Genomic DNA, 288,358 nt, shown 5'->3' on the forward strand with positions numbered 1-288,358 from the left:
TTATATTTATTTTTGATATTTTCAAGTTTGTTAGAAAATTTTTAAAGAGTTGTATAATGTTTGTGGATGATTGTTGTTTTTCATAGTTTTACATAATTTTTTTCTCTTATTCCATTATTCTTACTGTGCTAAATCCATAATTTGTTGGAGTAATAATTTGGACCGTGGTCAAACTAGCAACTACTACTATAACAACAAGAGTATATCCAACAACCAATAAACTAGATATACCAAGAATTTGTCCGACAGGCATGAGCAAGTCTCCCAACAGTCCTCAACAACAGAATTCAGTTGATAACAATGGAAATCATGAGAATCAGACAGATGTCATGGGTACATCAAGACAAATGTCAAATGGAGATGAAAAGGGTATTAGACAATGCTTAGCCTAACCAATTTAAAAAAGGGACACCTTTGGTGTAATTAAGGTTTTTCATATACAATGGATTAAATTAGGGAGGGGAGATTATGGTATTGAACCAATTATTTTTAATTAAAATTTATAAGTCATGTAAATAGAAGTAAATTATCTAAAATAATTAGTGGTAATTTATGTCCATGGGGCATATAATAAATGATGACAGGGTGTATTGTTAAGGAATTTTGTGGTGTTAAGGTCGGCGATTTGAAACTCCGTAGGTAAAAATATGGTCATGTTAATGGCAGGCGTGGACCAGGCTAGGTGATCATGTCGTGTTACAAAAGGAGGTGTTGGCCCACTCCCATTTTTGATAATTTGTTAACCTTTGAATTTAATTCCTTGAGAATGTGATAAAATGATATAATCCTAAAGATTCTAATAAGCTCCATAATTCCAATTATCCTCTGATCCAATAAAGAAGTGTATAACGAAGTATAGCCTTTAATCCACTCTATAAAAGCCTTTGAATCCCCTATCACTTGTAAGTTTAGATTGTTGAAGTGACACAATTAAAATGACTAACATAAATGACTAATTCATATTATTGTAGTTCTTGTTAGGCAGTGATATTTTTGTTCCTAGATTAAATTATTCATTCATGTTAGTCATTTTCAGTAGTATTACTTATTAGCTAGTCATATATTTTGAGTCGGGACTAAATTAGTCATTTATGTTAGTCATTTTTAGTTGGGTCTCCTAATATTTCTAATTTTTGGTAGTATTTCACTTGAAAAAATTGTGGTGACTCACTTTTTTAGTCACTTAGTCACTAATTTCACTATTTTTTACTAGTGTAAGGACTATGAGGGTAGCACTGATGAAGAGAATGATGAAGAATATCCTCCAAGTTAGTATTTCAAAAGCACAGATGATCATAGTGAGGATAACATTCCTCATAATGATGATGAAAATTCTTATACAAATGATGATCCAATAATGGAGATGTTTCCAGGAAATATTGTATCGAGGAGTAGGAGCAGACCTTTTCGTATCAATCCAAGATGTTCTAGTTATACAAGGGGTAGAGTAGAATATCCGACGAGAAGAAGTTCTATCAGTGCTCTCATTTCAAGTGAATGTTGTCAAAAATATTGCTTGAAACATATGGATTTCAAGTTTGCATTAGAGAAAAGGAAGAGATATTTGTCAATGAATAAAAGCATGCAAAATTCATATTTAGTGGGGTGCATGCAATCTACATTGTCAGGTTATAATTATCATATTGGGTCTTTATTTATCTGTAGAAAGGCTTTTAAAATGTTTCATTCAATGGGTAATTTTAATCTGTTAAGAATCCAAGAAAATTTGGAAAAGGATCCCACATTTTATTTAGAAGTACGTCATAAATGACAGTTTGGGCAATTATCAAATACTACAATGTCATGGATGAAAGGTTTCTTTTCAAATCATGGAGAGTGTATGCCAAATAGAGAGACAATACATATTCCAGATAATTTCTCAAGACGAGAAAGCTACAACTTATACAAATAATATGCAGAAGGTGCTGAAGGACATGGTCGATTTATTACATATCAATATTTTGTGAAGATGTGGAAGAAAGAATTCAACAATGTTTATATTCCTAAGAAGACAAGGATGGGGATTTGCAGTACATGTGCTTCTTTTAAATAAAAAAGGGATAAATGTGAAGGGTCAGAAAGAGGTAATCATTCATAACTTTAACTTTTAAAATTGCATAGTCATCAACTATGAAAACATATTTCTTAATGACTTTCTTTTATGTTGCGTAGATTCCATTGTCAAAGAACTTCAAGAGCATCGCAAACAACAAACAAGTGAAAGGAAAAATTTGTACAAGCATTGAAAGAAGTGTTATGATAATCCAAATAAATATTTGAGTTTGATAATTTATGGTATGGACCAGAGGAAAACACTTCTACCACATTTTATTCACACACCCAAAAATTTAAAGGAGGAAAATTTTATTCAGTATCACTTGGTCGGTTGTATGGTCTTCAATGGGAAAATGTTGCCAAGGGTATACTTCACATCTCCAAATATTCATAATGATGCAATCTAACAATAACCATAATGCATGATGTGCTTTCTCATTGGTCTGGTAACCTTCCTGAAGTTTTGCATCTACAATTGGACAACACTTGTCGTGAAAACAAAAATCAGATTGTTTTTGGATATCTAAACATGCTTGTTGAATTGATAATTTTTCAAAAGGTAAAGGTTGGTTTCCTTCTTGTTGGGCACACTCATGACCATATTGATCAATTGTTCAATCATTTTTTAGTCACATTGAGGAGGAAGGAAGTTGGGAGCTTGCCATCATTAATTGAATATATCAAGAAATCATATATGCTAGAGCCTATTTTTGATGTGTTGGAAGAAACTATTGACATGCGAAGTTTTATTCTAGGATCGCATGGCGAGGAGAAATGCATTGAACAACTTAATGACATTAGCTTCCAACATCAATTTTGTATCAAAAAAATTGATGGGAAAACACTAATATGGGGCAAGAAGTATTCAACTACTGCAGAATGGGCGTCATCATCAGGTTTGGCATTTTTGAAGTTCATTCAAGATCATCCAATATTTGCGTCAAATATATTATTATTACAATCAGTTGTTGAAGTTCATAATTCACACAGGTAGAGTAGAGATATAATTATTCTGATTGCCTAGAAGAAATTAAAAAATGTATTAGATATACATATGAGTACTTTGATATTGCTGATTCAGTTTGGTGGGAGTCTTTTTTCAATAATCAAAGTGATATCATTTCAAGAACAACAAATGAAGATATACCTTTGAAAAATCCATTTATTTGGCCACAAAATGTGTCAAATGAACATGAGGAAAGAAACATTTTTAAACAACAACAATCTCAAGGTATTATTAATTCTTCACAGGTAGAGGAAAGAGAAATGTATATTGGTTCTAGAAGATCTCATGCACAACGTGAAGCCATGGAAGACCTTTACAGGGGTTCAATATAGGATATTAAGGAGGGTTGCATGATCGCAGTGCTAGCATATGGATATCCCAATGGCTATCCATTCTGGGTTGCTAAGGTTATAAAGGTAATTACAGAAAATTAAGATGTTGCAGGTGTTGAAGTACATTGGTATGCCACAAATACACACCCATTCGATGATGTGTATAAGCCAGATATGATAGTTGATAAAAAAAATTGGTGGAAAGAGAAAAGGAAAGGGTACAAATATAAATCATCGCTACACAGACCTCTTAAAATTGGAGGATGTGGACATACTTGTTTATGACTTCAATTTAACAAAGAGAGGAACTCTTCACTTCAAGACAATAGAGATTCTGAAGAGGTTGTTACCAGAAGGAACAATTTTGACATGGGAGTTTGTTGAAACTAGTTGTAGATCCAGAAGAATTTTGAAACCTAAAATGGTGGGCATGCATGTGGACTCAGATGGGGCACTAGTTGATGAAAGAGAAGAATATGGAACATCTTCATCTACATCTAGTGATTCATCTGAAGCTATGAATTCAGATGGATATCCCAATGGCTATCTTTAATGTTATGGTTGAAAACAATTAGAATTTTAGCGATCTTTAGTGTCATGTTATTATATGTTTAACAACATGGATGAAAACTGATAGAATTTTAATTTGTTTCAGATCCCATTATTTATCTTTATCGTCATTACTAAAAAATGTTGAAATTATACTTAGGAAAGAAAAATGTTATTCTACCAAAAACATTAGTGTGTTTTTTTCCTCAAAAACAATTATTTTTTGCACAAAAAGAATCGGTTTTACTGCCATTTTTTAAATATGTTGAAAATTAACCCTAAATTAACCCTAAAAAAAAAAACATCGTTCCATTATACACACTTTTTTTTAGCACTGTTTTTCATGTTTTTTTGGGGTTTTTTGGCTAGAGTTCCCGTTTTTGAGTTTATAGTTCCCGTTTCAAAGTATACATTGTTGATAATTGTCTGACAAATATTGCACATTACTTTCGAGAATTGACTACTTATGATTTGGTTAATTCATGGTGTAGTATCTATCATATGTATGAACTAAATTATTTTATCAGTGGCTGACAAGTTCATTTACTCTGGACAAATCCATTGCCTTTATCAATGTGTGCATAAAACATTGAAAAAAAAATAAACAAATGATTTTTTTTAGTTTAGGTTCGACCTCTAAAAATTTTATACTTCCTGAAAGATACTAAAAGAATGGTAGCCTATTGTATTCAATTTATTGATATGTTTAAATTCTTTATGATTATAACATACATATTATTTGGATTTGTTTATGTTTTGAATTACATTACTCACTAGATTGAATGCAACCCCTGCAGTTCATCAGGAGTCAGCTTGCTCTCTTCAAACCAACTCTGCACAAAATGAACAAATGCGTAATATAATGTTATGTTAATGACAAAACAATTACCAAAATATTTTCAAGTTCATGCATGGGAATGCACAATAAATTACGAAGTACAATGCATCATTATGAAAGTATAATTCACCAGTTTCTTAATATTAGTAGATGATAAATCACCATACCATTGTTGGACTCCTCTAGTAGGATTTACAAATATAATGCCAAGTTCGTCAAAATTACCAGTTTCATTGTTAATGTTAGATTCATAAATATAGATTATCTAGTCTAATGCCGGGATCATGGTGGATATCTTACCAAGTGCCTAATTCAAAAACACGACATTCAATTTAATGATACAACATTGCAATAATTACCCCATCTTGTGCAAAATCTTATGCAAGAAGAAGCATGTTGATACTCATGCAGTGGAGATGTAGATCCTCACATTGCATATTCACACTAGATACAAATCTTGTTGACTTAAATCTCATAACCACCCGACCTAAATCGAAACCCATAAGTAGATGCATAGGAGGAAAACCACCCATAGAATAAGCACCCAGGGTTGGTTGTTCAAGGACGTGTAGATTTACCTTAAACTTTTCTTAACAGTGAGGGAAGTGGGTTGCATGCAATAGGGATTCCTAACAGGTAGGCAAGTGTATTGCATGCAATAGGTTCCTTAGCATCTAAAGGGTGGGATTCTCCATTATAGAGACAATGGGGGCCCACTGTAAAATAAATCCCCTCAATTTAGGGGCTCTCCATCTCAATTTTCCATAGATGAAACCAATTCCATTGCAGGTTCAATCACAGGAAATTTAAGAGGTTATTTTTCAAATTAAAAATGGCAGCTTCGAGGTGGTGCATTAGGCGAGTTTTGAGGTCTAAAACGGGCCTCTTAAGAAAAATGTACAACCAAAATAAATTTTATAAGAACCAGTAGGATTCAAGATGATGATGTCAACCACGAGGGATGATTCACCATTTTTGGAGTAAAAAAGTAAAAATATTAAAAAATAATAATATAATAAAACTACATTTTCAACTTATCTCCCTAAGGTTTTACTCAGATTTCGAGTTGGAGTACTCGTTGGATGCAAAATTTAATTCCTCATCTAAGGAATACCCATGTTGCATACTTTTGATGGACCCTGCTACATGAAAAATGAGAAATACATGAAAAAACGTGATTGCAATCACGTTTTTCATGTATTTCTCATTTTTCATGTAGTAGGGTCCATCGAAAGTATGAAACATGGGTACTCCTTGGATGAGGAATCAAAATTTTCATCCAAAGAGTGTTTCCGCTCGAAATTTGAGTAAACCCATATATATATATATATATATATATATATATATATATATATATATATATATATATATATATATATATATATATATATATATATATATATATATATATATATATATATATATATATATATATATATATATATATATATATATCTATTTTCCCTCTAAAATTTGATGATGTAATCTAATCTTATTTTATTATTTCCACTATTCTTTTGTAATTTCCTTAGGAGGCCCATTTTAGACCTCAAAATTCCCCTAATGAAATATCCAATTCTTCACTTTCTCTTGCCTTGGTCTCATGTATCTCATCTAGGTTTCTATCATGGTAGGATCAAAGTCACCAATTTCCTCGGATACGAGGGGGGGTTTATGATCTCCATTTCGTTATGTTTCAATTTCATCATGGGATTATCAATCAATAGGCTTTGTTAACACTATCATTCAACAAGATTTATCAACGGGTTCAAGGTAAAAAAACTCCTCCATCATTGGTGGCGAATGTTAAGTAGGGTTAGCGACAGGAGAAACCTAAACTTCTACTCGGTCGATGGTGTTATTTCCTCCGCCTCCACAAGCCACGAACTCTTCGTAGTAGCGCAGGATTCCACTTCTTATTAAGGCCACTTAGGGCTCACTCAACTTGGTCTGCACACATCTAATGGACGTATAAGCCAAGTGACCTATCGTAGTTAGCATATTGGTTACCCTTACTCGCTAAGGTTCGACATATAACCTCATAATACTACTCGGGGCTGAAGATCTATATCATATGTTAGTATATCAATGGGAATCATAGGTAATATAAAGGTAATGTAATTAAAGTTGGAAACCTCATGGTATCGGGGGTTTATACAATATTCTTGTTGATGGAAGAATGAAAATCGTTCGCTCAAATAGAGGAAGGTATAACGTCAATAATACATAGATGTTTCAACTTATAATGATTTCATTACTGTTCTAACAGCCCTGAGATAGTAGATATGATTTATCATTAATTACACACTTCCAACTTTAGAAGCACCGGATTGTACATTAGCCAAGGACTTCCCGGAGCTTGCTCCCCAAATTTTGGATTGAGTAGCAAGGAAGCAAAAGAAGATTTGGCGGGGCACCCATCCTTTATTTTATTAGGGATTTATTGCTCGATATTTCTATCTTAATATAAGATAAAGACACAACAAAAATAACTAAAGACTATGCATATAATCTCCAAATACGTTGTCTTTTTGTACATACTAAACGAAAACCTGTGTACATACTAAACAACAACCCTGCATAGAGATATCAACTAAAACTAAATATCAAAATATCTCATCTTGAAATAGATATAAGACACAATTTTGCTATACATATGAAATATTCTTCAAATTAAGAAAGGAGTTCATAAAATTGCATATTTTACTTCAGCATTGCATTATTTTGCTTAGATTTAGCATTCTATTTTTTTACACCATTTCCTTTCTAATATATCATATCACACCAAGTTTTAGACAACATTAATCAATTTTCATTCAGATTAATATAACTTTCATGCACCGAGACTACATGACCGGTTGTATAAATGATGCTACTTGAAAGAAACAAACAAACATTATGGCAAGAACTACCAGCTACATGCAACACTTGTTAAAAATGTCATCATAAACATTACTAAAATTTATATTTTTATTAAAATTTAGTATAATTTTAAAGTCATTCTTTTCATTAAAAAAAGACAACACAAAGGAACAATACAAGACAAGTTTAAAAAATGTCATTACAAATATTTATGGATGTATAAAAGACACTTGAGATAATTGGAAAAATTGAAATATGATAATAGATAAAGACATTACCCTATCCACTTATAAGAAAAAAAATTTACATAATTATATTTACTTCATGTATCAATATGCATTTACAACTTTTTTACATTATCATTATTATAAAATAATCTAGAGATAAATAGTAAAATAAGATTAAAAATTAAAAAAAAAAAAAAAAAAAAAAAAAAAAAAATATTATTACAAATTTAATTTTGATAATAATAAATTTATATAGGAAAGGAAAACATTAATTATATACTTATATATAAAATTGATAGTTAAAACTTCTCATTCATATATAAATAATTTAATGGAACATATTAACCATATATCTTCTATAAAACTATAATTAAGATTATTAGTTATATATAATTTATTATTAAAGTATTTATAAAACTAATAAAAAAATATTAAATCTTTTTAAATCAAAGGAAAGAATATTTAAATTTACTTTCCTTTAAAAGGAATGTTCACACAACTATTGATCTATAATAAAAGGGTAGAATTTAAATATTTTAATTTTTTCATACATTATTTATTCAAATAAAATTATTTAAATTAAAAAAAAAAGAGTAATAATTGAATTTAATTTCATTAATATAAAAAATATATATAAATATAAAATGTTATTCTCAATAATAAAGATCGATTAAAAATAAAGATGGAAAAATCATTACATTAAAATATAAAATAAGTTTAACAATTAACTGGCTAATAAAAATGATTAAAAATATAAACAAATTTTTCTTAACCTTAATATTTAGAGATAGAGATAAAAAGAAAAATGAAAAAAATTATATATTTAAAAAATTCTATATTTTATAAAAAACATAAAATAAAGTAATTAAGATACAACAAAATCTTTTTAATACTTAGATTTACTTAAAAAAATATTATACGTTTTTTTATTTAAAGTTTTATATGGGTGGTAGCATGGAGTTGGTTACATTTTTTTGGTGAAGTGACTCGTGAGGGTATATTTTGGTGAAAAAGGCATTCAATCGAACGAGTTGTTGAGACACTTAAAAATAGCTTGTTCGAGCATTTAAACAAATCCTCGATCGGGCTGTTTTCTACCCTGAGTTAAAGGCTCGATCGAGCTATATTTTTCAATGAAGTGCTTAAATTCAAAATTCAAATTGCTCAATCAAACCTCTGATTAACCACATATACAATTCAATGCGAGAATTTCTTTAACGCTCGATCAAACAATTTGAATTTTTAATTTAAGCGCTCAATCAAACTCCTGTGTCCTAAAAATCACAGTTTCAACACGCCTTCTGTTGATTTTTCTGCAGCCCCATTTTGTACCATAATGGAAATATTGTATTGCGTCCGACACGGAGCGTAAGAAATTGGCGTATTGCGTCCGACGCGGAGGGTAAGAAAGTCACGGTATTGCAGAGACGCGAAAGAAAGAATCGTCAGGCGATTAGAAAGAAAAGACAGAAAGGGCGAAAGCGAAATCCCCGTATTGCGTCCGACACGGAGCGTAAGAAAGTCACCCTATTGCGAAGACACGAAAGATGCCAAGATTGGCGTAAGAAAGAATCGTCAGGCGATTAGAAAGAAAAGACAGAAAGGGCGAAAGCGAAATCGCCGTATTCCGTCCGACACGGAGCGTAAGAAAGTCACCCTATTGCGAAGACACAAAAGATGCCAAGATTGGCTAAGAAAAAGCAACACTTGACCATATTGAGAAAGGGGCACAAGCTTACAACTTACACCGACTTCAATAATTTTATGTGGTTGTTATATATCAAATTAGTTGTACAATTTGAATTTTATAATTCTTAATTTATATAAAAGAAAATAATAACAATTATTTTTATCTAAAAAACCAAAAACATGATTATAACTCACACTTACAACAATAATTTATGTGTTGTTCCATATCAAATTAATTTTACAATTAAAATCTTATAATTCATTATTTATAGAAATTAAAATAGCAACAATTATTTTTATATAAAAAACAAAATATCAGAATCTTAAAATCTTATAATTCGTGAATTCATTATTTATAGAAATTAAAATAGTAACAATTTTTTATATATAAAAAACAAAATATCAAATGTTTATTTTGAACTTGAAGAAAGAAGACAAATCACTTATTTTTTACCAACTACAAAATAAAAACAAAATATCAAATTTTTACTTTGAATTTAAAGAAAGAAGACAAATCACTCATTTCTTACCAACTACAAAATAAAAACAAAATACCAAATTTTTACTTTGAATTTGAAGAAAGAAGACAAATCACTCATTTCCTACCAACTACAAAATAAAAACAAAATACCAAATTTTTACTTTGAATTTAAAGGAAGAAGACAAATCACTCATTTCCTACCAACTACAAAATATTGCATTTGGGATTTTTTAGAATGTTATAAAAAGTAAATTTTATGATTAAAATGTGACATATACAAAACAACAAAATTCAAAAAAAGAAAATGAAATCATTCACTTAGTAAGGGGAAGAGAGATGGTTGCATGTGGATTTCACGGTTCGGGTTATATTGGTGAAAGGCTTGCAACAAGGTATAGACCTTTGTATCACTCTCTCTCTCTCGACACTCTAGTTAAAACCATGTACGTCGATCAACGAGATTACTTTGACAACCCACTTGAAGGCGTTTCCATTTGGGTTTGTCGTAGTCTAACTAGACTGTTTTTTTGCCCTGAAAATCATGGAAATTCAAGCAAGATTTTGATAAAATCCGACAGGGATTTTGGTAAATCCAAGTTACAATTGTCAAACTTCAAGGTTTTGGGTGCCCCATAGGTTTTTGATGGTACTAAATCTATTTCCACCATCAAAAACATGATTCAAACACTATTGGTGCAATATTTTTTCAAATCCTTTTGCCCGGATTCCGACCACTTTTGGTCATCCGGGAAATTCCTCTGTCCCAGTAGACACTTCCTTTGGCCTTTATGCCAAGGACCTTGTTCAAGTGTATCTCATTCTCCCATCATCACAGGCTCCCCCTGTGTCATCAAAAATAAAAGGTAAAACTTGGTCAACCACAAAATCAAAAGTAATCATGGTGTAGCAAGTCTTGAGTGGAGGTCCATTACTAGTCATGATGGTTGGTGATTTTCCTGATGTTTCCTCTTCAATGTCTTCATCTGTAGCACCTGCCCAATCATCCTATCCATTTTCTGTTCCTCTAAGTGCAACTCCATCACCACGTTACCTGCTAGACTTTCCAAATTTGGGATCCTTGTTTATGCATTTTGGGTTTCCTTCGTTGGACATAATTGCTAGTCGTTTTCCTTTCCAACTACTTACTAGTTTCTTAGACATCCTTCTAACAATGGAAATGTTTAGTGGAGGTGGTTTTCAACCTGGGCCTCCTAAAAAACGAATCCCTCCAGTCGGCCCCTAATAAACAAAGAAAAAATGTGTTAAATGAAAGGTAGAGTAACTTGAACTGGGTCTTGAGAAGGGAATTCAACTAAATGATATCTACATGCTGGAAAAATCAACAATGGTGGGATGTTTTTGTAGCAAACCCATGTTTATGGGAATTATGAGGAAATGGATAGAATATAACATTTTCCAGTTGTTGCATTATGCCCCAAAATGCAAGGTCTTAGCTAAGGGTTGGATTGGCTAGATCATGAATTCTAAGGAAGATGTTCCGAAAAATTTATCCAGTTGATAGTTTTGGGGCACTCAAGAATTATTCACAAACAATGGTCGATTAAATTTAATGCACAATTTGAAAAAATCGACATTATTCCAATTTTAGTTTGACTTCCTAGACTACTCATTTTTTGGTTGAAAGATGTTTTAAAGGAGGTATGCAACACACTTGGGTTTTTTTTATGAATATGATCTCTCTTTCTACCATAATGGATACATGGGGTTAGCTCACATTCTAGGTGGCTTAAATATCAAGGTCAGACTCCCAGACTCCATACCATTAGTATAGGGAACAACATACACCATCAGAGCCTCAATTATGAAGGAATCCCCTTCAAATGTGTGCATTGTCAAATGTGTGGTCATCTCAGCAAGGGTTTCCCTTTTGGTAAATCCTCCAAAACCTAGGTTTGGAACGATTCACTCTTCTTTTTGTATCTACCACAACCTCTTACATGTCATGCCATAGTGGAAAACCCTAGGGAAAATTGAGCTCTTATAGTGGACACTACTTCGCCATTGGATACTCTTCTTTCTATTCAACTTAAGGTGTCATCGATCTAGGACAAGGAGCTCGACCATATTGTTCTGCAATATTCTACAAGGGTCTCACACTAGCTCATTAGTGTGTCTACTTCTTTAGTTCCTTGTTTGGAGGGCTAATCATCCTAACATATGCCAGGAGTCCCCTCCTTACATCTATCTACTATTTTTTATAGTTCTATTATGGATAGCACTTTAGTTTATGCATTTCTTCCTCCTCTTATTTCTAAGCTGATAAAACCTATTTTTGGTTTCACTTCACCATGTCTGGATCCCTTGTTCTTCATTCTCCCTTATTCTCCTTCACCTTCTTCTTTTGATTACCTAGCCAACTGCTCACTCCTCTCCCTTGCCTCTACTCCTCCTCCTCCTTAGGTTACCTCCCCTTCCCTGCTTATAATCGTCATTCCTCGAATCATCTTTCCTCTCCTAAATATTTTGACTCCTTTGATGTCCTACCCTTAGACCAAGTAGGAGGTTTTGGGGTTTTTCCTAGTTCTTATTGATCGAAATCCATAATGGATAGGAAATTGTTCTTGCTAAAAGCTCAAACATAGGCATTGGATGAAATTTAGTCCAAGAAAGAAATTACTATCTTAAGCGTTCTTAGAGCATTAGGCCTTGCTTCTAGTTTAAATGAAGGTACTCTCTATAAATTATAGGGATCTTGCCAACCCCTCAAAAAACAGGCTATCAAAAGACTCATTGAGTCTCTCCCCCCTTAGGTTCCTTTCCTCCAAGAGACTATGTTGAATGGAGACAAAGCTACACATTTGTTAAAATTAGTCCTACTTGAGTGGGAATTCATAGCGTTGGATGCCATTGGCATGTCTAGGGATCTTTTTCAAGTTTACTAGCTCAATATATATGTTTTTCCACATCCTAGTTAGTTCATTTGGGACTACTTCTATTCTTCTTTTCGATGGATCTTAGTAAATATTTCATTGGTGTAAATATATATGGACCGTATGTTGAGAGAACAAACTTCTAGAAATATTTTTCTTCCCTTCCACTTTTTTATAAGGGCCGTGTGTTTATAGGTGCAAATTTAAGTCTCACCTTGGGAAACTCTGAAATTTGGGGGCCTAGGGTAAAATTGGATCCATTGCCTAATTTTTTTATCAACCTCTTTGAGGAAATGAAGGTTTGTAATATCCTTCCTAAAAAATTGATGCCTTCCTAGACAAATAACAGATCTTGATCTACCAAGATTGCAAAAAGGTTATGCCATTATCTTATGTCTAATTCTCCACTAGATATTAGCTTAAAAAATTGTTAGTGGGCTTCAATATGGGGAGATTCAGATCATGTTCCCATTCTACTATAGATTATACCTTTTTCAGCAAAGCCTCCCATTCCTTTTAAACTAGATTTGCATTGGCTTTAAGACCCTTCTCTGATAGGTTTATTAAAACAAAATTGGATTCCTTACGACTCTAATTTGCATGAATCCCTAATGATATAGTTCCAGAGGAACTTAAAAAATTCAAACGACATCATAACATCTTGGGAAAAAGGAAGGAGGGTGATTCAAAATACTTAGTGGATATAGAATCCTCACTAACCCTTCTCCATGAGTAGCACACCTTAGTGGAGCCTCCTCTGGAGCTTAAATAAAGGATCCAAAATATTGAATAAAAGAGGAAGATAATCATCTTGGATCAGAAGAGTGGAGGTTGAAAATTCACTCCCTGTGGTTAGAAGCAAGTCATGAAAACAACAAGTACCTTCACTGGGTCGAAAATTGGTGATAAGGTATAAACACTATATGGGGGATAACAAAAACCTGATTTGTCACTAGCCACTTCATTTGCAGACATTTCTTTTGTGCTCCTATTTCAAGGACACCTACAAAGAGGAAAATAAAGTATCTATTGAACAAATTTTGCTTGTAGCTTGTATTTTACCATGTTTCATTGATCGGGAAGGTAATGACTCATTGATGGAAGGAGTATCTAGGCTTGATGTAGTGCCCTTGATGAAATTATTTCCTATTAGACTTTTATGTTTTTATTTTCATGAGTATGAATGATGGTTGTGAGGCTAATAGGTAAAGTTGAACATTTTAATTATGAGATATGTAAATATTTATTGTTATTAATAAAATTATGTTATTTTCACTTATTGATTTTTTGAGAATATAAGAGGAGCCACCATGTGAGAAGTTGGGCTCTCAACTATCAAGAAATTGTTAGAAATTAGTTGCAGTCCACGAAAGGATAGTTGACACAAAAAAAGAAAAGTCCTCCATCTTCGAGGGATGATACCTTACCACTAGAACTATCATGAGGGGAGAAAAATGTCATGGGTTGGAGAATATTATTTGGAAAAATAATATTGTGGGAGAGAAAGGAAATCTGGAAAACGAGGTTCCAGTGAGACAGAAAGAATGGACCTACACAAAACAAGGATTTTCAACCCAGATTTAGTAAGACATTATTATGGCTTGAGGAGTTAAATTTGTGGAAGTTAATGATTTGTTTCCTAATAGAGAATGGTTTTAGATATTAGGCAGAATTGTTGAAGACAACAATTCATTAGTTGGGAAGAGCGTGGTAGCTCCTCTAATATTTTCAAAATTACGAATAAGTAACTAGGTTGTTTGTTATGAACTGCTAAGATTTTGAGTTGTAATTTTTTCTTCTGTTTCTATGTAGGAGATAGGAATGAATGTAATGTTTTAATGAGTACAAGGTCTCATGTTAAAAAGGGTTTAATTTTGTTAGAGTTAACTCTGAAGAAATAGTTCTATATGTAAATGTTATGGGAAAGGTGTTCTCAAATTTGATATTTGATCCTCTACAAAAACTATGAGTTAAATAGGATATTATTTTTAGATGTGTTTATACACACACACACTAGGAAAGGGTTATTAGGTTATCCCTCAACTAGCAAGTAGTCCCTGACAAGTGACAAAATCCTTAAGAAAAAATAGAAGTTTAGAAACCCAAAAACGGGAGTCATGTGCTTCATTTTCTATGTATAAGGATTGGTCATAAATACTGATATATATATATAAACAAGGACTACAAAGTGTGCCAAAACCTAGAATAGTTATGTACAAAATTTAGAGAAGAAATTCCAGAAACATCTTATTCCTAAATATGAAAGGAAGGGTTTGTATACATAAAATTGCATGGTACTTTTACAAGTAATTATTAGATTATTAATGTAAAAGAAAGATTGTACAAAATTGGAAAAACATAAAGATCTAAATACAAATTTAGTATCAAATTGTACCCATTCTCACTCAATGTTTAATAAGTTACACTTTTAAAGTCATAGAAGGCCTGAACTAGGAATTTATGAAAAACCCACTTATACCTAAGGTAGAATAAAAGGAGAGGCGATCACTAAGACTTGTAAAAATTTATCCAACATTCTAACAAAGAATGTACAATCCTAAACTAGGTTTCGACCAAGTGTGGGCCTACAATCATCATATCGACAAGCGTAAACTACCTTTTTAAGAAAATTAGTTTTCATATGATACCAAGATCTAATGCTATGTTCTCCTAACCCCATGAACCATCTCAATGCAGAGTCTTTTAAATTTGTAGGAAATAACTCTAGTTTATCGAAATCATTTACATAGTTATAATTATGACACAAAATGTCAAATTCAAATAAAAGTGTATTAGGGTATTTTTTGGCCATACCTCAAAAATTGGGTAGGGAAAAAGGAGATATGTTCTTCATATTGAAATATGGTGCCTCGTCAAGGATGATAAATTTGAAATTGGTTTCACTCCCAACTACTTCATTTATGTGCTCTTTTGCCATATTGCAAAATAAGATATACTCCATGTGGCTTGGTGATGGAGGTTATTCAACAATTGAATTTTGGTGGATGAGGAAGTTGCCTTCAACTCATGTCTAAAAAACCAAAAACATGATTATAACTGACACTTACAACAATAATTTATGTGTTGTTCTATATCAAATTAATTTTACAATTTAAATCTTATAATTCGTTATTTATAGAAATTAAAATAGCAACAATTATTTTTATATAAAAACAAAATATCAAATTTTTACTTTGAATTTGAGGAAGGAAGACGAATCACTCATTTCCTACCAATTACAAAATAAAAACAATTTTTACCAAATTTTTACTTTGAATTTGAAGAAAGAAGATAAATCATTCATTTCCTACCAACTACAAAATAAAAACAAAATACCAAATTTTTACTTTGAATTTGAAGAAAGAAGACAAATCAAGCATTTCCTACCAACTACAAAATAAAAACAAAATACCAAATTTTTACTTTGAATTTGAAGAAAGAAGACAAATCACTCATTTCCTACCAACTACAAAATATTGCATTCAAGATTTTTTAGAATGTTATACAAAGTAAATTTTATGATTAAAATGTGACATATACAAAACAACAAAATTCGAAAAAGGAAAATGAAAGCATTCACTTAGTAAGGGGAAGAGAGATGGTTGCATGTGGATTTCACAGTTAGGGTTACAGTGTTGAAAGGCTTCCAGCAAGGTATATACCTTTGTATCACTCTCTCTCGGCACTCTAGTTAAAACCATGTACATCAATCAATGATATTACTTTGATGACCCACTTGAAGGTGTTTCCATTTGGGCTTGCCGTAGTCTAACTAGACTACCTTTTGCCCTGAAAATCATGGAAATTCCGGCAAGATTTTGATAAAATCTAGCAGGGATTTTGTAAATCCAGGTTACAACTTTCAAACTTCAAGGTTTTGGGTGCCCCTGAGGTTTTTGATGGTGCTAAATCCATTTCCACCATAAAAAACATGATTCAAACACTATTGGTGCAAGATTTTTTGAAATCTTTTTGCCTGAATTCTGGCCACTTTTGTTCGTCTGGGAAATTCCTCAGCCTCTGTAGACACTTCCTTTAGGATTTATGACAAGGACCTTGCTCCATCCTACCTCATTTTCCCATCGTCACGGGCTCCTCCCCTGTCATCATAAATAAAACGTAAAACTTGGTCAACCACAAGATCAAAGGTGATCATGGCGTAGCAAGTCTTGAGTGGAGGTCCATTATTAGTCATGATGGCTGGTGATTTTGCTTATGCTCCCTCTTCAATGTCTTCATTTGTATCACCTAACCAATCATACTATCCACCTTTTGTTCATCTGAGTGCAACTCCATCACCACGTTACCTGCTAGACTTTCCAAATTTGGGATCCTTGTTTATGCATTTTGGGTTTCCTTCCTTGGACTTAACTGCTAGTCGTTTTACTTTCCAACTGCTTAATAGTTTCATAGACATATTTCTAACACTAAAAATATTTAGTGGAGGTGGTTTGAGACCCCGACCTCCTATAAAACCAATGCCTACAGTCAGTCCATCAATAAACAAAGCAAAAAATGTGTTAAATGAAAGGTAGAGGAACTTGAACTGGCTCTTGGGAAGGAAATTCAAATAAATGATATCTACATGCTAGAAAAATCAACAATGGTGGTACTTTTTTGTAGCAAACTGTGTTTATGGAAGTTATGAGGAAATTGATAGAATATAACTTTTTGCAGTTGTTGCATTATGCCCCAAAATACAAGATCTTAGCTAAGGGTTAGATTGGCTAGATCATGACTCTAAGGAAGATGCTTAGAAAATTTTAGCTAGTCGATAGTTTTGGGGCACTCAAGGACTTTTCACCAAACAATGGTCGATTAAATTTTATGCACAATGTAACAGCCCTGGTGAAAATTCCATGTAAAATTATATAACCACCACAGATGATGGGACACGTATTCCAAGTTGAATGTTGGGTGGGACATCCTAGTGGGGGTGTTCATTTGGTTTTTTATGGCGAAGGAAATTGGCAAAGGCAATGAATAAGGCATTAAAGAGGCAAAACGGAATTTTTGGCACATTTATTTATGAAAATAATGGAAATTAGGAGAAAAGGAAGGTGAAAGGTCACAGGTTGCATGTGAGGAGGAAAATGAAGGAAAATAATGGAAAATGAAGAAAATAGAGGCCTCATTAATAAAAAGGCTTTTGAGGATCATTGGGGAAGGCTTGATTAATTTAGCTTTGGAGCTCTTTCATTATTATCTCTCTCTCTCATACTCTTGGACACTTAGACTTTTCTTGGAATTCTTCGGCATTGGAGAAAGAAAGGAAAAGAAAGCAAGAGGAAGCAAGGATGAAGCTGGGAAACGCAGGATCAAGAAGCTACAATAGACTTCATTGCAGGTATCGACTTACATGTGTATTTTCCTTGCTATATTTGGCATACATGGCATTGCATGTGGTCCTTTTCTATCATGGCATGTGTTTTTCTAGGTGTGACAATGTTTTTCAGCCTAGCCTTGCCATTTCTGGATAGCCATGGTGTGATGGGGGCTATCATGTTTGGTTGAGCTGGATTGCTGGATGGATTCGAAGCTGAGTGAGGTGGATCTCTGAAACGGTAGAACACATGGCTTAGTAACCCCTGAACTAGATTGTGGGTTGTGTTAAAGCCAAATTTTGTGTTGCCTCGGATGGCCTTGAAATCCTCACCAGTGAACGGCAAGATATATGGTAAAGCCTAGAGGGGGTTTTCTCTTTGTTGGGCCTAGTAATATTGGGTTTGGGATATGCGGTAAATATTGGAGAGTGGGTCTTGATTTAGGGCCTAGTGATCCAGGGTTGGATTGTGGCAAAGCCTAAGTGATCAGGTTATCTTTTGTTTATAGATGCATTAAAAGAATTACATATACAGTTTGTAGCTTAACCAAAGAGAAACTTTAAATGTTCACATGTGAGAGAAGGAAGAAGAAGAGCATAAGAAGACAAGAAGACAAGAACTTGATAACGGAGTTCGTCCCTCCTGGACTACATCTCCGGGCCCTGCTCCATCAATGGGGAGGCCTTCATTCATTAAAAATGGCATTCAAAGAAGTTACATTCATCAGTTACAAAAATGGAGCATTATACCTCCATGCTGAAAATTTCCCGAAAATTGGGGAGCTATGTTGCAGAAACTGACACCACTGTCGAATTCCTGTCGCTGAGAGGTGTAAAAATGATATAAAATTTGCCCAATTCTGAGTCTAGACAAAAATCACCCTCCTGCAAAAATTCAGCCAAGCATGGTTCCACCAGTGTTTTCTAAATGCTCAGGGTTCCACTGTCTCTGTCTTTGTTTCCGTGCCTAGACCGTTGTACCTCCGCTCTCCCCCATGCTGAAAAAAATCTTATGTTTAAGTAATAACATGGGCGGATTTACCAAGGTCGTGGAGGCGGCATAGTGGTAAAAGTCGACCTTGTCATGACAGACCGATCTTGTGTTCGATCCCGAGCAAGGTCATTGCTCGTCGTGCGAGTAGTAACCGAACCGGGCCAAGCCCACTACCTTTTATATAGTGATATGGAGTTTAACGGTAAGTTTCGCTGGGTGAAACCCACGAGATGAGGGTTCAAATCTCATTGAGTATATATATGACCTGTTGTGTCTTGGCTAGAAGAGTAGGCGACCCCATAGCGGATGTCTCGACTCTTGTTGAGGCATAAGTTTCCTGCTATTGGGCAGCTTGCAAGCGGTTGCACGTAGCCTAGGTTTATAGTGGCAGCCAGTTACATTTGATCCTGGGTCTCTTCAGGATAACTCTCACCAGTGACTGATTATCCTAGATTTAAAAAAAAAATATGGGCAGATTTACCATAGTTTGTTTGTTATGGGTTATTTTTACGCCATATAAATTTATCCCAACCACAACCATATATATAACCCATTTATTTTTATATTATTGTTGGGAGGTGGGCCCGTACTTCACGGGACCCACACTCATCCCTTTCCAACCGAAATGCATTAACTTAATCGACGGTTCATGTGTTAAGTTTGGTGTTGTACGTTTGGGTGGCTTTGGGTGGCGGGACCACCACGTGGCCGCCTACCCAAGCCATGCCCATATCTGCGTTTACCGTTCCATGTGCTAGCGGTAACACGGTCATACCATATGCATTTGGTGATATGGTTTATGTAACCACAATATAGTTTTACCATGCATTGGCTATATACGTTATAAAACGGTTGCATATATTCCCCCATGTGTGTTATATGTTTGGGTTATATATATATATATATATATATATATAAACTCAACCTTCCACGTGGGTTGTTTGAAGTTTGTTTAAACCATACTCCACCATATATATTCGTTACCCATTATATCCATGCCATGCGGTTTTGGAATATATATATATTTGGATTTTGGGGTATATTAAAATTTGGGTTTTGTTATATAGTTAGCTTAATAACTATATAAAAATTATTGTTATAACCAAAATGTCGTTTGTTTCTTGTGCAGGTTTAGGAGGCCACTGGAGGGATGCCAAGTGTCAAGCTGCCATGTGGGTCCCACGTGCTGACTGGGATGCCATGTGGCGCACTGTGGGCCCCATTTTCTCCTGCCATACCAATCTTTAAAGAGCTCTATCTTTTGCATATGAGCTCAGATTGATCAACCATTCGCACCACCGCGATTAGGAAGACGAGCCCTCTTAAATGATGCCAACAACTTTTCCTTTCTGCCATTTTGAATTTCAAGCCTTGTCCATCCTCTTAGTGTCTCGAGATCCACTTGGATCAATCCTCCCTACTAAGGAGCTTTTGGTCCTCCAAAAGCATTAGCACACTATCAATCTCTTGCACGCGAAACTGGTACATTCTCGCAATCATGCATACCACAGATGACTCAACAACCCCTCCTTGCCAAGAGTTCATAGCACACACTCATTTGCCAAGGATTACATAAAAAGTAATTAATGCCTCAAATACTAATAAGAAAAGGCCAAAATATCATCGGTGCGTCTTGAAGTGATGGAAAACATGCCATCATTTTTACATTGCAATGTATGATTTACAATGGTGGCCATAACAAGCTAGTGCCCTAAAAGAAACCATCTTAACAAAGCAAACCATCGTGAATGGTGCAGATTCGACGCTGAGTGAGGTGGATCTCTGAAATGGTAGAACACATGGCCTAGTAACTCCTGAACTGGATTGTGGGTTGCATTAAAGCCAAATTTTGTGTTGCCTCGAATGGCCTTGGTATCCTCACCGGTGAATGGCAGGATATACGGTAAAGCCTAGAGGTGGTTTGTTCTTTGTTGGGCCTAGTAATCTTGGGTTTGGGATATGCGATAAATCTTGGAGAGTGGGTCTCGATTTAGGGCCCAGTGATCGAGGGTTGGATTGTGGTAAAGCCTAAGAGACTAGGAGACAAAAAAATTCTTCACGATGTAGGTGGAGAAATTCGGTGGCATCCAATCTTGTTTGGCCTAGTGATCGGGTGGAGATCACAGTAACATCGATTATGATGTGTTCATTATGTTGGCCTAATGATTCGAGATGGATTACAGTAAAGTTTGGTATCTATTAATGAGGGTAAGGTGGTTTAGCCTCAATATGCCCTAGTTGAGTTCTTTTGTTTTGAGTCCCATATTCATGCTTAGAATATGGCACGCAGGTGAATGGCTAAAGAGAGATTTGGCTTAGCCATTCTATGGTCGAGTGGAACATGGTAGTCCCATCTCCGATCGGTTCATTGCATTGATTAATGATAAATCCATTCCATTGATTTTCATGTGTAAATGTATTGGTGTATATATGGATTTTGATGGTTGATATGATTATTGTAATTTTGTTCCTATTATGCTGGTTATATGTTCATTTTATGGCAGCAACTATGTTTGGCCCTCAACATGTTTTTACTTGTATTCGAATGGATATTGTATATATGACCTAATAAGTGATAAGGCAACAAATGACATGAAAAAACATGCACAGTTTGAAAAAATCGACATGATTCCAATTTGAGTTTGACTTCGTAGTCTACTCATTTTCAGGTTGAACGATGTTTTCAAGGAGGTATGCAACACACTTGGGTTTTATTATGACTATGATCTCTCTTTCTACCAGAATGGATACATGGGGTTAGCTCACATTCTAGGTGGCTTAAATATCAAGGTCAGACTCCCAGACTTTATATCATTAGTATAGGGAACATCATACACCATTAGAGCCTCAATTATGAAGGAATCCCCTTCAAATGTGTACATTGTCAAACACATGGTCATCTCAGCAAGGGTTTCCCTTTTGGTAAATCCTCCAAAAACTAGGTTTGGAAGGATTCACTCTTCTCTGTGTCTCTACTACAACCTCCTACATGTCATGCCATAGTGGAAACCCTTTGGAAAATTGAGTTCTTATTGTGTACACTACTTCTTCAATAGATCCTCTTCTTTCTATTCAACTTAAGGTGTCATCAATTTAGGACAAGGAGCTCAACCCTATTGTTCTGCAATCTTCTGCAAGGGTCTCAGACTAGCTCATTAGTGTGTCTACTTCTATAGTTCCATGTTTGGAGGGTTAATCATCCTCACATATGCCAAGATTCCCCTCTTTACTTCTATCTGCTTTGTTTTCTAGTTCTATTATGGATAGCACTTTAATTTCTTCATCCTCTTGTTTCTAAGCTGATAAAACCTATTTTCAGTTTCACTTCACCATGTCTGGATCCATTGTTATTCATTCCCCATTATTCTCTTTCTCCTTCCTCTTCTGATTACCTAGCCAACTGCTTACTCCTCTCCCTTGCCTCTACTTCTCTTCCTCCTAAGGTTACCTCCCCTCCCCCCTTATAATCATCATTCCTCTAATAATTTTTCCTCTCCTCAATCTTTAGTCTCCTTTGATGTCCTACCCTTAGATGAAGTAGGAGGTTTGGGGATTTTTCGTAGTTATTATTGATCGAAATCCATAAGGGATAGGAAATTGTTCTTGCTAAAAGCTCAAACATAGGCATTGGATGAAATTTAGTCTAGGAAAGAAATTACTATATTAAGTGTGCTTAGAGCATCAAGCCTTCCTTCTAATTCTAAATGAAGGTACTCTTTCTAAATTATATGGGTCTTTCCAACCCCTCAAAAAATAGGCTATCAAAAGACTCATGGAGTCTCTCTCTCCCTAGGTTCCTTTCCTCCAAGAGACTATGTTGAATGGAGACAAAGTTATACAATTGTTAAAATTAGTCCTACTTGAGTGGGAATTCATAGCATTGGATTCCATTGGCAGGTCTAGGGATCCTTTTTCAGGTTTACTAGCTCAATATATATGTCTTTCCACATCCTAGTTAGTTGTTTTCGGACTACTTTGGTTCTTCATCTCGATGTATCTCAGTAAATATTTCATTGACGTAAATATATATGGACCATATGTTGAGAGAACAAACTTCTAGAAATATTTTTCTTCCCTTCCACTTTTTTATCAGGGTTGTGTGTTTATAGGTGCAAATTTAAATCTCACCTTGGGTAACTCTGAAATTTCGGGGCCTATGGAAAAATTGGACCCATTGGATAATTTTTTCATCAACCTCTTTGAGGAAATGAAGGTTTGTAATATCCTTCCTAGAAAATTGATGCCATCCTAGAAAAATAATAGATATGGATATACCAAGATTGTAAAAAGGTTAGGCCGTTATCTTATGTCTAATGCTTTGTTGGATATTAGCTTAAAAAATTGTTAGCAGAATTCGATATGGGGAGATTCAAATCATGTTCCCATTCTACTATAGATTGAACCTTTTTTAGCAAAGCCTCCCATTCCTTTAAACTGAATCTGCATTGACTTGAAGACCCTTATTTGATAGGGTTATTAAAAAAAAACTGGATTCCTGACAACTCTAATTTACATGAATCCCTAACAATACAGTTCGAGAGAAACTTGAAAAATTCAAACAGCGTCATAACATCTTGGGAAAAAAAGGAGGGTGATTCAAAATACTTAGTGGATATATAATCCTCACTAACCCTTCTCCACGAGTAGCACACCTTAGTGGAGCCTCCTTTGTAGCTTAAAGAAAGGATCCAAAATCTTTAATAAAAGAGGAAGATAATCATCTTGGATCAAAAGAGTGGAGGGTGAAAATTCGTTCACTGTGGTTAGAAGCAAGTGATGAAAACAACAAGTACCTTCACCAGGTGGAAAATCAGTGGTAAGGTATAAACACTATATGGGGGATAACAAAAACATGATTTGTCACTAGCCACTTCATTTGTAGACATTGCTTTTGTGCTCCTATTTCTGTAGGTTTTAACCTCGTATAAAAATTACTTGCATACGAATTCTAAAACATAGAAAATAAACAATGCGAGAGCATAACACATAAAACACATATACACAAAGATTTCCCCCTAGATCCCAAAACCAAGACTACCAGCTTGATTTTTCATTATTTTCCTTTCAATGTTACAATACATATATTTACATGCTGAAGCATCTAATACCATGGACCGAAAACCATCGCGCCCAAAACCATGTGTGAAAAAACATGCACAAAACCATAGGTAGGTTCGTCCTACCTAATATAGTCGTGGAAAGAATATAACACAACCCAAAATTCTCCCACTTGTTGTTTTCTTTCCACAGGGGGCCACAGGAGAGCTTAGTCATTTATCCAGCCCTGAAACGCCCATTGCTTCTCTACACCAAGAGAACTTCTCAGAGCTCACAGATTTTGTCAATGCATCTGTAGTATTCTTAAAAGTGTCCACCTTTACCAGCAACACCTTTTTATCTTCTATCATATCCCTCACAAAGTGATACTGAACATCAATGTGCTTTGTCTTTGAATGATAAGCAGGGTTCTTTGCCAAGAAAATTGCACTTTGGCAGTCACAGTCTATCCTTATAGCTCCCTGTACCAACCCCATACTTGAACATGATCTCTGCAACCAAACTGCTTCCTTGCTTGCATGAGTGGCTGCCATGTATTCTGCCTCTGTAGTTGATAATGCCACTACAAATTGTTTCTTACTCATCCAGCTGACTGCACCTCCAAATAGGTTAAACACATAGCCACTTGTAGATTTTCTCTGATCCAAATCTCCAACCCAGTCTGCATCAACAAAGCCACGGATATCCAAAACTCTGTCCAATCCTAGTCTTCCTTGGTAACACAAACCATAATCACTAGTGCCACACAAATACCTGAAAACCTGCTTCACTATTGTCCACTGCTCCTTTCCTAGTTTTGACATAAACCTGCTCAATACTCCCACTGCATGTGCAATGTCTAGTTTAGTACAGACCATTGCATACATCAGGCTACTAACTACACTTGCATATGGAACATGGGACATGTCCTCTTCTTCTTCTTGTGTCTTGGGACACTGTTCAACAGATAACTTCACACCTACAGGAATAGGAACCTTCACCGGTTTACTATCCTGCATATTAAACCTTTGTAGTATTGTCTCGACATACTTCCTCTAGTTTAACCAGAGCTTCCACTTTGCTCGATCTCTTTTAATTTCCATGCCCAAAATATAGTTTGCAACACCAAGATCTTTCATGTCGAATTTGGAGGACAATTGGGTCTTCAAATCTTGGATAATTTCTTTGTCATTTCCAACCAGCAACATATCATCCACATACAAGACCAGATAAATAACACGGTCACCAATTAATTTAAAATACACACAGTGATCTGCTTTGATTCTGGTGAATCCAAGTCCCCGTATAAATGTATCAAATTTCTGATACCACATCCTTGGTGACTGTTTTAACCCATACAAAGACTTCTTTAACTTTCATACCAGTTCTTTCTTACCCTTCACCGCAAAGCCTTCAGGTTGCTTCATGTAGATATCTTCTTCCAAATCCTCGTGAAGAAATGTTGTCTTCACATCCATCTGTTCTACCTCAAAATCAAAAGCAGTAGCAACAGATAAAATTAATCTAATAGAAGCTACCTTGGCAACAAGAGAAAACATATCACCAAAATCAATTCCCGGCACCTGGGAATAACCTTTTGCTATCAATCGAGCTTTGTATTTCTCCACCTTTCCTTCTGCACTTGTCTTCTTCTTGAACACCCATTTGCTGTCAATGGGTTTCCTTCTAGCCGGAAACTCCACCAGATCCAAAGCCTCATTTTTGTGCAAAGATGCCATTTCATCAACCATGGCCTCTTTCCAAAGTTTTCCATCCTCTGAATCTACTACTTCCTTCACAGTTTTGGGATCGTCATCAGTAATAGATAAAGAAAATTTTCAACAGAAAGAAGATGCACTATGCCTTTCTGGCCGCCTTCTTTCTCGAACTGATCTTCTCACAATGGGAGTTTGTGGCTCTTCATCTTCTGATTCCTCTTCTACTGTAGAGTTTGAATCTTCCTCCTTTAGCTCAAACTCTATCTTCTCAGGTTCCTTTGATGGGACTTCATGTTTAATAACATCTTTCACCTCTCTGAACACCACATCTTGGTTGTGCACAACCTTCCTTGTTATTGGGTTCCAAAGCTTATAAGCCTTTAAACCATCCTTATACCCAATAAAGATGCACTTTTCAGATTTACTATCCAACTTGGTTCTTTTCTCCTTTGGAACATGTACATATGCACTACATCTAAATACCCTCAGATGTGAAACAGAGGGTTTCTTACCAACCCATACCTCTTATGGAGTCTTATCCTTCAACGCTGATGAAGGTAATTTGTTAACCAGGTAACACGATGTCTCCACCGCCTCTGCCCAAAATTCCTATCCTAACCCGGTACCACTGAGCATGCTTCTTGCCCTTTCCATCAATGTCTTATTCATTCTTTTTGCAACTCCATTTTTCTAAGGTCTATATGGAGTAGTATTTTTCCGTGCTATACCACACTTCTTACAAAAACATTCAAATTCCTTACTGCAAAACTCTCCACTATTATCTGTCCTCAGCACCCTTATCTTCTTCTTTGTCGGGTTTTCCACCAGAGCCTTAAATTATTAAAACCTGTCAAAGACTTCAGATTTCTTCTTAAGGAAATATATCCATGTATTCCTCGAGAAGTCATATATAAATGATACATAGTACACAAACTTACCTAGTGATGGAACCTTCACAGGTCCAAACACATCACTGTGCACAAGCTCTAATATCTGTTTTGCCCTCTTACCACTAGAGGGGAAACTCACCCGATTTTGCTTCCATATACACAATTTTCACAAAATTCAAAATCCATAGGGCTATTACTCATACTTTCTACCATACCTTTACCATGAAGTATTCGAAGGCCCTTCTATCCAATATGTCCAAGCCTTTGATGCCACAACATGGTATTCTCTCCAGAGACCACTAGATTTTCTGCTCTACTTTCAGGAACCACAAAATTGTTGCACCGATCAAAAACAGTGCTACCTTGCATCTTGTACAGAGTTCCAATCTGAACTCTCTACATCAATACCAATTCTCCCTGAACCATATTGCAGGTATCCTTCTCGAACAATGTTTTTACACCTGCATCATCCATCTTGCTTACAGAAATCATATTTTTGGCCAATGCAAGAATATGTAAAACACCCGGAAGTGTTCTAACCCTTCCACCTTGCAACTTCGACTTTACTTTTCCAAGACCAACGATTCTAGCCTTCCTATCATCCCCTAAGAAGACATCACCACCATCGTATTTCTCATACTCACAAAACCACTCTCTATGGGGAGTGAAGTGAAAGGATGCAGTTGAGTCAATCAACCATACCTCATGATCTACATGTGTACTTGAAGAAGCCAAGTACACATCCCCAGCTTCATTTGAGGTGGTTTTTGCCTCTGCAGAAGGAGCATCATCAGATCCCTTTCCTTTGTCAGGAGCTTTAGATTTATAGTCCCTTTTGTAGTGCCCTTCCTTTCCACATTTCCAACACACCACCTTACAAGTTTTCCTGGAGATTTAGATCTCCCACTCGATGGCTTATTTTTGTTTCTATTCTGGGACCGTCCTCGTACAGACAAGGAATCACCATTCTAGCTCTCCATATTTTTCTGTCTCATGTCCTCTGTCAGCAAGGATGAGACTGTTTTATCAAACTGTAAGGGAGTTGCATTGCTACCTATTGTAATAACCAAACTATCCCACGAATGTGGTAGAGAACACAACAAACGGATGCACTTATCTTCATCTGAAATTTTAATATCAACAGATAATAACTGAATTACAATAGTATTAAATGAGTTCTGATGTTCTATCACTAAGTCTCCATCTTTCATCCTCAGGTTATACAACTTTTTTCGTAGGAACAGTTTATTCTCTAGAGGCTTAGATTGGTACAAAGTCCCTAACTTGTCCCACAAAGCCTTCACCGTAGCTTCCCCTGATACATTCAGCAATACTGAATCTGAGACACACAGTCATATTGTGCTCTTAGCCTTCCAATCCAACTTCTTCCATTCTTCATCGGACACTCCCGTTGGTTTAGTACTCGGATCTACCGCAATCCATTGATCTTTATCCACCAACAGATCCTCCATCTTGAGTTTCCATAACTCAAAACTCTGACCATTAAATTTCTCGATCTCTATCTTTCCACTGCTCGCCATCTTCTTTCACCACTAGAATCGATCTCGCAGATCTCCCACTGAACAGGGTCTACCACAGGCCCAAGCTAAACCCCTCAACAACAAAGACGTCCTCATGAAGCCAAAATAGCTTGATACCAAATGTAGGTTTTAACCCTGTACATAAATTACTTGCATACGAATTCTAAAACATAAAAAATAAACAATGCGAGAGCATAACACATAAAACACACATACACAAAGATTTCCCCTGGATCCCAAAACCGGGACTACCAGCTTGATTTTTCATTATTTTCCTTTCAATGTTACAATACATATATATACATGCCGAAGCATCCAATACAATGGACCGAAAACCATCGCGCCCAAAACCATGTGTGAAAAGCCATGCACAAAACCATAGGTAGGTTCGCCCCACTAATATAGTCGTGGAAAGAATATAACACAACCCAACAATTTCAAGGACACCTACAAAGAGGAAAATACAGTATCTATTGAACAAGTTTTTCTTGTAGCTTGTCTTTTACCATGTTTCATTGATTGAGAAGGTAATGACTCATTGATGTCAGAAGTATCTAGGTCTGATGTAGTGCCCTTGATGAAATTATTTCCGATTAGACTTTTATGATTTTATTTTCATGAGTACAGATGATGGCCGTGTGTCTAATAGGTAAATTTGAACATTTTAATTATGAGATATGTAAATATTTATTGTTATTAATAAAATTATGTTATTTTAACTTATTTTTATTTTGAGAATATAAGAGGAGCCACCACGTGAGAAGTTGGGCTCTCAACTATCAAGAAATAGTTAGAGATTAGTTATAGTCCACGAAAGGATAGTTGACACAGAAAAAGAAAAATCCTCCATCTTCGAGGGATGATACCTTACCACCATAACTATAACAAGGGGAGACAAATTTCATGGGTTGAAGAAGATGATTTGGAAAAATAAGATTGTGGGAGAGAAAGGAAATCTAGAAAACGAGGTTCTAGTGAGACAGAAAGAATGGATCTGCACAAAATAAGGATTTTCAACCCAGATTTAGTAAGACATTGTTATGGATTGAGGAGGTAAAGTTGTGAAAGTTATTGATTTGTTTCCTAATAGAGAATGGTCTTGGAGATTAGGCGGAATTGTTGAAGACAACAGTTCATCGGTTGGGAGGAGCATGGTGGCTCCTATTATATTTTAAAAAATACGAATAAGTAACTAGGTTGTCTACTATGAACTGCTAAGGTTTTGATTTTTAAGTTTTTCTTATGTTTCTATGTAGGATATAGGAATGAATGTAATTTTTTAATGAGTATGAGGTCTCATGTTAAAAGGGTTTAATTTTGTCAGAGTTAACTCTGAAGAAATAGTTCTATATGTAAATGTTATGGGAAAGGTTTTCTCAAATTTGATATTTGATCCTGTACAAAAACTATGAGTTAAATAGGAGATTATTTTAGATGTGTTTACACACACACACACACACACACACACACTAATAAAGGGCTATTAGGTCATTCCAACCAGCGAGCAGTCCCTACCAAGTGATAAAATCCTTCAGAAAAATAGAAGTTTAGAAATCCAAAAGCCAAGAGTCATGCACTCCATTTTCTATGTACAAGGATTGGTCATAACTACTAATATATATATATATATATATATATATATAGATATAAACAAGGACTACAAAGTGTGCCAAAACCTAGAAGTATTATGTACAAAATTTAGAGAAGAAATGGCAGAAACATCTTATTCCTAAATATGAAAGGAAGGGTTTGTATACATAAAATTGCATGGAACTTTTACAAGTAATTATTAGATTATTAATTTAAAACAAAGAATGTACTAAATTGGAAAGACATAAAGATCTAAATACAAATTTAGTATCAAATTGTACCCAACCTCAATCAATGTTTAATAAGCTACGCTTTTAAAGTCATAGAAGACCTGAAGTGGGAGTTTATGAAAAACCCACATACACCTAAGGCAGAATAAAAGGAGAGTTGATTACGAAGACTTGTAAAAATTTACCCAACATTTTAACAAAGAACGTACAAGCTTAAACTAGGTTTCGACCAAGTGTGCGTCTACAATCATCATATCGACGAGCCTAAACTACCTTTTTAACAAAAGTAGTTTTCATATCATCCCAAGATCTAATGCTATGTTCTCCTAATCCCACGAACCATCTCAATGCATAGTCATTTAAATTTTTAGGAAATAACTCTCGTTTATGGGAATCACTTACATAGTTATAAAGACGGCACAAAATTCCAAATTCAAATAAAAGTGCATTAGGGTATTTTGTGCCCATACCTCAAAAAATTGGGTAGGAAAAAAGGAGATATGTTCTTCATATTGAAATATGGTGCCTCGTCAGGGATGAGAAATTCGAATGTGGTTTCACTCCCAACCTCTTCATTTATGTGTTCTTTTTCCATATTGCAAAATAAGATATACTCGATGTGGCTTGGTGATGGAGGTTATTCAAAAATTGAATTTTGGTGGATGAGGAAGTTTCCTTCAACTTATGTCTCTAGCATTTATGTTTCAATAGTAGCCTCTATTTACGATGCAACAACACCTCATGGTGTCTCAATAAAACTAGAGATGTGTTTTAGAGACACCTCTTGATATAGTATCAAATTGGTCATAAGAATTGTTTCTTCAATATATTGATCTTCAGTTTCCTTAACCTTTTTTTCTTTCTTCCTCTTTTCTATTATGGATTCAGACCATGGTAGAATAGGAAAAGGAATTGATTGATGTGTGGAAGCTTCTTCCTTCTAATTTTTACCCACATATCTTTCAACTGGATTAGTAGGAGGGGTTTTCTTAAAACCAAATAAATCATCTGGAACTTTAGAAGTTAATAATTTGATAAACCTACCTTTACTATCTCTTGGCTTAACCATTTAACAACATATCAGAAATGGTTTGGGAAGACTCACTAAAGTAAATGTGGCAAGCTAGAAATTTCCTTTCAAAATTAAAAGACGTGTCTTTGTGTTTTATTATCTCTCCAATGTTAATATGAAACATGATCAAAGTTAAATGAAAAAAAATTAAGAAAAAGGAAACTACTTACCTACCATTACCTTTTTATATCTCCCTGACAATGGTACCAAAAATGTTGGGATATTTTAATGTCATAATATAAACCCTTCACAAGTCAATCTAGGACGTAAAATCATGAGATGTAAACAACATATGTGCACACAATGTGAAAGTTATCTACTTCTTAAAACAACTGAATAATTAGCTTCCAATTTGATTCAAAATAATAATTAAAACTCGTATCTAATGCTAAAGATATAAAACAAACCGTGAAAAATTGAAACAAAATGTGAATGGATATAAGATCCTTTTAGCTAGTCTTTTATCTCAAATCGCCTAGCTTGGCTCCAAAATACAATATTTCGTTGCTTCAGGGAAACTTTCATGTACTCATTTTCAGGTTGTAATTGAAAATTAAGAGATTCTAGTTATGGTTCTTAACTTCTTGAAACCAAATATTAAAATCAAAAGTTGAGCATTAAATTAAATTTCTAAATGCTAGAATGGAATTGAGATTAAGATTATCTCTAGAGATCTCCTAGTTTTGCTTGAGAAATGGTCCTAATGACCACCTTCTAGATTAAATTCATAATTAAAAACATAAACAAAAGATAAATCACAAATAATACCAATCTTTGGATATACACTAAGCTGAAATAAACATGTATTATAGGGAAAATGTGTAAAACATGATTTAAATTTTGACCATGACAATGAGAGTTACAATCGTTGTGGATAAAATTAATCAATCTCATATGTAACCATAAGCAAGATTCAAATATGTATATCTAAATATAGACAATGTATTTTAGGCAAATCAAAACTAGACTTGTATATGGATCAGTCAGACTTCAAAATTGTGACATAAAGGAATTGCATTAGTCCTTAGAATGTAGATCACCTTTTGATAGACTAGGCATAAAGAATGAATATCATTTATAAAGTTGGTAGAAATTGTATTAGACCAAGGTCACCTGTCATGAAGTGTACTAGAGTGTGCTCTTTCATAACTTGGTATTATATTAAAGTTGAATTAGAGAAAAAGGGGGTCAGATTATGGTGGGAAAGAATGAGATTATCGAACTTGATATCTCAATATGATTCTCAACAATTTCTAGAGTATATAACTTATGGTAGTTCTAGAATATAAATGAAATCTTGAAGCAAATCTAGAGTAATATGATACAATCATATAGTCATTAACACGAAGCCAATTAGGGTTGAATATGAACTAAAATAATAATCTCTATCCACACAACATTGCTTTGTATACAATCCATAGAATAGTATTAATAATTTTTATCAGTACATCAACCATCAAACACTATAAAAAACAATATCCGTGAAAAGAAAAACTATAAAACATATGTGCAAAACATGAAATGATACATTACAAATCAAGAATGTAGTTATAATGGGCCCTCCAACACATAGCACCTCAGTAGATTACTATAAATAAAGGTAAGAAATCACAATGCAATAACGGATTGGACCAATATTATATTAATCAAAACTAGAGTACAATAGGCATGCTAATGCATGGCTTATATAGTTTTATAGAGTTTGAGAAACAATCAAAATCACAATATCAACTAGTTAATTTGGCATCACAATGCTTAGTTCTATTTATAAGTGTTGCATCAAATGTTACATCCAAATCTCACCCACAAGAGGCCACGACACATAGACAAGATTCAATAATCTATTATAGGCACATAGGTCCTTGCAATAGCCAACAATACCAAATAGGAGATCTCGTTCCGCCTTTGTAACCTTCTCCAAGTCCATCGTCATTGCAGTGAGACAAACTAGATACTATGTGTGTACTTGGTCAATATCAAAATAGGGCTTTTGTTAACATTTCATTATTGATAAGCACACCATGGAACCTTGGTGCTTAGCTTTGACTTTAGGGTTGCTCAAAGGGACTCAAATGTGTGTGGAGAAGAAAGGTGTTATGCTTCCATTTACTCTTCTAAGCTTACAAGTCTGACTCGTATGTGGATATCCATGAATGGGATGAAAAATTCCCTCATGGTTCCTTCAGGTACTGGAATCCTTGTGTTGGTACTCGAAGTGAACTACATTTCCATCATTAGCAACATAACCTCAAAATACACTTAAATTTATTCAAAAACACATGATTTTTGTAAGTTAAGCAAAATGTACCTCATCATCCTAATTATAGGTATCTGAGGCCAATAATATGGAGTTTTAGGAAAAAAGAGATATAATAGGTAAGGGATTACTATGGAAAAAGGGTAGCTAGAAATGTCAATGTTAGCAGCCAACAATATGATTCTTCATCAAAGAGGAATACTCTTATATCATGGTAGCTTCTCACTTAGGTATTCAAATAGCATTAGATTTTTTTGTAGATCTTCTAAAATGGCATGATGCAAGAGAAATATTCCTTTTGATTGTGATTGATTTGAGGCAAGATAACTTCAATCAGTTGCCTCCTAACCATATCTAATATCCTTTTTTTTGTGAATGATCCTCCTTAAGGGTTCATTTAGAACATGTCGCTCTTGATTTGACTGCTCAGGATCTGATGGTGTTGTTGGTAGATTTTCTTCTACCTGAGCACATTCACCATAAATTTCATCTTCCATCATGAATATTAGAATCATTAACAATAAAAAAAGTTGAGGAAGCAGGGGCAGACATTCTTGGATTGTTGTTGTCATTAAAATGAACAATTCAAAACCATAATGAAGATTAGGATCATTATAAATAGTAAAAATTGGAAGGGAAGACAATCATCGATTGTTGTTCTCATCAAAATGAACATCCCTTTGGAACAAAACTTTCTTAGAGGTAGGATATAAGAGCTAATAAGCCTTCACGTCCTCATAATAACTAATAAATATTAGTTTTTGAGTCTTCTTTTCCATGGATTTTCACTTCTCATATGTAATCAATGCCTAAGAGAGACTACAAAATACCCAAAATTAAGAGACAACATGTTTTTCATGTGTCCAAGTTTCCACTAGATTTATATGTACAACTGCCTCATGAGGCATCATGTTTTGAATATAATTGGCACAATTAATTGCTTTGGTTCAAAAGGAAGATTCCATGTTCTGGGATTGAATCATGCAATTTTTCATCTTCTTAAGTATTGGACTCTTCCTTTCAGGATTCCTTTCAAGAACACCATTTTGTTGAGGGGTGTAGGGAACAAAGTGTTGATGAAGGATGCCTTGTTCTCCAAAAAAAATTTGAATTTCCTTATTGACATATTCCTGCCTAATATCAATGTGTAGCTTCTTGACAGAGCATTATAATTGTTTCTCAATGAAATCTTTAAATGCCTTGAATTTTATGAAATACTTTACTCTTGTACTTAAGGAACTACACCCAAGAGTTGCATGAGAAGTCATCAATAATCGTTAATGCATGCTTAGCCCCTAAAAAACAAGGAGTTATAAATTTCATTAAATCAATATATATATATATATATATATATATATATATATATAGTAACAAGAATTAGTATATATATTATATTGAAAATCCACCCCTAGACGTGGAAAGTGCATTACGGGTTACATTTCTTTTACTTCACAAAATTCTAAAAAGTCTAAGAACCAACCTCCTCCCAATAAGAACGGCGGGGGGGGGGCGGAGTTCTAAAACTAAAACTTCAAATTTTTATTCCTACTGCTTCATAGGATCAGGAGTAAATTCTAACAAATTTCTTGCACAATAAAATGTAGAAACAAAGCATTTACATAAATTTCTAGAAGACGATCCACCATTAAACCCATAGGTTGCAAGACAAAGCTCGGGATCAAATTTATTTCTACTATGTTATTTCCTTATTTTTGTTATTGATTGGGAATAATGTTTATTTTTAAACACATATGATTAGGAAGGGGAAGAATAGGAGGGCCTCATCTTCTTATTGGACTCCTTACTAGCTTCTTCAACATTCATTGCAAGAGGAACCTTTGGAGAGGGTGCAAGACAAAGCTCGAGATCAAATTTATTTCTGCTATGTTATTTCCTTCTTTTTGTTATTGATTGGGAATAATGTTTATTTTTAAACACATATGATTAGGAAGGGGAAACATAGGAGGGCCTCATCTTCTTCTTGGACACCTTACCAGCTTCTTCAACATTCATTGCAAGAGGAACCTTTGGAGAGGGTGCAAGACAAAGCTCAAGATCAAATTTGTTTATGCTATGTTATTTCCTTCTTTTTTTTGTTGATTGGGAAGAATGTTTATTTTTAAACACATATGATTAGGAAGGGGAAGAATAGGAGGGTGTTCTCAACACACTAGCTACTCGTGCGCTGAGAATCTCTGATGAAAAGTCCCTTGATAAAGAGAAAGCCCATCTCCTTAATGTTTTTGTCAACAATGGATATAACAAGCACCAAGGTCTGAAAGCCTTCGTTAAAGCTAGTATAGGTCCGAAGGTCAAGAAAGACCCAAAATATCGGTTCTCATGAGTTCATCTCCCTTTCATCCAAGGGACCACTGAAAAGATTGCTAGAATCCTTAGGAAGCATTATTTTCCCTCAACCTTTAGACCCCTTAACACCATACATAGTTCCCTAAGGTTTGTTAAAGACCGGTCGACCCCAATGACATGAAAGGTGTTTATGTTATCCCTTGCTCCTGTGGGACCCCCTATGTGGGTGAAACGGGGCACTCCATTAATCAAAGGATTCATGAGCATGCCGCTGACATTAAACATGGGAGGACTTGGTCTTCAACCTTGGCTGAACACTCGGAGAAGACTAAGCATCATATATGTATTGAAGAGGCCTAGGTTATCGCTAAGATTGCTCCTTTTCATCACGGGAAATATAGGGAGACCATTGAAATTGAAAGAAGGCCAAGAAATCTCAACAGAGATGACAGCTGGAAGATTAGTAGTTGTTGGATCCTCGCTTTTCCCCCTAGCCAACCCCTCCTTCCCCCCTAGTTGATTCCTTTTTCGCCTTTTTTTCTATCTAGTTTTTTCTCCCTTGTCTTCAAGATTGTTTATTTCCCCTTTATTACCTTTGCTAGTGGTTTGAATTTTTCCTTTGATTCTCTTTAACTTTTTATTTAATTATTATTACTAATATTTTATTCTTATTAATTAATGGTTACTAAAGTCTCCCTCTTTTCCTTCTATTAGATTTAATTTCCTATAGTCTTACATTTACCTAGGTTTTATTATTTGTGTTACTTATAAAACTTAAATATAGACTTGTTAACTAATTTGTGGGTTATTTAATAAACTTTTAGACCATGATACCTTGAATATTTAATTTAACTAATTATTTATATTCTATTTATCTGATAAATCTTCATAGAATTTACCCTTGCTGTATTACTTAGGTAGTTAGATATATAGTAGAAAATAAATAAATAAATAAACTTATGACCATATTAACTAATTACTAACTATTTATTGGTTTTATAATAGTCCTTTAATAATGCATATCTTAGGGTAGTTCTAAAGTCTTAAAGATGATATAAAAATATTTAGGTCTTAGGTTTTATGTTTAAGTTCTTTAAAACATTTAGTTAATTTGTTGGTTAAGAACAAAAATAATAATGAATTGTTTTAACCATCTAAATATTTAATTAATAAATTAAATAAATTTTACTTCTTTCCATGTCTCCTGGTTCAGCCAAATGTAGTTGTTATGTCCTCTTTGGTCAAAAGTAGTCGTTGAACATGCATCTCTCTATTTAACTTAGGGTCATTATCTGATTCTTCATATTGTGCTGACAATGAACCATACTTGTTGGTTCAAAAAGCATCTCTCTATTTAACTTAGGGCCATGATCTGATTCTTCATCTCCACACTTGTTGGTTCGAAAAGCATCTCTTTATTTAACTTAGGGCCATGATCTGATTCTTCATCTTGTCCTGACAATGAACCACACTTATTGGTTCGAAAAACGTTGACAAATAAATTTCAATATGATTATTATCAAAAACCATCTTAATAATAATAGAATCTTCAAATTAATATTCCTATACAAATTATATAACCAAATAAAATCAAGAAAAACCACCATAATCCTCCACTTAACAAAAGTATCCTTTAAAAGTGTCACGATCTTCCATATTTAAATGCATATATAATTAAATTTTAACATGAGGGTCCATCTTTCAACCCCTTTAAACTATTTAAATGTAAACCTTAATATATATCAGGTTGTGGTCATGGTCTCCGTTCCTTAACGATTGCAACCAACACTTTAATGTTATGGTATGACGTTGGCATACTCGGGTGTTAATTACACGGTGTGCCAGGTGGAGCGTGGATAATAACCCAACTCACCCTCTACCGTGGCCAGATGGCTCCAGTTCACGTGAAGGCAGGTGATCAGTGGGGAGTTGACCCACTTTGGATTCCGCGCCACAACCTCCCGCCTACTTCAACGATGGTGATCCATTCTCCTCATCGAACGGCTCCAGATAGTTTAGGGTTTGGCACACAATACATAATCACCGGGTTCCTCGGGCAGAGACCATTTGCAACACTCCGCGGCAGCCGAGCTCCTATACTCCTCCCTCAGACCCTCTGCAACTACTACGTGGTCGATGATACTCCTCAGGTAAGAGTGGCCGGGGTCATTATTCGTTCTCAACACAGTCAGTTTAATTTGCAGCTTTCCTTAATATGTGTAACCCATATACTAACTGAGCATGAATAACGTCTTGAGGGTTATGTACAGGTTCTCCGCAGCTTCTCCTACCGTGTGCAGAAGGGTTCGGACCTTTTAACGAAATCTATAGGTATGGCAATAATCCTTTTCCCCGGTTTAACAGTTTATGATTTACTGTGTGAATCACCTCGAGCTGAGGCAGGGTTTATTACTGCTACCTGTTTCAGGTTCAATGATCTCTCTCAAACCCTGACTTCGTCTATACGGCCAGTCTCCTCAAGCCGGTCTGTCTTGCGGCCTTTAGGGTTTGAATCGGTACACTGGCGTTCATGCCATTTACTGTGTTTAGTTCAATTAATTTGGGGCTTGTCCCTCAGGTGTTAAGATGTTATCGGATGTATATTTGGAAAACTCTCAGGAGTTTCACTGAGTCTTTGAATGAATACATATATAGTTTTTATGATACTGTGATTTGCCACTGTCCTCTAAGCCGGACCTCTCTTGGCCGTGTACATGTTTTGTTGTTTTCTATTAATGATTACTTACTTTCGCTTCCCAGCTTATACCATATTTCCGAATGGTTAATTTGATATTCCTAGACAGTGCATGTGGAGACTTATGTACTGGGTTCGCTACTGTATGTTCATTTTCTGTCTATGCTGCAGATTCGGGAACCTTAAAGATTTACCTCAGTGCATAATAACACAGTATAATTCTTGGGGTTTTTACATGTATATGGTTCATTCTGCACGGTTTTCATTTATATATATAAGTATTTCTGTTGCGACGCTGAGATAGTTCACATGTATTTAGTTCAGTCCATACAGTTTTCCATTTATATTTATATGGCTCCTTAATGCGATGCTGAGGTAGTCTTGCACTCGGATGCTGAGTGTAGCGTCTACCTCCTCCGCGACAGTCATTACAATGACCCTGAATATCAGTTTACTATATGTTGAATTTGTAGATTATAAGTCTGATGTCATTGACTTATCTGGTAATAATGCATTCGTTTTGCTCCGGTTCTGTTATGTTAATTGTTAGCAGGTCTGTCACATGGATTTGCAACCCTACCCGGGTCTGCTAATGTGAATAGACTTGATATAAAACCCTCTTACGGGTCTGGTAATGTGTGTAACCTATGGTAACCCTCGTTAGGGGTCTGTCCATGCAATCTCGACACGCATGCTGAACATCGTTAATGCCAATCTGTTTTCATGTTGACATATTACTATGCTGTAGTATTCTTATATATCGTTTCATGTTTTTACAATATTGTTTCATGCCATGCTGTATAACGTAAATATATACACACGGCATATGGGTTCAGCCCTTCTGTGTGTTTACAGCATTTGGGTTTCGGCCATGTATGTATATAACAACATTTCGCTTTCAGCCATGTTATGTAGTTGCAGCATTTTCGTTCTCGGCCATTCATATATATTTCCACAATACTATTTCACGGTTCTCCACACAGTTTCATTTGTTTTCCATTATCTTGGTTTATACAATGTCGGTGCTTATATACAAGTACTAGTTCCGTGCAAGTTACTGTATTATATAACCTGGTTTCCTACCAGGCATATCTAGACCTTTCCTAAGTTTTATCTTGTTTCTACTCTCTAGTTTACTTTACTGTTATTGATACAGTCACATACTTCTACAACAGCTCTAAGAACTAACTCTGTTCTGAGCGCATTATGTTGACTATGCAACCGTAGGCTATTGATGCAGTATCTATAGGTGACCATAGTCTTATATTAACATATCTAACATTCAGAAATGTATGCATTATCTGATTGACATACTACAGTAACTAATGACAGTAAGATAAGTTCTGCAACCAGTCTGTCCTCCTCTGTACCTGTTCTTAATTGCTAGCTAGTTCAGAGAATGCGTACCTGGTTATTCTGTTATCGATGTCCTTACTTGCAGAAGTCACCTGTAATAGCTTTGCTCTTAACCTCCCAACCTTGAGATCCACTTGCACTGGATTCTCCCCTCGAGCCGTCTTGCAGGCCTGCAGCCCTCAACAAGACTCATGCACTACTGTGCTGGGTTATCTGGTCACAACCAGACTTAACCTTTTCTTTTACTATCCAGGTTATCTGGTCATTACCAGACTTAACCTCTTTTCTTTCTCTGCTCTCCCATGGGATTCCTCTCTCTCTGCCTGTTCCTCAACAACCCAGAGACTTTTCCTTCCCAGGACTTTCCTTGGGTGAGAAGCAGTTGCATCAGTTTTAAAACTGATTCACTAAAAATAGAAATCCTCCTTCAGGAAGTTGCCAGCATTTTCAAGAACATACATATGTAACATAATTCAATAATCAACTTTTCATTAATAATGTCATTCAAACAATGAGTAACCACTTCACAGTTTTTACTATAGTAATATTCAGATTTACGAATTACCAGGGTCATTACATCTTCCCCCCCTGAGATTGGACATCGTCCCGATGTCTTCTCTCATTAAATAAATGTGGGTAAGTTTTTCTAATGAGTTCCTCGTCTTCCCATGTGGCTTCCTCAGGTCCATAGTGCTGCCACAACACTCTAGCTTGGGTAATAACCCGTTTCCGCAGCCGCACTTCTCTCCGGTCGAGAATGCTCTGCGGTTCGACCAGGACCTCGCCTTCCGGTTCGACCTGCAAACCACCAATACCATTAATCAGTTTCTTACAAAATATAGCTGTTTAATCAAACATCCTGATTGATTCTTACCCGCACATCTTGCCATCGAATAACATGTTTAGAGTCATATACATATTTCTTTAGGACAGACACATGGAATACATTGTGAATCTTAATGTGACTTGGCATGGCAAGTTGGTAGGCCACTGGCCCCACTCTAGCCAAGATCTGGAAAGGTCCAAAGTATCGTGGAGCCAGCTTGGCGCATCCGCTCCACTGCAGGGCGCTCCTTCTGGTTTGTATCCTCACAAACACATGGTCGCCAACTTTGTATTCCGTGAATCTTCTTTTCCTGTCCGCAAAGCTTTTCTGTCTATCTTGTGCAGCTTTTAAGTTTGCACGTACCTTTCTTACCATGTCTTCCATGTCTTTAAGCATTTCCGGACCCAAATTCAGCTTGTCTTCCGGTCCACCCCAACTTGAGGGTGTACGACACTTTCGTCCATACAGGACCTCAAAGGGACTTAACTGAGTCGAAGTGTGATATCCATTATTATACGCAAATTCGACCAGATGTAAATATTCTTCCCATTGACCTGGTTTCAGCATTACATATGCTCTCAACATATCTTCCAGCACCTGATTCACTCGCTCGGTCTGACCATCAGTCTGCGGGTGATAAGCTGTGCTGAAGTTCAGCTGAGTACCTAACTCGGCAAACAATGTCCTCCAAAAGGTAGAGGTGAATTTCACATCGCGATCTGATATAATTACCTTTGGTAACCCATGCAATCGGAACACATTTTTCATGAAGAGATGAGCAATCTGCACCGCCTTGTAGGTGGACTGCACAGGAATAAAGTGCGCTGCTTTACTTAACTTATCAACCACTACCATAATAGAGTCGTTGCCTTTCTTTGTTCGGGGCAACCCTGTTATGAAATCCATGGAAATGATTTCCCATTTCCACTCCGGAATGGGCAACGGCTGTAGCAGTCCAGCGGGGTGCTGATGTTCTGCCTTTATTTGCTGGCATTCCAAACATCGTGCCAAGTACTCCACCACTTGTTTCTTCATTCCTGGCCAATAGTACTCCTTCTTAAGCGCAGTGATCATCTTCTGGTATCCAGGATGACCAGAGTAATGGCTGATATGAAACTCATCCAGAACCAGCCTTCTAAGATCTTTTACATCAGGTACATACATTTTCTTATTAAAACACAACATTCCAGCACTATTTAGCGTATATCCTAGTTGTAATTTTTCCTTATCAGATTGCTGTACTTGCTGTTTTAAATGCTGGTATTCTGAGTCAAGACCAGCTGCTGTTTTTATTTGTTCAATTAGTGAACTCTGCCATTTGCTGGCTGAAAGTTCACATAAACAGTGAGTCTTCCGACTTAATGCATCAGCCACTCTGTTTTCCTTGCCCTTTAAATGTTTTATTTCGAAATCAAACCCACTTAGGAAATCTGCCCATCGGCCTTGCCTTGCATTCAGTGTAGGTTGGCTGAAATAATGTGTCAAGCTGTGGTGATCTGTTAACAGCAGAAATTTCCTCCCTAGGAGGTAATGCCGCCACATTTTCAGCGCATGAATAACAGCTGTTAATTCCAAATCATAAGCAGAATATTTCTGTTCATGTTCCTTTAGTTTCCTTGACTCATACGCTATTACCTTTCCTTCCTGCGTTAGAACCCCTCCCACACCCTCCTTGCTTGCATCGGTGCATACCACATAATCCTTGTTAGGATCAGCTATACTCAAAATGGGTGCCGTGGTAAGTAGGTGCTTCAGGCGGTCAAAACTCTGCTGACATTCTGATGTCCACCTAAATACCTTCCCCTTTTTCTATAAGGAGGTAATAGGATAGGCTATCCTAGAGAAACCTTCCACAAACCTCCGGTAATATCCAACTAATCCCATAAAGGATCTGATATCAGCAACATCCTTGGGTATGGGCCATTCCATAATGGTTTTTATCTTCTCCGGGTCTACAGCAATTCCTTCCTTGGTAATCACGTGTCCCAAATACTGAATTTCCTCCTTGAAGAAATCGCATTTGCTGAATTTAGCGTATAGCTGATGTTCTCGAAGGGTCTGCAACACCAACCTAAGGTGTTCTTCATGTTCCTGCTGGGAGCGAGAGTATATCAGAATATCGTCAATAAATATCAGCACAAATTTATCTAAAAACCGATGAAACACGCTGTTCATCATACACATGAAGGTGGCAGGTGCATTGGTCAAACCAAAAGGTAGCACTACAAATTCGTAGTGCCCATAGCGTGTACGGAAAGCTGTTTTGGCAATGTCCTCATCTTTAATCCTGATCTGATGATAACCAGATCGCAGATCAATCTTGGAAAACACTTTTGCCCCTTTCACTTGATCAAAGAGTTCATCTATCCTGGGTAAGGGGTACTTGTTTTTGACCATGAGCTTATTCAGCTGCCGGTAATCTATGCACATGCGAAGGGTCCCATCCTTCTTCTTCACAAATAATACCGGAGCTCCCCAGGGTGATACACTGGGACGTATGTACTGTTTATCCAACAATTCTTGAAGCTGCATTTTCAACTCTGTTAACTCTGGCACACTCATTCGGTAGGGTGCCCGCGATACGGGTGCTGCCCCCGGTATCAGCTCTATAGTGAAGTCTATGTCCCTCTTTGGAGGCAGCCCCGGTACCTCTTCAGGAAAAACATCTGTAAATTCCTGTACCACTGGAATATCGTCTAATGCAGACATCTTATCTTTCTGGTTTGCATAGCCAACTTGTATGGCATAGATCTGGCATTTCTTTCTAATACATTTAGCTAACTGAGTTGCAGTGATAGGTCGAATCTGAACAGGATGTTTAATTCCCTGCAATTCCTGCTGCTGCCCCAAATCATCTTTGTAGTATATGGTCTTGTTTTTGCAATTCACCAATGACCAGTGCTTTTCCAGCCAATCCATACCAATAAGAATGTCATAAGAGCCTAATGGAAGTACATTCAGGTCTGCCGTTACGGGTTGTCCAGCTATACTGAAAGAACAGTTATTAACTTTAGCTAAAACCCGCCTTTTGGCTCCCGTAGCTAACTGGACCAACCATGGGTTTTTGAACTTTTCTGGTGGTAGTTTACAATGTTCCACTACTTTTGGACTAACATAACTTAAAGTAGCTCCTGGATCAATAAGTACAACTACAGAAAGGTTTGAAATCTTACCTTTGAATTCCACCATGGAAGGTTGGCATTCCGCTTGCCGGTCCTCTAAGGCTGCATTGATTCTTGGTACGCTGCGCGCCACATCCCCAACAGTTGAGGCTTCATGGATTTGAGATATTTGATCAGCTCTTTTACGCTGTGGACAATTTCTAGCGTAGTGCGGTCCTTCACACACCCAGCACTGAACTGGAGGTCTGGTTCCCTCAATCTCCGATCTAGCAGGTGGTTCGCTGATTCTGCTCTCGCTTGGCTTAGCCCGGAAGGTGCCCTTATTTGTGCTTCTGTTAAACTGCCCCTTTCCAGCTCCTTTACTACCATTTCCACGGCTGCCTTTGTTATTTCCAGCAACTCTGCTGCCTTTTCTTTCATTCCATCTCTTGCTTGGAATGTCTCCTTTTTGTTTGTTCTGCTGGTAACAAATTCTAGCCTTCCGAATTGCCTCATCCATAGTTCGGGGATTGTCAAACTCAATCCGTTCCCTTATATAAGCTGGTAGGCTACTCACGAACCTCTGCACCTTGGCCTTCTCCTCTTTTATGTATGGCACATAACGAAGCAGAGAAGTGAAGCGATTTATGAATTCATCCATGGACTGCTGTCCTAGCCGTAAGTCATGGAATTCTCGCGCCTTCTCATCATAAAAGCGCTCAGTTAAATACCTCTCTTTAAAGTATTTCTGAAATTTTTCCCAGGTTATGCTTTGCTCACTTACTCCCTTCACAATTTTAATCTCTTCCCACCACAAGGTGGCTTTGCCCTGCAACTGGAAAATAGCCAGCCGTGCCTTCAGATTTTGGTCATATTCATAAAGTTGAAAATATTTATTAATATTAATCAACCAGGCTTCTGCTGCTTCTTCCTGCTCTCCATCGAAAAGTGGAGGTTTGATTTTTCGGAATTCTCCCTGTAATTCCACTTTCTGTCTCTTGGAGGTTTGCTGCTCTTGCACATTATCAGAATGGTCTTCCTGTTCTTCTGAAAGCTCAGGTGCGTAACCCCGTTCCTCAGTGCCCCTTTGCTGTTCTGCACTAGGGTTGGCTAAGGGTGGATTTTGTTTATCTGACAAGCTTTTCAGTATTCTTTCTTGTTCCATTGTTAATCGCGCATTGTCCTCACGCAGACGCGCCATCTCACCTTTCAGCTCCTGGACAGTTTGCAGTATCGCCAGATTGGTACTGCGCGTCTCAGCACCAAGCTGTACCCACAGCTCAGCATTTTCTTGAGGGATGCCGCCAGCTCCCGGCATTTCCTCCATCTTACTATTAGCTGCTAGCAGGTAGCTGTCTCTGTATGGTTCTCCTGCTGGTACACAAGAAAGGCAATTAGTTGCATTGTTTCTATATATACATTATAAGATGATCTTTGCTGTTCCAGAGGCCACAGTTTTGAAACCTCTGCTCTGATACCACATTGTCACGATCTTCCATATTTAAATGCATATATAATTAAATTTTAACATGAGGGTCCATCTTTCAACCCCTTTAAACTATTTAAATGTAAACCTTAATATATATCAGGTTGTGGTCATGGTCTCCGTTCCTTAACGATTGCAACCAGCACTTTAATGTTATGGTATGACGTTGGCATACTCGGGTGTTAATTACACGGTGTGCCAGGTGGAGCGTGGATAATAACCCAACTCACCCTCTACCGTGGCCAGATGGCTCCAGTTCACGTGAAGGCAGGTGATCAGTGGGGAGTTGACCCACTTTGGATTCCGTGCCACAACCTCCCGCCTACTTCAACGATGGTGATCCATTCTCCTCATCGAACGGCTCCAGATAGTTTAGGGTTTGGCACACAATACATAATCATCGGGTTCCTCGGGCAGAGACCATTTGCAACACTCCGCGGCAGCCGAGCTCCTTTACTCCTCCCTCAGACCCTCTGCAACTACTACGTGGTCGATGATACTCCTCAGGTAAGAGTGGCTGGGGTCATTATTTGTTCTCAACACAGTCAGTTTAATTTGCAGCTTTCCTTAATATGTGTAACCCATATACTAACTGAGCATGAATAATGTCTTGCGGGTTATGTACAGGTTCTCCGCAGCTTCTCCTACCGTGTGCAGAAGGGTTCGGACCTTTTAACGAAATCTATAGGTATGGCAATAATCCTTTTCCCCGGTTTAACAGTTTATGATTTACTGTGTGAATCACCTCGAGCTGAGGCAGGGTTTATTACTGCTACCTGTTTCAGGTTCAATGATCTCTCTCAAACCCTGACTTCGTCTATACGGCCAGTCTCCTCAAGCCGGTCTGTCTTGCGGCCTTTAGGGTTTGAATCGGTACACTGGCGTTCATGCCATTTACTGTGTTTAGTTCAATTAATTTGGGGCTTGTCCCTCAGGTGTTAAGATGTTATCGGATGTATATTTGGAAAACTCTCAGGAGTTTCACTGAGTCTTTGAATGAATACATATATAGTTTTTATGATACTGTGATTTGCCACTGTCCTCTAAGCCGGACCTCTCTTGGCCGTGTACATGTTTTGTTGTTTTCTATTAATGATTACTTACTTTCGCTTCCCAGCTTATACCATATTTCCGAATGGTTAATTTGATATTCCTAGACAGTGCATGTGGAGACTTATGTACTGGGTTCGCTACTGTATGTTCATTTTCTGTCTATGCTGCAGATTCGGGAACCTTAAAGATTTACCTCAGTGCATAATAACACAGTATAATTCTTGGGGTTTTTACATGTATATGGTTCATTCTGCACGGTTTTCATTTATATATATAAGTATTTCTGTTGCGACGCTGAGATAGTTCACATGTATTTAGTTCAGTCCATACAGTTTTCCATTTATATTTATATGGCTCCTTAATGCGATGCTGAGGTAGTCCTGCACTCGGATGCTGAGTGTAGCGTCTACCTCCTCCGCGACAGTCATTACAATGACCCTGAATATCAGTTTACTATATGTTGAATTGTAGATTATAAGTCTGATGTCATTGACTTATCTGGTAATAATGCATTCGTTTTGCTCCGGTTCTGTTATGTTAATTGTTAGCAGGTCTGTCACATGGATTTGCAACCCTACCCGGGTCTGCTAATGTGAATAGACTTGATATAAAACCCTCTTACGGGTCTGGTAATGCGTGTAACCTATGGTAACCCTCGTTAGGGGTCTGTCCATGCAATCTCGACACGCATGCTGAACATCGTTAATGCCATTCTGTTTTCATGTTGACATATTACTATGCTGTAGTATTCTTGTATATCGTTTCATGTTTTTACAATATTGTTTCATGCCATGCCGTATAACGAAAATATATATACACACGGCATATGGGTTCAGCCCTTCTGTGTGTTTACAGCATTTGGGTTTCGGCCATGTATGTATATAACAACATTTCGCTTTCGGCCATGTTATGTAGTTGCAGCATTTTCGTTCTCGGCCATTCATATATATTTCCACAGTACTATTTCACGGTTCTCCACACAGTTTCATTTGTTTTCCATTATCTTGGTTTATACAATGTCGTTGCTTATATACAAGTACTAGTTCCGTGCAAGTTACTGTATTATATAACCTGGTTTCCTACCAGGCATATCTAGACCTTTCCTAAGTTTTATCTTGTTTCTACTCTCTAGTTTACTTTACTGTTATTGATACAGTCACATACTTCTACAGCAGCTCTAAGAACTAACTCTGTTCTGAGCGCATTATGTTGACTATGCAACCGTAGGCTATTGATGCAGTATCTATAGGTGACCATAGTCTTATATTAACATATCTAACATTCAGAAATGTATGCATTATCTGATTGACATACTACAGTAACTAATGACAGTAAGATAAGTTCTGCAACCAGTCTGTCCTCCTCTGTACCTGTTCTTAATTGCTAGCTAGTTCAGAGAATGCGTACCTGGTTATTCTGTTATCGATGTCCTTACTTGCAGAAGTCACCTGTAATAGCTTTGCTCTTAACCTCCCAACCTTGAGATCCACTTGCACTGGATTCTCCCCCCGAGCCGTCTTGCAGGCCTGCAGCCCTCAACAAGACTCATGCACTACTGTGCTGGGTTATCTGGTCACAACCAGACTTAACCTTTTCTTTTACTATCCAGGTTATCTGGTCATTACCAGACTTAACCTCTTTTCTTTCTCTGCTCTCCCATGGGATTCCTCTCTCTCTGCCTGTTCCTCAACAACCCAGAGACTTTTCCTTCCCAGGACTTTCCTTGGGTGAGAAGCAGTTGCATCAGTTTTAAAACTGATTCACTAAAAATAGAAATCCTCCTTCAGGAAGTTGCCAGCATTTTCAAGAACATACATATGTAACATAATTCAATAATCAACTTTTCATTAATAATGTCATTCAAACAATGAGTAACCACTTCACAGTTTTTACTATAGTAATATTCAGATTTACGAATTACCAGGGTCATTACAAAAAGTAATAGAATATTCAAGGACATGTGGAATGCTTTTTCAAGAGGCTCTCACAAAAAAGAAAACCATGAACAAAAAACTTATCGGCTGGGAAATTATTTCATGCATTTGATAGGTTGAATAACCATGTTTTATCAAATATAAAATAAAACTGTAGGCTGATTTAAAAAATGAATAATGCTAATGTAATAATTCAATTACTAAGAATCCCTGCCGTTACGACACTAGGTTGATTTAAAAAATGAATAATGCTAATGTAATAATTCGATTACTAAGAGTCCCTGCCGTTACGGCACTAGGTTGATTTAAAAAATGAATAATGATAATGTAATAATTCGATTAGTAAGAGTCCCTGCCGTTACGGCACGGACTTAAAAAAATAATTTACAAACATATTAACTTTTAAAATATTAAATATGTGAAGTACTAAATATGAATGATAAGTTTAATGAGTATGATTAAAAGAAAATTGATTTAATTCCAAATCAATGGAAAAAAATAAAATAAAATAAAAAACAAAAAACAAAATTATAAAAGAAGTCCGTTGAATTAAGTGTTATTAAACTTACATCCTAAAAAAATATTAAAAATATTTTTAAATAAGATCTTAAATAAGATCTTAAATTCAATTAGTTAAAAGAAAATTTTAAATCAATAGAGGGAAAAATTAATGTCAAAAGAAAAGTGTTTAATTAAATGATTTTAAACTTGCACCCTAAAAAGTGCTTGAAATACTTATTAAACAAAATTTTAGATTCAATATCATTAACTAACTATATTATTAAACTTTTGTCCCACATTAGGTAAAATCTTCATTTTTATAAAAGATAAAACAGTTAAAAATAACTTTTTCAAATAATTTTTTTAAATAATAAGTATTTGAAAATTCTCGTAAAATTTAAGTAAAGAAAGAAAGTTATATTAAAATATAAATTAAAGTTTATGCAATGAAAGAAAGTTACATTAAAATATAAAATAAAAGTGTATAATTAATCATAAAAAAGACTTTAAATTTATAAATAATAGTTTTAAAAAATTGTAATAATATAAATTAAATTATTATATTAACTAAATATCAAAATACTCACTTTATGCTATATTTCATAATATTAAAAAAGATAAAAATTAACTTATTTTAAATTCTTATTATTATTGTTATTAATTATAAAAAGAATTAATATATAAGTTAAAGATATATACATTTAAAAAGCATATAATACGATTCTTAATCATGTTTTACCATATTGCAAAGAGGGTTTGTTACAATATGATCACTTATCAATACCACATGTCCAAAAAAAATCCATAACTCATCTCATATAACATTCATTGACTCAAGAGGTGCATTCTACACCAAAGTATGAGGGAGATGTATAATTGCTTCTATGGTCAACCTCAAGTTGACATGTGTCCCTTTTAAAATAAAATTAAAATTGTTTTTTAATTAAAAAACAATATTAGATATATTGAAAAAAAATGAATTTGCATATTAGGTTAGTTTTATTTTATGTATTAAAGCTTCTGATATCCACAATGAATTAAGAAAAGTGTGATGACCCCGGGAAAAGTGTAAATATTTAAATCTTACTGCGGTAAAAGACAGAATTAAGTTAACGATGGAAGATTGTTTTTTTTTTTTTAAACCTTAGTAGTATTTCTTGCTATTTTACATGTGCACTAAAAGAATAATTATTCCAATAAAGAAATACTTATGATAGCATTGGCAACTCCCGAGAGGGATTTGGAAAAAGAAAGTCAGTTATCAAAACTGCAAATAACCACCTTCCCTAACTGGAAGGGTCTCCAGGGAAAAGGGAAGGGGGTTGACAAAACTCTAGGCTGTAGAGACAGGCAGAGAGAGAAAAGAGGGAAATGAAAACCCGAATAGACTAAGTCTGGTAAAGATCAGATAGTCGAGCACAAAAGTGCAGCCTTGCTGAGGATAGAGATCCGGCAAGAGGAAGCTTGGGGGGAGACCCTGGTCCCGGAGGACAGGTCTCATGGATGGGCGGTTAAACAAGCTATGCATAAAATCTGCAGGTGATTTACTAAAGGATTAAAGTATTGGCGGTGACCAGGTAAGTAAACTAAACCTTAAAGCAACTGAAGTTATCTGTGTTATATAAGACATTGTTTCTCTGAAAACGCAAATGTTATTATTGCTGCACTAGGAGGTCTGCAATGATTGTGACCTGGGTACATTAAACTGTAGCACTTGTACCCAGAACAGGAAAAGTAAGAACAGTGCGGAACAGAAAACCTGGCTGTAGAGGTAACTGCCACGATTATTAACGCAATCAGAAAACAGAGATAAGATTAAAACCCTGACTGTGAACAGGATGGTAGAAAACCACTTATCATGGGTAGTTTTTAAGAAAGAAGGGTTTGTCAATATTAAGAGAAGCTATCAATACTAGATTAGCGAAGTGGAATGACGACAATAACCATAACCCAAACTTATAATACGAAAATAGTATCTTCCCGAGATCTGTACCGAGCTCAGGAAATAAGAGAGGTCAAGAAAAAGAATAAAACTTAACCCTCAGAGCCGGGTAAGCTCCTGCAGTATGGAATGAGCGCCGCAATCATTTTATGCATGGCGAATACCCGAATGGGTGGTGTATACCTGCAAATAGGACCGCACACCCGGAAAACCAAACAAAAACTCAAGAGCAGGAATCGAAGCTTAACGAGTTATCTTTCAAGTAATTTAAAAGAGAACCGAACAGCCACTAAACTGTTACACAAGGAACTAACTCTTTTAAAAGCGAAACTGATACACAAAAGCCATCTCTTTAAAAGAAACAGTGATATAAACAACGAGTGCCGTGATATATATAAAACGATTTACAGTGAAGCATATATATAACGAGTTGCAGTGAAATGTATATATATATATATATATATATATATATATATATATATATATATATATATATATATATATATATATATATATATATATATATATATATATTTACCAAGTTAGGAAACTGATTTAAACACCCAGACTTGCTGGTATAAACGTAAAAGACCAATCATTCTCTTGCACACAGAAGGCACAAGGTCGAAACGACCAAAACATCTATTATACCGAGATGCATGCATAAATACTTACAAGCATGTCACAAAAGACCTACTAAATAAGCGATTCAGAACATAGGTAAAACCCTTACCTAAACACCAGAAGAATAGTAAGTACAATTCCAGAACAGAGATCTACAATGCAAATCTGGGTAGTGTTCGAACGAAATCATCCATGCAAACCCTTATAAAACAAAGTAAGATACTCACAATTGATATGAGAATATAAACAAAGAGTTTAAGTCAAATAGAAACGGCCGCAAGGCTGTAACAGTCCAGTTCCAGTACCAAATGGGCCTAGAATCCCAACATATGTAATCAGAAGAGTCACGTGTGAAGCTTAGTTCAAAGATTATATACATTACACAGTTTAACTACAATAAATCAAAGATGAAACCACAGTCTCATAAACTGAAAGCTTTCCAACCCAGAACCGTTGGAAGCGTTAGGGTTACTTCAGAACCCATATCATGAAACCAAGACAAATTGGAATAGGACAATGTAGAACCTCCCATCGCCATCTGCGTCCAACCATGGAAGAGTAAGGTTGGGTCTTCGATCAGGCGCAGGGGTAACCCTCTGCCGACAGATGGAAGAACAAAACAAAGGTACATTTAACCAGATTAAATACATACAACAAAGCAGAGAGCCGAAGGGTCGTACCTGTTGTAATTGTCGGCATTCTATAACCTTGAGGAAGACCTCCTTGCTCGAGTCAATCTCAGAGGCGGATATCTACATTAAGCAATAAAGTAGCAGAGGAAATCGTTAGTCCTGATTTCTTAAGGGGAAAACTAAAGAACCGAAAAAAACGATTAACATTACGGAACTAAATCCATATACTGGCGACTGCAACACTCACCAGAAGTCATTTCGGAAATTTATAAACACAGGACAGAAGCTCGGCGATGAGGATGCGCGCTGGCGGAGATGGTAGTAGTTCACTCGGCGCAGAATCGTCAAACAATCCCACCAACTGTGGCGGGGTGGAGCAGAGAGCCACAGGATCGCCGAGTTATGCCAGAAAACCTCGAAGAGTCGGGAAGGGGTAGACTTATATAGCATCAACGTCCAGAAGTGAAGTCGAGGGGGCATCTCCACCCTCCGATTCAATCCGGAGCATCCTTACCGTCGGTTGAGGCGGCAACACAAAAGAAAACAAGCGGGAGTTCTCTAACCTTGAACCACACCCCCTTCACGTGAACAGGCCGGCGAAATTTATTGCCGCGTCCATATGTCCACTGCGGATGGTGCCAGCGAAGCTGACAGTCAGAGCTGTCTCGATATGCCCAATGCCGCAGCACTTAGGTTATGCGATATGTGTTTCACATATGGAGAGGGGCGATACATAAAGTTTAACCAATATAACATATATAAACAATATCAGTCGCAAACATAATTTAATACCAAGAGCTATAACGATAATGGAGTTGTAGCCTTACCATAAATTTTTTTATCTATATATGTTTAATATGTGGGTTAGGTATGTGACAAAAAGTCTTTCGGTAGAAATCACATAAGAGATATTTGGCCGACGTGCTTCAAACCAACAAGTGTGGTTCATCATCAAAACCACACTTGTTGGTTCAAACGGGTCGGCCAAAAATATCTCTTATGTGATTTCTACTGAAAGACTTTGCTTAAAAGGTTATTTTACTTGAAAAATAAAAACTTATAATTTTAATTTTTTTTTATTGTGAAGATATATAATTCTCATACTTTTAAAAATATTTTAATATTAGAATTAAATAAGCTCTTTCATCTTAACTAATATATTTCAATATCAACTTACTTCATATATATAATTCAAAAGTATTTTAATATATAATTTAAATAAACCATTTGAATATCATCATAACTAATATATTTTAATATCAACTTCATAGAAATATTTTTTATTTTTTTAGCATTCTTTTTCATGGTTATATTTGTTTAATCTTTTGAATTGTAAATCAAATAACTATTTTTTATATTTTTATTTTTATCTTTGAGATATTAAACTTCCTTCCCTATTTATTTATTGAGCTTGATTAGATTTTGTTTAGATTTTGTTTATCATTTATGTGAATTCTCTTCCATAATCATATTTGTGTAATCTTTTGAATTGTAAATCAAATAACTATTTTTTATACTTTCATTTTTATCTTTGAGATATCAAATTTCCTTCCCTATTTATTTACTGCACTTGATTAGATTATGTTTATCATTTATCTTGAAAATAAATATTCTCTTCCATGATTATATTTGTTTAATCTTTTGAATTGTAAATTAAGTAATTACTTTTTATATTTTTGTTTTATTTTTTAAATATCGAATTTCTTTCCTTATTTATTTTATTGAATTTGATTAGATTTTATTTATTATTTATCTAAAAGATAAACCACATTTCATAATAAAAAAATATAATAATTATAAGAAATTAGGAAAATAAATTTCAAATTAATTCTAATTACAAAAGGTTCATTTTAAAAATAATAATTAACTTTTAAAATGTTAACTTAAAAAACATAAAAATACAATTAAAGAAAGTTAGGAAATTTTAAATATAATTCAATACAAAATATATATTGGATTTAAATAATGTATTATAAAATTTTAAACAAAAAACTAGGAATAGTTTAAATCAAGGATCACTATTATGTTTTTATGAGCAGATATGGAAATTTTTACGATATGAGCGAGACCAATAATATTATATAATTTTAGTCCATTTAAAAAAGGCAGTGCAGTGCAGATCACACCAATTAAAATAAAATGGCAAGTTGTTTTCAATAATATGTTTCGTAAAGCCTAACATATTCTCCATGAACAAAATGATCCTGAATTATGCAAAGACTACAATACTTCTGGAACAATTCGAGAAACAATAATTCTATCTATATAATTAGTAAAAGGAAATAGGCACAAAAAAGGTTTAATTAATCAACATGAATGCTATTCGATTATATTGATGATGATGATGATGGTTAACATCCACTGAGACCAAATTTTGGTCTATCAGACTTAGTTTGATTTAAGATTTTATTTCTATGCTCAAAAATCTTGGAGAGAAGCCTCCCGAATTCACTCTAATTTTAACAACGTCAGTATTGCAACAAAGATTGTGAAACTGAGATCTAATGTAGTTGTACACAAGGCACTCTAAGAGGAAGTGATTTTCATCTTCGATGTTCATATTCTCACAGAGATGGCATAACCTTTCCATCCATGGTGTTTTAGGAACTGCCCAACAACCGTTTCACTATGGAGCTCATGAGAGTTCATTCTAATTTTGGCTATATTAATTTTCTTCTTTGAGCTAGTTAAAACAGATAGATACTTTTGATCTTCTAGGGTGGGGATTGATGACCTCCTTATAATATCTTAATTTTCTTTTAGTTGCTAAATCTTTCTCACACCACTTTGAACTTAGAAGTAACAATATTTTTAATGTTATTAATGTTTTGCAATGCAACATTCTCGTCGATATCCCAATTGTTTAACCAGGCCCTGGTGTCTTTATACCAACCTCATTTGAGCCTTAGGTGGTTTTGGCTAGAATTTAAAGCGAGCTTAGGAAGTCTATGGTCTCCTATGTTATTGAGTTTGTGCTTTTACAACAGAAGCCTAGTCATATCTAGGCTCTCGATAGGGGAAAGACCCACTTCTATAAGGAGAATAAGATAGGGTGTGTTGCTTTTAATTTTAAGGTTATACATTATAAAACGCTTCTGGATTTGCTCAATCTTTCTCCAAGATTCTCTAGAGATGCTACAACCCCAAACCTTACATCTATATAAGATATCCGGAGTGACTAAAGTTTCAAAGAGGAACTTCTTTCTATCCCACATTACGAGGTTTTTCGTTTTACAATTATTTTCAAGACCAAAATAAGCTTTCCATCCCCCATTAATCCTTTTTCTCAATGCTATGGTTCTAGTTGAGCTTGTGATGAATATCAATTCCTAAGTACTTGTAGGAAGACACTTCCTCCAAGTTACTATTGTCATACATAAAATTAGTGTAATTGTCCTTCTTGGATTTGATAATCATAACTTTTGTTTTGTCAATGTTAACAATCATACCCATGGTAGAGCAGAAATCCTTAAGAAGTATAAGTTGCTTATCAAGATCAGATGGGCACCTTGCGAGAAGAACAATATCGTCAGCATAGAGAAGAAGGATGATGATTATCCCAACTAAGAACCTTGCGAGAAGAATAATATCATCAACATAGAGAAGAAGGATGATGACTATCCCAACTAAGATCATGCCAGCACATCCTGCGTCCTCTAAACAACCTTCTAGCTTGTCGATGTAAATGCCAAATAGGGTAGTGGAGAGGGGGCAAAGTATAATTTGCAAGTTTATATATTTTGCATCACTTTTTTTTTCCATGAGTTTTAATAATGGTAAACTTTGAAATAATGAGAATTGCACACACTTTTAGCATTTAAAAAAATTATAAGAAAAAATAATATATTATTAAATATCATATGTAATACAATTGAATAAATTATTTAACAAATATAATACAATTGGAATATAGTTATAATTTTTATTTTAAAAAATAAAATAAAATGAATGTTTAGACTTATTATAAGAGTTGTTTTTAGTATGATTTTTTGGATTTTTCGGTGTCGGAATTTGGTGGAAAATTTTGAGATGAAATCTTAATTTGTGTTATTGAAACTGGTTTTTTTATTGTATATGCAGATTTAACACCCTGAAAAATCATTATGGATCTAGGTAGATCATGAATACACTCTTTAAGTGCATATATAAAATGTAATTTTGTTTATATTGATAAATAAAGTTATAGCTTTTTTCCTTGGAAAATAAAAGTATCACAAATGAAAATGAAAAAATTATTATTGTTAAAACATATAAAACATTGTATTAGTGTGTTTCTCAAGATGAAGGAGTTGTCTTATTCCTTCCATGCTTAGCATAGAGTTGACACACACAACCAATATATGTCCATGTTAACCTTGAATTTATCAAGTATCAAAAGGGATGAAATATTTGGAGGTGCAAATATTTCATCAAATTTTACACCTTAAGAGATTTGAACATGCTCAACTCCTAATAAATCTAATTTAAATAAAAAAATAAATATTTTTTAATATATTTTTATATTTTAACTTTATGAATATTAAATATGAGAGAAAAATTAATAATCAAAATATTTCTAAATAATTTGAATTATAAAAACTTAAATAATAATATAATTTTCAAACATATTAATATAGAAAAAATATATTGACAAAATCATTATTTTAAATGGTGAAGATAGAAAATATGACCATTATGTTTTACAGATACAAATAAACCAAAAACATACATATACAAATACACATATATCATTTCCCCTTTGATCTTTGTAGTAGAGGTTAGGATAATAAGGGTTTCTCTTTCAGTTGTGCTATGAAAAAGGCTCATCAATTTTTATGTACCAAGCTCTTGGAGTTTGTTTTGCACCATAGATATATTTGGTTAACTTACACACCTTTGTTTCTTGTCCAGGTGCTACCTTTAATTGATTTGTCAATTAAACATTGGGTGGGTATTATTAGGTACGAAGATCGGCAGATCATAGCCACCACATCATAACTACGACTTACTTTAAGTGATCTAAACTAGGTTTCGTTATCAGTCACTAGGGTATGGGGGACTCTAGATAATCTAATTTAAGAAAATTTTCACAATCATATGCCTAATGATGTGGATAAGGAGCATGGCTTCTACCTACTAGGTAACTTAATCTGTAGACATGAAAACTTTAAAACAAATAAAACTAGCCATTTCCCCAAAAGGTGCAAAAGAAGGCCGATAAGTTTTTTAAATTGGAAAAATTGTATAAAAATTGGAAAAATGGTATGAAAATTACATTTGTAGATATGTATGCCATATATGATATAATATAAAAACATAAGATTCAAAAAGACCTATAGGCTTAAAAATCCGATCATATCTATTTTATAAAAACATAAGCTAAAAATTAATAATCAAAATATTTTTAAATAATTTAAATTATAAATATTTAAATAATAATAATATAATTTTAAAAAATATTAATATAGAAAAAATATATTAACAAAAACATTATTTTAAAGAATGAAGATAGAAAATGTGAACATTAAATTTTACTAATATAAATAAACCAAAAACATACCTATACGATTTCAATTTTAAAGCAAATAAAATAATTAATTTACATGTATTTTATGGTAAGATAAATTAAAAATATAAAGTTAATATAATTTTTGAAATTAATATAATTTATATTTAATATTATTAATTTAAATAAATTTAAAAAAATTTATAAACAAAAATTATAATCAAATTAAAACATAAAATAAATTCCACATTGAAAATGAACAATCAATAATGTCATTACTAACAATGTCATGTCATTAGTTATTATATAGTGATTAAATTTTAAAATATATATTAAAATACAAGTGATATGTATTCATTTATTTGTAATTTAAATAATGTATATGATATTCAATAATGTCTAATTATAAATACAAGACTTGAAATTTATAATAATCTTCTTTCTATGTGGAAAAATATGTTAATGGAATATTTGATAAATATTTAAAAGTTTTAAAACACCAACACTAAGCCTTGAACATAAATTATTTCAATTAATTACCGAGTCCATAAATTCCATTCACAAAGATTGCTCGAATGTACCACCTACATATTTAGTCTAATAACTCGATGCGGTGGGATGAAAATCACGCTATGCATAATGCATGGCTCATGGATTAGGGTGATTCTCCAAAACGATCCACTTTAGGCTAGCACATAGTAAATTATTTAAGATTTGTCGTAATTCGAAAGTTATTAACAATCTGCCGGATCTCAAAGTTCATGAAAATTTATCAATGAACAATGCCTGAACTAGACACTTTTACTCATTCATCAATCATATATATTATATTAATTTTAATGGTAAGTTTAATATTAATATTAATATTAATATAAAATTTAATATTAAGTTTAATTTTGATGGTCGGTTTAATATTAATAAATTTATTAAAGTTAAAAATAAAGTTTAAAGTTAATATTAATAAATATGTTAAATATTAAAGTTAATTAATTTTAATGTTAAATTTAATATTAATATTAATAAATAATAATAAATTATGTTGATTGGTTTTATTTATACAAGTTGGTTGATTGGCATATAAATGATAAAAAATGATGCTTTCAGTGTATATCAAAAATGCTTAATCATGGCTAACCATTGTCCAACATCGCATTGTGACAAAGATTGTCTCAATATGAAAACTAATCATGGTCAACCATAGTCCAACATCTTATTGTGATAGAGATTGCGTCAATATCAAAATCAACTATGGTGAGCCATGGTCAACCATGTTTATTTTAAGGTTTATAGTATTTATCCTAGGGTTTAATAATTGTCATAGGGTTCAATATTTATCCTAGGGTCTAATGTTTATAATATTTATCCTAGGGTGTAATATTATTCATAGGGTTATAATATAAATCCTTGGGTTTAATATAAATCCCTTGGGCTTATAATCATGGTCAATCATAGTCCAATGCCACATTACGACAAATATTTTCTCAATATGAAAATCAACCATAATCCAACATCACAATGTGGCAAAGATTGTCTCCATATAAAAATAAATCATGATCAACCATGGTCTAATGTTGGTTTGGGACAAAGATTGTCTCAATATGAAAATGAACCATGATCAACCATGTTTTTAGGGTTTATAATATCTACCTTAAGGTTTATATACCTTGTGTTTATAATATTAATCCATTGAGTTTATATATTATTTCTTTGGGTTTATAATACCTTAGGGTTTTAGAATAATATCTTGGGTTTATTATTTCGTTCATTTTATAATGTCAATCTCTTGGATTTATTAATCTAAGGGTTTATATTCCTAGGGTATAATATTATTCATAGGGTTTATAACATTATTCATAGTGTTTATAATATTAATCCTAAGGTTTAATATAAATCCCTTAGGTTTACAATCATGGTCAATGATGGTTCAATGTCACATTGTGCTAAATATTATCTCAATATGAAAATAAACCATGGTCAACGATGTTTCAACGTCGCATTGTGATAAAGATTGTCCCAATATGAAAATCAACCATGGTAAATCATGGTCAACCATGTTCACGTTGTGACAAAGATTGTCTCTTAGTCCAACATCACATTGTGACAAACATGGTCATCCATGGTCAACCATGGTCCAAAGTCGCATTATGACAAATACTGGCTCAATATGAAAATCGACCATGGTCAACCATTGTCCAATGTCACATTGTGATAAATTTTGTCTCAATACAAAAATCAATCATGGTCAACCATAGTTCAATGTCACATTGTGACAAAGATTATGTCAATATGAAAATCAATTGTGGTTAACTATGGTTAACCATTTTTATTTTATGGTTTATAATATTTATCTTAGGGTTTATATACCTTGGGTTTATAATATTTATTCTTTGGGTTTAATATTATTCACTTGGCTTTGTCTCATTGGGTTAATTCCATCTTGATCAAGGATGGTCAACCATGGTCAAACATCACATTGTGACAATGATTGTCTTAATATGGAATTCAACCATGTTTATTTAAGGGTTTATAATATTTATTTTATGGTTTATATATCTTGGGTTTATAATTTTTATCTCTTGGATTTATTGATCTAAGGGTTCATATTCCTAGGGTTTAATATTATTCACTTAAGTTTATAGTCCCTTGGGTTTTTAGTATTTATCCCTAGGGTTTATTATTCCCTTGGGTTTATAATTTCAATCATTGTCAACCATGTTTTTTTTTTCTTTTAGGGTTTATAATATTTATCTTAGGGTTTATATACTTTAGGCTTTTAATACTAATCCATAGGGTTTATGATTCCCTTTGGTTTATAATATTGATCATGGTGAACCATGGTCCAATGTTGCATTGTGACAAATATTGTCTCAATATGAGAATATACCATGGTCAAGCATGGTCCAATGTCGCATTGTGACAAATATTTTGTCGATTTGAAAATTAGTCATCATTAAGCATGGTCAATCATGGTCCAATGTCACATTGTGACAAGGATTGCGTCAATATGAAAATCAACCATAGTCAACCATGGTCAACCATTTTTATTTTAGTGTTTATAATATTTATCTTAGGGTTTATATACCTTATAATAATAGTATTAGTCCCTTGGGTTTAACATTATTCAACTAGGGTCAACCATGTTTTATAAAATCAATGGTGGTCAACCATGGTTAATCATGGTCAACCATTGTCCAATGCCATATTGTGAAAATAGTGTCTTAATATTCAAATCAATAATTGTCTCAACCATGGTCAAGCATGGCCAACCATGGTCCAATTTCACATTGTGAAAAGGATTCTCTAAATATGAAAATCATTAACCATGGTCAACCATGTTTATTTTAGTATTTATAATATTTAACTTATCGTGTAGATACCTTGGGTTTATAATATTAGTCCCTTGGGTTTAATATTATCCAACCATGCTCAATTGTGATTGATCAAGTTTTATAAAAGCAATAGTGATCAACTATGGTCCAATACCGTATTATGACAAAGATTGTATTAATATAAAAATCAATCATTTTCTTAACCATCTTTCAACATCACATTATAACAAAGATTATCTCAATATGATAATCATCGTCAACTTCCATGAACAAAAATTGTGCTTGTTTTGTTGTTCATATCTTTTAAATATTCAACACTGCGTTTTACGGATTTTCGGTAGTGTGGCGGGCATCTCCCTCCCAATGATAGTCGTCGAAATAGTTTCAATTATATATGCCGATGAAGTATCCTTTTATAACCGTAGAAATTATGTTTGTGTGTGAGCAACAATGGTATTACATGCCTATTGGATGTCTACCTGTTTTGTCTTGATTTTGGGTCTACACATATGATTTTGTTATGATCTCTATCGGCATTTGTCCCAGTTTCAGCTTGAATCAGGCTCCAGCTATCTGTTCTGACCGCTGACATATTTTGGTTCTCATGTAAATGCTCATTATATTTACTTAATATAATACTATGCTGATTTTTCCTCCGAAAAAAACAATGGTATTACATGGATGAGTTGGTCATGATTTCATTACCCTGTGGACTGTGACGAACATGGTGAACCCGATGAGAATAATTTAGGACAGATGCTGATTTGAATAGGTTTCCGCGTTTGTGGCAGATAATCACGTATGATTTGAATAGGTTTCACCCTTTGTTTTTAATTTGAAGAACCATTTATGGATTATTGATTATATTTATGTATTCTCCTAGTTTGTGGTTGAACCATGGCAGGTTTTATATTCGCCAGTTTGAGCTAAATAAATAAATTCTCAGTGATTTTGGCCAATTTTACGCTAATTCCCTTATTACTATTGAGGTAACACAATAACGTGTGTATTTTAAACTGCTTAGTGCTGAAAATTGTTCCTCTTTTTGTCTTGTACCTGCAATAGTATTCTTTTCTTTTTCGAAATCCGTTTGTGTGTCAACGTACAGATAACCTTCTATTGAAGTAACATGGAAAGAGTACGAAAGCCTAACAAAGGAAAATATATGTTAGATAGTGTTTGAATGGTTAAGATGAATAATTTATATAGATTTAAAATATTTAAATTTTTTACTTTAATAAACAAAAATTGATTTATAAATAATATATAAATTAAAATAGAATATTTAAAAAATAATAATAAAATTAGAATGTAAAAATAGGAAGGGTTAAGAATAGGAAGGGTTAGGGGATGCACTTAGTTTGTTTGATGTATCTTTTATTTAAAATTTTGTAGAGTGTTTTTATAAACAATTGTAAGATTTGGATATGTTGTAGCAGTTCTTTTCTTTTGTTTTGTTTTTTTTTCAAGAAAAAATGTAGGAAATTCAATTAATATGAAAAATCTAGTATATATATACGAAGCTGTTTTTCATATCTAAACTAAAATACCAATTCATAAAAGCAACATATAAATTATCACCTCAACAGGTATATTTAACCATGTTATCCTAATACGCAACATAAAGTTCAAATAAGAGTTCTTTTACAACAAAAACCATAGAATTTGTCCATCCTCTACAATCAATTCTAAAAAAAAAATTAAAAAAAATACATTCATCCTCGCAAAAATAAAAGTATTAGCATATAAGCATTGAACCTTCCCCCTACACCTCTCCAACATATCTAATATTGCAGTGAAAAGCGACTAGAGCAGCGTTCAATCCTTTCTTTGACATCCATCTACCATGACATTTGACTCCCTACACAAATGTAGACAAGATATACTTGCAAAGGATTGCTTTAAATTCTCAATTCGTAACAACCAATTTTTGAAGTTGGGAGAAGATGTATTTGATTTTCTAGCGACCCATTCAATAATGGTATTTGAATCACCATATATTGAAATCTAATCCATATTGTGGTTCCTAGCCATATATAACAACCCCTATAGAGCAAGGGCCTCTTCTCTAGTATTTGTGCCCCCTCCTCCGAACCAGAAAATTTGAATCTGCAAATTAGAATTGATCAAAATCAAAGCCCCACGGCCACATCACCCATGTTGAGATGCACCCTCAAAATATCCTAGTGGATAGATCACCTGGTGGAAATTCTTAAGCATCTTGGGCACCTTGTCGATTTGTTTTTTCCAAATATAACCATCAAAACAAAGTTCAATGTGCTTGTAGATTCAAGCAACGCTTATAGGGCTACCATCAAATATCATAACATTCCTTGCTTGCCATAATTCCCAGGTGATGAACAGAGGTAATGCTTTATACTTCCCACACTTGTTAAACAACCATTTATAACATGCCTCTAACAAAGAGAAAACCCAACCTGAAGATAATTAGAAACCATATAGAACCCACAACCACACCACAACAAAAAATGTGCACTACAAAAATAAATGAAGGGAGTTCTCTTGTGAGCACCTACAAAAAATACACCAACCTAGACCATTGATACCTCTTTTACAAATATTGTCCCAAGTGAGAATGTGATTCTTTCACTCTAACCACCCAAACATAATAATCTACAAAGGAATGTTTCAATGCCACACCCCCTGTAACAACAACTATTTACAATACCTTAAAAAGTGCATGAGATGTATTTATATATTTCTGAAACCACAACATTCCTGTCTTGTAGCGATCCATTCCAACAAAATACATATTCACATCCCCTCATAAAAATGTCTCCCGTTTATAAATCATATATGTGTTGAGTCCATCCATCAAAGTTGGAGCCTACAAGACAACATCCTTTTCCCCTTTCCATGGCGGGTAATGGAGCATATTATCATAGTGCACATAAGCTTGTGCTAGGAAGAAAATATTATTTGCATGCAATGCATATAAGGCCTGCATCGGAAGGGTGTGATTTTTCCACATACCTTGGATAACATCAACCCTCGCTAAGATTTTTCAAGCATTACTAAATGACCACTAAAAATTTTCAAAAATCCATCTCCTAATTTTTAAGAATCCATTCCAGATATATTATCCCTTCATCATAGCAACATCCTCACACCTGAACCACTCTAGAAGTGACATATCCTTCAAATCTTTATCTTTTATGATGTCCTGCCATATACCCTTACCATTTAGAGCTCTCCATAGACTCTTGGTTATTAAAGGACAACCAAAAATCTTTAGATCCATTAAACCCCAACCATTAGACTCCTTACCCTAAGTAATTGCATCCAAACAAACCAGATGAAATTTACGATCCCCTTAGACCCCAACCACAAGAAATGAGTAAGAACAACCTTAATCCCCTAAATGATCTCTATTTGCAACATGTAAAGGTGCATCCAATACATTGAAATATGTTGGAGAACCAATTGTATGAGAGTATATCTACCCCTCATAGACAACCAATGATGAGACGAAAGAGACACACTTTTGAAATTTGTTCAAGAGCCAATTCCAATCCATGATTGGTACTTATTTGGCTTCATCATGAATCCCAAGTATGAGATGCCAACTTCAAGACCAAAAACAATGACCCCAAAGAGTCTAGAAATTTTAGCAACCTCCTCAACGATTTTAGATGAATGAATCAAAATAGATTTTGGCTATTAGCATTTAATCCCAATGCATCACTGAATATAGAAATACTAGAATGTAAAACACTTTATTGAGCCAATTATACCTGTCCAAAAGTAAGCACATCGTCCACGAACATTAAATGAGAAACATAGACCCTTCTAATTACTTGTAGAACTCAAAAAGAGCCTCCAATCCACATCTCACTAATATTCCTGCTCAAGCCATCAATAACCATGATAAATAACAGTGAAGATAATACACCCTTATCGGAGACCTATGAAAGCTCGAAAAAAAAATTGATGGAATTCCATTAATTAGGACTACAAAATTAACTAATGTGACACACACCATAACCCAGTCAACATTGTCCAGGAATAGTCCAGTCTTGATAAGAATCATTCACAGAAAAGGCTAGTCAACATAGTTGTAAGCCTTGTGCAAATCCAAATTTAGAACCAATGCATCTTTCTTCTCCTCTTGGATACAATGAATGCATTCGTAAGCTATTGCAATAACATCTTGAATTTGCCAATTTTGGAGGAAACTGAATTGCTTCATGGAAATATAAGCAAATAGCATGCCTTTTAACATGTATGCATAGAGAAATCTGGTTGAAATCGATGAAACAAGTTGGGTGGGAATAATTCGAAATGACAGAAATAAATGTGTAATTTATTGGCTTAGTAACCAGTGTAGTGCACCATGACTCCACCATATTCAGAAGATCATTGCCCATAATGTCAAAAAAATGTATGAAAATATCTACCATCCACCCTTCTGAGTCAAAGCATTTATCCGTCGAGAAGGAACATAAGACAATGGAAATCTCATCCAAAGAAATAGGTTGACCCACCACTGTATTAGCTTTAGCTGAGAACATAGTAGGATATGCCTCAATGCACCATAATTGATTTTGGATGTCCAACAATGTATGTTCTTTATAAATACCCTCAAAATATCTAACAACTTCCTTTTAGATCTCTTCAATTCTAAAATCTCTCCCACCAGAGTTGGACACCATTTCCCATATGGTATTTGTATTCCTTCTCTATGTGGCTTAATGCTGGAATAAACAGGAATTTCGATCTCCCTCTTTTACCCCAATCACATGACTTTTCAAATGCCAAGAGGCTTCCTACAACTTTAGAATGTGTCTTTTCTCCAATTCCAATTCCTTGAGAAAAAATTGTTATAAAGGGGATGGAGCCACTAGATCCAAGCCCCAAAATAGATAATCCATTTCTACCGCAATCTCCCCATGGTCCTCCCTCATATTTTTTTTTGTCATTCCCAATAATGAACTATATGCTTTAACCTCCTCAGCTTATCCATAATTTAGCTCATCACAAATCTATCATATGAATATTCAAATGATTACCAAAAAACACAGGCCATCTGGTCGAAATCCTCCTCATCGAGTTAGGAATGGTTGAATTTAAAGGGGAGTTCAACCCCACCTTTCTCCCCCTGCCATTGAAAAATAATGGGAGTATGATCTCATATTTTAGCATGAGATACCAAAGACCGAATATTACCCAGAGTTTCCAAAATATTGTCATGAATGAAGAACCTGTCAAGTCCTTTTCCAATGTGGTCAATACATGTTCTACCATTGCTCCAAGTAGGGACCAAACCTCCACCTGCGAGCATGGAGGATATGTTGTGGCAGTTAATAGAGTGAAGTATAATTATATTCTTAAGCCTTCCAAGCTTATTACGATTAGTGATGAAACCTCCTATAGCGTAACTGTAATCACTAAATGAGATAATTCACGAGTTTCCGTAATGTTTTTCCATCAACGCGAGACCTCTAACTCCTCTTTAAGCTCCAATAACGGACAAGAAATTTGCCATATATGTTTTGTTCACTGATGTGTTCGTATGCCTTCATATAATATCGACATGTTGAAGAATCGTTAATCTAAACGATTTTAATTCCTTTTAAAAAAGATGACTATTTTTTAAAAACTTGAGCGAGTCAAAATTGATTTTATTTTGTTTGTTTTCTTTCTTTTAAATTCCTAGACCATTGTCTTTTTCTAAACTAATTGATATTTAAAAAAAAAAAAAATATGTTTAAACAATTTATTAATAAATTTAAATTATATTTTAAAAAATTATATGAAATTTGGATAATAATTATTTATTAAATCTCAAATAAATTAAATTATATTTTTTTAATAAAAAGTGTAGTTTTCAAAAATATTATATAAAATTTAGCTAATAATTATTTATAAAGAAAAAAACGTTTAAGATGAAAAAATTTAATTGAAAATCGAACTATAAATTTCAAAAAAACATATCAAATTTAGATAAAATGAGACTCACTCAATAATATTGGGTGGTATGGTTGAATCCAATATTTAGAGAGATTTTTTTGTCACTTGGTTTTTCTATAATTTATCTTTCTTTTATATTTGATTTTATATTTGTTTATTTACAACTTATTCTATGTTTTTCATTAAAATTATGTTATGGAATTTAAAATATTTTGATTGATTTTCCTTGTACACATGCCATCTCTAAATATCGATTCCTTAAATAGGGAATAATTCATTATTCAATAACATCAATATGTGATTATTAATATTATAAGCCCAAGGGATTATTTTTTTTTTTCTAAGTTGACTTTTTCTATTAATTCAAAATGATATTACATCGTGAGAAGAGCATTTCCCATCGTTGCAAGCCCTCAATCCGACCAGATTTGTTGACCATTAAGTACATACATAAAATAACATATAATATCTCCACAAAACTAGAGGATTTCCTATCTAAAGGCCAACATGTGCAAACTTTATTAAAAACCCAAACATATTCCAATTTTTCATTACAGATTGTTTTCATTCAGAGTGCGAGAAACATTACCAAAATTCCCATATTTTTTTGGACAGTGAAAGGCCTCATGGATATGAGATTCCATGTCGGCCACCTGCCCTTCGAAGCCATCGATCGAGTCATGCAACCATTGCTATTTATGATGTAGTGAATCCTAATGATCCAACATAAGGTCATGATTATGAAAAATGTCAAAGAATAAGCTGATGATGTCACTGTAATCAGTTTTCTTATCCTAAGCGAGTTGGTCCACTAAAGCATGGACTACTCAAATATGGGCTTCAGTTGATTCAAATAGGGGTGGCAGATCAACATTGCCTAGTAAACCTCCTTGGTCAGGTCTGTCTCTCCCTCCTTTGGCTGCTCCCCAGGGCATCTCTCTCCCCTGCCCCTTTGGCCACCACCATGGCAAGGACATCCTTGTTGTATCAACATGAGTCTAACGATGCTAATATGGGATTTTCCAAGAGAGAACGAGCACCTCGACTAATTCTTGCTAGAGATAAGCACTCGCGTCCGCAAGCCCTTTCTCAATTGACGACCAAAATAATTTTTCCTATGATTTGAAACTTTTAAAGCTCAGGTGATCCAGGCGCGGGGTACTAACTAGTGGTCCCCTCTAAGAGATAGCAGCCACCTATATCCACCCTTCCAAATGGATTTGATGACATTAAAAAGTTGGATACTAGCTTTCTCCACAAGCAACTGATCCAGAATAGAAAGAAAACAGACTTCACAAACACCCTTAAACCCCACACACCAAACCCACTCGGCCAGCCTACGGGTAAGCCCAAACCACACATAGAAGAAATCCCAAAGTAGATCACTAGGTGGAGGCGATGTGAAAATAATTCTTGGATGGGTAATTAAACTATATAAAACCACCAAAGTTGTAGCGGAGAAAATTACCACCCTTCTGCGTCCCACCAAAGTGGTGTGATTAACATGTAGTTGAGGTTCCTCCATGTAGTGGATTCCACATAGATCTGAACCTGGATCCCACATAATGCATCCAGAAATCACAAGTATTAAAAAATGGAGAAAACCACTCTTTCTCTGCAGTAAGGGCTCCCCCCATACAACTAATGAATAGCTCAGAGGACCGAGAGGTCCATGCACATAGAAGGAGTAATGATCACTCACATTATAACTCCGGTACATTTCAATCCCAAAACCACTGTCTCACCAGACCTACGTGACCCTAGATATACCATATTCTACCTTGAGAATGTTCTCTACGACGATACTTGATTCCATCTCGCTGGCATGTATTGCTGTTACCATCGCCACATGGGAAATTAATAAGTCAGACCAATCTTGTACTCTCCTTAGTTCACACCCCCATTAGGGATTGATTATCACTTTTTATCAGTGCTTCTATCGGGGCCAGGTCCCCAGTGTTGATATCTGGAGACCATCCTGAAGAAATTTTTTGATTATGCTCTAACTTTCTGTGATTTGCTAACAAATCTGATACGTTATTTCCCATCCTCATGGTGTGTGTAGCTAACATGTATGGGAAGGAGAATAATAACTTGTAGATGCCTGTGATCTTCTTTTCCAAGCATCAACTCCGAATCACCTTGGAGGTAGGTGCTCCATTAAGTAGCCTTTGAGCAACTTGGATTAACAACTTCGATTCTCCAGGATTTGAATCTTAGGTATTTCCAATCTTTTGGCTAGTTGAAGACCTATCTCAAGTGTTGTGAGCTCAACCACATTGTTGGTTGTGGTACTACACAAGCCTACAAAAGCTCCTATTGGATGGCCTTGCGAGTCCCAGAGGATATCTCCATATCATGTTGGACCTGGGTTCCCTTTATAAGCTCCAATAAACTTGAGTTTAAAAAAACCCTCAGGGGGGAGTGTGAATATTGAGGGACATTTACCTGATCTTGGGCTTTTGAGGGGATTTTTGGTGCCATCATAGATGGGGCAAGATCGAGGAGAGCAAGAATTGAGGCCACCTCTTTGTAATATTTCTAGTCCTCTTCTCCCCATTTTTATGCCAAAATGGTCTCTCGAATGTTTTCCTTTGTGGTTTTCCAAATAATTTTAATTGAAGGTACTTGTTCTTTGAAAATGCCTCTATTGCAACACTTCTAGATGTTCCAAGGAGAAATCCTATTACGAAAACACATGCTCAATTGACAATAGGGTTCTTAAAAAATGTCATTATCCATTGTTCTGTTGTTTCTATCATGTTATTTCTCATTCAATCCATATGACTGAAGCTGTTATGGACCCATCCCCATAGGGTGTCAGCAACGAGGCAATTTTTTAAGAGGTGCTCCAAATTTTCTTCTTGTTGTTGACATATAGGGAATCTTGAAGGCCTATTATACCCATTTATGATCAGTTGATCCCACGTCAACATGCATATTCTCCCTACCATCTAAAGAAAATGGGATACTTTTGGGCATAAGTTAGAGGTCCATATCTTCCTCCACATTGGCTCCTTAAGAAGGTTTATATGATTTGTTGCAATTGGATAGCCTTCCTTGATTAAGTACATTCCTTATGTCTTATAGCCCCATCACAACTTATCTGGCTGGTGTGATATCAGGATCTGACGTTCCTTTAAGATATATGTGAAGGGGGGCCAACTTTGGATAGTTTCTGAGTGCTGCCAATTTGCTACTTGAGGGAGTAATTTCTTCCAGTAGTTAGCTACCTTATTAGCACTTTGAGAATCTAGGAGGGCTTTGAATTTGGCTAACTCAAGGATCCTAGCCAATTTTGGTAGCTACTGCAATGAGTCTTCCCAAAAGGAAGAGGAAGCCCCATCATGAATTTCCCAAAAGAAGTGGTCTTTAATAATGCATCTATTTTGACAAGCTACGTTCCACAACTAAGATCCTGAAGGAGAGTCAGTAGATATGAGGAGCTCTATTAAAGTGTGATTTCTTCCATACCTTTAACTCCATATTTTCTTCCAAAGTTTTGTCCCTCCTTACAACAATCACCATCAGAGTTTTTCTCCCATCATTTGATTAATTAGTTATGGATCTCACAGCCATAAACCTCCTTCAAGCTTTGGCAAGCATAGTTTTCCCCAAGAAACCAAATATCATTTTTTAGTGGGCCTCGAACCCTGCCAAGAAATTTACGGAATATGGAGACTATTTCCTGATATATATCCTTTGGGGATAGGAGAACAAAAAATTGGTAGATCATAATTGCTTGAAGGGCTGATTTTGGGAGGGTGTCCCTTGCCGGTAGATTGAGAGACTGAAAGGTCCAGTTAGAGAGCCTCTTCAATAATTTACTATAGACCTCTTTCTAGCAGGTTCTCCTTAGGGAGTTTGCCACTAGTGCGACCCCTAGGTACATGGTTGGTAGGGTATCAATAGTGAAGCCCATGATATGCAACATATGCTTCTGGACTGGAATAGGCATATTAAAAAAATATAGATTGGGTTTTTATTTATTGAGAGACACACCTAAAGCTTCCTAGAATTCATTAAGTATTTGAGTTATGGCTCTGGCTTCATGATCTGTTGGTTCTCTAAATAGTAGGTTATCATCTATGAATTTTTTGTGGGGCATTGAGAGATCTGTGTAAGGTACCTTGTGGGCTCTTAGGAGCCCCAGACCTATCATTTCCTAAATCAATCTACCTTTCCCCTCTACTTCTATAGTGAAGAGGAAGAGATAATGAATATCCTTGGCAGAGACCCCCACTAGGACAAAAGTTTCTAGTTGGGGAGCCATTTAGAAGAATGGAGAAGAAAGGAGTTGAAATCATTGAATTTATCTAAATAATCCATCCTTCAGAGAAACCAAAGGTTGTCAAAACTCAAATGAGAAATTTCCAACTAAGACAGACATATGTCTTAGAAAGATGTAGTTTCACTAGCATGCTAGATTGTTTTCTTCACTTTAGAGAATGGATAATTTCATGATCTAAGACTATCCCATCTAGCATTTGATGACCCTCCACAAATCCAATTTTTTCACAACTAGTGTTGAGGTGAAGCAAGGGATTCAATCTATGCACTATAATTGTTGATATGATATTGTAAATTACATTACGTAGGGAAATGGCTCGAAATCCATTTGCCTCATTTTCCTCGTTATTCTTGGGGATCAGGGTAAGGAATGTTGCATTTAATCCTAAACAAGTTTGTTGCTATCTTCAGGATTCCTTCGCCAGTGCAACAATTTCGTCTCCAAGGAAGGGTCGATTTTCTTTGAAAAACTCAGCCGTGAAACCATGTGGCCTTGGAGATTTATTTGCTAGCAGTTCTTTTACCACTATTTCCACTTCTTCCCTTGAGATTGCTGTAAGTAATGTTTCACTCTGCTCCTCAAATATTAGTCTCAGAATTTTATTTATTACATGATCAATTTCCTCGATTAGATCTTTGTCTCCTTCAATCATAAAGCTGGAGAAATGTGAAAGCAATTACTCCTCCATGTCTTGGTGCTCAAGGAGTCTATCTCCACTACTCAATTGGAGGGAGAAGATATGATTCACATGCCTATGATTGATCATGGATAAGTGAAAGAATCAAGTGTTCCTTTATCCCTATTTGAACCATTAGATGCAATTTTTTTGTCTCCAAAGAATCTCCTCTTGCTTGCACCTCTATTCAAATTCTTGAATAACTCTTCCCTCCTCTATGGCTAGTGAGTTAAATCATCCATCTCTGATGATCTGGCTTTGGAATGCATCCATCCTGTCTTATATTTTCCTTTCATCCTTCATAATATCCCACAAATCATGTGTTCCATGTTTTGATATTAATCCTTAATTCCTTCATTTTACTTTAAAATGTATTAATCTGGGTGCTTCCCTCCACTTCACTCTCACCCTACCATTTTTCCAATAGATCAATGAACCCTGGGTTTCTCATCTATATACTCTCAAACCTGAAGGATCTGTTCTTGGGGGTTGATTTCATGTCAATATGCGTACAAATGGGTCAATGGTACCAACTCATGCTTGAGAGTATCACAATTTCAATAAAATCATCATGGATAAGGATGTATTATGAGATGAATTGATCTAGTCTGTTGGCTATATGATGATGTCCTACTCTTTGATTATTCTAGGTATGGACACCATTTCAAGTTTCTCCATCTGAAATATTTAGATCTTGAATAATATAATTGAAGAGGGGAAAAATAGTGTCTAGTCTTTGAATCCCACCTCTCTTTTCCTCCATATTATGGATCATATTAATGTCTCCCATGATGATCTAGATAGGTTCATCCATTTATTCTCGCAATCCCCTGAGCTCGCCTAAAATTATTTCTTTCATACCTGGAGCGGGCGGGCCATAAACCATCATTAAACTTGTACATGCCTCCACTCCAATACATTAGAATTTTTTGGTCAAGCAGTAGGTTGTTCCTAATCAGTCTTGTAAAACCACTAATGTTGTTTTCCATAGGACTAAAAGTTCCCCTACTGTACCCCGAGCATCAATGGCCATGGCATTGTTTCCCCTCCAAAACTTAGGTAGGATGTTTCCTAATTTTTCTCTTGATATTTTGGTTTCCTACAACAAAATGATCTCTGTCTTTTCCTTTTAATCTTAGTTTTTAGGTAATGGAGCTTACCTTATAAATTTAAGAATTGAATGTTCCATGATATTATTTTCATTTGGAAAGATGGGGGGTGTGAGGAAAGTACTCCATTAACTGGCTCATTTTCCCTGAGTTCAATAAGAATAACATGGCTTCCTTCAACGCCTCATTTTTCATTTTCCTTCCTATTTTGTCACATTTTACTACAACCAACTCCAATTATTGAAGGGACAGTTGTCCACTATCCTTATTTAAGTTGAGATATTTCTGATCTCCATCCAACTGGGAAAATATCGCACACCATTGACTAAATAAGTTTGTAAAATGGGCTAATTGGCTGGGGGCATACCCTTGACCTCTTATTTGACTGACACTTGGAAAAATCTAGCATTATGTTATGCTCTTAACCTGCAAGACGGTTACCAGAATACCAAATATGCGAAGAAATATACCTAGAACATAGAATAGTGAGAAACAAGAGCAAGTATTTTATTATTCAGAAAGCAATGTTCACTTGCCTCTTCGAGGGGGCAACCTCCAATAGAGCAGAGCTCGATTACAAAATAAGTCATGATGCTCCTTACAGGGAGTCTCTATCCTTTATATATGACTCATACATGCAATACCATGGATCAATACCATGGTTCTTATTAATACCATCTATCTAATACCATGACCCATTTTCAACTAACTGTGGTCCCGTCATTAATTGCGGGTTAACTACTTACAATTATTAATATGGGCTTTATTGACTCCTTACTTAACTATAACTATGACTCGATCCTACTAATTAAATAAGGGGGTTAGGGTGGGACCCTAACATGCCCTCCCCCTTAAGAATAGCCTTGTCCTCAAGGCTGAAGCTGCGGAAACTGCTGAAGAATAGTGGCTGGTTCCCAGGTTGCATCTTCTGGAGAGGTGTCTTTCCACTTGACGAGGACTTCCCTGATCATGCGGCCATGCAAGTGCCATTCTCGTGTGTCTAGGACCTGTTCAGGTTGGAGCCAGATTGACCCTTCTTCATCCAATTCAGGTAGACTGGTTTGAATTCTGCAATTGTTCCCAATCACTTTCTTGAGGCATGAGACATGGAAAAATGGATGGATTTTTGCAGTGGGTGGCAAAGCTAGCTTGTAGGCCACTTCTCCAATGTGCTGAAGTACTTGATATGGTCCGTAGAATTTTGGAGATAGTTTATGACAACCCTTGTCTTTGAGTGAAGTTTTCTTATATGGTTGCAGCCTCAAAAATCCCTGATCCCCTTCTTGAAATTGGCACTCTGAGTGATGCTAATCTAACTATTGCTTCATGTGGTTTTGAGCTTGATGAATATTTTCTCTAAGATGGGCGAGCATGGTTGTGCGGTTTTGTAGGAGTTGATCCACTGCTTGTACCTTTGAGCACCCCTTGATATAAGAAGTAGGGGAAGGAGGGAGTTGACCATAAACTACTTCATAGGGAGTCACTTTGGTGGTGGCATGATAGTTGGTGTTATACCACCATTCAGCTAGAGGCAACCACTGTACCCATAGATCTTGCTTTTTTGAAGTGAAACACCTAAGGTAGGTTTCCAGACATTTGTTGACGGCTTCAGTTTGACCATTCGTTTGTGGATGATAGGAAGTACTGAGTTTTAGTTCGGTGCCTTGTAGCTTGAAGAGTTCCTGCCAAAAATTACTGGTGAAGATCGGGTCACGATCAGACACAATAGAAGTGGGCATGCCATGCAATTTGAAGATCTGATCCATGAAAGATTGAGCGACCAAAGTCAGTGTAAACGGGTGGGTAGGGCATAGAAATGAGCATACTTAGAAAGTTGGTCCACAACCACCATGATGACTGACTTGTTTCTTGACTTTGGAAGACCTGTAATGAAATCCATAGAAACCTCCATCCATATAGATGCCAGGATGGGCAACGGTTGTAATGTGCATGGTGCTTTGACTGTCTCCCCTTTGTGGCATTGACAGACATCGCATTCTGCTACAAAAGTAAGGATGTCCTTTTTCATGCCTGTCCAAAAAAATGATCTTCTAGTGTGAGCATATGTCTTCTGAAAGCTTGAATGTCCTGCAATGGGGGATGAGTGCAATTTTGCCAAAATGTGGCTTTTGAGGGTGGATGTTGGTGATATTACGACTCTATCCTTGTAGCGAAGAATCTCATCCTGCCACGAGTAGCCCTTGGTGGAATTTGGACCGGCCTGCAATTGAGTAATGAGTTGGGAGAGCCAGGGATGTGAAAACTATTCCCTGCGAGCCTCTTCAATCCATTTTGGAATGGGAAGGGAAATTGCGAGCAGGGTACTTTCCTCCTCAAATTAGTGAGATAATGCATCTGCTACACTATTTTCGCACCCTTTCTTGTAAATGATCTCATAATCATATCCCAGCATTTTGGCGAGCCATTTATTTTGTTGTGGGGAGGATAGGTGTTGCTCTAAAAAATATTTAAGACTGTGATGGTCTGTGTGGATTTGGAAACGTCGCCCCAGTAAGTAAGGTCGCCAGGTATCTACTGCATGTAAGATGGCCATCATTTCCTTCTCATAGGTAGATTGTCCCAGATTCCTCCCACTTAGTTGTTGGCTTGTGAAGGCCAAGGGTCAACCTTCCTGCATTAAGACTGCCCCAATACCCATACTCGAAGCATCACATTCAATGACAAAAGATTTGGTGAAATCAGGTAGTGCTAAGACTGGAGTGGAACACATGGCATTTTTGAGAGCTGTAAATGCCTGTTTTGCGTCATCATTCCAGAAGAATGAATTTTTCTTGAGGAGTTGAGTAAGGGGCTTCGCAATGCGACCATAATTGCGGACAAATTTGCGATAATAGCCTGTGAGACCCAAAAATCCTCTCAGGCTCTTCAAGGTCTTAGGTTGAGGCCAATCCTGCATTGCCTGGATCTTTTTGGGGTCCACCTTGACACCTTCACACCCCATAATGTGGCCCAAATACTCAAATTCTTCCATGCCAAAAGAACATTTGGACATCTTAACAAATAATTTATGCTTGCGGAGCAGATCTATATGCTGAAGATGTGCAGCCCATGTGCAACTATAGATGAGGATGTCATCGAAGAAGACAAGGACAAATTTCCTGAGATATGGTTTGAGAAGGTGGTTCATAAGGCTCTGAAAAGTAGATGGAGCATTACAAAGACCGAATGGCATGACCAGGAACTCATAATGGCCTTCATGAGTTCTGAAAGTAGTCTTTGGAATGTCGACTTCCTTCATGCGAATTTGGTGGTAGCCCGAGCGAAGATCCAACTTAGTGAAGAATTGAGCCCCATTGAGTTCATCCAGCAAATCATCAACAACCGGGATGAGAAATGTATCTTTGACTGTCAACTTATTGAGGGCCTTGAAGTCTGGACACATCTCCCATTCCCCATCTTTCTTGAGCACCATGACCACCGGTGATGAATAAGGACTAATGTTGGGAGGAATGACACCTGCTTCCAAAAGTTCCTTGATTATTTTTTCTATTTCATTCTTTTGGGTGAACGGATATCTGTATGGGCGCACATTTGGTGGTTGGGCCCCTGGAACCAAGGTGATTCTATGATCATGTTCCCCTCGTGAGGGTGGAAGCTCATGAGGCTTGTCAAAGACTAGCAGATGGTTATTTAAAATATGTTGCATCTCAGGATGGATCGGCAGAGAATTGGGTTCGACGGCCTGGATGGCATTAAATTGAGCTATAACTCCATGATGGCCCTTTTTTAGCAATTTTTCCATCCTATGTGAGTTGATGATAGAGGGAGCTCCCGCGTGGAGTCCACGAAGGGTATGTGTGGAGTTGTTCTGCTTAAAGCTCATATATAACTCTTGGAAATCCATTGTGATTGGCCCAAGAGTGCAAAGCCATTCAACATCGAGGACAATGTCGCACCCTCCCATGTGTATGGAAAACATGTGGGTCTTCAATTGATAATCCCCCATTTGAAGTTTGACATTTTCACATTGGCCTTCACATTTCGTTGTTCCCCCATTCGCAATTTGGACTTGGAAATTAGAAACTGCTCGTACAAAACAATGCACTACTTCCGCGACTTTTTGATGGATGAAATTATGTGTACTTCCACTATCAATAAAGACTACTACTGGGCGATGTTTAATAAAACCTCTGATTTTGAGAGTTTGAGGTGAAAAAATCCCTGCCAAAGCATGCAGCGAAATAACTGGTTCGTCAGGGACATTGTCCTTCTGGTTGTCCTATTCTACCTCCTCCGGTTCCTCAAGTGGTGGGGCTTCCTCCGATGAGCTGTAATTAGTGGCATCAATTTGAAAAAATTTAGGCTCCTTGCATTTATGACCTGGGGATTATTTTTCATCACAGTAGTAACATAATCCTTGCTTTCTTCTTTTGGCCATTTCTGCAGGTGACACCTTTTGAACCTTTAGTGTTTGAATCGTGCTGTGAGCCTATGGGGGGCGACCCTTGGCGGTGAAATTTGGGCGAATGGACTGGGCTGCTAACGCACGTTCCACGTTACGAGCTACCTTGCAAGCCTCCGACCATGTGGGAGGGTGGTGTAGTTGGACGTGGGCTTGTATGGCCTCTTTAAGACCGTTGATAAAACATTCCGTGTAGAACGCATTTGGGAGATCCCTAGTGCGGAAAGCTAAGGCTTCAAAGGCTGTAACATATTCATCCACTGTGCCAGTCTGTCGGAGCTTAGTGAGACGACCCAAAAAAGAAGATTCCTAGTCAAAGCGCTCTGTAAGAGCTTTTTTGAAGGTGGCCCAAGTCATAAAACTTCCATTGCAACGTTGATGCCATTCCCACCATTGCCATCTTTCATTGTCCAAGTACATGCTCCCCACCATAAGCTGAGTCTCATTATCTAAGATGTTATTCAGATTGAAATACTGCTCCATTTGTGCTACCCATGCGGCCGGGTGAGAACCATCAAATTTATGCATATCCAGCTTGGGAGGTCACAGACGGGATTGTTGGTGGGTGCCCCAGAGGTGAAGAGAGCGGCTAGACTCACCCTCACTATGTCCATTGCCAATATATGCCTCCTCGCGGGCTTCCTCCTTGCCCTTAGGGAGTGTGTCAGATAGTTTGTCAAGCTGAGCTTGGATGGCTTGCAAGGATTGTTCAAGTTTGTCGATTTTCTCATTGGCCATAGCTTGAGCTCTAGTTTCTACCATGCACCGATCCGATGTACTTGAAATTTGGGACCGCCCAAATTTTTTTCACTAACAATTGAATGGTACCACCTTGCTCAGCTCGTCGTCCTGATTCTTATGGGCTAGATCACCAATAAGCGCCCCGGGGGGTCTCAGACTTTTTTTATTTCTCTGAAAACTCCTAACGGAGTTTTACTCCTTGCTTAGGAATACTGCAGTAGCCGAATCCTCAAAATGTCAATGCTGCCAAAAGTCCTGTGAAAATCACGCCCCAGTATAGGAACCCCACACAATTAATCAGATCTAGTGGATCTGAGAGATCTGAATGGCTGATAGGATAGCTCTAATCGGCAGACAGATTGCTGCTGCTGATCTGATGGATCTAATAGATTGGAAAGGCTGGTCTGCTAACTCAGAACTGCGGGACTAATGTCTACTACTGCTGCAAACCCCCTTGCGAGATCTGATTTGGCAGGGATTATGCGTGATCCCAAAGATAGAAAAGGGAACTATGGTCTCGTGGAGTGTCAGGTGCTACAGATCGCAATATACATAAGGGTCTGAGAGTAGTACTCGACCCAATGTTTCAGGGCTCTAACTAAGGAGGATCAACCGTACCCTTAGCCGTACAACCTGACTACCCTATCGTACGGGCAATTAATCTCTCTGAGTGTTGTTATCAGTGTACTGTAGCAGCAAGACGGCCGACGGTTTATCTATGGCGAGGTTTCAAAGGAGCTAGGGGGCTTCCCATATACCCAGAGAGTACTTGGAAGATAGTCCATGCGCGGTTTTGTCTAATGCGCTACTACTTGAAGGGGTACCCACAGGGGTTACAAGAGAGTCCAACAAGTGTGACCACCTCTTGTATTTCCTGCGTGCATGCCTCCCCAAATCCGCAGGTTTATGCACACAACGATAGATCTCATGGTTTAAAGACGCCAGAACATGTCTCTAGCCAAAAAAAAAATTTGCTAAGAAATGGAGATCCCACCTACCCTGGAAAGTGCTCTGATACCACTTGTTATGCTCTTAACTTGCAAGACGATTACCAGAATACCAAATATGCGAAGAAATATACCCAGAACATAGAATAGTGAGAAACAAGAACAAGTATTTTATTATTTAGAAAGCAATGTTCACTTTCCTCTTCGAGGGGGCAACCTCCAATAGAGCAGAGCTCAATTACAAAATAAGTCATGATGCTCCTCGCAGGGAGTCTCTATCCTTTATATATGACTCATACATGCAATACCATGGTTCTTATTAATACCATCTATCTAATACCATGTCCCATTTGCAACTAACTGTGGTCCCGTCATTAATTGCGGGTTGACCACTTACAATTATTAATATGGGGTTTATTGACTCCTTACTTAACTATAAGTATGACTTGGTCCTACTACATAAATAAGGGGGTTAGGGTGGGACCCTAACACATTATATTTTCATCTACATTTAATCGGTTGTGTTTCTCCTCAACTTCCAGGATTTCATTGGTGTGTATTAGAACTTCATTTAGCCTACGATCATCTTCCATATCCTCTTGTGATTTCCTTTTAGGTGTGGCCTTGTCTCCCCCCTTTTCTTTTCGCTGATTAATCTCCATCACTTGTATTGTTACCTGCTATTCTGAACTCTTAGCAGCTTTAGTTGCTCCCAAATTTTCCAAAATAGTAAAGGGGTTGTTACCTATAGCATATTTAGGTTTTCTCTGTGCTGCTTGGGCCTTTATCATTGGCAAATTTGTTCATGGTGGAGTAGAGTTTCCACCTAGAAGGTGCTGGTGGTTTCACAACTATCTTCCCTTTCTTGGTCCAATGGTTTGGAATCCATAATTGTCTTTTTTCTCGTTTTACTTTTTCTCTTTAGCTATTGTGAGTTGAAATCTAGGAACAAATAGCCATATTCATGGCATATACAACATTTCAAGGGTACGTGTTCATAATCCAAGGGTTGGGTCCAGGTCATGTCATGATATTTTAGATCAATTGATGCAGGCAGTGGTTGAAAGATATTCATATGAACATAGATCCAGGTGTAAGCTACATGTCGTTGTATCTTTGTGATCTCTGAGATTTTCACAAATCATGTAATAGAATTTCTGATCCCTTATAGAATATTCGGTTCCTAGAAGTCTTCGGGTAGGGAGAAGAGTCAAACACACACTGGAGTTGTTAGGAATTGTTCTTTCTTTGGATTGTGACATTCTTCCCATAGATGGATGAATAATCCTACATTGTTCATGAAGTACAATCTATTTTCTAATATTTTTCCTGATCTAATAGATCTGGAAAAATCATTGTAAAGAAGCCTTTTTCTCTTATGCTCAGTTTGAATAGCCCACTAGGGTTCTGTTTTGCTTGGATCCATTGGATGATCTCTTGCTCTTTCAACCAGATCCCCATGAAATTGCATATGAGGGAGTGATATTTCAGAATTTTTGGGTTTTTTCCAATTAGTTTTTTGGAATCACAAATTTTGGTTTATTGGTCGCTTTTGGCAGGCATTTCCCTCAGTTCCTTGCTTTCGATTGGGTTTCCATTACAGACATTTCTTCCTATTCTTTCCCACCTATATATGCACTAACCGGTCCTAACATGTTGTTGTGCACTCCAGTAACGACATGGCTAAATGAGCAGGGCCCTCGCCCTCCTCTCGAGGGTCCACTCACGAAAAAACCATGAGAGAGAATGATAACAACACAAATGACCTTGAGGCTGGGATTCATTGGGTGTAACTCTACCCACTTGCTACTATTGAACCTTCTGTAAGTGGCTAAACCTAGCTAAACACAAGGGATTATTAATATTATAAACTTAAGGGATTAATATTATAAATTCAAAGGACTATTAATATTATAAACCTAAGGGATTAATAAACCCAAGTGATTATTAATATTATAAACTCAAGGGATTAATATTATAAAACAAAGGTATTATTAATATTACAAACCTAAGGAATTATTAATATTATTAAACCAAAGTGATTAATAATCCCAATGTAATATTCATATTATAAGCTGAAGGGATTAATATCAAAAACCCAAAGGATTAATGAACCCAAGGAATTAGTAAACCCATGGGAATAATATTATAAACCCAATGTATTAATAAACCAAAGGAATTAATATTATAAGTAGAGGGGATTAATAAACCCAAGGGATTAATATTTTAAACCTAATGCGTTATTAATATTATAAGTCCAAGGGATTATTAATATTAGAAACCTAAGAGATTAATATTGTAAACCCAAGTGATTAATATTATTAACACAAGGGATTAATAAAACCAAGTGATTAATATTAAAAATTCAAAAGATTAATATTTTAAACCTAAATTATTAATGAACCTAAGGGATTAATATTACAAACCCAATGGACTTTAATATTATAAACACAATCGATTAATAAACGTAATAGATTAATATTGTAAAGTGAAGGGATTATTAATATTAATAACCCACGCGGTTAATAAACCCAAGATATTAATATTATAAACCCAATGGATTAATAAACCCAAACGATTATTAATATTACAAACCTAAGGGATTATTAATATTATAAATTGAAGGGTGGATTAATATTAGAAACCAAAGAGATTAATAGTATAAATTCAAGGGATAAATGTGGTCAATTATGTTAGGGCTTATAATATTTCTACATTAACACATATTGGCTATGGTTGACTATTATTAACATGGTCAACGTTAGTCAACATGAGAATCATAATCACCAATAGTCAACATATCTACCACAGTAAACCATACTTACCTTGGGAATCATGGTCTATCTATAAGTGCACTTTAATGCACCATATTGGATGCTTATAGTGGATGGGTAGGGTTAATAATATTAATCTTGAAGTTTATAATATTGATCCTATGGTTTAATATATTAAGCCTAAGGTTTTTAATCTTAGGGTTTATTATATTGGATTTTATATTGTTATGGTTTTGTATTACGGTTTAATATTGTGATATTGGAATGGTACAAAATCCTATCCAACGTTGAATTGTGATAAACATTGTCTCGATGAAAAAATCAATCTAATAATCATTGTCACAATGTTACATTATATTGCAATTTATTCAACATTGCTTTGCAACATTACAAAATTGGGGTTTAAAATTAGGGTTTGTAATATTTAGGTTTTTAATATTGGGTTTATAATATTAGGTTAATATTGGGTTTATAACTTATAATAGTGAGGTTTAATATCAAGGTTTATAATATTAATCTTAGCGTCTATTATATTGGGTTTAATAATGTAAGGGTTTTAGATTAGAATTTAATATTGTGATGTTAGAATGGTACACAAATTTATCTAACTTCCCATTGCGACAAACATTTTCTCAATATGACAATCAATCTCACAATCATTGTCACAATGTTACATTACTTTGCAACTTATTCAATGTCACATTGTTACATCACAAAACTAGGGTTTAATACTAGGTTTATAATATTAGATATTTTTAATATTATGTTTATAATATTAAGGTTTAATAGTGGGGCTATAATTTATAATATTAGGATTTACAATATATAGGTTTATAATAGTAATATTAGGGTTTATAATATTATAAACCCTATCTCTTGGGTTTATAATATTAAGGTTTAATATTGGATTTATAATTTATAATATTAAGGTTTAGAATATTGATCCTTTGGGTTTATTAATCCATTAGGTTTAAATATTAATCCCCAGGGTTTATATTACTAATCCCTAATGGGTTAACATAAAACCTAAATGTTAGGGTTTATTAGCCAATTTGCCTTTCAATTGTTTTGTTTTCATTTTCCGCCATTGTGGCTTTGCTTCTATGGAGAGGGTTAGGGTTTAATCCCATCCCCTTTAGCTTTTCTATTCATAAAAGTATTACATCATCCTTTCTACATTCTAGTGTCCTCTTTTTATCAAATGAATTTAAGTTCCATGCAACTATACCTAGTGAGAAATAGGTTTTGCATTACAATTTTTCCTTTCTATATTAGTCTCATTTTCATTTCTTAATTTTCCCATCTTTTGTTGTTTAATCGCCCAATTTTTGTTTTTTACAGGCTACAAGAATGGTTGATTTTATTATGACAGGAATGAGACCCTTCCAATGTCTCCTCTTCTTCCAACACGTTTTATATTCATGGATGAATTATGCCTATTTGGTTTTAGGGCTTCATCAAAATACCCATTAAATTAGGTAAAAGGTGGGTAAAGTAAAACCCTTGCTTTTACTCGTACGCCATTTTTTTGTTATTATTGTTCATTGAAATGTATTATGACTAGAAGCTTCTTCTTGACGTCTTTTCGAGTGATTACATGTAATATCTCTTTCTTCCTTAAAGGTTTACCCTTCAAACCCTTATTTTTTGGATTCGTTCCAGTCCTTGAGGCATGAGTTTTTCCTTTGTATCGGGATTTCTATTTTTGTTTCATGGGTTGAGTTAGGGTGATCTTGCATATTATACTCATAGCCGAATTATGGTGGTTTTTGATTCATGGCTCTGGCCTTTGACCTACATGAGAGTTGTAGTTTTTCGATAGAATCTACCCGATAGGGTTTAACCCTATTAAGGTTTCTAGGGTTTACCCTATTTGTTTTTTTTCCAGGAACTAAACCAGCCTAATTGTTTACAAATTTGCATACATTGTTCACTGGGGCTTCCCCGAGGGAGCAATACCATACCACGCACATTCATATTCAGGGATACATATTGAGTAAAAAATGACATAATATATTGAGCATATAATAGGGGTAAAGGGTTTTTATATTGGCAGGTATAAAAATTAAGCTCAAAGTTAATGAAAAAATATAAATGGGTATTGTTAATGAAAAATAGATACCTACAATATGTAGTGAAAGTAAGGGTTTTTATAATTGGGAAGGTGTATTGGATTCGTATTAGTATAGGGTTAAATAATGTGACTTTTAGAGGTATTTTCCAATATGTAGTCAAATTAGGGGTACTGCTTAGTATGCCACGAACACACATGATATGTCAAAGGTTCATTGAGTGAAGCCCCCGTGACATTGTTGCAATTTTTCGTGTCTTGTATCGGTTAATTCATGAATATGGGTTACACTTTTGGGCCAAATGTGGCGATGAAATTTCAAAATTTTACTCTTTTATCGAATTGAAGCCTTCAAAAATCATATAAGAATTATGAATTTTGATTCAAAGTAAAAAGATAATATGTAGAGAATTATTTTGTTGTCATAATGATATTTTTGAAAAATAAATTAGTGTCGTATACTATCTGAATTTTGCATTAAATGAAATGCTTGTCCTTGAAAATTTTCGCAAATCTTAAGAGGCATGTGTGTGTTCACGTAGCATAATTTAGTCTAAAATGTGTATTTTTTAAAACATATATATATATATATATATATATATATATATATATATATATATATATATATATATATATATATATATATATATATATATATATATATATATATATATATATATATATATATATATATCTATATCTATATCTATATCTATATCTATATCTATATCTATATCTATATCTATATCTATATATATATATATATATATATATATATATATAGAGAGAGAGAGAGAGAGAGAGAGAGAGAGAGAGAGAGCATGATCTACACAAAGAGAACTAAGTTTTGCATATTAAAGTTTTATTTTTTATGCAAAATTATATTTTTGTTATTTTTCGAAGTTGGCGAAGTAATGTTTCAATTGCATTTACAGACACGTGTTCATGTAATATTTTTTTTTATTGTCTAAATAAATTCAAAAACCAAGAGTACCATTTTCAAGAGGACTAGTAAATGAAGGTATTTGTATTTTTAATTTTTTTTTCTTGTTTTGTATATTTTATGTTATAGATTTTTAATTCAACCCTTTTGAAACTGTCCAAAAAAGTTTCAAACATTATGTTTAAAAGAAATTAGATAAAAAAATATCATATGAATTCGAAAATGTCAAACTCATATGCCATTGGATAGGGGGTTCCTTCCCGAACCCAACATTATCATTAGGGGATTTTTGAGGTCTAAAATGGGCCTCCTAAGAAAAATATACAACCAAAATAAACTTTATAAGAACCAATAAGATTAAAGATGATGATGTCAACCATGGGGGGTGATTCACCATTTTTGGAGTAAAAAAGTAAATAGATTAAAAAATAATAAAATAATAATACTACTTTTTCAACCCATATTTTCAAATTATCTCCCCAATGTTTTACTCAAATTTCAAGCGGGAGTACTCATTGGATGCAAATTTTGATTCCTCATCCAAGGATGATGTAGGAGCATCCGGCACCCTTAATCAAACGAGGAATCCAAAGCGGAGCAAGTAGGACGTGGACCATCGGAGCTAAATAGGGGATATTGCTGTTAAAATAGATCTAGTTTGATGGACTTAATTAAATGTAATCAACCATATGTATGCATATAGAGAGATTGGTTGAGAGATTTGAGGAAAGGATGTGATCAGATCCTTCACAGTGATACGATCCAATGTTCCCTTATATATATACACACACACACACATATATATATATATATATATATATATATATATATATATATATATATATATATATATATATATATATGATGAACCTACATGTTCAATAGGCGAGAGACGAGAGAGTGTGATAGAAAAAGATTTTTAAACTAGAGTGTTCAAAATGTAATCGGGAGGGAGCTTGTTTCTAAGGCTGAAATGCCTTAGCTTGTAATCATACCGTATAAAATAGACAAGTGTGCTTTGTGTTGAATTGTGTGCCTATGTATTGTTTTATAGAGTTAGTCCTGTGTTCTGAGATTGTTGATCGATCATCAATCACTGTATGGATCAATGGCGATCTAAGATATCAATTATATGAATATCATGTGTTAAACATAGTGCGGCAGAGGAAAACCTGAGAAAGGTGTAAATCCATCAAAATAAGTGAAATCAAGTTAAGGAGGAAATAGACAGAGAATGCACAGGATCCGTTGGATCTCATAGATCAACGGTCATCGCATGGTGGAAGAGCGCAGAAGATAATCAGTGAAGAGGTGGTTTCTCGAGTCAAAGTGGTATTTTGGGTGAGGTAGAAGTGGTAAGCGGTAATTCGGGGTGAGCACCCGATTCCACTAACCGAGCAACACGTAGCACTTGGGAGGAGAGAGAAAACTACTTTTTCCGGCGGGTAATCCCTGTGCTATTTGTCTACCTTAAATCAATGTCAATTGTCGGATCAAAAGGATGTGATAAATGGTGGAGATCGAGGGGACTGGTTGGTGATCAGGCTAAGCGACAACCGTTGGATCGAGTGTCAGATCAACGGTCAAGATTTAATCGCAAATCGCATTAGACAAAGGTCAAGGGACGACGGAGATGGAATAGCGATATGCAATGAGGCGCGATCAGAAAGCGCTGCGGAGGTGTCTTTGATGTACGGACCCGACAATTATGAACGCGGGTTCATTCTTTTTAAGATCTGGCTTATGGGTTTGAAGCGGGTGTTTCCATGTTTCCGCGTGCATTCCTGTGTATCAATTAAGTTGAATGGTCCCGCGTTTAAAGGCTTAAGGCCTCAAATAAACGCTTCCGATAGGTTTGTGGGCCATAACCCATAGGCCTTAGGATCGAACAATTAATATGAAAGGGATTTTGCCTTACCCCAAAATCTCCTTTCATCATTTGGTATCAGAGCAGAGAAAGGGAAGAAGATTTCTTGCGAGAAGGGGGAAGAGTTTGCAAGCAAAATAAGAAGAGGTACAGTTGTTGAAGTATGGTGAGTTTATGGTCTTTACTGCCATGCAGATAGCGGTAGCTGAAGGTGAGGAAAATTGCAGCAAACCTAAAGCAAGGAGTGCTCAATTGGTTCCAGAGGAGAGAACTAGAAGGACGCCGAAAGACTAAGCTTAGAGGAGAAAGCTTGGTGAGGTATCGTGTAGCAGAGGAAGACTGTTACTACAGAGGTTTGGACACAACTCACAGAAAATCATGAAGGCAGTTCCACTGAGAAGTGGGTAGAAATTGCTAAGGATAAGGAGAAGCATATGACCAGGAGGTCATAAATTTTTGTGCCTCAGGAGTCTGATGCAGGAGCATCCGACACTCTTAATCAAACAAGGAATCCAAAGCGAAGCAAGGAGTACGTAAACCATCGGAGCTAAACAAGGGACATTTCTATTAAAATAGAGCTAGTTTGATGGACTTAATTAAATGTAATCTCTCATATGTATGCATATAGAGAGATTAGTTGAGAGATTTGAGGAAAGGATGTGATCAGATCCAATGTTCCCTTATATATATATATATATATATATATATATATATATGATGAACCTGTGTGTTCAATAGGGGAGAGACGAGATAGAGTGATAGAAAAAGATTTGTAAACCAGAGTGTTCAAAATTTAATTGAGAGGGAGCTTGTTTCTAAGGCTGAAATGCCTTAGCTTGTAATCATACTGTATAAAATAGAAAATTGTTCTTTGTGTTGAATTGTGCGCCTGTGTATTATTGTATAGAGTTAGTCCTGTGTTGCGAGATTGTTGATTGACCATCGATCACTGTATGGATCGATGGCGATCTAAAATATTAATTATATGAATGTTGAGTGCTAAACGGAGTGTAGCAGAGGAAAACCTGAGAAAGACATAAATCCATCAATATAAGCAAAATTAAGTTAAGGAGGAAATAGACGGAGAATGCACAGGATCTGTTGGATCTCATAGATGAACGGTCATTGCATGGTGGAAGAGCACAGAAGATAATTAGCGAAGAGGTGGTTTCTTGAGACAAAGTGGTATTTCGTGCGAGGTAGAAGTGGTAAGCGGTATTTTGGGGTGAGCACCCGATTCCACTAACTGAGCGACATGTAGCACTTGAGAAGATAGAGAAAACCGCTTTTTCGGGCGGGTAATCCCTGTGCTATTTGTCTTCCCGAAATCAATGCCAACCGTTGGACCAAAAGGAGGTGATCAACGGTGGATATCGAGCGGACTGGTTGGTGATCAACCTAAGTGATAATCGTAGGATCGAGCGCCAGATCAATGGTCAAGATTTAATTGCAAATCACATTAGACAAAGGTCAAGGGACAACATAGATGGAATAGCGATATGCGATGAGGCACGATCAGAAAGCGCTACGGAGGTGTCTTTGATGTGCGGACCCGACAATTTATGAACGAGGGTTCAATATTTTTTAGATCCGGCTTATGGGTTTGAAGTGGCTATTTCCATGTTTTTGTGTGCATTCCTGTGTATCAATTAAGTTGAATGGTCCCGGGTTTAAAGGCTTAAGGCCTCAAATAAACACTTCTGATAGGTTTGTGACCCATAACCCACAGGCCTCAGGATCGAAAAATTTATATGAAAGGGATTTTGCCTTACCCCAAAATCTCCTTTCGTCAAAGGAGTACCCATGTTTCATACTTTTGATGGACCTTGCTACATGGAAAATGAGAAATACATGAAAAAATGTGATTACAATCACATTTTTCATATATTTCTCATTTTTCATGTAGTAGGGTTCATCAAAAGTATGCAACATGGGTACTCCTTAGATGAAGAATCAAATTATACATCCAATGAGTGTTTCCTCTCAAAATTTGAGTAAACCCATAGGAGATAAGTTGAAAAATAGTTTTTTCTTTTTTCCTTCTAAAATTTGATGATGTAATCTAATCTTGTTTTATTATTTCTTCTATTATTTTATAATTTCCTTAGGAGGCCCATTTTAGACCTCAAAAATCCCCTAATGCAACTTCGCCACTTAAAGACAAATTTTGCTTGGAGTCTGCTACGGTACAAAATTATGTTGCAAAGAAATATAAAAAAGAGGAGCTAAAACTTTGTTTTTTAGGCCCTCAATAGCTCGATTGCGTGCTTAAAATGCTCCATCGAGGGTTTTAAAAACCCTTGATCGAGCACTTAACGTGGTTAAATGGGGCTCAATCGAGCTATCATAATAATGTGAAAAAAAAAGAAAAGAAAAAATGAAGCCTCTCAATACTTGTCTTTAGGCGAATTATAAAATTTATTTATTCCACAAAAATGTTTTTATAAATATTCAAATATATTCCAAACTATATTTTTTCTTAATTATAAATCCAAATTTTATTCTATTTTACCAAGAAAATAATTATAAAAATATATAGTTGACTTTCTATAACAAATTTTAACTTTGCTTTTTCAATTTTCCAATTCTTAAAAATTATTTTTTTTTTCAACTGTGGTTCACGGCCGCTGAATGTTTGCTACATCCATAACTAATAATCTGGGCAGATCCACCTGAAGGGATCTACCCACTGTCTTATCTGGTTAGATTCTAACCCCAAGGGCGTCGAGCAAATTTGACCCTATGACCTTTGAATTGGCAAGGTACATAGCAACGTGAATTTGATAAATTGAGCTATCCCTTGGGGCAAAATTCTTAAAAATGATAATTTGTTTATTGTTTTGATTTTAAATATAACATATTTTTATAATTAATCATTTTATAGTTTTTTTTTTTGTGTAGAATTTTTCAATAAAAATAAAACAAATTATAATAAAGAAATTAAAAAATACAACAAACTAAACTAAACGAAATTTTATAATATTATTATTATTTTAAAAATAACTTCATACGCACATTAAAATCTAGATTACTCACATTCAAATTAGTTAAATAATATTTTAAAATTTATGATTTTCGTATGTTTTTATTATTTTAAAATTATATATTGCAAAACTGAGGAGTAAAAATTTCTATATATACTTCGCACTTGTGCGCACTGAGGAAAGAATTGAGTGGAATCACATTTTACTGGTTGAGAGAGATTTATAACCACAGATACCATTTCATCCATTACAACTATATTAATTATAACTTAAAACTACTACAACTATATAATTATCACTGCACTCATTTCTTTTCCTGTATATATATATATATATATATATATATATATATATATATATATATATATATATATATATATATTTGATTTTAGTAGATATGATTATGACCGAGGGAATCATGTTTATTAACTCTTCAGTGAATTTTATAAAATACACATTTCTAGCAATGTCAAATTCGCATTTTTGAGTTACACTTATTCATATAAAAAATTATAATATTTATTTAAATTATAACATTGAAAATTTAAATCATATTAAAAATGAATTTTTAAGTTACCAAATTATAAATAAGAGAATATTACAATTTCAACTGCAAGTGGGATAGAATCAATTTTCAAATCTATACACCAAAACATTAGAACTGTAAAGGGAAATTAATCCACACCATTGTTAATTACCTATTCAAACGTAATTAGTAATTAAATTTATTTATTTTTAACTATCAAATACTTACAATTTTAAAGTTTGCATATTATTATTTATGTTTACATAAAATTTAAAATTTTGAGCTTTAGGGCTAGATCGATCCATAAAGATCGATCGATATCCTAACATGGGGTTACAATGAAGCATGATCAAGAGTTATTTTTAATGCTCGATCGAGATTTTTTTTTTGCGCTCAAGGAACTCAATCGAGCACTTAAAATGCTCAATTGAGCCATCTTTTCTTCACCTAAATGTGCCCTCTCTTTCTAATAGTGTAATGGAGATTCATGCTTTGACTTGTATGTTGTACTTTGTTTCAACTTAGGATAAGGAATGACATGTCCACCGACTACCCAGGTAATCTAGACGAACCTCATGGAAGCCCCCATTTACAAATATTAATTTTTTTCTTACCTCTATTACTTAATAATGTCTATTATTTATCATTACAGAAAATTTGAGATCTAAAATGGGCCTCCTAAGGAAATTATAAAATAATAGTGGAAATAATAACATAAGATTAGATTACATCATCAAATTTTAGAGGGAAAAAATAGAAACTATTTTTTTCAACTTGTATTTCATCTTATCTCCCTATGGGTTTACTCAAATTTGGAGTGGTAACACTCATTGGATGTAGAATTTGGTTCCTCATCCAAGGAGTACCCATGTTTCATACATTTGATGGATCTTTCTACACGAAAAATGAGAAATACATGAAAAACGTGATTGCAATAATGTTTTTTCATGCATTTCTCATTTTTCGTGTATTAGGGTCCATCAAAAGTATGCAACATGGGTACTCCTTGGATGAGGAACTAAATTTTGCATCCAATGAGTACTCCCGATTGAAATTTGGGTAAAGCCTTAGGGAGATGAGTTTAAAATACGAGCTAAAAAAGTAGTTTTATTATTTTATTATGTTTTAATATTTTTACTTTTTTACTCCAAAAATGGTGAATCATCCCCCATGGTTGACATCATAATCTTGAATCATATTGGTTCTTAAAAAAATTATTTTGGTTGTACATTTTTCTTAGGATACCCATTTTAGACCTCAAAATTCCCCTACTGATTATGGTTTATAGTGGTTTACTAACAAGCTTCATTACTACTATGTCCTCACCAAGATCTTCTCCACAACAAAGAGATCTGAGATATATAATAGGGCTACACTTAGATTCATCGAGAAAGTGATATTCTCTATTAAGGTCTTGACTGTAGTTATATTGAGATCATTATTACATATGTTATGACTAATTCAGAAATAATATAGAGTGTCAGTTCACAATATTTCTCTTCACACGTGACGAGATAGTGAGGCTTCTTCACTATGTTAGTAGGCCAAGATTGTGACCATTATTGAGACCTTCATTACTACTACTTTACTAAGATAATGGTTGATATCCTTGTACTGAGATTATGATTGCAGGTATGCTGAGATTTCCATCACCGAGGCGTATTAGACTACAATTTTCCTCACTGTAATTGCCTACAAAATTTCAGAGGCATCCGAGAACCTTCATGCAGCCATCCGTAGTTATGCCATCTGAGATCCTACGCCTCTTGTACCCATCCAAATTTTTACCCTGTGAAAAACCTGAAAATCTTAGACAAGTCTGAGTTCTGTGTCTCTGTTTTACGGATACCCTAGCTGGGTATATATAGTGGTTTCATCCCCATATTTAGCCAACCTATCAGTGTAAATAGATGTGTCTCTATTTGCAAGTCGACATGACTTTTATTTAGCTCATTTGCTGGCCGACTTCATCGAGAGGATTGTCCTTGTCTTGGAGGGTTGTTCTAGATATTCAGTTTTACCCATATACATTACACATAGGCTCAAGAAGAACTCTTCAATCTTCTTTTGACTCTTTGAATTTCCTAGACCTATGGAATGAGCAAGAAACTCATTCATATAATTTATAAAAATAATAATTATTTTTTCTTAACAAGTAAAATGATCAAAATTACATTGAAAAATACCGGACCTAGTTACCCTTTTCTTCAACACTCCCTCTTAACTAGGGAGGTATTTACAATGGTACTTGGCTATTCTCAATCTGAAGAATTTCTCATAAGAAGAATCGGATTGGTAATCCCATGTGTATAGGACCATATTAATCAGCTTTGTCATAGTGTAAGGCCTTGACTAAAAACTCCCTCTCTCCATGAGACCATGAACTACAATGCTGGCGAGACCGATGATTTATAGATACTTTCATCAATGTCTCTCAAGGTACATACCCACCTGGGTTTTCGCTAAGTATGACCTTCTAGGAGTATTCTTATCTTGGGTTCCTAGCCCTCAAAGAATATCAGTCCTCTTGCGGACTCTTATCTTGGATGCCCTACACATCCTCAAAGAGTATCGGATGCTAGATGATTACCTAATCCTCCCAATATTTCTTCCCATGTGAAGACAAGAATGTTGTGTCTATCATGCTTTTACATTTCCATTCGTGGCTTTCATATGGACTTATGGGTATTAATCCTGGTCTAGTGCATGACACATGAAATGGAAAAACACAATTGTCACTCCTTTGTAATCAGGGGTGACCTAATTCAAACTCCCTCTTGATTGGGGACCTGTTGGAGATCCCTCTTAGCTAGGGACTCTTTTATACATCAACAACTTCTTCTTCATTGGTTCTTCAACTTCTTGATCAACCTCTCTCCTTGATGTCACGAAATTTAGTTGAGCTTCTTCCTTGTAGGGAAACAACCATCGATCACTTTCCTTCTTTTTCCGTCATGTCATTTCTTTCATCATGGAAAGTGGCCTTCTTGGCATACATATGGAACCTTCTTCATATGGCTACTTCTTTTCTCTCCATGTTTCTTGCAAGAGTTTCCATCCATCAAATGAATGTTGGTTGTACTTGTACTTACAAGTCTTGTTCTAGTAGCCCTACATGAAATCATCTAGATATTATTCAAGAAATCAAAACATCATATTAAATTAAATCATACCTTACGAGATGGCTCTTCATCATGACATCTTCGTGTAGGTATCAACATCCTTTACACTTATTGACATATCTCCCAAAGATATCCATTGTCAAGGGCCTTCATCTTTTTCAGAATTTCATCAGAGTCTTTATATCTTTCTAGGATATTTCCTAGTCAAATGTTCTTGGTCTTTTTGGATGTTGATTTCCTTCATCATGGTTTCATATCTCATGATATCTTCCTTCCTTACACATTCCATTTCCTAGAGATTTTAATCAAATTTTCTTAGTCAACTACCTCATATTTCATGTGAGGACATATTATGTTGATTTCATCTAGTGTGACTTATGCCTTCTTGCATTATTTCATAGGAGAAGATCATTTTTCTCTTGATCATTCTTTTCAAGATAGAAGTAATGATCCATTGCTACCAACAACCATATGACATGAAATTATAATATTAAATACAATCATACATACCTCATTAGTAACTTTAGGTAATCTAGTCCTTTTATAGCAGCTTCCTTAATTGAAGAGATCTCCAATCCCTTGATCTTCTTCATGTCATCACACCATTATCCCATGAATTCCATAAGTTGGATTTCTTGATGAAACACGTGCTTCCTCTCTAGATTAGTAATCCTCCAATGAGGATTCCATCAGAGAATCTTGAGGATCTTGCATATCCGCATCTGTAAAATGTTTCTTGATGTACGATGAGCCTTGTCATTGATGCCATCTTTCTTTCCTTTAATTTTCAATGAGATTCCCAAGAGTTATATCCTTCATGTTTGAATGCCATGGATTTTGTCCTTTTTGTCCTTCATGATTCCCATGGTGATGTCACGAGCTCTTTCTTCTAATGCTTTCATGATGTCATGATGCATCTTATTATCATTGTCATATCTTATAACACAAGATATATGAGCTTATGATATGATCCTTTTGTGAGGTATACTATCTTACTCATAGGAGAGATTTGATACTCCCTCTTTCCTTGGCCCTTTTCTTTAGCTTCCTCCATCTTTCAGTGATATGAGCTTCCAAAATATTTCTATAGCATTGAATCTTAACTATACTTATTTTTGTCTTTGCTTGAGGACCAACCTTTCCTTTCCTTCCTGCACATGGTTGAATTCTTTTATCCTTTAATACTATATACTGCAACTTGTCTTTTTCTATCTAGCATAGAGACCACAAATTTTTGGGTGAGGTAACCTTCTTTGTTCATTGATATTTGTTACCTTGCTCATCAATGATGACTACCTTCTTATCATCTTTCCTAGATCTTCATGAAGTTATTCCTTAATTATTTGATACCTTTACTACTGTGTAGGTCTAAGTGACCTTCTTTACTTTAATTTCCGCGAGTATATCTAGCATTTCATATATCTCTCTTTATGTCTCCTCTTTTTCTATTTAGGTATGAGAGGAATTTTGAGTGATATCATATGAATCCTATGAATATCTTGATGGATTCAAAAAATACTTGAACTTCATAGAAATTTTCATAGATATCAATGATTTCTCTTTTCTATGAGGATTATGAAAATCCTCCTTATTTTATGCAAGGACTTTAGATTATCTAACCGATCTATAAATCCCCTTGCAATCATCAAATAATTTAGCCAAATCTGATTATAAAATTGAAAGATACTTACTTGGTGTGTGAAGAGGAGATCTTCACCTTGATGCTTCTTTTTCTTGAGCTTCCCATCATTTGTATCCTTTCATCACTTCCTTGGAGACCTTCTAACACCATCACATTAGTAGTATTGACATCATCGAGACTGCTTCACAACCTTCCCAATTAATTTTTAAGATACTTTTGACTTCAACATATTATTGACATGTTAGTGATACTATGTTCTGATCCGAGCACCATGTTATTGAGATCATAATCTGTTCAGGTGCTCAGTGTTTAGCTCAAAAATCAAAGTTCTTAGGCTCACTCAAAACCTGAATGACCGCATCCGTCTCGGCGATACGATCCCAACACAACTCGCTTCACTCAAAACAGAGCTCGTAAGAAGAAGATATCGCGTTCTGTTCACTTTCCCAAACATAATAAATTTTGCAAAAGTAGTACAACCACTGCACAGTCAGCAATCCATACGACTGACATGGCAGGTGACTGGACAGGTCGAAGGGATGGTCAATTTCCAATAAGGACTCACCAAGTGGTGAGTTGTGGTTGGTCTGTAGGGTTGATGAATTGGCGTTTTCTTATTGGTGGAGAATGGGCCAATGAAGAGGGGACATGTGGCAAGCCCGAAGGCCACCACATGTTCCACCCCAAAGGACCGGACATATCAACGTGCTTAGAAACATTTATGGGCAAGTTGGCGGAGTCGAACCCGCAACCTCATCCGCATAGGCCTATAGCAATACCACTACACCACTGCTTTGTGACTTAACCTATAACGGGTTCACGTTCTATTTAAAGTTTTAAACATTACGGTTTGGGGGGAGGAGAGGGCCAGCCCCCTCCCATGTGACCATTACCACAAAACCATAGGCTATTTAAATCATAACTGTTGACATTACTGCCATCATGTGTCCACTATTGCGTAATCGTTGGCTAACGGTTAGCACAACCGCGCGAATTAAGCTCTAATTGCAAGTTTAACATTAACCGTGCTTAACATTTAATTAAACTGCAGTTAAGATGGCGAAATTTCTGGCAGTCCCCCAAATTCGACACTAACTCCAATTTTAGCTTGAGCTAACTGGAGTTCCTCTAGTTTTAGTGGAGAATTCAAAGGAGAAATTGATTTTGCCACAACTTTTGTAAAATTCGACCAAGTTGGGATCATGAAAAGGCATTCCTAGATTATTTTGATGTTCTGAGCACATTGAATCAGGTTTCAGGAGAAGTAGAGCATTGTAAATAACACTTTTTCCATTTTGAGCTAATACAAAAGCCCAAGCCATGGAAGTTGGACCAAGGAGATATAGCCTAGGAGGGGTGAACTCCTTCATCAAAACACTATTTTAAGTGTTCATTTTGATGGTTTGTTGTACATTTGTTTGTTTTTGTTCAACATTTTACTTTCATGCTATTTTTCTCATGAATTTGACATAAAAATTGACATAAATTTACTTGTTCATTCACAAACACCATAAAGGAAACTTATGCATATGAAGCGAATGATAAGAAGTTGTTTTTAATTCTGAAGTTGAAATTAGCACAACAAAACCAACATTCAACAACAGATCAAGTTGGTATCAAAGAAAAGGTTATTTTCTTGATTGCTTGAGTTTTGTGCAAGTAAGGTTTTTATGGTTGCAAATCAAGCTTAAAGTTGCAGAGAGGAGAAGGGAAACTATTGGTTGCAAATCCTAAGGTAATTAACAGAAGATGGAGAGCCACAAGGCCACAATCTCCACCCAAAGTTTCAATCCCAGTTGCACTTGAAGGACCTCAAGTTTTACTTTCAATTGAGATTGAGGAGGTACAAGCAGTACCGAAAGCTGAGCTTGAATCCAAATCCATCATGTTTGGAGCAGGAGAGACTGAAGATCTTTTAGAAGAGGAAGCATTCAAGAAATATTTCTATGACTTAATCGACATGGTTAGATTCCTTTATGAAGAGAGGAATACTAGAATGGCTGGAGAGAGTTCTAAGTCCCCACATGGAAAGGGAATCTCATAAGATAAAAAAGACAAAAATAAGGATTCAAAGAGTAATGGAGGAAAGACTCCTCCATATCCACCATCTTCATCGTCTTCCTCATCATCTTCATCATCACAAACATCATCATCTTCCACTTCCACCACAAAAATTGTTCATACTCATTCAAAAATTCCAAGAGAAAATACTCCCTTACTCAAATTGGACATTAAGTTTGAACTTCCCATGTACAATGGTGAGGTGAATATAAAAAAGTTAGACAATTGGATTCAACAATTGGAGGTTTATTGTAGAATTCAAAACCTATAAGAAGATGATATAAAAATCTAGTTTTCTTCATTGAGGCCAGAAGGAGCAACACTAGTTTGGTGGGAAGAAAAGACTCAAGAAGAAAGGTGACTTCATGGTAAGATATCCATTTCTTGGGTTGAATTTGTTTCTTCAATTAAAAGGAAGTTTTATCCTTTAACCTATATGCAAAAATCCATTATGATTTGGAAAATTTTAGGCAACTCAAGGGCCAAATAGTTCAAGACTATACCTAGGAGTTTAGGAAGAGGGCTTTGTTGTTAGGAATAAACTTAAATTCCCAAGATACGTTGTTGAAATATATTGGGGGTTTACATTCCTACTTAAAGCACACTATCCTTATGTTCAATTCAAACAACTTAGATGAGGTATGTGTGAAAGCCACGCACCTTGAAGAAGAGGAAAGAACATTAAGGAAAAGGGTAGTAATAAGAATCCATTCAAGGGTAAAGAGAAAGAGAAGGGTGGAAAATGGAAAGGAAAGAAAAATGCAAGTGTGAAGAAAGAATGGGAGAAAAATATATGGCAACATTGTTCTAAAGAGGGGCATAATGAAACCCATTGTTGGAAATTACATCCTGAACTAAGGCCTAAGAAACCAAACAATAAGGGTAAACAAAAGACGACAGCTACCACACAACATGATCTTGGATCCGATTTTGGTGATGAGACCATGATTTCAGCCATGGTCACAAAAGGAAAATAAGCTATTGCAAGCACTAGTTCCTCACATAGTCACAAAAACACTCCAAATGAAGAATCAATGATAGAGTTTTTCCATGTAAGGGTAATTTCAAATCATCCAAAGATTGATGCATTATTTGATATTGGGTCACAATAAAACTTAATTTCAGAAGACTTGGTAAAAAATCTTAACCTAGAAACTATACGTCATCATAAGCCATATCCCTTGGGTTGGATAGTCAATAATGCAAATTTACACGTTACAAGTAAATTCTTATTCAGGTTTGCCATTACGGAAAAATTCATTGATGAAGTTGAATTAGATGTTGTTCCTCTTGACATCTAAGGAATGATTTTGGGAAGCCCATATTTGTATGATAGGAAAGTGGTATTTTATCACCATGAGAACAAATACCAATTTCTCAAGGATGGATTGGAGTACATTGTGAGAGCACATCAAAAAAAGTTAAACATTTCTTTGGTTAATGCAGGGCAGATGAAGAGACTAGTAAATGCAAGTGAAAATTTTGTGCTTCTCATGATCAAGAAAAAGAATGATATTGATTATGAATCTTTTGAAGGTTGTGATGATAATTTAAAATATTATTTGTTTTATGTGGTAATAATTCATGGCGAGATGTTTCAGGAACCAAAGGGGTTACCTCGCAAGAGGGGAATTAAGCACGAGATACAGCTGCAGCAGGATGTTCCACTTCCAAACATTGGCATGTATTGCATGTCGATCATGGAGAGCATCGAAATCAAGAAACAAATTCATGAATTTCTGAACAAAGGTATCATACACCCATCTACTTCGCCATGTGGTTCACCCATTGTCTTGGTGCCAAATAAGGACGGGAATTGTCGCATGTGTGTGGATTTTCATGCTTTGAATAAAATAACGTTAAAGAATCATTATCCACTCCCAAGAATTGATTATTTGCTTGATCAATTGAGGTATGTAAAGTATTTCACTAAGTTAGACTTATGAAGTGGTTATCATCAAGTTATAATAGCTAAACATGAAATTTGGAAAACCACATTTAAAACTAAACAAGGATTGTTTGAGTGGCTTGTTATGCCTTTTGGTCTTACAAATGCTCCAACTACTTTCATGAGAGTTATGAATGATGTATTGAGACCATTTCTAGATGATTTTGTGATTGTTTACTTAGATGATATTCTCATATTCAACAAATCTAGAGATGAACATGTCATGCATGTGAACAAAGTACTTGATGTCTTGAGAAAATAATAGTTATTTTTAAAGATGTCAAAGTGTGAATTTGGAAAGACGTCTTTAGTGTATTTGGGACACATTGTTCGAGGAGGTGAGATGAAGATAGACCCCTCTAAATTTGAGGTCATTTTGAATTGGACAAAGCCCAATACAATTACAGAGGTAAGAAGCTTTTTAGGGGCAACACAATATTGGAGGAAATTTATTGCTAATTTTTCTTCCATTGCAACACCACTACATGCATTGACTAGTGTCAAGAAAGTCTTCCATTGGGGAGATGTACAACAAAAAGCATTTGATGCTTTAAAACAAAAGATTAGTTCAACACCGGTATTGGCTCTTTCAGATCTTAGATAGCCATTTGAGATTCAAATGGATGCTAGTGATTACGCCATGGGAGCAATTCTTATGCAGCATGGTAAGCCCATTTCATTTCATTCTGAAATTTTTAATGGTGTTGTGACTAACTATCCCACTTATGACAAAGAACTTTATGCATTGGTACAAAGTGTTAAAAAATGGAAACACTACTTGATGGGGAAAGATACCATTATCCATACCGACCATCAACCATTGTACTACTTACAGTCACAGTCAAAGTTGTAGCAATCATGACACTTCAGCTTGATGGGATTTCTACAACATTTTCATTTGGTTATCAAATACAAAAAGGGAATCTACAATAAGGTAGATGATATGTTTTCTAGGCATATTGTAAATTCATCTATTATACTCAAGAACAATTTTGTTTTACATGAAAGTTACATTGAGAAATATGCATATGATAATGACTTTCAAGATGTGTATGCAAGCTTGAGGCAAGGAAACCAGATTAAAGAGTTAGAATACCATGTACATAACAATTTGTTGTATCACTTGGGCAAGTTATGTATTCCATAGGGAGAAAGAAACATTATCATAAGGGAGGTGCACACTTGATTGATTACTGGACACTTTGGTGTAGGCAAGACAATAGCGAATCCCTAAAGGTATTGTTATTGGCCACGCATGTTTGATAATGTATCTTGTTTCATTACAGGATGTTCTTTGTGTGCAACAAGTAAGCCTAGCAATTGGAAACTAGGATTGTGCACTCCACTTCTGGTACCTTGACATCCATGGGAGAGTATCTCAATCGATTTTGTAGGAGGTCTTCCATTGTTAAGGAAAGGTAATGATTACTTGTATGTAGTTGTAGACAAGTTCAACAAAATGTGTATTCTAACGCCATGTAGAAAGAAAATTACAGCTAAACAAAGAACTCATCTTTTCTTCCAAAATAGTTGGGTTCATTTTGGTCTTCCTACTTCCATTGTAAGTGATCGAGATTCTCAATTTGTTGGGAATTTTTGGTCAAATTTGGGGGACATGATGGACACTAGGCTGAAGAAGAGTACAACCTTTCATATGAAAATAGATGTAAAAGCTGAGGTGGCCAATAGGAGATTCATTCATCTTCTTAGAGGATATTGCAAAAAACATCCCAAGTTGTGGGATGAACAATTGCATTACATACAACATGCATACAATAGGGCAAAGCATTCTTCCACAAACACATCGTCATTTGAGGCATGTCTTGGGTACTTTCCAAGATCACCATTGGACTTCATCTTTGAGAAAGATGATTCCATTGATGGTCATAGCAACATCGATAAGGTAAGGAAGTTCATTGGGCAAATTCAATTGATACATCACATAGTGCAAGAACAACTTGAAAATCAGAGCAACTACAATGCAAGGCATGACAAACACCATGTCGATCACAAATTTAAAGTTGGAGACGAAGCTTGGTTATATATTATCAAAGAGAGACTTCAAGGGGAAGGTTAAAAGCTTAAGCCAATCCATTATTGTCCTTTTAAAATTTTGGAAAAGATTGGTAGCAATGCATTTAAGCTAGATTTGCCTCCTTATATGCAAATATACTCTAATGTTAATGATACAAATTTGAGATTTTTTGAGCCTCCTTTGATTGATGATAAAAGAGAGCACGTTTATCTACCAACAATAGATGATTTCTCACCATAATATATTGATGAACTTCAACAAGATCTCATACTTGACAGAAGAACCAAAACTTCAAATAGAGGGAATGTCGAATACCTTCGATTGGGACTGAAGGGACAAAATCCTTCTCAGGTCAAATGGATGTAGATCAAGAAGGTGAGGAAGTTGTACCCTCACCTGCTGAACAATTGATAGTATATTTTGGGGTCCAAAAGGCTTCTAGTGGGGAGGAATGATCAGGTGTTTGGTATTTAGCTCAAAAATAAAAGTGCTCAGAATCACTAAAAACCTGAACAGCCACGTTCGTCTCAGTGATACGATCCCAATACAACTTGTTTCACTCAAAACGAATCTCGTATGAGGAAGATATCGCGTTCTGTATGCTTTGCCAAATAGAAGAAATTTTGCAAAAAAAGTACAGTCATTGCACAGTCAGCAGTCCATACTATTGATGTGGCAAGTCACTGGGTAGGTCAAAGGGATGGTCAATGACCAGTAAGGACTTGCCAAGTGGTGCATTATGGTTGGTCTATAGGGTTGATGAATTAGCAGTTTCTTATTGGTGGAGAATGGGCCAATGAAGAGGGGACATGTGGCAAGCCCGGAGGCTGCCACATGTCCCTCCCTAAAGGACCGGACATATCAACACGGTTAGAAAAATTTATGGGTAGGTCAGCAGAGTCGAACCCACAACCTCGCCCACATAGGCCTGGAGCATTACCACTACACCACCACTTTGTGACTTAACCTATAACGGTTTCACATTCTATTTAAAGTTTTAAACATTGCGGTTTGGGGGGAGGAGAGGGCTAGCCCCGCGGGTCAGACCCCTCCCATGTGACCATTGCCATAGAACTAGAGGCTACATAAACCATAATTGTTCACATTACCATGATGTTTCCACTATTGTGTAACCACCAGCTAACGGTTAGCACAACCGCATGGATTAAGTGCTAATTGCAGGTTTAACATTAATTAAACTGTTCTTAACATTTAATTAAACTACATTTAAACTGGTGGTATTTCTGGTGGTCCCCCAAATTTGTCACTAACTACAATTTTAGCTGAGTTAACTGGCGTTCCTCCAGTTTTAGTGGAGAATTCCTAGGAGAAATTGATTTTTCCATAACTTTTGCAAAATTCGACCAAATTGGGATTAGGAAAACGCATTCCTAGATGATTTTGTTTTTCTAAGCACATTGAAGCAGGTTTCATGAGAAGTAGAGCATTGTAAACAACATTTTTTTCCATTTTGAGCTAATACAAACTCCCAAGCCATGGAAGTTGGACCAAGGATATGAGGGGTGAACTCCTTCATTAAAACACTATGTGAAGTGTTCATTTTTATGGTTTGTTGTACATTTGTTTGATGTTGTTCAGAACTTTACTTTCATGCTATTTTGCTCATGAATTTTACATAAAACTTGACATAAATTTACCCGTTGATTCACAAACACCATAAAGGAAACCTATGCATATGAAGCAAATGATAAGCAATTGTTTTTAATTATGAAGTTGAAATTAGCACAACAAAACTAACATCACCAAGATAATAATCATAGACATAATTCGAGATTGTGACAAGTATATTGATATGGCACTGCAGAGTGATATCTATGTGCATTGTGCAGAGATGGAATGTGTTGAGAACCCAAACTTGTCAATGAATAACATAACTAAATTGTGGGTGGCACTGTATAGATAGAATATCTCATTACGGAAACTGCCTTGATGTAATAACTATACTGAGGCAGTGATGTAATCATGGATTGTGAGAAGTATTCCTTGTATTACTTCTACAATATATATATATATATATATATATATATATATATATCTGAGACTATATTTTATGGCATGGAGAAAGTTCAGTGATCAAGAAGTGAGGATCACTGATATACTCCATCAAACTGAGCATGAGTTTAGTGCATGACTGTAATTAATGAAGTTGATACTCCATGACTGTTGTAGACCTGATTCTTGTATACTTTCTCCTTTAATACTTTCAACCTGCTTTGATGTCATTGAAGACAGATCCTTGTATGTCTCTTTTGTTGCACCTCATTTTACTTCAACACCTTAGCTCTGATACCATGTCGAAGAATTTAGGGAAAATGTAGTTAATGTGACTCTTCTTAGCATGATAACTATTTGTGAGGTATTTTAACTTTTGCTTATTAACACAATGTTCTCTTGATATCATTACTGTGTGTATTTCTTACTTCACCAAACAATTACCAAAATACAAGAGACAAGAACACAAGATGTTGGCTTTCTTCCATGGCCAAAAACTCTCCCTCTTTGAGAGGAAAACCCACACAACATTCTTCTTATAGAGATTCCAATTGACGAATACCAAGACCATAACTCTTGACCTATCATGCCTCTCCAAGACCAATACAACAATCCTCTTCTTTTTCACTGCCGAGATCATCATCACTACTAGTTCATCATTGATCCATCTTGACTGTGACCATTGCTGCACACTAAGATCATCTCTACCACCATTACTGTTGCACCTTGTTGCACTACCACAAAGATCTTCATTATTGTTGTGTCCTCACCGAGATCTTCTCCACAATAAAGAGATCTGAGATATATAGTAGAGCTGCACTTAGATTCACCGAGACAATGACATTCTCTATTATGGTCTTGATTGTAGTTATACTGAGATCATTATTACATATGTTATGACTTCTTCTGGACTGAGAAAGAGTGTTACTTCAGAATCTTTCTCTTGACACATGCTAAGATAGTGAGGCTGCTTCACTGTGTTAGTAGGCCAAGACTGTGACCATTATTTAGACCTTCATTACTACGACTTTACTGAGATAATGACTGCTATCCTTGTACCGAGATTATGATTGCAAGTATGCTGAGATTGCCATCACTGAGGAGTATTAGACTGCAATTTTTATCACTGTAATTGCTTATGAAATTTCATAGGCATTAGAGAAACCTCATATACCCATCCGAAGTTGTGCCATCCGAGATCTTGCACCTCTTGTACCCATCCAAATTTTTAACCCGTAATAGACCCAAAAATCTCAGATAAGTCTGAGTTTTGTGTCTCTATTTTGTGGATACCCTAGCTAGGTATATATATGTGGTTTCACCCCCATGTTTAGCCAAACTATCAGTGTGAACATATCTGTCTCTATTTGCAAGCCGACATGACTTTATTTAGTTCATTTGTTGGCCAACTTCATCCATATGATTGTGCTTGTCTTGGAGGGTTGTTCTAGACATTCTGTTTGATCCATATACATTACACATAGGCTCAAGAAGATTTCTTCAGTCTTCTTTTGACTCTTTGACTTTCCTAGACCTATTGAATAAGCAATAAACTCATTCGTATAGTTTATAAAATTAATAATTGTTTTTCTTGACATGTACAAAGATCAAAATTACAATGACAAATACTGGACCTAGTTACCCTTTTCTTCAACACCCCCAAGCTCAGAATTCTTGCCTCATCTCATCCATGAGTATCTTGGAGAATAACAACATGCTCATATTTTCCTAGTATTACTTAATGTTTTTCTTCCCAACATATTTTTCTATGTACGTCCTGCCTTTAATGTCTGCATCATTTTTTCTTTACCTAGGATTTTTCTTTCAATTAGGAAAAACTATTTCCTTTCCCCCCTTAAGCATGCATTTTTCTCCCACTATATTTTTCTTTACTTTTACTCAACTTAACATTTCTCTCTAGCTAAATTTATTCCTCCACTCAGCATAATATTTCTCTCCAATTATGTTGTTCCCTTTAGTGGCAACATTTCTCCTATGATTTTTAGGAGAAATATTTGGGAAGTTCCACCATGTGGACTTAACCAACTAATAGTTCCTAATATAGCAAGAAGTCCATATTCCTCATCTGCACTTTCCAATAAAATTTCCCAAAAGCAAACATCTATTCATTATAAAATTATTTACATAATTAATCCACTTAAATCATGGCCCCGCAACCATTAGGTTCAAACAATATTCATAAATAGTTATAAATAATAATGTCTCCAAAATGCACCTGCACCATGGGTATCACAAACATTTTCTAATTCAATATTTATAAATATCCAATTCAAGTCTTTTGAAATTAAAAACACTAATTTACTACATTAATAAATCTATTAAAAATTTCATAAACAAATATGTGACAACATATCTTGTATTATCATATCAACCATTTTTTATTTAAATGTATTTACAATTTCAAATTTTCAAACTCATCTATTTTATAAAATATTCATTATATATATAGAGAGAGAAATTCGGTGATAGAATTGCAAACTCAAGAAGTTTTAATCTAAATCAAGAGACACAATTCTACTCTACTGATCTGCAGAATTCAATTCATAATTTAGAACAACGATCTGAGACATGCAATAAGAAATAACACACATGCACAATATTTGTTCTAGAGGAACCCAACTGGGAAAAATCCCTCAAGCCTCTTTGCATTAATTAGATGAATAAAGATATATTAAAATTGCTTGCCTGCTCTGAGCTCAGACTGCAAGTAAATAACCTATCTATATGCTAAATGATAAGCTCTGAACTAGACTTAGTGAATTTTTACCTCAGCATGAGCCCCCATTTCCTTGCGTAATTCCTAGAGAATTAGCCCCTATTTTTTAGGAATTTTCCTCCAATTTATTGCGCAATTCCAAACGTTTGATCATATGCCTGTAGACAACGTCTGCACATTCAAACACATTTACAATTGCTTGTTACACTGCCTTGGAATCTCCACCATAGTTGGGTACTCAAATTCTCCACTAGTTATTTTGGTTGATTGACCAGTTCATTGGATAATCACTCAGTTAGACTCCTATCCCATTGCACAAATGACCTTCCACTAGCTCCTCCAACTGTTAGAACTAAACTAAACTCAACTGGATATAACTAAACTGGATTACTAATATTTAGCAATCACACATGCTTAACTAAACTCTAAGCCCTCTACCTTGAATTTACTGAGCCAACTTAGTGACAAGAGCCATGTCACACAAGTTAACTGCATCCAAGTTGTCTCCTATGTGGAAATTTGATTTTTTTTCAATTTAACTAAATCAAAATCAAACTGAGATTTTCTTGCTGCATTTTTCAATTATATATATATATATATATATATGTTATATGAATTTAGTTATAAATTTTATCCATGGTTTACATTTATTGATATTTATAAATTATTTATTAAAATAATAATAAAATAAACATTTTTTTTATCTACCTAACCATGGTCTTAATTAATCTCATTATCAATACCGAAGTCAAAAGGAAACATAAGTATTGAACATCTATTGAATCAATGCCATTTTTTAAATATCAAAATAAACAATTTGTATATATTTTATTTTTATGAAAAAATTTATGAGAAAAAATTTAATAATTAAAAGTAATTTAAATTATATATAGATTTTTAATAATGATGTAATTTTCAAAAATATTAATAAAAAATATATATATTTTTCAAGATATTATTTTGATTAATAAGAATGGAATATATATGTAATTTCAAGATAAATAAAAGAGAGATAATTGAAGAGTGGGTTTGTGTATATTTTTTTAATGTAGTGGGAAAATTTATCATAGCTCATGACAACTATTATTAAATTTAATATAATTTTTGAAATCAATAAGATATATAAAAAAGTATCATTACTTTAAATAAATTAAGAGATCATTCATAATAGAGAATTTAGTAAAATGAAATTGATTAAACTAAAACATAAAATAATTTGGATAATAAATAATGAGTGAAAATTATCAAATATATAATAGAATCCATTTTAATATATAAACCTATGCAAAATAAAAATGTATATAAATTTTAAGCATTCTTTAATATCATTGAGTATGTTATACATTATTTATTCACCATATACTAATATTTAGGTGAATTCATATGGAAGATGAAACTTTATCATGCTCTACATTTCACTATGCAGGGAGATGATATTCTCCATAAAAGCGTTCTGGGATATTTAGGGTGCCATCCAATTCCTTGTTTGCTTCCAAATGATGAAGACAATAACAACTCCCCCAAATTCAGTTATGACCCCTATTCCTAAACTTATTAATGGAATTTTCTCATCTATATAGTGCAACCATCTCACTTTAACATTGCTTTTTCTACCAACACATTCCTTTGTCATATTCTCTTTGGAGCTTGGCAAGGGAGAAACACACAAGCACTTATTTTCTTTGCATCTTGGCAAGGGAAGCCCACACAAGAAATTTGAAACGAAGTTACATCGAATGTGGAAAACTGTGTTCCTTTTGGGATTGAGCCACATAGATTATTAAATGAAAAAATAGCAATTGCCAACCTAGATATTTTAGAGAGTTCTTGAGGTATCTGTCCAGAAAAATAATTTTTTGCCAAGTCAAACTCCTCCAAAGTAGATATGGTACTAAGAGATGCAGGAATTTTCCCTTCCAATTAGTTCCAAGATAAATTCAACAATCTCAACCAAACCAAACTTCCTATACTTACAACTATTTCACCTGTTAAATTATTTTTAGACAAATCTAATATTGTATTTGTAAATAGGGACGTGACCACTGAGTGAGTTGTTTCGCAAATTGATGTGTTGCAACTCAATAAGACAATCAAACACTGTTGGTAGGGTACCTGTGAGCTTGTTAGAATAAAGGAAAAAGGTCGATAGCTTAGTACAATTGCTCAGGGTGGGAGCGATGCAACCACTGAGAGAGTTGTATGACAAGTCCATCATTTCCAACTTTACTAGACGACCAAACATTGTTGGTATGGTACCTGTGAAGTAGTTAGAAGAAAGGAAGAGAGTCGATAGCTTAGTGTAGTTGCTAAGAGTGGGAGGGATGTGGCCACTCAAATTTACTAAAAAACCAAAATCTGTTGGTATTGACCAAGTATTTTGTTGTGTTGTCGGGGAATGCATGGTGGATAAGAAAGTCGTGCTGGCAGCATCAAGTATTTCAGGATGTTGGAGTGTAAAATACATGAAAGAAATACAATATTAAAATAATGAATGTTGATGCAAAGTGCATACAAGTCTATGGAGAAAGAATACATCTAGTCTTAATAATAAGTTCAGTGCACTTTGTCCTTAAATTGGGAAAAAGTGAAAAACTTTAAAAATACATGTGGCTCAGAACAGGCAGACAAAGAAGGGTGTCACCTTAAGGATTAAAGATTGACATGATGAAATGGAGAGGGGGCAACAATTGGGAGAGAGTTCAATGAGTGGACTAAAGGGATATATATATATATATATATATATATATATATATATATATATATATATATATATATATATATAAGCATGCCTCGTTCATATCCATTTACATCTGATTTGTTCCATTTTCTTTATGGTTTATTGTTGGGTTTTATTTAAGAAAGATGTTTTAGAGATTTATAAAAGTCATTAAAATTATAGGGGCGAATAAATGTTTTTCAGATTAATCATATTATTAAGATTTGGTCAATGTTTCGAACCAATTAATGTGGTTCATCTGGAGGACAAGGTGAAAAAATCAGTCAAACTTCAAGAATAAATAGCATGGATGCATAGTTGCCCAAAATTAGCCATTGAAAACTAGCCTAGGCAATGATGTATCCATGCTATTTATTCTTGAAGATTGACTAATTTTTTCACCTTGTCCTAAGGATGAACCCCATTAATTAGTTTGAAACATCAACCAAATCTTAATGATGTGATTAATCTGAAAGACATTTATCTACAATATAGATCACAAAAGTCTTAGATCTATCATAAGGATAAATTAAAAAAAAACAATAATACAAAAAGAATTGTAAACACTATGTTAGATTTATAAAAACTTTAGGGATGAAGGCTATATTAAAAACAGAAATTGGTGGTATTGAGTAAAGATTTCATAATTCTGACCACCATATGTTTTTTCCATCTTATTTTAATGCCTGGAAGGTGATATTGATTATGAGGATTAAAATATATGCCATATTGTTTATGGCACGTAGGTATTTTTTGTAACATTATCTTTTGTGGACTCTAGAGGCCATCTAGAGCCTTTTTGTTGACGTATTTTTGGTTCAGAGATAGATTGCACATAGTGTTATTTTAGTTATGTGCACCCTTACTACATATATGAGAAACTTTGCACTTTTGTGTATAATAATTTAGATTCATATGTATGCACATAAATATCTATGTTTTTTTTCAAAATTTGTGTGTATATGTGTATCAGTTAACCATTTTTTTCCCTCATTCTCATCCAATTTCTATCCCATTACCGATTCTAAAATCGATTAATATAATTATTATATATATAAATATAATGATTTCCTTTACCTTACCTTTCATTGTAATATAATTTCTATCGCCATATTTCATAGTTTACATTTTAATTATTTTAATCATCAAATTATGAATATATAAATATAATGTTTTCCTTCACGTGCAGTATAATTTCTATCGCCATATTTCATATGTAACTTCACATTTTAACTATTTTAATTCCAAACATGATAAGTGATCAAATTTACGAACTTAAGTGTATTAGAAAATCGTAATAGTGGATGGCTCGATGATTAAAATATTAGTCCCTAAAGTATTACATAATTGTAGGAACGATTGCCTCAATCTATGTGATCTCGATTAGCCTATTGCAAAGTCATGCTGAATTTTTTTCATGCTTTTTTTTAAATGTTATAAAATGTTAATGAAAATTAAAATATTTATTTATTTTTGTTTTTATTGTGCAAGTGTTGATAAAAATTTATCGACCTGAACTCACACTATGTAGATCACTATAATAAGACTTGACATGATATTGGTCATTCATAACTCATCCATAGTTTTATTGGTGATGAAGTGTGGTTATATAATCATATACTTGTTAATGACTTCTTCGGTTTGTAATGAAAACTTATGTTCATGGATGGACAAGGGTTTGAAGAACACGCATACAATTCCTCATTGCAAGTATAGATTGAACATTATCCCAGGACGTACGTTATGGTGACATGGCATTGTTTATATTGATTTTTGTGTCGCTCATTGTTTATTTATTTAAAACTGATGTATTTTAAATATATTATTCTTCGAATATTTTTCTAATTAGAATTTAGTTAATCATATATGTATGTGTAATAGGTATTTTCAAGGATGTTTTAAACATTAAAAAAAAAAACAATTTATCTAAAACTTATATTCTAACTAATTATAAAATAAATTTAAAACTAATTTAATATTAAAAATAAAAAATTTAAATTTGATATGAGATATCACAATAGAAAACTAAACATAATACTAAGTGGAAAAGTATGGATAAATTATATATACTATGTTTAGAGAGTTTTACATCAATACATGTGTCTATTTTGAAATAGGGTTTCCAAAATTTAATTTAATTATCAATAATTATTAGGTGGGTGGTAGGGATTTATCGTCCATGAAATATTTTTAGTAATAGTCAAGATAAAGGGTTGAGATTTATCTCAGAGGTAGTTATGTTCCTTTTTCTTTTCAATTTAATTAAAAACATGTGATGCTCACAAGCGTCATTGAACTCGTGCTTCTAAGCCGTAACCTTCATGAAAAAATCAACTTTTTATAACCAATATGTCTTATCCTTCTCTAGTTATATATAAATAAATTAACTTAAGCTGGAATATAACATATATTTGATTCTAGAGTGATTACTTTTTATTGTTATTGAATATATTATTTATATCCCTTCACCTTCTCTAAAAGACTGGTGTAATCCCAAAAAACATGTTACACGATTTTAGGAGATTTTGGGACAAGTTTCATCAATTAATGGATTTGCACTTAGATAATACTTTTTTTTTCAAGTATAAGGTGATATCTCATCTAGAGGATTGAATCAACATCACTTTTGTAAATTCAAATTTGGAAGTAATATAGCCTTTTCGATCAAGTTTATTGCTCAAAATAACATTTTTACCTTGAGGGATTCACCTCATTGATTGATTATGGGTTTGGGCCTACTTTGGATTTTCAATGGAGTTAATCCCTTCTACCTAGTGATTAGATGGCTTCTAATTCAAGTTTTTCAAAGAGTTATGGTTTTATTTCTGCAATTCTTGTACTTGCATGGCTAGCATGTATTTACTTTCGTATATTTCCATTATTTATTTTGTGTTATGATTTGCAATTAGAATAGTTTTCTTTATGTATTGTTATTTCTTGCTATTATAATAGTTTGATTTCTGCAAATTTTATTTCTATTCATTTCATTTATGCACATTTACTTCATTATAATTTTCTTTTAGTTAATTTATAACTTTCCTTGCATAAGAATTAACATTTTCTTTATGTTAATTTCTCTGCTTAGTTCTTACATTCTTAGAATTAGCATGCTTCACTTTTGAAACATAGTTTTCTCAATGTAGTTTGCACATACAATGCACAATGCTTCACAAGTTAGTACGAACCCTGGGTTGACATTTATAGTGAGGAATTCAACATTCTTGTTGCAATTCATTCGCCCATCAATTTTTTCACTATTTCCATGGAGGTGTTGAAACCTACATTGATATGGACTCTCTTATATAATTGGAATTTTCATGTTTTCTACATATTTCTTGCAAAATATCTTTTGAAAACTAATAGAAGAAAATAAATTATTGCTCCATAAGAAAAAAGAAAACACCCCCAACACTTCTATGGTAAAGGACATGGGATACAAAATTTACATCATCGATAAAGGAATGTCAAAATATCCACGTCATTCATCTCTACATTTGTCCCCTAACACCTTTGAATTTTTGTGAAAAAAACTAGGAAAAAATTGTTAAAAATATATTCAAGAAAATCATATTTTGAGGGGGAAATGAATTTATTTTAAAAATATGTTTTTATTAAATATATGTCCCTAAATATAGTTTCCAATGTAATTGAAATCACTCCATTTTGACATCTTATGAGGAATTTACACCCAAAAGAGTGTTTGGTTGTCTGAAAAAATACATTGTTAGGCTTGCACGTTGGTCGTTTTTGGGAATATCTTGCTTATCAATTCAAGAAATTATTAAAATATGTTTGTAGTGGAAATATGCATGTTAATATACATTTTTTTACCATTGGAATCATGGTAATACAGTACCAAATGAGAAAATTTATGCTTAAAAATGCAATTATTTGTCAAAACTAGAAAATGTAAACAACTCTCATACATAGGATATTTATTAGCATATCTGAAATACCAAAGGTATGCACCTTAAAAAACTATTTATATTAGACATTTCCCTTGAAACACACTTCCATATATATTTTGAATCGCTTCAATCTTATATCTATGAGAAAGTTATCCTTGAAACAATATTGGTAGTCTATGCCAACTACCACTCCTCATCATGTGTAAATGAAAACTATTCATGAATAATTTTCAAATTTGCTTCATGTGCATTTTTTATGAGAATTTTTATTTTTATTAAAAAAAGAGATTCATGGTATCTCTCTTCTTACATTATGTCACTATGCCTTGTAGGACAATTATTAGCTTTGTGGATATTTCTAAGGGCCAATAAGGCAATTAATTAAAAGAGTTGTATGAAGAGGGTAAAGCACCAAAGGTTCAATAAGTACAAGAATGGGAAATTGGTTCCATAGGACAAGCATAGATCCAATAAAATCATGAGGAATATGACAATTAAAGAAAATGAATTCAATTATTGTCTCTAGTGCAAGAAATATGTAACCTCTCAAGAGGAAAAAGAGAAAAAGAATAAAAAAAAAAGAGAAAGAATAAGAATTCCCATGATGAAAACATACTTGAGGAATACAAAATAAGTATCTAATTGAAAACCTCTTTGAGGAATGTCTAGGCCTAAAGAAAATAGAGGGAAAAAAAAATTGCATGGTGTTAACCTCCTTAAAGCACCATGAGGAAAAGTGATGGCGAACTTCGAGGAAGAAGTGTTAAGTATGTGACTTAACTCCCACATATATTTGTTGTTTATGGTAATGGCTATTAATTGAAATTCTTTATTACAATTAATTTTACCCTACGCCTTGTACCAGGCCTTGGTTCTGTAACCGTGGTTGGCCTTCACAACTGAGTTGAATTTATTAAGGGTTTAGGGTTTACACTTTTTCATTTTCATTTTTCATCACAATTATCGAGAGGGGAAAACTGAGCAGGGATCTTCAACCCTGTGGCTGCCTGTTTGTTTAGTTCGGTCCTTTGGCTGTTTGCATGCGATATCTCGATATTTGCTTGTAGAATCTCTGTTGGTTTGTTTAGGTATCAATTTGATTGATAACACTGCAAGTTTATTACTTCGGTTGCCTGGTTTATACTCCATCGTATTATGTTCTTTGTGGTTATTGATTTTGGCTTTTTCTTGATCCTGGTCCTATGTATCAATAGGGTTTTCTTCTTACCATTTCCAAGGGCAGCGAACTTCGCACAGGTAATTTCTTGTTCTAGTTTCCACTGCTAAACCTTATTTTCGTGTTTCTGACCGTTAGGCTCCTTGGTGAGTAGGTAAAATTCGTTGATTTCTTTTACTAGGTTGAAACCCTCTTTTTATGGCATTGGTTCCTTGTCCTCTGACTTGGGATCAGACTTCTTCAAGTAAGTTATTGGTTCTTCCCTCCTTCTGCTATTCTCTATCACTTCATTTCAACTAGTCAACCTTGTTTCTAAAAGCTTTTTTTGGTTATTGGTTGTTATGTGCAAGTCTCGGACCTGGGAAAACTCTATTCCACTGCCTCATCCTTGGTGTTTTGTGACTTGGAATAGGTTAGGACCCTTCCGTAACTAACCTGTTGTTTTAACTATGCAAAGTAGGAAAACCATGGGGGTTTCGGTCATGGTCTATATGTCTTCAAAAGGTAGGGTACAAACCCTCGCTGCCGAACTAGCTATTGTATGTAAATTTAAACTCTTGGAGTTCGATGGTTTTCTTTTGGGTTATCAATGTTCTTTGCTATTTGATTTAGTACATGTATTAGAATGTTTAAAGAAATAGAAACAAATTGCACAGGACAATGCTTGAATATTATTTGTAAATGTATCTGTGATTTAAATTCGAAGCGTATGATCTTTTTTGGGTTTGCTTTAACTATAGTTTTTGTTCCAGTACGCTATTCTTCACGAAATTTCTTTAATGTTGTTCCGCTTGGACATTCTGTAGTTTTCCTAATTATCAATGTCTCAAAGTCATATCTTAATTACCATTTCATCACTCATGCACATAAAAAGAATCAGTTTACGTATACAAGAAGTCTGTATTTAAATTTCTTTCACATACACACAAAATATTCAATGAAATTTATAACTCTTCTCTTTCTCCTAAAAAATGGGAGACCCTCACATTGTGGATCTGGTTTGGCTTTTATGCCATGCCAACATTTCCTCACAGTTGAGCAACTATCTTCTAGTTACCTAACAGTTTCTTGAAACAAATTCTTAGTATTTAACTAATCCTAATTTATTGTTCCTTTAATTTTAAATGACAATGGTTGTGTGAGCCCAAATATAAATAAATAAAATGAAATAAAATTCACAAATCTCTTCTTCTCTTCAGCAGAAGAAGTCAATTCTAGCTATGGCCTTTTAGTTGGATGCTCCTGCATCAGGCTCCCAAGGAAAATTAAACTCATGGCTCCTTTCCATGAGATCTTCAATAGAGTACCCAATGCTTTGAATCTGGCCAGCATCCAACCAAGAACTATCCTCAATATTATGGTTCTTCCATTTGACCAGTTACTGTAAATATTCCTTCTTTCGAGTCTGTCTGGCCACCTGTGTGTCTAGGATCTGTTCGATCTCTAAAGGCTTTGTTGGAGGCATTTGTTTAATCAACGATTCTTCCTTATTTTGAGTGTCTCGTGTTCATCTCTCTGAACTATCTTCTTCATTAATAGTAATGTAAGGGTACAGATCTTCCACATTAAAAATGGGAAAGATTCTTATACCTCGAGGTAACTGCAACTCATAAGCGTTCGTAGAAAAATTCCGATGGATTCTACAAGGCCCAATCTTTTTCATTTTTAATTTGCTGTATTCACCTTTTGGAAACCTCTCCTTGTGCAAGTGTGCTAGTACTAGGTCTCCTACTTCGAACTGTACCTCCCGCCTTTTCAAATCTACTTTCTGCTTGCAATTTTGGCTGTTGTCCTGTAACTTCAATTTACTTGTTCATGTATATTGATTGCCTTTGCAAAATTCTCACCATCAGCATTCTTGTGCTCCAACTAACCTAAATCCTGTAATTCATATAATCCACGTGGATGCATTCCATATAGGATTTGGAAAGGGCTTCTAACCATGCTTCTGTTGGGTGAATCGTTATAAGCAAATTCTGCTTATGCAAGCACACGATCCTACTGTCTGGAATTTTCACCAACCAGACTCCTTAGAACATTTCCTAGACTTTGGTTCACAACTTCAGTTTGCCCATCGGTCTACAGGTGATAAGCTGAGTTGAAGTTCAGTTTGGTGTCTAACTTTTTCCATAAGGTTCGCTAGAAATGACCTGTGAAGTTTACATCCCTGTCCGAGATAATAAACTTCGGCAAGCCATGTAATATGACTATCTCTGTGAAGAAAAAGTGTGTCACATGTGTGGCATCACTAGTTTTTTTGCATGGAATGAAATGTGCCATCTTGGTGAAATGATCCACCACCACCATGATAGAATCAAATCCCCATTGTGACTTCGACAGACCTAAGACAAAGTCAAAACTGATTGAGTCCAATGGTCTGTTCGAAATGGGTAAGGGTGTATACAAGCCTGCATACTGGCGATGTCCCTTTGCATGCTGACACACTTTTCATCTATTCACGAACCTTTGTACAAATCTACGCATCTTCGACCAATAGTAAAACTGGCTCAACTGATCCAAAGTCTTGTCTATGCCAAAATGTCTGGCTAAACCTCCACTGTGCTTTTCTTGGATCAAGTTCTCTCTCATAGAACATTCTGGAATACACAACTGTCCTCCCTTGAACAACAACCCCTCCTACATATTATAGTCTAACCATGGGCTATTATCCCTCAACAGTGGATTTTGGCATGCTTCATAGGCTTCCTTAAAATCTGCATCCATTTCATACAGGTCCTTAAGATGTTTGAATCCTAATACTTGTATTGTACTTTCTTGAAGGATCAAATTCCTCCTACTTAATGTATCTGCCACTTTGTTGGCTTGACAGCTGATATGTTTCAAAACAAATGTAAAACTATGCAAATACTCCACCCACTTCGCATGTTTGTGGTTCAGCTTATGCTGCTGCATGATGCACTGTGATGCAGAATTGTCTGAAAATAAGACAAATTCATTAGCTAGTAAATAATGTCTAAAATGCTTCAGTGCTTGGACGACTGCATAAAATTATTTGTCATAAGACATGTACTTCTGCCTACTTTCACTTAACTTATTGCTGAAATAGGCTACTGGCTTATCTTCTTGGATGAGTACTGCACCAATGGCTGTCCCACTGGCATCACAATGAACTTGAAAAAGTTTGTTAAAGTTTGGTAATATTAGAATTGGTTTTTCAGTGATCTTCTTTTTCAGTAGCTGAAAACTCCTTTCAGTCGACTCTGTCCACTAAAAAGGACGATTTTCCCTTTTAATGGTGTCCACCATGGGTGCACAAATTCCATTGAATGTTTTAATAAATGTTTTATAGAAACTCGCCAATCCATGAAAACTTCTCACCTCAAACAAACTCTTGGGAGATTTCCAGCTAAGTATGGCTGCAACCTTCTCCGGATCCATCTTTAACTCATTCTCAGAAATCACAAATCCCAAATAAATCAATTCTTTCTTGGAAAAAGATTTTTTTTTTTAATTTATTAGCAATCTATTTTGCTGCAATTTTTCTAATACATACCTGACATGTCAAAAATGCTCTTCTTTCATTTTATTGAATATAAGTATATCATCCAAATATACAATCACAAATTTTCCAATGAATTCTTTCAACATCTTGTTCATTAAACGCATGAATGTACTGGGGGCATTGCTCAGTCCAAATGGCATGACCAACCATTCATATAAGCCTTCATTGGTCTTGAAAGATGTCTTCCACTCATCACCTTCTTGAGTCCTAATTTGGTGATAGTCACTTTTAAAATATATCTTTGATAAATATGTTGCTCCACTCAGAAAAGCCATCATATCATCCATTCGAGGTAAAAGAAACCTGTACTCAATAGTAATCTTGTTTATTTCCCGAGAATCAATGCACATCCACCACTCACCTCCTTTCTTGGGAGCTAAAATAGTCGGAACAACACAAGGACTCATACTTTCCCGAATCAGCACTTTATCCAACAACTCCTACACCTGCTTCCTGATTTCCTCATTATCTTTCAAACTCATCCCGTAAGTAGCCTTGCTTTCCAAACTGGCTCCCGGGATGAAAGCAATATGGTGACTTTGGCGACAATTTGTCTTGTAGATAATCTACCACAATATCACTAAACTCCTGCAGCATGTCCTATATCTCTACAGGCAAATCAGTAATTTCAGTATGTATCAATACTATTCTTGGCCTTCATACAACTGCATAGTTTACCTCATTATCCTCATTCTGTCGCAAAAGCTCCTTCCCATCTATCAGTAATGCTTTTGCTCCACTAGTTTCTGCAGTATCCTCTTCCTTCATGGGAAATAACGTATGCTTTATCCCATCCTTTAAAAACTTGTAACAATTCTTTTACCCATCATGGATGACCTTCCTATCATACTGCCATGGTATACCTAGCAGAAGATGGCACACGTCCATCGACATAATATCGCAAGTCACCTTGTCCTTGTACTTGCCAATATGAAACTCCACTTCGCATTGTTCATCAACTAGTAGTTGGTGTCATTTCTGCAACCAAGACACCTTATATGGATTTGGGTGCTTCAACTTCTTCAAACCCAGTTTTTCCACCATTTTAGTAGCTACCAGGTTATCAGTACTTCCACTGTCTATAATTAATTTTCATCATTTTCCATGTGATTTACAAACAGTTTGTAACAATGCTTTTCTCTCTGTGAGATTAGTCACTTCCTTAGTTGGAACCTTATTCAACGCCAAGGCTTCTCCTATTTTAGGAATATTTTCCACCTCTTGTGGTGGTGCCTCTACTACATCAGGTTGAGCAACATATGCTCCCCTCTATCCAACTTGTTCATTTTCAGGACATTCAAAAGACCTGTGTCCCCACTTGTGACACTTGTAACACTGATAGGAATTTCCTCTGCCTCTTCCATTACCTCTTCCCCATTAGTATGGCCTTCCTCCTCTAGTGTTACCTTCCCTCTCAGTCAATCCTGAAGTTTTCGAACTATTGCCCTCTTCATTTCTCTTGGCAGTCCTACCTCTGCCAAAGGACTTTCCTCTTCCTCTGCCAGAACCACGTCCTCTTCTTGCATTATGTTTCCTGGTGATCTTCTCTTCTGCCTCCAAAGCACTCTGATATGCCTCCTCTATAGTCTTAGGGAAAAGAATACTAATTTCGTCTAGGATCTTCATTCGTAGACCATTTACAAACCTCGATGTTTTCTCAGGGGTATGATCTTCATTCGTGAGGCGTATGATCTTTGTTGGGTTTTCTTTAACTGTAGTTTACGTTCCAGTATGCTATTCTTCACGAAATGTCTTTAATGTTGTTCCGCTTGAAGATTTTGTAGTTTGCCTAATTATCAAAGTCTCACAGTCATATCTTAATTACAATTTCATCACTCGTGCACAAAAAAAGAATCACTTTACTTATACAAGAATTTTGTATTCAAATTTCTTTAACGTAAACACAAAATATTTAATGCAATTTATAACTCTTCTCTTTCTCCTAAAAAATGGCAGACCATCACAATGGGGATCTCGATTGGCTTTTATGCCTTTCCAGCATTTCCTCATAGTTGAGAAACTGTATTCTAGTTACCTAACAGTTTCTTGAAACAAATTCTTAGCATTTAACTAATCTTAATTTACTATTTCTTTAATTTTAAATGACAGTGGTTGTGTGAGCCTAAATTTAAATAAAATAAAAAATGAAATAAGATTCACAAATATCTTCTTCTCTTCAGTAGAAGAAGTCAATTCCAAATGTTGCCTTTTAGTTGGATGCTCCTGCATTAAAAAGCATTGGAAAAAACCAACAATAGCACCAGTAATATGAAAGAGATAGACAGAGAGAGAGAGAGGAAAAATATAACAAAATTTATATCGTGTTTTCAAGTTTGTAAAAACTAAACACTTTAAGTAACTGCAAAGAAGAAATAAATCAACATATGAGTTTGCAACATTTTTTTTTTATTTTTTTCCATTTATCATCACAATCTCCTCTCAATCACTTATTTTCCATTCTTCATTCTCCTTAAAAACTGTTAGGAAATTAGAAAGGCAGAAATATTTTCTTATTCTTGATAATTACTTGTGATTTTCTTGATTTGTTATTATGTTACTTTATATCTTCTTTCTTTTAGTTCATCAAGAAATTACCAAAGAAATAACACATAAAACAATGGACAACAGATGTAGGCTCACAACCAGGGAAAAACCCCTCTCTAGGGGAAAACCTAGCCAATAATTCTTCCTTCAATAGTTTTCCGGATATATTCCAAGACTCTTGGCCTTGACACAAACTTTCCTCCACACCAAGTCAACATTCTTCCCTTCTCGCAAATGATCCTTCTTGACCTAGTAGCAGTAGCAACGGTGGAAGCACTTTCTTTGACCTAGAAACTTCCACCTTGCCTTAGAGACTTCATTATTCTTTGAAAGACTTTTATCTTCACTCAAAACCTTTCGATCTTGGCCCAATACAACTTCTTGAGGTGACAGCATCACACGACAACTTGCTACGGCATCAACACGAAAACTGGCTATGACATCATATGATAATTGGCTACAACATCAAAAAGAGCTTTGATCTTCCCAACTAGGGCATGTGAGAGAGAGATAGTTGTACCACATGTTAGATTTACCCTTTCTCCTTCTCCTATACCAAACTTGCACTTCCTTCTCCCCCTTCTTCTATTTCACACTTCTTCTGACTTCAAGAGATATCGAACTTGCTTGTGAGAGAGAGTGCTTCAAATGGAATTTGAATTTATTCATTTATAGCCCTTTGGTGAGGTCTCATAACCTCCTTTGAGGCTGACTTGATCATCTTAAGGCCGACATGGTGTGGAAAAAACATAATTCATATTTGACTCAATACTTAACATTTTTTACATGATTCCAAAGCCCAAGAAAGGTCTCTTTAAAAGTATAATGACTCTATTAACTTAGAATAAATCCTATAAGTCCTCAATGGGGAATTTGACCTAAAATATGATGACCCACGCATGAAACCCATGCTTTAATAAGTCATAATAATAATAATAATAATAATAATAATAATAATTTTCTTTATTCTTTTGACAAGTACATTACAAGGTGACTCAAATAGATTTAATGAAGACTGAACCCAGTTACATTTTCCAACACTCCCTCTTAACTAGGGAAGTATTCATCATACAAAAGTACAATGCAGATCTCAACTATATGAACCATGAAGAACTTTAGACACTGCAATGCCATGGACTAGATTCTTGACCAAGGCAATCTATCCATTGGTCTCTCAACAATTTAATCACCACAATGCCATGGACTAGATTCTTGACTTGGACAATCTATCTAAGTGGGACTAAGATAGACTTAAGCTTTCAACCTCTCTAGGTACCATCAAGGTTACTTTATAACCATCAACCGAGGGACCTAGGTGTGTATCCATGTTTATAGCTCTAAGACCCACGCCAACCTCCCTACTTTTGGACCTAGACATCAACACAAAGTGTCGGCCAGATGTCCTCCTAGGAAATGCTTCACTCACAAAGCCTCAACACTCCTTGATCCAGTATGTCAAGGATGAAAAATCTCTCCCAATCAAACCGATTGGTAACCAGCATGCTATAAAAATATTCGAGAGATTCACCTGTACAAACAAAAGCCCAATCAATAATATACTTTCATATATACATTATCAAATACAAACCTTTGGTGTCTTCCAGACAAATTGATGTTTTTTCTCAATGTTTCATAGTAGGACTATCAAATGAATATATGATAGAAGATTCATCAATCATACACCTTCCTTTCCTACTTCTAATGCAGCAACATATCCTCAAAAATTCATTCTTCAATCAAAACCAAGTTATGCCCTCCCTCTCAACCAGGGAGCATCTCGTTATCCAGATTCACTCTTAATCTCAAGGAGATATCTTATATTCAGGCTTCCTCTTAACTCAGGGATATTGACTGCTTCTTCTTGTCATCCGAGAATATTTCATGGCTTTAAACTATTTCATCAAAGTTATCATCATTCCTGCCATGCTTATCACATCAATGAACATCTTCAACATATTGAGGATTTTGTACCTACACAACTTATATAGAAAGTACGACCAAATCTATAAAAGCATGAAGTTAGCCATCTAAAAATCATGGAAGCATTTCAAGCTTACATATATCATATACCCAAACTTAAACAAGAGACATATTCTTCAACATCTTGGTAGAACAGTGTAAACTTTGAAACGAGAACGATAAACTCAAAATGGGAACTTTGGCCAAAAATCCCCGTAAAATCATGAAAAACAGTGCTAAAAACAAAAAGTGTTGATGCTGGAATAACACCTTTTTTTTTCTAGGGTAAAGTTTCAACATGTTTTAAAAATGGTGGTGAAAACTAGTTTTTTGTGCAAAAATTGTCCAAAAAACACCTTTAAAACGAAGTGTTGTTGTTCGAATAACACTTTTTTTTTTCAATGGTAAATTTTGTGCAAAAAACACCCTCAAAACGTAAAGTGTTGATGTTGGGATAACACTTTTCTTTTCAAGGGTAAAATTTCAACATTTCGAAATAATGGCATAAAATATTTTATCATGACCCCGAAAAAACATTAAAATTTCAAAAACTAATGTAAACATAAAATAAAATAAAAAATTAAAACAATGAAAAAACACAATTTTAAAAAGAAAATAACAAAACATAAATTAAACTAACAATTGTCCCAAAAGGTACAAAGAGAAGCTGATAGGATTTTTAAATTAGAATTGTTGAATTTTTCTAGAAGAATTAATTGGTTTGTGGAAAACCTTGTCTTCTTGGATTGGATCATTGAGCAATTATTTTTCTTTAGATGTTTTGTTTATATCTATATTACAAGGAACACATTGAATGTCTTATTTCGTTTCTGCTATCCTTACTAATATCCTTTTCGTGCTTTTTCTTGATCAAATTGATGAAATATTCCATTATCCTTTGGTCAAAGTCCTCACTTGCATATTAGTGTATCCCAGTAAGTTCAAAGCTCGAAAGCCAACCAAAAAAGTCAATGGCAAGAAAATACTCATTTGAAAGATAGATAGCGAAAGGGAATTCATAGTTTTCCAGGTGGTCCAAACTATATATATTTTTAATATTATTTTATATTGAATAATTATCTTATGGTTTTATGTTGTTATTTTTTGAGTTCACTATTAAATTTAATTTGTGATTTCAATGCATTCTCGTTAAATTTTAGATAAATTAGATTGGAAAATAAATCAGATTTTTTTTTTTAAATGATCCTTAAAAACAACTCATTATATATATATATATATATATATATATATATATATATATATATATATATATATATATATATATATATATAGATATAGATAGATAGATATATATATATATATATATATAAATTATAATTTATAATATTTTAAAATACATAATATATTAATTTAAATTCTTTATTTATAAATTTTAAAATATTTAATTAAATTAATTTAATATATTATTATGTATGTATTATATTAATATTATAATAATAATAATAATTATTATTATTAATATAATTAATTTTTGTCATGATGATAAATCATATTAGTTTGTTAGAAATTAACAACTTGAAATGTGATTTTATCAAAAAGACATTATAAAAATTAATATAATTATCATTATTATTATTAAATATTTACTAAATAACCTAATTATTTAATAAATATTATTATTAATATTAACATTAATATACTTATCATTATTATTATTATTAAATATTTAACTACCTACCTTAATTATTTAAGGCCGGGTCTAATGAGTAATTGTGTGAACTGTCAAAAGTGATTGGCCAAAAGAAAATTCAAAAAGGTGTGGTGTTTGAATCATGCTTTTAATGGTGAAAATAGATTCAATGCCATCAAAAACTTCCAAAGCTGCTAAAATCTTGAAGTTTGACATATGTAATTTAAATTTACGAAAATCCCAAAAAACTTTGCAAAATTTTATAAAAATCTTATCAAAATTTCCATCAGACAAATTTACAAACTATATGCAGTAAGTGAATATCAATAGATATCTGTCACTCCGTGCTTGAACTGTTCAATTCGAGAAAGATGTGTGACGGTTTAGTTCGAAAAATATTATGCTTTATCTGCTATTATCTTGCACCAGAAAAAATGATCCCTCCGATTTGCTTGTCGAGATGAGTTCATCTAGGCTCCCAGTGTCAACTCAGTTTTCAATGAGGGGGGTGTTAATCTTAAATTAGATATCTTAATAGTCAGAAAAATCCATTAAGCTATCATGCGTGATAGAAGACTAAAAGAGAAAATAAGGATGGAATATATTTTTATCATAGTTAATTAGGGATATTTTGTGGTTTTTATAGGATAAATATAAATCAAAATTTAAAATAATTTATTTAATAAGTAATATATATATATATATATATATATATATATATATATATATATATATATATATATATATAAAATTGAAATTGAAATGGTTTATTTAGTTTGATGTCTATTTATGTATAGTAGTTTATTAAAATATAGACTATATATATATATATATATATATATATATATATAATAAATTGAAATGTTTAATTTAGTTTGATATTTAGTGATTTCTATGAAAAAACTATTTAATTCATTATGAATCACAGAAACTTGAATACAGAAAATGTTTTATTTAATTTGATATTTAGTGTCTACCTGTGTATAAGTATACCTTTATTTTCTAATGATAATATTTTATGTGCTGCTTTCATCCTTTAATCGTCAAAATACTCCTTTATTACAGGATGCTTGGAAACCACACAAAAGCGATGAAACGGAGGACACATCCAAATTTTTCGAATCGTCAGACAACCATCCATACAGTCTCATAATCTTGGCTGTTAAACCAGAATAAATTCATCAGATCCTAGAAAAAATCACAAGACCAATACCATTAAGTTGGAAATTTATGTCCTTTTAGAAGTCCATGTCTTGCATTTCATCTCTGCCACCCCTACTTTCCTTAAAGGCCTCTCTAATCCAAAGAAGTAGAATGTAGAGTGACACTGGAATCCAATTGCAGTGCCCATGGAGAACAGTTATAGTAGAATGTTGGAGCAGCCCTTGATTAATCCAGCAGCTACCACAACTCATGGCACATCGAGGAGCACTCTGACAGTCGTATTGCAACGCGTTCTATATATCATAATGTGGGTGTTGTTGATTTTGTGGATTGGCTTCATAGTTTTGTTTCCTACCACTTTCTTCTGTCAATTCCTGAACAAATTGTTCACCATAATTGGCATCTCACTCATGGGATACTCAGGTAGCCTCCATCTTCTATGATTTTGAACATCATAGTCAAGAGTATATCTAACGAAATATAATCACAAAAACCAACAAAAACATGCTGATTACCGAACAAACGCGTAGTCTAATTTTTCTGAGTTTTGGGCTTTTTTGGGTTTGGGTGCATATTTTTATTTGAAATTTTGAAATTAAGTTTCAGCCGTAGTTTGCATAATGGGAATGTCTCAGAGGTTTTTAAGTTGTTGAATTTATTTATACATTTTAATGCACATTTTAAATTATTAATAATCACAATTTTATAAAAAATTGTCTGTCTCACCAGGCAAAAAAAAACTCAGTGAATATTACCTGGAATACCACAGTAATTTATCGGAATCACAAGTTTTAGCTGTGTAGTCTGTATAGTCCAAGTGCCCAATCTATTTATGCATCTATTTTTCAGAGCACTGAATCTATTTATGCATTTAAATGTATTCAAAAATACATTTTAAATAACTAAAAATCATAAGTTAACATGGATTTAATGAAATCACAAGTTTTAGCTGTGTAGTTTGCATAGTCCAAGTGCCCAATTTATTTATGCATCTATTTTTCAAAGCAGTGAATTTATTTATACATTTAAATACATTCAAAAATATATTTTAAATAACTAAAAATCACAATTTAACCAAAAATTATATTGTGAAATTCCAACCAAAATACCAAAACTGACAAAGTTCAACAAATTTTCTTTTGTTCAGTAATGGCAATAAAACCCAAAGTTAAAATCAAATTTTTAACTTTGCTCAGAACTATTGCTTTTAGGATATTGAAACAGTTAAAGTTCTGTATTTAGTCTGGTTTTCCAGCGGTAAACCTGAACAGACTTCTAAAGCCATAAATGTATGGTTTTGATTTAAAGAAATTAAAAATATTTATTTATCCAAAAAGGCCAAAAATACAACAATCAGACAGCTCCACAAACTTGTCAGACATCGATAAATATCTGTTAAAATTTTAAATGATTTTTAATCATATTGTTAAATTCGAATTATATCACTACTTTTTGGGCACCTGCTCCTATACTGAACTTAGTTAATTAAGTTTAATTGGGGCATATCTTCATATATTTTAGTATTTATTTTGAAATTCACAGTGGAGATCCAGGCTTTATATTCTCTTTCTTATTTTACAGTCTATGAATGTTAAAACTTTTGATAGAAACAATTGTTTTTGCATAGTCTTTGAGTTATACAAAACATATTTTTTGCAATAACAAAGCAGAATTTTCCAAGTCCATTCAAATGGGGTTTTATACGGAGGAACCTTCACCAAAACAATCTAGGCCAAGCAATTTAGATGTGAAGAGATCCATACGCTGGAAATAGAATTGCCCTAGCTGCATGCAAAATTCTATGACCACCAAGCATATACTCAGTTTCTCTTATTTTAAACTCCTATACTGATAAATTGATTAATAAAATCTAGTACCACATATTATCCATGAATAAGAGATGAATGCTTGATATTCTAGTGTAATTAAGGCCACCATGCATATACACTGTTGGAGTCCTCCATAAATTCTTGACCTCCAGTCGATATAAAAGATAAATATTGACAAATACATTTCCATAGTACCCAACCGAGAACTCAATTATTGGTGTTCACGGTTGATCGATGACAAATGATTAAATATGTTTTGTCATGAATTTAGTAATAATCAGGTCTCCGTAATATGAAATTATCTGAAAACTTACACATTGCTTAACAATTCAGCGAGACGAAGATTTGACAGAATGTTTCTGATCTCGTCCTTCGTTGCAAATTGTGCCGCCCGCGCTAGGGCGATATGTTTGTTTTGCCGTCAGCCCACGAAGTAATTGACGGCAAAGGCGATCAGGGAAGTGACACAGAAGAACACTATGTAGTAAGACTAAGGGCCTGCGGGGATCAGAGTTTTTGCATAACAGGGCCAGATTCAATGTATAGCAGAACTAGGAGGTGAAAAGAAGGCAACTCAACCGATATTTGGAAAAAGCAATGAAAGCGCAGTGCATGCTTGCCAGATGACACTTCAAATCAACGGTTGAAAGTGTCTCACCTGATCGAGCGGAGTAGGGTAAAAGTGTTGACGATGCATAGAAAGGGCTATCGGCCTAAAAATATATACTAAAAACAAGACATAAAATAAAAATACAAAACAAAAAAATTCAAATATATAAAAAAAGACAAAAAAAAAATCAAACATATAAAAAAAATCAATCATAAAAATGTAAAAAAGAAACAAAATTAACCTATAAGAATTAAAAAAGTAAAATAAGAATTAAAAATTATAAACAAATAAATAGTAAAAAAACATATTAAAAAAAAAGGCAAAAAAAAACTATAAACAAATAAATAGTAAAAAAACATATTTAAAAAAAGGGCAAAAAATTTATCTTGTAAACCATAAAAAAAATTGGCAAAAGAAAAAAAAAAAAAAAACTAAAATATGGAAAAGAAAAAAGAAAAAAACATTAAAATAAATTATAAAATTAAATAAGTAAAAATAGAAAAAATTAAAAAACATTCATAGAAATGTAAAAACAAAAAAAATTAAAATTAAAAACAAACTAGATTTAATAAAAATAGAAAATTAACAAAAAAAAATTAAAAACTACTAAAATTAACATTAAAATGTTGATTACTTAAAAATATATATATATATATATATATATATATATATATATATACACGAAAAAGACAAAAAAAATGTTAAAAAAATATTATCTCATAAACCATAAAAGAATTTGGAAAAAAAAACAAAAAAAATATATATATATATATATATATATATATAGTAAGTAAGTAAAAATAGAAAAATTAAAAAATACGTTAACAGAAACTATGAAAAAAATTAAAAACAAACTAGATTAAAAAAATAAAAATAAATAAAAAACCTAGTAAAATTAATATTAAAAACATTTAAAAATAAACTAAAAAAACAAAAATAATCTCAAATTATTAAAAAAAAACCAAAAAAATATGAAAATTTTAAAAATATGTGTCTTTTCAAATTAAAAAACATTTAAAGTTTATAAAGAAATATGTATTTTTGATTTAAAAAAAATAAAAAATAAAAAAATATTAAACTTACATTTTTTATTTAATATATATATATATATATATATATATATATATATATATATATATATATATATATATATCTATTTAAACAATTTTTTTTATTTAAAAAAAAAATATTAAAATTTTAATTTTTTAAAACAATTTTTTTTTTTATTAAAAAACATTATTAAAAATTATTAATTTTTTTAAAACAAATTTAATTTTTTTATTAAAAAAAAAGATTATTTTAAACAATTTTTTTTTTAAAGAACAAATTATTAAAAAAATTAGAAATTTATTTTTTAACGAGTTTTTTTAATTTATTTAAAAAAAAATACCGCCCTTCTAGCCACTCATGGTGTTGCGGCCCTGGGTGGAGGGCCGGCCCAGGGCCTTGCCACCATGGGCAGCTAGGCGGGCGTTATTTTCTAATTTTAAATTTTTTAATTTTTAATAAAAAGAATTGTTTAGTTTTTTTTTAATTTTTTAATAATTAAAAAAAATTAAGCTTATTAATATATTATATATATATATATATATATATATATATATATATATATATATATATATATATATATATATATATATATATATATATATATATATATATATATATATATATATATATATATATAATTAAAAATACATATTTCTTTATAAACTTTAAATGTTTTAAATTTTTTTTTTTTTAATAATTTGAGAAGACATGTATATTTTTTAAATTTTGTTTTTTTTTTTTCCAAATTTTTTTATGATTTATGAGATAATTTTTTTTTAACATTTTTTTGGGTCTTTATATATATATATATATATATATATATATATATATATATATATATATAGATATATATATATATTTGTTTTTTTAAGTAATCAACATTTAAAAAAAGAAAAATAAAACAATTTGAAAATTCGTTAAATAATCATAATTTTTAAAAAAATTGGACATAATAAATTTTAAAGTGTGAAAAATAAGTCCTCTAAAAAAAAGGTGTCACATACCTCGGTAACCTCGCATGTAAAAGCAAGGAGTTAGAATTTTTTTTATACAAATTACCAACAAGTAATTATCCAATTCACAACTCCACAATTTCATTAACCATTAGATGTAATGTTCATTAGTACATCAAGTGAATTGCAATAATAGACAATAAGTTGCATAACCATTAACCACCACCGTGGTAGTGTAATAACATAAACTCTCATGAATCCTTGCATCCATTGCATGATTTCCTTAACTGTATTAATTAATCTCATACTTGGACATTATGGTTATGCCATCAAATAAAGAACAGTCAACATCAAGGATTCATCATCATCAAAGTGACACAAAAGGGCAATCATACCATTGAACACCAATATATCCTGGAAACCCCGTAGGGTGAAAACCAGCAAACGTTTAATCTTATTATTAAATGTTCGTGAGGGTTATCACCCCTCACTCAATGGCTTATAAGGGATTCCATCCCTTAACCATTGTTATAAAATCATTACAATGAATTATCATTAAGTTGTCACATAACTAGCTAAAAGCTAATACAGTTTTCATGTAATCTTTTACTTACATACCGCCACATACAACATTCCTTGTGGCATGATTGTTCTAGCAATGTACATTCCTGCAACTCGAACTCATCTGCATGGACCATTGATCACTTTCCTGCCACAATGTTAACATCACTTTTCTTTGGCACCAACCGCCATCGTTTCCTGTCAATGTTGTCGTCAACAAGCTTTGGCAACAAGATTAGATACCATATTAATGAATCAATAATCAACCTCTAAAAGAGATCTTTTAGCATCTACTCATATGCATGAGCAAGCATGACATACTATTTAACTAGTACATATACCCAAGTAAATATTGTTTGACCTCCACAATGTTTATTTACACTGATGCATAATTCTCTTTAAGAGTTCTAACTCATTAGTTCTACTAACATGTATATCACATTCGTTATATCTTCATGCATGTAATAAACTGTTATTTCTATGCTTAAGCACATATGTTCTTTTCACATAGTTATTTTTCGAGAACTCAACATAGTCTCTCTAACATACAAAGAACATAACTCCCTATCACAATGACTATTCCTTGTTCATTCCATTGCTTATCATATTAGCCCTTCTTTAATGTATGCAACACATATTCCCTTCACTAGAATACTACCATCATTTCATACAACAAACCACATACCTCTTTCTTAAAGGAAGTCATTATAACCTCATTTCTCTATCTTCCTATATGAGGGTTTCTCAAGCTTTCCTTTCAAGAAATTATTAAAGATATCCATCTTTATGCATAAAAATCAAGATACAAAAACAATGTTTACTTACCCTTTATGCATCAAAATCAAGAAATCAACACAACTCATCTAACAAGACAATCTCTTCAAGATATTATTATTTTCAAGAAAGTTAACATGATCACTTTCTCTATGTACACACAGACTCATATTTCCAAAGTCACAATCGCTACCCTTATGTGCATGCAACATGTGTTTTTTTCCTAACACAATTATTTTTACTTCAATGCACATAGTCTTTTCATGAAACAAGTATGGATTCTGGTTCTTGTATGAACACTATTCATATGTGTCTTTAAAGGAAAGAACCTCTATTTTTATTTTCAAGAAAACTCTCATAAAAGCCTTCATCTTCATACATGAGGTATGCACTCTTTTTCCAAAAAGAAACTATAGAAATGTATATCTATGTGCCTAGAAACACATCATTAGCTATTTCTATCATGCATGTAATGCATAATCATTTCATAAGAAACTTAGAGATTAGCTAGTGTCCCAATGCAATAAAGCATATATCCCTTCTCAATAAAATCCAACTTAACTGCTATTTCTTTTATATGCATTCATTAAAATACTTTCTTTGCCAAGAAAACATATAGAATATTCAATCTTTTACTGCATGCATTAACATATTTTCTTTACCAAGAAAACATATAAAATAATCATCTTTAACTACATGCATTAACATATTTTCTTTACCAAGAAACATATAAAATATTTAATCTTTTACTACATGCCTTAACATGTTTTCTTCACCAAGAAAACATATAAAATATTTAATCTTTTACCGCATGCATTAACATGTTTTCTTCACCAAGGAAGCATGTAAAATATTTAATCTTTTACTGCATACTATTATGCATATGTTATCTATATTTGGTAAGAAATACTTAATAAGATACCCAAATAAAACAAACATATGTTTTTCTTCAAGAAATCGAGCTAGATACTTATCTTTTCATGGCAGCCTCCTTGCCTCCATCCTGTCAGAACTATGTCGTCCATGTCGAGAAATATAAAGATGACGTGATTGTCTAATTAAAATTCCAACTCAAGTTCTGTTGGACTGAGACTCTCGTAAGCTAGGAGGTTTCCAGCGCCACCACTTAGAGGAGCCACGTAAATATACTGATAGTCGGTTCAACATGTTGAAAATGTTATAAATCAAGAAGTGAACCGCTGGCAGAGTCTTATCCATCCCTGTTCGATGAAATCGTTCTGCAACTCCTCTGGAGGCTGAAGGCGATGCCAACGACCTATTGGTCTTGGAACAATCCAACCCTTCCACCCTTACTAAACCGTGGAAGTCCCCACAGCTTCCATCATCTTCAAAATCTGGATAGTATAACAGAGAACTAACTATAGAAAGCCTCTTCTACCTTGTATTGTCTTCAGAATTTAGGGGACCTTCCTCTGTCGCAGGCTCTCTCTGTTTTTTTTTATCTCGTTCTAAGACAATGATAATCCAGATCCAATTAACAAATTTCCATCCTATACATGAATCTTCCCAGAACTTAAATTCACCGATGCTGTAAAACTGGGTGTCTACACTTTTTTCACTACCATTCATCCCATCTCCACACAGGTGAGCAACGAACCTCCCATATCACACGTTAAGGATTCCTTTCATCCACTCCCCTCACTCAGTTTCCCACATATCAAGAATCGGTTAATAACTGATTCGTAACTATTTCTCAATGGTTTAATTTACGTTGAGTTACTTAGGTATGTTACAAAAGGTATGCTGTATCAACACGTTGCATCAAAGCGTTCCAAAATCAGCATGAAAATCACTAACATTTAAAAACAACTATTTATATTTGATACATAAGAAAATTTGAAGTGTCAAAAATATGCTCATAAAAAAAGAAGTGTATTCTGCATCACCACTTTTCAAAATCGTGTCATGTTTTTACTACCCCTACGAAACGGGTAATCATATTGGTTATTTAAAGTGCCAAAAACTATGCTCTAAAAAAAAATATGTGTGTTCTGCATCGCCCCTTTTCAAAATCGGGTGAATCTTTTGCTATCTCTACGAAACGAGTAACAATATTAGTTCTCATTTCAAAGTTTACGTTGTTATAGGGACTTTGTCATAAACCCTAAACTACTTCATAACAAATTTCATTCCATATAGGGTTTCGATGTTTTTTTAAAAGGTGTGACATACCCTAATACAACATATAGCAAACCCTAGAAACAATTCAAATAAATATAGATCTACAAGGCATCTAACAACTTTCAGAATTCATATGTTGGACTTTCCACTAGGGTTTTATACAAATCCTATATTTTCAATCAAACATCAATCCCAACTAAAACTCAAATTTCATCAATCTTACACAAATCTCAAATCATCAGATTTTCATCATACATCAGATATTTTTACTTCTACTAAGGTTCAACTCCAAAACCCTATAAGTTCACAAATACTAACATCCTAGAGAGACAAACTTTGACTAGGGCTTAGTTCCAAACCCTAGGATTCATGAATACCGACAAATAGGTCAACTGATACATCTAGGACTTCATCATCATGCGTAGGCATTTCATATCATGTGTTAGTCAAACCCAACTTCAAAAAGATCAATAAGAGTGAAACATGAAACAAACTTAATCAGACTAGGGTTTGATCAGACAAACACACACATACCAAGGAAATCGTTTCTAGAACATTATAAAGGTATTTCTTACACATTCCACCAAACCGTAATGAGTTAGGGTTTCAATATAGGAACATAGAAAACCAAAAATTACCAATAATTAAAAGGTTCGAGATTTAGACTTTATCATTCAACCCTAACAAGTTAGGTTTCCTGATCATACCAAAATCTAAACATGACATCATCAACAAACTCTTCAAATAAAATTTCTCAATAATCATAAGAAGTTTAGGGTTTTAGACATTCACATTAGCATACCCTTAGGTTAGGATTTTTCAGAGAACCTGCTTAGGTTTCTATAAATCCAGTTAAGAATATGAGTGGGGTAGATTTATCAAGTGATGAATCTCCCAAAGATAAGAATCAATATGATTCAATGTTGATATTCACAACAATGTTAATAATAGATTGTCAAGTGAATAAAAATTTATTATAAATAAATCATTTTTTTGCAGGTTAAGGCATACCTTTGTTTTTTTGACAAACCTTATCTTGGGTGGCTATCTTCCATACTTCCTTGAGGATATAGCAATGTTTTTCTTAATCAAGATAATAAAGGGAGAATGGTGATTAGTATTTAATATAATCAAAACTTAAATAAGTATAAAAAGCCAAAAACTGAAAGGAAATGACATACATATCTTTATGAGTTGTTGAGGGCTCCCTCCAAATCTTGAGGGATGGCTATAAACTTATAAAAACAAAATAAAATGTATTTTCCAAAAACATGTTAAAACCTATAAATTCTAAACATAAAAAATACAAAATAGAATATCTAAGACTAAGAGCAATGGACTTAATAGTGGAAGTCCCTTATATTAGATTCTTCAGGTTTGGCTTTCTTTAGGTCTTCTTCTTCAGCAACATTAACTTTATCTCTTTCTCTCTTGTTGTTTCTTGGATTGTCGAGACAGTCACTCCTGTAGTGACCCTTCTTATGACATTGATAGCATTCTACTTTATACATGTCTACCTTCCTCTTTGGTCGTTTGGATTTCTTGAAGTTCCCTTTGTGATGAGTAGTTTAGGCATTTGAAAATTATTCAGGATTGGAAACTAATGAGATCCTTAATTCTTCTAAAGTGTGAGCTTCCTTCCAACTGTTGAGTCTTGCAACAAATTCACCCCAAGTAGGGGGCAATCCTAATAGAGCAGTGGTCACAAGTTTTTCAACTTGAAAAATTTCATCAATGGCCAAAAGATAATATGTATTGTAACATTGAAATGAAAATAACTAAAAATTAAGTTGGTAGTCCCGGTTTTGGGATCCAAGGGAAAATATCTGTGTATATGTGTCTTATGGGTTATGCTCTCACATTATTTATTTTCTATGGTTTAGAATTTGTATGCAGGTAATTTCTGTACGGGGTTAAAACCTACATTTGGTATCAAAGTTGTTTTGGCTTCAAGGGGACGCCTTTGTTGCTGAGGGGTTTTGCTTGGGCTTGTGGTAGACCTTGTTCAATGGGAGATATGTGGGATCAATTCTAGTGGTGAAAGAAGATGGCGAGCAGTGGAAAGATAGAGATCGATAAATTTAATGGTCAGAGTTTTGAGTTATGGAAACTCAAGATGGAGGATCTGTTGGTGGATAAAGATCAGTGGATCACGGTAGATTTGAGTACTAAACCAACGGGAGTGTCCGATGAAGAATGGAAAAAGTTGGATCGGAAGACTAAGAGCACAATACGATTGTGTGTCTCAGATTCAGTATTTCTGAATGTATCATGGGAAGCTACAACGAAGGCTTTGTGTGACAAGTTAGGGACTTTGTGCCAATCTAAGTTTCTGGCGAATAAACTATTCCTACGAAAAAAGTTGTATAACTTGAGGATGGAAGATGGAGACTCAGTGATAGAACATCTCAATGCATTTAATACTCTAGTAAGTATGTTACTATCTGTTGATATTAAAAATTCAGATGAAGATAAGTGCATCAGTTTGTTGTGTTCTCTACCAGATTCATGGGATAGTCTAGTTATTGCAATAGGTAGCAATGAAACTGCCTTGCAGTTTGATGAAATAGTCTCATCCTTGCTAATGGAGGAGATGAGATGGAAAAATATGGAGAGCCAGAATGGTGATGCCTTGTCTATATGAGGATGGTCCCATAACAGAAACAAAAATAAGTCATCGAGTGGGAGATCTAAATCTAGAGGGAGATCTAAATCTCCAGGAAAACCTGTAAAGGTGGTGTGCTAGAAATGCGGAAAGGAAGGGCACTACAAAAGGGACTGTAAATCTAAAGCTCCTGATAAAGAAAATGGATCTGATGATGCTCCTTCTGCAGAGGCGAAAACCACCTCATATGAAGGTGGGGATGTGTACATGGTTTCCTCAAGTACACATGTATATCATGAGGCATGGTTGATTGACTCAGGTGCATCCTTTCACTTCACTCCCCATAGAGAGTGGTTCTACGAGTATGAGAAATATGATGGCGGTGATGTCTTCTTGGGGGATGACAGGGAGGCTAGAATCATTGGTCGCGGAAAAATGAAATTGAAGTTGCAAGGTGGAAGGGTTAGAACACTTCCAGGTGTTCTACATATTCCTGCATTGGCCAGAAATCTGATTTCTGTAAGCAAGCTGGATGATGCAGGTGTAAAAATAGTGTTCGAGAAGGATACCTGCAAAATGGTTCAGGGAGCACTGGTATTGATGCAGGGAGTTTGGATTGGAACTCTATACAAGCTGCAAGGTAGCACTATTATTGATGTTTGCAACAGTTCTGTGGTTTCTAAAAGTGGAGCAGAAAATCTAATGGTCTCTGGAGAGAAGACAATGTTGTGGCATCAAAGGCTTGGACATATTGGAGAGAAGGGCCTTCAAATACTTCATGGTAAAGGTATGGTAGAAGGTATGAGTATTAGCTCTCTGGATTTTGATTTATGTGAAAATTGTGTATATGGGAAACAGAATCTGGTGAGTTTCCCCTTTAGTGGTAAGAGTGCAAAATAGATATTAGAGCTTGTGCACAGTGATGTGTTCGGACCTGTGAAGGTTCCATCACTGGGTAATTCTCTGTACTACGTATCATTTATAGATGGCTTCTCAAGGAATACATGGATATATTTCCTTAAGAATAAATCTAATGTCTTTAACAGGTTTAAATAATTTAAGGCTCTGGTGGAAAACCAAATAGAGAAGAAGATACAGGTGCTGAGGACAGATAACGGTGGAGAGTTTTGCAGTAAGGAATTTGAATAATTCGATAAGAAGTGTGGTATAGCACGATAGAATACTACTCCATATACACCTCAGCAATATGGAATTGGAAAAAGAATGAACAAGACGTTGATGGAAAGGGCAAGAAGCATGCTCAGTGGTGCCGAGTTAGGACAGGAATTCTGGGCAGAGGCACTGGAGAAAGCATGTTACCTGGTCAACAGATCACCTTCATCAACATTGGAGGATAAGACTCCACAAGAGGTATGGACTGTTAAGAAACCCTCTCTCACATCTGAGGGTATTTAGACGTGATGCACATGTACATGTTCCAAAGGAGAAAAGAACCAAGTTGGATAGTAAATATGAAAAGTGCATCTTTATTGGGTATAAGGATGGTTTAAAGGGTTATAAGCTTTGGAACCCAGTAACAAGGAAGATTGTGTACAACTGAGATGTGGTGTTCAGAGAGGTGAAAGATGTAATTAAACATGAAGTCCAACCAAAGGAACCTGAGAAGATAGGGTTTGAGCTTAAGGAGGAAGAATCAGACTCTACAGCAGAGGAGGAATCAGAATACGAAGAGCCACAAACTCTGGGTGTGAGAAGATCAGTTCGAGAAAGAAGGCAATCAGAAAGGTATAGTCCATCTGCTTTCTGTTCAATTTTTGCTTTATCTGTTACTGATGATCATCTCAAAACTATGAAGGAAACGGTAGTTTCAGAGGATGGAAAACTCTGGAAAGAGGCCATGGTTGATGAAATGGCATCTTTGCACAAAAATGAGGCTTGGGATCTGGTGGAGTTGTCAGCTGGAAGGAAACCCATTGGCATCAAATGGGTGTTCAAGAAGAAGACAAATGCATAAGGAAAGGTGGAGAAATACAAAGATAGATTGGTAGAAAAAGGTTATTCCCAGGTGCTGGTAATTGATTTTGGTGATATTTTTTATCCTGTTGCCAAGGTAGCTTCTATTAGATTACTGTCATCTGTTGTTGTTGCTTTTGATTATGAGGTAGAACAGATGAATGTGAAGAAAACATTTCTTCACGGGGATCTGGAAGAGGAGATCTACATGAAGCAACCTGAAGGTTTTGTGGTGAAGGTTTAGAAAGAACTGGTATGCAAGTTAAAGAAGTCTCTGTGAAGGAAAATTTTAAGGATGGAAAATTTTCTTGAAGTTTAAAAATATTGGCGAATCTCACTAATCCCTAATATGCAAACTATAAATTTTTTAATGATATATTTGCAAAATTATTCAAACTTATAATGATTTTATATATAGTCTCTATATAATGTTGGCGATTTTTAAGATAAAATAATTTTATATTCTAAAATTTGGGCGAATCATCTTTTATAAAAATTGGAAATTGGCGAATCATTTTTTGGAAAAATCATGGAAAATTAGCCCACTGGGCGAACATTAGCCCCTAAAATTTTCCATGGTCTCTGTATGGGTACAAACAGTCACCAAGGATGTGGTATCAAAAATTTGCTACATTTATACGGGGACTTGGCTTCACCAGAAGCAAAGCAAATCACTGTGTGCATTTTAAATTAATTGGTGACCGTGTTATTCATCTAGTCTTGTATTTGGATGATATGCTGCTGGTTGGAAATGACAAAGAAATTATCAAGGATTTGAAGACACAATTGTCCTCCAAATTCGACATGAAATATCTTGGTGCTGAGAACTATATTTTGGGCATGGAAATTAAAAGAGATCAGGCAATGAGGAAGCTTTGGTTAAACCAGAGGAAGTACATCAAGACCATATTGCAGAGGTTTAATATGCGAGATAGTAAACCGGTGAAGGTTCCTATTCCTGTAGGTGTGAAGTTATCTGTTGAACAGTGTCCCAAGACACAAGAAGAGGAAGAGGACATGTCTTGTGTTCCATATGCAAGTGTAGTCGGTAGCTTGATGTATGCAATGGTTTGTACTAGACCAGACATTGCACATGCAATGGGACTATTGAGTAGGTTTATGTCAAAACTAGGAAAAGAGCATTGGACAATAGTGAAGCAGGTTTTTAGGTATTTCCATGGCACTAGTGATTATGGTTTGTGCTACCAAGGAAGACCAGGATTGGACAGAGTGTTGGATATTTGTGGCTTTATTGATGCAGACTAGGCTAGAGATCTGGATCAGAGAAGATCTACAAGTGAGTATGTGTTTAACCTATTTGGAGGTGCAGTCAGTTGGATGAGTAAGAAACAATATGTAGTGGCACTGTCAACTATAGAGGCAAAATACATGGCAGCCACTCATGCAAGCAAGGAAGCAGTTTGGTTGTAGAGATTGTGTTCAAGTATGGGGTTAGTACAGGGAGCTATAAGGATAGACTGTGACAACCAAAGTGAAATTTTCTTGGCAAAGAACCCTGCATATCATACAAAGACAAAGCACATTGATGTTCAGTATCACTTTGTGAGGGATATGATAGAAGAAAAAAAGGTGTTGCTAGTAAAGGTGGACACTTTGAAGAATACTGCAGATGCATTGAAAAAATCTATGAGCTCTGAGAAGTTCTCTTGGTGTAGAGAAATAATGGGCGTTGCAGGGCTAGATAAATGACTAAGCTCTCTTGTGGCCCCCTTGGAAAGAAAACAACAAGTGGGAGAATGTTGGGTTGTGTTATATTCTTTCCACGACTAGCCGACATAGTTAACCGGGGGTCACAGGGGGTTTGATGGGTGCAGGTAACCCCACTCTATGGGGTCTGGGGTAGCGCCCCGGAAAATTTTGTTTTTGGACCCTATATTAGGTTGGGCAGACCTACCTATGGTTTTGTACACGATTTTTCTCACATGGTTTTGGACGCGATGTTTTTCGGTCCATGGTATTGGATGCTTCGGCATGTATAAATATGTATTGTAACATTGAAATGAAAATAATGAAAAATCAAGCTGGTATGGGGTTAAAACCTACATCCAGATGTATTCACAAGTCAGTTCAGAAATGATAAAGTGATGTATTGTAACAGGTCAATTCAGAGGTAGTAGATTAATGGCACAGAAGAACAGGATGATGGGACAAAGCATTACACATCATAATCAATAAATTAAGGAAATAGAATGTTTTAAGTTGTATATGTTGTTTAACATAATCCAAGTCATGTATACACACGGGTACACAGAATAAAATGCACGTATATGTATGCACTCACAGAAGGAAAAGCATGTATGGGATGGAAAATTAAGGTTAAATAATAGCAAGGGTCCATACCATGGTATTAGCCTACAATATTGAGTGGAATAACGATTACTTGATCTCTTCTAAGAATACCATAGGTTCTAAGTGTTGTTTTGGTGCATGGTATTGACAAAGGCTCTAAGTATATAAGGAGGAGAAGATCAAATGGCTAAGTGTAAAAGTAAAAAAGGTTTTTAATGAGTACTTATATCTAAAGTATATTTTGTGTTGTAAGGGCTATGGTTATGGTATAGATCTGAATCATCTTGTGCACCCTTGGATACAATGTTGGATCAGGGTCATGAGACCTGAAATGACTTATCCTTGTATGATATGATAATGGATAGGCTAGATCTTAGTGCTAATGCATGTTTTATCCTTTAAATGTTGTGATCTGGATATATCCAAAGTCTTGAAAAGTTGTGAAGTTATAAGTCATTATTTTCATATCTATACGTAGGTTCGCCTCGATGAAGGCATGTGTACACGTAGATTTGGCACTTCCAAGTAGCTATGCAGAGGAGGGGCTTGTTGTTCATAAATGACTGATCTATTTGATCAACGTTGTTGTTTACTATTGTTTGTCAGTGATGTCTTCATTAGATCTCAATTTAAACTGATTGTATAAGGATATTGAGTCTGGATGACTGATTGACTTCGTAAGAAGGGTGATATTTTGTTGCTATCTGTTTAGAACTTTGTAATATGACAATAGATCTTCATAATGTCTTTGGTTAGTATAGTTTTTGGTTAAGAATTTTTATGATTCACTATCTTTAGAGGCATACAAAGGTTGGGTTACATAAAGTAGCGTATACACGCAGGTTTTCCTCATTGAAGAAGCATATATGTTCTGACATATGATTTTTGAGGTTGCAATTGGTTCTAGTTTTTGATGCAGAGTTTTGGGTTCAGCTCTATGTTTTGGTGACAGTGATCAGACTGTTTAGATTAATTGATTATGTTTTTCTTTAAAGTTGATGGGTTTCAATGATTGGCAGATGCAGTTATATTTGATGGTTGTATTGCAATGGTGATCGATGGGTCCAGTATGAAAATTTGATGAAACATGACCTACATATTGTGTTGATGAGTACCAGGAGTATCCAACCTGAAAATTTATGAAACATGGTCCCTAGAGAAATAGTGAAGGTGGTAGCCTTCTGTAGGTCGGTGCCTACATACTGGTAATCATATCAGCCAGTACAAGAGCTAGGGTATTGGAGCTCCCTTCCAGTAGAAGCTGGAAAATGAGTGAAGGTTGTATCCTTCAACATGTAGATTCTTGTGTAGTAGAAAGAGTCTACACCAGGACAATAATTGTAAAAACTTTTAATAATAAGAATATTGAAGACTAGGATGACAACAACAGTGGTTTTTTTCCCACATTGGGTTTCCCTCTAAAAGATCTTGGTGTTCATGTGTGCTTCTTATGTGTGTTGGTTTATTTTGTTCTTTCTGCATTTGTTTACTACTTAGTAAATGCATCACACCCAGATTTAAGTTCAATAGACAATGAACTAACTGTTTTACAAACATATTATCTATACGTTGGTGGAATTCATTATAGTGATGGACATACATTGTTTGGGTTCTGTAAAATCACATATATAGTTTGAAAAAGAAAATTATTATTGTGAAAGTTAAAATATTGATTCAACCCCCCCAGTATTTTTCACAAAAATTGGTATCAGAGTATGTCCTTCAGAAGAGCCTTGATCGCTTGAAGGAAGATCTCTCAACATGAGAAATCAAATGGAATGGAATCTATCAGACCACCAATCTTCAACGAAAATAACTTAGCATATTGAAAGATAAGATCCAAACCATATCTTCAGTCACTTGGAGCTGATGTTTGGGAAATTGTTGAAGGAGGATACTAATATCCAACAACAGTTCCCACAGATCCAATAGAAAAGAAATCATATGAAACCAATGCCAAAGTCATCAATTCATTATTGGGAAGTATATTAGAATCAGAATTCGTCAAAGTCATGCAGCTCAACACAACAAAAGCAATATGGGACAAAAGCATTCAGAGCTACCAAGGAGAGTCCCAGGTAAAACGTGGTAAACTCCAAACTCTTAGAAGTCAATATGAAACTCTCAAGATGAATAGTTATGAAAATATTTCTTGTTACTTTTTATGAGTAGATGAGATTGTAAATCATATGAAGAATCTAGGTGAAGAAATAAAGGAGTATACTTTAGTAGCAAAAATTTTGAGATCTCTATCTTCTAAATTTGAGTCAAAAGTATCTTCCATTGAAGAGAAGCAAGATCTACAATTTGTTACTATTGTTCAACTTCATGGAATTTTAACTGCCTTTGAAATGAGGAAAGGAGGTCCATCACAAATCAAAGAACCCACTTTCAAAGCCTCTACAAAGGGAAAAGAAAAGGAAGATCTCAAGGAATCAGGATATATATCAGAAGAAAATGAGGTAAACTTTGTGAAGAAACTTCAACTCAATTTCGGAAGATTCAGAGGTAAGTTCCTATTCAAATGTTTTTCTTGTGGTAGAGTTGGTCATTATGCTACTAAATGTCCTCATAAAGATAACCATGATAAAGGAAATAATTCTACAAAAGGTAATTGGAAACAGTTTGTTAATAGAAGAAGGTATTATACTCATGAAGATAGTGATGGCCTGTCTAATAGTGATGAAGGTAAATCTGATCAAGATATTAAATTGCTCATGGCTTATGAAAATGATAAGTTTATAGATGCCTTAGAAGAAGAATATTTTCTTGAAGAAATCACTCAACTCAAAATATGCTTGGAAGAAAAGAAAATAGTCATAGAAACTTTGACACCTCAACTCATGGAAAGGGAAAAGCACAATGAAAAACTAGAGTGCAGAGTAGTAAGTCTAAGAAAGGAACTTGAGAAGACAAAAACTTTGAATATTAGATTTTCTAAAGGATCGGAAGCCTTAGATGAAATCAACAAGGTTCATTGTTCTCCTCTTATAAAGAACGGTCTTGGATACACTGGAGAAACATCACAACCAAAAATGTCTTTAACCATCACCAGAAGCTATCTTAATGCAACAAAAACTAGTCAACAATGTGTCAATCCTCAACAAAAGCCTAAAGGTACTCCCCAAGTAAATCATGCTCATTTTATTCCTAGGGTGAACATCAATAAACTAACTGACCAAAAGGTGAACAATAACAAAATATTTTATGGTCACAGAAACTTCTTCTTTAATCGACAATGATTTTCATGCAATAACTTTGGTCATAAGGCTACTCAATGTGTTGCTTACAAAAATATCATAACTAGAGAAGCAAGAAAATAAAGGAGAGTTACAGGAATCAAGAAGAGTTTTGTTGTAGCGGCTACAACCACCCTCCAAAATTTTGATTAGCTTCATTTTGGAGCCTTCCTACCAACCATCCTTAGCAGCTTGTCTTGCACTGTCAAGTACATAGGCTTCAGCTAATTTTCAGTGGCTCGCCAGCTTGTGCATGTTAGTTTGCTTCACTCCCTTCACAGGTTGCCATCCCAAACTTAGGTTATTTGCTTGCTGAGTAGCTCCCCAAGAAAATTGTACAATTCTGGAGGGGAACCAACCTTCCCTCAAGAAATTGCACAAATTTCTTGAGCAGCCTGTTGGGGGTCCAGAATTGCACAGAATAGTTAGAGAAGCCTCCCACAGAGAACTATGCAATCTGGCTCGGCACTGGGCCTCAACCTAGAAATTGCACAATTCTGGGAGACAGTCACATGCTGACCCCAGAAATTGCGCAATTCCTCAGGGACAACCAGCCTAGATAAGCCTAGAAACTGCACAAATTTTCATCCCAGGCTTGCGGACCGATGCATGTGCCTTCAAGGTTGATCGATTCCTTCCGGGACCAGGCAAAACTAATTTACATGCATGGGCTTCTTTTCCCAAAAGAGAAAAAATAGACATGAAAAAACATCCCTAGATTTTAGGGATCTATTTTTAGCAGCTGGAGGTTACATGCAAAGATCGTTTTAGAAAGTGCCCTCCAAGTGTTGCTTTTTCCCAGGTTTGTGGCATGTGCATCATAAGCCTCAAACGTATTTATTCGATGCTATAGAGCTCATTATTCACATCAATCTTGGAGCTCTGACATCCCACATCGCATCTAGGAGTCATCGGCACATTCAGCTCAACTTTTTTCTGGGCAAGTGCACTTTACATGTCATTTGCAACATTTCTGTCACTTTTTGTGTTTTAGCTTGTGTGAGTGTTGTCTGCATGATTTCAATTAATGATTGTTGTCGTTTGCATGCATGTTAGCCTGTACAAGTACCGTTTCCGTTTTTGTTTGCATCTCAGTACTCTTGCATGCATGACACTATTTTTGCACCGACGGTCGCTGATGCAGCGACCCATTTAGCACATATGCATGTTTTCCCATTTTCTGAAAATTGCATTTGTTGTTTGCATGAATGATCATTCACTCTTTCTTAGTTTTGTCATGCATTTGAAGCTTCATATGTTATTAGTCACCTGTCGGCGAGTCTGGGCAACATTGACCCAGACCTTGCCTTTCCCGGATAGAATTGTGCATTTCTGAGAGGGAAGGCTCTATCTTCCTCCCAGAAAATGTGAAAAACTAGCCAAACACTATCCTCCATGCTTTCTCTGCACAATTTTGAGAGGCAGTGCTCTGCTAGCCCATAAAATTGCGCAATACAATCCATAGGTCTACATGCCTTGCTAACTAAAATTGTGCATTGCACAATCTCAGCCCCCAGCAGGTCAGCCTAGATTGCGCATTACACAATTCCAGCAGCCAACCAGCCTCCCGATAGTCTGGACTTTCTTTTGCGCAGTTTCGGCAGTCAATCTCCTGGCCTCTTGATGAAAATTGCACAATCCTTTCCATCAGTCTCCCGAGTATGTTGCATGTCAGTCCTAAAGTTTTCTTTGGTTTTCAATTGATGGATTTCTTGCCATGAATGTCTCCAGCTATAGAAGGTGTTCGCCCATCTCTCAGCAGTTCAGGTTCAATGGCCTCCAAGAGAGCGGGGTCAAAGGACACCGACGGAAGTGCAACTGGAGATGCAGTTGAGCAAGTGTCTATTATTTTGCCGATTTATGAAGAAACCCAGTTGCTTTTAGACAAAGAAATCAAGTTGAAATGGAATTACATCAATGATACATTCTCAGGAACATTTGGAAAAGATATGAAAGACCGCAGGGTCTATGTGAATATTCACAAGTCTGGCTTGTACTGGATTGCATGTAGGTATCCCGCGTTTCCATGCATGGACATGATACATTGGATCGTCTCGAACACTGATCCCGAGACGATCGTTTTAAGCAGTGTCAACGGGACAGAGATTTCTACCTTCAAGGCATAAGATTATCAACATATATACCACTTGCTGCAACCAACGATGATAATGGAGACACCCTTCAGCAGACCCAATAACAGTGTAAACTCCAAGGATATTTTGAAGAGCTAGGTGAAAGAGCCAGCCAAGTTTAGGATAACACCCAACTCGGTTTCAAGACAAAGATACTGCCAAAGGCATACTAGTACTTGGTCATCTTTGCATGTTGCTTATATGACCAAGAGAGCACAAAGACCTTCCCACAAAGTTCAGTGATCACGTTGGACCAACTGGCCAGTGAAGGAAAACCATGCAACTGGTCCGACATGTTGGCTCACAAACTGAAGGAATAGGTAACAGGAGCCCGGAAGCTACCCAAAGGTAAGCAAGAAGAAATATACATGTCTACATACATTCTGGATGCAATCTGTGCCCGTGAGAAATTCCCAGACTTGAGTTGGGCATGGACATCAGTGGAACCCTCTGTACACACTTGCTGTAGATTGTTCTCTGAATGTAGCTTTTGCGGAGTCATTACACAATTGTTAGACAATTTTTTCACCTCGGTGTAAAAGTTGATATTTGAGCAGGATCCACCTTGCATGTCGTAGACATCAATGGAGGCATTGACCGACATAGTGGATTGGTATGCCTCACCTCTTGGCACCTTCATATGGATGTACAACACGGAGAAGCCTTCACATGTTTTACTAAAGTTTTCCATGGACAAGCTCATCATGCAAGAAGTGTCATACCACATCTCGACATGAATTTCAGCTAGACTGCATCAGAAGAAGAAGGAACCCTGGCCCACTCTTCGATTGCGGATCGGGTTTTACGAGATACAGAATCTCAAGCATGCTGATGTCAAGATAGAAGAGTTCAAAAGATTTACTTTCGGCATTAGAAGCTTCAATCTATATGACCCACATTTCTTTGTAAAGGGCCACTGTGCGAGAGTGGAATTTCCTTAGATCCACAGGGCGTGTCACTGGGCTCAGGAAGAACAATGGAGATATTGCCACAGAATCTCCAAGTTCAATGAACTGATCGGCATAGCTATTGAATGACTTGTGAAGCATCATCTAGGAGAGCACCATCATCAGCAACAATAGGGGGTAACATACCTATGCGTGACAAAGGAAAGAGAAAGATTGTTAGCAGTTAGAGGCAAAACAAAGCTGCAAGTTCAAAGTAGACCCACGTGTGAAGAAAGAAGCCTTAGAGATAGAGGCAAAGAGGCAAAAACATGACATGAGGAACAAGCAAAGGCATAGAGATAAACAGAGGATGGAGGAAACAGTGAAGTAGTTGCAAGAGTTCAAGCAACAACTCTAGGAAGAAAAATAGTTGCGCAGATAGGAGAGGAAAGTGAAACAGGGACAAACACAATAGTAGCATGCACATATCGATGAAACTATGCCCATACAGGTTGTAGACTCATCCGAGCAGCTGACACAAAGCAGACAGGGTGAGAAGTCACGGGATTAGGATTTCGCTGAAGAGATTGAACAGATACTAGAGAAGATGGATATGGATATGGAGCAGTCAGAGTCAGAACAAGATATTGACCTCATGCCTTACAACCAAGAGGTCGACCCACTGGCTTCACCAGATCCGGAAGCAAAGTAAGTCCTAAGTGATCAAGGAGATATTGCGATCCTTGAAGATAATCTGGAAGCAGATATGGACAACATATCACTCGATGAGTCACAACATAGAGTTATGCAATCACGCAGTGTGACTACTCAGGATGTCCACACATCTCCTGCACAGTTTGAAGAATAAGTGATCGTATCTGATGTGTGAAAGCATCCAGCAGCATTGTCCGATGCTACCAGAGCATATGCCAAAGCCACTAGCTCAAGTGTTTGCTTCTTGATAGCAGAGAATGAGAAAATGGCTAAGGAGTTACAGACGGCCACGTAGGGAGGAGAACAGGTTATAGCATCCGCTAGAGAAGAGTTGATGAGAGAAATATTGAATGCAGTATCGTTTCTCGAGACAGTCATGCAAATTTTGTATTCTAGTTTTGGAACCGTGCATAAGTTAGTTGTTCATCTCAACGGTTGGCAGCAACATTGTTCTAGGAGAGCATGCATCTTGTCATATTTTCACACTACCGTCAACCGCATCAAACATGGAAAATGAGATACAAGGGAGCCTTGTTACACTTTCCCAAGTTGAGGAAGCCTAAGGTGGTAGATTTGAAGGCACGCATCTGGAGTCAGATCCAAAACTATGAGGAACTCCCTCAACTTATCACCAATTTGCAAGATTCACGTGAAAGGGTGTTCAGAAGCATGGATGTTGTTGTGCACGCTCATGCGATCCCATCCACTGGGAAACTCACCAAGGCAATGAAAAAGAATCAGGTCCAACTAGAGATGGACATGTACTTTGACGAGTTGATGTGCATAACCACCAGCGCAGACTTGGTGATTAGCACAAACACTATGCATCAGTATGTCATTGGTCTAGCTACACTCAAGACGATGATGCACATGTTATCGAACGAGTTGGACAGAGGAGCAAAATCAGTGTACCCAGATGCAACAGAGGCAAGAGTTTGTTTCCATAAATATGTCACCAAAAAGTAAATGGACACCACCACAGACTACCAAGCTTGGCATCAATTCGCCACCGTCGACCCTCACAAGGATATCAAAGAGTTGGTCTTCCCACAGTTATCGAAGTCTTAGTGATGTCTTCTTTGGATTTCTCAAGCCTATTTTGTCTCACATGGGTACATGTGTATATTGTATGTAACATCTTGTAAAGTGAAATTCCAAGTGTCGATAGTTGAATGTAACAGTCATAGAGTAGTTGAAGATTCATGAGGGTTGGTGAATAGTCACAAAGGGGAATGTCAAGGGTTGCCTCATAACTCATTGCAAAGGCTTTTGGGCAACCAAGATTCTGATAGGAGTATCTGAGAGAAAGCTTGGAGTGTATTGTAATGAGCCTTGACTTCTCCACAGTGTAGAGCTAGTACATATCTTTAGAAGATCAGACGACAATGATTGTAACGTTCCATTATCAGGACTAGTGGTTGGTCATGGTTTTACTATATGATTGGAACTTTCACTTCTTAATATAATAGAACCAACACGTTTCATGCATATGTTTTTATTGTACTTCAGTTATCTTGGTTACTCTAATGATGTATGTAGTTGTTTTCTTACGCATGTATTTATAGACCCTTTCTGTATATGTATGTATGAATCTTACTGAGATGTGTTGTTGGTTTAACCATCACTTTGGATTATTGGTTCACCTGCCTTCCAGTCTATGATGCATCTTTGCTCATGTGCTCCCTTCCAAGCTGTGTGTTTCCATAGGTTTCCAAGGGGCACACTTATCTAACTTTCTGTGTGTTAGAACCTTTCATACACCTTCCTTGTCTTGTTGCGCATGTCACACCCTTGCTACCAACAAGGACATCTTACTCACCTCTGTGCGCAACTGCAGTCAAGGCGATACTGTACGACCCATTATTGGGACTCCTACACCAAACGGTCTGAGGTCTAGTTGGGACTTCTTATTGGGGAGATCCCCTGACATGTTGGTGGGTCCAGTACCATCAACATTTCTAGTGCTAGAAGGAGGGTCAGATGACAAGGTGCACATCCATCATGCATACTATCAAACTCATCCCTCCATCATGTTTTTCTCATGCCAAACCTCTCGACATCATGAGGGAGTTTTTCAATCTCTTGTTGGAATTCACATATGATGGTGAAGGCGAAGTGGCATATCCTACGTACTTACAAGACTTCTATCCATTTCTTAATGATGCAAATGACTTCTCTGATGAAGAGGCCAACCTACTGCTTGCACATACACTTCGTGAATCCCCACAAAAATGGTGTTGTAGCTTTCCACCCCGTAGCGTGCACTCACTTAATCAGTTCTATGATCTCATTGAAGCTACTTTCCATCATTTTTATCGAGAACCTCTTGACAAAAAATTGTTGAAAAATAGAAGAATCTACAAGAATCGCCTATGGGTTTTTAGGACTTCTTCCATGCATTGTAGCTTGAAGCACTGAAAAGTAAAATGAAATTCTAGTATCTCATGGATAGATTTGAATATTTCCTTACCAAATCTGTCAATCCCAAGAAGAACTTGAAGTTCAAACCCCACTCATCATACTTTGGTGATGGGGTTGCGTAATCACAGACAAACATGGTCGCTGTCACAAGTGATTGTTTGTCGTGCTCTCATCAAACAACTCCACCACCGCAAAGTGATGTGGGAAAACATGCACACACATCCGTTAAACTATCACATCCTCCCAACCTCACTTCTCTCAATTTTCACGCAAACTTGGTTGCGAAGCCCATGGGTTTTCACATGCCTGTCTTACCTCAACCTCTATCTTTGTTTTCTGTTGATCCTCCAAATTGCATTTTCTTGTGTTCTTCCATTCTAGACTCTACACCTATTGTGAACAAGGATCAAGCTATAGACAGAGTTGGTGTCACACAAAATACATGTGATGACATTCATGAAGAGTATGACTGGGAGCCTGAACATCAACCCACAACGAAGGATGATTCCTTTCTGTTCGCACCTCCTCTATTTTTCCCTGACATCTTTGGTGATTCTTCCATCCTTGATTTTGTGTGTGTACCTCCGTCTACTGATGCATCCATTGTTGATCATTCACAGAATGCACAGGATGTCAGTCCATCATTCGAAAACGAAGAGGACAAATCATTCTTTCAAAATCCACTTGATTTTTCATCTACCTTTTCAGGGAATGCAGAGGGCAAATTTTTATGCTTCTCATCTACCCCTCTGTTTGATTTATCATATCATGAGGATGCCGATGAAATCATTGATTTTGTTGATCATAGTTGTCATGATCTATTTACCGCTATATTCGATCATGATGATGATTCTATTGTTGTTGATTTTTCAAAGCCACCTGTTTATGATGAACTATCTGTTGACGAAGTTGAAACCCCGCAGATTGTTGATGCACTTCATCTTGAGCTTATGGTTATGTCAGGGCCTCATTGTCCTGATGTTGGTTTCACTTTTGATTAGGATATTTTTGAAACACCCAAGGCTCCTCATCACTCATCTGTATGCATTGAATATCAATCTCACACATAGATTATGCTTCCTCCACTTGAACTACATGATCCCATCGCTGATGCATTGGAGGAATATTACATAGAAAGCACACGTGCACGACGCAAGTTGTCTTTTTTTCTTTCATTTTCTTGCATATCACTGTCAAGAGTATGTGTATGCTTAACATCTGCACCTAGTGTCGTACAACACAATGGTAAGTCCACGAATTGCATGTCATGCACTTGCACTCACTTATGTTCTGTGGATGCCTTTAAACTCAGAGTGTGCTTGTATTCATTGTTATATCTTTCATGTTTGCTGGTTCGCACAGTTGTGCTATTCGCAAACAATGCCTTCACCAACATGGGTCGACCAATGCACTGGTGGCTACATTGGAAGTATCACTTCACGTGAGCAGACCCATGCAACATTAGCTTAGGAGTAGGAGTAGTGTTTGCTTTTGGTTTGTTTGCTTGCATGTATATTTGCTTCTTACTTTTTCTTTTTTCTTGCTTGTCTGTTTGTTTTCTTACTTACTCTACTTATGAATTTACTTCTACTTTTGTTTTGTTTTTTTGTTTGTTTTCTTGTTTACGTCTGTAGGATAGTTTTGCATGGATCGTGCACGACTCTTGAAACAAGTACAAAAGGACTTGTGCAGTTATCAATACTTGGTTATCTGTCATCCTGCCTCTGTATGAAGAAATTGTTGTCTTCAGTCCATGATACATCAATGGAAAATACGTGTTTTTCGCAATGAAACTTATTGAAAACACAACGCTTACGCGTTAACTAGTATCACATACTCTAGTCAGTTTTTTTTGGGTTAATCCTTGTCAGCTCAATCAAGTAGATTAAGGTGAGGGGGAAAACATTAACAAGCACATCAAAGGTATATACACACTACTTCTTTGAAGGAACAACCTATTCTACTCTCAATAAGTCAGGATCCCTCTTCTGCCTCTGAAATGAATAAGTGTTATACATAGATACGAAAAATGAAAAAAAAAAAAATGAAAATGTGAAAAAATTCAAGAAAAAATGAAAATGAATGAGGCAAAAGAAGAGAAAGGCTTCCTTTGTAGAGAGGTGATGCAAGTAACTTCGTTGGGATGCTCACTAGGCTCACTGGCAGCAGATCGATGCTTGTGTTCCTATGTGAATCCGTCAGGGTAATCTCTAGGTCTACTGGCAGCGAAGAAACACCAGAGATGAAAATTAAACTCTAACAACCATAAGGCGTGTGCACCAATATACCCCTCAACCCCAATCGAAAAAAATATTTTGGCTTGGCTTGGAATGTGTGTCGTTCGATTAAGAGCATGGTGGATGTTACATCTTACAATCAAGAAAGTGTGGAAGTCGAGATGAACAGAGAACTCAACAATACTTTCGAAGGTGTTAGACTTGCTTTTCATGAACAATATCGTTTCAGAGAGCTGAAGTTATACTAGTGTGTCACCAAATATTGTAGTGGCTACAACCACCCTCTGAAATTTTGCCTTAGCTTCATTTTGGAGCCTCCCTAGCAACCATCCTTAGCAGGATATCTTGCACTATCAAGTACATAGGCTTCAACTGATTTTTAGTGGCTCACCAACCTGTGCATGTCATTTTTCTTCACTCCCTTCATAGGTTGCCATCTCGGACTTAGGTTATTTGTTGGTTCAGTAGGTCCCCCAGAAAAGTACACAATTCTAGAGGGGAACCAACCTTCCCTCAATAAATTGCGCAAATTTGCTGGGCAGGCTGCTAGGCTCTAGAATTGCGCAGAATAGTGAGATAGGCCTCCCACAGCAAACTGCGCAATTTGGCTCGGTATAGGGCCTAAGCCCAAAAATTGCACAATTCTAGGAGACAGTCACCTGCTAACCCTAGAAATTGCGCAATCCCTTAGGGATAGCCAGCACAACTCACCTTAGAAACTGCAAAACGTTTCAGCCCAGGCCCACGTATCGATGCATGTGCCTTCAAGTTAATAGTTCCCTATGGGACCGAGCAAAAATGATTTGCATGCATTGAACACTTTTCTCGAAATAGAAAAAATCAACATGCAAAAAGCATCCCTATATTTTAGGGATCTATTTTTAACAGTCCGAGGTTACATGCAAATATCGTTTTAGAAATTTCCCTCCAAGTGTCGTTTTTTCCTAGATTTGTGGCATGTGCATCATGAGCCTCAAACTTATTTATTCGACACTGCAGAGCTCATTATTCACATTGATCTTGGAGCTCTGACATATCACATCGCATCTAGGATTCATCGACATGTTCATTTCAACTTTTTTCCATATAAGTCTGCTTTACAAGTCTTTTGCAGTATTTATGTCTCTTTTTGCATTTTGGCTTGTGTGAGTGTTGTCTACTTGATTTCAATGAACGATTGTTTTCGTTTGCATCCATGTCAGCATGTATAAGCACTGTTTCAGTTTTCATTTGCATATCACTGCGGCCAAATGCATGACACTATTGTTTCACCGACGGTGACTGATGCACGACCCGTTTCACACACATCCATGTTTTCTTGTTTTCAGAATATTTATTTCGTTGTTTGCATGCATGATCATTCACTCTTACTTACGCTCAATTTCACCATGCATTTGAAGCTTCGTATGTTTTTAGTCACTCGTTGGTGGGTCTGGGCAACCTTGACCCAGACCTTGCCTTGCCCAGACAACATTGCACATTTCTGTGAGGGAAGGCTCTGCCTTCCTCCTAGAAAATGTGAAAAACTAGCTAGACACTATACTCCAGGCTTTCTCTGTGCAATTCTGAGAGGCAGTGCTCTGCTGGCCCAGAAAATTGTGCAATGCAGTCCCTGGGCCTGCATTCCTTGGTGACTAAAATTGAGCATTGCGCAATCTCAGCCCCCAGCAAGTCCGCTTGGATTGTGAATTACGTAATTCTAGTATTTTACCAACCATCTGACAGTCCAGACTATCTTTTGTGCAGTTCCAGTAGTCAATCTCCCGACCTCTTGATGAAAATTATGCAATCCTTGTCATCAATCTCCCAGGTATGTTGCATTTATGTCCTAAAGTTTTGTTTGGTTTTATTCTCACATATTTCTTGCCATGAATGTCTCCATGTCTCTAGGTATAGCAGGTGTTCATCCTTATCTCAATAGTTCAGGTTCAATGGCCTCCATGGGAGTAGGGACAAAGGACACCGACAGAAGCGCAAATGGAGATGCAGTTGAGAAATTTTCTATGAGTTTGCTGATTTACAAAGACACCAAGCTTCTCGTAGAAAAATACATCAAGTTGAAATGGCAGGACATCAATGATACATTCCTAGCCACATTTGGGGAAGATATGGAAGACCGCATGGTCTATGTGAATATTCACAAGTCTGGCTTGTACTGGATTGCATGCAGGTATCTTGCGTTTCCATGCTTGGACATGATACATTAGATCATCTTGTACACTAATCCTGAGACAATGATGTTAAGTAGTGCTTACAGGGCAGATATTGCTACCTTCAAGGCACATGACTATCAACAGATATACTACTTTCTACAGTTGGTGAACACAATGGAGACACCCTTCAACAGACCCAGTAGTAGTGCAAACTCCAGGGATATATTGAAGAGTTGGGTTAAAGAGCCAGCGAAGTTCAAGATGACACCCAACCAAGTTTACAAGATGAAGATACTGTGAAATTAATATCAATACTTGGTCATCTTTGCATGTCGCTTGTACGTCAAAGAGAGCATGGACACCTTTCCGCAGAGTTGGGTGATCGTGTTCGACCAATTGGCCAGTGAAGGAAAACCATGCAACTGGTCCAACATGTTGGCTCACAGGCTGAAGGAATAGGTAACAGGAGCCCAGAAGCCACCCAGAAGTTAGCAAGCAGAAATATACATGTCCTTATACATTCTGGATGCAATTTTTGCTTGTCAGTAGTTCCTAGGCTTGAGTTATGCATGGACATCAGCGGAAACCTCTATACACACTTATTGTAGTCTTTTCTCTGAATGCACCTTCCGCGGAGTCATCACACAGTTGTTAGACCATTTTTTCACCCCGATGTACAAGATGATATTTGAGCAGGATCCACCTTGCATGTCACAGGAAGCAGTGGAGGCATTGATCGACATAGCGGATTGGTATGCCTCACCTCTTTGAACCTTCATAACGGAGGTACAACACATAGAAGCATGTGCATGTTTTACGAAAGTTTTCCATGGAGAAGCTCGTCATGCAAGAAGTTTCATACGACATCTCGACGGGACTGTCAGCTAGACTGCATCGGAAGAAGAAGGCACCCTGGCCTACTTTTCTGTTGCGTATTGGGTTGTACAAGATATGGAATCTCAAGCATGTTGATGCCAAGTCAAAAGAGTTCAAAAGATTTACTTTCGGCAATAGAAGATTCAATCCGTATGACCCTCATTTCTTTGTAAAGGACCACTGTGTGAGAGTGCAATTTCCTTGGATCCACGGGGCATGTCATTGGGCTGAGGAAGACCCATGGAGATATTTCCACAGATTCTCTAGGCTCAATTAATTGTCAACATAGTTGTGGAATGGTAAGCAAAGCAGTACGAAGGAACATCTAGGAGAGCACCATCATCAACAGTAGCAGGGGATAACATACCAGCATGTGACAAAGGCAAGAGAAATATTGTTGACAACACAGAGGCAGAACAAAGCTGCAAGTTCAAAGTAGACCCACCTATGGAGAAATCAACTTTGGAGATAGAGGAAAAGAGGCGATAGCACGATAGGAGGAACGTGAAAAGACAGAGAGATAAACAAAGGATGGAGTAAACAGTGAAGAAGTTTCAAGATTTGAAGCAGCAACTTCAGGAGGACCAAGAGTTGCGCAGATATGAGGAAAGTGCAGTAGGGATAGACACAACAGGAAGTGCAACATGCACAGATTGATGAAACTACACCCATATAGGTTTTAGACTCATCCGAGCAGCTGACACAAAGTAAACATGGTGAGCAGTCACAGGATCATGACTTTTCTCAAGAGATTGAACATATACTTAAGCATATGGAGATGGAGAAGCTAGAGTTAGAACAAGATATTGACCTCATGCCTTACAACCAAGAGTTTGACCCAATGGCTTCACCCGATCCGGAAGCAAAGAGAGTCTTGAGTGATCAACTAGATACTGATATCCTTGAAGATAATATGGAAGAAAAGATACACAACATATCATTCAATGAGTCATAGCATAGATTTCTATTGACAATGATCTGACTTTTCATATTAACTCATTGTTGTTTGATGCATTTTTATACACAAACTACATCAAACAATAATCAGTTAATATGAACAGTCATATCACTGTCACCAGAACATTGTGCTGAACCCAGAAACCTTTATCATCATTCAGAGCCAGCTGCAACCTTAAAAATCATACATCAGAATGAATACACTACTTTACTGAACCCAACCTCCATGTATATGCTACTTCCTTTAATTAAACCTACATCTACCTTCAAAACTAATGAAACATAAAACTTCTTCATCAAATATGTACCCACCAGTAATATTTTGAACATATATTATTAATTTTCAGATATCTAGACAGTCAGCAGCAAAGATAACCCTTATCACTGAATTAATCAATCAATCAGACACAAACTCCTTATGCATTCATTTTTACTTTCATATCTAAGAAGACTTTATTGATAGACAGCAGTAAAACAGTAGCACTGATCAGATAGATTAGTCATTTATGAAGAATAGGATTTTCCTTTCCATACGCTACTTGTAAGACTCAAACCTGCAAGTATATGTACCTTTACCGAGGTGAACCAGCATATAGACCTACAAATATTAACTCACAACTTCATTGCTATTCCAGACTTCAGACACACCCAGATCATGAAATTTAAAGAATAAAACATGTGTAAGCAATCAGATCTAGCCCAACTAATATCAAATCATTCAATGATAAGTCATTTCAGGTCTCATGATCCTCATCCAACAATGAATTCAAGGTGCACAAAATATTTTAGATCATATCACAATCATAGCCCCTACAACATAAAATATACTTCAGATAGAAGTATTCCTAAGAAACCCTTTCACTTGCATACTTGGTCCTTTGATCTTCTCCTCCTTATATAGGTTTAGGCTTTCCTCAATATCTTAGACCAAAATAACACTTAGAGCCTGTGATATTCTTGGACAGGATGAAATAGTCGTTTTTCCACTCAAAATTGTGGGATAATACCATGGTATTGACCCTTGGTATTCTTTAGTCTTGTATTTCCTTGAGTTTCCAACCCATACTTTCTTTTCCTCTTGTGAAAGTGTGTGCATACGTATACGCTCTTTTTGTTCTATGAAACTACGTGTATACGCCACTTTGTCAAGATGAACCTACATATACAACTTAAATTATCTGAAAACATCATTTTCCTTCAACTTCTTGATTCTGATTAGTAGACCTTTGTTCGAACTTCTTATTCTTTTGTACCAATGCCCTGTTACCTCTTAATTGACCTGTTACACTGTGATTTTCCTTTTATCAAATCTGAGCTGACCCGTGAGTGAGTTGCCATCAAGGACAACACTTGTATCATAATCCCAACAATATCCCCCTTTGGACTTGATGGAAACAATATTGATTTTGATTACTGCAAGTTGTAGAAACTCTTAGAGATATCAAGTGACACCAAAATACTCTCCCCCTTTGTCATCATGAGGAAAGGGCAGACCAAGATATTCTCCCCCTTTGAGATACACTATGTTGTCCATGCTCCCCCTGAGTACATGCAGAGTCTGCAGAAATAATTTTCAAAAGAATAACATGACTCTATAACTCAACTAAGTGAGTATGACCTCCCTAAGTCCAATGATTCATACATACATCAATCACTGAACTAAGAGGGGATACACCAAATTGGACTCATCCACCCAAACAAGTGGGGATATACTAATTGTCTATACATGGCTAAAATATAACAATTATTACATCATCCTTCCCATGCAAATTGGGGATACAAATTACATCATATGTCCAGTAGGACTCATTCAAAAATGGACTATGACAGAAGGAGACATATGAAACCCTAGATCTCTACATGACCTATGCAACAATTGATATGAATATCTGAAGCCATAACTTTAATCAGCAACCATAATGCCAACAATGTAGAATGTTTGATAAGGTTAATGCTCCCTCTGAACTTGTGCTGCATGTGCATTGTCAAAAAATCATTCATCAAGGCATCTTCATCAGTCAGGTAAAAATCAATGAAAAAATCATATCAACAGACTATAATCATCAATATCAGACTGAGCACCCATATTAGACCCATTGTTTTTCTATTAGAAAAAACATATACACTCATGTAGCCACAGAAACTCGCATATATACGTGACTATCCTTCATGAATACCGCGTATAGGAACCTTCCTCTGAAAACTGGATTTAAGAACAGGATGATGTAGAAACTACTCCCAACTTTTGCCTGAGATATTCAAAAGTTTCTCTAGGAAGCAGTTTGGTGACTATATCAACAACCTGTTATTTGGAGAGAACATACTCCAATTTAACCTTTTATTCAAGCACTTGTTCTCATAGAAAATGGTACTTGATGGTTATGTGCTTGGTCTTGGAGTGCATGACTAGATCTTTCGAAATACTGATGGCACTTGTATTGTCACATAAAATGGATATATGTGGAGTACATGTGATTTGAATATCTTACAATGTTTTCATCATCCAAAGTAGTTGTGTGCAGCAAGATGCATCAGCCACATATTCCGCTTTAGCTGTAGATATGGAAATTGAACTTTGTTTATTTTTGAACCAAGACACTAATCGTGATCCCATATAGAATGTACCTCCACTAGTGCTTTTTCGATCATCAACATTTCCTGCCCAATTTGCATCTGTATATGCATGAAGAGTAAGATCTGTATATTTAGGATACCATAGACCAAAGTCTTGAGTTCCTTGAAGATATTTGAATATTCTTTTTACTGCCTGAAGATGTGATTCCTTTGGATTTTCTTGGAACCTTCCAACAATTCCCATTGCATGCATGATATTAGGTCTGGTACCTATTAAATAGAGCAAACTTCCAATCATAGATCTGTATGCTGGTTGATTCACTGTACGTGATTCATCGTTAGAACTAAGACTGCATCCTATTACCATTGGAGTACATATTGGTTTAGAATCTTCAGTTCCATACTTCTTCAGAATTTGCTTGAGATATTTAGTTTGTGAAAGGAAAATACCATCTTTTGTTTGTTGTACTTGTAGACCAAGAAAATAATTAAGTTCACCAAGTAAGGAAATTTCAAATTCTTGTTGCATAATAAAAGAAAAATTTTGACTTATAGATTCTTCATTTCTACCAAAGATGATATCATCAACATAAACAACAATAATTAGCAGTTTATCATTTTCAATCTTTGTGTATAAGTTGTTTTCCACAGAACCTTTTGTGAAACGTTTTTGTTGTAGATATTTTTCAATATGATAATACCAAGCCCTTGGATCTTGTTTCAGATCATATAGAGCCTTTTTTAGCTTGTAAACAAGTTTTGCATCATTTCCTACAATGAATCCTTCTGGTTTCTCAATATAAACTTCTTCTTCTAAATCTCCATTAAGAAACGTTGATTTTACATCCATTTGATATACTTTGAATTTTCAAAAACTTGAAAGAGCAAGAAAAATTCTTATGGCTTCAAGTGCAAATGTTTCTTCAAAATATATGCCTTCTTGTTGAGCATACCCTTTACAAACAAGTCTTTCTTTGTTTCCAAAAACCTCTCCATTTTCATTCAAATTATTCTTAAATATCCATTTTTTTTCTATAACATTTTTATCATGAGGTCTTGGAACCAAATCCCAAGTATCATTCTTTTCAATTTGGTCAAGTTATTCATCCATGGCCTTAACCTAACGTTCATCTTTTCTAGCTTCATTTACATTTTGTTGTTCTATGGAGGATAGTAATGCTAGATAGCTGGAGGTTGCTATAAGAGTTCTTCTTATCTGTACTCCAGACCCTTTTTCTCCAAGAATTTGAGATTTTGAATGATTCTTTTGAACATACCTAGAAGGGGTATTTTCCCCATCTGTTGTTTCTTCTTCTAATGCTTCATTGGTTTCTTCCTCTATATCATTTTGATTTGATACTGGAAAACATTCACCATCTTCCTCATTATCATATTCCTGTGTTTATTTCATCTATTCCAGATTTCTGCATGCTTCACCAATAACTACATCAATTCTTTCAACAATTTTCCAAAGGATTTTGTTATAGAATTTGTTTCCTTTACTTCTGGATGAATAACCAAGAAGAATTTCTTTGTCTGCTCTGGGTTCAAACTTACCAAGTTTTTCATCAGAACTTTTGATAAAAAATTGGCTTCCAAAAACTCTAAAGTGTTTTACAGTAGGAGGCTTACCATACCAAAGTTCATATGAAGTTTGATCACTATTTACCCAAACATTTTCTTTGTTGAGAATAGTTACGACAGCAAATGCAACTTCACCCCAGAAGGTGGCAGGAGTTCCAGATTCATCAAGCATAGCTCAAGCCATTTATTGAACAATTCTGTTCATTCTTTCCACTACACCATTTTGTTGTGGAGTTATGGCAACAAAGAACTGCCTTTTATTCCATATTGTTCACAAAAATCAAAGAATTCATCTGATATGAATTCTCCCTCCTCGATCAGATCTAAGACATTTAATTTTTCGATCTGATTCATTTTCAACTAAATCTTTGAAGGATTTAAACTTTTCAAATGATTCATATTCATGCTTTAGTAGACCTATCCAACACATTCTAGAAAAATCATCAATAAATAAAATAAAGTATTCTTCTCCATGAGGTGACTTTTTCCTTGTTGGTCCACACAAATCAGTATGGATGAGTTCAAAAGGCTTACTTGTTGATCCTCCCTTTTCCTTGAAATGAGCTCTGGTTTTCTTACTGACTTGACATGGTTTGCATATGGTATTTTCTGGGATGCTGATATCTAGAAGATCATGGACCACCTTTAGCACGCATGCTTTTCTTATTTGAGAAAAGCTTAGATGCCCCAATCTTTTGTGCCATATCCAGTTTCATTTATTTTGCTTAGATAACATTGTTTTTGTCCTCCTTTAACTATGTAGAGATTGTTTGGAGTTCTTGTACCTTTGACTATGGTCTCTCCTGTATCAAGCTCACGAACCACACATCTATCTGATTGAAACACAACTTCATTTCCTTGATCACACATTTGACTGACACTCAACAAGTTATGCTTTAAACCATCAACATACATGACATTTCCAACTTTAACCTTTTCTTTCAAATAAAGAGAACCTTTACCTTTAATGACTGCTGGAGTGGCATTTCCAAAGGAGAAATTCTTTTCCTTTTCTAAAGAATTATATTAATGAAGTTTCTCTTTATCACCTGTCATGTGTTTGGAGCATCCGCTGTCAATGTACCACTAATTTTCTTGTCCTTCTACAAATAGATCTATGCCACATCTTTCTGATTGAAATTCCTTCTTTATACATACCTTGTGATTTGATGATGTTTGCTCCTTTTGGAGTGTTGGCCGAAATTTGCTCCTGCATTCAGATTCTTCATGACCAAATTTATTGCAAAATGAACACTCAATTTCATCTTCAAGAGGAGAAAAGTTATTATAGGAACTTTTTTTTATTCCTGATATGCTCCTTTGATTTTGTGCTTCTATAGTCATCATAGTTTTGTAAGAAACACATTGAGCAGCCTTATTCCCAAAGTTATGGCATGAAAAACATTGTCCATTAAAGATCCTGTGATCATAGAATCTTTTGGCATTGCTTACCTGTTCGTTGATGCTTCTATTGATGTTCATCCTTGGAGTAAATTGAGCATGATTTACCTGATGAGTACTTTTAGGCTTTTGCTGATGATTGACATACTGTTCACTAGTATTTGTTGCATCAAGATAGCTTCTGGTGGAGGCTAATGGATTTTGTGATTGGGATGATTCTTCATTATATCCAAGACCTAACTTTATAAAAGGAGAATGTTGAACATTGATTATTTCATTTAAAGTTTATGGTCCTTTAGAAAATACAATATTAAGAGATTTTGTCTTCTCAAGTTATTTTCTTAGAACCACAACTTCACATTCTAATTTTTCATTGTGCTTCTCTCTTTTAGTGAGTTGATGTGTCAACGTGTCGATGATCATATTATTTTCTTCCAAACATATTTTGAGTTTAGTGATTTTTTCAAGAAAGTCTTCCTCTTCTAAGGCATCCAAAAAATCATCATTGTCATAGGCCATGAGTAGTTTATAATCTTGTTCAGTTTCATCTTCGTCACTAATAGATAATCCATCACTATCTTCATGGGTATAGAAACTTATTCTATTAACAACCTGTTTTATATTGCCTTTTTCATACTCCTTTCCTTTTTCATATTTATCTTTATGAGCACGTTTGGAAGCATAATGGCTGACTCTACCACAAGCAAAGCATTTGAATGGTAGCTTACCTTTGAATCTTCTGGAACCCCGTTGAAGCTTCTTGACAAAACTTACCTCATCTTCTTCTTTCGAAATATATCCTAATTCATTGTTCTCTTCCTTTTCTTTTCCCTTTGATGAATCTTTGAAAGAGGCTTCTCTCATATCTGATGGACATCCTTTCCTCATGTCAAAGGAAGTTAGAATTCCATGAAGTTGAATCACAGTAATAGATTGAAGATCTTGTTTTTCTTCTATGGCAAATAATTTTGACTCAAATTTAGAAGACAAAGATCTCAAAATTTTCTCTACTAAAGTAGCCTCCTTTATCTCTTCACCCAAATTCTTCATACATTAACAATCTCATCTACACGTAAAAAGTAACTAGCAATACTTTCATCACTATGCATCTTAAGAGTTTCATACAAAATTTTGAGAGTTTGAAGCTTAGCACGTTTTGCATGGGAGTCTCCTTTGTAGCTATGAATGATTTTGTCCCATATCTCTTTCGCTGTCTTGAGCTACATGACTTTGACAAATTCTAATTCTGACAGACTTCCCAATAAAGTATTGACTACTTTGGCATTGGTTTCGTATAACTTCTTACCTACTGTATCTATAGGTATTGTTGCTGGAAATTGATATCCTCCTTCCACAATTTCTCAAACATCATCTACAAGAGACTGAAGATAGGCTTTGGTGCTTATTTTCCAATATACCAAGTTGTTCCCATTGAAGATTGGTGGTCTGATAGATCCCATGCCTTCGTGCTTGTTCATCTGGAAATATATCCCTTCAAGCGACCAAGATTCTTCTGAAGGACTTGCTCTAATACCAATTGTTGGAAATAATACTGAGAGGAGGGGTGAATTAGTGTTTACAATTCAATAATATTTCATTTCCCAAACAAATTTATATATGCTCTTCAGTGAAGTGAACTTGTGTGTAAACAATACTGTGATTAGAGAAACCAATGTATACCCAAAGAACTTATGATTTAGTCAATTTAACATGTCGTTATCTTTAATCATTGCATCAGTATCTTATTATTCAATAACTATGTGAAGTAATAAAATAATAAACCATCACACATAAGCAACACACATGAACACCAATATTTAAGGTGGAAACCCAATGCGGGAGAAAAACTGTAATGCCCCAATTAAATCTTATCATGCAAATTCTATTAATGTTTACATTACCTGAAAATATTGAGAAATGTTGATAAACACCTTCATTTTGGAAACTATAAATTTATTTACTAACATAAAATTCACTATTTCTATTATTCAAATTCCCAACTTTCCATCTCAAATTAAATCTTAGGTAGGATATGGTCTCCTTCCATTATTTCAAATTATATATATTTTCATCTCACATTCCCCAATGTAGTCTCACATTTACTTGGGATAAGACATGGTCCTCTCCAACTAATTATCAATATATATATTCATCTCACATTCCCTAATGTACTCTCACATTTACTTGGGAGAAGACATGGTCCTCATCTCACATTCCAAAATATACTCTGACATTTACTTGGGAGAAGACATGGTCCTCTCCCATTAATTACCCAATTTTATATTCATATCACATTTCCAAATGTACTCTCAGATTTACTTGGGAGAAAAGAAGTCAATTGTAAGGATGAAGGAGAAATTAATGACATTAATGAGAGGTGGTTGAGGTGGAGAATAGAGGAAGGGCATAAAAGGGGAAGGAGGAAGGGAGAAGGGGGGATGTTGGGTCTTGCTTATGATTTTTGGTTGGTTGTGATTTTGGAGACCTAGGGAACTCGTGGAGGTTTCTTGGGTTAGTTGAGAGCAGGTAAATATTGTTTACCTTGGTCTTGGACACACACTACATCTGATTGGGCTTGGGCTCGGAGGACTTGGGAACCTATGGAGGTTTCCTGGGCTAGGATTTATTTCCTAGTTGGCTGGGAGGTAAATTCAGTTGGGTTAGTCAAGAGGAGCGTTTCAGTAGGAGCAGAAGCTCAAGTTCATATCCACCAGCCACCGGTATAGGTATTCCTATATGCATAGATTACTCAGGTAAATTATTAAAATGAAATGTTCACTATAAGTTATAGGGATTAGAATGTAAATGGTAAATTTTTCATTATTTAAAAGTCTTGTAAGGAAGTAGATTATTGCCTCTTATTGCATTTAAATTCCAGAGAAATTAGATCTGTTAGAAGAACCTAGGATAGGGCCTTACAAAAACCACCTACTGTTGTCGTCTCTGTCTTCTTTTAATATAAAGAAAATATGTTTACAATCTTGTACTGGTGCAGACTCATACCAATACGCAGGCACCCACCTATAGAAGGATATAACCTTCTCTCATTTTCCAGCTTCTACTGGAAGGGAGCTACACCCCCCTAGCTCTTGTACTAGACAATGTGTTTACTAGTATGTAGGCATTGGCCTATTGAAGGCTACGACCTTCTTTCTTTCTCCAGGGACCACGTTTCATTAATTTTCAGAATGGATGCTCTTGGTACACAATAGTAGAATATGAAGGCCTCGTTTCATCAAATTTTCACACTGGACCCATATGAAACTTTGAAACTCAAACTGCATCAACCAACAATCAGTTCATCTGAACAGCTAGATCACTGTCACAAGAACATTGTGCTGAACCTAGAAACCTATATCATCATTCAGAACCAGTTGCAACCTTAAAAATCATACATCAGATTGAATACGCTACTTTACTGAACCCAACCTGCGTGTATACGCTACTTCCTTTAACCAAACCTATGTATACCTTCAAACTACTAAAACATAAAACTTCTAAATCAAATTTGTACCCACTAGTAATATTCTAAACATCTCCTATCAATTTATAGAGATCTAGATAGACAACATCAAATATAACCCTTCTCACTTAATCAATCAATCAAATAGACACAAACTCCTTATGCATTCAGTTTTACTTTCAGATCTAAGAATACTTCATTGACAAACAACAGTAAAATAGTAGCACTGATAAGATAGATTAGACATTTCTGAAGAAAAGGATTTTCCTTTACATACGCTACATGGAAGAGTTGAACCTGCATGTATACGTGCCTTTACTTAGGTGAACCAACGTATAGATCCTCATATATTAACTCACAACTTTGTTTCTATTCCAAAATTTAGACATACCCAGATCATGAAATTTCAAGAATAAAACATGTCTAAGCAATCAGATCTAGCCCAACCAATATCATATCATTCAATGATAAGTCATTTCAGGGCTCATGATCTTGATCCAACATTGAATTCAAGGAGCACAAAATTTTTTAGATCATATCACAATCATAGCCCCTACAACATAAAATATACTTCAGATAGAAGTATTCCTGAGAAACCCTTTCACTTGCACACTTGGTCCTTTGATCTTCTCCTCCTTATATAGGTTTAGGCCTTCCTCAATACCTCGGACCAAAACAACACTTAGAGCCTGTGGTATGCTTGGAGAGGATCAAATAGTCGTTACTCCACTCAAACTTGTGGGCTAATACCATGGTATTGACCCTTAGTATTCTTTAGTCTTGTATTTCCTTGATTTTCCAACTCATACACGCTTTTCCTCTTGTGAAAGTGTGTGCATACGTATACGCTCCTTTTGTTCTGTGAACTACATGTATATGACGCTTTGTCAAGTTGAACCTGCCTATACATATTAAACTATCTAAAAACATCCATTTCCTTCAAATTCTTGATTCTGATCAGTAGACCTTTGTTCCAACTTCCTTTTCTTCTGTACCAATGCCTCGTTACCTCTGAATTGACCCATTACACTGTGAGTTTCCTTTTATCAAATCTGAGCTGACCTGTGAGTGAGTTGCCATCAAGGACAACACTTGTATCATAATGCCAACAATTTGATACTCATATTTTCTCATTCAACAGTAATGTTTTTATTGGTAAGACAAAACTAGCAATTACTTTATGTTCACAATTTTCCTTTATAATTGTGCTTATATTGTTTCAATAATGAAACAGTTATAAACATGTTTTTTAAACTATATATCTATTCGTTCATACATTTCAACATTTCTTTCAATTGACCAAAAGGAGAAAATTTTTCCCTTAAACCAAGTCACTATGTATAAGGAAAGCTCTACACAATGAAACAATGACTGTGACCAAATCAAATCTAACTTTAAATTTATAACCAAATCAAATTTACTTCATAATAAATTTTATCAGTTTACAAAAACATCACAGAATTATGATACATTATATTATTTTTCTAAAGTTGGAAGAATAATATCTGTTGGCTTAAGGGTTGTTACACTACATTTTATCACTGTCCTTGTACTCCCCATTCCTTGATCCTGGAGGACCTCTACAGTGAACCCTGTATGCTTCTCCTCATAAAGAAACCCTCATTGTGTCCCTCTTCATGAGCATAACAATTCCCCTTTACATCATTTCCCAAGAAACTTCTATTTTTCCCTGTTTACAAGACCGACGCTAATGAGAAGTGTCCTCCTCGCGCCGATATGTAGGGATTAATACTGTCCCTCACGCTGACCGGTGTGACTGAGCTGTTTTCCAGTCACGCCGGTCCTCTTTTGGAATGTTTTTAAAAATATAGCCAAAGCTTCTAGCTCTAGAAGCTTCGTAACGGAAGTCTGGTAGATGGTTAAGCTGGATGGAGCCGAGGAGGTCAGTTTAGGCTCTTTTCCCCTATTAGGATGGAACTACCTCAAAATATCAGACCTTCTCCCATGAGAAAAGGATCCATCTCTCCTATATAAGCCTCCATCTTTCCCAAGCACAAGCTAGTGTTAGTGTGTATGTGTGCTATTTCTGATTATACTCTGGTTGAAGTTTGAAGTAATCAAGTTATACATAGCTTGTAGCCTTTCTAGTTGTGTGAGGGAGAAGTGTGAATTTGATTTAGAGTGAAGCCTAAAGGGAAGAGCCATGAGACTACTATTGTTTAAGGCCATCATGGAATGCTGACAAATGTGTGTGGGAACCCGGATTTGTCAAGGGAGAACATCAACGTCAAGACAACGATTGTAGCCTCTCTTTGATTTAATATATATGCAAGTATCGATTGATTTCCTGCATAATGTGTCATATTACATGTTTATGTCTTAATGATTCTTGACTTGTTAAGTAGGTTGAAATACAATTTGTCTATTATTACATTTGTTGTTGCTTGTTGCTTGTTTATTTCAGGTGCTCAGAGAAGGAAACAAGAGGTAGCTAGAGTGAGGAAGAAAGAGCTTCATAAAACAAGATAAGAGGACTAAGAGGTAGGCCCTATTGATTGGTTCTAACCTAAGGAAATCTTCCATAGAATGTCTTGTTTGTGGCTAGACCTACTATCGGGCTAGAGGGAATTGTTTGTGTCCACACTCGTAATTTTACTTCACCACAAATTGGAAACTCCACCGGGGAGTGATCCATCTTTCTGTTTTTTTGGAATTTCATGATTTTGTGTAAAATTTTATAGTTTCACCATTTCCCTTTAGATTTGTCTGCTTTGCTTTGTTATCTGCTCTGGGTTGAAAATTCACAGTAGCAAGTCTGGTCTCTGTTCTTGGAATTTTGTTTTTCCTTTGTTTTCTCGCTCAGCGTGCTTAATTAGCTGACAATCATGCTGACCAATGTGATATGTTCAAAAACAGTCACGCCGACCCCCTTCTGGTGCTTGTTGTCAGTTAGGCAGTCGCACTGATGCCTCTAGATGAAGATTAGGGTTTGCCCCAAATCTTGACCAGTGTGTCTTGCTCTTTGATTTTTGCCTCATAGCCTGTTTTCATTGTATTCTCCCTCACCAGAAAGCTTCATTTAGCTTGGTTTGTGTGCTTGCGTGGTTTAGCCCACCCTCTAATGTGTTAAGTCTAGCCCATGTGAAGTTCTTTTCGTTTTTTTCTTTGAATCCCTCGATCAACGCTACTTGTTAGTTAGGCATTCCCACCAATCAGGCCATCAATGCTAGTTGTAGTGCTAGTCATTCATTCCAGTTGTTATTATTGGTGCTAGTTGTTAGTTAGGCAGTCACTCTGGTCTCTGAGTTAATAAAAATCAAAACTTCTCCCATTCTAGTGCTAGTGTGTCTTAACCCTCATACTCTCTTCTTCCACCAGAAATGACAAGGATGCTTTGTTTTCAATTGAATGATTGAAAGAGTCTCATTTATTCCCTTATGATCCAAAAATGGATCTTGGATAAACCTCTAAGTCTGAAAGACTTCTTGCAAGAGGTAAAAGGTGCCAAATGGCACAAATCCTTTGTAAATTAGATGAAAATTAAAGTCGCAGGTTGCTCTCAGAAAGAGTCTCATTGCAGAGATCCCTTCATTTTGAATCCAACACAATTTAAATGGGAAAAAACAGACTTCAGATTCAGAAGTTATCATAAAATGAATATACCCTTTCTCAAAGGAAAAAGAGGCAAAATCCCTTGAATATTGGGTCTAAAAACCCTCTAAGTCTTCCAAATCTCCCAAAATGGAAAAACCATCACAAAGGAGAAGTCTTGGACTTATCGGATTACACTATTTGGCCTTAAAAGACATGAGGAAAACCATGAAAACAAGGCAATCGCAGGCTTGAACAGTGTTGCACAGGAGTTGTCAGATCTGGCCAATCAATGGTCCAAATCCGATCAACATATCGCATCGGCAGTGGCAGGCGGAGGATGTCGGAGCATGTTATATGATTATTGTGATTGCGACATTGCAATCGGCAATTGCAACAGACCAATATCGCAATCAGCAATCATAGTGGAGCGCACACTAAACGTCCCGGGGTATGTGCGATTTGCGATTGCGACAAGTCGCATCGCAATATTGCATTAGAGTTATTCAAAGGAGCAAGGCCGATACCATATGCGATGCGATATAGCCAGACCCGACGGGGCTATAAATGACATTTAATAAATTTTGAAGCCTGTTAAAAAGGCAATTTTATGTGTATTTCGCATATTTCATTTAATAAACGAAAAGCGAAGGAATGCATTGATCCGATGAAACCGGACCCAAAAGGGTTCCGAAATGAAAATACATAATATCTTAAATCCGTCATGAGCCATTTTGTGGTGTTTTCATAGTTTTAATTTATTTTTATAAATACAAAGGGAAAGCCACAGAACAGGGAATTGCAACTTCCGACAGTGATTAAGGGTGGACCCGATGGTGTTATAAAGTTCAATTATGAAAATTTGAAGTCCGGTGAACAATGTTTTGGCAGACTTTTCCTGTGTTTGGTATTTATTCCTCTGTAAGACAAGAATGGTTTTTTCTAGGGATTTCAAGCGCCGATGGTTCCATTCCGTTGTGGAATAGGTGGAATTCATCCCTGAGGGCATTTAGCAATGATTGCTAATGCTCAAAGAAGGGGTTTGAGTGGACCAAAACAGGAAGATGAAGAACCCGAGAGGGAAACGAATCAACAGCTCCGTTTTGGCTTAAGAGCCATGGATGTCAAAGACAGAAGGCGTTGTTGGTGGAGGTTGTTGTTGGAATTTGCTGCTAAAATGGAGAATTAGTAGGCCTAAGAGGTGCAGGTAGAGGAAGGCTTAGAGAGATAATCTCAGAGAAGCTCGAGAAGCCCGAGGATGCTCAGTGAATAATCAAGAAGAGTAAGAGAATGCTGAGTGATGCGCAGAGGCAGTCTGCGTAGTGAGGAAGGCTCAGTGCCGTGTAAGAGTTAATCAAGGCCAAAAAGAGAGCTGAGAATCGCTTGGAGGTCAAGCGAACTAAAGAGAGCAGCACAACAAAAGGCAGCAGTAAAAAGAGGCAGCGCAGAAGCCGAAGAGGCAACACAGAAGCCAACAAGACAACGTAGAAGCAAAAGAGCAGCCAAGGGAGTCACTTGGAAGTCAAGTGAAAAGCCAAGAGGGTTGTAAACTAATAGAAGGTAGAGAGAAGCCAGAGCGAAGAGCTAGAAAGCCAAAGCCAGAGCCAAAGAGCCAGAGTTAGAGCCAAGAGCCAGAACCAAGAGCCAAAGAGCCAGAGTTAGAGCCAAGAGCCAGAACCAAGAGCCAAGAGCCAGAGCCAAGAGCCAGAGAGCCAAGAGCCAGAGCTTCAAGAGCCAAGGGATAAAATGGTGTCTGAACCCACTGTTTATGTGTGGAATAGCAAGAGTTGAGCCAAAGAGTTTGTAAAAAGATTTATACCATAATCCCAGAGAGCCTAGTTGAATTAACTAGAGCTCACGGAGATGTAGCCCAAGATTTGTGGGTGAACTCCTAATTAAATTATTGCTTTTGTGTGTGTTTTACTGCTACATTGTCTCTGCTACATTATTTACTGTTATATGTATTTATATATCAGTTCATGCACATTTAGATATCAACACAAACAATAGATTTTAAAGCATATAAACAACTAACAATAAATATAAGTATACACCTTTATTTTCAAGCATTTCTTAATTCCACATTGGTTAATCAATAAGACTTGGGAAAATTTAAAGCTTTAGAAGTGGGAGAGGTTCTTGTAAGTTAGACAAGAAGCCTAACAGTCCCATTTTCATATCACCTTATTTCGAGTGTCTCTTTTCTCTTTCCAAGCATAGATTTCATTACTTGGTTTGTCGATTGAATCATTTATGTGTTTGGTTTGTTCGATTTTGGGAAGAAGTTGCTTTTAGTTTCATTTATAATGCTTTGGATTTGATTGATTCTTTTTTGTTCGGAATTGTGAAAATTTTCATTAAAGTGCTTTATGTGAAAGATTCATTTTGCATTTTATGAAAAGAAGAACATCATTCTAGTTTACTTAAGCGAAAATATTTCATTAGTAGTGTTATTGAGAAGCTAGAATTACACCATCATAAGAATTGGAAATTAAATGAAAATTATTTTGTTGTTATAGGAAGATTTAGTGCATTTAGGAGATTTATTAGAGAAAAATTCCATTCTTTGATTGTTGCATTGATTTTGTGTTCCCTATCTCTCAATTAGTGTTAACTTTCATCAAAGACAAAGATCTCTTTTCTCATATAGCTGCATGTAGGAGTTTTGTCAGGTGACAACGGTAGAGCCTTGTAATTGAAACCTAATTCAAGATCAACCATTAATATTTATTGAACTAACTTAAGGAAGCATTGAAACATAATGCTCACATTTAGTGGTCTAGGCTAGAGACGTGTTCCAGCGTCTTTAAACCTAGCAATTTTCGTTTGCTTTGGCACTAGACAACGCTATTACAGACTTGTGCTCCCCGTACCATCATGTATATAAAGGGAGACCCCACTAGGCTGCAATCCTTTGTTCATAGGAAGTCGATTCTTCTACCTTGTAAACATGATACGCCGAACACAACATTCGAGGAGATTGCCTACCCATACTTCTCGGTTCGCCGGGAGGTATTATGCAGTTCACATTTACTTGGTTATCCTTTATGCCTAGAGTACTTTGAGTAGTCATTTTTTATCCTTTTGACTCTTTAAATTTAAAAGATCATCGAGCACTTTTCTTTTCTAGCTAGTTAATTCCAAAAGCGACTAGAGTCACCTTTCGTCCTTTTCTCGATCTTAAAATATGAAAAGGCAAAGTTTTGTTTCAGTGTCATAAAATTAACTTCCCACAAAATATTCCTCATTAAAGTTATCTTCCTTAGTGTTTCCTTAAAATTTGATTCGAATGGAAACATTCCCAGAGTCTACCAGTCAAGGGTTCCCCTCAGATGGGAATCCTGGTCCTTATCCTTCTTTTGGAATTGTTGGTGCTCCTTATATGGCAACGTTATCCATCCCTGCATTAACCATTGGTTTACCTGTCTGGTTATTTTAGACCCCGGTGATCCTGAGTGTCCCAACTCCTGCCCTGCCATCTCCTTCATTTGAATCACATCAAATTGATTCTAAGGTTGATCTCTCTGCTTCTTCCCCTGTTTCTTCCTCTTCCTCTTCTACTTCGCCTGGTGAAAGTTTGAAATTGAGTAACTAGGAGGCTAAGAAGAAGAAGAAGAAGAAGTCAAATAAGCGAGAGGGCAACCATGTAGCTATTACTCCAAATGCAACTCCTGTAGACAAACTTTTTGATCCTCCACGGAAGGTTAGATTCCCTTGCAAGCTGTGTAAGGGTGACCACCTCCTTTGAGACTGTCTTGGCATTCCAAGAGTCTTAGAGGTATGGTCTCAAAACCTAAACCGACCATCCCTGTCAACCTCTAGAGATCATGTTGATGCTACACCTTCAGCTAGTGATGGTAAGAAGAAGGGAAAAATTAAATTCCCCTATAGGTTCTATGAAGGAGTGCATCTTCTTCACCTTTGTCCTCTTATTGATAAAGCTTCCAAAGTCTTGGAAAACCTTACAGCTCCTCGACCCCAACTTCCTATTGGTTGTCAAAGGCTTTCTTCTAAACCTCTCCCGGTTGGTAAAGAGATGGAATTGGATTCATCTCTTTCTCATCCTACTCTTCCTGAGCATGACTCTCTATTGTCTGGTCCTGACCAACCATTGGTCGAAAAGAGTGTCGACTTGTCTTCGCCTTCAGTTGGTCACTCTGTTCTCGAAGAGAGTGGTGATCATACTACTCATGTTTTTCTCATCTCCTCAGATTCTCATGAATCGAAGAGTGACCCTCCCATCCCTGTTTTTCAGGAGAGTCCTTCTCCTATTCCTGTAGAGCATGGGGGAAATCATATGATACCCCCACCAAGTAGTTATGTCGTCTCTTTTGATTGGAGTTCATTGTTTGCTTTTCGCCTCCCATCTTATGTTCCTTTCTAGATCACAATACAAGCTTATAATATGGTAGTACATGGCACTATATTAGATGAAGGTGCGTCTGTTAGCATCATGTATTCTACTACTTGGAAAGATTTGGGTTCCCCGCAGCTTGTGCCTGTCACCCAGAATCTGTAGGCTTTCAACGAAGGAACCAGTCAATCCTTAGGGATCATTCCAAAGTTCCCTATTACTTTAGGAGGAAAGACCGTCTATATAGATGTGATGGTAGTCCAAGGTCCCTTAGATTTCAATCTTCTCCTTGGATGCGACTATGTTTATGTCATGGGAGCTCTTGTTTCTTCGCTTTTCTGTGTGGTTTGTTTTCTGCATGAAGGGGGAATTGTGGATATTGATCAATTGTCGTTCATTGGTCACCAAGTGCCTCCTTTGCAACCATAGTCCCCTATCGTCTCTTGTTTGCAAGCAGTACCTTCCCTGCCATAGGTCAATTATGTGCCTACCCATTTCATCTCTGTGTCTACTGATGATCACGCAGATGGTATAGTACATTATGTACTGGGGGCATTGGAACCTAATCTGTCTATGGTACCAATTGACATGTATTCCTCCCAGAGCATGGTTCTTCTGTCTAGCTAAGACCTCTTGGGAGCCATGTTCTCGTATGGTTCATGAACAGGAGTCATGAGGATAGTTCCTGGTCTTGTGTTAACCTCATTAAAAAAATGAAATAAGGGATGAGCATAGTTCATTGTCTTGTGGCAAGCTCATTGAAAAATGAAACAAGGTGTCGAGGCATGGTTCTTGGTCTTGTGTCAAGCTCCTTAAAAAATGAAACAAGGAGTTATGAGGATAGTTCTTTTAATGTGTCAACCTCATTAAAAAATGAAGCAACTCCCTTTTCCAAATTGATTCTTTGATTAAGATCTCGTAAAATCCCAGTTGAGTCTTTCCAAGATATCAAAAGTGAACCTTCATTCCATCAACCTAGTTGATTGAAATGAATCTTGGGGGCCATATACCTCGATTGAGTCATTATGCTGGGGTCATGCAAACTTATAGCAAGCATATTTTTTCGTTTCAAGCTTGTGTAAACATGAAACCGAATTCAAGCAGAGTTCCCCATGGTTCAAGCTTGTGTAAAAATGAACCCATGCCCAATTTACATCTCGTGATTGTTGTTTCTATTAGCTAATTTATGCTAGATGAGCCTTGGTTGTTTCATTCCATCGCCACCATCTCTTTGGCCAATCATATGTTGTCACTTGGTTGTGTTATCCTTTCTTGAGGAACCACAGCAATGAGTGGTTTTATTAGCCAGCCTCTTGACCATCACATGTTTGGAGCAGTTCCACCATTGTCAGAACCAGTTGCTACCCTTTATACCACTCATTCCTCCAGGACGAGTCACCTTTAAGCTCTTTAATGACTCATAAAAAACGAAAATATTGCCGAGTATTTTTTCCCTTTTAGACTCGTTAAAGCAAATAAAAGTAGAGAATCATCTTTGAGCTATTTTCTGACTTTTTAAACATGAAAAGATTGTCGAGCTCTTGACATTTTGAAATTGTTAAAGGCTACGAAACATCATTCACCCAGTATACATTTACCCCTTATTTGGGTTGGGATGAACTATTTATGAGAAAGGTACTCCTTGGATGAAATGGTCAAGCGGTTCTCGTAAGTTCTGTTTTCTACCTTTTTGGTCTTGAGAGACACAAATGCACGAAAAGGGACCATGTGGAGTTTTCTTTTCCATGTCTTTTTCAAACTCTCTAAACATGAAAAAATACCGAGTTACACCTTTTTCAAACTCGTTAAAACATTAAACGACATTGGATTTATCACCATGATGAACATGAGTTTCTCTTTCCTAGGGCTCGTTAAACTTACTAGGTCAGATTCATCTGAAGGATGGACTTAGAGTGCAAGAATATGATATCCCCTTCAAGATTGCAATTAAAAATAACTAGGGTACTCGCTAGAAATGGTGGGGGCAAATTTGGAAATCTTATCAGTTGTGTCGGTAGCTCACTCTTGAACATGACACTTTCTACTTCGTGATGGGTTAGGAAATCCTCCTTTCATCATTGACCTTCCTGAATTTGGTCGTTTAGTTTTTCCTTCCATTTTATCTCTAACACGTCACCATGACCACCGATCCTATGGATCCAACAGCTGCCAAACTCCGAGTCGTGTCGTCAATATGTTTAAGAGTTATCCTTTTGCACTGACACTTACCTATGATTCTCTGTATCATCCCAAAATCATTTTGCATCCCTTTGTATCGCGTCAATGATGTGGGATACATCATGGCCTTCCTTCGACATGGTTGCTTCCTATCGACTTCAACTCACTATACAGGAAGTTGACTGAGAGACTCCCTTCTAGTACCTTAGAGCTTGTATGCCATAATGGCAAGTTCTTCGCACTCGACAACAAGTTCACATCATTGGCTTTCGATCGGGTGATTTCACGGGTGTTCGATTTTAGTTCCTTTATTCACATTCCATGAATTGTGCTGATAGTACCTTGAGGACCATTGTCATTATTGGTGGTTTCTCTCGCACTTTTTAACAATTTATTGTTGGCATTATGATTCAGGTATGATACAGGTGTTGTCCTTGATGGCAACTCACTCAGATGATAGATCACAGTTCAGACTCACAAAATGAAGAAAGAGAGGTATACACGGGTTTCCTATTGACCAATACGAGTATACACATGGGTTCGCAGACCAAAAGGCACGTATGCGTATACACGCACTTTCATGCAAGGCAAGGCGTGTACATGTTGGAAAGCTTAGTTTTGGTCCGTGGTATTTGGACCATGGTATTTTCATCCATGGTATTGGTCCAAGGTATCTTATTCGACGTGTTGACCCCAGGTATTTGGTCCAAGGTATTGGCTCTAAGTGGTTTTGGTCCATGGTATTGAGCAAGGCCTAAGACTATAAAAGGAGGAGAAGATCATTAGGCAAGGACACTCAAGCATTGAATATTTTATGAAGAGCAAGATCTAGCATACAGGTTATTGGGTTATGGTGCATAGCTAGATCTGGATCATGGATGAACCTTGGTGCTTGATGAAGATCTAAGGCTTGAAGTAAAGTATCATTATGCGGTTTGATCTTGAATATTCTAGATCTGAATACTGACGCATGTTATTATTATGCAAATGTGATGATCTGGGTATGAATAAAGTTTGTGATAATTGTGATGCTTTAAGTCAGTATTTATAGATCTGTATGTAGGTTGGCCTTGGTAAAAATGTGTATACACGCTGGTTCAGTATACTGAAGTTGGGTATACGCAGACTCTCTTTGATAAAAGTGTGTATACACGCTGGTCTAACATAGCTAAGCCATACATTATATGATTTGATAATTGAGGTTGTTGTTGGGTCTAGTGGTAGTTACAGAGTTCTGGGTTCTGCTCTGTGTTCTGGTGACTGTGTTTTGATGACAGGGTTTCAGTGATTCAGTTGTTGGGTTATTCAGAGATTGATGATACAGATATGGTTGATGGTTATATTACAGTGATGATTATTCTTGTGCTTTGATGTTATTGATGGATCCAATCTGAAAATTTATGAAACGTGGTCCCTGGAAGAAAAGATAAGGTTGTAGCCTTCTGTAGTCCGACACCTACATACTAGTACACATATCAGCGAGTACAAGAGCTAGGGGGTTGTAGCTCCCTTCCAGGAGAAGCTGGAGAACAAGAGAGGGTTGTAGCCTTCTGCAGGTAGAAGCCTATGTACTGGTATAAGTCTGCACCAGTACAAAAATTGTAAAAGAAGTATTCTTATTATTAAAGGAAGATAGAGACGATTGGAGCAGGTGGTTTTCACCCACATTGGGTTTCCACCTTATATCTTGTGTTCATGTGTGTGATTGTCTATTCTATTTTACTACACCTGGTTACTGTTTATATGGTTCTGATGCACTAATTAAAGATCAACATATGATGAACTAACTAAATCTCAAGTTTGCTAGATATACGCTAGTTGCTTTAATCACAGCTGCGTATACACGCGAGTTGCCTTTATTTAAGTAGCTTATACAAATCTGAATATGGAAATGAAAAGTTTTTGATTTGTTAATACTGATTCACCCCCCCCCCCCCTTTCAGTATTATTTCCAACAATTGGTATCAGAGCAGGTCCTTCAGAAGAAGCTTGATCGCTTGAAGGAAGATTTATCATCATGAGTAACTACGAAAGAGAGGGATCCATTAGACCACCAATCTTTGATGGGAGCAACTTCATCTATTGGAAGGTAAGAACCACAACCTATCTTCAATCGCTTGGAATAGATGTCTGGGAAATCGTGGAAGGAGGATATACATTTCCATCAGCAATTCCTATAGATACGGCAGGTAAAAAGCAATATGAAACCAATGCCAAGGCTGTCAATACATTATTGGGGAGTCTGTCACAATCAAAATTTGTCAAAGTGATGCAGATCAAAACTGCCAAAGATATATGGGACAAGATCGTTCTAAGCTATGAAGGAGACGATCAGGTAAAACGTGCAAAACTACAAACTCTCAGAATTCAATATGAAAATCTCAAAATGCACAATGATGAAAGTATAGCTAGTTATTTCTTATGTATAGATGAGATTATAAATTGCATGAAGAACTTGGGTGAAGAGATAAAGGAATTTGTTTTAGTTGAAAAATTTTTAAGATCCTTGTCTGCTAAGTTTGAATCAAAAGTATCTGCCATAGAAGAAAAGTAGGATATACAGACTATTACTATGACATGACTACACGAAATCTTAATTGCCTTCGAGATGAGAAAAGGAGGTCCTTCAGATATGAGAGAAGCCGCATTTAAAGCTTCAGCAAGAGGAAAAGAAGAACTCATTGAATCAGGACATACTTCAGAAGGAGAAGAAGAAGCAAACTTTGTCAAGAACCTTCAACAAGGATCCGAAAGATTCAGAGGTAAACTACCATTCAAATGTTTTGCTTGTGGAAGAGTCAGTCATTATGCTGCCAAATGTCCTCATAAAGATAAAGTTGATAAAGGTAGGGAATTTGGAAAATGGAATAGAAAACAAAGTGTAAGTAAGAAAAGCTACTATACTCATGAAGATAGTGATGGTTTATCAAATAGTGATGAAGATGAAAATAGCAATGACTATAGACTTCTGATGGCTTTTGAAGATGATGATTTTTTGGATGCTTTAGATAAAAATGACCTTTATGAAGAAATATCTAAACTCGAGGTCTGTTTAGAAGAAAAGAATATGATTATAGATACTTTGACATTCCAACTTGCTGAAAGGGAAAAACACAATGAAAAACTAGAATGTGAGATTGTGGGTCTAAGAAAGGATATTGAAAAAACAAAAGCTCTCAATCTTATATTTGCTAAAGGATCAGAAACATTGAATGAAATTATCAAAGTGCGGCATTTTCCTCTCATATAGACAGGTCTTGGATATACTGAAGAAGAATCTCAAGCACAGAAGCTGTCAACCTCCACTAAAAGCTATCTTGATGTAGTGAAGAATAGTGAACAATTTGACAATCGTCAGCAAAGGCATAAAGCAGATCACCAGGTAAAACAGGCTCAATTCAATTCAAGGACGAACATAAGCTACAACCAACCTCAAGTAAATCATACTCAGTGTACTCCAAGAATGAATATCAATAGAAACTACAATCACCAGGTCAATGGATTTGATAATCGTAGGAATTTCTTTAATGGCCAATGTTTTTCATGTCATAACTTTGGACACAAATCTACTTAATGTGTTGCATACAAGACCATCATGACTAAGGAATGTGACAGGGATCATGAAACGAACCTACAATAACTTTTCTCTTCTTGAAAAGGAAATAGAATGCTCTATCTGCAACAACTTTGGTCATGAAGAATCTGAATGCAGGAGTAAATTTCAGCAAACATCTCAGAAGGAGAAAACTTCACTAGGTCCCAAAACATGGAGAAAGAAAGAACCACAAACAGAAAGTTGTGGTATAGCCTTGTATGCAGAAGGACAAGAAAATCAGTGGTACATTGACAGTGGATTCTCAAAACACATGACAGGTGACAAAGAAAAATTGCACTCATATAATGCCATTAGAGAAAGAAAAGAAGGTCTCATTTGGAAATGACACTCCTGCTGTCATAAAAGGTAAAGGTTTTGTTTTCTTAAAAGAAAAAGTCAAAGTTGGAAGTGTAATGTATTTTGATGGTCTAAAACATAATTTTTTGAGTGTCAGTCAAATGTGTGATCAAGGAAATGAAGTAGTATTTTGATCAAATGGTTGTGTTGTTCGTGAGCTTGATATAGGAGAAACCGTGATCAAAGGTAGAGGAACTCCAAACAACTTATACATACTCAAGGGAGGAAAACAACAGTGCTATCTAAGAAAAAATGATGAACACTGGCTATGGCATAGAAGATTGGGGCATCTAAGCTTTTCTCAAATACGAAAAGCATGCAGATTCCAGGTTGTTCGTGATCTTCTTGACATAAGCATTCAAAAAAACACTATATGCAAATCATGTCAATTTGGTAAGCAGACCTGATCTCACTTCCATGAAAAGGAAGGATTAGCCAGTAAGCCTCTTGAACTTGTTCATACTGATTTATGTGGGCCATCAAGGAAAAAGTCACCTCGTGGAGAAGAATACTTTATATTGTTCATTGATGATTTTTCCAGAATGTGTTGGATAGGACTTCTAAAGCATAAGGATGAAGCATTTGAAAAATTCAAAGCCTTCAAATCTTTGGTTGAAAATGAATCAGGTCGCAAAATCAAATGCCTCAGATCTGATCGAGGAGGGGAATTTACCTCGGATGAATTCTTTGACTTTTGTGAAGAGCATTGAATAAAAAGGAAATTCTTCACTACAAGGACTCCTTAGCAAAATGGAGTGGTAGAAAGGATGAATAGAACTATTCAACAAATGGCTCGTGTTATGCTAGATGAGTCTGGAACTCCTGCAACCTTCTGGGGTGAAGCTGCATTCACTGCCATTACTATGCTCAACAAAACAAATGTTCGGGTAAACAACACTCAAACTCCACATGAACTTTGGTATGGTAAGACCCCTACTGTAAAACACTTCAAAGTTTTTGGAAGCAAATGTTACATCAAAAGGACTGATGAAAAACTTGGCAAGTTTGAACCCAGAGCAGATGAAGGCATTCTCCTTGGTTACTCTTCCCAAAATAAAGGATATAAGTGTTATAATAAAAGACTTGGGAAAATTATTGAAATTATTGATGTTGTGGTTGATGGAACAGGAAAAAATCCAAAGTAGTTAAAAACCGAAGAATGTGGAGAAAGTGAGGATTATCCTTCCACATCAAATCAAACAAATTCTGAAGAAGAAACCAATGAAGCACCAGAAGAACAGACAATGACAAAAGAAAATACTCCATCCAGGTATGTTCAGAAAAATCATCCAAAGACTCAAATTATGGGACATAAAGAAGAAGGTGTGCAGACAAGAAGAACTATTACAGACGCCTCAAGCTATCTAGCATTGCTTTCCTCCATTGAACCTCAAAATTTAAATGAAGCATGCAAAGATGAGTGTTGGGTCAAAGCCATGAATAAAGAACTTGAACAAATTGAAAAGAATAATACTTGGGATTTAGTTCCTCGACATCATGATAAGAATGTCATAGGAACCAAATGGATATTCAAAAACAAGCTGAATGAAAATGGAGAAGTTATTAGAAACAAGGCCAGACTTGTTTATAAAGGGTATGCTCAACAAGAAGGTATAGATTTTGAAGAAACTTTTGCACCTGTTGCTAGACGTGAAGCCATAAGAATGTTCCTTGCTCTTTCTAGTTTTCAGAAATTCAAAGTATACCAAATGGATGTAAAATCTGCCTTTCTTAATGGAGACTTAGAAGAAGAAGTCTATATTGAGCAACCAGATGGATTCATTCTTGGAAATGATCCAAAACTTGTATGCAGACTAAGAAAAGCTCTCTATGGTCTAAAACACGCTCCAAGGGCCTGGTATTACCGTCTTGACAAATATCTCCATCAATAAGGTTTTTCAAAAGGGTCAGCTAATAGCAATTTATATACAAAGTTTGAGAATGACAAATTGCTAATACTTGTTGTGTATGTTGATGATGTCATTTTTGGTAGCAATGAAGAAGCCATGAGTCAAAATTTTTCCTTGGTAATGCAGAAAGAATTTGAAATGTCCATGCTTGGTGAGCTCACATATTTTCTTGGTTTACAAGTTCAACAAAAGAAAGATGGTATTTTTCTATCACAAACCAAGTATCTCAAGTAGATCTTGAAAAACTATGGCATGGAAGATTCTAAACCAGTATGTACCCCTATGGTAATAGGATGCAGTCTCAGCTCAAATGATGAATCAGTAGCAGTACATCAAACAACCTATAGATCCATGATTGGAAATTTGCTTTATCTAACAAGTACCCAACCAAACATCATGCATGCAATGGGAATAGTTGGAAGATTCCAAGAAAATCCCAAGGAATCACACCTCCAGGCAGTCAAAAGGATTTTCAAATATCTTCAAGGAACACAGAACTTTGGTTTATGGTATCCTAGAGATACAGATCTTACACTTCATGCATATATAGATGCAGATTGGGCAGGAAGCGTGGATGATAGAAAAAGCACTAGTGGTGGTGCATTCTATATGGGTTCCAGATTAGTGTCTTGGTTCATCAAGAAACAAAGTTCTATTTCTTTATCTACAACTGAAGCAGAATATGTGGCTGTTGCATCGTGCTGCACACAACTCCTTTGGATGATGCAAGCATTGCAAGACATTCAAATCACATGTACTACACCCATCTCCATTCTATGTGATAATACAAGTGCCATCAGTATTTCAAAGAATCCAGTCATGCATTCCAAGACCAAGCACATACCCATAAAATATCATTTTCTACGTGAACAAGTGCTTGAACAAAAGGTCAAATTGGAGTATGTTCCATCCAAAGAACAGGTTGCTGATATATTCACCAAACCACTGCCCAAAGAGACATTTGAATATCTCAGACAGAAGCTGGGAGTAGTTGATGCATCATCTTGCTGCTAAAACTCATCTGTTTCAGATAAAAATGGTTATACGCGAGTTGCATGAAGCATATCTGCGTACATACGTTGGTTTTTGTAGATACAGGCGCATATATGATGGTTTGAAGCAAACCAGTGGGCCAGAATTAGGATGAAAGGAGTCTGATATGGGTCTGACAGTGGTTATCTAGCATAGGTACAGGGGGAGCATATACTTCTAATGATGCATTGTTGACATTATCTTGGTACAAATTCATAGTTTTTTTTTTTATTCAGGTGGATCAGGTTCAGGGGGAGATTATGGTTGATGATGGTAATTGACAAATGCTGCTTGCTGGTTTCAGATTTTTGGTCTCTATTTCATGTATATATTTTAATGTCTAGGTCATGAAACGACCTATTTTGTTTCCCCACTATGCCTAGGATGGATGATGTAATGTTCTTGTTTTTGTCATGTATCCCCTCTTGGTTGGGTGGATGAGTCAAATTTGGTATATCCCCACTTGGTTGGGTGATGGATGTATGTATAATTCATTGGTGATAAGAAGGACATTTATGATGTATGTATAGAGTCATGTACTTCTTTTTACAGACCTTGCTTATACTCAGGGGGAGCGTGGACGGATTGGTACATCTTGGCATGCACAAAGGGAGAGCTCAATCAGAGATTACAGCATGTACTCAAGGGGAGTATGGGCAGCAGAATGTATATCAAGGGAAAGAATATCTTGGTCCACCCTTTGCCCTTGATGTCAAAGGGGGAGAGTGACTTGGTGTTGTTGTTGCCATCAAGTCCAAAGGGGGAGATTGTTGGCATTATGATTCAGGTATGATACAGGTGTTGTCCTTGATGGCAACTCACTCAGATGATAGATCACAGTTCAGACTCACAAAATGAAGAAAGAGAGGTATATGCAGGTTTCCTATTGACCAAGACACGTATACACGCGGGTTCACAGACCAAAAGGCGCATATGCGTATACACGCACTTTCATGCAAGGCAAGGCGCGTACATGTTGGAAAGCTTAGTTTTGGTCCGTGGTATTTGGACCATGGTATTGTGATCCATGGTATTGGTCCAAGGTATCTTATTCAACGTGTTGACCCCAGGTATTTGGTCCAAGGTATTGGCTCTAAGTGGTTTTGGTCCATGGTATTGAGCAAGGCCTAAGACTATAAAAGGAGGAGAAGATCATTAGGCAACGACACTCAAGCATTGACTATCTGATGAAGAGCAGGATCTAGCATACAGGTTATTGGGTTATGGTTCATATCTAGATCTGGAACGTGGATGAACCTTGGTGCTTGATGAAGATCTAAGGCTTGAAGTAAAGTATCATTATGTGGTTTGATCTTGAACATTCTAGATATGAATACTGACGCATGTTATTATTATGTAAATGTGATGATTTGGTTATGAATGAAGTATGTGATAATTGTGATGCTTTAAGTCAGTATTTATAGATCTGTACACAAGTTGGCCTTGGTAAAATTACATATACACGCTGGTTCAGTATATTGAAGTTGCGTATATGCAGAGTCTCTTTGATAAAAGTGCATATACATGTTGGTCTGACACAACAAAGCCGCGCATACATTATATGATTTGATAATTGAGGTCGTTGTTGGGTCTAGTGGTAGTTACAGAGTTCTGGGTTCTACTCTGTGTTTTTGTGACTGTGTTTTGATGACAGGGTTTCAATGATTCAGTTGTTGGGTGATTCAGAGATTGATGATGCAGATATGGTTGATGGTTATATTACAGTGATGATTATTCTTGTGCTTTGATGTTATTGATGGATCCAGTCTGAAAATTTATGAAACGTGGTCCCTAGAAGAAAAGAGAAGGTTGTAGCCTTCTATAGGCCAGCACCTACGTACTAGTACACATATCAACTAGTACAAGAGCTAGGGGGTTGTAGCTTCCTTCTAGGAGAAGCTGGAGAATGAGAGAAGGTTGTAGCCTTCTACAGGTAGAAGCCTACGTACTGGTATAAGTCTGCACTAGTACAAAAATTGTAAAAGAAGTATTCTTAATATTAAAGGAAGATAGAGACGATTGCAGAAGGTATTTTTCACCCACATTGGGTTTCCACCTTATATCTTTTGTTCATGTGTGTGACTGTCTATTCTATTTTACTGCACCTGGTTACAGTTTTTATGGTTCTGATGCACTAATTAAAGATCAACATATGATGAACTAACTAAATCTCAAGTTTGCTGGATATACGCTAGTTTCTTTAATCACAATTGCGTATACACGTGGGTTACCTTAATTTAAGTATCGTATACAAATCTGAATATGGAAATGAAAAGTTTTTTATTTGCTAATATTGATTCACCCTCCTCTCTCAGTATTATTTCCAACATTTACATCATTGACTGGTAATCAAGAGAATTTCTAGCATGTTCGATGTCAACACATCTATTCACATGTTATAATTTGTACTTTGATTGGGTCGTTTTGGAGCACAAGACCCTAGGCTCAGATTACAAAAGTCCAGGTTGCAAGGCGATGTGACATGATTATGCTGATATGAATGTCTCTTATAGATGGATGTCTGCAACCATACCATGAGCTATCATATGTGATCCTTCTCTTTCGGATGGCTACGACCATACCTTGGTTTCGACATGATCCTCTTTATCGGATGGCTGCACCCATGCCTAGATCCATTTACATGATCATCTCCTGGATGGTTGCGTCCATACCACGATTCATGTATCAATTGACAGAGATTTTAGTTATGTATATGTATATGTACTTGCTTGCAGGTTCTCTCCGAAGGTAGACTCTAGTACCCCACACTGATTCGTAAAGAATTTCATCCCTCACTTTAGTTTGGCCTCCACGCTTTAGGGGGCATCTGTTACACAACATTTTATCACTGTCCATGTATTCCCCGTCCCTCTTCATGAGCAGAACAATTCCCCTTTACATCATTTCCCAAGAAAATTCTGTTTTGCCCTGTTTACAAGACTGACGCTAATGATAAGTGTCCTCCTCGCACCGATATGCATGAATTAATACTGTCCCTCGTGCCGACCGGAGCAGTTGAGCTATTTTCCAGTTGCATCGGTCCTATTTTGGAAAGTTTTTAAAATTAGAGCCGAAGCTTCCAGCTCTAGAAGCTTCGTAACGGAAGTCTAGTAGATGGTTAAGTCAAATGGAGCCAAGGAGGTAGTTTAGGCTATTTTCCCCTATTAGAAGGAACTACCTCAAAAGATAAGACCTTCTCCCATGAGAAAAGGATCCATCTATCCTATATAAACATCCATCTTTCCCAAGCACAAGCTAGTGTTAGTGTGTATGTGTGTTATTTCTAATTATACTCTGGTTGAAGTTCGAAGTAATCAAGTCATACATAGCTTGTATACTTTCTAGTTGTGTGAGGGAGAAGTGTGAATTTGGTTTAGAGTGAAGCCTAAAGGAAAGAGATGTGAGAATACTATTATTTGAGGCCATCATGGAATGCTGACGGATGTGTGTGGGAACCCAAATTTGTCAAGGGAGAACATCAATGTCAAGACAACAGTTGTAACCTCTCTTTGATTTAATATATATGCAAGTATCGATTGATTTCCTGCATAATGTGTCATATTACATGTTTATGTCTTAATGATTCTTGACTTTTTAAGTAGGTTGAAATAAAATTTGTCTATTATTACATTTGTTGTTGCTTGTTGCTTGTTTATTTCAAGTGCTCGGAGAAGGAAACAAGAGGTAGCTAGAGTGAGGAAGCAAGATCTTCATAAAACAGGATAAGAGGACTAAGACGTAGGCCCTATTAATTGGTTCTAACCTAAGGAAATCTTCCATAGAATGTCTTGTTTGTGGCTAGAACTGCTATCGGGCTAGAGGGAATTGTTTGTGTCTGCACTTGTAATTTTACTTCACCACAAGGGTCCTGACCTAGGTTCAGAGTTAGTTGTGCCAACCAATGAAACCCTACACTGTTGGCCCTTTCGGTAACAACACATGTAATGCAAGCTACAGTCTCACCCGAAGCAGTATTGGGGGATGCATGAACCAAGTTTCTGCATCAAGAGACTAGTGTGATGTCTTCCCATGCCTTGGATCTACATTCATGCAGATCGATAGACTTCTAGGGCCCATTTCTTTAATTAAGTTAAAGCAGCCTTCAAACTGTCACAAAGGTCCACGATCAGTCCTTGTGGACCTTAAACAATTGACTTACCTACTTAAGCGCATCAAAACATGACCCTATATTGGAGTGCACGTAGATCTACCCTCTGTTAGAGCCCGAGCCCTAAAGCTAGCTCCAATCACCTCCAATCCTTCGTGAAATGAGTCTACTATATTATTTAGGTCAAAAATATAACGTTCAACTAAGTTCGCACACATAAACAAGTCTTCTAGAGTTTTTGGGATCTAGATATGTTGTCGCGTAGACCTATGTCTCTGCTCTGAATCTAAGTCAAAACCTTTGTGAATCTTATGCAATCATATTATTAAGTGAAAATATGTTCAACTAACCCAATTCACTCTGATATAAGACATTAATTCACATGAAACATTAATCAACACAATAAACAGATAATAGATACTCAAATAACAGATAAATGCAAGTATTCCACTTCAAATCGATCTTTATTACTCAGAATTCTCCAGTATAGACTCAAACACTACCCTGCGCACACAGCTACAGGGGTCCATGCACTCAGCTACGGACTCTACCCAGACCTCCTGTGCACTCAGTTGTAGGAGCCTTCCCTCCTCTATCTAAGCATAGGAAGCAGAGCCTTCCTACCCTAACTCTTGCCCAAGACAGAAAAACTCTTCAATGTACCCAATTCTCTATCCCAACTTACTTCTAAAACTCGCTAAGACACAACTATTTATAGCTTTCCTAATACAATACCATGGCCCCCGACTCATGGGTTAGTCTTCAAAACTGACGAAAAACAAGGGGCTAAGGCCCCTTTGACTCTATCTATCCGCATGCTCCGCATCCACATTTCACGGAGACTTTACATCTTTTACAAAATTCTTTACAAAAATGACTATGTTTAGTCCAATTCTACCCCTCGCGACCCCATGGCAATAGGCCCCCAACACAAAGATCATGACTTTCCCTTGAGTCACTGTGTTGGTTGTTCCACTTTTTGGTAGATTTCGTTGAATGCGTTGGTTAGTGCCTAAAGCTCCACAGTACTCTTTTTTGCTGCTTTTTGTACCTCTTGGACCAGTTTCTCTGTGGTTAGCCCCTCTACTGAAAGTTGTGTAGTCTTATGTGTCTGCTGCATTGCCTTCAACTTCTCATGAATGTTCTCTCAAAACTGGCAGGCTTCCTCTGTCCAATGCTCAAGTCAGGCTCTGAGAAAGGAATGTTTTTTCTGCAACACCTGGATCTGCATCAATTTTTTCTTACCTTCCTGCAAGTGCGTGAAGTGCTGGTCTGGCGCCAACGTTTGTGCGGGCGTGCTGATCTCGTTGTACTACTGTTGCGCTTCCCTTATTTCTATGTTCAACTACTGTAGTGTAGGATCCTCCTACAGTGTATCCCATAGGCCCATTTCTTGAATGAAGAGTTGGTCACAACCTTGAACTGCGACATCGAACTGAGCCATGGATTCTTTTATCGTCGCGCCTCTTTTTTCTCGAACCTCCAACGGTGTGTTCGACTGCAACTCATCTACTTGCATCCAAAGATCGAAAGTCACCTTATCAACCTTTTCTTTTGGTGCACGCACTACATAAGCCAACTTACTCACTTTAGCGGAGGCCTCTGCATCTTCGGGTATATTCAACTCAGGCACGGACTTGTAGGCCTACTCAATTGTTGTGACCAGGTTCTCGCTTTTTGTCGCAACTACTCCTGCTCCTTTAATGCCTGAGTTTTTTTAGCGAATAGCTACTCGTTGTTGACTTTAAACTCATTGACCACAGTGAGTGTGAATTTTTCTCTGATCTTCAGCTCGTATGAGACCCCCTGATGTAGTGCATGAAGAGACTCAAGCGACAGACGACAAGGTTGAGTTCCATATTTTTTACTATGTGGAGCACTGCATGATCCTCATCCGATTCCACGCGACTGACCCCTCTGGTAAAGGAAAGATTCTGAGATCCAAAGGCCATTCAATCTTCATGGCAGTGCTACGACCCTGCATCAAGCTTTCTTGCACACTGCTCGTCTTTCCGACATGCACCTGAATCATGTTCACCTAGATCTGTAGCCCGTGGGATACTTCTGGATGCTTCCTAGCATCTGCATGTATTGCTGCTCAAATTGTTGCAGCACCTCTGTCATTGTGTCCCGTATCTTGTTGCCAATCTCATTGAGGTCACCTTCTGTCAGCACCATGGGATCCAGATGTGTCTGCTTGTCAGACTTTATTTTCTTTCGAGATCCTCCAGTCTATTCCTTCCCACATTTCTTTAGAATGAACAAGGTGCTCTTCCCCTTGTCACCACCTTCGCCCTGGTCTGAGAGTTCCTGTTCTTCTGTTTCGGGCGATGTCGATTTTTTGCCTTACTACAACTCCCATTTCTCCCTCTTTTTCTGCTTTTTAGCAGCACACTCTTTTTGCATTTGATCCTTCTTCGTAGCTGCCTTTGCAACTTCCTTCTTCTTTTGTTTTGTTAGTGCACGTGCAACCTTTTAAGCGACATCCTTCTGTTTTTGCACAATAGAGCTTTCTGTGCCTATGCTTGTTCCTGCATCTAATTTTATTGGTGCACACCATTCCAGAGGCCAAGTCCCCACAACTTCCTGTATATCTGTGTCTGTCACCATATAAGAAAACTAGTGCCATTTCTGTTGAGCGTCTCTGCGCGCTTTGATCGAGGACCTATGGAAATTGGCTTTGAATTCCACATAGGTCGATAGTTGTGTGAACAAGGTGGGATACAGTCGTGGTCGCTGATTAACCACCATGTGAAGGTCCATATCCATCAAAATCCAAAAGATATTTGTTTCCTTAATATGCTCTGGATATTTTGTGGCCCACAACGAGGAAAATCGCACTACCTCGGGTAAGTCTTCTTTGTGTGGAGGAAATTGGCTCTCCTCCAACAACTTCCAAGCAACCAGAATGATTGACAACAACAGCAACAATATCAGAGAAAAACGCGCACTCACTATGGTCAATGAGTTTAAAGTATTGAAGGAGTAGGAGGAGTTGCGGACACAGCGCCAGAACCTGGTCATAACAATTGAGCATGCCTCCAAGTCCATTCCTAAGCTGAATATACCCAAAGATGCAGAGGCCTCCACTAAAGTGAGGAAATTGGTTGATGGAGTGCGTGCATAAAAAGAAAAGGGCGATAAGGTGACTTTCGATCTTCAGATGCAACTAGCTGAGTTGCAGTTGAAGTTGCAGCCGACCACACCACCGGAGATTCGGGAACAAAGAGGTGCGGCGATAAAAGAATCCATGGCTCAGTTAGATGTCACAGTTCAAGGTTGCGACCAGCTCTTAATTTTGACAATGGGCCTATGGGATACACTATAGGAGGATCCTACGCTGCAGCAGTTGAACACAAAAATCAGGGAAGCATGGGAGCAGTACGACAAGATCAGCACGTCCACGCAAACGTTGGTGCCAGTCTAGCGCTTTGCACACTTGTAGGAAGGCAAGACAAAAATGATGCAAACCCCGGAGTTGCAGAAAAATTAGTCCTTGCTCAGAGCCCGGCTTGAGCTTTGGATTGAGGAAGTCTGCCAATTTTCACAGAACATTCATGAGAAGTTGAAGGCAATGCAATAGACACAAAGGACTACACAACTAGCAGTAGAGGGGTCTACCACAAAAAAAAACTATCTAGGAGGAAAAGTAGCAGAACATAGTACCATAGAGCTTTAGGAGTTGACCAAGGCATTCAACGAACTCTGCCAAAAATTGGTACAACCAGCATAGTGACTCGAGGGTGAGTCATGATCTTTGTGTTGGGGGCCTATTGGAATGGGGTCTCCAGGGGTAGAATTGGACTAAACATAGTCATTTTTGTAAAATATGTAAAGTCTCCGTGAAATGTGGATGCAGAGTGCGTAGATAGATAGAGTCAAAGGGACCTTAGCCCCTTGGTTTTGGTCGGTTTTCAAGACTCACCCATGAGCCGGGGGCCATGGTATTGTACTAGGAAAGCTATAAATAGTTGAGTCTTAGCAAGTCTTAGAAGTAAGTTGGGATAGAGAATTGGGTACATTGAAGAGTTTTGTTATCCTAGGTAAGAGCTAGGGCAAGAAGGCTATGCTTCCTATGCTTAGATAGAGAAGGGCAGGCTCCTGTAGATGACTGTACAAGAGGCATGCATAGAGTTCACAATTGATTGCATGGATCCCTGCAGTTGTGTGTGCAGGGTAGTGTTTGAGTCTGTACTGAATAATTTTGAGTAATAAAGATCGATTTGAAGTGGAAAACTTATGTTTATCTATTATCTGATTATCTATTATCTGTTTATTGTGTTGATTACTTTTTCAGCGCAGGTGGCATTTGTTCTACCTGCTTTGCAATGCAGGTACACCATGGAGGAGTTGAGTTTCAGCGCAGAAGCCTAGTGGAGCACCTGCTTTGATTTCAGGATTGCTTGTTTTTGAGTGTTTTTAGGTGGAGAACTGATCTGAGAGCTGTTGGTTTGCTGACCTTGTTCCTCTAGGGGTAGGAACATCATGTTTAGGGACTTTGGATCCCTTGGATTATTGACAATTCATGCCTGATGCTGCAAGGCACAAAATTGTCTTTAACAGATGCCCCCTAAAGTATGAGGTCGTTTATCGGGTGAAATGCTTTATTAGGAGGATCCGAAGTTCATTCAATCTGCTGAGAAGTGTCCTGTAATAAGATACAATACAATACATTATTTTTCATACTTTTTCATGATCTAGCTGAGGCGGGCATTCCCATGCTCAACTTTATAAATTCATTTTGGTACATAGAACAGACGATCGTCTGATGGTAGACTGATAATTCTCTGCTGAAATTATCATCCTTTGAGAAGGATGATCATCTGCTGCAATGATGTACACATCAAATTTCTTTATATCCTGAATATATATCGCAACCCAGATGGATGAAACTAGATCCGGGGTCTTCAATCTCTTCCGATCTTCACTCGATGTACAAGTCGATCCATGTGAGAATTTCTTGAAGTCGAACATGGAAAGACATCGCTTGATTACCGGTCAATGATGTAAACCGTTAACAAGCGCGAGAGGAATCACTGATAAGGATGATGACCCTCAAGGTACAGCAGTACAATTCACATGGTGGGAATAAAGGACTTGGTGTCGACCACCATGCAAAATCTTCTGGTCGAAGGTCATTGATGTATACCTGTCGCCGGAAGTGAGAAACTTGCCATTGAGGCATGCAAGCTTCAAAGTACTGAAGGGGTTGTTCCTAGATCAACTCCTTGGATAATGAGCTGATGTCGACAAGGAGCGATCCGTCAGAGGAGGGCCTTAATGAATCCCACATCAGTGACACGGAACGGAGCTAGTGATTGTGATGAGGTGAAAACAAACTGTGATGTATGATTCAGGGTGGCGGTCATGAAATGGATGAAGGACAATATATGGCAGTGGATGGGACACGGTTGACTCTTTGCAGAACAACATCTCTTGAACATATAATGACACTGATGTGATGGATCGGTAGCATTACCCCAAATGTGGATGGTGTGGCGAGGACCATGGTGATGAGACCAGTGAATGAAACAACCCAACCCGATGTGATACGGAGGACAAAGTGTCATGTTCAAGAGCGACTTGCTACCATTAAAGCTGTGAGGTTCTCCCAATTTTTCCCCAGTCATTGCTGACCAGTACCTCTTTATTTTTGTCAAGCTTGAGGAGGATAACATATGCTTGTTCTATAACCTGCCCTTCGGGCAAGCCCATCGCTATGTTTTAACGAGCCTAGCGATAGGGAAACTCGTTCTCGTCTAAAGACAAGTTTGTCGCTATTTAATGAATTTAACGAGTCTAACGACAAGGATAACTCGGTCCTTTTCATTTTTAGAGAGTCTGAAAAGGTACATAAAGTCAACTCCAGAATTCCTTTTTCGTCATCTAATCCCTTAAGTCCGAAAAAGTATAAAACAATACAAAAGGGATGAATTTTCGATTGCTTTAACGAGCCGAACAAAACAAGCGCTCGATCTTTTTGTGCAATAATCCCTTAGGTCCAAAAAGATTAAAATCTAGAGGAGGGATAGCTCTTCCGGTTGCTTTAACGAGCTGGAAGGCCAAAACTCGGCAAACTTTTCATATTTTACGAGTCAGTGAAAAGAGCTCAAAGAAGACTCATCTTTTGAGGAACGAGTGATGAACAGGGCAGCAGCAGATTCCAGGTACAGGTTGGAATATTCCAATCACGGCAGTGTCACAAGGATGGCTTAGTGAAATCACTCTTCGCAGCTATTCCTCAAAATGGGTAAACAAACATATGGAGATGAACGATTGGCCAAATGAACGGATGGAGGTGAGACTGCAAGAATACGACCAAGGGCTTTAATATGGCTGTCAAAGGTTACATTTACCAAGGTTATTTACTGGTTCATTTTTCTGGGTGAGCTTGAACTCTAGGGGAAGATTGCTCACAACTTATGTTTGTTTTTTAACGAGCATGAACTATGTGCTAAAACTGCTCGGATCTTGCGTTTATTTTTTAACAAGCATAAACTGTGTGCTAAAATTGCTCGATAGATAAGTTTGCATGCCCCTAGTATAATAATGCAAATCGAGGTGCATGCCCCCCAAGCTTCATTGCATCCAACTCGGTGGTTGGAATGAAGGTTTACCTCGGGGATTTGTTTCATTTTTTAATGAGGTTGACACAAGATAGGAACTATCCTCGACTCCTTGTTTCATTTTTTAACGAAGTTGACAAAAGATAAGAACCGTCCTCGGCGCCCACTACATTTACAGTATTTCTATTAGGGCGATGATCCATGCCGACAAAATATTTAGGAATCTTCTGAATCCAACCAGAAGATTGGATTAGATTTCATTTTGTAGGTTTCCAACGTGGCCACTCCCGCCAGATTATTTGGAGGCGGTAGGGCGAAAGAACCCATTAAGGCAGGGTCTTTTAGGAGGCCTACTCCGATATTTTGGAGCGAATGATTCCTTCCATGGATCATTGGAATGCTTCCCGTAACTTGTGGACTGCTGGGGAGAAAAGTTTGTTGGTCAACGATTGTAATTCCTCCTTGGAAGGGAAATGCAATCTTCCTGAAGTAGGTCGACATAACTGCGGCCATGGCATAGATCCATGGTCTTCCAAGTAGGATGTTGTAATCGAGGTTTCCATCAATTACTTCAACATCAATTCCTACTGTTTTGCCCCCCAGTTCAACTTGCAAGTTAATTAAAATCCCGTATCGAGTGTATGATCGTCCATCAAATGCTTTTAACGTCGTTGACGATTTCGACAAGGGTGGTGAGCCTAAATCTTTCCAGCAACTCATCGACATAAGACATGTAGATGCCCCTCATCAATAATTGTTCGATGAACAGTTTTGTTGAGGGCTTTCACTTGAATAAGGAAAGCTAGTTGAGCTGGTAACTGAGGGTCATATCCTTTATGATCAAAGGCCACAAGATTGGAATCCATTGGGCCAATCCTACCTATTGCTGATAGTAAAGCTTGCTCTTGGGAGGGGCAATTTTGTGGTACCTCAAGTGTCGACATAGTGGACGGCGATTGGGCCAGGTCCTTTACTATATTATAATTCTGTGCTCCTTTGGCACGAGGATTAAATGTCGATTTGTGTACTACTCCCTTTGGCGACTTTATCATCGGCTCAGGAACGATGGGTGGCACAACTTCGGTCAAAGTTGTTGTTGAACTACTAGGTCCTTCATTAACCTTGTTGTTCGACAACTTTGGATTCCCGTAATCTTTATTCCTTGTCAAAGCATTATTCTGTTGCTTTGAGGTAGACAACATAAGCACTTGGGATCCAGAAGCATTTTGATTAGCAACAAGATTTTGACCTGGATTAGGAAACGCATCAGTCAATACTGCTGGGGTTTTTGAACTCTTGAAGAGTTTCTTAACTTCAGCTATATGTGGACAATATTTCGTCCAATGATCCTCATTGCATATATGACACCCTGCCGGGGGTTTCCTTTTTCTCCCTGTCTTTTTCTTCTTGCCCCCTGGTTGCTTCAGTTTTTTTCCCTTGTCGGTCGACATGGAATTTACTTCTGAGGCAAGAAGTTCTTCATTTGCATTTTGACTATAAATTCTGCGCTTGCAATTCACGCCATTGCCGGCGTGAGAGTCATTGTTTGATTTAGGAGGAGGAGGAATTGAGAATTCTGGTCTAGGGGCGTCAGGTATTTTGTCGTAGAGCGTGCCGGACTGAGTATAGACCAAGTCTAGATACTGTGCATGAGCGATAACTTGCTCCTCTGTTACGACTCCCCCCTTGGCCACATCTTCCGTTATAGCGGGAAGTAATGACTTTATAAACCATTCAGCTAACAGCTGATCGGGAACATATGTTTTCACCATCCTACGACGACGACGCCACTCATGTATATGATCAGATATATGGGTGGCCGTCGTCTGTTTGAAGTTGGTAAGGAGCTCTGTTCCCGTTTCATACCTTATCGGTAATTGAAAATGGGTTAAAAAGGTTGTGGCTAAGGTACTGAAGTTGTCGAACGAAGCTCTAGGCAATTCAATGTACCATTTTGCTGCTGGACCCGTCAACGTCCTCTGAAAGAGGCGAAGTCTTATCGAATCATCATTCAAGGTGTTCGATGAACACCATAGATGGAATGTCATCACATGATTCGACGGGTCTTCACCCGGATTTCCATTAAATTTAGGAATATCTGACGGAAGTTTATGTGGAATCGCTGGCCACCAAGGGGCATAAGCAATTGGATCATTCGTCATCCGGTTTAGATCTGGTAGTTCTAGAGTTTCTACAAAGGGCAACTGTTGGTTCAGGTTAGGCGAAGCATATCCAGGATAAGATGGTGTCGCCTGAGCAATGGGTCTTTGCAGACCAGCATAATGCTGACAACTTTGACAAGGTTGAGGGCATAACCATTATAGCAGGGTTTCCCATTACTTACAAAGACTTGTTGCTCAGGTCCTTGATATGATTGCTGGAATGGCGGTTGTTGAGATTGAAGCAGCTCTGGTTGTTGGACCATTTGCTGTTGACCAATACTAGATGATTGACCAGGATGAGGAGTCACGGTACTTGTTTGAGCCTGAGTCGCTCCAGATAAGGAGGCACTACCCTGAGATTGTGATTGAGTCATTGAGACAAGAGGTTGTTGTATTGCAACCTGAGAAACTTGGGGTTGACATACAACAGGTGGAGCTTGTACTTGCGACACATTCACTATAGCAGGTATGGTAGGAAAATTCGACACAGGGTGTACTGGTTGCATTGAATATACAACCCCTGGTTGTTGAGGCAGTATTGGTACCCAACCGCTGGATGTAATTCCAGTTTGACCTGAACTTTGTTGTAAACTCCCATATGGTTGTTCTCTGGGAGGGAACAATGAAAGAGCATACTGCCCTCCATATGGTGGAAATCCAGTACTTAAAGGGTAAAATGGCCTTTGAAGACACATTGGATCAATTTGTTGAGTTTCAACATAAGAAATACCAGATGATAATCCGGATGAAGAAATAGGAACTAACCATGTCGTTGTCCCCGATTGGACTCCGGCTTGTTGTTGACAATTGGCCGGGACAGATGGTATACCAGCGAACATCGTTGGAGTAGTAGCAGGAGGCTCTGCTGCTGCTGTGTCGGACGACACAGTCCTAGATGTCGACGGTTGTTCAGACATATCTAGCCTATCCAAAAGATTTCTTAGCGATTCTACAGGAACTTCCACTTGTGGTGAACTAACTTCGAAGATCAACAAAGGAAAGGTGATGATTATTCCGCTTAAAGTAAATTTTATAACGACGCTTTAGACACAACTTGCTTTTTCAGTTTTAAAGAGTCGAGAAAAAGCTAAAGATGACTCTAGTCTCCTTCGATGTTTTAACGAGCCCGAAGTGACAAATGCTCGGTTGGACTTTTTCAGTTATAGAGTTTGAAAAAGGCCAAAAGAAACTGCTCTGGAGATCTAGGCAGAGGGTGTGCCAAACCTTTCGCAAAACAACGGAATACGTTTTACGGTACGTGTGGTCAATCTTCGTGAATGCTGTGTTCACTGCATTTCGATCAGTAGGGCGGCCGACACGGCTTCCTAGGGATAAAGGATATATGCCTATAGGGGTCTCCCAATATATACTCGACGATACATGGGAGCACAAGTCCGTATTAGTGCCACCGACTCTCAGGAGGAATCACCCACCTTCTTCGAGATCGACAGTCACTACGTTTAACGACGTCGGAACACGTCTCTAGCTTAGACCTCTATGTGTTTGCGTTATGTTTCAATGCGTTGTTAGGTTCATTCAGTATATTTTAAGTTGATCTTTTTAAAGTTTGCCTTTCAAGGTTCACCACGAGATGTATATGACAAATTCCTAAATGCAGCCTAAGATGAGAAGCAAGCTTTTTTCAAATCTTTTTGACTGATGAAAATCTTAACTACTGAGGGAGAAGAAAGGCATATCTTTTCACACAGTTCATACAGCACAAACTAATGCACTTTCTCCTAAATCATCATGCAAACTTTTTCAAATGCAAAATGCACAATGCATGTATTTTCTTTTCCCTTTCTTAATGTTGATGTATTACAAAAAGAAAGTTGTTATTTAACTTAGATTTCGATTTAAAGAGAAAACAAACAAGCTTGTCCAAAATCAAAAGACGCCTTAAGATTTACTTGTTTAATCACTGGAAATACATGAAATCAAACCATAATGACGAAAGTAAAAAGACTAATCATCTATGGACAACAAACAAGCTAACTCTTTAGACCAGCAAAATGCCTAACACAGGTTCAGATCTAAGAGGCCAAAGCAAGACAAGTTCACTTTCGTTATGGGAAATTGTAAATGATGTAAGAAATACAAAAGAACAAGTACAATTTCGTTATATAACAGAGGCGGAATGATGGCAAGTAAGGTTGGTTTCAGAACAGGTACAAGACTGGTAACTGGCTACAAAATCTATAGTGAAAACAGGCAAGAAAAAGGGAGGAAACCCCAAATGAACAAGGCAAAATTGGGCCAACGCAGGTGCTGCACAGCCAGTCTGGCTCTCAGCGCAGGTAGCCCCTTCGGGACCTGCGTTGCAAAGCAGGTAGCCTATGTACTACCTGCTTTGGAAAACGAAAGTTGTGTTTTCTCAGTTTCCGGGTCACAATTTTCTCAAAAATTCACAGTTTTTGCTCAAATCAGAAGCTATCAGTCAAGCACACACTAAGGGATGACAAGGAAGATGAAAAGCTATCACTAAGAGCTTACAAGGATCCTTGTAGATCAGCACTTCAAATCATGAACATGCTCAGAAATGAGCTAGAGTAGCTGCCCTCTACTTCGCTTTTGATATAGTCAAAAGCTTTTCGATTTGGTACTGTTTTGTTCAGGAAATGAATAGCAAAATACTACAAACAATCAAACAGATACGTTCCCCAGTGGAGTCGCCAGTTTGTTGTACGGAAAAGTATCCGATTCGGATGACCCTATCCCACTCTAAGGGTGATAGTACCTCAGCAACAACTGTAAAGAAAACTACTTAAGGTTTACTTCTTTACGAAAGCAAGAGAGAATGAAGAAATGCACTAACCATCGTCTTGCGCTTAATGTTGAATCCAAACTCTTCTCTTTGCTGCTTGCTCCCAGCTCCTTGCTCTTTTGCTGGCCCAGCTACAATGAGATCCTGCAAAATAACAAAGAAGGAAACTACAAGAAGCATGCAATCATAACTGATTCAAGGATTAGCATAAATCAAATATACAATTATCACAATACATCATTGAAACAAGTGCATATAGAAGAACCTCAATAGCTTTTATTAATGGAAGAAGTAAAGTTCTAAGAGTGTTACAACCATTGAAGGCCCCAATCCAGCAACACCTCCCAGCAGAAAGAATTTCTCCTCTTCACCTCCTTCAAGCAATCACCCAATAGTTCTATAGTGAAACCAACAACATATCATTACTTTGCACAAAATTCCAGCCTCCTGAGCTCATAGGAGAGAGCTCAATATATAGATGAATTGAGAAAGGATGAGTCAGCTTGCAACTGATGTGTAGCTGCCTTGTGTCCTCTCTCTCTTCAGTTGATCTTCAGTTCTTGAGTCCACTTGGAGAACCTTGCTTCCACTTGGAGAAACAGAGCCTCTGACTCATCACAAGGCGAAATCCCTGATCCAAGTGTCAATTTTGGAAGATTCCAGAGCAATAACTCAGTGTGCCACTTGTCCCATCTCGCTCAGCGCAGGTGGCCTTTGTTCTACCTGCTTTGCAACGCAGGTACACCATGGAGGAGTTGAGTTTCAACGCAGAAGCCTAGTGGAGCACCTGCTTTGATTTCAGGATTGCTTGTTTTTGAGTGTTTTCAGGTGGAGAACTGATCTGAGAGCTGTTGGTTTGCTGACCTTGTTCCTATAGGGGTAGGAACATCATGTTTAGGGACTTTGGATCCCTTGGATTATTGACAATTCATGCCTGATGCTGCAAGGCACAAAATTGTCTATAACAGATGCCCCCTAAAGTATGAGGTCGTTTATCGGGTGAAATGTTGTATTAGGAGGATCCGAAGTTCATTCAATCTGTTGAGAAGTGTCCTGTAATAAGATACAATACAATACATTATTTTTCATACTTTTTCATGATCTAGCTGAGGCGGGCATTCCCATGCTCAGCTTTATAAATTCATTTTGGTACATAGAACAGACGATCGTCTGATGGTAGACTGATAATTCTCTGCTGAAATTATCATCCTTTGAGAAGGATGATCATCTGCTGCAATGATGTACACATCAAATGTCTTTATATCCTGAATATATATCGCAGCCCGGATGGATGAAACTAGATCCGAGGTCTTCAATCTCTTCCGATCTTCACTCGATGTACAAGTCGATCCATGTGAGAATTTCTTGAAGTCGAACATGGAAAGACATCGCTTGATTACCGGTCAATGATGTAAACCCTGAACAAGCGCGAGAGGAATCACCGATAAGGATGATGACCCTCAAGGTACAGCAGTACAATTCACATGGTGGGAATAAAGGACTTGGTGTTGACCACCATGCAAAATCTTCTGGTCGAAGGTCATTGATGTATACCTGTCGCCGGAAGTGAGAAACTTGCCATTGAGGCATGCAAGCTTCAAAGTACTGAAGGGGTTGTTCCTAGATCAACTCCTTGGATAATGAGCTGATGTCGACAAGGAGCGATCCATCAGAGGAGGGCCTTAATGAATCCCACATCAGTGACACGGAACGGAGCTAGTGATTGTGATGAGGTGAAAACAAACTGTGATGTATGATTCAGGGTGGCGGTCATGAAATGGATGAAGGACAATGTATGGCAGTGGATGGGACACGGTTGACTCTTTGCAGAACAACATCTCTTGAACATATAACGACACTGATGCGATGGATTGGTAGCATTACCCCAAATGTGGATGGTGTGGCGAGGACCATGGTGATGAGACCAGTGAATGAAACAACCCAACCCGATGTGATACGGAGGACAAAGTGTCATGTTCAAGAGCGACTTGCTACCATTAAAGCTGTGAGGTTCTCCCAATTTTTCCCCAGTCATTGCTGACCAGTACCTCTTTATTTTTGTCAAGCTTGAGGAGGATAACATATGCTTGTTCTATAACCTGCCCTTCGGGCAAGCCCATCGCTATGTTTTAACGAGCCTAGCGATAGGGAAACTCGTTCTCGTCTAAAGACAAGTTTGTCGCTATTTAATGAATTTAACGAGTCTAACGACAAGGATAACTCGGTCCTTTTCATTTTTAGAGAGTCTGAAAAGGTACATAAAGTCAACTCCAGAATTCCTTTTTCGTCATTTAATCCCTTAAGTCCGAAAAAGTATAAAACAATACAAAAGGGATGAATTTTCGATTGCTTTAACGAGCCGAACAAAACAAGCGCTCGATCTTTTTGTGCAATAATCCCTCAGGTCCAAAAAGATTAAAATCTAGAGGAGGGATAGCTCTTCCGGTTGCTTTAACGAGCTGGAAGGCCAAAACTCGGCAAACTTTTCATATTTTACGAGTCAGTGAAAAGAGCTCAAAGAAGACTCGTCTTTTGAGGAACGAGTGATGAACAGGGCAGCAGCAGATTCCAGGTACAGGTTGGAATATTCCAATCACGGCAGTGTCACAAGGATGGCTTAGTGAAATCACTCTTCGCAGTTGTTCCTCAAAATGGGTAAACAAACATATGGAGATGAATGATTGGCCAAATGAACGGATGGAGGTGAGACTGCAAGAATACGACCAAGGGCTTTAATATGGTTGTCAAAGGTTACATTTACCAAGGTTATTTACCGGTTCATTTTTCTGGGTGAGCTTGAACTCTAGGGGAAGATTGCTCACAACTTATGTTTATTTTTTAACGAGCATGAACTATGTGATAAAACTGCTCGGATCTTGCGTTTATTTTTTAACGAGCATGAACTGTGTGCTAAAATTGCTCGATAGATAAGTTTGCATGCCCCCAGTATAATAATGCAAATCGAGGTGCATGCCCCCCAAGCTTCATTGCATCCAACTCGGTGGTTGGAATGAAGGTTTACCTCGGGGATTTGTTTCATTTTTTAATGAGGTTGACACAAGATAGGAACTATCCTCGACTCCTTGTTTCATTTTTTAACGAGGTTGACACAAGATAAGAACCGTCCTCGGCGCCCACTGTATTTACAGTATTTCTATTAGGGCGATGATCCATGCCGACAAAATATTTAGGAATCTTCCGAATCCAACCAGAAGATTGGATTAGATTTCATTTTGTACGTTTCCACCGCGGCCACTCCCGCCAGATTATTTGGAGGCGGTAGGGCGAAAGTACCCATTAAGGCAGGGTCTTTTAGGAGGCCTACTCCGATATTTTGGAGCGAATGATTCCTTCCATGGATCATTGGAATGCTTCCCGTAACTTGTGGACTGCTGGGGAGAAAAGTTTGTTGGTCGACGATTGTAATTCCTCCTTGGAAGGGAAATGCAATCTTCCTGAAGTAGGTCGACACAACTGCGGCCATGGCATAGATCCATGGTCTTCCAAGTAGGATGTTGTAATCGAGGTTTCCATCAATTACTTCAACATCAATTCCTACTGTTTTACACCCCAGTTCAACTTGCAAGTTACTTAAAATCCCGTATGGAGTGTATGATCGTCCATCAAATGCTTTTAACGTCGTTGACGATTTCGACAAGGGTGGTGAGCCTAAATCTTTCCAGCAACTCATCGACATAAGACATGTAGATGCCCCCTCATCAATAATTGTTCGATGAACAGTTTTGTTGAGGGCTTTCACTTGAATAAGGAAAGCTAGTTGAGCTGGTAACTGAGGGTCATATCCTTTACGATCAAAGGCCACAAGATTGGAATCCATTGGGCCAATCCTACCTATTGCTGATAGTAAAGCTTGCTCTTGGGAGGGGAAATTTTGTGGAGCCTCAAGTGTCGACATAGTGGATGGCGATTGGGCCAGGTCCTTTACTATATTATAATTCTGTGCTCCTTTGACACGAGGATTAAATGTCGATTTGTGTACTACTCCCTTTGGCGACTTTATCATCGGCTCAGGAACGATGGGTGGCACAACTTTGGTCAAAGTTGTTGTTGAACTACTAGGTCCTTCATTAACCTTGTTGTTCGACAACTTTGGATTCCCGTAATCTTTATTCCTTGTCAAAGCATTATTCTGTTGCTTTGAGGTAGACAACATAAGCACTTGGGATCCAGAAGCATTTTGATTAGCAACCAGATTTTGACCTGGATTAGGAAACGGATCAGTCAATACTGCTGGGGTTTTTGAACTCTTGAAGAGTTTCTTAACTTCAGCTATATGTGGACAATATTTCGTCCAATGATCCTCATCGCATATATGACACCCTGCCGGGGGTTTCCTTTCTCTCCCTGTCTTTTTCTTCTTGCCCCCTGGTTGCTTCAGTTTTTTGCCCTTGTCGGTCGACATGGCATTTACTTATGAGGCAATAAGTTCTTCATTTGCATTTTGACTATAAATTCTGCGCTTGCCAATCACGCCATCGCCGGCGTGAGAGTCATTGTTTGATTTAGGAGGAGGAGGAATTGAGAATTCCAGTCTAGGGGCATCAGGTATTTTGTCGTAGAGCGTGCCGGACTGAGTATAGAGCAAGTCTAGATACTGTGCACGAGCGATAACTTTCTCCTCTATTACGACTCCCCCCTTGGCCACATCTTCCGTTATAGTGGGAAGTAATGACTTTATAAACCATTCAGCTAACAGCTGATCGGGAACGTATGTTTTCACCATCCTACGACGACGACGCCACTCATGTATATGATCAGATATATGGGTGGCCGTCGTCTGTTTGAAGTTGGTAAGGAGTTCTGTTCCCATTTCATACCTTATCGGTAATTGAAAATGGGTTAAAAAGGTTGTGGCTAAGGTACTGAAGTTGTCGAACGAAGCTCTAGGCAATTCAATGTACCATTTTGCCGCTGGACCCGTCAACGTCCTCTGAAAGAGGCGAAGTCTTATCGAATCATCATTCAAGGTGTTCGATGAACACCATAGATGGAATGTCATCACATGATTTGACGGGTCTTCACCCAGATTTCCATTAAATTTAGGAATATCTGACGGAAGTTTATGTGGAATCGCTGGCCACCAAGGGGCATAAGCAATTGGATCATTCGTCAGCCCGTTTTGATCTGGTAGTTCTAGAGTTGCTACAAAGGGCAACTGTTGGTTCAGGTTAGTCGAAGCATATCCAGGATAAGATGGTGTCGCCTGAGCAATGGGTCTTTGCAGACCAGCATAATGCTGACAACTTTGACAAGGTTGATGGGCATAACCATTATAGTATGGTTGCCCATTACTTACAAAGACTTGTTGCTCAGGTCCTTGATATGATTGCTGGAATGGCGGTTGTTGAGATTGAAGCAGCTCTGGTTGTTGGACCATTTGCTGTTGACCAATACTGGATGATTGACCAGGATGAGGAGTCACGGTACTTGTTTGAGCCTGAGTCGCTCCAGATAAGGAGGCACTACCCTGAGATTGTGATTGAGTCATTGAGACAAGAGGTTGTTGTATTGCAACCTGAGAAACTTGGGGTTGACATACAACAAGTGGAGCTTGTACTTGCGACACATTCACTATAGCAGGTATGGTGGGAAAATTCGACACAGGGTGTACTGGTTGCATTGAATATATAACCCCTGGTTGTTGAGGCAGTATTGGTACCCAACCGCTGGATGTAATTCCAGTTTGACCTGAACTTTGTTGTAAACTCCCATATGGTTGTTCTCTGGGAGGGAACAATGAAAGAGCATACTGCCCTCCATATGGTGGAAATCCAGTACTTAAAGGGTAAAATGGCCTTTGAAGACACATTGGATCAATTTGTTGAGTTTCAACAAAAGAAATACCAAATGATAATCCGGATGAAGAAATAGGAACTAACCATGTCGTTTTCCCCGATTGGACTTCGGCTTGTTGTTGACAATTGGCCGGGACAGATGGTATACCAGTGAACATCGTTGGAGTAGTAGTAGGAGGCTCTGCTGCTGCTGTGTCGGACGACACAGTCCTAGATGTCGATGGTTGTTCAGACATATCTAGCCTATCCAAAATATTTCTTAGTGATTCTACAGGAACTTCCACTTGTGGTGAACTAACTTCGAAGATCAACGAAGGAAAGGTGATGATTATTCCGCTTAAAATAAATTTTATAACGACGCTTTAGACACAACTTGCTTTTTCAGTTTTAAAGAGTCGAGAAAAAGCTAAAGATGACTCTAGTCTCCTTCGATGTTTTAACGAGCCCGAAGTGACAAATGCTCGGTTGGACTTTTTCAGTTATAGAGTTTGAAAAAGGCCAAAAGAAACTGCTCTTGAGATCTAGGCAGAGGGTGTGCCAAACCTTTCGCAAAACCACGGAATACGTTTTACGGTACATGTGGTCAATCTTCGTGAATGCTGTGTTCACTGCATTGCGATCAGTAGGGCGGCCGACACGGCTTCCTAGGGATAAAGGATATATGCCTATAGGGGTCTCCCAATATATACTCGACGGTACGTGGGAGCACAAGTCCGTATTAGTGCCACCGACTCTCAGGAGGAATCACCCACCTTCTTCGAGATCGACAGTCACTACGTTTAACGACGCCGGAACACGTCTCTAGCTTAGACCTCTATGTGTTTGCGTTATGTTTCAATGCGTTGTTAGGTTCATTCAGTATATTTTAAGTTGATCTTTTTAAAGTTTGCCTTTCAAGGTTCACCACGAGATGCATATGACAAATTCCTAAATGCAGGCTAAGATGAGACGCAAGCTTTTTTCAAATCTTTTTGACTGATGAAAATCTTAACTACTGAGGGAGAAGAAAGGCATATCTTTTCACACAGTTCATACAGCACAAACTAATGCACTTTCTCCTAAATCATCATGCAAACTTTTTCAAATGCAAAATGCACAATGCATGTATTTTCTTTTCCCTTTCTTAATGTTGATGTATTACAAAAAGAAAGTTGTTATTTAACTTAGATTTCGATTTAAAGCGAAAACAAACAAGCTTGTCCAAAATCAAAAGACGCCTTAAGATTTACTTTTTTAATCACTGGAAATACATGAAATCAAACCATAATGACGAAAGTAAAAAGACTAATCAACTATGGACAACAAACAAGCTAACTCTTTAGACCAGCAAAATGCCTAACACAGGTTCAGATCTAAGAGGCCAAAGCAAGACTAGTTCACTTTCGTTATGGGAAATTGTAAATGATGTAAGAAATACAAAAGAACAAGTACAATTTCGTTATATAACAGAGGCGGAATGATGGCAAGTAAGGTTGGTTTCAGAACAGGTACAAGACTGGTAACTGGCTGCAAAATCTATAGTGAAAACAGGCGAGAAAAAGGGAGGAAACCCCAAATGCACAAGGAAAAATTGGGCCAACGCAGGTGCTGCACAGCCAGTCTGGCTCTCAGCACAGGTAGCCCCTTCGGAACCTGCGTTGCAAAGCAGGTAGCCTGTGTACTACCTGCTTTGGAAAACGAAAGTTGCGTTTTCTCAGTTTCCGGGTCACAATTTTCTCAAAAATTCACAGTTTTTGCTCAAATCAGAAGCTATCAGTCAAGCACACACTAAGGGATGACAAGGAAGATGAAAAGCTATCACTAAGAGCTTACAAGGATCCTTGTAGATCAGCTCTTCAAATCATGAACATGCTCAGAAATGAGCTAGAGTAGCTGCCCTCTACTTCGCTTTTGATATAGTCAAAAGCTTTTCGATTTGGTACTGTTTTGTTCAGGAAATGAATAGCAAAATACTACAAACAATTAAACAGATACGTTCCCCAGTGGAGTCACCAGTTTGTTGTAGGGAAAAGTATCCGATTCGGATGACCCTATCCCACTCTAAGGGTGATAGTACCTCAGCAACAACTGTAAAGAAAACTACTTAAGGTTTACTTCTTTACGAAAGCAAGAGAGAATGAAGAAATGCACTAACCGTCGCCTTGCGCTTAATGTCGAATCCAAACTCTTCTCTTTGCTGCTTGCTCCTAGCTCCTTGCTCTTTTGCTGGCCCAGCTACAATGAGATCCTGCAAAATAACAAAGAAGGAAACTACAAGAAGCATGCAATCATAACTGATTCAAGGATTAGCATAAATCAAATATACAATTATCACAATACATCATTGAAACAAGTGCATATAGAAGAACCTCAATAGCTTTTATTAATGGAAGAAGTAAAGTTCTGAGAGTGTTACAACCATTGAAGGCCCCAATCCAGCAACACCTCCCAGCAGAAAGAATTTCTCCTCTTCACCTCCTTCAAGCAATCACCCAATAGTTCTATAGTGAAACCAACAGCATATCATTACTTTACACAAAATTCCAGCCTCCTGAGCTCATAGGAGAGAGCTCAATATATAGATGAATTGAGAAAGGATGAGTCAGCTTGCAACTGATGTGTAGCTGCCTTGTGTCCTCTCTCTCTTCAGTTGATCTTCAGTTCTTGAGTCCACTTGGAGAACCTTGCTTCCACTTGGAGAAACAGAGCCTCTGACTCATCACAAGGCGAAATCCCTGATCCAAGTGTCATTTTTGGAAGATTCCAAAGCAATGACTCAGTGTGCCACTTGTCCCATCTCGCTCAGCACAGGTGGCCTTTGTTCTACCTGCTTTGCAACGCAGGTACACCATGGAGGAGTTGAGTTTCAGCGCAGAAGCCTAGTGGAGCACCTGCTTTGATTTCAGGATTGCTTTTTTTTGAGTGTTTTCAGGTGGAGAACTGATCTGAGAGTTGTTGGTTTGCTGACCTTGTTCCTCTAGGGGTAGGAACATCATGTTTAGGGACTTTGGATCCCTTGGATTATTGACAATTCATGCCTGATGCTGCAAGGCACAAAATTGTCTATAACAGATGCCCCCTAAAGTATGAGGTCGTTTATCGCGTGAAATGATTTATTAGGAGGATCCGAAGTTCATTCAATCTGCTGAGAAGTGTCCTGTAATAAGATACAATACAATACATTATTTTTCATACTTTTTCATGATCTAGCTGAGGCGGGCATTCCCATGCTCAGCTTTATAAATTCATTTTGGTACATAGAACAGACGATCGTCTGATGGTAGACTGATAATTCTCTGCTGAAATTATCATCCTTTGAGAAGGATGATCATCTGCTGCAATGATGTACACATCAAATGTCTTTATATCCTGAATATATATCGCAGCCCGGATGGATGAAACTAGATCCGGGGTCTTCAATCTCTTCCGATCTTCACTCGATGTACAAGTCGATCCATGTGAGAATTTCTTGAAGTCGAACATGGAAAGACATCGCTTGATTACCGGTCAATGATGTAAACCGTTAACAAGCGCGAGAGGAATCACCGATAAGGATGATGACCCTCAAGGTACAGCAGTACAATTCACATGGTGGGAATAAAGGACTTGGCGTCGACCACCATGCAAAATCTTCTGGTCGAAGGTCATTGATGTATACCTGTCGCCGGAAGTGAGAAACTTGCCATTGAGGCATGCAAGCTTCAAAGTACTGAAGGGGTTGTTCCTAGATCAACTCCTTGGATAATGAGCTGATGTCGACAAGGAGCGATCCGTCAGAGGAGGGCCTTAATGAATCCCACATCAATGACACGGAACGGAGCTGGTGATTGTGATGAGGTGAAAACAAACTGTGATGTATGATTCAGGGTGGCGGTCATGAAATGGATGAAGGACAATGTATGGCAGTGGATGGGACACGGTTGACTCTTTGTAGAACAACATCTCTTGAACATATAACGACACTGATGTGATGGATCGGTAGCATTACCCCAAATGTGGATGGTGTGGCGAGGACCATGGTGATGAGACCAGTGAATGAAACAACCCAACCCGATGTGATACGGAGGACAAAGTGTCATGTTCAAGAGCGACTAGCTACCATTAAAGCTGTGAGGTTCTCCCAATTTTTCCCAAGTCATTGCTGACCAGTACCTCTTTATTTTTGTCAAGCTTGAGGAGGATAACATATGCTTGTTCTATAACCTGCCCTTCGGGCAAGCCCATCGCTATGTTTTAACGAGCCTAGCGATAGGGAAACTCGTTCTCGTCTAAAGACAAGTTTGTTGCTATTTAATGAATTTAACGAGTCTAACGACAACGATAACTCGGTCCTTTTCATTTTTAGAGAGTCTGAAAAGGTACATAAAGTCAACTCCAGAATTCCTTTTTCGTCATCTAATCCCTTAAGTCCGAAAAAGTATAAAACAATACAAAAGGGATGAATTTTCGATTGCTTTAACGAGCCGAACAAAACAAGCGCTCGATCTTTTTGTGCAATAATCCCTCAGGTCCAAAAAGATTAAAATCTAGAGGAGGGATAGCTCTTCCGGTTGCTTTAACGAGCTGGAAGGCCAAAACTCGGCAAACTTTTCATATTTTACGAGTCAGTGAAAAGAGCTCAAAGAAGACTCGTCTTTTGAGGAACGAGTGATGAACAGGGCAGCAGCAGATTCCAGGTACAGGTTGGAATATTCCAATCACGGCAGTGTCACAAGGATGGCTTAGTGAGATCACTCTTCGCAGCTGTTCCTCAAAATGGGTAAACAAACATATGGAGATGAACGATTGGCCAAATGAACGGATGGAGGTGAGACTGCAAGAATACGACCAAGGGCTTTAATATGGCTGTCAAAGGTTACATTTACCAAGGTTATTTACCGGTTCATTTTTCTGGGTGAGCTTGAACTCTAGGGGAAGATTGCTCACAACTTATGTTTATTTTTTAACGAGCATGAACTATGTGCTAAAAATGCTCGGATCTTGCGTTTATTTTTTAACGAGCATGAACTGTGTGCTAAAATTGCTTGATAGATAAGTTTGCATGCCCCCAGTATAATAATGCAAATTGAGGTGCATGCCCCCCAAGCTTCATTGCATCCAACTCGGTGGTTGGAATGAAGGTTTACCTCAGGGATTTGTTTCATTTTTTAATGCGGTTTACACAAGATAGGAACTATCCTCGACTCCTTGTTTCATTTTTTAACGAGGTTGACACAAGATAAGAACCGTCCTCGGCGCCCACTGTATTTACAGTATTTCTATTAGGGCGATGATCCATGCCGACAAAATATTTAGGAATCTTCCGAATCCAACCAGAAGATTGGATTAGATTTCATTTTGTAGGTTTCCACCGTGGCCACTCCCGCCAGATTATTTAGAGGCGGTAGGGCGAAAGTACCCATTAAGGCAGGGTCTTTTAGGAGGCCTACTCCGATATTTTGGAGCGAATGATTCCTTCCATGGATCATTGGAATGCTTCCCGTAACTTGTGGACTGCTGGGGAGAAACGTTTGTTGGTCGACGATTGTAATTCCTCCTTGGAAGGGAAATGCAATCTTCCTGAAGTAGGTCGACACAACTGCGGCCATGGCATAGATCCATGGTCTTCCAAGTAGAATGTTTTAATCGAGGTTTCCATCAATTACTTCAACATCAATTCCTACTGTTTTGCCCCCCAGTTCAACTTGCAAGTTACTTAAAATCCCGTATGGAGTGTATGATCGTCCATCAAATGCTTTTAACGTCGTTGATGATTTCGACAAGGGTGGTGAGCCTAAATCTTTCCAGCAACTCATCGACATAAGACATGTAGATGCCCCCTCATCAATAATTGTTCGATGAACAGTTTTGTTGAGGGCTTTCACTTGAATAAGGAAAGCTAGTTGAGCTGGTAACTGAGGGTCATATCCTTTATGATCAAAGGCCACAAGATTGAAATCCATTGGGCCAATCCTACCTATTGCTGATAGTAAAGCTTGCTCTTGGGAGGGGCAATTTTGTGGTACCTCAAGTGTCGACATAGTGGACGGCGATTGGGCCAGGTCCTTTACTATATTATAATTCTGTGCTCCTTTGGCACGAGGATTAAATGTTGATTTGTGTACTACTCCCTTTGGCGACTTTATCATCGGCTCAGGAACGATGGGTGGCACAACTTCGGTCAAAGTTGTTGTTGAACTACTAGGTCCTTCATTAACCTTGTTGTTCGACAACTTTGGATTCCCGTAATCTTTATTCCTTGTCAAAGCATTATTCTGTTGCTTTGAGGTAGACAACATAAGCACTTGGGATCCAGAAGCATTTTGATTAGCAACCAGATTTTGACCTGGATTAGGAAACGGATCAGTCAATACTGCTGGGGTTTTTGAACTCTTGAAGAGTTTCTTAACTTCAGCTATGTGTGGACAATATTTCGTCCAATGATCCTCATCGCATATATGACACCCTCCCGGGGGTTTCCTTTTTCTCCCTGTCTTTTTCTTCTTGCCCCCTGGTTGCTTCAGTTTTTTGCCCTTGTCGGTCGACATGGCATTTACTTCTGAGGCAAGAAGTTCTTCATTTGCATTTTGACTATAAATTCTGCGCTTGCCAATCACGCCATCGCCGGCGTGAGAGTCATTGTTTGATTTAGGAGGAGGAGGAATTGAGAATTCCGGTCTAGGGGCGTTAGGTATTTTGTCGTAGAGCGTGCCGGACTGAGTATAGACCAAGTCTAGATACTGTGCACGAGCGATAACTTGCTCCTCTGTTACGACTCCCCCCTTGGCCACATCTTCCGTTATAGCGGGAAGTAATGACTTTATAAACCATTCAGCTAACAGCTGATCAGGAACGTATGTTTTCACCATCCTCCGACGACGACGCCACTCATGTATATGATCAGATATATGGGTGGCCGTCATCTGTTTGAAGTTGGTAAGGAGTTCTGTTCCCGTTTCATACCTTATCGGTAATTGAAAATGGGTTAAAAAGGTTGTGGCTAAGGTACTGAAGTTGTCGAACGAAGCTCTAGGCAATTCAATGTACCATTTTGCCGCTGGACCCATCATCGTCCTCTGAAAGAGGCGAAGTCTTATCGAATCATCATTCAAGGTGTTCGATGAACACCATAGATGGAATGTCATCACATGTTTCGACGGGTCTTCACCCGGATTTCCATTAAATTTAGGAATATCTGACGGAAGTTTATGTGGAATCGCTGGCCACCAAGGGGCATAAGCAATTGGATCATTCGTCAGCCGGTTTAGATCTGGTAGTTCTAGAGTTGCTACAAAGGGCAACTGTTGGTTCAGGTTAGGCGAAGCATATCCAGGATAAGATGGTGTCGCCTGAGCAATGGGTCTTTGCAGACCAGCATAATGCTGACAACTTTGACAAGGTTGATGGGCATAACCATTATAGTATGGTTGCCCATTACTTACAAAGACTTGTTGCTCAGGTCCTTGATATGATTGCTGGAATGGCGGTTGTTGAGATTGAAGCAGCTCTGGTTGTTGGACCATTTGTTGTTGACCGATAATGGATGATTGACCAGGATGAGGAGTCACGGTACTTGTTTGAGCATGAGTCGCTCCAGATAAGGAGGCACTACCCTGAGATTGTGATTGAGTCATTGAGACAAGAGGTTGTTGTATTGCAACCTCAGAAACTTGGGGTTGACATACAACAGGTGGAGCTTGTACTTGCGACACATTCACTATAGCAGGTATGGTGGAAAAATTCGACACAGGGTGTACTGGTTGCATTGAATATACAACCCCTGGTTGTTGAGGCAGTATTGGTACCCAACCGCTGGATGTAATTCCAGTTTGACCTGAACTTTGTTGTAAACTCCCATATGGTTGTTCTCTGGGAGGGAACAATGAAAGAGCATACTGCCATCCATATGGTTGAAATCCAGTACTTAAAGGGTAAAATGGCCTTTGAAGACACATTGGATCAATTTGTTGAGTTTCAACATAAGAAATACCAGATGATAATCCGGATGAAGAAATAGGAACTAACCATGTCGTTGTCCCCGATTGGACTCCTGATTGTTGTTGACAATTGGCCGGGACAGATGGTATACCAGCGAACATCGTTGGAGTAGTAGTAGGAGGCTCTGCTGCTGCTGTGTCGGACGACACAGTCCCAGATGTCGACGGTTGTTCAGACATATCTAGCTTATCCAAAAGATTTCTTAGCGATTCTACAGGAACTTCCACTTGTGGTGAACTAACTTCGAAGATCAACGAAGGAAAGGTGATGATTATTCCGCTTAAAATAAATTTTATAACGACGCTTTAGACACAACTTGCTTTTTCAGTTTTAAAGAGTCGAGAAAAAGCTAAAGATGACTCTAGTCTCCTTCGATGTTTTAACGAGCCTGAAGTGACAAATGCTCGGTTGGAATTTTTCAGTTATAGAGTTTGAAAAAGGCCAAAAGAAATTGCTCTGGAGATCTAGGCAGAGGGTGTTTCAAACCTTTCGCAAAACCACGGAATACGTTTTACGGTACGTGTGGTCAATCTTCGTGAATGCTGTGTTCACTGCATTGCGATCAGTAGGGCGGCCGACACGGCTTCCTAGGGATAAAGGATATATGCCTATAGGGGTCTCCCAATATATACTCGACGGTACGTGGGAGCACAAGTCCGTATTAGTGCCACCGACTCTCAGGAGGAATCACCCACCTTCTTCGAGATCGACAGTCACTACGTTTAACGACGCCGGAACACGTCTCTAGCTTAGACCTCTATGTGTTTGCGTTATGTTTCAATGTGTTGTTAGGTTCATTCAGTATATTTTAAGTTGATCTTTTTAAAGTTTGCCTTTCAAGGTTCACCACGAGATGTATATGAAAAATTCCTAAATGCAGCCTAAGATGAGAAGCAAGCTTTTTTCAAATCTTTTTGACTGATGAAAATCTTAACTACTGAGGGAGAAGAAAGGCATATCTTTTCACACAGTTCATACAGCACAAACTAATGCACTTTCTCCTAAATCATCATGCAAACTTTTTCAAATGCAAAATGCACAATGCATGTGTTTTCTTTTCCCTTTCTTAATGTTGATGTATTACAAAAAGAAAGTTGTTATTTAACTTAGATTTCGATTTAAAGCGAAAACAAACAAGCTTGTCCAAAATCAAAAGATGCCTTAAGATTTACTTGTTTAATCACGGGAAATACATGAAATCAAACCATAATGACGAAAGTAAAAAGACTAATCAGCTATGGACAACAAACAAGCTAACTCTTTAGACCAGCAAAATGCCTAACACAGGTTCAGATCTAAGAGGCCAAAGCAAGACTAGTTCACTTTCGTTATGGGAAATTGTAAATGATGTAAGAAATACAAAAGAACAAGTACAATTTCGTTATATAACAGAGGCGGAATGATGGCAAGTAAGGTTGGTTTCAGAACAGGTACAAGACTGGTAACTGGCTGCAAAATCTATAGTGAAAACAGGCAAGAAAAAGGGAGGAAACCCCAAATGCACAAGGCAAAATTGGGCCAACACAGGTGCTGCACAGCCAGTCTGGCTCTCAGCGCAGGTAGCCCCTTCGGGACCTGCGTTGCAAAGTAGGTAGCCTGTGTACTACCTGCTTTGGAAAACGAAAGTTGCGTTTTCTCAGTTTCCGGGTCACAATTTTCTCAAAAATTCACAGTTTTTGCTCAAATCAGAAGCTATCAGTCAAGCACACACTAAGGGATGACAAGGAAGATGAAAAGCTATCACTAAGAGCTTACAAGGATCCTTGTAGATCAGCTCTTCAAATCATGAACATGCTCAGAAATGAGCTAGAGTAGCTGCCCTCTACTTCGCTTTTGATATAGTCAAAAGCTTTTCGATTTGGTACTGTTTTGTTCAGGAAATGAATAGCAAAATACTACAAACAATCAAACAGATACGTTCCCCAGTGGAGTCGCCAGTTTGTTGTAGGGAAAAGTATCCGATTCGGATGACCCTATCCCACTCTAAGGGTGATAGTACCTCAACAACAACTGTAAAGAAAACTACTTAAGGTTTACTTCTTTACGAAAGCAAGAGAGAATGAAGAAATGCACTAACCGTCGCCTTGCGCTTAATGTCGAATCCAAACTCTTCTCTTTGCTGCTTGCTCCCAGCTCCTTGCTCTTTTGCTGGCGCAGCTACAATGAGATCCTGCAAAATAACAAAGAAGGAAACTACAAGAAGCATGCAATCATAACTGATTCAAGGATTAGCATAAATCAAATATACAATTATCACAATACATCATTGAAACAAGTGCATATAGAAGAACCTCAATAGCTTTTATTAAGGGAAGAAGTAAAGTTCTGAGAGTGTTACAACCATTGAAGGCCCCAATCCAGCAACACCTCCCAGCTGAAAGAATTTCTCCTCTTCACCTCCTTCAAGCAATCACCCAATAGTTCTATAGTGAAACCAACAACATATCATTACTTTACACAAAATTCCAGCCTCCTGAGCTCATAGGAGAGAGCTCAATATATAGATGAATTGAGAAAGGATGAGTCAGCTTGCAACTGATGTGTAGCTGCCTTGTGTCCTCTCTCTCTTCAGTTGATCTTCAGTTCTTGAGTCCACTTGGAGAACCTTGCTTCCACTTGGAGAAACAGAGCCTCTGACTCATCACAAGGCGAAATCCCTGATCCAAGTGTCATTTTTGGAAGATTCCAAAGCAATGACTCAGTGTGCCACTTGTCCCATCTCGCTCAGCGCAGGTGGCCTTTGTTCTACCTGCTTTGCAACGCAGGTACACCATGGAGGAGTTGAGTTTCAGCGCAGAAGCCTAGTGGAGCACCTGCTTTGATTTCAGGATTGCTTGTTTTTGAGTGTTTTCAGGTGGAGAACTGATCTGAGAGCTGTTGGTTTGCTGACCTTGTTCCTCTAGGGGTAGGAACATCATGTTTAGGGACTTTGGATCCCTTGGATTATTGACAATTCATGCCTGATGCTGCAAGGCACAAAATTGTCTATAACAGATGCCCCCTAATGTATGAGGTCGTTTATCGGGTGAAATTCTTTATTAGGAGGATCCGAAGTTCATTCAATCTGCTGAGAAGTGTCCTGTAATAAGATACAATACAATACATTATTTTTCATACTTTTTCATGATCTAGCTGAGGCGGGCATTCCCATGCTCAGCTTTATAAATTCATTTTGGTACATAGAACAGACGATCGTTTGATGGTAGACTGATAATTCTCTGCTGAAATTATCATCCTTTGAGAAGGATGATCATCTGCTGCAATGATGTACACATCAAATGTCTTTATATCCTGAATATATATCACAACCCGGATGGATGAAACTAGATCCGGGGTCTTCAATCTCTTCCGATCTTCACTCGATGTACAAGTCGATCCATGTGAGAATTTCTTGAAGTCGAACATGGAAAGACATCGCTTGATTACCAGTCAATGATGTAAACCGTTAACAAGCGCGAGAGGAATCACCGATAAGGATGATGACCCTCAAGGTACAGCAGTACAATTCACATGGTGGGAATAAAGGACTTGGCGTCGACCACCATGCAAAATCTTCTGGTCGAAGGTCATTGATGTATACCTGTCGCCGGAAGTGAGAAACTTGCCATTGAGGCATGCAAGCTTCAAAGTACTGAAGGGGTTGTTCCTAGATCAACTCCTTGGATAATGAGCTGATGTCGACAAGGAGCGATCCGTCAGAGGAGGGCCTTAATGAATCCCACATCAGTGACACGGAACGGAGCTAGTGATTGTGATGAGGTGAAAACAAACTGTGATGTATGATTCAGGGTGGCGGTCATGAAATGGATGAAGGACAATGTATGGCAGTGGATGGGACACGGTTGACTCTTTGCAGAACAACATCTCTTGAACATATAACGACACTGATGTGATGGATCGGTAGCATTACCCCAAATGTGGATGGTGTGGCGAGGACCATGGTGATGAGACCAGTGAATGAAACAACCCAACCCGATTTGATACGGAGGACAAAGTGTCATGTTCAAGAGCGACTTGCTACTATTAAAGCTGTGAGGTTCTCCCAATTTTTCCCCAGTCATTGCTGACCAGTACCTCTTTATTTTTGTCAAGCTTGAGGAGGATAACATATGCTTGTTCTATAACCTGCCCTTCGGGCAAGCCCATCGCTATGTTTTAACGAGCCTAGCGATAGGGAAACTCGTTCTCGTCTAAAGACAAGTTTGTTGCTATTTAATGAATTTAACGAGTCTAACGACAAGGATAACTCGGTCCTTTTCATTTTTAGAGAGTCTGAAAAGGTACATAAAGTCAACTCCAGAATTCCTTTTTCATCATCTAATCCCTTAAGTCCGAAAAAGTATAAAACAATACAAAAGGGATGAATTTTCGATTGCTTTAACGAGCCAAACAAAACAAGCGCTCGATCTTTTTGTGCAATAATCCCTCAGGTCCAAAAAGATTAAAATCTAGAGGAGGGATAGCTCTTCCGGTTGCTTTAACGAGCTGGAAGGCCAAAACTCGGCAAACTTTTCATATTTTACGAGTCAGTGAAAAGAGCTCAAAGAAGACTCGTCTTTTGAGGAACGAGTGATGAACAGGGCAGCAGTAGATTCCAGGTACAGGTTGGAATATTCCAATCACGGCAGTGTCACAAGGATGGCTTAGTGAAATCACTCTTCGCAGCTGTTCCTCAAAATGGGTAAACAAACATATGGAGATGAACGATTGGCCAAATGAACGGATGGAGGTGAGACTGCAAGAATACGACCAAGGGCTTTAATATGGCTGTCAAAGGTTACATTTACCAAGGTTATTTACCGGTTCATTTTTCTGGGTGAGCTTGAACTCTAGGGGAAGATTGCTCACAACTTATGTTTATTTTTTAACGAGCATGAACTATGTGCTAAAACTGCTCGGATCTTGCGTTTATTTTTTAACGAGCATGAACTGTGTGCTAAAACTGCTCGATAGATAAGTTTGCATGCCCCCAGTATAATAATGCAAATCGAGGTGCATGCCCCCCAAGCTTCATTGCATCCAACTCGGTGGTTGGAATGAAGGTTTACCTCGGGGATTTGTTTCATTTTTTAATGAGGTTGACACAAGATAGGAACTATCCTCGACTCCTTGTTTCATTTTTTAACGAGGTTGACACAAGATAAGAACCGTCCTCGGCGCCCACTGTATTTATAGTATTTCTATTAGGGCGATGATCCATGCCGACAAAATATTTAGGAATCTTCCGAATCCAACCAGAAGATTGGATTAGATTTCATTTTGTAGGTTTCCACCGTGGGCACTCCCGCCAGATTATTTGGAGGCGGTAGGGCGAAAGTACCCATTAAGGCAGGGTCTTTTAGGAGGCCTACTCCGATATTTTGGAGCGAATGATTCCTTCCATGGATCATTGGAATGCTTCCCATAACTTGTGGACTGCTGGGGAGAAAAGTTTGTTGGTCGACGATTGTAATTCCTCCTTGGAAGGGAAATGCAATCTTCCTGAAGTAGGTCCACACAACTGCGGCCATGGCATAGATCCATGGTCTTCCAAGTAGGATGTTGTAATCGAGGTTTCCATCAATTACTTCAACATCAATTCCTACTGTTTTGCCCCCCAGTTCAACTTGCAAGTTACTTAAAATCCCGTATGGAGTGTATGATCGTCCATCAAATGCTTTTAACGTCGTTGACGATTTCAACAAGGGTGGTGAGACTAAATCTTTCCAGCAACTCATCGACATAAGACATGTAGATGCCCCCTCATCAATAACTGTTCGATGAACAGTTTTGTTGAGGGCTTTCACTTGAATAAGGAAAGCTAGTTGAGCTGGTAACTGAGGGTCATATCCTTTATGATCAAAGGCCACAAGATTGGAATCCATTGGGCCAATCCTACCTATTGCTGATAGTAAAGCTTGCTCTTGGGAGGGGCAATTTTGTGGTACCTCAAGTGTCGACATAGTGGACGGCGATTGGGCCAGGTCCTTTACTATATTATAATTCTGTGCTCCTTTGGCACGAGGATTAAATGTCGATTTGTGTACTACTCCCTTTGGCGACTTTATCATCGGCTCAAGAACGATGGGTGGCACAACTTCGGTCAAAGTTGTTGTTGAACTACTAGGTCCTTCATTAACCTTGTTGTTCGACAACTTTGGATTCCCGTAATCTTTATTCCTTGTCAAAGCATTATTCTGTTGCTTTGAGGTAGACAACATAAGCACTTGGGATCCAGAAGCATTTTGATTAGCAACCAGATTTTGACCTGGATTAGGAAACGGATCAGTCAATACTGCTGGGGTTTTTGAACTCTTGAAGAGTTTTTTAACTTCAGCTATATGTGGACAATATTTCGTCCAATGATCCTCATCGCATATATGACACCCTGCCGGGGGTTTCCTTTTTCTCCCTGTCTTTTTCTTCTTGCCCCCTGGTTGCTTCAGTTTTTTTCCCTTGTCGGTCGACATGGCATTTACTTCTGAGGCAAGAAGTTCTTCATTTGCATTTTGACTATAAATTCTGCACTTGCCAATCACGCCATCGCCGACGTGAGAGTCATTGTTTGATTTAGGAGGAGGAGGAATTGAGAATTCCGGTCTAGGGGCGTCAGGTATTTTGTCGTAGAGCGTGCCGGACTGAGTATAGACCAAGTCTAGATACTGTGGACGAGCGATAACTTGCTCCTTTGTTACGACTCCCCCCTTGGCCACATCTTCCGTTATAGCGGGAAGTAATGACTTTATAAACCATTCAGCTAACAGCTGATCGGGAACGTATGTTTTCACCATCCTACGACGACGACGCCACTCATGTATATGATCAGATATATGGGTGGCCGTCGTCTGTTTGAAGTTGGTAAGGAGTTCTGTTCCCGTTTCATACCTTATCGGTAATTGAAAATGGGTTAAAAAGGTTGTGGCTAAGGTACTGAAGTTGTCGAACGAAACTCTAGGCAATTCAATGTACCATTTTGCCGCTGGACCCGTCAACGTCCTTTGAAAGAGGCGAAGTCTTATCAAATCATCATTCAAGGTGTTCGATGAACACCATAGATGGAATGTCATCACATGATTCGACGGGTCTTCACCCGGATTTCCATTAAATTTAGGAATATCTGACGGAAGTTTATGTGGAATCGCTGGCCACCAAGGGGCATAAGCAATTGGATCATTCGTCAGCCGGTTTAGATCTGGTAGTTCTAGAGTTGCTACAAAGGGCAACTGTTGGTTCAGGTTAGGCGAAGCATATTCATGATAAGATGGTGTCGCCTGAGCAATGGGTCTTTGCAGACCAGCATAATGCTGACAACTTTGACAAGGTTGATGGGCATAACCATTATAGTATGGTTGCCCATTACTTACAAAGACTTGTTGCTCAGGTCCTTAATATGATTGCTGGAATGGCGGTTGTTGAGATTGAAGCAGCTTTTGTTGTTGGACCATTTGCTGTTGACCAATACTGGATGATTGACCAGGATGAGGAGTCACGGTACTTGTTTGAGCCTGAGTCGCTCCAGATAAGGAGGCACTACCCTGAGATTGTGATTGAGTCATTGAGACAAGAGGTTGTTGTATTGCAACCTGAGAAACTTGGGGTTGACATACAACAGGTGGAGCTTGTACTTGCGACACATTCACTATAGCAGGTATGGTGGGAAAATTCGACACAGGGTGTACTGGTTGCATTGAATATACAACCCCTGGTTGTTGAGGCAGTATTGGTACCCAACCGCTGGATGTAATTCCAGTTTGACCTGAACTTTGTTGTAAACTCCCATATGGTTGTTCTCTGGGAGGGAACAATGAAAGAGCATACTTCCCTCCATATGGTGGAAATCCAGTACTTAAAGGGTAAAATGGCCTTTGAAGACACATTGGATCAATTTGTTGAGTTTCAACATAAGAAATACCAGATGATAATCCGGATGAAGAAATAGGAACTAACCATGTCGTTGTCCCCGATTGGACTCCGGCTTGTTGTTGACAATTGGCCGGGATAGATGGTATACCAGCGAACATCGTTGGAGTAGTAGTAGGAGGCTCTGCTGCTGCTGTGTCGGACGACACAGTCCTAGATGTCGACGGTTGTTCAGAAATATCTAGCCTATCCAAAATATTTCTTAGCGATTCTACAGGAACATCTACTTGTGGTGAACTAACTTCGAAGATCAACGAAGGAAAGGTGATGATTATTCCGCTTAAAATAAATTTTATAACGACGCTTTAGACACAACTTGCTTTTTCAGTTTTAAAGAGTCGAGAAAAAGCTAAAGATGACTCTAGTCTCCTTCGATGTTTTAACGAGCCCGAAGTGACAAATGCTCGGTTGGACTTTTTCAGTTATAGAGTTTGAAAAAGGCCAAAAGAAACTACTCTAGAGATCTAGGCAGAGGGTGTGCCAAACCTTTCGCAAAACCACGGAATACGTTTTACGGTACGTGTGGTCAATCTTCGTGAATGCTGTGTTCACTGCATTGCGATCAGTAGGGCGGCCGACACGGCTTCCTAGGGATAAAGGATATATGCCTATAGGGGTCTCCCAATATATACTCGACGGTACGTGGGAGCACAAGTCCGTATTAGTGCCACCGACTCTCAGGAGGAATCACCCACCTTCTTCGAGATCGACAGTCACTATGTTTAACGATGCCGGAACACGTCTCTAGCTTAGACCTCTATGTGTTTGCGTTATGTTTCAATGCGTTGTTAGGTTCATTCAGTATATTTTAAGTTGACCTTTTTAAAGTTTTCCTTTCAAGGTTCACCACGAGATGTATATGACAAACTCCTAAATGCAGCCTAAGATGAGAAGCAAGCTTTTTTCAAATCTTTTTGACTGATGAAAATCTTAACTACTGAGGGAGAAGAAAAGCATATCTTTTCACACAGTTCATACAGCACAAACTAATGCACTTTCTCCTAAATCATCTTGCAAACTTTTTCAAATGCAAAATGCACAATGGATGTATTTTCTTTTCCCTTTCTTAATGTTGATGTATTACAAAAAGAAAGTTGTTATTTAACTTAGATTTCGATTTAAAGCGAAAACAAACAAGCTTGTCCAAAATCAAAAGACACCTTAAGATTTACTTGTTTAATCACTGGAAATACATGAAATCAAACCATAATGACGAAAGTAAAAAGACTAATCAGCTATGGACAACAAACAAGCTAACTCTTTAGACCAGTAAAATGCCTAACACAGGTTCAGATCTAAGAGGCCAAAGCAAGACTAGTTCACTTTCGTTATGGGAAATTGTAAATGATGTAAGAAATACAAAAGAACAAGTACAATTTCGTTATATAACAGAGGCGGAATGATGGCAAGTAAGGTTGGTTTCAGAACGGGTACAAGACTGGTAACTGGCTGCAAAATCTATAGTGAAAACAGGCAAGAAAAAGGGAGGAAACCCCAAATGCACAAGGCAAAATTGGGCCAACGCAGGTGCTGCACAGCCAGTCTGGCTCTCAGCGTAGGTAGCCCCTTCGGGACCTGCGTTGCAAAGCAGGTAGCCTGTGTACTACCTACTTTGGAAAACGAAAGTTGCGTTTTCTCAGTTTCCGGGTCACAATTTTCTCAAAAATTCACAGTTTTTGCTCAAATCAGAAGCTATCAGTCAAGCACACACTAAGGGATGACAAGGAAGATGAAAAGCTATCACTAAGAGCTTACAAGGATCCTTGTAGATCAGCTCTTCAAATCATGAACATGCTCAGAAATGAGCTAGAGTAGCTACCCTCTACTTCGCTTTTGATATAGTCAAAAGCTTTTCGATTTGGTACTGTTTTGTTCAAGAAATGAATAGCAAAATACTACAAACAATCAAACAGATACGTTCCCCTGTGGATTCGCCAGTTTGTTGTAGGGAAAAGTATCCGATTCGGATGACCCTATCCCACTCTAAGGGTGATAGTACCTCAGCAACAACTGTAAAGAAAACTACTTAAGGTTTACTTCTTTACGAAAGCAAGAGAGAATGAAGAAATGCACTAACCGTCGCCTTGCGCTTAATGTCGAATCCAAACTCTTCTCTTTGCTGCTTGCTCCCAGCTCCTTGCTCTTTTGCTGGCCTAGCTACAATGAGATCCTGCAAAATAACAAAGAAGGAAACTACAAGAAGCATGCAATCATAACTGATTCAAGGATTAGCATAAATCAAATATACAATTATCACAATACATCATTGAAACAAGTGCATATAGAAGAACCTCAATAGCTTTTATTAATGGAAGAAGTAAAGTTCTGAGAGTGTTACAACCATTGAAGGCCCCAATCCAGCAACACCTCCCAGCTGAAAGAATTTCTCCTCTTCACCTCCTTCAAGCAATCACCCAATAGTTCTATAGTGAAACCAACAGCATATCATTACTTTGCACAAAATTCCAGCCTCCTGAGCTCATAGGAGAGAGCTCAATATATAGATGAATTGAGAAAGGATGAGTCAGCTTGCAACTGATGTGTAGCTGCCTTGTGTCCTCTCTCTCTTCAGTTGATCTTCAGTTCTTGAATCCACTTGGAGAACCTTGCTTCCACTTAGAGAAACAGAGCCTCTGACTCATCACAAGGCGAAATCCCTGATCCAAGTGTCATTTTTGGAAGATTCCAGAGCAATGACTCAGTGTGCCACTTGTCCCATCTCGCTCAGCGCAGGTGGCCTTTGTTCTACCTGCTTTGCAATGCAGGTACACCATGGAGGAGTTGAGTTTCAGCGCAGAAGCCTAGTGGAGCACCTGCTTTGATTTCAGGATTGCTTGTTTTTGAGTGTTTTCAGGTGGAGAACTGATCTGAGAGCTGTTGGTTTGCTGACCTTGTTCCTCTAGGGGTAGGAACATCATGTTTAGGGACTTTGGATCCCTTGGATTATTGACAATTCATGCCTGATGCTGCAAGGCACAAAATTTTCTATAACAGTCCTTGCATCCCCCAATACTACTCCGGGTGAGACTGCAACCTAATAGAACCATTTTTTGCCTTAGGGGGTCTTGACCCAGGTTCAAAGTTAGTTGTGCCAACCAACAAAACCCTACACTGTTGGCCCTTTTGGCAACAACCCATGTAGCACAGGCTGCAGTCTCACCCGAAGCAGTATTGGGGGATGCAAGAACCAAGTTTCTACATCCAGAGACTAGTGTGATGTCTTCTCGCGCCTTGGATCTACCCTCACACAGATCGATAGAATTCTATGAATCGCTTCTTTAATTAAGTTAAAGCGGCCTTTAGTCCCTTGCGAAGGTCCACGATCAGTCCTTGCGGATTTTAAATAGTCGATTTAACTACATACGAACATTAAAAAGTAACCCTAGATTGGATTTTGCATATATTTACCCTCCATTAGAGCTCGAGCCCTAAAGTCAGCTCTAATCACCTCCAATCCTTCCTGAAACAGGTTTATTGTATTACTGAGGTCCAAAAGCTAACATTCAGCTAAGTTCGCGCACATAAACAGGTCTTCTAGAGTTCTTGGGATCTATATTTGTTGTTGCGCGGACCTATGTCTCTGTTATGAATCTAAGTCAAAACCTTCGCGAATCGCAATCATATTATTAAGTGCAAATATGTTCAATTAACCCAATTCATGTGGATACAAGACACTAATTCACATGGAACAGTAATCAACGCAATAAACAGATAATAGATACTTAGATAGCAGATAAATGCAAGTATTTCACTTCAAATCGATCTTTATTACTCATAATTCTTCAATACATACTCAAACACTACCCTGCGCACACAGCTACAGGGGTCCGCGCACTCAGCTGCGGACTCTACCCAGGCCTCCTGCACACTTTGTTGTAGGAGCCTTCCCTTCTCTATCTAAGCGTAGGAAGCAAAGCCTTCCTGCCCTAGCTCTTTCCCAAGACAACAAAACTCTTCAATGTACCCAATTCTCTATCCCAACTTACTTCTAAGACTCATTAAGACTCAACTATTTATAGCTTTCCTAACACAATAACATAGCCCCTAGCTCATCAGTGAGTCTTCAAAACCGACCAAAAACAAGGGTCTAAGGCCCCTTTGACTCTATCTATCTGCACACTCCACATTCACATTTTGTGGAAACTTTACATATTTTACAAAAATGACTAATTTTAGTCCAATTCTACCCCTGGGGTCCCCATCCCAACAATATCATAATACACTAAATTATGTTTTTTTATTTTTCAAAGAATTATGAAAATACGCCATATTTTGTTTTACAATAGTCAATGCTGAATTGCACTTTGTAATTAATTTTCGAAGAAAGGAGAAAGATTGTGGGGGAAGTGCGACATAAAGATTAAGCAGAAAAATTGTGTCCAAGGGCTTTTGTTAAGTAGTAGGGACTATATTGAATCATGCTTTCTTCCTCCGTAGTCTGCACCAAGCTAGGCTAATTTTGTGAATATCTACTTCATTAATGATTTCTATGACATTGTTATGGCTAACATTGCTACTAATCCCTAATAAGCTTTCACTTTAATTTTTTTCCCATTTTAAACATTTGATCATGGTGTTGTGAAATATGCTAAATAAAAATTATTTTTAATGCATTGAAGCAATTGTTAAAGATCAATAAAGCATGAATTATAAGATATTAAAGACTAAAAATGAATTCAAGCACATGGAGATAAATTATCATCTCATCAAATTTTAAATAGAGTTATATGCAAATAAGGTGGAGAAGAAAAAGCTCGAACGATCGACAATGTTGGAAGATTCTGTAAATGAAACTAAGTATCAGTTTATGTAGAAAAAAGAAGAAGGATTATAATATCGACAATAGCTTAAAAAAGTTGTTTCACTACCAAAACAGGAAAATAAATATAGATCCATAAAAATTTCAGGATCATTAAATACACAAAAGCTAATAACTATGAGGGTTAGTTATGGAACAAGATTATTTGTTGTTGATCTTGTTGATGGTGGACACTCATAATGTACATGTTTCTCCACTTGAGTCAATCAACCTTCAAAGCAATTTAGTTTTTCTTGTAAACACTCTTGAATCCTCAACAAATTTTCTTATCTATCCTGCATCTTCCACTGGTTGCATTGGAGATCATTCATGGATGAGATAATATTATTGCATTCATCATCTATGTTTCTTAGGAGTTGCTCCACAAGCATTTTAAGATATGCAAGCTGATTAGAATTTTTTTATTGATCAAATGTAGAATCGTTAAAATCAGACTTGTTGACAGGGCTATGATCTATATCCTCCCCTTGACCAATGCTTTGTAGGTGATGTCGAATTCACTTCTATCGTTCACCAAATCCACTCATATATGTGTCTTATTCACATCAAATCTTGTATTTTACCAGAAAACAAAGAAGACTCGAATATACTAATGCTATGAACAAGATATAATGATGAAATATTTTACATAAAACATAATAGTGTTTCATATAATAACAATGACAAACAACTTAGACTTGCATAGGAATGAGCTAATATCAAAAGAAAAGTTACAAAAGAACAACTAAGAATAAGACAAAAAATTAAAAACCAAAGCATAGAACTGTTTCACCGTAGTTCATCATCAAATTCGAAAATAACATAATTAATTTCCATGTATGACATTTATCTATATCGCTCTATTTAATTTGTTGACTATATTGTACGCCAATGTAAATCATCATCAATTTGGATGTTACTTTGATTTCATTGTAAAAATTTATTTTTCCAGTGTTTTCGAAACCCAAATAATATTTCTCTAATTTCAATATATTTTTGTAACTTAATTTGCATATTTTTTTATTTTGCTTTTTACTTAACGTAAGCATTTATTTAGTAAATTGACATTGTATAATTATTATTATTTTTTAACAAATTGATGGATATTATAAAATAGTATTTTCAACATTTATTCAACAAATGCATTCATAAACATTGCTCCACAACTACTTTCCATTCTAGCAGAGTAGAAGGATGTGCAGAAACCAATATGTGCGATAGAACCTTCGTTCATTATTTTTTACGCTTTCGTATATGTTACCCATCCACACATACCAACTTTCTAGAAGGAATATTACTAAATATAAAAAATTTAATTAAGATTAATAATCAGATTGTTATGCCTCATATTGAAATTTGTAGAGTGTAGAGGTGGGATTAATTGATTAAAGCATTGCACAGTTCACATTCTGTCATTAATAGCAAAATTAGTAAGAAATAAGTAGAATACATGCAATGAGATCAAAGTCCATAATTCATGCAAATTGGACAAATAACAATAGACGCTTTCTTATCTTTAGTGTGATTTTGTCTAGGCATGGCTACATTGTCTAGGCATCTAATTTTGACTAGAGCTATCCATTACAATTTCTTCTTACTCTATACTTGAATTCGCATAAGCTCTAAACATATAATTATTTTATCATTACTCTGTGATTAAATATTAATTAAGTTCTTACGATGTGACCCTGGTTACGTATCGATTCACCCAATAAATGATGAAAATACTATTTTATAATATCGATAAATATGTTCTTCTTGATATATTTACAACCAATAATCATTATACATGTGCCGACTACAAACATGGGGAGTAAGATTTTATTGTGAAAAGAAATATGCAATTAGAAGTCTATGAAGGGGATCCACACACCATTTCAATTTATATTGGTTGCGAAAACCTTTGCATATACTTGAATTTTCCAAATAAATGCTGAAAAGAATAGTATATAATATCAATAGATACAATTTTATTGATATGTTTGCAGCCAACAATCATTACACAATGCATCGGAGTAAATTCTATTAAGCACTTGAGTGATATCATGATTGCGTATCAATTTTTTGAATAGATATTAATAGTACTTCTAAGCATTAATTAATTCTTCGATTCTAAGTGTGAACTCATCTGCATCGTAATTACTATCTATCACTCCAAGTTTCCACATCTTTGCAAACATTTCTATCTCGACACATTTTTTATATATATGGTTGTGATGAGCATGTTTTCTTCTCACATGCTCAGGTACTAAATGCTTTCAACAATTTGTATGTTACCTGTTATCATTAGAATGTTTACATAATATAATATGTTATAAACACTAATGTTTATTGATAATCCTTGTTTTCACACTAATTCTTCGATTAATAAAGAGACATATCCTTAATAATGCACTATATTTAGTTCTAATGTCAAGAGCCTTATAATCATTTAAAAACTAATATGGAAGGTGTGCTAGAAAACTGTGCAGAGGGAGAATGAAGGCGGAAATTCGGAACATTGTGGAAAAACAGTATGGAATACAAAGATACAACTTATTTAGTATTAAAATATTACCAATATTATATAATAATAATGATGCAGGAGAACTGCACGAAGAGAAAATGCATGTGGAAGTGTAGAACATCGTCACACATTTGTATTTGTTATTAACAAATTTCGTCTAATGTTGTACAATTCATTGTGCAAATAGCTTTGTTTTGCGAGTTTTCATTATACGAAGTTTTCTCCGCACTCCGCACAGTCTTTAATCAATTAATTAGTGGTATTCAGAATAAAGAGCTATAGACTATTTAGTATTAAATTATTACCAATAATATATAATAATAATAATGATGTGAAAGAACAGTACAAAGAGAGAATGCATGTGAAAGTGGGGAACTCCGCGACAGACTTGTATTTGTTATTAACAAATGCTTATATAGAGAGCTTTAATTATGCAGAGATATTTGTGCAGAAATCTTTCATTGTGTGGAGTTCTTACTGCACTCCACACAACCTTTAATAAATTAATTAGTAGTATTTGGAATACGAAGATATGGATTATTTAGTATCAAAATATTACCAACAATATATAATAATAATAATGGTGTGGAAAAACTATGCAAAAAGAGAATGCATGCAGATGTGTGGAACATTGTTGCGTGCTAATATTTGTTATTAAGAAATGATTCTGCGAAGATCATTCATTGTGTAGAGTTCTTTGTGTGGAGAGATGATGCAGGTTTTTTCCACTACGTTAATCCAAGCATTCTTTCATAATATTATTCAACAAAGTCGAGCCTTGTTTGCAATGTCCAATCTCATGTTCATGTTCACTCATTACTTTTACAACAGGGATATGCTACTGTGCAACTTATCTTTTTAATAACTGAAAGTTTCCATTAGCACAAGATAGATGACGTGATACACATCCCTGCCACCACGCACCATATAAGCTAAGTGAATGCCAGCTTGATGATAAATGTATTAGATGTCACACAAACAAGGAGTGACAAAGGAATTCTAGAGAAAACCCATACATATTGCAAGTATACAAGTAATCATATGATTTGATAAGATTTTCATGTCATAATGGAATTAACAAGTTGTCAAGTTTTTCAATTTGTGAAGATTTCATAAGGTGGATGTTGACGTAGCTTTGGGATTTGACGATGATGGAAAACCCATTGCTAAACTTGGTTTAGAGGCTTATCTCTAATTTTATAGGTTAGTTATCTCATCCTTATTTCTATTTCTTCCAAATTCAATGATAACTAATACCAATACTCAAATCTTTAATCTACAAACTATATATTATATTAAGCTAAATAGGGTCATCTTGAATCACAAGTTGATTTCATTGAGTGGCTCCATCCCATTGTTTTAGAAGTAAATTATCTTCCTGAGTCGTTCCAACTGTGTTTCTTTTCTAACTCTTACTTTTGGACCTATGATAGCTATCACTTGCCTCACTTACAACTAAAAACCCCTATTCTCCTCTAGTATGTGATATTTTAGAGATTAACCATAGCATTTGACCTAGAGTCCAACAAAATAGGGTCTTGTAAAAGGTATAATGATCCAGGGAAAATTTTAGGGGTTAATATTCACAAGTGGTCTAATTTTCCATGGTTTTTCCAAAAACTATATGCTAATTTCCATTTTTTCTATAAAAACAATTGCCCAAATTTTATAGTATAAAATGATTTTACCTTCAAAATTGCCAAAATTTTTTAGAGGCTATATAAAGGCATTAGAAATTTGAATTATTTTACAAAAGTATTGTCAAACATTTTCTTGTTTGCCTATTAGGGATTAGTAAGACTCACTAGGGTTTCTAAACTTTTAGATAAATTTTCATCCTTAAAAACTTCAGTCTAATCTACAGAAAATAATCCTTATTCCCAAGAAATTATTTTAGTATGTAATTAATGCTAAGAGGGGTATAAAAAAAATAGCTAGTGATTTCCATACTAGTTTATCTTCTAAGGTCAAGGAACAGATGGCCCAAATATAGAAATCAATTATACATAAGAGGAAAATCCTAACCAAAGAGTAAATTGAGGAAGAATTTAAAGGATTGAGGAAGAATTTAAAGGATGGATTCTTGATATGGACTTCTCTAGAACTAGGGACAAAAATATTTTGAAGTGAAGAAAACTATATTGGTTTAATAGAAAAAATTTTGCCAAAATTTTGAAGAGAGATCTCTAACAACAGGGCATGCTGCATCTTCCATAAGTTGTAATTCATTGACAATAAAATTAAAGTATTGTTTAAAGTAGTAATCAACATTGAGTTCATTGTTTCCAATACCCATGGCAATGATAGTGATAACATGGTAGCTCCCGAAGGCACTCCAATATTGGAGTGAATCCCTTACAAACCAATCCTAATTGAAGAAGGCTCTCTACTAGCAAAAGAAGATCATAAAGAGCTAACACAATGACTCGATCGTAAAGAGCTAACATAATGAACCAAATATGTAGACCTACAAGACAAAATTCATCCTTTTTTTTCTCTATTTAGTTTAATCTTGTTAATTTTTATAGTGGTTACCTATTATTTCTTATTGCATTCAAATTGTTTAAGTTGTTAAATTTTTAGTAACTATATATGATGGGTTGCAATCTTGGTTTCCCTGCTAAGAAGGAGGGCCCTTCCTTCCTAGTAGGGTCTGGTACACTACACAACCCACGAGCTAGTCAAAAGAAAGGTAGGGTGCCATTCCATGATTTACTAACATTTATTAGAATTGTTGCATGTTTTACATCATTGGAATGACATCTTAGTTGTAACTTAATTGAAATTTTATTATGGTATATGTGTGCACCTTGAAATGTTGTCATATGATTATGTTTTCATTTCATATGTTGTAATATTATAAATATAACAGAAATATTAAATATTACATGAAATAAATAATAACTTTTCATTTTGAATGGCTTTTTTTTGCAGAACACGGGTCTTCTAGATGATCCAGTTCATCTTGAAATCAATCCAAATTATGTTGGGTCTGGTTTAGACATTTAAGAAAATGACGATGAAGTAGAGGGAGAGGACACCAAGGAAGACAACATCGATGATGATAGTGATGATGATCATGATATACATGATTATGTGATGACGAATATGTTGGTAGTAGCCAATGACATTGATCATATAGACTCCACCATGGATCATTGTTGATAAATTGTTATGATTCCTCTTTTCATGTTTATTATCATATGTATTATTTTCAACTATAGTACCATATTGAGTTGTATCATTTTGAAATGTATCATTTTGGATTATATCATTTGGACATGTATTATCTGGGTCTGCATTATGTGTAGACATTGGTCATGGACTAGTAACTTTGTTTATTAATAATATAAAAATGCAGGTTATAGTTTAAGAATTATCTTGTTATTTTATTAAAATGTTGTGGTATGGTTTGTAACTGTAAAAAACCTTAAAGAGATATGCTCTATAAATGTTTATGATGTGAATCTAGGCCTGCATTATGTGTAGCTAGTCACAACTAGCAATATTTTTATTAATAATATAAAAATTATGGTTATACTTAAAAATATGTTGTTAGTTTGTATGGATGTCCACTTCCCTAAAAATTATTTATAATTGGTATGCTATAAAATATTTCAAATGCAATATGACTTATTCTATAATTATATAAGTTATTTAAGAGGTATGATATACTTTACTAATTTACTTGAAATAAAATTATTAAATTAATAAATGGAAGCTATAAAAGAAGCATCATGAGTTGTTAAAATGGAAGTAGAATATGGCTCTAAAATGGAAGTAAAATTCGACATTAAATTGGAAGCCATAATTGGAGCTATTATTGGCTCTAAATAGGAAGCTATATTAGTTGCTTAACAGGAAGAAAAATTGGAGGTTAATTCAGAAGAAAATCCCAACAGTAAGAGGAAGAAAACCTTGGGCCTAAAAAAGAAGAAAACGTAGGCTCTAAACATGAAGCAAACATTCCAATTAAAAGGAAGAAACTCATGAGGCTAATAGGGAAGCAATTCTAGAAGAAGAAAAAGGAAGCAACAACAGAAGCCAAACTAGAAGTGCACTAGAATAAATCTTGAAAGAAAAAATTGGTGGTACCTAAGAAGCAAAAAAAGAAGAAATTTAGGTAGAAAACCAAGAAGTAATAATGGAAGCAATACTAGCAACCAAACTTGGTGTTACCTAAGAAGAAAAAAAAAAGAAATTCAGGTAGTGAACAAAGAAGTAATTATGGAAGAAAAACCTAGCTTTGCCTAAGAAGAAAAAATAGAAACAATTCAGGTAGAAAATAAAGAAGTAATAATGGAGAAAGAAAAATTGGTGTTACTGAAGAAGCAAACAAAGAATCCATTTACGTAGAAAACCAAGAAGAAATAATGGAAGAATTATTAAAAGAAATAAAAGACAATATAATGGAAGCCATATTAGAAGCTAAAGAAAATTTCATAATGGAAGCAAAGCTAGATAAAACAAGTGGTGCGATATTGGAAGAAAATCTTGACGTTATGATGGAAGCATAAATTTGCGTTAGTTAGAAAGCCAAAAGAGAAGATATTTTTGATGCCATACTAGAAGAAAAATAGGAAGCACAACTAGGAGAAAAACTAGAATTACAAATGGACACAACAGTGGAATCCAGAATGGAGGAAATAGTTTCTGGCACTATTATTGATGTTATGCCTCGTGCTATTCTCGGCACAAATTAAGGTGCCTATGTGAACATGCCATTTTTCACCAAATTTTCGGATGTCACTTGAAACCAATTTATGCACTCATAAACAATGGATTTCAGCGTTATTTGTGATGCTAATTGCCTGTTTTGTTGTAGTGATATGAGGCAGTGGGTCAATTCGGGTGGTGAAGATGAAAACTATCCTATATTATTGGAGCTGAAACTATTGGGCCCATGTTGGTATCCCCTTTAAGTTAAACTATTATTTGATCAAAGATGAATATTTCTCTAAACTCTTTAAGGAGAGTTGGCTTTCTTATAATCCTCAATTGGGTTTGTCTGGATCCCAACATTTCAAAAAGAATCTTCTTCATGTAAAGACATGTACAATGGAGTGGGCCAAATTAAAAAGATGTATAGAGGAGAAGGATTTGGTGGATATACTACTGTTATGGTGGTTATTTGGATGAGGATTCTAGGGTGGCATTCTTTAGTCTAACAACTCATAGGAAATCCATATTAGAAGCTTTGGAGGTTGAATGGTGTTTGAAGAGTAGAGCTATTTGGATTTCTTGTGGGGATGAGAATAAAAAGTTTTTTCAGGCCTATGACAAAGGTTGAAATATGTGTAATACCATTTCGTCTCTTTAGGATGGTTTGGGAGGGGATATATCAGATTTCGATGGCCTTGCTTCCCTAAGTGTTTCACATTTCCAAAATCTATTCAATGAGCCTAAGAGGGATTATATTGCCAAAGTCATAAGGGTACCCCAATGTTTCCCCTGCTTTGTAAATGATGAAGATAACATATATTGGATGGAGGATGTCTCTGATGATGAGTAAAAGGCTACAATATCTAGTTTTTAGATGGATAAAACCCTCAGGCCTGATGGTTGGGTTATTGAGTTTTTTAATGGATGTTTTGATGTTATTTGTAAAGATCCATTGAGGGTTTTCAATGATTCTCAGCGAGAGGGCAGGGTTTTACCAGCTTTCAATTCCACTTTCATGGCCCTCATCCCCAAAGTGGATAACCATAAATATTTCAAATATTTTCATCCTATTTCTTTATGTAATTGTACCTATAATGTCATTTCTAAAGTGATTTCTAGGAGGATATAACTGATTTTATCGGTATCCATTCCTAAGGAACAATTTGGGTTTCTGGATGGGCATCATATTCATGAGGCAATTGGGGTGAATCAAGAAGGCCTGTGTAACATAAAATCACTTAAATTAAAGGGGGAAATGGTTAAAATTGATTTATCAAAGGCCTATGGTCGAGTGAGCTATATGTATCTTAGATTGCTTCTTACACATTTGGCTTTTGAAGTCGATTTCATAAACTAGGTGATGGGTTGCTTGTGATCTGTCACTTTTGTTTTTTGATTAATTGCATAGCTTCCCCTTTTTTTCATGCTACAAGAGGTCTTCGTTAAGGGTTCCCTTTATCTCCTCTTTTGTTCTCACCAGTTGTTGCAGATCTTAGTCACCTTCTTACAAATGCTAATTATCGGGGTGATTTTTAGGGAGTTGTTATTTCAAATACATTAGCAATTACTCATCTTCTATTTTTTGATGCCATCTTGATCTTCGGAAATGCTCCTTATAAAGATGTTTCTTCTTTATCAGAGATCATAAATTTTTTTGGATTAGCAACGTGCATGGTAGTCAATGACAAGAAGTCATCTATTTTGATTCAAAACTTGTTGGATTTGGAAGCTTTCAATATAAGGAATGTTTTTCCTTTTCGAATTCATGAGTGGTATTAAATATTTGGGATATCATTTGAAATATAATTGTTACAGGAAGGTGAATTGGTTATGGCTTATTACCAATATAAATAGAAAAAGAATAAAAGTTGGTGTTTTAGGTGGCTTTCTAGAGCTAGGAGGCTTGTTTTTATTAAATGAATTCTGGAGGTTATCCTAGCCTTTTGTATGTTTGGTTGTGGAAGGGTGTTTAGAAATCAAGTGTCTCATGAAATATCACCTCTTTATGTGGTGTATTATAGCTAAAAAATACCCACTTGGGACAATATGCAGCGTCAATATTAGATTGGTTCGGGTCGGTGCATTCTTTGTAAGACAAGTGGAGAATCCATAAAACACATTTTTGGGGAGTGTTAGTTCTTTTGTCACTTATGGAATGTGTGTTAGTCCTTCTTAGGACTTGAGTGCTTGTGGCATAGTCATTGATTTTAGAAGAGATAGAGGGGTTGGGTTTGGAATAGGAGAAAAAATTCCTTCAAGGTGTTTCCTTTGCTTATTTTCTAGGGCACTTGGTTAGTTAGAAACAAAGGTGTTTTCTTAGATGTGGTTTCCTCTTTGATTTAGGTGGTAGCTAATACTTTGGCCTTATGGCCTCATTTTACTCAATCTATCCCCCCCTACCCACAATAACACAATATAGTATTATGGAGGAGCCTAATACCTTGCGACCCTGAGGCTATTTCAATGGGGTAGCGTAGGAGAAAAATTCTATATGTGGTGGTGCTTTCTTTTATTTGTATCTGATAATCATTATTTCAAAGTATTTATGGGTAGTGGTTGGGGAAAAAACAATCTAATTGAGTTGCTTGTTTGTTGCTCACTTTTGGCTTTTGCAATGGAAAAGAGTTCTAGCAATTTATAGGTTTTTGGAGACTCCTTATTGATTATCAACTAGGTTAATGTGATTCGGTAGTGTTGATGTTTGCATCTTGTTCACATTTAGGAGGATGTATTGAGATTAAAATAATTATTTGTTGATTTCTCTTGCTCACATATATATATATGGAATGCAATTTCAAGGCCGTCAAACTTTGTAAAGAAGGCCTTTAGTTGGATGTAGGGCAATGGCATATTGAAGGAAGAGTAAATGTTACTCTTTATCAGTATTATCATAGGCTATATATGGATCAGCTGATGGCGCAACATCATTTTTTTATCTATGTCAATAGATTCTCTTTATATATCGGATGTTTATATATGCATGGATTGTGACTCATGATTTTGTCTTTTCTATCATACTTTTTTGTTGTCTTTTTTACAATTTATACATGATTGTTTTGTTTGGCCATGGATATATACATATGGCATTATCTAGCACCTGAGAGGATTTAATTTTATTTTTTTAGATGTCGACTATGTGTCACAAAAATATTTATATATTTTTTCTAGATTATGGATCTGGGTAGATTCATCATGAATGCACTCTTGAAGTGCACATATAAAAAGTAATTTTTTTTATATATATCAAATGAAATTAACAAAAAAATTATGGTTAAAACATATAAAACATTTTATTAGTGTGTTTCTCAAGATGGAGTTGTCTTATTCCTTCCATGTTTAACATAGAGTTGACACACACACATATCCATGTTAATCTTGAATTTATCCAATATCGAGAGGCATGAAATATTTTGAGGTTCAAATATTTCTTCAAATTTTACACTCTAAAGAAATTTGCACCTTAAGAGATTTGAACACTCTCAACTCTTGATAAATCTAAAGTTAACATAGAACTATACTAATTTAAATAAAAAATGAATAATTTTTATATTTTAACTTTTATGAATATCAATTATAAGAAAAGATTATAATATTATAATTTTTACGATTTGAGCGAGATCAATAATATTATATAATATTATCCAATTTAAAAAGAATAACAATACAATAATTTAAGAAAAATTATGATGTTCTATGTTTTTTATTAATTAATTTATTTTAATGAAGATATCACACAAATTAAAATAAAATGGAAATTTGTTTTCACTAATATGTTTCGTAAAGCCTAACACATTCTCCATGAACACAATGATCCTTGACTAAGCAAAGACAACAATACACATGGAACAATTCGAGAAACAATATTTCTATCTATATAATTAGTAAAATGAAATAGTCACAAAGGAGGGTTTAGCTAATCAACATGAATGCTATTCAATTATATTATTGCAAAGTATAATTTGCAAGTTTATATATTTTTGCATCACTTTTTTGCTTTTTTCCAAGAGTTTAATAATTGTAAAGTTTAAGTTAATGAGAATTGCACACACTTTTAGTATTAAAAAAAAATAGAAGTATAAGCAAAAAAATAATATATTATTAGCTTAGATTTATTTAATACGGATCTATCATGTGTTAAGAGGGATTAAATCTCTCGAGGTGCAAATCTTTTTTTTGCAGTGTAGAACTTGAGAAAATTTACATCTCGAGGGATTTGATCCCAGTGTTTTTAGATGGATCTAAGTTGATTCGAGTTGAGGGCAACAATGTCACATTTTTATATTATCATTATTAGGTATATGTTTGAGATTAACTTCAAAATTCACATTATGTTTTCTTTGCATGGCATGATCATCTCATCTCATTCTCTTATCTAATTTATTCTATGTTGCTTCTCTTGAATGGTTTGTGTGTTTATGTGTTTGGATTTGGATGACAACGATTTTGGATGTTACAGTTGTTGTATTATATTTTTATATGTGTATGTAACTGTCTATTAGTAATTAATTGGTGATGAAGAAGGGAGACAATCTTGTCAATAGTTTGCAGAGGATTGATCTTGCACATCTATTTCATTTAATTTTAGGTATCACAACTCCTATAACTAAGTAATCCTCAATAGTATCACTCCATGTATTACTAAATATATCTTGAAGAGTAGTTTTAATCATCTATTGTGTCAAGGCTACTCTTAAAATGACTTTATTCTTTGCTAATGTTTGAAATAAATTATTTCATTCAAGAATATTTTGATGATTTTTAATCAATAGTCTATTCAACAAAGTCAAGAAATAATGTATTTTGAATTTGTTTTTTAATGAGTGGCTAGAATTATAAAATCTTTACATTATTGTTTCTCCAAACAATTATCACATGAATATCTGGTTTTGTTTTGAATGTTTATAAATATATCTTTTCCTCTTATAAAAGTTATGAATACATTATTATATGCAATTATCTACATCAATTATAACTTTTATGAATATCACTTATAAGAAAAAATTAATAATCAAAATATTTCTAAATAATTTGAATTATAAACAACTTAATAATCATATAATTTTAAACAATATTAATATAGAAAAAATATGTTGACAAAAACATTATTTTAAGCGGTGAAGATAGAAAGATACAAATATACCAAAACATACATGTACAATTTCACCTTTAAGATAAGAAGAAGAGTTAAATTGTGTATATTTTATGATGAGATAAGTTTAATATAATTTTTAAAATCAATAAAAATTATATTTAATATTGTTAATTTAAATAAATCAAAAAATTATTTATAATAAAATAATTCATTAAAAAAATTTATCAAATTAAAAACATAAATAAATTCGACAATGAAAATTAATAATAACTAATGAGAATGGAAATTATATTTTTCAGAAAAGAAAAATGAATTCATTAAATATTTAAATATATAAATTTATTACAAAAAAGATTATTATAAATTTCAAGTCTTATATTCATAATTAGACATCATTGAATATAGCATACATTATTTATTCACCACATAATAATATATTGGTGAATTCATATAAGAGATAGAACTTTTTCATGTTCCACACTTCACTATGTAGGGAGTCGATATTCTCCATAAAAGCGTTTAGGTACATTTGGGGGCACCATCCAATCTCTTGCTTTTTTCCAAACTATGAAGACAATAAGAACTCCACCAAATCCAATTATTGCCCCTATTCCCAAACTTATTAATGACATCTTTTCATCTATATAATGCAACCATCCCACTTTTACGTTGTTTTTTCTATCAACACATTCCCCTGATTTTGTCTTATTCTCTTTCAAGCTTGGCAAGGGAGACCCACACAAGCACTTATTCTCTTTGCAGGTTGGCAAGGGCAACCCACACAAGCACTTGTTTCCTTGAAATGCAGTTACATTGAATGTGGAAAACTGTATTCCTTGTGGGATTGAGCCACATAGGTTATTATATGAAAAATTCGCAGATGATAACATAGATAAATTATTAGATTTTGTTTCATTTAATCATAGAAAAATTATAATAAATTGAGAAAATAAATTTCAAATTAATTCTAATTTAAGCTCATGTCAAAAATAATAATTAACTGGTAAAATGTTAATTTAAAGAACATAAAAATACAATTAAAGAAAATAATGAGCTTTTAGTTCTAATTTAGTATAAAATACACAGATGTGAATTGGAAATTGTTGGGTTAATACACAGATGTGAAAGAGAAATCAATGGGACATTGACCAAGGAAGGAAGCTGTGTTGCGTGGGACAGGCAGGGTAGTCAAGAAAGCCGTGTTCCCGGGGTAGTCGAGTATTTCGGCATATGCGCGGTATTTCACTATATTTTGTTTGACCAGGACTTGCAGGGCAAGAAAAACGGTTAAAATAATTAATGTGATGCCCATTGCCAACTACATAGAAGTTTTTGGACTATGGTAATGCGATGTTATATTATTTTATTTGTATTTTTAAATATAATAATGAGTCAGGGTATGGCATGGGCAGCGGTTAACCAACTTGCTATAGGGCATTAAATGTGCGGGGAGATGTAGGCTGGATAACCAGATAACACGCGAATAAAGAGACTAAGTATTAAATAAGAAATGGCTGCTCGCATGTTATCGGACTATCCAACCTGCATTTCCCCAGATATTTAATGCCCTATAACAGACTAGTTAGCCGCTGCTATGGCATGCACCCTGAGGTACAGAAGTCATGAAAGATGCCAAGATTGAATTGGAAAAAGAAAAATGTGCGTATTGACGGAGGATAAGAAAGTGATGTTATCGAAGATCGGCGGCAAGTTGTGAAAAACAAATATATATATTTTGATAAATGGGCGTCTTGTACACGGAAGGTAGGAAAGTCACGTGATTGCAAAGACACGCGGAAGTAGTGAAAGTTGTAAATGAATGAATAGGATGAAAAAAGAATTCGCCATTATTTTTGTTATTAGTCCCTACCGGGGACTATAAGCGATCGATAGATCGGTGACTTTGGGTTGACCGTGGCGATTTTTGCAAATATTTCGCATTTTTCCTAAGTTGAACTAAGGTTTACGGGGCGGAAGGGATTGGGGGTCTTATTACGCGCTTCGCATGGATCGAGGCGAATGGCACGTGGCGCGCGTGAGGGGCACGTGGTTGCATGCGCTCTGGTGGTCTGATCGGCGGCCAGGTGTCCGTCCTCGAGATTGGGGAATGTTCGGCCTGTGTTTTACTGTCTTCGCGGCATTTGGGTTGGTATTGTTACTTGCTTGTTTGGCTGTGCAGTCTGTGCGATGTTTGGTCTGCGGTAGAGTTCCTGCCTGCCCGGGTATTGTTACTTGCAGTCTGTGCGATTTTTCGTCTGCGGTGGAGTTCGTGCCTGCTGGGTGTGCCTTTGGTAAGTTCGGCTACTGTGTGGCCTGCATGCAAGAGTCGATGGTTAATTGAGCATTATAAGTTAATGGCATTCTGGTTGAATACTGAGGGTTTGTGTTCTGGTTAAATACTGAGGGTTTCTCTTACCTGCATGCAAGAGTCCATGGTTATTTGAGCATTATAAGTTAATGGCATTCTGGTTGAATACTGAGGGTTTGTCTTAGCTGTGGTCGGCATGCGCTGTGGTGATCTCATCGGCGGCCAGCTGTTCCTCCTCGAGATGCTGGAAAGTTCGGCTTGGGTTTTACTGTCTTCGCGGCCTTTGGGTTTTACTGTCTTCGCAGCCTTTGGGTTGGTATTGTTACTTGCTTGTTTAGCTCTGCAGTCTGTGCAATTTTTCGTCTGCGGTGGAGTTCCTGCCTGCTCGGGTATTGTTACTTGCTTGTTTAGCTCTGCAGTCTGTGCGATTTCTCGGCTACGGTGAGGTTCCTGTTTGCTCGGTGTGACTTTGGTAAGTTCGGCTATTGTATGGCATTCTGGTTAAATACTGAGGGTTTCTGTTACCTGCATGCAAGAGTCGATTGCTATTTGGGTTTTACCCTGTTCGCGGCCTTTGGGTTATTATGATTACTTGGTTGTTTAGTTGTGCGGTCTGTGCGATTTTTTCTTTCTATTTGTTCTATTGTCTGCAGTGAAAACACAATGGGTTGCTGTCTGCTGTGTTACCTGCATGCAAGTGTCCATGGTTATTTGAGCATTATAAGTTAATGGCATTCTGGTTGAATACTGGGGTTTGTCTTAGTTGCATGGGTTTTATGCAAATTTGGGTAAATGTCTGCGGGAAGCTATGATTCTTAGTTGTATTGTTTAGAGGTTAAGTTCAGCTACTGCATTATAAGTTAATGGCATTTGGATTATTATTGTGAATACTGAGGGTTTGTCTTCTGGTTGAATACTGAGGTTTTCTCTTACGTGCATGCAAGAGTCCATGGTTATTTGAGAATTATAAGTTAATGGCATTCTAGTTGAATACTGAGGGTTTGTCTTAGATGTGGTCGGCATGCGCTGTGGTGGTCTCATCGGCAGCCAGCTGTTGCTCCTCGAGATGCTCGAAAGTTCGGCTTGGGTTTTAGTGTCTTCGCGGCCTTTGGGTTTTACTGTCTTCGTGGCCTTTGGATTGGTATTGTTAGTTTCTTGTTTAGCTCTGCAGTCTCTGCGATTTTTCGTCTGCGGTGGGGTTCCTGGCTGCTCGGGTATTGTTCCTTGCTTGTTTAGTTGTGCAGTCTGTGCGATTTTTCGTCTGCGGTGGGGTTCCTGCCTGCTGGGTGTGGCTTTGGTAAGTTCAGCTACTGTATGGCATTCTGGTTAAATACTGAGGATTTCTGTTACGTGCATGCAAGAGTTCATGGTTATTTGGGTTTTACCCTGTTCGCGGCCTTTGGGTTGTTATTGTTACTTGGTTCTTTAGCTCTGCGGTCTGTGCGATTCTTCCTTTCTATTTGTTGTATTGTCTGCGGTGAAAACACAATGCGGTTCCTGCCTGTTCTGAGGGTTGCTGTTACCTGCATGCAAGAGTCCATGGTTATTTGAGCATTATAAGTTAATGGCATTCTGGTTGAATACTGAGGACTTGTCTTAGGTGCATGGGTTTTATGGAAATTTCGGTAAATGTCTGCGTGAAGCTGTGATTCTTAGTTGTATTGTTTAGAGGTTAAGTTCGGCTACTGCATTATAAGTTAATGGCATTTGGATTATTATTGTTACTTGGTTGTTTAGCTCTACGGTCTCTGCGATTTTTCCTTTGTATTTGTTGTATTGTCTGCGGTGAAAACACAATGCGGTTCCTGCCTGCTCGGTTAACTCTATCGCAAACGTTTGGTTGCGGTTCTGTTGTTCCAGGTGCGGCTTGTATCCCTCGACTGTGTGCTGTCGCTTTGGTAAGTTCGGCCACTGCATTATAAGTTAATGGCATTCTGGTTAAATACTGAGGGTTTCTGTTACTTGCATGCAAGATTCCATGGTTATTTGAGCATTATAAGTTAATGGCATTCTGGTTGAATACTGAGGGTTTGTCTTAGTTGCATGGGTTTTATGGAAATTTGGGTAAATGTCTGCGTGAAACTGTGATTCTTGGTCGTATTGTTTAGAGGTTAAGTTCGGCTACTGCATTATAAGTTAATGGCATTCTGGTTAAATACTGAGGGTTTCTGTTAGCTGCATGCAACAGTCCATGGTTATTTGAGCATTATAAGTTAATGGCATTCTGGTTGAATACTGAGGATTTTGTGTGCAGACTTCGTTAACCAATTTCGTCATTTGCACATTTTCTCATGGTACTGGCATAGGCTGGCTTGTGCCTCGGCTTCGTTGCAGGTACGGTGTTATTCTACTAATTGCTTTTTGTCAATAAGTTAAACCTTAGATTAAAATGTCATGTTAGCTAGTTATAACCAGATTGGTTCTGATATGATGTTCAACTACCTTGTTCTCCTCAGAGAGAAAAAATTATTTTATTATGAAAACAAAATTACATTTATTATATATGTTTCTGCATTTCACAGATATCCTTAAGCATAGGAAGTGATAAAAGTATTGCTAGGAACATATCTTGTTTCATAAACAGTTTCCAAAAATGTCAATATGACAGCCCTATCATAGTCATTCTAACATATATCGGAGCTTTGAAGCGAGTTTTATCTCATAAGAAATTAGCTGCTAGATATGTCCATAAACAGTCCCATAAAAAAATATAGATATAGAGATATGCTTAAGCATAGGAAGTGATAAAAGTATGGCTGAGAAGATATGTTGCTTCATAACCAGTTTTCAAAAATGTCAATATGATAGCGCTGTCATGGTCATTATGACATACATCACATGTTTGAAACCAGTTTTGTCTCATAAAGAATTAGGTCCTAGATATGTTCATAAACAGTGCCATAAAAAATTATACATATAGATATTGACATTTAAAAGACATTCCATCAGCTCTCCTTCCACTCTCTGTTGAATGAGCCAAGCTCATGGTACCAAGTGTAATCTTGCTTTTGACAGTCCATCAGTTTCCATGTTCCTGTCTTTGTAAACATGTTCAAACATGATGTGTTAAATACTCTGTTTAAGCAAGTCGAATCTCCTGAAATATAGGTTGAAGTTTATAATTATCCAATCAATTTGTTCCATTCATCCAATTCACCACAGTTTGTGAATCATCAAAGATCTGTAATTTTTGGGCATCTTCTTTCACATGCCACAATTGCCAACAGTCTTGGGACAATTTGCTTAGGCAGATTGTTGCTGTCTTTGCCAAAGCTGTCCTTTGAACATATTACATGTTCATCATTTATATGGATCATACCTGCAGTGTCCCATAATGATGGATCTTCTTGAGAAGTGTTATGGAAGTATGCTTATGCACTACTCGTATCTGGTTCAGTTTCCAAAAATGTCAATATGACAGCCCTATCATAGTCATTCTAGCATATATCGGAGCTTTGAAGCGAGTTTTATCTAATAAGAAATTAGCTGCTAGATATGTCCATAAACAGTCCCATAAAAAAATATAGATATAGAGATATGCTTAAGCATAGGAAGTGATAAAAGTATGGCTGAGAAGATATGTTGCTTCATAACCAGTTTTCAAAAATGTCAATATGACAGCCCTGTCATGGTCATTCTGATAGGCTGATAACGAATAGCAGGAAACTTTTTACCTTGGAATATGTTAGAGTTGCAACCTAGCATAAATCAGAGACAATACTTTTTATATTTTGACAGTTGAATTGGTGCACCACTTATGTAAAACTCATAAATAGCCTCATGGTCAATTTATTTGACAAATGCAATTGACAATGATGTTAACTTTCAGAAATATTCTTAAAGTTCTGTTGCATTTGTTCATTTTGTCTTTCCATTGCTTCCTTTTGTTAACTTCATTTTGTGTTTCGATTGTTCCCTTTTGTTAACTTGCACAAATATTCTTAGAATTATGCTCCATTTTTTTCATTATGTCTTTGCATTGTTTGCATTTCCAATTTCTTTGTTATTTACAAATATGGCTTGCTGCTAGAAATTTGATATTTGTTTACCAAGATAATGCAATAGCGTATTTTTTTAATATACATACATTTTGTTCAAAACAGTCACGTTCAGTTTTTGCTAACTTCATTAATTTTTTTTGCAAAGTTGTACAAGACAATTGCAAAAGCCAACTCTGGTAAGCAATTGCAAATGATGGAACAAATAATAGATGTTGACAATTACAAATTCAGATTGCAATGCAATTTGCCTGAGAACATTGATATTGTATTAAAAAGAAATGGTCTTTTTAGACTAAATGCATTTTCATATACTGTAGGAGATTGTCTATTTGACTCGTTCGAAATGCTTCTACATTTTCGTTATACTTCAAATGAATTGCGAAATGGGTTAATAGACCACTTTCTTTTTTTCTTAAAGAACAATGATTTTGAAGCAATACAGTAATATCAATATGAACTAGCACCTGATTTCCTATACGAGTTACATGGTGTTAATGATATTGGTACATATCTTCATAAAATGCGTTATTCTGCATCTACAAATATAAAGGAGTCTGAACGAGGTTTATGGGGTGATACCTTTTGCATACGTTGGTTAGCTAAATGGCTAGATATATCAATTGCAGTTTGGTCATTGACAAGAAAAACGAGATATTTGCTCTTCAATCAACATGAAAATGCAATTCCATATTACATTCTCTTTCATGATGCAAATCCTGTTAGTGGTCATTATGAACCATTGGCTTACCAAAAGTTTCCAATTTGCATTTGCAATCAGTCTAATATCTACCTATCACCTATTTGCAAAGATGTTGAAAGCAATTGGATGCACATTGCAAATAATATGCTTTTAAATCGACTAACAATTGCAAAGCAAGTGACATATAATTGTGGTGACAATCTCTTTTATGCAATTTGCTATTTAGTAGCAACAAAATTCAATGCAGAGTCTTTGCGACTTTACATTGTGCAATCTTTTTGCAATGCAGTTATGCATAAGAATCAAGAGGCATTGCATTGTTTAGAGCAATACCTGGTAGTTGATGCGATACACTATACAATGAATAGCAATTGGCAACAATATCTGATAAATATGGCAATGCCATATGAAAAAGGACAAGTGGAAGGCGGACCATTTTGCCTGCAATGGATATCTGTCATATTCAAAGTCAATATCCAAGTATGGTCCTCTGTTACTAATAGCTTTGTCAACTACAGTTGCGCTTATTCAAGATGCAATGATATTGTTAACATCTTGTCATTCATGACAAATACATCGCATATTCACTATCATGCAATGATACAAGAATATGTTCACAATTCTCAACAGTTGTCCATGGAAGCAAATGATGTTTGTAATCAATTGCATCATGAGCATGTACTAGAAAAAGAGCAATGTATATCTCAAGTACATTTTAGCAATAATATTGCATTTGAGATAGCATGTCATTTAGAGCAAATGCAACCAACTAAGGATTGTAGGCTGAATTATCACAAGCTAAAGCAATTCATACGTGCAAAACGCAAATGCAATGACAAATGCAAAAAACCATTTTCTAATAAGAAGTCAAGAAAGAAAAATGCAATACAAATTTATATGGAAAAAGTCGAAGACACGCCTAGGAATATATGTGCAGTTTGCAACAAATTGCATTTTGCAAAAAATATTAGGTTCTTCACTACAGATTTGCAACAAAAGCATATGGATTTGACGTTGAACAATAGGACCTTTAGCAATGAAAACATATGTGTTTCTTGCAAGAAAGCACTCGAGAATGGAAAGCTACCACAATTTGCAGCACCCGAACAAATAAGACATAACATTTCATTGCCAACTGTAAATATACTTTCAGACCTAGAAGAAAGACTTGTGTCATTGAGAATTGCATTTGCACAAATCAGACAATGGGGACATAGACGGTCACAAATTGGCTTAACAAGATCAATTATCAATGTACCAGTTCATATGGACATTGTGCAAAAAGCATTGCCACAATATCTAAATGATACAATGACAATTGCAGTTGCATTGAAAAGAAGATTGCAATACAAAAATGCATACCAAACAGGTAAAGTACGTCTGATTATTGTCATGAAGGCATTGAACGAAATATGTTCTAGAAGTCTTTATAAAGCTAGCAACGTTTGTATAAATGAGAATTGGGCCCATGTTTTACAAGAGGATAATGAATACATTGTACAAAATTCAAACAGTGACAATGAAAGTGATACAGATAGTGATGCAAATAATGAAACACCTACTGAAACATTGGTGCATGGATTAATAGAATCACAACGCATCTACGATCTGCAAGAAAAGATTATTGAAGTGACTCCTGCTGAAGGACAACGACCATTAGGCATCTTCAAGGATAAATATGCAGAAGAAATGAACTTTCCAACATTATTTTATGGCGATGCACGTGATCATGACATCACAAATAGGTTTAGTTACCAAAAAATTGTGCAATGGGAATTGTTACAAGCAAGTGGTGACTTCCAATATCATAAAACAAATTTGTTTTTCAAGACAATGCGAATAATAATTGATAAAGTGCTTTCTTGCATATGGGTGCAAATAAGAAAGGGAGAACTAAAAGGCAGGAAAATATTAGCAAAAGATGTCAAGTATCGAGCAAATTTGGAAACATTATTGAAGTCTGACATTGGATACATAGATTTCAAAAACATTCGCATATCTTCTGACCATTTGGAACAAATTAGGAAAAACATATTTGCAATGATACGACAACTAGGCCCTCCAACTTTCTTTGTGACATTCACAAGTGCAGAACATCAATGGAAACCATTAGTAGATACACTTGTCACATTGTTTAGAAATAAAGCAAATAAAAATGCTATTGATATATTAGAAGATGATGACATTGACTACCTTATAAGAAAATATCCACTCACATGTAGCCAATACTATAGACATAGAATTAATGCTATAAAGCGATTGATATCTCAAGATACTACATTCTTTGGAAAAATATCTGATTACTATTTTGTAACAGAATTCCAAAATAGAGGAACTGAACATGAACATGGAGTGTTATGGATAGAGAATGCTCCAATATATGGAAAAGAAAGCAACTCAGAAATTGAGAAGTTTGTTGACAATTACATCACTTGTAATACAGATCATTTGGAGCCAGATGTTGCTAAATTGCATAAACATCACCATACAAAAAGTTGTAAGAAGCGAAAAAATTCAAATTGCAGATACAACTTCCCCATGCCACCAATGAAATCAACAATGATCATTGAACCAACCAATGCAGAAAATACAAAAATTGTAGAGAAATCAATATCGTTTTTTGCATTCTTGGAGCAAACAAACTACAATGATTCAACAACACATGAAGATTTCCTCCTAGAAATAGGGCTGCTACAAAATGAGTACATAGAACTATTGCAACATACAGTAAAGCAACCAACAATTTTCTTGAAATGAAAACCTTCTCACATTTGGAATAATAGTTTTGCAAACAGTATCCTTGCTTTATGGAATGCAAATACAAATGCACAATTTGTGCTAAATGCATATGCTGCAACATCATATTGTAGTTCATATATGACCAAAATTGACAAGTCTATGACAAATGCATTTAGAAGAATACGGAAAGAGCATCAAAAAGATGAAATTGATGCTATGCAAATGATTCGTAAACTTGGAAATACATTACTCAATCTACAACAAATGTCAGCTCAACAAGCAGTGCATATAGCACTTTCATTGCCATTGAATTCTAGTTCAAGGGAATGTATATTTGTGAACACGTCTCCAGTTCATGAACGCACGTTTATGCTTAAACCGCCTATTCTTTTGAAACAAGAACCTGATGATTCAAAAGATGTTATGTGCCATTCCATTGTTGACTACTACATTGGACGACCAAGTTCCATTAGCAAAATCTTCCTTGCAGAATTTGTATCAAATTACAGGAAAAATGGCAAACCCATATCTAAAAGGAAAAAACCAAATGTTATACGAATTGTCAAATATAACAAACACAATGATAATGAAAACTTTTGTCCAAAGAAATTATTGTTATATATGCCATTTGAAAATTGTGAAGATAAATTGAAACAAGAATTGCCTACATGGCTCTCTGCATATACATTACATGAAAAAACAATTCAAGTTAACGAAGCCAAATTTACATATAACATCAATCCAACATGGGGTGATTTAAAGACTGCAACATGAGCAAATTAGTTCTTTGAATACTAACGAAATGAATATGCAAAATCAAGAGAACAATTCCCGTTATGAGGAATATGATTTGCAATCGGACTTGCAATTTCCAAAACAATTTGAAATGAAGAAAAAAATCAATCTTGGATTTCAAATTACTGCCCATCCATTTTTAATGGAGAACAATGAATATTACAAACTTAGAAGAATCTTGAACAAAGAACAACAAGCAATTGTAAAAGACATTGCAATTAAAAAAAAAAAAACCCCAAGGAACCAATTTACCTTTTTATTACAGGTGGAGCAGGTGTAGGTAAAATGCTCACAGCAAAAGCAATTTTCCAAATGCTTATACGAATTTATGATTCACAAAACACAACTGATCCTATGAAACCAAAAGGTCTAATATTAGCATACACAGGAAAAGCTGCATATAATGCAGGTGGAACAACAATCCATTCTGCATTGCTAATGCCTTTTAACAAGTCTCAACTGTTCTCGCTGAGCAAAGAAGTATTGGACAACTTATCAAAGCTAAATCAAGAATTGCAAGTAGCTTTCATAGATGAGATCTCGCTAATTGGAAGTCGGTTCTTATATTCTATTGACAATAGACTCAGAAACATAAAACATGTCCAAACAAAATACTTTGGGAACATTGACATCATATTTTGTGGTGATTTCTATCAAGCGCAACCTATTCAAGACTCTCTTATTTTTGAACAACCAACAATCAACAATCAAACAATAACACATGATTTCTGGAAGGATAATGTCAAGTGCTTCCAATTGCATATGATAATGCGAAAAACAAATAAGAGATTCATATCAGTGTTAAATAGAATGCGAACAAATTGTCAAACATCTGACGATATAACATACATGAATACAAGTTGCATGCGCCCTGTACCAAATGATCCAACATTTCCCTACTTATTTTACAAAAACAAAGATGTTGCAATGCATAACAAGAAAATGTTGATGCTAATGCCTGGCAAAGAAATTTTGATTGATGCAATTGACGAAAATCAGGAGAATAACGACAATTTCGCAGCTCATCAACATACGACTATTTTGCCTCCACAGCTTTTGATAAAGTTGAACATGTTAGTTGAAATGTATGCTTGCAATTATGATGCAGCATATGGGCTAGTGAATGGTGCAGATGGAATAGTTAAAGCATATACCCATACAAATAAGGTCGATGTTCTGTGGATTAAGTTCCATGGCCCTAATATTGGTCATCGACAATCTAGAAAACTAGGTCATTTGTACACTTCAGAGATAGCACATGATTGGACACCAATATTGCAAATATCAAAACCAATGCCTATGACATCAAAGATGGCACCATTGAAAATATGAAAACAATTTCCAATTCAACTTGCATGTGCACGCATAATACATAGATCACAAGGCTTAACCTTGGATAGGCTTGCATTCGACCCTACTGGAGTACAAGTGCATGGCCTAGTATACACAGCACTATCACGTGTCAAAAACATAGAATCATTGTATTTGCTTAATCCTCTTAAACATAGCAACTTCAAGGTCAAGCAAAAAGTAAATTCTGAAATGCAACGTTTGCAAACCACTGCGAAATGGCAACTAGAATATGACTGTTCATCAATACAATCATTGCGATCCATATTTATTCTTTCATTGAACACTCACAATCTTCATGCACATCTTAGTGACATATGCAATGACTATGACACAATGCAATCTGATATCTTGTGCTTACAAGAAACACATATGTTGTTGTCTATGCAAAATGAATACTTCAAAAATTTCAATTGCATCTCAAGTTGCATTAAGCATGGAGTAATGATATTGATAAAGAAAAATATCATTATCATTGAACATACCCATTTTGAAGACTGCTTTGTAGAAGCATTCTTTGCAAAAATAAAAGTTCACACATTACAAATTGCAATACTCAATATATATGCATCGCCACATGCAAACCTAAACCATATCCTCAACGTCATTGCAAAAGCCTTATACCAGTTAGATCTGAACAATATCACAGTTATACTAGGGGACTTCAATATTGATATGGTGCATTGCAATCAAAAAACAAAGCAACTAGAAACCTACATGCAAAACTACAATCTTCATTTCCTAGTTGACAAAACTAATAGCATGCACAAATCATTGATTGACCATGTTTGGGCAAATCTAGGCAATATAAAGTATAGAATTTTCGTATTGGATGCATATTGGTCTGACCATGATATAATATCTCTTGTCCTTGACCTATGATATACACATGAAACAGTTTACAAAATTCCAAATTTTGACATTTTTGCAATACCTCATTGGTTTTACCATATCTATTTTACTAAAGCAAACTACAATATCTTTTTGTGGTAAACGAAGTGATAACAGCATACATACTATGCATTCTATTCTACATTTACATATATGGCGTTCTGTATTGATCAATGCAACTTGTTCCAAAGACAGCCTTTTCAATTAACCAACACAACTATCCTACCATAAATTTGCAGATATGACCTCATCTATTTATGCATGCAGATTCTGCTAGTAAAACCCTTTTCAATTGAACAGAACGACCAAGAAAAAAGAACAACAACATGCAACATAAACAAACAGAGTATATTCTTTTTGCCTTTCCTCTTCTATGGATCTTGTCTTTTTGTTCAAGTTTACTTTTATATGTTCTTTTGACTTGTACTAAATATGTCTTGCTATTCTATAACATAGCATAAATCTTGAAAAAGGAAATGAAACAATTGAAGAAATAGAATGCATAAGCCAATTAGAAAGCGCAAACCAACCACTTGTTTTCCAAAGGTATGTCTATGAGAACCACACAAAAATGGTAATCTGTATTTAGAATATTAATGTCTACTATATATGCATTCTATTTTTATTTTTACATATGTATGGTTCTATGGTTTTAATGTTCTTGTTCAGTTTTTACTTCTAGTTTGCACTAAATATATGTTACTATTCTATAACATAGCCTAAATCTTCAGAGACAAAACAAAACAATTGAAGAAATAGAATGCATAACGCAATTAGAAAGGGCAAGCCAACCACTTTTTTTGCAAAGGTATGTCTATGACAACTATACAAATATGCTGATTTGTATTTAGAATAATAATGTTCAGCAAGGCATGTTTATGACAACTATACAAATATGCCAATTTGTATTTACAATGTTAATGTTTAGTATATATCCATTCTATCTTTACATATGTATGGTTCTATGCTTTTAATGTTCCTTGTTAACTGTTTACTTCTATATGCTCTTTGAAATTGAACTAAATATATGTTCCTATTCTATAACATAGCATAAATGCTGAAAAAGGAAAACAAACAACTGAAGAAATAGACCACATAAGTCAATTAGGAAAGGCAAACCAACCACTTGCTTTGAAAAGGTATGTATGACAACTATACAAATATGCTATTTTCTATTTAAAATATTAATGTTTACTATATATATCTCCTCTTTTTACATATCTATATTTAAATGTATATATGTCAGATTAGTGTTTACTATATATATCTTCTCTTTTTACATATCTATATTTAAATGTATATAAATTAGAAAATCTTGGACGAGTGAAGAAAGCACTAGTAGTAAGTCCCCCCAAACAATGCAGCAAGAAGACATGTACAGGTTACATATCACAATTTCTTTATTGATTGCTTATCACAAAATACATGTGATAATATCCACACCATATTGAACCATGCGTTTGCTTCTGTTAGTCCAACTCAAACAATCGGAGCCAAACTTCATTCAACAAACGTGCAAAATGATACATCAAAAAGGTATGCATATGAAACACAACACTCTAATCTATTTCTAGTTATTCAGTCTTTAGGAGAAACATAGTATTCTACAAATGTTTATAGCAATTTCTAACTAGGCAATTTTAATAGGCAAAAATAGATACTGCCAATTAAAGTATCAATTGAAGATCTCAATAGTCGTAAAACTGGGCAGCTATTTGTTGGAGACATAATGGTTGTCTATAGTGCATTCCTTGATAAAGCAAACAAATCACGTCAAGTATTGCGAGATGATTTGACAGATGATCAAGGAATGATGACTATAACGTTGAGTGTACTTGCACATTTGGTGGAGCGACATGAACAGAAAATTTTGCAAGGCAATAGCATCTCAATTACAAACTTCAGGATATTTCCTAAAAGTGTTTATGATCGCGGTGACTGTGACAAAATAATATTGCTTAATGAATCAAGTATCATAGAAACTATACCTGAAGTTTGCAAAGAATATCACTTCATTCCCAATACGACCATTAGGCAATTTGCAAACAAAAAAGAAATGTACCCAATTGGCACAATCGCTGCTGCCGTTACACTTGCAAAACAAGTTGGATTGCATTACATACTCCATATCAAAGACGGAGATTCTGAAAATGACAATGCAACAGTATGTTTTCAGATGTTACTTATTCCTAATTGTCAGTGAATAACATGCATCACTTCAATAGATAGTTGTTGTAATTTGTCCATAGTTTTTGTAATTTGTCTTCCGCAATTGCAATCTTTCAATGCATACGAACAATGTAGTTGCATATTACTTTTTGTATTTTTCAATACATAGCAATTTCTGTTCTGCAGTTGCAACTCTTTGACACATATGAACAATTTTTCGTTTCAATGGAAAAACAATTGCAAAAAGGACACTTTCCGCTCATTCTTTTCAAAAATTTAACAAAAAAGGTAAACACAGCAGAAACAATATTCAGAGCATCGAAGTCAACGTTCATGACTTAACTAAACACAGATGCACTCAACAATCTCACAAAACTAACTACATCTACCTATGCTGTAAGTATAGCAATAATAATGTTTTTGCTGCATTTGCATTTGGCATGTAATAATGTAAATTAACGTTTGAATGTTTTATAAATAGGTCGAAGGTATTATGACCACAACAAATCCATATTCAACTCCTTTCGAACCTGTTTGTGGAATTTGTAACTGCCCAGTGAATTCATCCATAGCAATAGCCAATGCAACAATTTTCTGTTCACAATGCAATGATAATTGCCCTTTCCTCTACAAGCATTGTATAAATGTTGTAATAGAATCCATTACAAATAACTTTGTCCAGTGCATTATCAGGGAGCCCTTATTACATGACTTACTTCCTGATTTAAAATCAATGTCATATGAGACATATTTGCAACAGAAAGCTACCACTGTTTACATCTTACGTGACTTCAAAATTCAGAGCAAGTTCACACTCAATGAAGATAGTGAACTATTACATGTCAACTAACAAATGGAAGGTATATCAACATATGCCTTAACATGTTTTCTCTCAAATATGTCCTCTCTTCAATTTACAGTGTTATCATTTTGTTCTAACTAACCGTTTGATATACAGATTACAAAATCCAGGAGCATGGCAGCCTTCAGATCCATAACAAATGCAAAAGTAATATGGACATGTTTCTTCATATTATGCTCTCACGATAATACAAGTATTTGACTTGCAATTTTGAGTCATTTACAAAGATTATGTAACGCAACAGTTGATGAAAAAAGGCTACAAAGTCTTTATCCATATGTGTTTGTAATGTTTCTGTTTCTGTTCTCTATCTCAAATGGAACGCATTCTGCATCATGCTTCAAGCTTGACAACGAGAGATTGTCTTGTCAGCTTTTGTATGTATATTTTTGTCGCATCTTAAAAACTACCATGTTTGGTTTAAACTATATCATTGAATACAGCAAATGCAACATCAGATCAGCAATAATTTTGTATCTACAGCTGCTGACTGCAAACACCAAAGATTCCATAGATTGATTAAATGACAAATTGTATATTGAATCGGCTAGTCATTTCTGTCTGCTCCTATGTTATGGCTGAATGCTATGTTAGTTTTTGTTTGTTGCATAGTGTAGCTAACGATTCAGGAAACAGGCCTAGAAAGTCTTTATACATGTCTATTTGTATTGTTTCTGTTTCTGTCTTGTATTTGAGATCGAACGCATTCTACAACATGCTTGAAGCTAGACTTTATAAATAGCATCAAACTATATGCACTTTAAAATGAATATATGTTGTTTGAAAATGCAATTATGACATAATGCATTTGGTATTATTACTCCTTCCCTGGGACTATATGCAATCGATCAATTGCTAACCGTTGCTTGATCTGCATGATTTTTCATTATAATAGCATTATAACCTTAAGCCAAATGAAAGTTTTGGGCTCGAAAGGTTTTGTTTTATATTACCTATGTTTCTGTTTACTGTTAGCTCTACAATTTGCTTAAATTTTTTCCATGTTCCTAAACACATCTGATTCAAAGTCAAACGTAGAGTTATATTTTCGAAACAAATGCTACAGGGTAACTGCTTTGCATAAAATCTGGTAACATTACGAGGAAAGAATTTATCCCACAGACCATCTGAATATGCCATATATCTGGAGACTGCTGACATGATTTGCAGTTTACAATCTGAATAAATGCTCACATGGTTTCCAATCTACAACGCACAAAGGACACAATGGCTAATATACATTTCTGGTAGCTTCCACTCATTCCATTGGTATTCTTGCTCGGACTCAATGCTGAATTTCAAATGAGTAAGTTTATCTGAACCCATTTCATTTTTTACATCATTTGAAGTCCAAACCTTATTTCAGAAGTTTATGGCTTTGTAGGTTCATGGTTTTGATCTCTCCTTGTGCAATGCCATGTTTAACTAGTTAGCATGAATATGAAATTTGTGTTTGTTGTTGGTGGGGTTCCTGTTCTGCTTGTTTAGCTTGACATTATTTTGAAATTTTGTTGTCTGATTAGCAGCACTGTTGCAATGACTTCTGAAATGAAGCACAGAACAACTGCCAATATTAGAATATTACCAAGAAAACGCCTTGCTCACTGTGCTTTCGAAACTAATCAGTTGGTTCAGGTATATACAATACTAACTTTGTAATAAATTGTTTTTGCAAATTAAAACAGATCTCGTCAAGATTGGAAAACTGGAACAAGCCATGTTAGAGATCTGTTTTACTCTTATACAGCCATAAGTATTGCAGAAGAAGCCTTAGTTCAGATAACTCCTTAACATGTTTTCTCTCAAATATGTCCTCTGTTCAATTTACAATGTTACCATTTTATTCTAACCAACTGTTTCTTCTACAGATTACAAAATGCAGGAACATGCTGGCCTTGAAATTGTGTTGTTCCCTCCTCACATAAGGCAAGTACAATCTGCAACTATTTGATGGTTCTTTCTGTTTGCAACTATTTCAGGTTTTTTTGCAAATACCATATCCAGACATCTTTGTTTTATTTATGGATCAAGATATTATTAGATGCAAAATTAAGTTGAGATGTTTTAGGTTACACTTCCATGTTATTTCAGTCTTGCATAATTTGACTACTGTTTTGACTCAACTAGTTTATATGCATCAGCAAGTGCAGTTGATGATATCAAGTGCAACTCGTGACAGAGCATGATGATGATGTCACTCGTGAAAGGTACACAACATTTGCAAAATTTTGTCAATTGCTGCTATCATAATGGTTTTGCCGATCACTATTTCTGTACTAATGTCCTTGGCATTGTATATCACCTTTGGCAGTGTGACAGCAGCTGGTCAGCTTATCACAAAAACTACAGTTGAAGTTGTAACATCTGAATGCACAGTTGCAGCCATTCTAGGAAAGTCTGGAAATGATCTTGTTAAAATTCAGCAGTTAAGCTAGTATAAAGAAGCATAAATTTCTGCAAATTCCTTGGCATCCCCTTCAACTGAAATTTTTGAAACATGCAAACTTGGAATGAAGTGTTGTCATTGCTGACAAAATGAGATTGTATTGACAGAATGACAAAATGTTACAGCACAAATCCTATGTTCTTAAATGATCATCTTGTATCTGAACATTCATCTAGTCAAATGTTGTATTAATTATTAGTTGATAAAAATTGGCATTGGCAATTTTTATTTTGCCTCTATGGCTCTTGACTCATTATGCTAATGTTTAATGCATTAATTATTAGTTGATAAAAATTGGCATTGGCAGTTTTTATTTTGTCTCTATGGCTCTTGATTCAGTATGCTAATGTTTAATAAATTGGCATCTTTATCTGTTATATATTTGATTTTATGTAGAAAACCAATGTTATAATTCAATTTGAACAAGTTCCATAAATATAAATTACTATCTGCTATATTTAGTTACTTGAAATCATTTATCTAATATTTGGGTTTGTTTGTTTCTAATATTTGATAGCCATGTTGCTCATGCTTTACCATCATTCACCATTTTCTATCTACTATATTTAGTTACTTGAACTCATTTCTTTAATAGTTGGGTTTGTTTATTTTTAATATTTGTTAACTACATTGGGCATGCTTCAGCATCATTCACCATTTTAATGATGATTCACCATTTTGACCATGGATTAGCGACATGGCCATGCATTAGCATCACAACCATGTTAATTATGATAAACACTTTTTACTATTATTAATCATGATAAACATGCCAATTATAATTAAATTTCAATATCTCTGATCCAATATAAAAATATTGTTATTATTTATTTTTATTTAATTATAATATCACACTCTATCTTTAATGTTTAAATAAATAATGCATTTTATAATTTAAATTAGCCATATAATATTAAATACTGCTTATCCATTCATATTTAATTATAACTATTAAACTATTTATAGTTTTAACTAACTATAAATTTCCTATAATATTTTTATTATTCAGTATTCATAATGCAAAGATTACACTTCCAATCACAAAGAAATAAAATTCCTTGAATAAAAAGATTCCCACATTGAAATGAACTTTTATCTATTTTTTAAAACACTATTAATTGAATATGACTTTCATAATTTATAACATGTAATATCATTTCTCCCAGTTGTGTTAACCTGCAATAATTAGCTTATGCCAAGGTAAGCCTTTCTTGTCACCACGTATAAAGTTTAATAACATAATAACTTTTAAAAAATCAAGCTGCCAAAACATTATTTCTAACTAAAAAATAGAGTAATTTGAAGTGGTATAGTCAATCTCCATTCTTTTATTATTTTCAATTATCCCAATTTTCGTCATTCTATATGTCATCATACCTCCTATGCTTATGCTATGCCAAATAAATGAATTATATTAAACTATACCCCCTTATTAAGATAATCACAAAATAGAAAAACAACTATGTTTAATGGCATCTGTTTATCTGTGATGTAAGTCCTTTCATTATACTATGTCAAATAAATGAATTATATTAAACTATACCCCCTTATTAAGATAATCACAAAATAGAAAAACAACTATGTTTAATGGCATCTGTTTATCTGTGATGTAAGTCCTTTCATTATACTTCGAAAAAATTTCAATAAAAAACTAACTTACTTAAATGGAACACAGATATTGCAGAAAGCAAGAGTACACAACACCAAAAGATAATGAATTTTTTCTTGCAGATCATGATCAATTTACATTTCAACTCGTAGAGTTTGAATGTTTTTTTAATTTTAATCTGTTTATTTTAGTTTTTAATTTATAAAATAAACTTATCAAAATTACTTTGCTATTGTACTTAGATCCTATATTTACTAACCCAAAACTATAAAAAAAACCAAAAGTCATGTCCTTTTGCATCACAACAAATTATTAATTAAATGCAACAAATTACTAATTAGAAATTAGATACAGGGTTTATTTTCTTTGCTAATTAGTAATTGGAGAAATTTAAAATTCACACTAAAGTTTTTTTTCTATGTTAAGACTAAACTAAGCACCCACGGGGAATTGAATCGGTGACCTATCGCAAGGAGTGCCTTAACAGCGCACCCATTCACCGTCAATCCAAAGCCCCGTGGGCAAATTCACACTAAAGTTATGATAAACAATATTTTTAAATAAATATATCTTTTGTTCTTTTGACCATGGAATAATTCCCCAATCATTGACATTAACCTGAATGGTATCACTTATGTCCAAACATGTTACTAGATATCTAATCTTTCAATCATGGGTCCAAGACTCCATAATTTTTAAATGCTTAAGTTCTTCTTTGACTTCCGACAATCGTTTATCTAAATATTGAACACTCTCCACCACGGATTTAATTAACAAATTTATATTCATAATAATGTTTATTTGCTCATTATCATTTTATGAATATTTCCATAATATTCAAATGTAAAAAAATAACAAAATTCTATCTTTTGTGCACCATGAATTCATTATTATGCATTTAAATATATTTTATACCCCATGCTTATTAAAATACATAACTTACTTTAACACTCTTTAATTCTTCATACATTATAATGCATTATTATTACCTTTTATAGTTTTTTCCCGTCAAAGTTTCCATGATTCACTCTTAAATTTTATTACATTTTAATTATTAATCTAAACATTTTCTAAATCATGACACATTGGAATATTACATCTAAAACTAATCTTACATTTATCACAATTCTTACTTAACAAACGCAAAGTTCATTATATTTCACTCTTTGCATAAAGTCAAAAAGTCCATACAACAATTCGCTATTCAATTCACTAAATCTTAATACAAGTAAACATGCCTAAACCACACTAGTAATGCAAACCAGCTCTGATGATAATGCAAATTAAACACAAATTAAATCTCAACCGGCAGGGACTAGCGCCACAACAGTGGCTCCTTGTTATTAAATATATTAATAAGATGAAATATACTAAATGATTCCAAACTTCCAAATTTAAAAAATATATATGTAATTAAAAAAAAAAATCTCATCATTCAATATATAATCACAAAATTGAATTCAGATATTTATAATATTATTTATTATTTATTATTTATTTTTTATAATTATTATTTTTAAATTAATATTTACATATTAATCATTAATTTTTTAACATTATCTTCAATGATGATATTTGTTTAATTTTTTGAATTGTAAATCAAATAATTATTTTTTATACTTTTATTTTTATATTTAAGATATCAAAATTCTTTCCCTATTTATTTATTGAGTTTGATTAGATTTTGTTTCATTTTATAATAGAAAAATTATAATAAATTAAGAAAATAAATTTCAAATTAATTCTAATTACAAAAAGCTCATTTCAAAAATAATAATTAACTGTTAAAATGTTAATTTAAAAAACATAGAAATACAATTAAAGAAAGTAATGAAATATGAAATTTTAATTATAATTCATAGAGGCAAATTTCTTCAGGAAACCACAGCCAGAATTGAATTGATAGGCAGAAGATTCTTTAGCAAGTCTTAAGTTCAAGTCTTGAGTTCAGTGTTTGTGTGTTGTGTTCATGAGTTGTGCGCCTCTGCTCTGTCAAAGGCCGCTATACATGAGCCTCTCCCAGTATCATGACATTCGCCTTCCCGCCTTCACCCACGACAAAGATGATCAGCTTCCATGGAAAGCAATCCTGGTCTTTCATGGTTATATATATTATTGTCGTCTTTTCCTTTAATATGTTGATGTGCAGCAGCTTACAATTACAACCAGAGTGGTGGCCGACTCCTTACCCAAACCGGACCATTCAATACGGCAGCACGTTTGTAAGCAACCTGAATGTAGCGTTGAATCGTCTTCTGGTCGAGGTTGAACATACCTCCCAAGGCAGGTTTAATACCTCTGTTTACGGCCAAACTCCTAACCGAATATATGCCTTCCTCCAATGCAGGGGAGACGCAACCGTCTATGAATGCTACAATTGTTCGCGTCAAGCAAAGATCGATGCTCTACAATATTGTGCGGATTACGTTGGTTGTAGTGTTTGGGCCAATTTCTGCTTCTTACGTTATAATGGAAACTATAACTTCATTGGACATTTGGATGTTACTGGTTATGATAATCGCTATAACCGTAGCGACTCTGCTGCCTATGCCGAGGCTGCTCGGCAGCTTTTGTCTGATTTGTCATCTGAGATTACATCTGGATCTGCAACGAATCGGTATGCCTCCGGTTCAACTGTAAACTCCAGCGAGTCGCGCTCGATCTACGGTCTGGCCCAGTGCTGGGGAGATATATCCCTTGCCGACTGCAAGACATGTCTCTCAACAAAAATTGATCAATTGTTCAAACATAATACTGGAAGACTTGGAGCTAGGGGTTTGGCTAGAAGCTGCATTATTCAATATGAAGCAAATATTTTCTTTAATCCTTCGCCTATTTTCTTTAATCCTTCGCCTCCACCAATCTATGTTGCGTCTCCACCTCCAGAAAAGTCTTCAAGCAAACTACCCATAATTTTTGGTGTTACTGGCGGCTTTCTTCTCCTGTTAATCATGTTCCTGTTTGGAATTCGAAAAAAATTGAAATCTGCCTTATCTGGAAGCCGTCAGGGAGGTATTTGCAGAGGCATTCGTTTTGCTATTATTGTCTGCTTTCTGTAGCATACTGCGTAGAGTCCGTTGAATTAAATCTTTTTTTTCTTGGTCGAACTTCAATTTTTGTAGGATACTATGAGGGGGGCGACTCACGAATTAGAGAAAATAAGCAACAGACCAGCCAGGGGCATGTCTTAGCAAGGATTCCCAGCCTGTCCAGAGCTTTCACAGTGTTTGAAATGGAAACATTGATAGCTGCAACAGAAAATTTTCATGATAATAACAAGCTTGGGCAGGGAGGATTTGGTGCTGTATACAAGGTAACATACTTTACGTAAACATCCATTCTGTTTTGGAAGGTTTTAAAAGATCTTACAATATGGTCGCCGGCACCAGAGTAAGTATAGATGGATAATTTATAGTACTTCTTCACAAAATCTCCATAACCATTTTCTCTCAATCTCTCAGGGAACTACTCCAGAGGGTAAAGAGATAGCAGTGAAAAAGCTGTCCTTAGAATCCAGGCAAGGCAAGAAGGAATTTTTGAATGAAGTTAAGTTGGTGGCAAAAGTTCAACATCGAAATCTGGTGAAATTACTTGGCTGTTGCGAAGCGGGATCAGAAAGGTTGCTGGTTTATGAGTACTTACCCAATAACAGCCTTGATAAAATTCTATTCGGTGAGTCTCCTTCATTTTTGTTGAAGGCAAAGTGAAACATTAATGTCGGTAATGGAAATCATTCCCCCAAATGTTTATACATAATTTATGTCGGTTGTGATAATTTATTTTCCTGCATGGTCGATACAGATCCAGATAGACGCATGCAACTTGATTGGAAGAAGCGTCATAACATCATACTTGGTATAACTCGAGGGCTTCTCTACTTGCACGAGGATTCTCCTCTCCGGATTATCCATCGGGATATTAAAGCCAGCAACATTTTGTTGGACAAAAACTTGAATTCCAAGATAGCAGATTTCGGATTGGCAAGACTCTTTGAGGAAGATGAAACTTCTGTGGGCACAGGAATTGCGGGAACTCGGTGAAATTTTGCACCATGCATCACTCGGTTACATTAACTACTTTTTAGTATTATACTGTTTTGTTTCAGAAAGGCTGTCTAACCATTTTAAGATTTAATATTTTAGATTATAAGTTTGTAAAAGGTGCTGAAGAATTAGATTCAGCACCTTAAATAACATTTAGAACACTCGAATTACACAGACTACCTAAGTCAAAATTGCAATTGCCACAAATTCATGTTAAATTTTGAACAAAACTACCTAAAATAAGATATGCTCAACCAAGGGAAAAGAACGTAGTGGAATTAAAATACAGGCATCCTTATTAAACGATTTATATTAATGGCATTGCACTACTTATCTTTCCTAAGATTAAGTACATTTTTTCTTTTAAAGATTGAAGAGGTATTTATAAAGTGGAATTGTTATTTGCAGAGGGTATATGGCACCAGAGTATGCGATGCATGGGCAACTGTCTGCTAAAGCTGATGTATATAGTTTTGGGATTCTTCTTCTGGAACTTATAAGTGGAAAAAGGAACATGGATTTTAATTTACCACCTGAAATGCAGATCCTTTTACAATGGGTAAGATAGTGTTTCCATTATATTTCCAATTGACAACATCCACGTTATCGGGACCATGTTCTTTAGTTGCTCCATAGATTGTTTAGCGAAGTCATATGAGATTGAAGATGAACTTGTCCTGACTATGAACCACAATGGTTCGAAATGCGTCAACAATAAAATATCATATAATTTACGCTGAAAAATCTCTCATAAAAATTGAAAATTATTGATCCGATCCTGATCTGTTTTGACATGACTATAGTCATGGCATATGGATAATCCGCAGCTATTACTTTGTGCAATTCATCATAAACTAGTGGTCGATCTTAATGACCACATATATATTTTCTCAATTTCACGATGTGATGTGATTATGCAGACATGGGGATTATATACACGAGGAAACATTGAGGCCATGGTTGATGCAGTAATAAATGAAACCTGCGGCGATCAGACAGAAGTCTTGAGATGCGTCCAAGTTGCATTGCTATGTACACAAGCCGACCCATTACTTCGTCCATCAATGTCTACAGTGAACTTGATGCTTTCAACGGGGACAATATTGTTACCAGATCCCACGAAACCTGCTTTTGTGAGTTCTGTGGCTGCCTCCAACAATCCCGGCTCCTCACGTCATGGATCGTCCCATACATCTGCACCCACTGCATCATCTTCATCCCACACTACTTTAGCATCTAATGCCAACGTTTCAATAGCATCTAATGCCAACGTTTCAATTTCTGTGTTAGAACCCAGGTAAAGATTGATTTATGAACCAGACTTATTCATGGTTCTTGCCGATACTGCAAGTATAATACCGCGATTAGAAGTAACGAGGTTCTTGTTGAAAGTAGTACGCTGATATTTAATTATGGTGAGGATTCGGTAAGAGAAATATAAATGCAGTTGTCTATAATGTGATTTTTTGGAAGTTTTTTCGGTGGGTTTTTTGGGTCAAAATCTGTAGCAATTTATTGGAATTGCAAGTTTGATAGCTAGTTTCTGCACAATCAAAGCGTCCCAGGGGTTTTCCAGGGTGTTGAATTCAAATATGCAGTTAAAAAACCATTTTAACTGCAACAAATCAAGATTTAACCTCAATTTTTTCCGCACAGGAATTTCCAAAAAATAGCATTATAGACAACTCCAATATAAATTTCCTAATATTTATGTCAAAACTGAACATAATATGTAAAATCATTATATTTTTTCAATATTAATTATGTTGATAAGTGTTTTTTATTGTTGTTTTCTATATTTTTTTTATAGATATTTTCTATATTTTCTATTTAAATAGATATTTTTAATGTTTATAAATAAAATTTTTGGGCGTAAAAATAACAGATAACATCAACAGTATTTCAATCGATATATATTAACTGTAATATAAATTTCATATTATATACTATTTTTATTTTATTTTATCATAAAAATTATAATTAATTATTAGAGCAAAACTTCATATAATATAATAAAATAAACAATTTTAAACAACATATAATGGGAAAGAATTGTGTTTTGAGTGAATAGACAACATCCAATCAATAAGAGTGACAATAGAGCCTTAAATTGTGTTTTGAGTGAATAGACAACATCCAATCAATAAGAGTGACAATAGAGCCTTATTTAATAGCAGATTTTCATATATGATTGTGTGGGAACTTCTATTTATTTCATATTCAAACTCATTAAAACTGCCATCAAGAACTATTTTCATATATTAGAATAACAATAACAATAGAAAAGGGACCTATTGTTTTGAATAATTAATAAGGTTTTTGTTTGCTGGCTTTTAGCCTTAAAATTAGGTGGAAAGTAATGGTTCACATTTATATTTTTTATTTTTTATATTATAATTAATTTTTATATTTTTAATTTAAATTAAATAATTGAGTTATAGTTTAGGTTTTTATATTATAATTAGAAAGATAATTAATATTTTTGGCTATTTTTTTAGATACAACATTAAGTGGAAAATAATGGTATCAATTTTTTTGAATCATATTAATATTATAATTATTTGTTTATATTTTAAATTTAAATTAATTAATTAATTTATAATTTAGGTTTTTTAGTCAATTATATTGTTTATTAATTAGGAAGAAAAATAATATTTTTAAATATATAAATGTTATTATTTCATATTATAATAAATTTATTATTGTTTTATATTTATGATTTTAATTTAAATTTAAAATTATAAAAATTGGAATTTACAATAAAATCAATATCATGGTATAGTATTTTAAAATTTTATATAATAATCAATTTATTTTCCAATATAAACATAATATAGTGTGGAATGATTAACCAAGAGCATAAAGATGCTTATTCAATCACACTATATATGTCATTTTTGTGTAGCTATCTTATGCCATTTTTGTATTCGTTTCTTTAGTTTATAACTTGTTTTGTTCAAAAGTATAAGAATATTATAACAACACATTGTTATTGAAAAAAAAAAGCTTCATACTAATGTCAGATATATTTTCAAGAATTAAAATAAAAACATAATAGAATAGGAGCAACATTAAGTTATTAATTGTTATTTGCAATAATATATTAAAAAATATAAATAAAATTACTTAATTGTTTTTTGCAATAATATATTAAAAAATAAAAATTATGGGAATTAGGCATTTTAGAAAATTTTGAAATACAAATTATATAAACTAAGACATTTTGTGTTTAAACAATTGAAAAAAGCTAGGGATGTTAGCTTTCAAAAATTAGGTTAATCTATGTGAATGTTGAAGATTTTCCTCTAACCTAGTAGCCATATCAAAAATTACGTATTCCTTCATCTCCCATATTGCCTCATTTACATTTAATCAAATTGAATGCACACTAGGAATTGTTTAAAAACTTTACACCTTAGTCAAAACCTATTAGGACATTAGTGCATTGTTTGTCACTTAATTTATTTGCATAAGTATTATACATTAAACTTGTGAAATGCAAACAGTGTAGGTGTAGAATTAGATCATTTGTAATATGTTCTACCTAAACTATATAATACTTATTCTATTGAAAGTTTGTATCTGAAATACAAATTGAGGCATTTTAGTTTTGGACAATTAAGAAAATGGAGAAAGGCTAGCTTTAAAAAAATATGTTAATCCATGCAAATGTTGAGGAACTTCCTCTAAGCTTGATAACAACCATAATTAGTAGCCATATAAAAAATTTCACTTTTCTTTATCTCCCATGCCCTCCCATTTACATCTAACCAAATCCAATGCACTCCAGAAATAGTAAAAAATCATTACATCTTAGTTAAAACCTAATATTGATGTGCTGATTGTCATGTAATTTATTTGCATAATATTAGACATTAATTTTCAACTTAGGTTCGTAAATGTGTGAAATGCAAATATTGTATGTGCAGAATTAGATTATATGTAAAACGTGTGAAATGCAAATATTGTATATGCATAATTAGATTATATGTTTTTTTTTTGGACAGTAACGGTTAGATTTAAATGGGCGGTAAACCAGCTACCGCATGCTATTACAATTCTGGAGCTTCCAAGACAGAGAACAGGGGAATTCTTACAGGGCAGAGAATGATCGCTTCTAATCCGGAGATTTGCTGATCAAATCGATGTTCTGAATTAGAGAAGTAATCTACTTCGGCATAGTGTTGACTGTAGATGCAACGACGCACAATGCATAGGACATCAAGCGGAGCTTGAGCTTACTGTGCCACAGAACTTCGCTGCAATTGAACTGCCTGCGGATCTTTAAAATGCTGTTCCAAAAGACATCATTGGCATAGGAATCTGAATGACCGCAGAATGAGGAGGAAGCTTCATCAACTAGAAGCACCAACGCAAGATTTGGGAGGAGCCGCAAATGCTGCTTTCCGGAGGAGATCGGCTCTGGATTTTCTGAACCAAACCTTCAGAATAGAAAGATTGGAGAAGATCGAAACTGAACTGGGATGCGCCCTTGATGATCCTTTATAGTCGCTTGGGAATCAGGAACAAGTCATTAAACAGAGATCAAAAGCGGAGTCTGAAATCAGAGTTGAATTGTCGGATTACATAAATAGAGTTGAACAGAGGTCCCGGGGAGCAGGAGAGAGTGGGGAATAGGAAGCCCTTACTTCAGGGAGGAAAGGAGGATCTAGCTGGAGTTTTAAGGAATGAAACAAGAAGATTCTGTTGTGTTAACCACCAGGGATCTCCGAGAACAGAGGACACCAAGGTTGGCCTCAGTATCAGCTAGGGAATTGAGGTTCCTTAAGATGTGGAAGAAGGATATTTTATTGAATTTGGGCAGCAATAGTCTGATTTTCCTGATGATGGTGGCTAACTGAACCTGGTGGGAGGTTTTAGGACGAAGCATGGCCTGGATGATAAGTCTTGAGTCTCCAAAGACTGAGAGAGAAAGGATATTTCTTTTAATCGCCAGTGTCAGCCCTTGCCACAATGCTAGAGCCTCCGCTCTGTTGTTTGTTTCAGTTCCCAGACCCCAATGAAATCTCAGTTCCGGAAAACCTCCAGGGCTCAATAGAACTCCCCCACTGCCAGCAACCCCAGGGTTTCCTTTAGAGGCCCCATCGAAGAATAAACAGTGATCTTCCAAGGCCGATCTCCACTTGATGAACTCTTGTTCTTCCAGCCTAATCTCCCAATTGGCATGAACGGGAACAGGAAGAAAGGGCCTATCCTTCAGATTTGGAACCAATTCTTTGAACCATTTCTCCTCTTCTATGAGCAGACTCGTTTCGTTCCTTGATGAAGTGTTGGCTTCCAGAGCCTCGCCCAGCAAAGCTTTTATTTTAGAGATAACTCTTATTGTAGTGCAACTTTCTTCTCGAAAAATTCTGTTGTTCCTTTCCAACCATAGTTTCCAGCAAATAAATTTAGGGATCCACATCCAGCTGGTTTTAAGAAGACTTTTATTTTTAAGGCAGAAGGGAGATAAGTTGGCCCAGGTTCTGAACAGGGCAGGAATGTTGTCTGGAAGAACAAGGTTAGATGGCTCTAACAGCAGCACTCCCCTCCAGACTTCTTGAGCAAAGGGGCATAGCAGCAACAGGTGATTGGTAGTTTCTTCATCAGACCTACAGAGTGGACATCTGGAAGGTCCTTCCATCCCTCTTCTTCTCAAGTTATCTCTGGTGAGGATGCTTTGGTGGGCAACGGTCCAACAGAAGAAGTCGATTTTTGGAAGAGCTGGGAAATCCCATATAAATTTCCATTGGGCTGGATTTGGAGGAGCATAAGGAACAGCCATAGTTCTTTTATAACCTTCGGAAACAGTATAATGGCCAGAGATAAACCCCCAGCCTCTTTTGTCTTTAGCAGTGGCCTTTGAAGGAGATTTACCTTGGAGCATATCTAGAAGTAAAGAGGCTTCCCCCTGCATCATTATGGGGACCTCCCCCAGATTCCACCCATCCCAGGTTCTATCAGGAGCTTCCTTCCAGTTCGAGATGTCCCACAATGTATGCAGATTGCAAGACTGAAGCCAATCTTTGATGTTTGCAAGACCATCCACATGCTTCATTGGCTGGTCACCCAAGATCGAATCATCCCAGATTTTGATTTTCCTTCCATTACCAGGGATCCAATATAGGTGTTGGCTGAATTGCTCCCTTGCAGCATTGCAAAGATTGAATATTGGTGAACCTTTTAGAATTCTTGGAGGCTTATCCAGGCATCTCAAACGCTGCCCTTGGAAGTATTTCTTCCAAATGACTCTTTTACTCCAGCTAGTATTTCCAGAGACTAAATTCCATAGAATCTTGGATCCCAAAGCAAGATTTTGGGCAGCCAAATTGCGCAGATGGAGGCCTCCTTCCAGTAAAGGTCTCTTGAGGGTTTCCCAGCTCACTAAATGGATTCTTCTATCATTGTTATTCCCACCTTCCCACAGAAATCTTCTCAACAGGCTATCTAACTTACTGAGAAAGGTTTTTGGGGCAAGGAGGATTGAATTTTGGAATAGAGGCATACTTATTAGGACCGATTTCATAAGGATGACTTTCCCTGCATTGTTCAGCCAAGAGGCACCCCAAGCTTGGATTCTGTTCTTTATTTTATCAAGCAGAGGCAGCCAGTGAGCAACTTTAGGCTTAGATTTGAAGATTGGGATCCCGAGGTATTTAAATGACTCCCAATTTCGGATTCCATCCATTTCTAAAAGTCTTGCTATGTCAGACAGCTCTTTAGTCGAACAATTCCAGCCATAGATAGAGCATTTTCGATAATTGATTTTGCTGCCCGAGATCAACCTGTAAATGTCCAGTTCCCTCTTGAAGTGTCTGGCAGAGATCATGCTGGCTCCTCCAAGCAGCAGAGTGTCGTCGGCAAATTGGGCATGATTAATGTCTTTCACCTTGTGAGTAGTTCTGAGGCCAGGCAGAGTTTGATTTTGCTGGTTATGATCTAGTTGGAAACTTAGCACCGAGGCCTGGACAGCATATAGAAGCGGAGACAATGGGCATCCCTGTCTCAGGCCCCTAGAAGCTTGGAAGAAATCAGTAGAACGGCCGTTAACCAAAGGCGCAATCCAAGGCGAGGCAATACAGGCTTTCACCCAGTTGATGAAGTTTGTTGAGAAGCCTAGCTTCTTCATCACAGCAAACAAAAAATCATGTCTCACCCTGTCAAATGCGTTAGCCAAGTCGAGCTTAATCACCATACCTTTCTCCTTTCTTTGGCAACTAGAGTGAACTGCTTCTTGGACCAGCACAATGTTATCCAAAATCTTTCTGCCTTTTATGAAACCGCCTTGGTTTTCAGGGATGATGTCTGGCAAAATGTTTTTCAGCCTGTTGGCTATTATTTTGGAGACCAACTTATAACTGGAATTGCACAAAGATATCGGCCTAAATCTACTGAAGTCAGAGGCGCCTTTCTCTTTTGGGATCAGAGCTAGAAAGGCTGAGTTGATGCCACCGCCTATCTTTACACAATTCTGGGATTTTCTGACCATCCTCAGTAGATCTTTTTTTATTATTGACCAGCAAGTCAAAAGGAACCTGACAGAGAACCCATCTAGCCCTGGGGCTTTATCAGGCTCCATGTTGTTCAGTACCTCCTCAAGCTCTTCCATACTAATCGGAGCTGTCAGCTTGTCGTTGTCCGAATCCTTGACACATTTGGGTATTAAATTGATCGGATAGGAGTGGGGATCAATAGCTGGTTCTTCAGGAGCCGAATAAAGATCTTGGTAGAAGGAGTATGCAGCTCTCTTGATGCCTTCGAAATCCTTAATCACAGTATTTTGGTATTGAATCTCTGAGACTGATTTGAAATTCTTTCGGGCTTCCGCTTGCTTATGAAAGAAGCTGGTGTTCTTATCTCCGGATTTCAGCCAGAGGTTCCTAGACTTCTGTCGCCAAAATTCTTCCTCCTCCCTGCTAGATCTATGAACCTCTTTTTGGAGCTCGACTTCTTTTAGTAGCATACTTTGAGAAACAGGATTATGCTCCATATCTAGTTGATGAGCAGCAAGCCTATTTATATTTTCTTTTCTTTTGGCTGTGGGGGATTGCAGTCTTTTAGCCCAATCTTTAAGATTTCTTTTTAGAACCCTAATTTTCTCTTCCCACACAAAGAATGGAGAACCATAGACGGGCCTATTCCAAGAGTCGGAGACCACTTCTTGAAAGCCTTCTTGCTGGATCCACAGAGGGCTGAACCGAAAAGGGATGGGGCCAAGATTGCAATCTAGGGAAAGCTCGAGAAGAATGGGCTTATGATCAGAGGTAAGATTTGGGAGAATTTTAGAGGATGCCATAAGACCACAGGTTAGGAAAGAAGAGTGGACAAGGAATCTATCCAACCGGGCAGCAATGTGATTGGGGGCTGATCTTTTATTGGACCAAGTGAATTTTCCTGAAGAAGGTTTAATATCCTCCAGGTCCCAGTCTAGCATTATGTCTTCCACCAATTCTCTGGCAGGATCCCTGACAATGGAACCTCCCTTTTTCTCATCAATATCAAGGGTGACATTCAGGTCACCTCCAATTATGATGTTCTGGGGGTTTTCCTCTAAAAGAAATGAATGAAGCGAATTCCAGCAGATTTTTTTCTCACTTGGCAAAACAGGAGCATAAACGTTAAACATACTTACTTGCTGGCCAGAATCCTTGTGGAGTAGCTGAGTGAAGAGCCAATGAGGGCTGCTTTTTTCTTGAATAAAGTCATAAATGGCGCTATTCCAGAAGGTGGCTATTCCACCAGAGGCGCCTCCTGCACTGACCGCTCTTCCATGGCCTTTGTTCCAAAAAACTTTACTAGATTGGAGGAGAGAAAGATCCTCCAGCTTTGTCTCCTGGATGAGGAGGATTTCAGGCGAGTATATTCTCACTATATCTTTCAGGGCTTCCTCTTTCGACCTGCTGCCTAAGCCTCTGCAGTTCCAGGAGACGTATTTCATTATTTACTTTTTTGGGGAGATGAGGCTCCTATTGGAGCCTTGTTGCTCTTGCGCCCAGATCTGGTATTCATCATTGATTTGAGAGTTTTTTGGGAACCTTGGAGGACATCTTTGTAAGTTTCTTCCTCTCTCTGTTTCTTCTTGGATTTCCGCCCTCTAGTCGTCTTGATTGGGGTGGCTAACGAGTTGTCAGTTTCAGAATCTCTCTCTTCTGAATCTCCTTCAGAGTCTGAGGCTAGACTAATGTGTTCTTCATTGCCTTCATTTCCCCTCTGACACTCATCGGGTGGTGGAACTGTTGATTCTACTTCATTTAGTTTCCCTTGTTTCTCCGTATTTCCGGTTTCCTCTTGGTTCTCCTTATCATCCATCTTTTCTCCAGAGGGAGATCCGTCTTTAGAAGCAGCAGCGGCTTTTGGGTTGAAGTGAGGCTTCCCCGTTGGGACGGAGGTGTTCTGTCCGGGAGGCTTTGGAATAGCCTTTCCCTTTCTGATTTCTTTCCATCCTTCTTCTTCAACTGTGTTCCCTGTTGGGGCTTTTGGGCAGTTTCTCTGGAAGTGTCCATGCTCATGACAGGTTCGACATTTGAAAGGCAGCTGCTCGTAGTCCAACTTCTGGTAGTGCTGCCATTCTCCAACTTCGAGTTTAATCGCTTCTGGTAGCCCGGCTTCCAGGTTGACTTCCACGCAGATTCTAGCACATGTATATTGGCCCTTGTGATCAGCTTTGTCAATGAATCGGCCCAACCCATTAACAATCTTCTGCAGAGATTGATAGCTCCAGCAGTGAAGAGGGAGATTGGGTAAACGAACCCAGACCGGCGCCTCCTTGGGTACATCAACGGATGGGTCAAAACCAGGGCTCCATTTATTGAGATACAGTCCCTGATTTCCCATAAAATACGGCCCGTTTCTGAAAACCAGATCGCGGTCTTCCTTGGTGGTAAATTCAAAGATGAAATAGCCTCGCCCTACAGCATAACAAATCACATTATTTTCCAGCTGCGGTCTCCAGTTTCGTTGAATCCAATCGTCCGTGGTTTTAGTGGACGGCCATCGGCCCATAAACTGCCCTACCAGGCCTCTGTCAGACAACGCAAGAGCAATTTTAATCGATTGTTCCTCTGGAAGTGCTATCTCTGGTATTTCATCGAGCTTTTTTATGAATTTCGGCACTTCAACGTTCTGATGCTTCTTCCCTTTCTGCGTTAACAGTCTTCTGAAAGCATCTGCGGTGGATAATGGAGGGGTGGGAGCGGACTCCCCACCCCCGGGTCCGCTCATGGCAGCGTCCAAGAGCTTTGGCGGCGGCAAACCTACAGTCGGCTCCGCGGTTCAGAGCAGCAGCGCGCGCGCGAATTTTTTTAGATTATATGTTACGATATACTTAAACTATGTAATAATTATTCTATTGAAGCTAAAACTTGTGAAATGAATTAATTAAACTAAAAAAAAACCATGATATCTTACTATGTCAACTAACATTGTAAATCATGTTATAGTTAAGTGTTCAATGTTCAAGATATGAAACTTTCTACAACAATACTTGTTTTAATATATTCCATAATTTAGTTCAATTAAAGGATATTAAAATGAAATATACTATATGAAAAAACAAATTAATCATTGAAATATACTTTCATTTATCAACCAAGGTTCTAAATCAACTTGTAGACTCCATTTTGGTATATTTCATAATAGAATTTAATGAGACTAGCTATGGAAATGAATCAAACCAAACTTCATAAATAAAACCAAGCTTAAGCACTCTTGACAATGGTCATGTGCTTGTCTCAATCATGCTACTAGGTAGGGATATTTTTGTTAATAGGTTATCTCTTAGCACAATTTTCCATGATTTATTTATTTTGTTGTTAGTTAGCTGTGATAAAAACACACACCATACATGCATCAATGGAAAAGCTAATCATGAAATGAAATTGCATAAAATTGATAAACAAACATAAAATGAAATAAAAGGCCATGATTTATTTGTAGTGAGCTTAATTCTCCCAAAAATATAGTAGTAAATTATTCTATAATATCATAAACAAAAATTAAAACATTTTACATCTAAAAGTAAAGGATGACAATATATGTGAAAGGAAATATTAAAAAAAAGTATAATATTTTATCATATGTTGGACATATTCTCCAAGAGTCTTCTCTTTGGAATGAGGAAGACACTCTTATTTATACAAAAACTTGCTTTGGAACTAAGATTAGCAACAAATTCATAACTACATCTCTCATGTGGTTACAACTATTTGTTAATAATTAACAGGTATCTATAAATATCTGTAAACATCCTCTCATGAATATCTTCATGATATTTCAATAAAAAAGTTTCAATGTTATTTTATGGCTGTTTATCACATGCATTCGTGGAATACTAAACAATACCCTTAATTTGAATACATCTTGAAAATTTCCTATAAAAATCACATTATTTAACTCCCTACTAATATGAACTCAATACACCTTCTAAATTTTAAAAATCTCTAGTTTCACTAGATATTATAGGTATCCATTTTTTCATTAACATTTTTTATACCCTTCTATATTTTTCATTAACTTTGAGCTCAATATTTTTAAAATTGCCAATATCAAAACTCTTTTGTCTTTATTATATGCTCAATATATTATGTCATTTTTTCCTCATTATATATCTCCCAAACTTTCAAAAATAATTAAAAACATGTTATTTTTATAATATTTAATCATAAAATCATTTTAAATACTAAAATCAATATATATAAAAATATTCATCCTAAAAAGTAAAACATAGTCACCGGGATGTGAAAAAAGATTAAAAGTCAAGAAAAAACCTACTACGAGATGGTTAAAAAATGTGAAATAATGGCAAGTCTCATGAATCAACATTCTTCCAATTAAAGATGTTTCATGTATTCACGAAACCCTATTATCTCTATGCATTTCATTTTTCGAAACTTATGTGACTAGGTATTCCTCCCTGACCGAAAAATAGTCGTTTATATACAAATTTTAGTCTTTTTTTAGTAACTAATTAGCTATTTTGTTCTAGTGTATGAGATCCCACATTCATGCTTGGAATATGGCACGAGGGTGAATGGTTGAAGAGAGATTTGGCTCAGCCATTCTATAGTTGGGTGGAACGTGGTAGTCCCATCTTCGATTGGTTCATTGCATTCATTAATGAGAAATCCATTCCATTGATTTTCATGTGCAAAGGTACTGATGTATTTATGGATTTGATCGCTGATATGTTTATTGTATTTATGTTCCTATTATGTTGGTTATATGTATATTTTATGACAACAACTATGTATGGCTCTCAGCATGTTTTTACCTGTATGTGAATGAATAATGTGTCTATGACATAATAGATGATAATGCAACAAATGGCATGAGGGAACAATGGTTCATAGCGATTCTTAGATAAGTACGAGATCCCTACACTTAATTTTGTTGTTTACACCTGTAGGTTACATGTCGATGATATGTTTGACGAAATGGTTGTCATGGCTAGTAGGGATCCAATCAAGCTCTTGAACAAGTTTTGGCTTTAGTACTTTCATTTTCATGTTGCTTTACTGATTTGAAGAGATGGATTAGTTTTGGGAAGTGTCCTGGGCTCTGGGCTTGAAAATGTGGCTCAAATCCCGAGAGTCGCTAGCACAACACTGCCAATTCTGGTCCACAATCACTGGCAGATAGACCTGTGAAAGTGACTTTAGGTTGTTAGTCACTCCCTTTCCCATAGAATGAGAGAGAATGGCCCAAGAGACCTAAAACAACAATGGGACCTAGGGATGAGCTATCTGAGTGGCTGACTTGTCTTCTGAAGGTTCTGTTGATGATGTTGAATGTCTGTATGGTGTGTTTCTGTCAGTTCCACTTCCTTAATGTGACTCAGGAAGTCGAATCATATCATAGTGGCCTCTTGTCGCATATTCACCTCGATTGGCCAGTTGCTTGGGTAGATGTGGGAGGAGGGTGTTACATTTACCATGATGGGACATCCTTATCCCTATTACATGTGATAATTTCTAGAGTGAGAGGTATTTCTTAGGTCACTTGGTTAGATATAGGTAAAAATGATGAATAACTTATGTAAAGGGGAGGAAACATCATGTATTGACCCTCAAAGTCATATATAATGGATGTAAAAGGTATTTTGATTGGTCCAACTAGCTTTCAAGAGCTAGGAATCTTCATTATTTTCATTTACAAGCTCTTAAGAGGCAACTTTGCTTAGAGTTACCACCTTGGCACTTTATTTTATTACCCCTTTGTATTTTTTCTTTGATTTCTTAGTCTTTTCTTTCTATATGCATTTTTTAATATAGGACCTTGGGGTGAAGGCATTTTTAATGAGGTGGCATTAGTCTAGCTTTATTATTTTTTCAACTTTTAACTTTCATGCTCTTCATCTCTAGTATTTTTTGGTTTTATTTGACTTAGGCTCACATTGTTCTTCAATTTTCTTGACTAGACCTTGTTGGATGACTTATGATAAGCCAAATATGAGATGGGAATAATATATTTTTATGAAATGAGATGATGTTGAATAGGAAAAAGGGAAAGTGTTAAGTATGGTTAGGATATGAAGTACAATAACCCAATGAGATCTCCAGTGTTACAACTTGGCCCAAGTCTTGGCAAATCCTATCTAAGGACAATTATGTCTCGTCATGGTATAACAAAACAAAATAATAAAATCTTTATTGTTAAGAGTGTTATGGGATCTCATCCAATGTTTACCATGTTCACAACTAGGTAAGAAACCATCACAACATGTCTAAGCAAGAAACCTACACATGAGAATATAACACATCAACTAAAATAAATATTGTGTATGAAGTACCATTTGCAGGTGCACACACAATTTGAAGTGTAAGGCATATGAGATGATATACCATGGCAGAGTCATCTGAAATAATTCATGAGTTATGTGAGGTTAGATCCTCATGTATCTAATGGAAGAACTAGATAAATAGGCTTGAATAAAAAGAAATAAGTAGGAGAAATCATCCAAGTAGCAACATTGCAACACCACACTTATGAGAGGGTGGCTCTAGAAATAGTTACCCTAAAAGGGAAATATTGAGATCTCATCTTTTGCAACAAACCTTATTTCCTTGGCATCGAGAGCATGTACTTGAACATATGGACTCCAAACATCAATATGTCATTACATAATAAATGATATTTAAACATTATTACATACTAAATTTTGTTACATAATAAATGACATTTAAAAATCATTAAGATAAAGAGTTAAGATTAGTCATTATATTTGTGATAAAGGTTTAGAACCAACTTATTTGTTGAACATCAAAGAGATGTAAAAAATTAAATATTCTTAACCCATTATTAATATAGTGATTTGAGGCTTCAAACCATTAATATATCTACAGTAAAAAAACATTTAAAATGTATTAAGATCGGAAATTAAGATTAACCATTGTATTTTGTGACAAAATTTAGAATTAATTTCTTAATTAAATAATAAAAAATATAATAAAATGAATATATTTAATAATTTAGGATATCAAAAACACATATTTTTATAATCTCACTTCACATAAATAATGATTTAGGCCCTTATAAATTATATAATTTAAAAAGTATTTTATTAATATTAATTAATATATATATATATATATATATATATATATATATATATATATATATATATATATATATATATATATTTCATAATGTTTTGTTTTTTAATATTTTAAATAGAAAGCCTATTTATTGAAAAATCAAAGACATGTAAAAAATTAAATATTCTTAACTCATTATTGATATAGTGATTTGAGGCTTAACCCATTAATATATTTACAGTGAAAAGCATTTAATGTATTAAGATCGAAAATTAAGATTAACCATTATATTTTGTGACAAAATTTAGAATTAATTTTTTAATCAAATAATAAAATAAATATATTTAATAATTTATGATATCAAAAACACATATTTTTATAATCTCACTTCATATAAATAATAATTTAAGTCATTATAAATTATATAGTTTAAAAGATATTTTATTAATATTAATTTTAAAAAGATATATATATATATATATATATATATATATATATATATATATATATATATTTTAAATTATTTCATAGTGATTTATTTTTTTCCAAGGAAAAATCGTAATCTTCCATTAATTTGAAAAATTACATATATTAGATGCCATTGGCATATGCATAAACTGCTGGCCAAAACCAGTTCAAAGTTCTATCAAAAATAAATATGTGCCGAAGCCATACCAGAAGAGAGTTGTACGTATTCACCACACAAGGTGATCAGAGTTTTGCATGCAAAAGAAAACATATTGATAAACATAAATATATACATATAATATTGCGTTGTTAATTTCCATCAAAATTTTAGGCCCTGTCCACCCAAGGATATGCTCTGTCAATGTATGGTCGATGGTAGTACTGATATTGTTCTGCTCCATGTTGTTCCTGTATCATCCACAGACCTCTAGGTTGTGTCGAGGCCTCCTTGGATAACTTTTCAGTAGCCTCGTCATGTTCCCTGTAAATGTGTTGATAGATGATAGAGTTAAATTGGGCCTTGTAAACCACAATCTCGTCCAGAATGTTTCTAAGTGTATGAGCATGACAATTATTTATGTTATTGAACCAGTTTATGACGATTTTGGAGTCCCCAAATATCTGAATATTATTGCATGAGTGTGCCAGTGCAAAATGCAATAGGTGTTGAAGTGTAATCAGTTTTGCATAATTGTTTGTTCCCTCCCCCAAACCCATCTTGATTTGGTAATGGCGCTGATCAGATAGGTATAAGAAAATGCCTCCCTCACATCCATGAGTTTGGGCTACTCCATCAAAATATGCCCATGGGATGGATCGATCTATAATTTCGGGGGCATGTGGTCGAAATGTAGTAGTCTGTGTCTCCTTGGGGATTTCATGATATACAACAACAATATTTGTTGTAATGAGTGGCCATCGTGCCGGAGATCCTTTAAAAATGATGTCATTTCTAGTCAGCTAGATCTTCCAACAATTGAGGAGGGGTAAGCACTGAGACTTGTTGTCCATGTGCTCAACATTCCAATTGTTCCATGCTTCAACGATCGAGAGGTTGTGCCATCTTCCCTGCTTGGAGAGGAGGTGTATTACTTGTTACCACAGCTGAACATTGAGAAGGCATGTTAAAAATAGGTGTTCATTAGTCTCCTCCGCTTTTGTACGGAGGACACACCAATGTAGCCCAAATTGTGATCTGCGCATAAGATTTTCTCTAGTAGGTGTCCTGTTGTTGAACACATTCCACATAAAGAGTCTAGCTCGTGGGGGTCCTTTGAGCTTCCAAATTTTTCCCCACCAATCCAGGAGAGCAGGTGGTTTACGATCCATTAGCAGGTTTGGATATCCTGCTTTGGGGGAGTATTTCCCGTGTTAGCCAGGGTCCATATGAGCTCATCAGGTCCATCCTTTATGTGAACATGTGCTTCATTGAGGGCATTTATATAACCTTCCCAACTCTGGTGCCAATGGTCGGGAATGCCCAGGTGTCGTGCAGATAACCAGGCTTGTTAAAAAATGGAGTTGTTCTCCATGTCTGCAATTTGGCCGATCACCTTAATGTGCCTCTGGTTCAAGTAATGTATGAGGTCTGGAGGTAGTTGGTGCATGTTGCCCCCACCGGACCATGGATCCATGCCTATTCGAGCCATATTGCCTTCATTGATTTTCCAAGCAAGACCCTCTCTGATGTTGGGCATAGAATGAAGGATGGATTTCCAAACAATAGATATCCTTGTACGAGGCCAGGTTGGGATGTGAATCCAGTCCATGAGATGTTGTGGCCAGATGTATTTGTGGTATGTGACTTTGGTCCAGAGGTTCTGTGAAGTAAGAAAGGACCATCCCATCTTAGCTGCTAGTGCATGTGCAAATGCTGAGAGGTCTTTTTAAGCCCCACCCTCCCTTTTTTTTGGTAGAGTGACCTGTTTCCAACCGACCCATGCATAGGGCTTGCCCTCTTTGTATCCATTCCAAAGGAATCTGCAGTAAATATTTTATATGCGGGAAAGAATTCCTTTAGGGATCCAAGCCAACGTCATCCAATATATAGGGGTGGCCTCCAATGCAGATTTTATGAGGACAAGTTGACCTTCCCTTGAGAGAAATCGATGGTTCCAGTTTTTCAACCTCTTCTCAATCTTAATTACAAGCCAAATCCAATCCAGAATGTGGTAGCAATGGGGCTTAAGCCGGAAACCCAGGTACTTTAGGCCATCCTCCAAGTGATGTTGTTGGAAGGGAAAAAATTGGTGTGCAATTTTGGCTTCCTGGGGGGTTGTATATGAGAGAGTGATGGTGGATTTGGTATGATTGGCTTCCATGTCGGTGGCTTTTGCAAAGAGTTTAAGAATGTCATGGAAAGTAGATGAGTCCTGTAGGCTACCATCGAGGAAAATAAGGACATCATCAACAAAGAGTAGATGGGTGAGGTGGCAGAGGTCATTCATTTGTATCCCATGTAATCGTCCCTCCCTCTTGACTGTTGCAATGAGTCTGCTGAGGCCCTCCATAACAATCAGAAAGAGAAGTGGGGAAAGAGGGCATCCTTGCCGAAGGCCTCTCTCAGCATGAAAGAAATGTGGGGTAGAGCCAGTAACGAGGACACTGAAGGATGCCGAGTTAATATAGCACATGATCCAGTTGATGAAGGGAGGAGGAAAGCTCAGATGGGTGAGGATCATTTTGATATAAAGCCAACTGACCTTATCAAAAGCTTTGGCAAGATCAATTTTGAGAATGGCTCCTTTGATCTTTTTGTGATTAATAGAGTGTAGGGCTTCTTGTGCAGTTCCAACAGCTTCATGTATTTGTCTATTCTGAAGAAAGGCAAATTGTTCGGAGGAGATGTGTCTAGACAGGATGGGACGGAGCCGATTTGCAATGATCTTGGCTATGATTTTGTACAAGCAGTTACAGAGGGAGATAGGTCGAAAGTCATTGAAAGATGCAGGGGAGTCGGATTTATGGATTAATGCAATGAAAGTAGAGTTGATGGCCTCATACATATGCCCAGTTGATCTGCATTCTTCCACCACCTTAAGCAAATCAAGTCCAATGAGTTCATAAAAGGCAAGGAAGAATTCAATAGTCCATCCATCTGGCCCTGGACTCTTGTCTTTCTTGAACCATTTAGTGTTCCTTCTAGTTCCACCTGTGTGACCGGGGAAATGAGATCCTCGATCGAGTCCTCATCCACAAATCTGGGGAAGTGCCCTGCAATTTGGACAATTTCAGCAATGGATGCCTCTCGGGGGGCCATGAAGAGATGTCTGAAGTGTGAATTCCCCAACTGTGAGAGTTGTTTGAAGGTAGTTGCTATGCTTCCATCTTCCATAGGCATATGCCAGATAGTATTGGAGATTTTCCTTCCTTTTGCATAATTTTGGAAAAACTTTGTGTTTTCATCCCCTGCTTGTAACCAGATTTCTCGGCTTCGGAGTCGCCAAGTTTCTTCCCGATCCTTTAGAATTTTGATCTTCTGATTTTCCAGTTCAATTAGCTGAGCCTTGGCATCAACAGTTGCAAAACCTTTGTTCTGATCGTCCTGTAGTGAAGCCAGAGTTTGCTCCACTGAAGTGAGGGTATTATCATCTCTCTTGGTTTTTTCCTTAGCCCATTTAATAGAGAGTTTTTTGAGCATTGTGAGGTTGCAGCAGAACCCTTCAGCCCAAGTTCTGCCTCTGGATGGCGGATGGAGTCGCCAGAAGTCATTAATCATTTGGATGTAGGATGGGTCTTTTAACCAGGTGGAGTTGAATTTGAAGGGTGCCCCTGGTTTTTTTTGTGGACGCGAGATCTCCATGAAAATGGGGGAATGGTCTGATATCCCACCTGATCCCACCCATTGTCTGTAGAGGGATAGCTTTTGAATCAGAGAGTCCTTGATCAGGAATCTGTCCAACCTTCTAGCCAATGCAACTTCACCTATTCTTCGATTTCTCCAAGTGGGAAGGGGCTTGATCATTGGGATGTCCGTCAGATGATGTTGTTCCAGCAACATCTCCATAGTTTCAGCGAGCCTGTCCAATTGTGCATTGGCCCCCTAGGATCCTCCATATCCAATGGAGAAATTTAGGTTGCCTTCGATGATGAGATTTTCCAAGGACGTGATCGATAAGTTGAGAAGTCGATTCCAGTAGGCCTCTCTGTTGTGACATGGTCCATATACATTTATAATGCATAGGTCCATTCCCAACTCAGATGAGAAAATATCCATATTGATGAAGTCGTTCCCTCCCCAGGAGGTCCTCGAGTTTATTGTGCGAGGGTTATATCCCAAGGCCAAACCGCCTGAATGCCCAATTACATCCAAGGATTGAAATATCTAGCCAGGCTTCAAGGAGCCAAGTGTATGGGAGATAAGGTTAGCTTCTCCCAAGGTTTCTTGTAGAAAATGATGTCTAAAGACTCAGATTCAAAAAGTCTTCTGAGGGCTAGTTTTTTGGGCGAGCTAACCATGCCCTTGCAGTTGAAAGAGAGCCACTTCATGGGGGCAACTGTGCATAGGTATTTGAAGCTCTAAGTACCCGTTCAAGAGAGGCTTGTCTGCTAGAGGCAACTTCCTTCCACCCCGCTATCAGAATAGCTTTGGATAGGTGTGATTTTCGACCACAGATGGGCTTGTGGGGCGGAGGGGAGGGTAATAGGCCCAATCCAGATGGGGATTTTCCATCCTGGGGTGTGGAAAGATGAGACCTTAGGTTGTAGGGGTGGGGAGTATCAGAGGGGAGAGATGGGGTGCATGAGGGGGCAGGGGGAAGGTCAAGGGGGAAAGATGGGGGGGTGGTGGAGAAAGTCGGTAATAATGGGATTAGGGGACAGGGAATGGAGGTGAGGGTGCCATCCGATGCAGATGCAGAATGCACATGCGATGCAGAGAATGCATGTGAAGAAATAAAAGCAGAGATCAGGGAAGGAGGAGTACCTGAGGTGCGAGCAGACTCTGCAGCAGCCCGCAACCTAGTCATCGGCGGGGAGGGGGTGCAAGGTCCCCTGGATGAAGCCTGAAATGTAGGTGTTTCCAACCCAATTGTTGTTGCAGCAGCTGGTGGAGTCGGCCTCGGGGTGGGGGCAGTGTTCTTTCCTGCAGCATCTTCAGTTCCCATAGGAGGGTCCGTGTCCTTTCGCACTAGAGGGCATTCCTTGTAAAGATGCCCAACTTTGTGGCATCTTCGACATCTGAAGGGGACACCTTCGTAATCCAGGATTTGAATTCTGGTAAAATGCCGCCATTGCAGAGTAATTTTTTCCTCCAGACCTTCTCTTGTGTCCAGGTGCACCAGGATGTGAGCTAATGTTCTATTCCTAGATTGAATGTAGGATTTGTCGTAATCCAAATAAGTGCCCAGGGCATTTCCAATGCGGACGAAAACATCTTCAGACCAGTATTGCAGGGGGGAGGCCAGGTAATCTGACCCAAAGTGGCCCGGCCCCGATCTGCTCTCGTTCAGGGTCGAAGAGCGGGCTCCATCGTTTCAATAAGACCGGGGCCATTTCAATGTGCTAGTAACGGCATAGAGCCAGGGTGGTGTATTCTTCCAGAGAGAAATGCAGTGCAAACCAGCCACGGGGAAGAATCTGAACTTTGGGGAGGTCCTTGAAGGTATTTCCCCAGATTTCTTTGACCCAACGACTGAGGCATTCAGCAGTGTAGGCGTGGCCTCTAACCCTACCCACCAAGACTTTTCCAGCCGTGTTAACCACCTCGCCCATGTTGAGACCTTCGCCGAACTTGAGGGTGAAGTCCTTCCCGGAGGCCTTCACACACTTTGTCTTCCTTTTCCCTGATCTGGGCGTTGTAGGGTGGTCCAATAGAGGGTCAGATGTACCCTGTGTCTCTTGCTGAGGGCCTTGTACAGTGTGACGGACTTTGACAACCGGGGTTTCGAAACACCCTGAAAGTAAAGCCATGGATGCTACATTTCATAGTAATTTGTTTTTTAACATTTTAAATAAAGCATTTAAATCAATGAGTTGTTTTAGAAATCTCTTTCAATATTTCTTTATTTATAATATTCCTATTTATAATATTGGTGAGAAAGGACTCTATACATCTTCGAGACAGATTAAACGAGACCATCCAGTGAGCAATTATTAGGAGATTTATAAAACGAGACCATGTATGGCGCTATAACCATCTACTGAACCATTATTAGGAGATTCATAAAAACGCTGTTTAGGAGTTGTTTGGAAAAACCCGTTTCGCACTCTTAGAATTTTGAATTCATCACATACCCTACCGCACAATCAAGCTTTCTTGAAAAGCATTTTCGCAATTTTAGAATTTTGAATATCCTACCGCATCATCAGGGTTTCTTGAAAAGCATATTCACTGCAGAAACTTACTCTTAGCCACGAAAGATTCATGAAAACTAACCGTTAAGAAAAGCCGTAAAAGATGGCCGGCTCACTATATATATGTATATAACTCATGCCCCAATTTCATTGACTGTATTTTGTTTTCCTCTGATTTTCTCTTAGGCGTTGGTAGTCTGGTGTGCCATGATTGAATGTGCGGAGCGCTCCAGTTTTTCTTTCTGTGTGTTCGTTTTTTTTCTTCTTTTTCTGTGTGGGTATGCCTGTTTGTTTGTGCTGTATTTCGTCATTATTGTTATGCTTTTGTGCGAGAAATCAACGTCTGTGAGTGAGAACCAGAGAGAGCAGAGCAGAGCACAGAGGAAAAAGTTCCTGAAAAAAGCAGAGAGGGAAAGATCCCGAGGCAGAGGTATTTGTGGGTGCTCGCTGAACCAAACCGGCCAAGACAATCTCCATTCCTCTTCTGGTTAGATGGATGAGGTGAGGGAGATTTGGATCCGTTTGTTTAAATTTGATTTGATTTCTTAATATCAACAGTAATTGCAATTTTCCATATCTAATTCTCTTGTTTTTGTTTTGATAACTTTAATTATTTGCACAGTTTTTAGATTAAGGATGTTTTATTTGTTTATTTATTTTTTGTTTGAAGTTTTTCTTTGACAATAAAGAAATAACATAACTCTCAATCTCCTTCCCAGTTCGTCCCTGTGCTTATTCAGATTTGATTTCAATTGCAATCTGTAAGTAATTCATTGAGGTCTGATGGTGCTTTATTTGTTTATTTCTTTCTGCTTTCAGATATTTTGCTAACAGATAGAGACTCTGCAACGGGCAGCGTGAGCATCACTGCTATGGAGCGATACTCCTGAGGTAAGCCACAGTTCCTTCTCAATATATTATTGCTTGTGTTGTTACCGTCGATAACATTTATTATATCAATTTGTTGTAGATTTAAAAATTTTCAATTAACAATTCAGAAGTTATTCTAAATTTCTTCCGAAAGTGCGATGAGGATTAGGTTAGCATGTGATTCTTCTCGAAAATCAATCATAATGAAACATAATCTCAAGACTCCGGGCAAACAAACAGCTCGGTGTGTTCCATTTTGGGCGTTTTTACAATCTTCAAACTCTATTTGATTCTAAACCCATAAATTGCATTTTGGACATACCCAAATAAAATTTATTCACGTAAATTGGAACTGGGTTTACGAGCATTATATGTAAGATGGGAGCAGGGTTTGTGGGAGTAGGGTTTGTGAGAGTCATATTCCTCCAACAGTTATTTTCTCTGTTAAATTATGCAATCTGCCGGAGAAAGCTAAAGCTAAAGTGTAAAGCCAAAACATAGAACGTAGAAGACTCAAACTCAGAAGATTTTCAAATCTATGAATAAATTAGAAGATTGGTATGGCGTTTACAATTTTCTTTTCTCTCTACTGTGTTTTACTACCTCACCTTCTCAATTTTATTTCCAGATATTTGGCTTCCTCAGACATTGTTGCACTGCCATTTTCTACACATTTTTTCCACAAATCTAGAACAGTATTATCCTTCCATCGGAGAAGCCATGGCGACCGAGAATTGAACTTAAAACCTCTAACTCTCTGAAAACCCACACTCGATTGGTCGAAGCCACTCCATTTTTTTTATTCGTTTTAGCTGACGTGTACGGTGGACATACGTGGTATGGGTGCGTCTGATATGTTGGTTTATCTAATTAATATTTGCCTGCCAATATTAATTAGTGCTCCAAGCCTGTTAGTCGTTCCTTTAGCCCATTTGTTATCCGCTTGGTTGAAAGCTCTGGGGCCTTCCTTTAGTGCACTTTGGGTTTGACTGTGCCCCAGCTCCTGCTTTTTACGATGGGAAACCGCTTGCTCGCATACTCCCACTGCTGGTGGACGATGTCGCTGGTTGTGGTTGGTTCATAAATGGTATTACCGACCTTTTTAAATTTGTTTGGAAGATGCTATGTCTTATATTTTATGATGGAATTACCTTGTCGTTGGTTGTGGTTGGTTCATAAATGGTATTACCGACCTTTTTAAATTTGTTTGGAAGATGCTATGTCTTTTATATTCTATGATGGAATTACCTTGTCGTTCGTATACCATCACACAGTGGAAACTGTCAAATTAGTTAATATGTTTCCATAATATTTAATACAATTGAAAAGCCTAAATGTGGTAAGAGATAATAGTTATTCGTTGCTGGGATTTAATAATTTTTCCTCTCATTATTATAATCATTTTGGTAACTGTGATTTGCTTTTAATCCTTAATACACAAATTAATACATTTTTTGAACATTTAAGCAATCCTGCCTAAATTATTCACTGGTGGTATTATTTTGCAAAGGTGATGTTTTATTTGTATTTGAGGTGGATGCATTTTGATTGTTTTAATATTGTGAATTATATGTCGTCTTAATTCTAGCAATGACTTAAGATCTCAAATCCTGTGTTTACTTTACAAGCTTCATTTTATGTTTTAAGCATTTTTATTGCCATAATGGCAATCAATCATATTTTTTGTTGTTGTTTGAAAAATGTAGAATGCAATTTGACAAGGATATCATGTTGTTTTAGGCTTGACGGGAAATAATAATGTTCCATGACCCAAAAGAATAGAAAGTAATGTTAAGATTGAGCTAACATGTGAAAGTTCCTTGCAACAAAATATTTTCAGCAAGCAATAAAGGATTAATTAATTTGACTATATATGTAGAATGAAATTTTGAACTCAGTTTCATGTGGGTTGGCCATCACACATTGCACTATAAAATTTAATTATGGAGTAACGTTCTTGTTGATTGGTTTATTGCCTGTGTTTGGAACTTTGTAAAATGTTTGTTACTAGTATTTATGTAAATAACCTGTTGTTGTTAGTTTTACCATAACCTTCTTATCTTTTGAATGTTAATTACATGATGATTGAGGTTTGCTTCTGATTGTTGAGGGTGTTATCATTGTGCTGAATATTTTGGCCTGTTAGGTTGTATCCAAGCAATGAACGTAGCAACATCATTGTGCTTGTGTTTGCTAGCTCTGAATAGAATCTAGGAAACGCTTGAAAAATATTGAAGTATTTATATCATGTATTTACTTTTGGCATAAAAGGCAACCTGTTTTCTGGAGCAAGATCATTGAGGTACCCAACCTCTTTGGTTAGATCTTGCTACGGGAGCCCCAACAAGGAGTAGCAGGACTGACTGAGTGGGTAAAGACAGATGCGGATGGAGCGGTAGAGAGAGCTACAGTGTAGCAATCCTAAGACAGTGCAGAGCTAGCAGGCTGCAACAATGCGAGAGGCACATGAGTGTTACACCAGTGCTGGATGGCACAGAGAGGTGTGCAACAGTGCAAGATGCATGGAGTGTTGCAGCAGCTCAGAGGCCAGAGAGGGAGCACTTGTCAGCAACAGATGGAGCTTCAGCATCAGAGGATGTTTCTAACCCAACAAAGAGGTCAGTTGGGAGTTTTTTTGTTTCTAGAGTTGTTGGAGCAATAACACTTGGGAGAAGTGTTGCATGCAGAACGTTCCAAAGGTTCAGGTTCGGGTTCGAGTTGAATGCCTTTCTTGGTTAGAGGGAGTGTTGAAAATTGCAACAAGAAATGCTAAAAATAGAAGTTCTAAAAATAGCACTGCTATAAATAGCAGTTCAGATACTAGTGTTGGACATAGCAACAAGGAATGAAAAATGGCATTGCTATAAATAGCATTTCGAGATAGATTCCAATTTTAGTTAGTCCTTGAACTAAAATTGAGAATTAAAATTCGAATTTGATTTTAGCGGTTGTTTGTAAAATAATAATTAATTCATCTTGAGTTAATTAGTTGTAGAAAATCAAACATGAAGTCTATGTGGGGACATGCAACAGTTTCTCCATTAATTGAAGAATTTATCCATCAATTAAAGAGATAAGGATGAGTTTTAATTAGTTGGCTCAGTTAACTGAGTCAAGTCCAGTTAGATTAGTTCAAACAGTTTGTTGAATTAATTGTGAGTTCAGTTAGTTAATGCTTACATGCATGTAACTGTTGCTCTCCAGATAACTGAATATTCTCTCATAAATAACTCATGCATGTCAGTTCAGTCAGAGACTCAGTTGAGATCAGAGGAAGTGATAGTGTACTATAAGTTGGAGGATTTTCCCTATATAGGAAACTCATCCATGTAGAAGGAATTATCTCCTTCAGGTTTGTGCAGTTAATTCTAAGCCAAGTGAGCAGTGTGAGTTGGGAATTCACACAAGTGGAAGCACTGGACCCTAGGAAAAGCTGCGCAAGGAAATAGGAGGCTTGGAGGGAAGAGGAGAAGGTTGTGAGAGCCTTTGACTGTCTATGAGCAGTATTGTTTGATTGCAAAGAGAGCAGGATAGCTTGAGAGCTTCTTCTTTTTGTAACTTGAACATATTTCCACTTGTATGATAATACAGAGACTGGGATTTTAGACTGAGGCTTTCCCCGGGTTATTCTTCTGTGTTCATGTGTGATTGAATTCTCTTTCTCAGTTATAAGTGTTCTAATTGATCTTGCTCATATTCGATTAAGATTCCGCAAGTTTGTTTGTAGAAGTAGATCAAGTATTTTGCTTTAGTATATTGCATTATCGGGTGATCTATGATGAAATTTCTACATGCCTCCCCAAATCCATAGGTTTATGCACTCAATGACAGATCCTGTGATTTAAATACGCTAGAACACGTTTCTAGCCTAAAAAAATTCTACCAAAATTGGAGGTACAGTTGGCCCTAGAAAGTGCTCTGATACCACTTGTTATGCACTTAACATGCAAAGAATACTCGAATGGTAGAAATATGAAACAATATTGCTAGAAAAACATAAATGTCACATGAATTGAGACAAGTTGCAAATATATTTTATTATTTAGAAGCAAAAGAAAATGTTCACTTGCCTCTTTGAGGGGGAAACCTCCAATAGAGCAGGGCTCGATTACAAGAAGACTCGGTGATTCTTCCCTTGATATCTAAGACTATTTATAGCTTTATGACATCCAAAACCCTAATTACTAGTGGTCCCTTGCATAATACAGGTTAACCACTTTATTTACTAACTATGGCCCATTTATAACTAATTGTGATCTCTTTTCTATAATGCGGGTCAATCACTTATAATCATTATTAATGCGGATAACTGCTTAGGAGCTTTAATGACTCAACTAACTAACTAGAACTCTAACAAGACCCCTCGGGTATTTACATAAATAAAGGGGTTAAGGTTGGACCTTAACATTCACACCCAATGGAGGACTTATTCAACCAATTTCATGCTTACCCAATTAATTTTGAAGCTTCTGGGAATTACCATGTCAATTTTTTTTTGATATGCACGAGGAATGTGGAGAAAAACTCATGTAAGCCCACAACCGCATGGACAAAACTAGCAATTCTCAACTATATCTGAACTCTTTACACTGCATCCCAATGGCTGAAAGGATACAACCACACTGAGGACACTCTCTCCCAGCGGCTGTGGAAAATCATAAGGAAAAAAATCAGATCTTTTGCTTATAATTTCTTCCAATTTCTTGCACACCTTCTTCAACACCTGCACACACTTGTAGACCTCTACTAAGCTTTGTGACACTTCAACAAGTAGGCCCATGCATTAGAAAAGTGTCACCACCAAGTTGACCTAGCTTCCAACAAGTCAAGGGTTGACATTAGTGCCAAGAAGCACTATACTCTTCCTCAGACATTTGCATAACCTTCAACACCTTTGTACTACTCTCTATCACTTCTGCAAGTAAGAAAAATAGACTAAGATATCAACCGATCAACTAGGCCACCTCAAGGTTGTCATCAATGTCAACAAGACTATGCTCTTTGAAAGAGGTTGACATCAATGTGTCATCTAGACCATCATAAGATTGATATCAATGCCAACACAAACCAACTACAAGAATGAAAGCCACAATGCCAATAGAAAATAGTCAAGAAAACTAGAGGGAAAGAGTATCTTCAATATCTTGTTAAATTGAAACAACAACTGGCAGAAGATGGTACATGGATGACAACAACAAATATTATCGAGTACAACACAAGTGTTGAGAAGATGATGAACAATTATTTTATTCCCCATGACTCTGATGCGGGAGTATCTACAAGCCAAGATCATTTTTGACCTCTTTAGTCAAAACTCATTTACTTAGGGGGTTGGTTCCCTAATTTATTTACCATACGAAAGTTGGGTTCCCTAAGCCATTTAATTTGTAATATTTTATTCATGTTCTATAATTAATCTATGTAGTTAGATGGGGTGTTATCAAATTCCACGCCATGAAGACACCTTCGAGAAGCTTGATAAAGTAAGTGATAATAGTAATTATAGATTATATTGTTTGCATAATTGTTTAGGTTTGGACTCTACAGTTGTCTATGAAAGCTGCTCCATATTTTTGTTTCTTCCATTAGTCTTGCGCAAGAGAACCTTGTGGTAAATGCAATTTCATATATCTCGCATTTACTGAGGTCGAGTTTATGGGTTCTTTTTATGTCTCATGACACAAAAAGTGTGAATATCCGATTCAATTTATTAAGAACAGGGTATGGTAAACTCATACATGAACACTTAAACAACTTGAGATTTCCATGATAATATATATGTAACCAGATTTCCTTCCTACTTTTTAGTCCGCAAAATATATTCTCGTTATTTGCTTAAATGTAAATATTGCTATTAAGTTACTATAAGCAATTATAATGAATTTCTGCTACATCTTCTGAAAAGTCTGGCTTCCAATTACAAAACTAGTTCGAGTTTGCTATTTAAATTTTGTATTAAATTGGATTCCGAAACTTGTTAAACAATATCTGCAAATTCCCTGATTTATTATTCAAATATCCCCATGGTCTTAATATAAATTAATGAAATGGTATCACTAAGAGTTATTCTATTGTTAAGCAGCAAAGGCGGAACATGAAGTGTAACTGTCTGTTGAATATCTCGCTGCTTGCAACTATGTTGACATAGGGGAATGAGGGAGAGGTTTCTTGTCACATCCTTTACAGATGTTATGTCAAGAAAAGGGAAATGTATGTTTATAAACCTTCTTCCCATCATTGCGATGAAGCCCTTGGAAGGATTCCTTCTCACTTATTCCAAGCCCTATCATTCCAAAATCTATCTCTCATCCATCAGCTCTGTATATCTTTTACTCCCATACTCCTAAAATTGTGAGCATCATGTAATCTACCCAGAAAGTTTTTGATTTTCAACTGAATCTTTAGGCCGATAGGTCTTCCTTTGAGTGAGACTTGCGTCGTCCTTTTCTTTCTAACGTTGACACCTGGCGTCCACATTCAACGGGCATTCAGCGGGAAATTGTTCATGTGTCGTGCAATTTCTGTTTATTCTCAACAATTTCGGAGAACATCCTGCTTTCTTCCACCACATCCTTCTTTCTTCCACCACATGAAATGCCATTAAATAGACAAATGACACTGCAACTGTTCAAGAAATGGCAATCGACTTTGTGGGACCAATCAAACCTTAGGGAAAGACGAGTGTGCACTACATCATCACTGCAACGGAGTAGCTGACATGATGGGTAGAGGCGCAGTCGGTCAAAGACTGCATGACCGCTACGGCTGTGAAGTTCTTGTTTGACAATGTGTTGACCCAATTTGGCTGTCCGAAAATCTTAGTGAGTGATCGTGGAACACATTTCCTGAATGAAACCATCAGTGCGCTCACGGAAGAATTCCAGGTATATCATCAGAAGAATACACTGTATCACCCACAAGTGAATGGGACAGTAGAGGCATTCAAAAAAATACTGGAAACCATGCTGACCAAAGTGTGCAATGCACAACGAAGTGATTGGGACCTACGCGTACCCGCAGTGCTATGGGATTACATAACAATGTGCAAGAAACAGATGGGATAAACACCTTTTTGGTTAGTTTATGGCGTGGAAGCTGTCATGCCAATGGAATACATCATACCTAGTTTGTGAATAGCAGCACTCATAGGAATGACGGACCAGGAAGCTCTGGAAGAAAGACTCGTGTAATTG

At 36.3% G+C, this 288,358-nt stretch overlaps 2 protein-coding genes across 2 annotated transcripts; both read left to right on the plus strand.

Annotated features, from left to right (window-relative positions):
* Positions 1–37,763: 37,763 nt before the first annotated feature.
* On the plus strand, positions 37,764–38,653 carry LOC149143851 (uncharacterized). The gene is made up of 3 exons (XM_089449916.1): positions 37,764–38,039; positions 38,160–38,220; positions 38,318–38,653. Exons 1-3 carry the CDS (start codon positions 37,779–37,781, stop codon positions 38,341–38,343), a joined length of 348 nt encoding a protein of 115 aa, XP_089306042.1. The 5' UTR covers positions 37,764–37,778; the 3' UTR covers positions 38,344–38,653.
* A 218,333-nt stretch (positions 38,654–256,986) lies between these two features.
* On the plus strand, positions 256,987–260,303 carry LOC149143852 (cysteine-rich receptor-like protein kinase 8). The gene is made up of 6 exons (XM_089451964.1): positions 256,987–257,971; positions 258,019–258,272; positions 258,421–258,631; positions 258,761–258,995; positions 259,411–259,561; positions 259,923–260,303. Exons 1-6 carry the CDS (start codon positions 256,987–256,989, stop codon positions 260,301–260,303), a joined length of 2,217 nt encoding a protein of 738 aa, XP_089308090.1.
* Positions 260,304–288,358: the final 28,055 nt, after the last annotated feature.

Source organism: Pinus tabuliformis, chromosome X (genome assembly GCF_031772625.1).
Source record: "Pinus tabuliformis cultivar Carrire ecotype Pingquan chromosome X, CPIR1, whole genome shotgun sequence".
NCBI classification, from domain to species: domain Eukaryota; kingdom Viridiplantae; phylum Streptophyta; class Pinopsida; order Pinales; family Pinaceae; genus Pinus; species Pinus tabuliformis.

What these genes read in the sequence shown, in the direction of transcription:
- LOC149143851 (XM_089449916.1), top strand. Translation starts at nt 37,779, where the DNA reads ATGGCTCCAGTTCACGTGAAGGCAGGTGATCAGTGGGGAGTTGACCCA. An exon ending in TGGTCGATGATACTCCTCAG is followed by an intron (nt 38,040 to 38,159) that starts GTAAGAGTGGCC and finishes GGTTATGTACAG; the next exon opens with GTTCTCCGCAGCTTCTCCTA. An exon ending in CCTTTTAACGAAATCTATAG is followed by an intron (nt 38,221 to 38,317) that starts GTATGGCAATAA and finishes TACCTGTTTCAG; the next exon opens with GTTCAATGATCTCTCTCAAA.
- LOC149143852 (XM_089451964.1), top strand. Translation starts at nt 256,987, where the DNA reads ATGACATTCGCCTTCCCGCCTTCACCCACGACAAAGATGATCAGCTTC. An exon ending in GATTTGGTGCTGTATACAAG is followed by an intron (nt 258,273 to 258,420) that starts GTAACATACTTT and finishes TCAATCTCTCAG; the next exon opens with GGAACTACTCCAGAGGGTAA. An exon ending in TGCAGATCCTTTTACAATGG is followed by an intron (nt 259,562 to 259,922) that starts GTAAGATAGTGT and finishes GTGATTATGCAG; the next exon opens with ACATGGGGATTATATACACG.